Here is a 288,358-nt window from a genome sequence, read left to right as displayed (position 1 = left end):
TTTGTTTACTCATTTTGTTTTCTAGATTCCACATGTAAGTGGAAGATAAGTTGATAGTAAATGTGTGGATCTATTTTTGGGCTCTCCATTCTGCTCCATTAGGCAATATACCTTTTTTTTTTTTTAATGCTAGTACCCTTACTATTTTTATTAATGTAGCTTTGTAACATACTGTTAAATCAGGAAGTGTAATGTCTCCATCTTTGTTCTTCTTGCTCAAGATTGCTTTGGTTATTCAGGGACTTTTGTGGTTCTGTATAAATCTCAGGATTATTTTTTCTGTTTCTATAAAGAATGCCATTGCAACTTTGATAGGGATTGCACTGAATCTGTAGATTGCTTTGGGTAGTATGGATGTTTTGACAGTATTGATTCTTCCAGTCCATGAACATGGGATGTCTTTCTATTTATCCATGTCTTCTTTAACTTCCTTCATCAGTGGTTTCTAATTTTTAGGGTACAAATCTTTCACCTCTTTGATTAAGTGTATTTGTAGATTTATTTTTTGTTGTTGATGATGTTGTGAATGGTATTGTTTTCTAAATTTCTTTTTCTGATAGTTTGTTGTTTGTGTGTATGGAAATGTGATTGATTTTTGTATATTTATTTGTATCCTGCAATTTTACTGGATTTCTTAGTTCTAACAATTTTTTGTTCAGTCTTAGGATTTTCAATGTATATAATCATATCATCTGCAAAAATATAATTTAGCTTTGCCATCTCTGGCTTGGATGCCTTTAATTTTGTTTTTCTATCTAATTACTCTGGCTAGGACTTCTAGTACCATATTGGAAAGAAGTGTTGAGAGTGGGCATTTTTGCCTTTTACCAGATGGTAGAGGGAAAGCTTTCAGTTTTTCCCTATTGATTTTCATGTTATCTGTGGGGTTTTCATATATGACTTTTATTGTGTTGAGATAGGTTCCTTCTATACTTATTTTGTTGAAAGTTTTAATTATACATGAATGGTGAAATTTATCAGATGCATTTTCTGGGTCTCTTGAGATGATCATGTGGGTTTTTTTTTCTTTCATTTTGTTAATGTGTTGTATCATATTGATTGATTTGTGAATGTTGAGCAGTCCTTGTAGCTTTCTTTTCCGCTAGTGTTTTTATCTGGCTTTGGTATCAGGGTAAGGCTGGCCTTATAAAATGAGTTTGGGAATGTTCCCTCCTCTTTGATCTTTTGGAAGAGATTGAGAAAAATTAGTGTTAATTTTTCTTTAAATGTTTGGTAAAATTCACCAAAGAAGCCACTTGGTTCTTGGCTTTCCATTGTTGGGAGATTTTTAAATTACTGATTCAGACTCCTTACTAGTAATTGGTCTGTTCAGATTTTTTTATTTCTTCATGAGTCAGTCTTAGTAAGTTGTATGTTTCTAGGAGTTTATCCATTTCTTCTAAGGTTTCCAATGAGTTGGTGTGTAAATTGTTCATGGTAGTTTCATGATGCTTTCTGTGGTATCAATTGTAACATTTCCTCTTTCATTTCCAATTTTATGTATTCAAGTTCTTTTTCTCTTTTCTGTCTCTCTCTTTGGTGAGTCTGGCTAAGGTTTGTCAATTTTGTTCATCTTTTCAAAGAGGTGGCTCTTATTTTCATTGATCTCTCTATTATCTTTTTAAATCTCTTCTCATTTATTCCCACTCTGGTCTTTGTTATTTCCTTCCTTCTGCTAACTTTGGGCTTCATTTGTTCTTCATTTTCTAGTTCCTTGAGGTGCTAAGTTATGTTGTTTATTTGAGATCTTTTTTTTTTTTAAGATTTATTTATTTATTTGAGAAAGAGCAGCAGAGGGAGAGGGAGAGAGAGAATCTCAAGCAGACTCCATGCTGGGTGTGGAATCTGATGTCAGGCTCAATCCCACAACCCTGAGATCATGATCTGACCCAAAATCAAGAGTTGGATGCTCAACAACCTGAGCTACCCAGGTGCCCCAAGATCTTCTTTATTTCTTAATGTAGGCATTTATCACTATAAACTTCCTTCTTAGAACTGCTTTTGTTGCATCTCATAGGTTTTGGTATTGTATTTCCATTTTTATTTGCCTCAGTTTTGAGTTCTCTTTTGCTTTCTTTTTTTGACTCATTGGTTGTTCCCTAGCATGTGGTTTACTCTTTATATATTTGTGAATTTTCCAGTTTTTTCTTTGTAATTGATTTCTACTTTCATACCGTCATAACTGGAAAAAATGTTTGATATGATTTCCATCTTCTTAAGTTTATTAAGACTTGTTTTGTAGCCTAACATGTGATCTATCCTGGAAATGTTCCATGTGCGCTTGAGAAAATGTGTATTCTGCTCCTCTTTGATGGATGGTTCTGCACATATTTGTTAAGTTCATTTGGTAAGGTATAGTTTATATCCAATATTTTCTTATTGATTTTTGTCTGGATAATCTATCCATTGATGAAAGTCAGATATTACAATTCCCTATTATTTTTGTATTTTTATCTATTTCTCTCACTAGGTCTGTTAATATTTGCTCTATATATTTAAGTGCTCCTTACAAATGTTATTTATATATTTAAGTGCTCCTTACAAATGTTATCTTATTGCATTGACCACTTTATCATTATATAATGACCTTCCTTGTCTTTTATTACAGACTTTGTCTTAAAGTCTATTTTATCTAAGTATAGTTACCCCAGATTTCTTTTGGTTTCCATTTGCATGAAATATCTTTTTCCATATCTTCATTTTTAGTCTGTGTGTGTCCTTAAAGCTGAAGTGACTGTCTTAAAGGTAGCATATAGATGGCTCTTGTCTTTTATACATTCTGCCACTTTATGTCTTTTGATTGGAGAATTTAGTCCATTTACATTTAAGGTAATTATTGATAGGTATGAACTCATTGTTACTTTATTAATTGTTTTCTGGATGTCTTGTAATTCTTTTGTTCTTTTCTTTTTCTTTTGCTCTCTTCCTTTATGATTTGATGATTTTCTGTAATGGTATGTTTAGATTAGATGAATACAGAGCCAGGGTCCAAAGTGAGGATGTGTGTGGAGCAACTATGGCTCCAAGGTCCAGGACACAGGTGCTCCCTCTGTAGTGTGGCTCCATCCATTGAATTTTTATTTGGTTATTGTACTTTTCAGTACTAAATTGTCATTAGATTCTTCTTTGTATCTTCTATTTATTTTCTGAGACAAAACTAACTTTTGTTTGTTAAAGTGTGTTTTTAATTGCTTATTGAAGCACTTTCATGCTGATTTTTTTCAAAATCTTTGCCAGATATTTCTAACATCTCTGTCATTTCACTGTGGTTATCTCTGCATTTTCTTTTTTTATTCAGTTCAAGATCTTCTTGGTTCTTAGTAAGACAAGTGATTTTTTTTTTTTAAGTTTTAAAAATTTATTTAGATAGAAAGAGGGAGGGATAGAGCATGAGCGGGGCTGGGGGCAAAGGGATAAGCAGGCTCACCACTGGGCAGGGAACATGATGCAGGGCTCTATTCCAGGACCCTGGGATCATGACCTGAGCCGAAGGCAGCCGCTTAACGACTGAGCCACCCACACACCCCTCTGCACATTCATTTCTGTGTCCGCCTATAGTTTATTCTCTCTCTCTCGCTCTCCCCTGCCTCCTTCATTGTAGAATGAATCTCCATGTTACTCTAAGTGAAAGAACAATATATCTCTTTGGCTTTCTTTCTAAGTGTCCTCTACCTTATTCAGATATACTTACCAGTGTATCAATACTTTTTTTACAGTGGAAGATGGGATCAAAGTGAAGGTCTGATTCCCTGAGTGGCATTAATTGGTTGCATGTCATGGAATAATAAATGATTCACTTTTTATTTTATTATCAGGATGCCAGTAAGATCAGTTCTTTGGAACTAAGACTGACTGTCTATGGGTTTTTAAGTTGTTTGGCCTTGAGCATAGTTCTGGCAGAAACAGACTCAAGATGTGAAAACCTACCTACCCTCACTGCCCTGTACACTCTCTCAGGAAAGGAGCTGTAATTCATATCCACAGGCAGATCAATACTGCTGTGTATTCAGCAGTGCACATTTTCTTACACAACGATTGTACCCATAGTACTTATGCCTGGGGGGAAAGTCCTGTTATTCCAACTGTTTCTTTGGCCAGTGGAGGAACATAAAGCTGTATATTTCACAAATAGTCAAGGATATATTCTGACGCAGAAGGTGGGAGGGTATGTTGGTGCCCTGTGGCTGCCGTAACAAATTACTGCAAGCTTGATAGCTTAAAAGAACAGAACTTAGGTCTCTTTCAATTCTGGAGGCCAAGAAGTCTGGAATCTCTCTTACTCCTGTAGGAGCCCTAGCAGCGTCCATTCCCTGCCTCTTCCTGCATTCTTGGGCTGTGGCTGCCTCACTCCAGTCTCTGCATCCATCTTCACATCATCCTCTCCTCTGTGTGTCTGTGTCTTCTCTTCTATCTCAAATTTCCCTCTGCTTCTTTCTTATAAAAACACCTGTGGTTGGATTTAGGACCCATCTGAATAATCTGTAATTACATCTGCAAAACCCTTTGTTCTAAATAAGGTCATATTCACAGGTTCCAGATTTGATGTAGGTATCTTTTGGAGGGTCACTGTGTTAGCCTACCACAGAGGACTAAGAATGACTTTGAGTTGGATATCTTGTAGATATTTTCTCATTAGCTCCATGCCCTGATGTTTGGGCTGCAGAAAGATCTTTGTAGACTGACACACTAGATAGTTCCTGAGAAAGTATAAAAATAGTTATGTAACTATATAAGCACTGTAATTCTGCTTATTTCAATTCTAATAGTGAAATCTCACGAATTCTAAATATCTTGTAATGGATATGATTTCTAGGACTCAGAATATGCAAAAAGGAAGCCCTTAATAGTTCCCCTGAAACTTCATTTACCTGGCCAAAATTCAATCAAGCCACTTCTAAAAACTCAACCCCTTCAGTGATTTCTCAGTCCTTTTAGATTTAAAGTTAGTTAAGGATTTCTCCTACTCCTCTTTCTTCTCTGCAGGATTGAGTCTAAGTTCCCAGCTTAGGCAGGCCAAAGAGTGTAATGATTATGAGTGAGCTTTAAAACCCATGCTACCTGCATTGAAAACCACCCTTACTTAGTAGCTGTGCAATCTTTGTGCTACAGAGTGGGTTCCCTGGGAGCAGACTATGAGATGTGAAATGTTTGCTAAGGAGTGTCTTTAGGATCCACACTCTTAAAGGGTAGGGTAGAAAGCAGGAGTGGACAGAGCAAAATGTCCAACTGAGATACAGGTTCAGTGACAGCTTTGGTCAACCCCACAGAGAGCTCTAGAGCTAGGAAAGCCTTCAGAGTTGTCCCAACTTGGGCCCAGATGGCCAGATCTTTATACTCTCATTGACCAATCATTGGATGTTGGCTGCCTTGGGAAGAGATGTGATCTCAGACAAGACAGCTCTCTGCAGTTGAGGCAGTCCCCTCAAGGCTATCCACCAATAGCCACCCAATAGCTGCAGATCTGGGTGATGCTTTACAGTGTCCACTATAGTCCATCATGCTGCTTGGATTCACTTTTCCATCTATGTTCTGGGAGCAGTTACTCTAGGATGCCAGCGCACTTTTCCTCCTGTAGGAAATTTATAAGGGGAATGTTTCTGGGATGAACTACAACGATAACTCTGAGCTGGCCTCTGGGCCACCTGACACTTATCATCCCCCTCCCCTACTTTCCATTCTGGGTTCTCCTCAACCTCAGCTAGCACTTTTGCTGGTCCCAGTGGCTAACCTGGTGGCATAACATGGACTCTCATCTCTGAGGGGGTCTGAGCCCTTGTCGCTTGGGATTCCTGGACTTGTCCATTTTCTTTTCTTTTTTTTCATTTTTCAAGTTTTTATTTAAATTCTAGTTACTTAACATACAGTGTAATATTAGTTTCAGGTGTAGAATTTAGTGATTCATCACTTACATACAACACCCAGCGCCCATCACAGGAAATGACCTCCTTAATCCCCATCACTCATTTAACCGATCCCTCTCTCACCTACCCTCCAGTAACCCTCGTTTTTTTCTCTATAGTTAAGAGTCTGTTTTCTGGTTTGCCCCTCTTTTTTTCTTTCCCCCCCTATATTTCATTTTGCTTCCTAAATTCCACACATTAGTGAAATCACATGGTATTAGTCTTTCTCTGACTTATTTTGCTTAGCATAATACTCTATAGCTCCATCCACATTGTTGCAAATGGCAAGATTTCATTCTTTTTGATGGCTGAGTAATATTCCAGTGTGTGTGTGTGTGTGTGTACCACATCTTCTTTATCCATTCATTAGTTGATGGGCGTTTGGGCTCTTTCCATAGTTTGGCTATTGTTAATAAGGCTGCTATAAACATCAGGGTGCATATATCCCTTTGAATCAGTATTTTTGTATCCTTTGGGTAAATATCTAGTAGTACAATTGCTGGATTATAGGGTAGCTCTATTTTTAACGTTTTGAAGAAACTCCATACTGTTTTCCAGAGTGGCTGCACCAGTTTGCATTCTCACCAACAGTGTAAGAGGCGTCCCCTTTCTTCGTGTCCTCACCAGCATCTGTTGTTTCCTGTGCTTTTGATTTTAGCCATTCTGACAGGTGTGAGGTGACATCTCATTGTAATTTTGATTTACATTTCCCCAATGATGCAGGATGTTGAACATCTTTTCATGTGTCTGTTGGACATCTGTATGTCTTCTTTAGAAAAATGTCTGTTCATGTCTTCTGTGCATTTTTTTAACTGGATTGTTTGTTTTTTGGATGTTGAGTTCTATAAGTTCTTTGTATGTTTGGGATACTAACCCTTTGTCAGTTATGTCATTTGTAAATATCTTCTACTCTGAAGGTTGCCTTTTAGTTTTGTTGATTGTTTCCTTCACTGTACAGAAAGTTTTTATCTTGATGAAGTCTCAATAGTTTATTTTTGCTTGTTGCCCTTTGGCCTGTGTTCTCCTCTAGCATTTTGATGGTTTCCTGTCTCACATTTAAATCTTTCATCCATTTTGATTTTTTGTGTGTGTGTATGTGTAAGAAAGTGGTCCAGTTTCTTTCTTTTGCATTTGCTGTCCAGTTTTCCCAATGCCATTTATTGAAGAGATTATCTTTTTTCCATTGGATATTTTTCTGCTATGTCAAAGATTATTTGACCATATACTTGTGGGTCCATTTTTGAGTTTTCTATTCTGTTCCATTGATCTATGTGTCTGTTTTTGTGCCAGTACCATACTGTCTTCATCACTGCAGCTTTATCTGCAGCTTTATAATGCAGCTTGAAGTCTGGAATTGTGATGCCTCCAACTTTGCTTTTCTTTTCCAAGATTGCTGTGGTTATTTGGGTTCTTTTGTAGTTCCATACATATTTTAAGATTGTTCTAGGTCAGTGAAAAATGCTGGTGGTATTTTGATAGGGATTGCATTAAATGTGTAGATTGCTTTGGCTGGTATAGAGATTTTAACAATATTTATTCTTCCAATTCCTGACCATGGAATGTTTTTCTATTTCTTTGTGTCATCTTCCATTTCTTTCACCAGTGTTTTATAATTTTCAGAGTACAGATCTTTTCCATTCCTAGGTATCTTATGGTTTGTGGTGCAACTCTAAGCGGGATTGATTCCTTAGTTTCTCTTTCTGCTTCTTCATTATTGGGGGGGGGGGGGTTAGAAATGCAACAGATTACTGTACGTTGATTTTGTACCCTGCAACTTTACTGAGTTCATTTATCAGTTCTAGCAATTTTTTTGTGGAGTCTTTTGGGTTTGCTACATAGACTATCATGTCATCTGTAAATAGTGAAAATTTGACTTCTTCCTTGCCAATCTGGATGTTTTTAAATTTCTTTTTGTTGTCAGATTGCTAAGGCTAGGACTTCAAGTACTTCCAGTACTATGTTAAATAAGTGGTGAGAGTGGTTATCCCTGTCTTGTTCCTGACCACAGAGGAAAAGCTCTCAGTTTTTCCCCATTGAGGATGATACTTGCTATGGGTTTTCATATATGGCCTTTATGATGTTGAGGTATGTTCCCTCTATCCCTACTTTGTTGAGGATTTTTTTTTTTTTAAATCAAGAATGGATGCTGTACTTTGTCAAATGTTTTACTACATCTGTTAAGAGGATCATATGGTTCTTATCCTTTCTTTTATTAATGTGGTGTATCACATTGATTAATTTGCAAATATTGAACCACCCTTGCAACCCAGGAATAAATCCCACTTGATTGTGGTGGATGATTCTTCTAATGTACTATTGCATTTGATTTGCTAGTATTTTGTTGAGAATTTTTGCATCCATGTGCATCAGGATATTGGCCTGTAGTTTTCTTTTTTTTAGTGGAGTCTCGAATCAGGGTAATGTTCTCTTCATAGAATGAGTTTGGAATTTTTTCTTCCATTTCTATTTTTTGGAAAAGTTTGAGAAGAATATTAACTCTTCTTTAAATGTTTGGTAGAATTCCCTTGGGAAGCCATCTGGCCCTGGACTTTTATTGTTGGGAGATTTTTAATTACTGATGCAATTTCATTGCTGGTTATCAGTCTGTTCAGGTTTTCTATTTCTTCCTGTTTCAGTTTTGGTCATTTATATGTTTCTAGGAATGCATCCATTTCTTCCATATTGCCCAATTTGTTGGCATATAATTTTTCATAATACTCTTATAATTGTTTGTATTTCTGTGGTTTGGTTGTTATTTCTCCTGTCTCATTAGTGATTTTATTTATTTGCATTCTTTCTCTTTTCTTTTTGATCAGTCTGGCTAGGGGTTTATCACTTTTACTAATTTTTTTTTTCAAAGAACTAGCTCCTGGTTTCATTGATCTACTGTTTTTTATTTGTTTCTATATCATTTATTTCTGCTCTGATCTTTATTATTTCCCTCCATCTGCTAACCTTAAGCTTCATTTGTTGTTCTTTTTCTAGCTCCTTTAGGTGTAATGTTAGATTGTTTATTTGAGATTTTTCTTGCTTCTAGAAGTAGGCCTGTATTGCTACATACTTCCCTCTTAGACTGCTTTTGCTGTATCCCTTAGTTTGCTGGATTCCTTAGTTTCTTTGAGTTTTCTATTCTGTTTGAAAATTTTCTATTCTGTCTGAAAATTTTCATTTTCATTTGTTTCCATGTATTTTTTTATTTCTTCTTTAATTTCCTGGTTGATCCATTCATTCTTTAGTAGGATGTTCATTAACCTCTGAGTATATTGTGGTCTTTCAAATTTTTTCTTGTGGTTAACTTCAAGTTTCGTAGTGTTGTGATCTGAAAATATGTATGGTATGATTTCAATCTTTTTGTACTTGTTGAGGCCTGCTTTGTGACCTAGTATGTGATCGAAAAGTCCCATGTGCACTTGAAAAGAATCTGTATACTGTTGCTTTAGGATTGAATGCTCTGAATATACCTGTTAAGTCCATCTGGTCCAGTGTGTCATTCAAAGCCCTTGTTTCCTTGTTGATTTTGTGCTTCAATAATCTGTTCACTGATGCAAGTGGGGTGTTAAAGTCCCCTACTGTTATTGTATTATTATCAATGAATTATTTTATGTTTGTTATTAATTGCTTAATATATTTGGGTGCTCCCCATTTAGGATCATAAATATTTATAATTATTAGATCTTCTTGTTGGATAGACCCCTTTATTATGATATAGTGCCCTTCTTCATCTCTTATTACAATCTTTGGTTTAAAATCTAGTTTGTCTGATATAAGTATTGCTACTCTGGCTTTCTTTTAATGTCCATTTGCATGGTAAAGTTTTCTCCATCTCCTCACTTTCAATCTTCGGGTGCCTTTAGGTCTAAAATGAGTCTCTTGTAGGCAGCATATTGACGAGTCTTGTTTTTTTGTGTGTGTTTTTTCCTTCATTCTGACACTTCATGTATTTTGATTGGAGCATTTAGTCCATTTACATTCAGAGTGATTATTGATAGATATGAATTTAGTGCCACTGTATTACCTGTAAAGCCATTGTTTCTGGAGATTTTCTCTGTTCCTTTCTAGTCTTTGTCACTTGTGGTCCATCTTTCCCACTCAAAGAGTCCCCTTTAATATTTCTTGCAGGGCTGGTGTACTGGTCATGAACTCCTTTAGTTTTGTTTGGGAAACTCTTTATCTCTTCTTCTATTCTGAATGATAGCCTTGACGGATGAAGTATTCTTGGCTGCAGATTTTTCCCATTCAGCACATTAAATATATCATGCCACTCATCTCTGGCCTGTAAAGTTTCTGTGGAGAGTTCTGTTGCTAGCCTTACTGGTCTTCCCTTGTAAGTTAGGAACTTCTTTTGTCTTGCTGCATTAAGGATTTTTTCTTTAGCTCTATATTTTGCAAATTTAATTACAATATGTCTGGGTGTTAGCCTGCTCTTGTTGATTTTGATGGGAGTTCTCTGTGCCTCCTGGATTTGGAAATCTGTTTCCTTCCCCAAACTAGGGAAGTTTTCAGCTATAATTTCCTCAAATAAGCCTTCTGCTCCCTTTTCTCTCTTTTGTTCTTCTGTGACTCCTATGATGAATGTAATTATGTTTCATGGAGTCACCAATTTCCCTAAATCTACTTTTATGATCCAAGATTTTTCTTACCTTCTTTTGATCAACTTCATTTTTTTTTCAAGATTTTATTTATTTGTCAGAGAAAGACAGAGAAAGAGAGAGAGAGAGAGAGAGAGCACAAGCAAGGGGAGCAGCAAGCAGAAGGAGAAACAGGCAGAGGGAGAAGCAGGCTCCCCACTGAGCAAGGAGCTTGATGCGGGACTCAATCCCAGGGCCCTGGAATCATGACCTGAGCCGAAGGCAGACACTTAACCAATTGAGCCACCCAGGCATCCCCAGCTTCATTATTTTCCACATTTTTATCTTCTATATCACTTATTCATTCCTCTGCTTCTTCCATCTTTGTGGTCATTACATCCAGTTGGTTTTAAATCTCGGTTATTGCATTTTTCATTTCAGCCTGATTGGTTTTTAGGTCTTTTATCTCTGCAGTGTTCTCTGATGTGTTCTATGCTTTTTTCAAGTCCAGTTAGTATCCTTATGATTATTGCTTTAATTTTTGAATCAGGCATATTACTTATAATCTATTTTGATTAGATTTGATTAGATCCCTGGCCATGACCTTTTTTTTGTTCTTTCTTTTGGGATGAATTCCTCTGTCTTGGCATTTTGTCTAGGTCTCTGTCTTCTTCTCTGTGTTAGGAAAGCCTGTTATGTTTCTTGTTCCTGAGAGTAATGGTGTTATGAAGAAGAGGTCATATACTGTTCAGGGTCTGGTGTTTCAGGAAGTGTCTTTGGTGTATGCTGTGTGCACTCTGCTGCTGTGTTATGGTTGCTCTTTCCCTCAATTCAGTCCTCTGCAGAGTTTCTCCTTGCCTGTAGTGGGGAGTGTTTGGACCTTGGCCAGAGTGTGGTGAGTTTTATCTAGGTGTGCTCTGGTCTGCTTGTTAAAAGAGACCTGGTGCTATTTCCACTAGAACTGAAGCTTTGCAGAACTCTATGGTCAGTAGATGTGGTGCTTGTGGGGGGGTGTGCTGGTCTTCTGGGGGATGGGTCAGTGCACTGGCTCTCAGCACACTTGTCCAAGAAAAGCGGCACCTGCAGGGTGCAGGGGGTGAGGCTCGGTGTGAGCAGATTAGGCAGCCAATTTTGGCACTGTGCTGTTTACTGATGTTAGTTTATGTTGAGGAATTGGGGAAGGAAATGGAGCCAACCAGCTTCTTTGCCCCTAGAGAAGGGAGTTCGCGCTTGCTGCTGTCAGGGAAGCCCTCCCAGAAGAGCAAATAATTTCCCCTCATGTGTCCTAGGTGTTTGTCAGATTGCTGTTCTCACACTGCCTATGTCCAGATTGCTTGCTTGCCTAGAGCAGTGCACTTTGGACTCTACCCCAGCCAGGCTGCCTGAGTTTTAAAACTCCAAACTTTAGTGACCTGTGTGGTGGGGACCTGCTTTGGTCTTCTGGGGTAGGGTCTTGCTATGCTGGGATTGATGCAGGTTTGACCCAGAAGGGGAATTGCACCAGAGTGCAGGAGTGTGGGGTTTGGGGCAAGACACACTAAAAAGCCTATGTCCAGGTTAGCTGCCCCCCAGGTTAGCAGGTGTCTCAGTGCCTATGCTGAGGGAAGGGAGAGGGAAATGGTGCCCACTGATTCCTTTGTTCACAGAGAAGCAATGCCACTTCACTCAGATGCATTCCAAGAAGGGGGAACTGTCTCTCCCATTGTGTCTCAGGTGATCCTCAGATTGTGCCTTCTGCCTTCTCTACAGGAATACTGTTGTGCCCTCAGAGCTCTATACCAGCCATACAGTGGACCTCTAAAACTCAGTCTTGGAGTTGCTGATTGCAAAACTCATGAAAATCAGCCCCTCTCATTTTCCCAGTTAATGGCTTTGGGGAAGTGTTTTCATTTTGTGATCCTTTGTGTGCTCCTCTCATTGTCTCTCGCCTCTCTCTGTGACAAGGGCTCCCTCCCCTCCATATCACCCATGATCCATTTCTTCCCCAAACCACATCTCTGCACCTCCTGCCTTCCATAATGTGGCCTCCTCTCTCCCTCTAGTTGTGCAGTTTGTTCTGTCAGTCCTCAATTCAATTTCTTAGGTATTCAGAATGATTTGATATTTATCTAGCTATGTTCAAGGGATGAAGCAAGGCTAGGGTCCTCCTACTACTCTGCCATCCGAGCACCCAACTGCACTTGTCCATTTTCTATCCAGACTGAACAAGGTAGTGCTGAGAGGCACCCAAATGGATCCTTCCTCCCTACATTTTGTCACAGCAGACACACAGTGTCATTTAGCCTGCCAGACCAAAACCAGATAAGAACATCACAAAAAAGAAAATTATAGGCTAGTATCTCTGATGAATATAGATGCAAAATCCTCAAAAAAATATTATCAAACTGAATTGAGTTTGATACATTACATTAAATGGCTCATACACCATAATCAAGTGGAATTTATTCCAGGGATGCAAAGATGGTTCAACATCCACAAATCAATCAACATGATATACCCCATTAACAAAATGAAGGATAAGAATCATATGATCATCTCAATAGATGAAGAAAAAAGTCTGACAAAATTTCAACACCCATTTATGATAAAAATTCTCAACAAAATAGATGTGGGGGTAATGTACCTCAGTATAATAAAGACCATATGTGATAAGCCCACAGCTAGCATACACAATGGTGAAAAGCTGAAAACTTTCCTTTAAGGTCAGGAACAAGACAAGAATGCCCCACTCTTGCTGCTTTTATTTAACATAGTATTGGAAAGCCTAGCCAGAGAAATTAGGCAAGAAAAAGAAATGAAAGGCATCCAAATCAGAAAGAAAGAAGTAAAACTGCCACTATTTTCAGATGACATGATTTTATATACAGAAAACCCTAAAGACTCGATAAAAAAACCTGTCAGAACTAATAAACAAATTCAGTACAATTGCAGGATACAAAATCAACATATAAAAATCTGCTGTTTCTATACACTAACAATGAGCTATCAGAAAGAGAAATTAAGAAAACAATCTTAATTGCATCAAAAAGAAAAAAATACCTAAGAATAAATTTAACCAAGGAAATGAAAGACCCATACACTGAAAATTATAAGACATTGATGAAAGAAATTGAAGAAGTCACAAATAAATGGAAGATATTCCATGCTCATGGATTGGAAGAATTAATACTGTTAAAATATCTATGTTACTCAAAGCAATCCACAGATTCAATGCAATCCCTATCAAAATTCCAATGGCATTTTCCAAAGAACTAAAGCAATCTTATTATTTAAATGAAACTAGAAAAGACCTCAAATAGCCAAAGCAATCCTGAGAAAGAACAAACCTGGAGGTATCATGATACCTGTTTTTTTTTAACTATATGACAAAAGCATAGCAATGAAAACTGTATGATATTGGCATAAAAACAGACACATAGATCAGTGGAACAGAATAGAGAGCCCAGGAATAACCCACATATATATGGTCAATTAATTTACAACAAAAGATTCAAGAATATACAAAGTGGAAAAGACAGGGCGCCAGGGTGGCTCAATCAGTTAGGCGTCTGGCTTCAGCTCAGGTCATGATCCCAGCGTCCTGGGATTGAGTCCTGCATTAGGCTCCCTACTCAGTGGGGAGTCCTCTTCTTCCTCTCCCTCTGCTACCCTCTCTCTCTGTCAAATAAATAAATAAAATCTTAAAAAAAAAAACAAAACAAAGTGGAAAGGAGAGTTTCTTCAGTAAATGATGTTGGGAAAACTGAACATCCACACGCAAAAGAATAAAACTAGACTGTCTTTTTTTTTTTTAAGATTTTATTTATTTATTTGACAGAGAGATAGAGGCAGAGAGCACAAGCAGAGGAAATGGCAGAGGGAGAGGGAGAAGCAGGCTCTGCACCGAGCAGAGAGCCCGAAGCGGAACTCGATCCCAGGACCCTGGGATCATGACCTGAGCCGAAGGTAGACGTTCAACCATCTGAGCCACCCAGGCGCCCCAAAACTAGACTCTCTTATACCATACACAAAAATTAACTCAAAATGGACTAAAGACTTGAATGTAAGACCAGAAACCATAAAACTTTTAGAAGAAAACAGAAGCAATAGACTCCTTGACATTGGTCTTAGAGATGATTATTTGGATCTGACTTTAAAAACAAAGGCAACAAAAGCAAAAGTACAAGTGACTCAACTGTGTGGGTTCACTTACATGTGGATTTTTTTCAATAAATACAGTACAGTACTGTAAATGTATTTTCTCTTTCTTATTATGTTTTTAATATTTTCTTTTTTCTAGCTTCATTGTAAGAATACAGTATATATGTACTATATGTATAAACATACAAAATAAGTATTATCAGCTGTTTTTGATATCAGTAAGGCTTCCAGTCAACAGTAGGCTATTAGTAGTTACGTTTTTGGGGAACCAAAAGTTATACATGGATTTTCTACTGTGTAGCGTATCAGTGTCCCAACCTCCGCATTGTTCAAGGGTCAGCTGTGAAAAAGTGTAGCTATATCAAACTAAAAATTTCTGCACATAAAAGAAACCATCAATAAAATGAAAAGGCAACTTACTGAATGAGAGAAGGTACTTACAAATAATATATCTGATAAAGAGTTAATATCCAAAATGTATAAAGAACTCATACAACTCAATAGCAAAAAACCCTAAACAATCCCAGACAATTAAAAATTTAGCAGAAGATCTGAATAGACATTTTTCTAAAGAAGACACACAAATTACAAACATGCACATAAAAAGATGCTCAACATCAATAATCATCAGGGAAATGCAAATAAAATCCATAATGAGATATTACTTTACCCCTATTAAAATAGCTAGCATAAAAAAAAAAAGAAATAACAAATGTTGGCAAGGATGTGGAAAAAAGGGAACCCCTGTGCACTGTTAGTGGAAATGTAAATTGATGCAGCCACCATGGAAAATAAAAAAAATTAAAGGTAGAACTAGCATATGATTCAGCAATTCCACTTCTGGGTATTTATGCAAAGAAAATGAAAACACTAATTCAAAAAGGTATATGCACCCCTAATGCAGCATTATTTACAATAGCCAAGATAATGGAAATAACCTAATTGTTCATCAGTGAATGAATGGATAAAGATGTGGTTTTTTACAACGGAATACTATTTAGCCATAAAAAAACCTCATCTTGCCATTTGAAACAACATGGATGAACCTAGAGGATATTATGCTAAGTGAAATAAGTCAAACAGGGAAAGAAAAATACCATATGATTTCACTTACAGGTAGAATCTGAAAAACAAATAAATCAAAATAAAACTCATAAATACAGAGAACAGAATGGTGACTGGCAGAGGGGACCCTGGGGGTTAGGGAGTATGTGAAATGGGTGAGGAGAGTCAAGAGATACAAACTTCCATTTACAGAATAAATAAGTCATGGGGATGTAATGTAATGTACGGGGATGTAATGTAATGTACGTGGAAGATTCTGTTGGTTTCTACGCCCTATTTATGTACGGGGATGTAATGTACAGTATGGTGAGTGTAGTCAATCATATTGTATTGCATATTTGAAAGCTACCAGGAGAGTAAATCTTAAAAGTTCTCATCACAAGAAAAAATGTTGTGACTTTGTACGATGATAATGGATGGCGGCTAGGTTTATTGTGATGATTATTTTGTAGCGTATACAGGTATAGAATCATTATATTGTAAACCTGAAATCAACATAATGTTATATGTCAAATTGTACCTCAAAAAAAAAAAAAAAAATTAGCCCTGCCAGGCTGGTGTCTCTCCTTCCTTGGTGGTCCCTTGGCCCAAGGAGCTGAAGGACACAGGCGACAGTCACAGCTGAAACTTAAGGGGAATTTTGCTATATCTCCTCGAAGAGGTGTTCTCCCTTTGGGAACCTTGAGTTGCAGAGCCCAGAGTTTCAAGGACAGGAAGCACCGATTTCCCATATGGGTCACTGGATGTGATGGTAAGTGATGCCACCAGGCCATGTATTATTCCTTTGGGGGCACAGCCCCATATAAGGGTTCCCAGACTGAGGCGCCTGGGTAGTTCAGTCAGTTAAGCATTCGACTCTTGATTTCAGCTCAGGTCTTGATCTCAGGGTTGTAAGTTCAAGCCCTGTGTTGGGCTCCATGCTGGGTGTGGAGCCTACTTTAAAAAAAAAGAAAGAAAGAAAGAAAGGAAAGAAAGAAAGGAAGGAAGGAAGGAAGGAAGGAAGGAAGGAAGGAAGGAAGGAAGGAAGGAAGAGTTCCCAGGCCATGTATTCTTCCTTTGAGGGCACAGCCCCATATAAGGGTTTTGGTTAAAAATGGGTACTGTTCTGGGGGCACCCCATCATCTGAAATTATTACTATCAAGCTTTGGTATCCAATTTGCCACTAACCCCAGGCCCTATTCCCAGCCCAGTGCCATCCCTGGGCTGTGTTCCCTCCAACCCTGTCAGGTGGCCGGCTCACTTATGTGCGCTATCAGCTCTCTGCTGAATACTTGAGGGAGACCCTCTGCAGTCTTCTTAAAAAACAAACAAACAAACAAAAAACCCCAAATATTGCTTAACAACATCACCTCTCAGCCTGCCAAAATGATGACTCATACAATATCTTTCACCTTCATTAAGTTTTATTGTCTTACCCGAGAAGAGATGTGGAAGATTCTGCTGGTTTCTACACCCTATTTATTCTTGGTCTTGTTTTATGGGGGAAATTGCACGACCACACATGTGAGAAACAAAATCGCCCAATTTTAGGAACTTCAGAAGTACCTAAGGAGAATCCACTGGGCCCCCTGAAGCTCTCTCTGCTCAGTGAGTCAGATCCATTTCTGCTTGCTTTAATAGAGAGCGTTGAGTTTTTGTTTGTGTGTCGGGGTCTTTAAAGCCCAGCATCAGTCTCTGTAGTGTTGCAGGCAATTTCCTACGTGCCTCACTGGTGTGGGGGAGAGAGAAAAACTGGCCTGGCTCCTGGCAAGGCCCCCATAAACCCTGTTCTCTGTGGGCACCACAGGGAAAGCAGAGGCTAGAACTGTGGGCTTTGGGGCCCCTTACAGCATCTCTGGCTGTTCATAACCTGCTCTGTGGTGTTGAACTGACAAAGAAGTGAAAGTCCCAGCTTCTTTATTTTAACACTGCAGGAGAATGGGTGCTTTAAGTGGGCTTCACTGAGGTGCACTGAAGATTCATTTTGGTTGATCTCCAAATAGCTAAGGGTGAAAACTCAACATTCAGCTAAAACTGAGGCAGAAGCCAGTTATCACTATCATAGTAAGAGCTTATGGGAGATAAGAATGAACCTGACATTTTATTAAAAACTGAGAATTTTAAACTTGCACTTAAAGTGAAAAACATGCGTTTATTGTATACAGCCTCAAACACAGCCATATTAAAATTCTTGGCATTTGGTAAAACAAGCATATATAACTTGCACAGTTACAGTTGTACATAACAATTTAGCTTTTGATAATAGGTTGTTTAGATACATCACAAGTTCTGTTAAGCATAAGCGCTCATTTTCAAATCTGATGCTCTCGAGGTACAATTTGCCTGTACACAGTTAAGCTGATGGGCCCATCAGGTATCAACAGAACAGTTGCTGAAGTTCTGAATTTCCCCATAGTGTTTCTATCTTGCACTTTGATGATACCCATAAAATGCTTAAGGGTACTGAAGTTTAGGAGATAAAGGCCAGAGTGTATTCACTTAGCTGCCGAATCAAACTCATGCATGGCACAATAATGCTTGAAACCTTCTTTAAATTACTATTTCAAGATCTGCCCCAACACAGACTGTTCTTACTTTGGGAACAGAAAAGAGAAAGACACTTGTTGAGCATACTTCCTTTTCTTTGTAGTGTTCCATTGAAGGAAAATACTAAATTACTTTGCCTTCTCTCCAGAATGATGGCAATTTCAGGAAATCATGGAACAAACAGTTTCCAATTCAATAAATTCAGGTGATTTTTTGTTGTTGTTGTGTTGGGAGTTGGCTTAGGCCATACACAGTGGAAGCTGAATGGATGTATATGCAAAACACCTCTGTGTACTCTGATCTAGGTCTTACAAGCTCTACTAGGCATTTACAGACACATTTTGGCCATATTTTATTCCAAAAAGAAATTTCATTTGACTGCATCTTTAAATTATACTTAGTACAGTTTAGAAGTTTCTTACAAAACAAAACATACTCTCACCATATGATACACAGCAATCACACTCCTTGGTATTTACCTAAAGCAGCTGAAAACTCATGTCTATACAGGTATCTGCACACAGATGTGTAAAACAGCTTTATTCACAACTGTCAAAACTTGAAAGCAACCAAGATGTCCTTTAGTCAGTGAATAGATAAACTATGGTACATCTAGACAGTGAGTGCTAAAAAGAAATGAGCTATTAAACCACGAATAGATGTGGAGGAAGCTTAAATGTATATCACTGAAAGAAGCCAATCTGAAAAGTCTACATACTATATGATTCCAACTATATGGCATTCTGGAAAGGCAAATCTATGGAGATGGTAAAAAGATCAGTGGTTGCCAGGGATTAGCAGGGAGGAGGGATGAATAGGTGAAACACAGAGGGTTTTCAGGGCAATGAAACTATTCTATATGATACTATAATGATGGGTATATGTCATTACACATGGTGGTCCAAACTTATAAAACGTACAACACCAAGAGTGAACTCTAATGTAAACTGTGGACTTCAGGTGATGGAATGTGGATTATGTGTGTCAATGTAGGTTCATCAGTTGTAATAAATGTACCACTCTGGTGGAGGAGATGGTCATAATAGGGGAGGTTATGCATGCGTGGGGCAGAGGTATGTGGGAAATCTCTGTACTTTTTACTCAGTTTACCTGTGAACCTAAAACTGCTCTAAAAAATAAAGTCTGTTTTAAAAAAATATACTTAATAGTGAAAAGAAGCATAATCCTACTATCAAACACCTAATCAAAACTCCTTTTTCAATAATCTGGTTAAAGTACAGAATGCTAATGTAAGTTATTTTATAGAAACACTTGAAGGGGGAAAAAATCAAATAACAGTCCTAAATAACATTTTAAAGGGAGACAAGTTGATCAGCCTCTGAAGGTCAGTGCTTGCCACATTGTCATCCTGTTCCCCCACTGGGCTGTGGCTAGACCGTGACATTGAGTTTATTACTTTTGTGTTGTGTCAATACTGTTGGAATTCTACCAGTCATCTTCCTCACAGAATGAAGATGCTGTCATGTTCTGTTAAGAGCAGGATTCCCACGGAGCCCCAGATGACTAGTGTATTAGTTTGCTTGGGCTGCCTTTACAAAGTACCACAGACTAGATGGTACAACAACAGAAACTTATTCTCTCACAGTTCTGGAGGCTGGAAATCCAAAATCAGGGTCGATTTCTCCTGAGGCCTCTCTCCTCAGCTTGTTGATGGCTGTCTTCTCTCTGTGTCTTTAGTTGGTCTTCCCTCGGTGTGTGTCTCTGTCCTAATCTCCTCTTATAATGGTACCAGTCATTGGATTAGGGCCCACTCCAATGACCTCATTTGACCTTAATTACACCTTTAAAGGCTCTATTTCCAAATACAGTCACATTTTGAGGTAATGGGGTTAGGGCTTCAACATGTGGATTTGGGGAAGACACAATTCAGCCCACAACAGCTATATTCTGACCCAACCTAAAGGTCTATGGGGTGTGCTTGGAAAGTTCATGACCACTCTGTGTCAGAGTCAATTCTCCTGAGAATTAACACTTTGTTTGTTTGTTGACAGATGAATCAAATTGTTTTTGGATGTGTTTAACCAAACTACATGTTCGCAGTGATAAACATGGAAATTGGAAAGGTTGCTGAGCTGGTCCCATTTCAACATTCATCTAAGCAGATGGCATACACATCATACCCATCTCCTTCCTGGAATTTACATAGGCAAAGTCTCTTAAGATGATGTTTATAAAAAATTCCTTCTAGTTGGATGCCTGTCCTGGAAAGATTGTGTGACTATGAAGATGAGTGTTAAGGTGAGATGAACGTCTGATATGAAAAAGAAGGTAGAATTCCAGAAGTCAGTTTAATTCTGGAACTGAGACAATGTCACCTCTTTCTTCATATGTGAATTCATCTCTCAGAGAGTTATCTGATACTTTCCCAATAAAGGCAGATGGAATGTCACCTTTTCCCCCACAAAAAACACATTATATGGATCCCCTACAAATGAGTTCATCAGTATCAATATTATGAACTATGGCTGCTTTGTATCCTACTCTCTGTGTATTTAAAATCTTAATATCAAAATTACCATCAATAGAACTGAGCAAAAAAATATAAGATGAGCTTGGAGCATCTTGAAGCAGGGAAGTAAGGAAGTGCTACCAAAATAAATAAGAAAGTAAGGAAATAGGAAGGAAGAGAGATGGAGGGAGAAAGAGAAATGGAAATGGGGGGAGAGGTGGGGAGAAAAAGAAAAAAAGTAAAGAAAGAAGGAAGGGCGGGGGAGGGAGAAAGGATGGGGGAGTGTCAAAAGGACACAGGAGCCAACTGAAAGAACTCCCAGTGGCCAAAGTTAGAAAATTTCGAACAAAAGAAATGCTAATAGTAATGGATTATAACCTAAAGAATAAAGTAACTCTCCATTAGTCCATACTGACATAAATGATTGAAGAAATAAATGGGTGAGAAGGGACAAACCTTCCTTAAAGAGAATAATACCAAATCATATATGTGGATTCTACCCCCTCCAGGAGTGGAGCTTAATTCCCCTATACTCTTGAGTGTGGGCTTAGTGACTCACTTCCAAAAAATAGAGTGTGGAAAAGGCAACATTAGTAACTTGACAGCAGAGAAATCTGGCAGCTATGACTTTAACTAAATGACCAAGGTTAATACCACCAGTGATAAATTATGTTGATGTGTATTTTTCGACATGAAATGATGAGAATGATCCTTTATCTCTGTGGTATCCTTGCCAAACCCATAACCCCAGTCTAACAATGAGAAAACACCAGACAAACCCAACTTGAGGGACTTCTACAATAAACCTGAACTTTCAAGGTCATGAAAACAAGGCTGAAAAACTGTCACAGACTAGAGAAGACTAAAGAGGCACATGATGTGATGACCACTGGGTGTTATATGCAACTGATGAATTATTGAAATCTACATCTGAAACTAACGATGTGCTATATGTTGGCTAATTGAATTTAAATTTAAAAAAAATTAAGTAAATTGAATTACCCTAAAAAAAAAAAAAAAGTCATGGTGACTAAATTCAAATCAGAATCCTGGATCAGATCCTGAGACGGAGGAGGGACATTAATGGAAAAACTACTGAAATTCATAGTGTCTGTAGTTCAATTAATAGTATGATATTAGTGTTAATTTCTTTGTTTTGACAACTGTACCATGGTTATGTAAGACGTTAATATTAGGGGAACCCGGGTGAAGGGTATATAAGAACTCCGAGCTATCTTTGCAACTTTTCTGTAAAGTGAAAATTATTCCAAAATAAAAATTTAATTAAAAAATCACACATGAAAAGATCTTCAACATCACTAATCATCAGAGAAATGCAAATCAGAACCACAATGAAATATCACCTTGCACCTGTCAGAATGGCTAGTATCAAAAAGACAAAAAATAAAGTGTTGGCAAGAATGTGAAGAAAAGAGAAAGCTCATGCCCTGTTGACGGGGATGTAGATTGGTGCAGCCACTGTGGAAAACAGTGTGGAGGCTTCTCAAAAAATTAGAAATAAATCACCATAGAATCCAGAGATTCCACTTCTGGGTATTTGCCCAAAGAAAATGAAAACACTAACTTGAAAAGATATTTGTACCTCCATGTTCACCGCAGCATTATTCACAATAGCCCAGATATGGAAACAACCTAAGTGTCCATCAGTGGATGAAAGGATAAAGTAGATGTGGTATATACACACACGCACACTCTCTGAAATGTTATTCAACCATAAAAAAAGAATGAAATCTTGCCATTTGCTACAATATGGTTGGACCATAAGGGTATTATGCTGAGATAAATCAGAGAAAGATGAATAACATATGATCTCACTTATATGTGGAATCTAAAAAACAAAACAAAACTAAACAACAAGATCATAGTTATAGAGAACAGATTGGTGGTTGCCAAAAGTGAGGGGTGGAGGGTGGGAGAAATAGGTGAAGACAAAATCCAAAGGTACAAACTTGTAGTTACAAAATAAGTGTCATGAAGATGTAATGCACAGTATGGAAACTATAGTTATTACGTATTGCACATTTGAAAGTTGCTAGAAGAAATCTTAAAAGTTCTCATCATAAGAAAAAAATGTATTAACTATGTATGGTGACAGATGTTAAAGATCTTATGGTAGTAATTATTTGCAATAAATACAAGTATTGAATTGTTATATGTTGTATACCTAAAACTACTATATGTTATACCTCAATTTTATTTATTTATTTTTTAAAAAGATTTTATTTATTTTAGAGAGAGAGAATGAGAGAGGGAAAGAGAGCACGTGAGAGTGGGGAGGGTCGGAGGAAGAAGCAGACTCCCTGCTGAGCCCCATGTGGGACTCGATCCAGGGACTCCAGGATCCAACGCTGTGGCTGGATCAGCCCTTGTGGTTCCCATGATTGCAAGATGCACCTCGGCAACAACCACGAGAAAATCGACAAAGCAAGGTACTCCGGAAGACACCTGGGCTCGCAACCTCTGCCGAGCCTTGCAGGACCCTCCAAAGGGTCCATACCTGTGCCTCAGGACCCAGGTAGCATACGGGATGCCGGGTGGTCAGAGAGCCAGGCCCCATCAGCTGGGAATAGCAGCAACCAACCAAGAAAAAGCAAATTATGTCATGGAAAATTCTAAAATGTCTGACAGCCATTTCCATTCCGTATAACTTTGCTACAATACCTCCATGTGCTTAGGGAAAGGAACTTGGGCTCTTTAAGAACAACAGATCATAGGCCTTCCTTGTGAAGCCCTTTACTACTTAGTGCTTACAGCACGGCATCCTGGCCGATGTTAAGCCTCACGGGAAGGAGCGGGTCATTGCTCCGGGGCTCCAGGAGGAGAAGGCCATGCAGGAGCCCAGGTGAGCTCAGGTGGCCATGGTCCCTGACACAGCAGGCACGGTGGCCCCTCCAGCCTGCACAGCGCCACGTGTTGGCTGTACACCTGTTGAAATGCTGCTTCCTCCAGGCCTGATCCACAGAACTCTGCGAGGATGGCTCTCAGGAAGCCCTGTTCTGGAATGGAGGTATTTCTTAAAACAAGATGCGTGTTCTTCTAAGTGGCTGTACCACCAGCCCAGAGGCCAAGGGATAGCAGAAAATAGTTTAGTATTTTAATTAGCACGTTTTCTAGAAGTAACGGAGTACCAAGGGATCATAGCTTGGGCCAATCTAAAAAGCCCCTCATCTTTACCTGCAGACAGCATTCTCCAGTGAGCATATTTACACACCTTTTATTTTAAAATTTCAGCTTCTCTAGATCACAAACTATAGGGAGTTGTCTTCTTAAAGTATTCTTATGAAATCTGTTGTTTTGAATTTGATGAGTAAACACATTGGGCACCCCATTTTACTCTATCATGTTCGTGTTTTTTTTTTTTTTTCTTGAGATTTTATTTATTTGAGAGAGAGCGAGGGAGAGCCACAGAGGGAGAGTGAGAGGGAGAAGCAGACTCCCCACTGAGAGGAGTGCCCCACGTGTGGCTGAATCCCAGCTGGGATCATGACCTGAGCTGCAGGTAGATGCTTAACCCTGTAGTTACGGCTTCTTAAGACTAGGCCTGATTTTTTTTTTCCTGGTGGCAGTACAATTCTAAAATATTATCATTTCAACATGTAACCAATATAAAAACTTGTTAAGATGTTTTAGCTTTTTTCCTTAACTGAGTCTTTGAAATCTGGTGTTTATTTCACACTTTCAGTACATCTAAAGCTATTTTGACTAGCCACCTCTCTGGTGTTTACTACCTGTATGAGACCACATAGTTCTAGATGTAATTCTCAAATGTGCCTTATTTGCTTCCTCACCCTCCAGCCTCTTGCAGCTTACTGGGACTCACCTGGCCGCCATGAGCAATGGAGTGGATGGAGGCACTCCTCACTTGATTTTGCTGCACTGCCAAGTCCCTCTGAGTAACTAAGGAATCTGGATGTACTAGTGAAGCTCTTAGGGTTTAGATTCTTGGTTCAGCTTTTCCAACCCAAATGTTTGGGCTATTTCCTCATCTCTATTCTCAAACCAAGGGTTGTCAACCTGTGCTCAACTCATCTTCATCATCCTTGCCGAATACAGCAAATAAAAACTGGCCCAGGGCGCCTGGGTGGCTCAGTTGGTTAAGCGACTGCCTTCGGCTCAGGTCATGATCCTGGAGTCCCTGGATCGAGTCCCGCATCGGGCTCCCTGCTCGGCGGGGAGCCTGCTTCTCCCTCTGACCCTCCCCTCTCTCATGTGCTCTCTCTCTCTCTCATTCTCTCTGTCTCAAATAAATAAATAAAATCTTTAAAAAAACAAAACAAAACTGGCCCATACTAGCATTGTGACTTGTCCAACCATTCTCCTTATGCCTAGAGGCTTGAGTGGGCACTCAGTCAACCTTCCAAGTTATTCCAATGGTTTACCAGATATTGGTTTGACCTATGAAATCTGTTTTCTTGCAGCTTGCCCCTCAATTGCCAAGCTATGGTTACACATTTTGGTTTTGGTATAGCAGTGCCCCACTTCAAAGTAGGAATTTCTGATAGGGGATAATACTAGCTGCCTTAACAAACCCCCCACCCTGAAATTTCCAGGGTTTAACATGATTGAAGTTTATTTCTTGCTCGTATAACAATCCAGCTGGTGGGAATGACGCTCCTTCTGTTTTATGGACCCAAGATCTCCTAGGGACTTATAATCCTCTGCATTCAGCCACTGTGGGGTGGGAGAGGGAAGGGAGTATAGGGAAAGCCTTGGCCTGAAATTGCACACACTGCTCACATTTCGTTGACTAGAATGTCATCCCCTGGCCACATAAACAGCAAGGGAAGCTGGATAGGGTAATCTTGGTGCTCAGGAAGAAAGGGGAGCATAGATTTTTTTTCAGTGGCAGTCATCCTTACCCTGGTGTCGATATGAGTGAGATTGGCTTTTAAATTTCCTTTTCAAATATTTCTTGTCTGGTGTTTGACATTCAAGGTTAGATTAGGTTATGCAGTCCTAAAAGGATATAGATTGGGAGTAGTAGTTCTTTTTCTTGGAAGCATTCGGGTAAGACTGAAATTTACCCATTTTTTAAATGAGTGGTCGATTTTTTCCACCCACGCTGTCTGTTTCTTTGTAGAAGGATTTTTTTTTTAAAGATTTTATTTATTTATTTGAGAGAGAGAGAGAGAAACAGCATGAGAGGGGATAGGGTCAGAGGGAGAAGCAGGCTCCCCGCTGAGCCGGGAGCCCGATGTGGAACTCGATGCCAGGACTCTGGGATCATGACCTGAGCCGAAGGCAGTCGCTTGACCAACTGAGCCACCCAGGCGCCCTGTAGAAGGATTTTTAACTGTTGATTCAGTTTAACTTACGGAACGAGGTTTTCTATTTCTTATCAATTCTGGTAGGTTCCACTTTTTAAAGAAATTGATCCATTTCATTGAATTTTTCAAACTTAATAAATATGCTCACAATATATGTTCCATATCTTATTTTATTTTTTTAAGATTTTATTTTTATTTATTTTTGTCCATATCTTTTATTTCTGCAGCATTGGGAGGTGTTTCCTTTTTCATTCCTAGTATTATTCATCTACTTCAGAATGTAGATGAGGATGTTCTCCAGCAAAACAAGGCTGTAAACCAGGAAAGGGGAAAATATGGACTTGGTGGACTCCAACCCTCAAGGGCAGGGCAGGAAAGTTCTGGGGGATAACTGTGTGGCAGACTTTGAAAGTCTCAACCCACAAAGGAGAAGAGGACCAGGGGTCTCCTTCAGGAAAAAAAAAAGGGGGGGTAGTCCACCAAATGGAGAGTATGACTGAAAGCTTAGGGGGGAAAAGGCAGATCATTCAAGAAAACGAAATGAGCAAATGTAAGGGATAAAACTGCACAAGAAACATATAAGCCAACATAACATGACAAAATTATAAGGAATTAATGGGGTGTAAAAATAGAGAACCTTGTTTTTCCTCGATGCTAGAGATACTGTCTTTCAAGTGGTCTGATGTCATAAAACTGAATCCACAGAGGAATCAATATACTTCTATCACACTGTTCCGCCCAGCATGGGAAATATTTGCATAACCATAGTAATAAAATGCTTTTATGGTTTTTGACTTTTAGAGTGCATAGGGATGGGGAAATACTTAGTTGAAGTACAAAAGTAAAGTTTAATAAGCCTTGAAAAAGTATTTTATTTTATTTATTTATTTATTTATTTTTAAAGATTTTATTTATTTATTTGAGAGAGAGAGAATGAGAGACAGAGAGCATGAGAGGGAGGAGGGTCAGAGGGAGAAGCAGACTCCCCGCCGAGCAGGGAGCCCGATGCGGGACTCGATCCTGGGACTCCAGGATCATGACCTGAGCCGAAGGCAGTCGCCTAACTGACTGAGCCACCCAGGCGCCCTGAAAAAGTATTTTAAGAGTCTCATGCTCTACCGACTGAGCTAACCGGGCTCCTCTGAAAAAGTATTTTAAAAAGCGAAAGCTACAGCTATCATCATAATATACGTCTTTGTCCATATGTCCCATTATTTCTTTAGGATAAATTTTCAGGGGCTGGGTAGCTGCAAATACGAGTGTACGCTTAGAATTAATACACTGTTAAATCACCATCCAGAAAAGTGTACCAGTTTATGCTCTCCAGCGTGTCTCCCTGCTCCTATCTGCTTCAGTTCTAGGAAATCCCCAGAGCTTCTGGCTTGCGTATGGTACACTTCTGTTTTCCCAGCCCCGCTACAGATAGATCACCTCTGTTACTATTTATTGGACTATTTCAAAGGATTTTTGCATTAGGTGAGTGGTAAAGAGTGTATCTTCAAATTACCATCTTGAAAGCAGGAGGCCCCTGCTAGCTTTTTAAAATGTAAATTGTTTTTTTCTTCCTGATTATAAAAGTAATGCATGCTCATTTTAGAAACAGTGTGAAGTGAAGCAAAAACACCTGAGCTTTTTGAAAAGGCCTAGAGATATGAGCATACTGGTCAGAGTGGAGAGTGCGTTGAGGAGTCTTTTTGGTATCTCATCGGCTGGGACTGAGGAAATGGGAAAGAAACCACCTCTTTCTCCCTTTTGTTTGCCAAAAATATTGAGAGACCAAGATCATCCAGTTTTGCCCGGTAATTTTCCCAACTGAAGCAGCAAGGTTTTATTTGGGTATTTTCCTGTGATCACTGGTGCTCCTACAATTTCGCTTTCCCCAACATCTTTCTTTGGCCTTGCTGTGCTCCTGAGCAACCAGCCCATACTCCAGAACCTGCTGACCATGCCTATTCTTTCATGCAGGGAGATCATTCAGCTAGTTCATTTAGAACTGCTAATGATTTAAAAATCTGTAGGAGGGGCGCCTGGGTGGCTCAGTCAGTTAAGTGTCCAACTCTTGGTTTCTGCTGGGGTCATGATCTGAGGGTGGGGGTTGGGGGAAGAGGAGGGCATCATGAAATTGAGCTCCGCATGGGGCTCTGCACTGGGCGGGGAGTAGGCTTGGGATTCTCTTCCTTCCCTCTCCCTCTGTCTCTGTCTCTCTCTCAAATTAAAAAAAAAAATTCTATATGAGACGTAATGTTACAGCAGTCTATGCCACTTGATTGCCACCCTTATGGGGAGAAAAGGAACTCTGCAGAGTCATTTAGATCCAGGCTTGATTGGTAAAAACCGGATGTCATCAAGATCTCGTGCACACCTTGGAAGTCTGGTGGAACTTGACCCGAAACCCTTTCCATGGCCTGGGACCTTGATCTCCCTTACACTTCCTGTCCTTGTTTTCTTGTGGCTTGCTTCTTGTGTTTCCACTTCACGTCAGCAGCCCTGATTCACAGGCATCTGACGAATCTGGTAACTGAAGTTTCACAGGGAGGGACCATTTCCATGCATCACTCACCTCCCACCTGCTCTCTTATCTCCCCACCACCCCACTCACCTCCCCACACTCACACCTGCCTGACCACCCATATGGTCGCCTTGGAAAGGGAGACCCCTCCAGGCTCCCAACGATTTTCATCACACCAGATTGCCTCTCCCCAGCCCACTGAGATCCCAGGGAATTAAAATATCTCCAACTTGTTTTGTCACTTTATTACTGGAAAAGAATGCTCTTATGTGATGGATGGTTTCATATGTCCCCTTGGCTGGGCTGCTGCATCCAATTATTTAATCAGTCATTAATCTAGGTGTGGCTGTGAAGATATTTTGTAGATGTGGTTAACATCTACAATCGGTTGACTTTAAAGGAGACCCTCCGTATGGGTGGGCCCCATCCAATCAGTTGGAAGCTTTAAGACCAAAAACAGGTCTTTTCTGAGAGGAAATTCTGCCTCAAGACTGCAACATTAACTCCTGTTGGAATTGCCAGCCTGCCAGCCTGCCAGCCTGCCCTATAGATTTTAGACTTGCCACAATCATGTGACCTAATTCCTTAAAAATCTCTATACATACACACACACATACATATATACCCATGAATATCTCCTGTATGTACATATATCTCCTTCTACCTATTCTTTCCTATTGGTTTTATATACATCCTATTGATTCGGTTTCTCTGGAGAACCTTGACAGATATACCCTGTGTATTTCATTTAATTACATAAATGAGGCATGGTTAGTATAGAAAATTATAAATCAAAAGAAAAATCCTACCAGCAATTTTATCACCATCATAAAATAATCACTATCAACCTTTCAAGAGTTGTGTGTAGGTATACATATTTCAAAGAGGTATATTTTACACATTTTTAAGTAGCTTTTCTACTTCATATATTATGAATAGCTTTCTATGTCAATAGGTACAGACATAGATAATTTTGAATGATTACCAAATATTACATTTTTGGCTCTACCATAATTTCTTTAATCCTTCCCCTAGTACTGGAAGATTATATTGTCTCACTATTTTCATTATTATAAACAACACTGAAAAACATCCTTGCACATATATCTTTGTGCCCTTGTCTATGATTTCTTTTTTTAAGTAGGCTCCATGCTGGGCTTGAACCACAGGGCTTGAACTCATAACCCCGAGATCAAGACCTGAGCTGAGATCAAGAGCCGGTCACTTAATGGATTGAGCCACCCAGCTGCCCTGTGTCTGTGATTTCTCTTTTTTAATTTTTAATATTTTTAATTAAAGATTTTATTTATTTGACACAGAGAAAGAGCACAAGCTGGGCGAGTGGTAGGCAGAGGGAGAGGGAGAAGCAGACTCCCTTGCTGATCAGGGAGCCTGACGTGGGGCTCGATCCCGGGACCCTGGTACCATGCCCTGAGCCAAAGGCAGATGCTTAACCGACTGAGCCACCCAGGCACCCCATGTCTCTGATTTCTTAAGGATAAATTCTCCTGACCACCCTCTCATGCTCCCACAGACCCATACACGCAGGAGGATATTTTCTATAAAACAGTGATCTGCTTGGACTGTTGACTTCTCTAAGTGGGGTTCATATGTTCTTAAAGCTGGAAAGACCTTACCGATCTGTTCAAACCTTATCACTTTCACATAAATGAAAGCTAAGAGGGGGAAGTAATTCCCCTAGATTACATAGCCAGCTGAGCACCAATCAGGGCCCAGAACACAAGTTTCACGGAATGTCTGCTTTCAGATGAATTGAGTGCAGTCCCTTCAATTGGTGGATTTTATCTCTGCAGAGCACTGCACCCTGCCTAGGTGATATCCTTCAGTTCGGCGAAAATCAACATTCATGGTAAACAAATGTCTTCAGCATTTTGCCCCTGGAAAACCAGCCCAGTGAAAGATGAAAGAGCAAAACTCAAGCTCTCAATTTCTGGAGGACTCAAATTTTGCACGACATTTTGATTAGGTGAACTATCCTGCGGGCAAGATAGTGGTTGCTGCTAAATCAATGTGCAGAGGAATTGAACTGAGTCATAGTAATTATTCATGGCAATGAAATGTCCTTTTTATTAGGATAAAAGTTTTTACATTATAAAAATAATAGTCCTGAAAGCTGGCATTCTGAAGAGTAGGAAGAAAACACATTTTCTGTAGTCCTATCATCTGAAGATGTTAGTATTTTAGGTAACATTTCTAGTTTCTTTTTTTTGTATGTTTGTATTTCTATCATATAAAGCTATAATAGAGTCTATATAGATGGTTTTCCTTAACATCACATTGTAAACAGTCTTGGCTATTGTATGGTCTTTATAAGTGTAATTTTAATAACTGCATAATTGTATTAATGTGACAGTTTAACATTCCCCTATTATTGAACACATGGTTGTTTCTACTCTTTTACGGTATGAGATAGAGACAGGAACAGAAAAAGGTCCTCTAAAGGATGGATATGTTGGAAATGTGGAAATAGTATTTCAAAGTTAACATGTGTCCATAGCCCAAGGCTGCACTTCAGTTTAATAGATAATAACTAGAAATAAGATAATCAGGATAATTCTAACCTGACAGCCTTCTTAAAGTCTTGAGCACCTGTTTGAAGGAGGGACACTTAATGTACCTATTCAATCTAAGGATTTAAAAAATGATCACTCTTCCTGTACATTAAATGTTCAAGATTCCTTAGAGACTGATAAAATCCTTACAGCCCCATGTTGTAAAACTGCCCTCTGCAAATGAATTGCCTAGGAAGTATGTTAAAATTTAGGCTCCTGAGCTCACCTGCAGAAAGTCTGATTTGGGATTAGTATGGGACCTGGGAATATGCCTTCTTATCTAGCACCCCAGGTGCTTCTCATGCAGGCCAGACATTAACCCACTCCAAGGAACTATGATGCGTGTTAATGGAGTATCTTCTGCCAGGTGGATGGGTACATGCCCTTCATGTTCAAGTCTATTCATCACAGAATATTTCTTCTATGCCTCTGCAGTTAGCAATGAATCAATCTGATTTTTTGCCCATTTAAATATAACTTATCTTTCATTCAGCTCACATTTTGCATCAAGATGAAGTTGTGAATGATAGCAGATATTACTGACTACCCCTTCTGTGGGAGGTATAAATTTAAATGTTTTTTCTCAGTTTCAGTTTATTAAAAAGGGAGAATTAGAACCTTGGTTTCACAAAATTAGCTATGGTCTTCTGTCAGACTCTCTTCAAGCAATGATTTTGCTTTGGCTAGATCTTAGAGTGGTACAGAGAGTAAATATCAGTCTTTACTCTGGCCCCCAAATGACATAAAGACAGAACTTGTAGTTAATTACCACAGGGCAACGCACTGTGGTAGGACAGTCCAAAATAGACTTGTTCATCTTACTGAAGTCACAGCAGTTTGAGACGTGAAATGTAACCTGTCCATCACGGCCTTGCTAACAGATATGGCCAGTTGGGCTAAAAAAAAATGGCCATTAAGAAAAAATGAACTTGGGGGCGTCTGGGTGGCTCAGTTGGTTAAGTGACTGCCTTTGGCTCAGGTCATGATCCTGGAGTCCCTGGATCGAGTCCCACATCAGGCTCCTTGCTCGGCGGGGAGTCTGCTTCTCCCTCTGACCCTCCTCCCTCTCCTGCTCTCTGTCTCTCATTCTCTCTGTCTCAGATAAATAAATTAAAAAAAAAAAAAAGAAAAAATGAACTTGGGATGCCTGGGTGGCTCAGGTGGTTAAGTGTCTGCCTTCGGCTCAGGTCATGATCCCGGGGTCCTGGGATGGAGCCCCGCATCAGGCTCCATGCTCAGCGGGGAGCCTGCTTCTCCCTCTCCCTCTGCATGCCATTCCCCCTGCTTGTGGTCTCTCTGTCTCTCTCTCTGACAAATAAAATCTTAAAAGAAAAATTGGACTCAACAAAAAGATAATGCTAAAAAATGGACAAAGGACTTGAATAGACACTTTTCCAAATGGACAAGAAATACATGAAAAAATGCTCAGCATCATTATTCATTAGGGATATCTAGATTAAAATCACAGTGAGATACCATTTTATATCCACTAAAATGGCTATAGTGATCATTATCATCATCGTTATAAAGGAAATGAATAAGTACTGGTGAGGATGTGGAGAAATTGTAACCCAATGCTGGTGGGAACATAAAATGGTATAACCACTGTGGAAAATTATTTGGTAATTCCTCAAAAATCATAGAACTACCATAGAACCAGCAAATCCACTCTTCAGTGTATCCCCAAAGGAATTGAAAACAGACACTCAAATTGATACTTGTTCTCCATTGTTCATGGCAGCATTATTTACAATAAGCCAAAGATGGAAACAAGCAAGGGTCCATCAACAAATGAGTGGGTCAACAAAAAACGGTATATACATCCAACCATACATTGCAGTACATGCTGCAATGTGGATGAACCTCAAAAACATTTGCTAAGTGACAGGAGGCAGTCCTAAAAGGCCACATATTCTAGGATTCCATTTCTATAAAATGTCCAGAACAGGCAAATCTAGAAAGACAGAAAATAGAGTAGCGTTTGCTGAGGGCTGATGGGTGGGGAGTAGGGCAGGGTGATAAGTAAAGGGTTCAGGGTTTCTGTTTGTGGAGATGAAAACATTCTAAAATTGCTTGTGGTGTAGTTGTGCAACTCTGTGAGTATGCTGAAAAACTGAATTGTGCATTTTAAATGGGTGAATTGTATGATGCAAATTGATAAGCTGCTTTAAAAAAGAAGAAATTAGGATAAGTACATTTATAGCTTACATTCCAGATTCAGAGGGATTTAAGAAAAAGCCAGAATAATTACTGGATGTGGAACTCTGCTTATAATTTTAAAAGAAAAAGTAACAGAATACCTTCAGAAAACAAAACAACAAAAAGCTGTGTGTTAGTGTGCATACCGCTTATCATCCGAAAAAACCTACCAGCGGCCATTACATTGCAATAAATTTGCTTGTTAAAATGAGATGATGATGAAAACTGGAAATATTTTCTTTTGCATTTTGGCTAAAGGTACAAACTCAGGAGAATGTTTTCTGATCTCTTCCATATACGTATGTGCCCATGAGTGCATATCTACACATATTGTGCATATAATCTATGTATAACCTAAGATGCATACATGTACATGCAAACTCTATGCATGTTTTAGATATTCACGGGCAGACATCTGCAAACTGCTGGCCAGATCCTTTTTTATTCCTTAGTGGCTATGCCTGTTTTCCTTCCTTGGATTATGTGCAGAATGCCCTTGATTACGTGAATAACCATGAGCAACTGATGGACCTTGCATTTAGAAACTTCCTATGCACAGCATCTAATTCCTTCTGGGTTCCAGCTCCCGTTTCCCTAAAGTCTTTCACAGTCTGGCCAATCCATTTGTTAATTCAACCAAAGAACTGGTGATAAAAGTTTACATCCTGAGACTTAGAACGGAGCCCATTAGAGTGGGAAAGAGGCAAAGGAAAAACATAAGGAGAAAAGCAATTTTTCAGAAAAAAATTTGTACTGCATTTTGATGGTTTGGTTTTAAAAGCCAGAAACAGAGCACACACATTCCAAAAGGTCCAGAAAGAGCCTGATGTATGTGGACAATACTGTGCTTCCTGGCCTGAGAATTTCGTGTGATCATTCATGTGATCCTTTATCATTGAGACGTGTACTTTTCCCCACATGACCTAGAGTAGCATTCTTAAAATCTTTGCCGTTATGATTTTTTAAATGGACTTTCTTTTTTAGAACTGTTTTAGGTTCACCACAAAATTGAGCAGAAAATTCAGTTTCCTTATATTCCCTATCCCCCATACAGCCTCTCCACAACCAATCTGCCTCACCACAGTGGTATATTTGTTACAATCAATGGGCCTACATTGACACATCATTATCACCTAGAGTCTGCAGTTTACACTAGGGTTCACTCTTGGTAAGTTTGTATCCATCATTCTAGTATCATCCAGAATAGTCTCACTACCCTAAAAATCCTCTGCCCTCTACCTATTTATCCCTTCCTCCCCCCAATCCCTGATCTTTTTACTGTCTCCATAGTTTTTTGTTTTGTGGGTTTTTTTTTTAAGTTTTTTAATAGAAGTATAATGAACATACAATGTTATATTAGTTTCAGGTGTACATCATATTCAACAATTCAACACATTACTCAATGCTAAAGCACAGTAAGTATAGTTACCATCTGTCAACAAAATGTTATCACAATATTATTGACTATATTCCTTATGCTGTACTTTTCAGCTCTGTGACTTATTTATTTCATGACTTCATATTTCATAAGAAGTTGGTACCTTGTATTCCCCTTTATCTATTTCACCCATCCCCCAGCCACTTCCCTTCTGACAGCCATTGGTTTATTCTCTGTAAGTAAGAGTTTATTTCCTTTTTTAGATTCCACATATAAATGAAATCACATGGTATTTTCTTGCTCTGAGTTATTTCACTTAACATGATGCCCTCTAGTCCATCATGTTGTTACAAATGACAGGATCTCATTCTTTTTTATTGCTGAGTAATATTCCATCATAGTATATACCACATCTTCTTTATCCATTCATTCATTGATAAACAATTAGGTTGTTTACATATTTTGACTACTATAAATGATGCTGCAATAAACATAGGGGCACACATATTGTTTTGAATTAGTGTTTTCATTTTCATTGGGTAAATACCCAGTAGTGGAATTACTGGATCATATGGTAGATCTGTTTTTAGTTTTTTGAGGAACAACCATATTGTTTTCCACAGTGGCTCCACCAATTTACATTCCCACCAACAGCGCACGAGGGTTCCTTTTTTCTCCAAATTTTCACCAAGACTTGTTATTTCTTTTTGATTTGAGCCATTCTGCCAAGTGTGAGGTGATATTTCATTGTGGTTTTGATTTGCATTTCCCTGATGATTGGTGATGTTGAGCATCCTTTAATGTGCCTGTTGGACATCTTAGGTCTTTTTGGGAAAGATATCTCTTCGGATCCTCTGACCATTTTTAATCAGATTATTTGTTTTTCTGGAGTTGAGTTTTGTAAGTTCTTGGTATATTTTGGATATTAACCACTTATTGAATATATCATTTGCAAATATCTTCTCCCATTCAGTAGGGTTGACTCGTTGTTTGTTGATGGTTTCCTTCACTGTGCAAAAGCTTTTTATTTTGATTTAGTTCCAATAGTTTATTTTTGCTTTTATTTCCCTTGCCTCAGGAGATGTATCCAGAAAAATGTTGCTAAGGCCAATGTCAAAGAAATTACTGCCTATATTCTCTTCTAGAAGTTTTATGGTTTCATGTCTTACATTTAGGTTTTTAATCCATTTGGAGTTTCTTTTTGCATATGGTGGGAAAAAGTGGTTCAGTTTCATTATTTTGCATGTTACTGTCCAGTTTCCCCAGCAGCATTTATTGAAGAGATAAATTTTTTGCTGTTGTATATTCTTGCTTCCTTTGTCATAGATTAATTGACCATATTAGCATGGGTTTATTTCTGGGTTCTCTATTCTGTTCTATTGATCTATGTGTCTATATTTATGTTGGTACCATACTGTTTTTATTACTACAGTTTTGTAGTGTATCTTAAAATCTGGGATTATAATACCTTTGGTTTTGTTCTTCCTCAAGATTGCTTTGACAGGTCAGGGTCTTTTGTGGGTCCATACAAATTTTAGCGTTATTTCTTCTAGTTCAGTGAAAATGCTGTTGGTATTTTGATAGGGAGTGCATCAAATCTGTAGATTGCTTTGGTAGTATAGACATTTTAACAATATTCTTCCAATCCATGAGTATGGAATATCTTTGTATCATCTTCAGTTTCTTTCATCAACGTTTTATAGTTTTCAGAGTACAGGTCTTTCACCTCTTTGGTTAAGTTTATTCCTAGATATTTTATTATTTTTGGTGCAACTGTAAATGGAATTCTCTTAATTTCTCTTTGCTCCTTCATTATTAATGTATAGAAATGCAACAGATTTCTGTACATTGGTTTTTGTATCCTGCAACTTTACTGAATTCATTGATCAGTTCTAGTAATTTTTTGGGTGAAGTCTTTAGGGTTTTCTCTATATAGTATCATGTTATTTGCAAACAGTGAAAGTTTTACTTCTTATCAATTTGGATCCCTTTTATTCCTTTGTGTTGTCTGACTGCATTGGCTAGGACTTCCAGTACTGTGTTGAATAAAAGTGATGAGAATGAATGTCCTTGTCTTGTTCCTGATCTTAAGGGAAAATCTCTCAGGTTTTCACCATTGAGTATGATGTTAGCTGTGGGATTTTCATATATGGTCTTTATTATGTTGAGGTATATTCCCTTGAAACCTATTTTGTTAAGGGTTTTTATCACAAATGGATGCTGTACTTGTCAAATGCTTTTTTTATTCTATGAAATGATTGTATGGTTTTTATCTTTTCTCCTTTTGATATGATGTATCATGTAGATTGATTTGCAAATATTAAACCACCCTTAGATCCTGGGAATAAATCCCACTTGATTGTGGTGAATTATTTTTTTAATGTATTGTTGGATTTGTTTGCTAGCATTTTATTGAAGATTTTTGTGTCTTTGTTCATCAGAGATATTGGCCTGTATTTCTTTTTTTTTTGGTGTCTTTATTTGGTTTGGTTATCAGGGTAATGCTGGCCTCAAAGAATGAATTTGGAAGTTTTCCTTCCTCTTTGATTTTTTGGAACAGTTGGAGAAAAATAGATACTAACTCTTCTTAAATGTTTGGTAGAATTCGCCTGTAAAACCATCTGGCCCTGGACTTTTGGCCAGGAGTTTTTTGATTACTAATTCAATTTCATTGCCAGTAATTGGTTTGTTCAAGTTTTCTATTTCTTCCTGTTTCAGTTTTGGTAGGTTATATGTTTCTAGGAATTTAGCCATTTCTTCTTAGGTTGTCCAGTTTTTTGGCATATAATTTTTCTGGTTGTTGGTTGTTCTCTTTCATTTATGATTTTGTTTTCTTCCCCCTACCCCTTTCTCTCTCTCTCCCCGTTCTCCTTTTTTTTTTTCATGAGTTTGTGTAGAGGTTTATCAATTCAGTTTATCTTTTCAAAGAATCAGCTCCTGGTTTCATTGATCGGTTCTATTGCTTTTTTAGTTTCTATATAATTTATTTCCACTCTAATATTCATTATTTCCTTTCTTCTGCTGGATTTGGGTTTTGTTTGTTCTTTTTCTAACTTCTTTAGGTGTAAGGTCAGGTTGTTTGAGATTTTTCCTGCTGCTTGAGTTATGCCTGTATTGTCGTAAACTTCCTTCTTAGAATAGCTTTTGCAACATGCCAAAGGTTTTAGACTGTTGTTTTCATTTTCATTTGTTTCCATACTTTTTGAACTCTTCTTTGCTTTCTTGGTTGACCCATTCATTGTTTAGTAGTATGTTATTTAACCTCCATGTATTTGTACTCTTCCCAGATTTTTTTCTTGTGGGTTAATTTCTAGTTTCGTAACATTGTGGTCAGAAAAGATGCATGGTATAGCTTCAGTCTTTTTGAATTTATTGAGACTTGTTTTGTGGTCTAATATGTAATCTATTCTGGAGAATGTTCCATGTGCACTTGAAAAGAATGTGTATTCTGCTATTTTAGGATGGAATGTTCTGAATATATCTGTTAAATTCATCTGGTCCAGTGTGTCATTCAAAGCCATTGTTTTCTTGTTGATTTTCTGGTTGGATGATCTGTCCGTTGATGTAAGTGGGCTGTTTAAGTCCCCTACTATTATTGTATTACTATGGATTAGTCCTTTATGTTTGTTATTGATGGTTTTATGTATTTGGGTGCTCCCGTGTTGGATGCATAAATATTTACAATTGTTTTATCTTTTTGTTGGATTGTCCCCTTTATTATTATACGGTGTCCTTCTTTGTCTCTTGTTACAGTCTTTGTTTTAAGGTCTATTTTGTCTGATTTAGGTATTGCTACCTTGGCTTTCTTTTGACATCCATTTGCATGATAGATGTTTCTCCATCTCCTCACTTTCAATCTACAAGTGTTTTTAGGTCTCGAATGAGTCTCTTATAGGTAGCATATAGATGGGTCTTTTTCTCCCCCCATTCTATCACCCTAGTCTTTTGATTGGAGCATTTAGTCCATTTACATTTAAAGTAATTACTGATAGGTATGCACTTATTGCTGTTTTATTACTTGTTTTGTGGTTTTTCTATGATCCTTCTCTTGCTCTTTCATGGTTTGCTGACTTTTAGTGATTTACTTGGATTCTTTTCTCTTTATTTTTTTGCATATCTATTACTGGTTTTTGATTTGTGGTTACCATTAGGTTTGTGTATAACATCTTCTGCATATAGCAGTCTATATGAAGTTGATGACTGCTTAAATTTGAACCCATTCTTCTCCCCTCCACACAATTTTAGGTATATAGTGTCATATTTCATATCTTTTTATTTTGTGAGTCCCTTGACTGATTTTTACATATACTTATTTTACTGCTTTGTGTTTCCTACTTTTCATACTCTCATTTACGATCTTTCCTTTCTACTGAACGAGTCCCTTTTATATTTTGTGAGTGTAGTGTATCATGTTGGTTGATTTCTGGATGTTGAACGGTCCTTTCAATGTGTTGAATTTGATTTGCTAATATTTTGTTGAGGATTTTTCTATCTATATTGATCAAGGATATTGGCCTCTAATTCCCCACCCCTCTTTTTTTTCTGTGGTGTCCTTGTCTGATGTTGTATCAGGTAATGCTGGCCTCATAAAATGAGTTGGAAGCATTTCTTCCTACTCAATTTTTTTGGAACAGTGTAAGAAGTAGTTAAGTCACTCTTCTTTACCTGTTTGGCAGAATTCACCCATGTGGTTGGTTGGTCCTGGACTTCTGTTTTTCGAGAGTTTTAAATTACTGATTCAATTTCACTACCTGTAATTTGTTCAGATTTTCTATTTCTTCATGATTTATTCTTAGAAGATTGTGTGTTTCTAGGAATTTGTCCATTCTAAGTTTTCTAATTTGTTGACATATAATTGTTCATAGTAGTGTCTTATGATCCTTTGTATTTCTGTGGTGTCTGTTGTAACTTCTTTCATTTATTTGGCTCTCTCAATTCCTCAATGAATCTGCCTAGAGGTTTAAACATTTTTTTATCTTTTCAAGGAACCAGCTTTTAGTTTCACTGATCTTTTCTATTGTTTAGTCTCTATTTCATTTATTTTTGCTCTGGTCTTTATTATTTCCTTCCATCTACTGCCTTTGCACTGTGTTTATTCTTCTTTTGTAGTTCCTCTAGATGTAAGGTTAAATTGTTTATTTGGGATATTTCTTGTTTCTTGAGGTAGACCTGAATTTCCCTCTTAGAACTGTTTTTGCTGTGTCCCACAGGTTTTGGAAAGTTGTGTTTCCATTTTCATTAGTCTCCCAGCATTTTTTTACTTCCTCCTTGATTTCTTTTTTTTTTTTTTCTTCATTGACCTATTGGTTCTTTAGTAGCATGTTGTTTAGTCTCCTTATGTTTGTGCTTTTTTTTCCAGTTTTCTTCTTGTAATTTATTTATAGTTTAATACCATTGTGATTGGAAAGGATGCTTTATATGATTTCAGTCTTCTTGAATTTATTGAGATTTGTTTTGTGGGCTAACATGTTATCTATTCTGGAGATTGTTCTGTGTGCACTTGAAAAGAATGTATATTCTGCACTTTGGGGATGATATGTTTTATAGGTATCTATTAAGTTTATCTGTCTAATATGTCATTTAAGACCAGTAATGCCTATTGATTTCCTGTCTGGGTGATCTATCCATTGAATATAAGTGGGATATTAAATTCTCCTACTATGCTACTCTTATTACTGCCAATTTCTCCTTTTATGTCTGTTAATATTTGCTTCATATATTTAGGTGCTCCTACATTAAATGCATACATATTTATGTAACTTATATCCTCTTCTTGTGTTGACTATTTTTATATAATTTTCTTCTTTGTCTATTATTATAGTCTTTATTTTAGTTTATTTTGTCTCATATGAGTATTGTTATTCACCATTCCAGCTTTCTTTTCCATTCACAGTAAATACATTTTTCTATTGCTTCACTTTCGAGTTTGTGTGTGTGTTTGGATCTGAAGTGCTACTCTTGTAGGCAGCATATAGACGGATCTTTAAAAAAAAAAAAAATCCATTGAGCCACACTGTTTTGACTGGAACGTGTAGTCCATTTACATTTAAAGTAATTCTTGAAAGGTATCTACTTCCGTTTATTGTTTTGGGGTTGTTTATGTAGTTCCCTGTTCCTTTCTTTTTCTCTTGGTCTCTTCCCTTGTGGTTTGATTTTCTTTAGTGTTATGTTTAGATTTCTTTCTCTTTGTGTGTGTGTGTGTGTGTATTGTAGATTTTGGTTTGTGATTACCATGAGATTAATATATATATATAATATATATATTATATTTCAGTCTATTTTCAGCTAATAGTCATTTCATTTTAGGATGCACTTGAATGCATCCTAAAAGCATTACATTTTTACTCCTCCCATGTTTTATATTTTTGACATCCTATTACGTTTTTATTTTGTGTATCCCTTAACTACTAGTGATAGTTGATTTTACTATTTTTGTCTTTTAACTTTTATACTAGCTTTTTAAGTGACTGTTCCATTTTCCACTCAAATATTATGTATTTGCCTATATATTTGCTTTACCAGTGAGATTTTTTCTTTCAAATATTTTCATATTTCTAGTTATGATCTTATCTTTTCTTTAAAGGAGATCCCTTAACATTTCTCATAATGCTAGTTTAGTGGTGATGATCTCCTTTAGCTTTTGCTTGTCCAGGAAACTCTTTATCTCTCTTTCAGTTTTGAATGATAATCTTGTTAGGTAGAGTAGTTTTGGTTGTAAGTTTTTCCCTTTCAGCACTTTAAATATATCCTGCCACTCCCTGCTGGAAATTCAACTGATAATCTTATGGTTTTTCCCATGTATGAGACTATTTTTGCTCTTGCTGCTTTTAAGATTTTTTAAAAATTTAATTATTATGTTAATCACCATACATTACATCATTAGTTTTTGATGTAGTGTTCCATGATTCATTGTTTTCATATAACACCCAGTGCTCCATGCAGTTTCTTTCTATCTCTCTTTTTAAAAAATTAAAGTGTAGTTAACACACAGTATTATTAGTTTCAGGTTTGCAGCATTGGGATTCAACACTTACGGAGGTTATGAAGTGATCACCATAGTAAATCTAGCTACCATGTGTCACCAAACTTGTTATGTATTAACTGTATTCCCTATGCTGGACATGTATTTCCATGTCTCAATTATTTTAAAACTGGAAGTTTGTATGTTTTTAATAACCTTTCCCTAATTTGCCCATCTCCCACCTCCTCCCCTCTGGCTACCACCAGATTTTTCTTTGTATCTAGGAGTCTCTTTCTGTTTTTGTTCATTTGTTTTAGATTCTGCATATAAGTAAAATCATATGGTATTTGTCTTTCTCTGACATATTTCACTTTGCATAATACCCTCTAGGTCCATCCATGTTGTTAAAAATAGTAAGATTTTATTTTTAATGGCTGAATAATATTCCATCGTATGTGTGTGTACACACACACACACACACACACACACCTACCACATCTTCTTCATTCATCCATTTTGGTTGCTTCTGCATCTTGGCTATTGTAAATAATGGTGCAATGAACATAGGGTGCATATATCTTTTCAAATGAGTGTTTTCATTTTCTTCAGATAAATACCCAGAGGTAAAATTACTGGATTGTATCATAGTTCTCTTTTTAATATTATGAAGAATCTCCATAGTGGCTGTAATAATTTACATTTCTACCAGCAGTGTGTGAGGGTTCCCTTTTCTCCACATCCTCACCAACACTTCTTGTCTCTTGTGTTTTTGATTTTAGCCATTCTGACAGGTGTGAGATAGATTTCACTGGGTTTTGATTTGCAGTTCCCTGATGATTAGTGTTATTGAGCATCTTTTCATATGTCTATTGACCATCTGTATGTCTTCTTTGGAGAAAGCTTTACTCAGGTCCTCAGTCCATTTTTGAATTAGATCGTTAATATTTTCTCTTTAAATTTTACTATTTTAATTTCAGTATGTCTTGGTTTGGATCTCTGGATTCATCTTGTTTGGGACTCTTTACACTTCCTTGACCTGGATGTCTGTTTTCTTCTTCAGATTAGGGAGGCTTTCAGCTATTATTTCTTCAAATATGTTTTTTGCCTCTTTCTCTCTGTCTTCTCCTGGGACTTCTAAAATGGAAATGTCAGGATGCTTGATGTTGTCCTAAAAGTCCCTTAAATTATCCTCATTTGAAATTTTTTTTTTCTGTTCTGATTGGGTAATATCCACTATTCTCTTGTCCAGATCACTGATCTGTTCTTTATCATCTAATCTGCTGTTAATTCCCTCCAGTGTATTTTTCATTTCAGTTATTGTATACTTCAGTTCTGATTGGTTCTTTCTTGTATTTTGTCTTTGTTGAAGTTTCTATTTCTTATATTCAACTCTGTTGAAGTTCTCATTTTATTCCTCCATTCTTCTCTTGAGTTTGGTAAGCATCTTTATGACTATTTGAACTGTCAGGTAAATTACTTATCTCCATTTTGATAGAGAATTCCCCTCACTCCCAGGGTTTTATCTTGTTCTTTCATTTAGAATATATTCCTCTGTCTCCTCATTTTGTTCGACTTTCTGTGTTTGTTCTATAAATTAGGCAGAACAGCTATTTCTCCCAGTCTTGAAGGAATGACCTTGTGTAGAAATATCACCTTTATGATAGCATGTGCCTGGTAGCTTTGGCAGGTCAACTGCAGGTGGAGCAGACATAGGCTGGGGGTCATGAGGTACTCTATAGCAAGGTTGCTTTGGTGGGATGGCTGGAACTGGAATAGGTATATATGCCAGGGGGATCCTGTGCTGGGGCCATCTTGGCTGGACAGTTGGATGAGGTGCAGGCCAGGTTTGTCTCAGGGCATATCATGCCAGGGCTGCCTTGGGATGGCTGGAGCTGGAGCAGGTACAGGGTAGGGGGATCATGGACATGTTCTGTTGATGCTGCCCTGGTGGGATAGCTGGGTCAGACACAGGCTGGGGTGTGGAGCATACTGTGCCAGGGCTGCCTTGGGGGGAAGGCTGGAGCTCATGTAAACCAAGGGACTGGGGAGTGTTGGGGCAGCCCTAGCTGGCTATTGTGCATGGACCCTGCTTCCTCATGAGCTGTCAAGTGGAGGGGGAAATATAAAAAATGGTGCTCACCAGCACTTCCAACCCTGGAGAAAGTAGTGTTGATGTAGGAAAGATGTTAGGGTTCGAAGCCGATGGCCAAGAAAGAATTCTTGAGATGTCTTTGGTGCAAAAAGGTAATTTTATTAAAGCATGGGGACAAGATCCATGGGCAGAAAGAGCTACACCGGGGTCACGAGGAGTGGCGCGTTACATACTTTCAAGTTGGGAGGGGGTTAGGGATAGCGTAAGTCTCTAAGGAATTTTGGAAACAAGGTTTTCAGGATCTTGAGAGGGCTAGCTATTGTTGGGAAAAGGTCATTTATTACCGTTTAATAAAACCTTAGTCATGAGACTCTTCAGATGTATATCGGTGGGCCATATGCTTGGGGAATGATTGCCAACACGTATCTTGGGGGGGTTAGAGATAAAGGAAGTTTCCAAAGGAATTTTATATGTTAAAGTAGACTTACAGGATCCTGGGGTGGGGGGGTCGGGCTAGGATTGCCTTTTGCCCTTAGCAAAGTATTAACATTGAGGCAGTTGAGTCCCTAGAGGAATGCCACTCTGCCGGTTTCAAGGACTTGTCAGTGGGCTCTAGGTAGTAAGAAAATTTAATAATTTTTCTTCTGCCTTTGTTTCCCACATCAGTGTCACCCATTTAGTGGAGACTCTTGTTTTGTGAATTCACATCCTCAGTTTTGTCTTTTGCAAATATTTTCTCCCAGTCTGTGGCTTATCTTCTTATTCTCTCGTTAGAGTCTTTCTCAGAGCAGAAGTTTTTCATTTCAATGAATTCCAGCTTATCAATTTTTTCTTTCATGGGTAGTGTCTTTGGTGTCATATCTAAAACTTATCACATACCCAAGGTCATCTAGGTTTTCTCCTGTTATCTTCTAGGATTTTTGTAGTTTTGCATTTTACATTTAGGTCTCTGATCCATTTTGAGTTAATTTGTGGAGGGATATAAATTCTGTGTCTAGATTAATTTTTTGTGTATGCAGATTGCTGGGTAATTTTTAGAAAAAAGTTTGTTTTAAAGGAATGTTTCATTTCCCTTCAGTGTGAACCTTTTCAAAGTTACATAATTCAAATAATTCTTACATAGTTTTCAAACACAGAGAAAGGTTTTTTCAGAGTCTCAGTCAAGGGCATGAACTTCTTGCTTATCATTTAGAAACAGTGTGGGCATCAGCCAAGTACAGATTTGTTCTCTTGTTGATCTGATTTTCTTTTCTTTTTCAACCTGGTTAGTAGCCAGGCAAGGCCGGGCATTTATCAGTGACAACCAGTTTCAGGTAAACAATGAGTGGGGGGAAAGGTTAGTGCTGATTTTCCTTTAGCCAGCAGTGGCAGCTGTTGTATGGGGCCAAAAGCACAGAAGCAGATCCTAAGTTGTCTTTGGAAGGGAAAACACAAAGCAGAAGCTACTGAGCAGGGCAGGAGGGGGCATTGGTGATTCAGTGCTTTATGGCTCCTTCTCTGTGAGTCATCACAGAAGCAATTTTCTCAAAGGAATGGTGAGGAGTGTTTGAGGAATGGGGCCGGGTAAGCCAAGCCAAGCCCAGTTCTGCAAAGTGAACAAATGACATTGAAGGTGGGCCAAGCTGGTGTTCCTTTCCCTTAAGAGGTCCAGGGTGGAGGAGTGAAATCTTGGCAGAAAGTAATGTGGGGCCTCTCCAACGATGCCCTGTTGTGGCCCATCAGTGTAGTGGTAGATGGGATGGTAAGCAGAAGCAAGCAATGGAAATCACCCTTCTACACCAGTCCTACTTTTCTTATGTCTCTGTTTCTTTCGTGGGTTTATCTTTCATCTTTCTCCTCTCCTGCCCCTTTTTTCCCATTCTGCTTCTCGCTCAGCTCCCTCTCTTGATCTAGACTGGAGTTTTTTTGAGCCCCCAGCTCAAATTAGATGAGTATCTGCTCTGAGCCCAGACACTGGACCAGCTCTGAGCATTGGGAAAATGGGAGCGGAGATAAAGCAATGTACAGTAGTGCCCCTTAATGTGGAGAACAAAGGCAAAAGGAAATGTAGATAAAATTAAATTTCCTTACGTCTTGCAGTCCATTGACAAATACTTGAGACAGGCAGAGTATGACATTCCTCCAGGAACTCTCAACTGTCTTAATGTTTTGCTAGAGGCAAAAAAAAAAAAAAAAAAGAACAACCTTAGCTTGACAATAGCCAGGCCTCCAGGATCCTGTTAAGTCTTCTTTAACATATGAAAATCCTTTTGGAAAATTCCTTTGTCTCTACCCTTCCCCCCCCCCCCCCCCCCCCCCGCCTAAAGGTACATAACCAATTGCCCCCCCCAATTCCAGGGCCATCCTGTCCCTGTGCTTTATAAAACCCTTTTTTTTTTTGCACCAAAAATAGCTCAAGAATTCTTTCTTGACCGTTCACTCCTGGACCCCACATCACATCACATCAACCCCCTATCCATGGGTGAATAAGACCCCTAGTGGATGCCTGAAACTGCGGATAGTACTGAACCCTATATATACTATTTTTTCCTATGTATACATACCTGTGATAAAGTTTAATTTATAAATTAGGCACAGCAGGAGATTAACATAAATTATAAGAACATACTATAATAAAAACTATGAGTCTTTCAAAATATTGTTCTGTACTCACCCTTCTTGTGATGATGTGAGATGATAAAATGCCTACATGATGAGATGAAGTAAAGTGAATGACAGGTGTTGTGATGTAGTGTTAGCTTACTATTGACCTTCTGACAATACATGGAAAGGAGAATCCTCTGCTTCTGAGGCATGGTTGGTTGGAGGTAACTGAAACCATGGAATGCAAAATTGCAGATAATGGAGGACTACTCTATAAGACATAGTACCTTTTACAGAGAGCCTGGAATGGGGAGATGCATGACATATCAATGTCCCCATTTGACATGAGGATCTTTTCTTAAAATTATGGTAAAAATGGCAAAATGGTAAAAAAATATTAGATTTCTGGGGAAGATGGCAGAGTAGAAGGACTCTAAGCTCACTTGTCCTATGGATACAACTATAGAAAACATTCACATCAATGTAAATAACCCCGAAAATGACCCAAAGACTGGCAGAACAAACTCCAAAATTCCATATAGAGAAGAGGCCACATTGAAGACAGTAGGAAGGCTGGAGATGAGATGGTGATGGGGTTTTGGAATACAGGTGAGGTTCAGTGGGGTGGAGTCCGGAGCCGATGACCAAAAAAGAATTCTTGAGATGTCTTTGGTGCAAAATGGTAGTTTATTAAAGCATGGGGACAGGACCCATGGGCAGAAAGAGCTGCTGCCCGGGGTTGTGAGGGGTGGCTGACTATATACTATGGGGCTGGGGGAGGTCAGGAAAAAGGGAGGTTTTGAGAAAGATCTTTCATATGTTAAAGAAGATTCACAGGATACTGGAGGCCTTGCCGTTGTCAAGTTAAGGTTGTTTTCCCTCTAGCAAGGCATTAACATGAAGATAGTTGGGAACTTCCTGGAGGAACATTGCACTCTGCCTGCTTCAAGCATCTGTCAATAGCTGCAGGTTATAAGGACATTTAATTGTATCTACATTTCCTTCTGGAAGCTAGGCCTTTGATAGAAATGCTCTGTTATTGTAGATTGCTAAAACATTTGTAAACTGAGGGAGACTCAGGTCTTACAGGATTATGAGCGCTACAAGTTAAGTATTTGTTTTTCCTTTCCTTAGCTTTAGGGCAGCCAGGAGTGCATGAGGAATGTCACATATATCCCATGGTGGGGAGGGGGGTGGTCAGCTTCTGCTTTGTCCTCAGTTTGCCTTCTGTTCCCTCATCAGTGGGGAGCTAAGCTCCATGGGTGTGGTCAACAGAGGGAGGTAGCCACTGGCACAGAGAGGGGGAGAGGAACAGTCTATCACCCTGGGGAGCCTGCATAGGGAAGGCAAATCCCCATAACATCTGGCTTTGAAAACCAGAGGGGCCGAATTTCATGAGTTCTTACAAGCAGCAGGATGTAAAGCCTGGAACATTAAAAAAGTTCAGGCTCAGCCCTGAGAGAGCTGGGAGGGTGATAGGAAATGGAGTCCCTGCCCTTAAAGTGATAGCACAACAAAAAGCCCATGGAGACAGAGCATAGGAACAACAGTTTGAAAAATACCTGGGGCCTAGGGGGGTGGGGGTGGGGGGAGTTATTTACTAATCTCAGAGTTAGCTGAGGGACTTCTCTAGGCACAAAGGAGCTGTCAGGTGTCATTTCCCTCCCCCAACCCCAGTATAAACAACACCTGTAGGAACCAGCACTGTGCAGACACTCATTACTTAACTTGCTTAAGCTGTGCCCTGCCCACTCCAGCCAGGCTTCCCTCAGTCCCTGTGCTGAGCCGCCCCCGCTCCCAACCAGAAGACCAGTGGAAACCTTGCCAACATTGCATCTCCTGACTCACACTTTGTGGGCCTTTGTCCTGGTGGTGGCTGATCACATCCTGTAAAGCAATGGTGCACCTTGCTAAAACTGTGTACCCCACCCACAACTTTCAAGGGCAGAGATGAATTTCCTAACACAGAGAAACAGAGTTAGACAAAACGAGGAGACTGAGGAATGTGGCCCAAATGGAAAAAAAGAACAAAATCACAGCAAGAGGCGTAAGTGAAATGGAGATAACCAATATGACTCATAAAGAATTTAAAGTAATGATCATAAAGATACTCACTGGACTTGAGAAAAGAGTGGAGGACTTCAGTGAGACCTTAACAAAGAGATTTAAAAAAGAACCAATCAGAGATGAAGAACACAATAACTGAAAGTAAAAATACACTTGATGGAATAAATAGCCAGCTAGAGGAAGCAAAAGAACCAACCAGTGACGTGGAAGACAGAGTAATGAAAAGTAATCAAGCTGAGCAGGAGAGAGAAAAAATTATGCAAAATGAGAATAGACTTAGGGAACTCAGTGACTCCATCAAGCATCATAACATTCACATTATAGGGATCCCAGAAGAAGAAGAAGGAAAAGGGGATAGAAACTTTTTTTGAAGAAATAATAGCTGACAACTTCCTGAATAGAAATTCAGATCCAGGAGACACAGAATTCCCCTAACAAAATCAATCCAAGGAGGTCCACACCAAGACACATTGTAATTAAAATGGCAAAAAGTGATAACTTTAAAAGCAGCAAGAGAAAATAAGACCATTACATACAAGGGAAACCTCACAAGGCTATCACCTGATTTTTTAGCAGAAACTTTGCAGGCCAGAAGAGCTTGGCATGATATATTCAAAGCGCTGAAAGGGAAAAATCTGCAGCTAAGAATACTTTATGAAGCAAGGCTAACGTTCAGAATAGAAGGAGAGAGAAAGAATTTTCCAAACAACAGTTAGAGTTCATGGCCACTAAACCATCCCTAAGAGAAATGTTAAAGGGGACTCTATGAGAAAGAAAGACCATAAGTAGGAGTAAGAACAGTGGGAAGCACAAAAGCAGTAAAATATATCCGTAAAAATCAGTCAAGGGATTCACAAAATAAAAGGATGTAAAGTATGACACCATATACCAAAACATGGAGGAGAGGAGTAAAGAATGGGTTCAAACTTAAGTGACCATCAAGTTAATATAGACTGCTATATGCACAGGATTTTATATACATAGTGGTAACCACAAATCAAAAACTAGTAATAGATATGCAGAAAGAGAGAGAGAGAGAGAAAGGAATCCAAGTATATCACTAAAGAAAGCCAACCTATGGTAAGAGAAGAGAGCAAGGGAAGAAAGGAACAGAGAAGATCCACAAAAACAAACACAAAACAAATAACAAAATGGCAATAAATACCTATTAATAATTACTTTGAATGTAAATGGACTAATTTCTCCAATCAAAAGACACAGATTAACGGAATGGATAAAAAAATAAACAAACAAAAAACATCTATATGCTGCCTATAAGAGACTCACTTCAGACCTGAAGACAATGGAGACTGAAAGTGAGAGGATGGAGAAACCTCTATCATGCAAATGGATGTGAAGAGAAAGGTGGGGTAGCAATACATATATCAGACGAAACTGACTTTTTTTTTTTTAAGATTATTTTAGAGACAGAGTGTGAGTGGGGGGAGGATCAGGAGGAGGAGAGAATCTCACACAGACTCCACACTGATATCATGACCTGAACCAAAATCAAGACTTAATCAACTGAGTACTCAGGTGCCCCAGACAAAACTGACTTTAAAACAAAGACTGTAACGAGACAAAGAAAAACACTATATAATCATTAATGGGATAGTTCAACAAGAATACACAATTGTAAATATTTATGCACCCAACACATGAGCACCCAAATACATAAAACAGTTAATAAAAAACAAAAAGGAACTACTTGATAATAATACAATCATAGTAAGGAACTTTAACCATTTATATCAATGGGCAGATCATCTAAAAGGAAAATCAACAAGGAAACAATGGTTTTGAATGACAAACTGGAACAGATGGTTCTAAGATATATTCAGAATATTCCATCCTAAAAGAGCAGAATATACATTCTTTTCAAGTGAACATGGAACATTTGCCAGTATAGATCGATATTGGGTCACAAAACCAGTCTCAATAAATTAAAGAAGATTGAAGTTATTATCATGCATCTTTTCTGACCATATGCAATGAAATTAGAAATCAACCACAAGAAAAAATCTAGAAAGAGCATAAACACATGGAGGTTAAATAACATGCTACTAAACAATGAATGGGTCAACCAGGAAATAAAGGAAGAAACCAAAACTACATGGAAACAAATGAAAATGCAAACAATGGCCAAAAGCTTTGGGATGCTGCAAAAGCAATTCTAAGAGGGAAGTTTACAGCAATACAGGCCTAGCTCAAGAAGCAAGAAAAATCTCAAACAGCTTAACCTTACACCGAAAGAAACTAGAAAAAGAACAAAACCCAAATCCAGCAAAAGGAAGGAAATAATAAAGATTAAAGGAGAAATAAATGATATAGAAACTAAAAAAAACCCAACAAAACAAAAGAACAGATCAATGAAACCAGGAGCTGGTTCTTTGAAGAGATAAACCAAATTGATAAACCTCTACCCAGACTCATTAAAAAAAAAAAAAGGACATGAATAAAATTACAAATGAAAGAGGAGAAATAACACCATAGAAATACAAAGGATTGTAAGAAAATGTTATGAAAAATTATATGTGAACAAATTGGACAACCTAGAAGAAATGGATAAATTCCTAGAACCATATAACCTACCAAAACTGAAACAGGAAAAAATAGAAAACTTGAACAGACCAATTACCAGCAATGAAATTGAATCAGTAATCAAAAAACTCCCCACAAGCAAAAGTCCAGGACCAGATGGTTTTGCAGATGAATTCTACCAAAGGTTTAAAGAGCTAATACCTATTTTCAAACTATTTTGAAAAAGAGGAAGGAAAACTTCCAAATTCATTCCTGGAGGCCAGCATTACCCTGATACCAAAACCAGATAAAGATTCCACAAACAAAGAGAACTACAGGTCAATATCTCTGATAAACATAGACGCAAAAATCCTCAATAAAATACTGGCAAAAACCAACAATACATTAAAAAGTCAGTCACCATGATCAAATGTGATTTATTCCCAGTTTGCAAGGGTGGTTTGATATTCGCAAATCAATCAATGTGATACATCACACTAATAAGATAAAGGATAAAAACTATATGATCATTTCAATGGATACAAAAAAAGGATTTGACAAAGTACAACATCCATTCATGATAAAAACCCTCAACAAAGTAGGTTTAGAGGGAACATATCTCACCACATTTAAGGCCATATATGAAAAAACCCACAGCTAATATCATCCTCAATAGGGAAAAACTGAGAGCTTTCCCCCTAAGGTCAGGAATAAGACAAGGATGTTCACTCTTACCACTATTATTCAACATAGTACTGGAAGTCCTAGAAGCAGCAGTCAGATGACATAAAGAAATAAAAGGCATCCAAATCAGTAAGGAAAAAGTAAAACTTTCACTATTTGCAAATGACATAATACTGTATATAGAAAACCTAAAAGACTCCACCAAAAAACTACTAGAACTGATAAATGAATGCAGTACAGTGTCGGTATACAAAACCAATGTACAGAAATCTGTTGCATTTCTATACACCAATAATGAAGCAACCGAAAGAGAAAGAAGAAAATCCCATTTACAGTTGCACCAAAAATAATAAAATACCTAGAAATCAACCTAACCAAAGAGGTGAAAGACCTATACTTTGAAAACTATAAAATACTGATGAAAGAAATTCAAGAGGACTCAAAGAAATGGAAAGACTTTCCATGCTCATGGATTGGAAGAGCAAATACTGTTAAAATCTCTATACTACCCAAAGCAATCTACCAATGTAATGCAATCCCTATCAAAATAGCACCAGCATTTTTCACGGAACTAGAACAAACAATAGTAAAATTTGTATGGAACCACAAAAGAGCCCAGATAGTCAAAGCAGTCTTGAAAACAAAACTGAGGGTAACACAATTCTGGATTTCAAGTTATCTAACAAAGCTATAGTAATCAAACAAACCAAAACAGTATGGTACTGGCACAAAAATAGACACATAGATCAATGGAACAGAATAGAGAGCCCAGAAATAAACCTACAATTATATGGTCAATTCATCTTTGACAAAGCAGGGAAGAATATGCAATGGGAAAAAGAGTCTCTTCAACAAATGGTGTTGGGAAAACTGGACAGCCACATGCAAAAGAATGAAACTGGATCACTTTCTTACACCATACACAAAAATAAACTCAAAATGGATTAAGGACCCAAGTGTGAGATCTGACACTATAAAAATCCTAGAAAAGAGCACAGGCAGTAACCTCTTTGACATTGGCCATAGCAATATCCTTCTAGATATGTTTCCTGAGGCAAGGGAAATAAAAGCAAAAATAAACTGTTGGAACTACATCAAAATGAAAGGCTTCTGCATAGCAGAGAAACAAAGCTAAAAGACAACCTATTGAATGGGAGAATATATTTGCAAATGACATATCTAATAAAGGGTTAGTATCCATAATATATAAACAATTTATACAACTCAATTAAAAAAAAATCCAATTAAAAGGTGGGCAAAAGACACGAACAGACATTCTCCAAAGACAAACAGATGGCCAACAGACAAATGAAAAGATGCCTAACATCACTCATCATCAAGGAAATGCAAATAAAAACCACAATGAGATATCACCTCACACCTGTCAGAATGGCTAAAATAAAAAACACAAGAAACAAGTGTTGGTGAGGATGTGGAGAAAAAGGAACCCTCTTGCACTGTTGATGGGTGCAGCCACTCTGAAAAACAGTATGGAGATTCCTCAAATAGTGAAAAATAAAGCTACCCTACAATCTAGTAATTGCACTACTGGGTATTGACCCAAAGAATACAAAAACACTAATTTGAAGAGATACATGCTCCCCTATGTTTATTGCAGCATTATTTACAATAGCCAAATTATGGAACGAGTCCAAGTGTCCATCGATTGGTGAATGGATAAAGGAGACGTGGTAGTATGTGTATGCATGTGTGTGTGTGCGTGCGTGTGTGTGTGTGTGTGTATAGTGGGATATTATTCAGCCAGAAAAAGAATGAAACCTTGCCATTTCCAATGATCTGGATGGATCTAGAGAGTGTAATGCTAAGTGAAATAAGACAGAAAGATGATTTCCCATATGATTTCCCTCATGTGTGGAATTTAAGAAACAAAACAAATGAACAAAGGAAAAAAAAAAGAGATAAACCAAAAACAGACTCTTAGTTATAGGGAACAAACAGATGGTTGCCAGAGAGGAGGTGGGTGAGGGATGGGTGAAATAGGTGAAGGAGATTAAGAATACACTTACCGTGATGAGCACGGAGTAATGTATAGAACTGTTGAATCACCATATAGTGCACCTGAAACAAATATAATACTATAAACTACACTGGAATTAAAATAAAAATATATATAACATTAAATTTACCATGAACCATTTAAAGTGTATAATTCAGTGACATTAGGTATATTTGCATTGTTGTGTGACAGACCTTTAGAAGTTTTTCTTTTTTTAGAAGTTTTTCATCTTGCAACACTGAAATGTGATCCTCATTAAACACAAATTCCCTCAACTTCAGGACAGTTTTTAATATCTGTGTCTTGATAACCACAATTTCAGAAAACAATTGAACTTTTTTTTTTAAAGCTTTTATTTACTTATTTGACAGAGAGAGACACAGTGAGAGAGGGAACACAAGCAGGGGGAGAGGGAGAGGGAGAAGCAGGCTTCCCGCTGAGCAGGGAGCCCGATGTGGGGCTGGATCCCAGGACCCTGGGATCATGACCTGAGCTGAAGGCAGTCACTTAACCAATTGAGCCACCCAGGCGCCCCATGAACTTTCATCTTTAAAAATATCAAGCATATACATTGATGTACTTTGACATTCACTGGATATCTTTGAAAAGATGAATGGTTGCTTTTGGGAAAGGATAGGGTATGGGGATAGGGTGGTAAAGGAGGCTTATTTTTCATGACCTATCCTTCATAGCTTTGGAATTTTGTACTGTGTGCTTGCATATCCTAATAAGAAGAATTAAAGTAGCAGAGAAGAAAGAAATTCAAGTCATGTGCACGATAGACCCACAAAAATTCAACTGAGTAAATTTTAAAGATCTAATTGGCTTTATTTAGTGATTTAGGAATGAGGCAGCAGCTCATCTAGTAAGTAGAGGGGCTCTGAGGAGGTATACAAAATGGAAGCTTTTGGGCAAGAAAGTTATTAATGAAAGAAAAGGACTGTTCCAGGCAAGGCTTCTTTCTTTTAGGGGGAAAGGCAAGGGCTCTCATTATGCGGATTACCTCATCATTCTGGGGGGCGGGATGGAGAGGGCCCATGTGGTAGGCTCACTGGGGCTGTTAGAAAAATTCCTGACTGACCAGTTGAGACCACATTTCTGAGGGAGGTCGAAACTGCAATTATTAAGTACTAATTAAGCCCCAGTTTGGGGACTCCGTCTAAGTGACACCATTTGGGGCCTGTGGTTTTCTTTTTAATATTAAAAAGTGGTCAGGGCAGTGAAAATGTAGATGAATGCTAGAGAAAGTCTGAGGAAAGAACTCTAATTGGCTACATATGCAGGGGCGAGGGGTGGGGAGAGTCAGGAAGAGAATAAAGTCCATGGTGACCACAGACTTAGTCTGGGAGCTGGGACAGTATTGAAGCCATTAACAGAAATAGAAGTCAGGCAGGGCAGCACTTTTATGGGGATGGATGGAGTCAAGTTTAATTTCAGATGACTTTGAGCTAACAGTGGGCCATTACAGTAGAAATGTCAAGTATGCAATTGGAAATGGGTGACTGGAACTTGTGAAGAGGGGACATGATTGTCACTAATAGAGTCATATTGCACCTTAGACCAGAGTGGACACGTTGTCTGTGTGGAAAGGGGACGGGAGGAGGTGGAGGGGAGGGCAGAGGGGATGTTCAGTCGTAATCACTTGTCATACAAGCCCAAGGAAAGTGCAAAGGATCATCGTAATCCCGGGCAAAGAGGCCCAGGAGGAAAAACAGGAGGAAAGGCTGCTGGAGTTCAAAGTAGGAGATCAGTGTTGACATTTGAAAGCATAGAAAACTTTTTCATAAAAGCATCTGGGTAAAATCTCCCTGGCTTACCATGTTAAAAGCAAGCTACAAAATGTACAGCAGCTTTGGTTAATTTTGTGTTTGGCAAGACAGCGCAAAAAGATTTCAGAGAAACAACATTTTGGTGGAGCACAATACCCTGGGCTTCTTTCTAGAGTCTGCCTAATTCTGCAGCAGAACACAAGGACCGCCATTCCTGCCATTCTTCCACAAATACTTCCTAAGGCCTCCTGGAAGCTAGCTGGGCTCCGGGAATCCAAAGGTGAAGGGGGTGTGGTGTCCAGGGCCGCAGCAGCTCACAGCCCAGAGGGGGGCAGCAAGTGAGCCTCCAGGCCCTGCTTAGACAGGATTATAAAACACTAGTGTCACTGCGCCTGAGTGAATCGGGGTTAAGGACACTGCCTTTGCAGCCCTGTGTCTCCCTGCACCCCCACCCCCATCCTGCCTTTTGTCCATTGGCTGCTATATTTTGAGTTCTCAGATGCCCTCTCTCCTTCACCTTTGTTCAGCCTATTTTTGTCTAAAACTGGTCTTTTTTTGCACCCTCTCATCAGCTCCAGCCACCTCTGGGGCACATGCTGCTGGCCTGTGAGATGCCCTCAGCCTAGAATTCTCTCTGCATCCCTGCTTCCGGGCCAACTCTTGTCACCCTCATGGCCCTCCCCATAGAAAGCTTTCTGGATTCCTCTCCTTGAGTGCACTCCCTCACATTCCATAGACTTTCTGCTACAGTCCGTTCTTGGTAATATACAAATGTGCCATCTGATCTCCAAGGGACAGTTTGAGGGTGTTGGCTTTCCCAAAGTAGCTACACTCGTCATTAATTCCTAGATGTGGGACAAGAGTATTAAATGAGATTGTAGATTATGAGAAGATGTTGTTTCCTATTTGGTATGCAGCGTAAGGATGAATATTCAAAATCAGTCCTATTTTTAACTCAGTTAATGAAATTTCCTTAAATGTTGTAAATCACAGTCAGACATTCATAAAAATTCAGTAAACTTGATTTTGTTTGTAGGCACTTCCAATGCCAGACTGGTCAGTTTATGACATCAACAAGCAACACCTTCCCCGGCAATTTTTAAAAATCTTATAAATTGAATACCTAAAAATGTAAATGTAGCAAATCTCAATTTAAATATTCTAGGATTGTTTACAAATTTAGTCAAATTCTCTCATACCTTCCAACTTAAAATTATGTCTAAAAACCAACTGCAGGAGCGCCTGGGTGGCTCAGTCGTTAAGCATCTGCCTTCAGCTCAGATCATGATCCCAGGGTCCTGGGATTGAGCCCCACATCGGGCTCCCTGCTCAGTGGGAAGCCTGCTTCTCCCTCTCCCTCTCCCCCTGCTTGTGTTCCCTCTCTCGCCATGTCTCTCTCTGTCAAATAAAGAAATAAAATCTTAAAAAAAAAAAATAAAAATAAAAATAAAAACCAACTGCACATTTTAAATCGGAATCATAAGCTAATCTGTCATATAATCCAAAATGTCGAATTGTCTGAAAAAATGACACTTTTAATACACAGACCATCTTTAACCCCAAAGTATTGATAGTAAGAATTTCATTCCATTATAAACTTTTCTGTTGTTAAAAAGGATTTCACACACATTCCATGATCCCAGTCTCAGGACTGAAAGCTGAATTCTGTAATTACAGACCAATGTCAAATTCCACACCTGGCACCAACAGGGGTAATAAATTATTCAACCAAAAATGACAGTTAACTATTTGTTCTTCATTTTTCTTTCAATTTTCAATTTAAAGAGGAAATTTAGTGTTGTCCATGCTAATCAAATAGGCCGAGTAGATGGAGCATGACCACAATGTCACTGTTACCTTGAAGGAGCCCAGCTGATGGAAAGTTCTCAAGGGATGCCCATGATTTTTATGACCTTTCTTAGGTAATAAAATGTCCTGCCTTTTCTTTAAGTCACTCAACATGAATCTTAGTTCAACAATTAGAATGTCCCGTCCCATATAATATCCACACTTCAAAGGCGTGACCTCTGCCTTCTCCCTAATGGGGCCCTGCTGCACTGGGGTGCAGTGCCTCCTTCTCATGCCCCACTCCCTGCAAGATGAAGGGCTGGGTCTAGAGACAAGTCAGGTGAGGGGAGGGGTTTTAATAGGTTAGGCCTGTCCTGAGCTGGCTTTGTGCTCTCTGGGCCAGTAGAGGGTTAAGCCAACTTCTCAGAGAAGGTCATGCATCTCTGTTTGTTGGCCACTTGCTGTTTCTGCAGCCCTTGGAATCTGGGGGTGCTTTCAGTTTCTCCTGGCTATGACCTATCTGCCCTTGTGGGAAGCCCTAGACACTTCATGCTGGCTTCCTCTCCTGTGTGGCTTGCTTTGGTTACTGGGAACACTTGAACACCTGTATCTAGATACATCCTGAAAGTCCACATCCTTCCCTTATCTCTCTCATTACTCCTGTTCCTCTCATTTTCCCGGGAGGGGCTGTCAGAACCTTCTGGATTTCCCTAGAGAGAGATACCATGCCCATGTAGGAGGGGCACGTAGCTAGCTTTCATAGAAACTATTCAGGTGAGCGGCAATCCTCCACCTGTCTTCTTTGAGGAAAGGGGTGGGTCTCTCTTTAAAAAATCCTTTTAAAGGGGTGCCTGAGTGGCTCGGTGGCTTAAGCGTCTGCCTTCGGCTCAGGTCATGATCCCAGGGTCCTGGGATTGAGCCCCGCATCGGGCTCCCTGCTCTTCGGGAAGCCTTCTTCTCCCTCTCCTACTCCCCCTGCTTGTGTTCCCTCTCTCGCTGTCTCTGTCAAATAAATAAATAAAATCTTAAAAAACAAAATCCTTTTAAAAAAAATCTCATTCTCTGGTCTGACTTTTTACATCCTGATCTGGATGAGAGATTCAAGATCAGTGTAAAGATCTCTAACCATGTGAGTTGAGTATCTCATTTGGATAGCTCCCTTCTCAGGAATTCTGCGGTAGGTTCCATTTTACCTTTTATTCGTACAGACCAGCTCAGTGGGCACTGTCAGGACACAGCTTAATTTTTTTTTTTTTTTTTTTTTTTTACCACCATTGCCTTTACATGGTTCCATCCATCTTCTTCCCTGCCCCCCAGTGACATAGCAGATCCATGGTTTTTCTGTTTTAGCAGTCTCCTTTGTAGGCACTTAAAAAAACCAGCCTAGGAGTGCCTGGGTGGCTCAGTCGGTTAAGCATCTGCCTTTGACTCAGGTCATGATCTTGGGGTCCTGGGATCGAGCCCCACGTAGGGCTCCCTGCCCAGCAGGGAGCCTGCTTCTCCCTCTCCCTCTGCTTTCTCGCTCACTCTCTATCCCAAATAAATAAATAAAATCTTTAAAAAAAAAAAACAACAACTCTGTACCTTAGGTTCTTTTAAGAAAAATTAAAAAAAAAAAATCTAAGCAATGCACTGTAATGACCTGTTCCAGACCTGTCCCCTCCTCTAGCTGTGAGGAAGGGGCCTAGATGTCCTCTCACTCTTGTTCCATCTTGCTCTATCTTGCTCTGTCACTCTCCATACCTCTTCCTGTTGCAGGCTCCTTAAAGGTGTGGGGAGGCAGGGGCCACAGAGGAGGAGGGGTAAAGCATTCTACGACAGGAGGTGCTGCAATAAGGCCACCAGGCACCTTTAACTCTAAATGCATGACATGCATCTGCGTTTTGCAGAGACTTTTGCAAGGACCTCTGTGCTACACTCCTACTTGCTATCTGGCAGATTATCTCCTACCCTGATCTCCCCACCCCAACTGTATCTATAGTTTCTGCTATGGTCTGAAAGGTTGTGTCCCTCCAAAATTTATGTGTTGGAATTCTAATCCTTCCTGTGATTGGGATCTGGAGGTGGGGCCTCTGGGGTGATTAGGTCATGGGGGTGGAGCCCTCAAGAATGAGAATAGTGGCCCTGTAAAAGAGACCCCAGAGCGATCCCTTGCCCCTTCTACTAAAGATGGCCATCTGTGAACCAGGATGGGGGCTCTCATCAGGCACCAAATTTGCCAGTGCCTTGATCTTGGACTTCCCAGCTTCCAAAACAGTCTCCTCCTACTGAGTCCCTTTAATGCTGTAGATACTCCTCTTGGGAGGACTCTAACTTCAAGATGTCTCAAGCAGTCTGTGTTCCCTGGGTCTGTGGCTTCATGAGGATATGTTCATCCTTGCACTGGTACTCACTGCTGTCCCCTCTCCTCTGCTGTCCTGGCTGTCCCAGCTGACTCCCACTTGAGAATTCTTCAGAGGCAGGCACCAGGCTTCATGTTCACATGTATCCCGTTTCTCCCCAAACCCTCTCTCATCATGTATGTCCTGATGGCAGCAAAGAGATTGGCCCACAAGTTTCTATAGCTGGAGGGAGACATGAGGCTCCCCTTTCCCAGGCACTCCCATCTTGCCTAGTGGTTCTCTTGGAGATCCTTCAGGTGGCTTGAGGGAGGTCCCTGCCCCCCTCTCTTCTGTGAATTCCCTTCCAATAATTCTCCTTTCCTGTTTGTCTCCCCTTTTCAGGCTGGGGGTGTCCAGCTAGATTGGTTCTGTAGTTTCTTAAGCCCCTCTAGTTTGTTGAATGTCTGCTTTCTATAGAGGTAGGGGTCTTCATCACTATCCTTCTCAGCCTGGGGACTTGGGCCAAAATTCTGCGACAACAGGAAGAGTATCCTCACATCTCGCTTGAAGCACATACTTAACCATAGTTTTGGTGGTTGATCGTTTCCTTAAATGGACTTCACTCATTTATGTTAATCCCTTGGCCCCTGCATTTGAATTTGAAATTATTACCTCTGCTCTGTATTTTTACTTATTTTAAAAAGATTGTTTGATCTTGCTCTGACAAAGATGAATTTGTCTCCCATTTCTATTGTGTTTTGTTGATTTCCCCTTGCAGGTATGGCTTTTGGTGCTTTCACAACAAAAGTTATCTGAAACTTGGAAGAGGCAAAAGAGATTACTAGGTGTTCTTTCAGTGCAATGCTGGGCTTGACTCTATTTGCTAGGTATTTTCTAAGTCTCATAGGGCAGAAGTTAACTTATAGATGGTTGTCAGGTAGAGATGGAAATAACTTCTTTGCAGAGGAACAGATAACCCCAACGGTTACAGCTTATAACCCTGTTGGATATTAACTAGTTTTGCATCTAATCCGTAACCTATTAAATTAACTGTATTTACAAATCTAGCTTCTCAGATGGGTTTTGATTAGTTCTACATTTTTCTGGTTCTCTCATTAATTAGTTAAATAAAATCTTTGACATGTGTTCTTGTATTTGCCTGAGAGTTCAGATTTTTACCTTTTTGAAAATTATACTTTAACCATTTATTTATTTGGTGCTCTTCGGTGGTACATAATAATTGATGTCAGTTATGACCTTATTGTGGAACATCAGCTCTTTCGTGATAAAGTTTTCTTTTTCTTTTTTTTTTTTTAAATATTTTATTTATTTACTTGACAGAGAGAGAGAGTAGCAGAGGGAGCAGGAACGGCAGACTCCCTGCCGAGCAGGGAGCCCGATGCAGGGCTCGATCCCAGGACCCTGAGATCATGACCTGAGCCGAAGGCAGATGCTTAACGGCTGAGCCACCCAGGCACCCCGATAAAGTTTTCTTTTATGTGTTTAATACTTTTTGTCTCAAATTCAGCTTTGTCTGATATTAACATAATCCTGCTTCTGCTTTTGGTTGATGTTCAATAGATCATGGTTTAAATACAACAGGTTAGACACTTGTTAATTCCCATCTTTCTGAGCCACTTGATCTTCAATATCTCCTATTCAACATTTACTTGGGCTTTCTTATTTGACCTAATGTGTGTTTGTTCCATTTACATGTTAAAATTAAAGTATGTGTTTGGTCTTAATGCTATTATCTTTTTGTTTTGTTTTACCTTCAGTACTTCCTTGTGATTTTCCTTTCTTTTTTTTTTTTTAAAGATTTTATTTATTTATTTAATTGACAGAGAGAGAGACAGCGAGAGAGGGAACACAAGCAGGGGGAGTGGGAAAGGGAGAAGCAGGCCTCCCGCCGAGCAGGGAGCCCGATGTGGGGCTGGATCCCAGAACCCTGGGATCATGACCTGAGCCAAAGGCAGTCACTTAACCAATTGAGCCACTCCTTTTTTACTTTTTTAACAATTCTATTTTCTAAGTAAAATCAAGTAAAATAAAATAGTGCAGAAAAGTCTGTAGGCACCTCAGGTCTCCTGGCCTCCTCTTCAGTCTTGCTTTCCAGAGGCTCATGGTCTTTGCTGTACCCTTTTCCCTGCCATTTTCCCTGCACATTGGAAGTTTATAGATTATTTTTAGTTCTTCTGTTAATGACGATTATAACTTTGACCTCTGTTTCTTGATTTGTCAAGGTAAAAAATGAAGTTGAATCTACTGATTCCTGTTATTAAATATGAGGAAATCAGTGTACTCATTTATATCTTCCTTCCCTTTGTTTCTTCTACTTTCTAATTTTTCTTCATAGTAGACTATCTGTCCAAGTCCATTATGATTATATTACAATTCTACATTGTATAGTTCTTTTCTTTTTAATCCATTTTAATAACTGGGAAATGTATTATATTTTAGGGTATATAAAATATATAGTGAGAATTGGGACCAGGCTCGTGTGGGCATTCTGGCCTCAGGCTATAAAGAGGATGCAGTTGCAGTGGGGAGTTGAAGGTGACGTTCCTCAACATGACTGTGTCTTTTTCTTTTTTTTTTTAAGGATTTTATTTTTAAGCAATCTCTACACCTAATGTGGGGCTAAAATTCACAACCCCAAGATCAAGAGTTGCACACCTACTGAGCCAGTCAGGCACCCCAACATGACTGTGTCTTGAGTCACCCCACTTCAGTCTGGATTTGTTTCTGAGTTCAACCATCATTCTGGGACCTTCCCTTCGCCATCATGCGGAGGATTTTCATCTCTGTTCTCATATATTGGACATCCTTTAACATGTCTCTAATGGCATCTTCTTTCTGGGGTTTACTCCTTTGCTTTCGTAGAGCACATCCTCAGTAGCTTCTTGAGAAAGAGTACATGGGAAGTAAATTTTCTGACACCTTAAATATCTGAAAATGTCTTTATTCTGTCCTTACATTTAATTGATAATCTGCCTGAAAATAGAATTTGGAAATTTTTCCCTTCAGAAAGTTGAAGGCATTGCTTCCTTTCTATCTTGCTTTCAGTGTTGCTGCTGAGAAGTCTAAAGCCATTTTGATTTTTGATCCTTTGTATATATAACTTGTTCTACCGTCCCATCAAAGCCTATTGGGTTGTCTTGTGCTCTCCACTGTTTTGAAATTTCAGTTCTGTACTTAATATGGGTCTGTTTTCAAACTATCACATTTGAAAATCATAATTCCATTGAAGTCTGAAAACTCATATCCTTCAGATTTGGGAAAATATTTTGAATGCTTTTGTTAGAGTCTCTTTTCTCTTTTTCATTCTGTTCTATCATTCTGCAACTCCTATTCAGTTGGCCCTCGTAAGTTGGTCTTCCAATTTTCTGAGCTTTTCATTTTAGCTCCATACTTTTCTTTCCTAGTGTTTCTGTTTACCTCTATGAATATATATGTGAATGCATATATAATATATATATATATTTGTGTATATTATCATATCTATCCCATATATATGTATATCTTGTTTTATATATTGTATATCCATCTATATCTACTATATATATATATCTTGTTATTTTATGGACATAGTGTCATCTCTTATCTCTTTGAGGCTATTAATGATTTTTGAGTGTTTTCTCCAACTCACTTTCTCTTGTTTGTTTTGGTTTCTCACTTCCATGATAGAGGTTTTCCTCAGAAATCTAATAATTCTTGGTTGTCTGCTCATGATTAAGAGGGGAAGAGAAACTAAAAATTGATAGGAAGCTCTGTGTGTACAGTGGGTGTCTGAATTTGCTTGGGTTGCTATAACAGACTGAGTGGCTTCAGTAACAGAAAGTTATATTCTCACAGTTCTGGAGCCTAGGAAGTCCAAGATCAAGGTTCTGGCAGGGCTTGGTTCCTGATGAGAACTCTGGCTTACAGATGGCTCACAAATCTCACTGTGTTCTCAACATGGTTGTGAGGGAGCGAGCGAGTTCTCTATGGTCTCTTCTCCCCCTGTCCCTGTCCCCATTTTATTGAGATATAATTGACATGCAGCACTATATAGGTTTAAAGTGTACAGAGTAATGATTTGGTTTGCATATATTGTGAAATGAATACCACGGGTAAGTTTAGTTAACATCCATCATCTCATATAGATACAAAAACAAAAGAAAGAAGAAAATTTGTTTTTCCTTGTGTGAGAACTCTTGGGATTTATTCTTTTTTTTTTTTTTTAAGATTTTATTTATTTATTTGAGAGAGAGAGAATGAGAGAGAGAGCACAAGAGGGGGGAGAGTCAGAGGGAGAAGCAGACTCCCTGCTAAGCAGGGAGGCTGATGTGGGACTCGATCCAGGGACTCCAGGATCATGACCTGAGCCGAAGGCAGTCACTTAACCAACTGAGCCACCCAGGCGCCCTCTTGGGATTTACTCTAACAACTTTCATATATACTATCATACAGCAGAGGTAGCTATAGTCATCATGTTGTATGTTACATCCCTTGTACTTACTTATATTGCATCTTTTGACTGGTTTTATCCAATTACTCCTCTCATCTCCTGCTTTGGGTAATCATAACTCTGATCTCTTTTTCTATGAGTTTGGTTTTTTCTTTTCTTTCAGATTCCACATATAAATGAGATTATATAGTACTTGTCTTTCTCTGACATATTTCACTTAGGATAATGTCCTTAAGATCCATTCACATTGTCACAAATGACAGGATTTCCTTCTTTGTTATGGCTGAATAATATTGCATTTTGTGCATATATATATACACACAGACATACCACAGCTTCTTTATCCATTCATCCATTGATAGGCATTTAGGTTGTTTCCATGTCTTGGCTATTGTAAGTGATGCTACTATGGACATGGGGGTGGTGCAGATAACTCTTTGACAGAGTGCTTTCATTTCCTCCAGATATATTCCCAGAAATGGAATCACTGGAACATATGGCAGTTCTATTTTTAATATTTTGAGAAAACTCCATATTGGTTTTCATAGTGGCTGCAGCAATTTACATCCCCACCAATAGTGCACAAGGGTTCCTTTTTTTCCCATATCCTTACTAGCATTTGTTTTCTCTTGTCTTTTTGATGATTCTAACAGGCATGAGACATTGCATTGTGGTTTTGATTTGCATTTCCCTAATGATTAGCCATGCTGAGCATCTTTTTGTGTACCTGTTGGCCATTTGTATATTTTCTTCAGAAAAACATCTCTTCAGATCTTTTGTCCATTTTTAAATTGGATTGGGTTTTTTGCTATTGAGTTGTATGATTTCTTTACATATTTTCGATATTAACCCCTTATCAGATATATCATTTGCAAATATTTCTTTCCCATTCCATAGGTTGTCTTTTTACGTTGTTGATCATTTCTTTTTCTGTGCAGAGCTTTTTAGTCTTACTTGTTTATCTTTTATTTTGTCGCTTGTGCTTTAGGTGACATCTCAAAAATCATTGCCTAGACCTATGTCACAGAGCTATTCCCTATGTTTTCTTGGAGGAATTTTATGGTTTCTGCTCCTACACTTAAGTCTTTAATCCATTTCAAGTTACTTTTTGTGAGTGGTGCAAGATAAGGGTCTAGTTTCATTCTTTTACAAATGAATATCCAATTTTTCCAGCACCATTGAAGAGACTGCCTTTTCTCCATTGAGTGTTCTTGGCATCCATGTCAAGTATTACTTGACTATATGGTTTATTTCTGGACTCAATTCTGTTCCATTTGTCAGTGTGTCTGTTTTTATGCCAGAACCATACTGCTTTGATTTCTAAAGGTTTATGATATTGCTTGAAATCAGAAAGTATGATGCCACCCACTTTGTTCTTTCTCAGGATTGATTTGGGTATTTGGGGTCTTTTGTGAATCCACATAAATTTTAGGATTGTTTTTGCTACTTCTATAAAAAATGCCAAATGTCACTGGAATCTTGATAAGGATTGCAATGAATCTATAGATGGCTTTGGATAATATGGACATTTTAACAATATTAATTCTTCTGATACATGAACATGAAGTACCTTTCAATTTGTTTGTGTCTTCTTTGATTTCTTTCATCAGTGTCTTCAATCTGCGGATTGAATCTGCGGTAGTTTTCAATCTGCGGATCTTTCACCTACTTGGTTAAATTTATTCCTAAGTATTTTATTGCTTTTGATGTTATTATAAATGGGATGGTTTTCTTTATTTCTTTTACTGATAATGTGTTCGTGTATAGAAATGCTAATGATTTTTTGTATGTTAATTTTGTATCCTGCAACTTTACTGAATTCATTGATTACTTCTAACAGTTTTTTGGAGTCTTTTTGGATTTTCTATACATACAATCATGTCATCTGCAAAAAGAGATGATTTTACTTCTTTCTTTCCAATTCTGTTGCCTTTTTTTTTATATCTGATTCACCATCGAATATGTATTTCTATATTCACCATTAAATATAATGTTAGCTGTGGAATTGTCACATATGGCCTTATTGAGGTATGTTCCTTTTGTACCTAATTTGTTGGGTTTTTATTATGAATGAATATTGAATTTTGTCAAATGATTTTTCTGCATCTATAGAGATGATCATACCATTTTTCTCTTTCATTTTATTGTTATGTATCACATTGGTTAAATTGTGTATATTGTGCCATCCTTGCATCCCAGGATAAATCCTACCTGATCGTGGTAAATAATCCTCTTAAAGAGCTGCTAAATTTCATTTGCTTTAGTATTTTATAGAGATTTTTACATTTATATTCATCAGAGATATGAGCTTGTAGTTTTCTTTCTGATAGTGTTCTTTTCTGACTTTGGTATCAGGGTAATACTGGTCTCATAAAATGAATTTCAGAATGTTCTCTTTTCTTCAATTTTTTGGAAAAGTTTGAGAAGGATTGGTGTTAATTTTTCTTCAAATGTTTGGTAAAATTCAGCAATGAAGCCATTTGGTCTTGGGATTTTCATGGTTGGGAAATTTTTGATTACTGATTCAATCTTCTTACTAGTAATTGGTCTGTCCAGATTTTCTATTTCTTCCTACTTTGCTCTTGGTAGGTTGTATGTTTCTAAGAATTTTTCCATTTCTTCTATGTTGTCCAGTTTTTTGGCATATAGTTTTTCATGGTAGCCTTGATGATGCTTTGTGTTTTGTGGTATCAGTTGTAAGTCTTCTTTTTCACTTATAATTTTATTTGAGTTCTCTTTTTTCCTTGGTTAGTCTACCTAAAAGCTTGCCAATTTTGTGTTTCTTTTCAAGGAACCAACTCTAAGTTTTGTTAATTTTTTTTTATTGTTTTCCTGTTCTCTATTTCATTTATTTCTGCTCTATTTTTTATTGTTTCCTTTGTTCTGCAAATTTGGGGCTCAATTGGTTTTTCTAGTTCCTTAAGGCAGAGATTTAAGTTGTTTTTTGAGAATTTTCTCATTTTAATTCCAGCTAGTTAACATACAGTGTTATATTATTTTCAGGTGTACAATATGGTGATTCAACAATTCCATACATCACCAGGTGCTCATCATTGGCAAGTGCACTCCTTAATCCTATCATTATTTATTTATTTATTTAAAAGATTTTATTTATTTGACAGAGAGAGACACAGCGAGAGAGGGAACACAAGTAAGTGGAGTGGGAGAGGGAGAAGCAGGCTTCCTGCGGAGCAGGGAGCCCAATGCGGGGCTCGATCCCAGGACCCTGGGATCATGACCTGAGCCGAAGGCAGCCGCCCAACCGACTGAGCCACCCAGGCGCCCCAATCCTATCATTATTTAACCAATAATCCCACCCCTCTCCCTTCTGGTAACCATTAGTTTGTTCTCTCTAATTAAGAGTCTGTTTCTGGGTTTGTCTTTTTTTTTTTTTGTCTCCCTTTATTCATTTGTTTTGTTTCTTCCACATGTGAGTGAAATCATATGGTATTTATCTTTCTCTGATAGACTTATTTTGCTTAGCATTATACTTTTTAGCTCCATTCATGTCATTGGCAATGGCAAGATTTCATTCCTTTTTATGGCTGAATAGTATTCCATTGTGTATATACATACATATATACCACATCTTCTTTATCCTTTCATCAATCAATGGACAAAGGCTGCTTCCATATCTTAGCTCTTATAAATAATGCTGCTATAAACATCAGGGTACATGTATCCCTTTGAATCAGTATTTTTGTATTCTTTGGGTAAATACCCAGTCGTGTGATTATTGGGTGGTAGGGGAATTCTATTTTTCACTTTTTGAGGAACCTCCATTCTGTCTTCCCTAGTGGCTGCACCAGTTTGCATTTGTCAAATGCTTTTTCTGCATCTATTGAAATGACTACATGTTTCTTGTCCTTTCTCTTATGGTTGTGATGTATCATGTTGGTTGATTTGTAAATATTGAAACACCCTTGCAATCTGGGAATAAATCCCACTTGATCATAGTGAATGATTTTATTAATTTATTGTTGGATTTGGTTTGCCAAAATTTTGTTGAGGTTTTGCATCTATATTCATCAGAAATATTGGCCTATTGTTCTCTTTTTCTCTGGTTTTGGTATCAGGGTAATGCTGGCTTCATAGAATGAATTTGGAAGTTTCTCTTCCTTTCCTATTTTTTGGAATAGTTGCAGAAGAATAGGTATTAATTCTTCTTTAAATGTTTGATAGAATTTGCCTGTGAAGCCATCTGGTCCTGGACTTCTGTTTTTGGGGGAATGTTTTGATTACTGTTTTAATTTCTTTGCTGGTTATCAGTCTGTTCAAACTTTCCATTTCTTCTTTTTTCAGTTTTAGTAAGTTATATGTTTCTAGGAATTTATCCATTACTTCTAGGATGTCCAATTTGTTGGCATATAGTTTTTCGCAATATTTCTTATAATTTGTATTTCTGTGGTGTTGGTTGTCATTTCTTCTAATTTGTGATTTTATTTATTTGAGTCCTCTTTTTTTCTTGATAAGTCCATTTGAATGTTTCTCAATTTTATTGATTTTTTTCAAAAAACCAGCTCCTGGTTTCATTGATCAGCTCTATTGTTTTTGTTTGTTTTTTTTGTTTCCATATCATTTATTTCTGCTGTAATCTTTATTATTTCCTTCCTTCTGCTGGTTTTATTTTGTTTGTTGTTCTTTTTCTAGCTCCTTCAGGTGTAGGGTTAGGTTGTATATTTGAGATTTTTCTTGCTTCTTGAAGTAGGTCTATATTGTTATAAACTTCCCTCTTAGAACCACTTTTGCTGCATCCCAAAGATTTTGGACTGCTGTGTTTTCATTTTCATTTGTTTCCATGTACTTTTTAAAATTTTTTATTTACTTGTTGATCCATTTGTTGTTTAGTAGCATGCTATTTAACCTTCATGTATTTGTGGTCTTTCCAGATTTTTTCTTGTGGTTGATTTCTAGTTTCAGGGTGGTGTGGTCAGAAAAGCTGCATGACATGACTTCTATCTTCTTGAGTTTGTTGAGGCTTGTTTTGTGGCCTAATATAAGATTTATTCTGAAGAATGTTCCATGTGCCCCTAAAAACAATGCATATTCTGCTATTTTAGGATGGAATATTCTGAATATATCTGTTAAATCCATCTGGTCCAGTATATCCTTCAAAGCCATTGTTTTTTTGTTTTGTTTTTAATTTTCTGTTTCGATGATTTGTCCATTGATATAAGTGGGGTTTTAAAGTCTCTTACTATTATTGTATTATTATTGATTAGTTCCTTTATGTTTATAATTAATTGTTTTGTGTATTTGGGTGTTCCTTTGTTGGGTGCATAAATATTTACAAATGTTATATCTTCTTGTTGGATTGTCCCTTTTATTGTTATATAGTGTCCCTCTTTGTCTCTTTATAGTCTTTGTTTTAAAGTCTATTTTGTCCAATATAAATATTGCTATGCAGGCTTTCTTTTTTGTGTGATAGATGTTTTTTCATCTCCTCCCTTTCAATCTCCGGGTGTCTTTAGGTCTAAAATGAGTCTCTTGTAGGCGGTATGTAGATGGGTCTTGTTTTTTGTTTGTTTGTTTTGTTTTTTTTTTATCCATTCTGTCACCCTATGTCTTTTGATTGGAGCAGTTAGCCGATTTACATTCAAAGTCATTATTGATAGATACATATTTATTGCCATTTTATTCCTTGTTTTGTGGTTGTTTCTGATGTTTTTCTCTGATCCTTTCTTGTCTTGCTTTCTTTCATGGTTTGTTGGTTTTCTTTAGTAATATATTTGGATTCCTTTCTCTTTAATCTTTGCATATTAGTGGTTTTTGATTTGTGATTAACATTAAATTTGTATATAACATCCTCTTCATATAGCAGTCTATATTAACTTAATGGTCATGTAAGTTTGAACCCATCCTTTACTCCTTTCCTCCCCATATTTTAGGTATATGGTGTCATTTTTTTACCTCCTTTTATTTTGTTGGTCTACCTGGCTGATTTTTTTCTAGAAATATTCATTTTTACTAATTTTGTTTCCTACTTTCATACTGTCACTTTTGTTTTTTCCTTTCCACTCAGAGTCCCCTCTAATATTTCTTGCAGGGCTGGTTTAGTGGTCACAAACTCTTTTAGTTTTTGTTTGTCCGAGAAACTCTTTATCTCCCCTTCTATTCTGAATGATAGCCTTGCTGGATAGAGTAATCTTGACTGCTGATTTTTCCCATTCAGCACTTTGAGTATATCATACCGTTCTCTTCTGGCTTGGAAAGTTTCTGCTGAAAAATCTGCTGATAATCTTATGGGGTTTCTCATGTATGTTACTGTCCTCTGTTGTCTAGTTGCTTTTAGTATTTTTTCTTTATCACTATATTTTGCCAATGGAATTACAATGTGTCTTGGTGTTACTTTACTTTTGCCTTTGTTGGGGGTTCTCTGTGCTTCCTGGATCTGGATATCCATTTCCTTACCCAGATTAGGGAAGTTTTCAGCTCATATCTCTTCAAATAAATTTTCTGTCCCCTTTCTCTCTCTTCTTCTTCTGGGACTCCTATAATACAAATGCCATTATGTTTGATAGAGTTACTGAGTTCCCTATTCCAATTTTGCATAATTCTTTTTTCTCTCTTTTGTTCAGCTTGATTATTTTCCATTACTCTATTTTCTAGATCATTAATTTGTTCCTCTGCTTCTTTCAGCCTGCTGTTCATTGCATCAGGCATGTTTCTAATGTACTTATTGCACTCTTCATCTCTGGTTTTCTTTTTTTATCTCTGTGTTAAGGGTCTCACTAATGTCTTCTACTCTTTTCTCAAGTCCAGTGAGTATCCTTAAGATCATTGCTTTAAATACTCCATCGGCATGTTACTTATAACTGTTTTGCTGAGCTCTCTGTCTGGGGCCTTCTCCTGTTCTTAAATTTGGAATAAATTTCATTGTCTTCTCATTTTCTCTAAGTCTGTGTGCCTGTTTCTCTGTGTTAGGAGAGTCAGTTATGTCACCTGTTCTTGAGGGTAATGGCCTTATGAAGAAAAGGTCCTATGGTGCCCTACAGTGTTGTGTCCCCTGTTCCCTGGGACCTGGCACTTCTGGGAGTGTCTCCCATGTGTGCTGCATGTGCTCTGCTGTTGTGTTCTGGCCACTCTATCCTTCAGGCCAGTTTCTGTAGAAGCTCTCTTTGTGGTGGGCAGTGTTTGGTCCCTGGCCTCAATGTGGCATGTTTTAACTAGGTGTGCTCTAGTTCCGCTTGTGAAATGAGACCTGTTACAACCACTACCAGAACCAAGGCTCCCCAAAATTCCTGGGCCAAGAGAAAAGGTGTTGGCAGCAGTTTGGGCTGGTCTTCTGGAGTGGAGCCCAGACTGATGCAAGTGTGACTAGGAATGGCAGTTCCACTGGAATGCAGGGGGGCAGGGCTTGGTGTAAGCAAATTAGGTAGCGAGTGTGGGCACTGCATTGGTTCCTGAAGGTAGCCCTGTGCTTATGCTGAGGGATGGGGCAGAAGGGGAAATTACTCTGGCCAGTTCCTTTGTTCCCAGAGGGGTTTTCCATGAATGCTGGCCTCTTTGGGATGTGCTCTGAGATGAGCAAATAACCTTCCCCCTGTGTGCCTCAGGTAACCTTCAATGTTTCCATGCTGTATGTCCAGGGGCTGTTTGCCCTGTCTTCTCTCCAATATCAGCTCTAATGCTCTCCTGGCTCTCTCTAAGCCATGTCTGCTGACCTTTAAAATCCAGGCTTTAAGCCCTGCTGGTTGCAAGAAGTCCTGAAATCCAGCCCCTCTTGCTTTTCAAGCCAGTTGCTATGGGGATTCATTTTCCCTGTGTGCTGGTCTATCTCTCACCCTTCTTTATGACTGTGGCTCCCTCCCCATTGGAGCAGCTATAATCCATTTCTCTCCCAAACTACATCTCCATACTTCCTACCTTCTTCAATGTGGCCTCTTCTCTATCTTTAGCTGTGGAGTTTGTTATGCCAGTCTTCAGGTTGATTTTCGGGGTATTTAGGGTGATTTGATAGTTATCTAGTTGTATTTGAGGAATGAGGTGAGCCTCGGGTCCTCCTACTCTGCCACAACCTTCCCCTCTATGCTTCTCATTTCTTAATGAGTTTTTTGGTAGAGCTTCCCTCTTAGAACTTCTTTTGCTACATTTCATACATTTTGGTATGTTGTGTTTCCATTTTTGTTTGTCTCAAGGTACTTTTTAATTTCCTCTCTAATTTTCTATTGATCCATTGGTTGTTTATAAAGTATTGTCTAATTTTTATTATTGATGTGTTCTTTCCAGTTTTCCTCCTGGTATTGATTTCTAGTCCCACACCATTTTTGTCAGAGAAGATATTTGGTATGGCTTCAATCTTCCTGAATTTGCTAAGACCTTTCTGTGTCCTAATTTATGGTCTATCCCGGAAAATGGTCCATGTGTACTTAAGAAGACTGTGTATTCTGCTCTTGTCAGATAGAATGTTCTGTATACATCAGGTCCAACTGGATCTATAGTGTTGCTCAAGTCTGTTTTATTGTTTATTGTTTGGATGACTGCTGAGAGTGGGGTATTAAAGTCCTCAACTATTATTATATTATTGTTTATTTCTTCCTTAGCTTTGTTAGTTTTTACTTTATATATATAAATATACATGTATATTTTATATATATGTATATATATATTTCACTATTATATATTATACATATATTCTCTGATGTTGGGTGCATAAATATACAATTATATTTTCTTGATGGATTGACCCCTTTATCATTACATAATGGCTTTGTCTCTTTACTATTTTTAGTCAAGGTCTCTTTTGTCTAATATATGTGCTCCTGCTCTTTTTGGTTACCATTTGCTTGATATATCTTTTTCCAACCCTTCATTCTGTCTTTGTGTGTCTTTGAGGCTAAACTGAGTCTCTTATAGGCAGCATACCACTGGATTTTTTTTTTTTTTTAAGATTTTATTTATTTATTTGAGACAGAGAGAATGAGAGAGAGAGCACATGAGAGGGGGGAGGGTCAGAGGCAGAAGCAGGCTCCCTGCCGAGCAGGGAGCCCGATGCGGGACTCGATCCAGGGACTCCAGGATCATGACCTGAGCCGAAGGCAGTTGCTTAACCAACTGAGCCACCCAGGCGCCCCTGGATGTTGTTTTTAAAATCCATTCAGCTATTTTATATCTTATTACAGAAGAATTTAATCCATTTACATTTAAAGTAATTATTAGTAGATAAGGACTCACTACTGTCATTTTATTGTTTACTGGATGTTTGGTAGACTTGTTCCTTGTTTCTAATCCTGTTGTCTTTTTTTGTGTTTTGATGTCTTTTGGTATCAGTATGCTTTTACTTTATCATATTCTTGTATGTAATTACTACAGGCTTTTCCCTTGTGGTTACCATGAGGCTTACATAAAATATCTTGAAATTATAACAGTGTATTTCAAAATGGTTAAAAACTTCAATAGTATTTCTAAACCTTATAATTTTACTTCTCCTCCCCACCCCCCCACATTTTATGTTACTGATGTTGCAGTTTGTATGTTTTATATTGTGTAACCAATAACAGATTATTGTAGTTATGGTTATTTTACATTTGTTTTTTAACTTTTAAACTAGTTATAAGTGAATTATGCACCACCATTATCATATTATAGAATCTAACTTTGACTATATATTTACCATTACCAGTGAGTTTTATGCTACTGTTTTATGTTTTTATGATGTTAATTAACATCCTTTTACTTCAAGTTAGAGACCTCCCTTTAGCACTTATTAATAAGGCAACTCTAGGGGCACCTGGGTGGCTCAGTTGGTTAAGCGACTGCCTTCGGCTCGGGTCATGATCCTGGAGTCCCAGGATCGAGTCCCGCGTCGGGCTCCCTGCTTCTCCCTCTGACCCTCCTCCCTCTCATGCTCTCTGTCTCTCATTCTCTCTCTCTGAAATAAATAAATAAAATCTTAAAAAAAAAAATAAGGCAAGTCTAGTGGTGATGAACTCCCTCAGCTTTTGTTTGGGAAAGTCTTTAACTCTTCTTCATTTCTGAAGGACAGGTTTGCCAGGTGTTGAATTCTTGGTTGGCAGTTTTTGTTTTTCAATATCATCCTATTCTCTCCTGGCCTGAAAAGTTTCTATTGAAAAATCAGCCAGTAATCTTAGAGGGGTTCTCTTATACATAACTTTTCTCTTTTCTCTTGCTGTTTTAAAAATTTGCATTTCACTTTTGCCAATTAACTACAGTATTTGTTGGTGTATCCCTATTCAGGTTCAAACTATTTGGGGTCTTTTGAGCCTCATGGATTTGATGTCCATTTCTCTCTCCAGATTTGGGAGATTTCCAGCTATTATTGCTTACAATATGCTTTGTCTCTTGCTTTTGATTGTGTTCCATAAATCCCATAGGCTTTCTTCACTCTTTTTCCATTCTTTTTTCCTTTTTCTCCTCTGACTGGATAATTTCAAGTGTCCTATGTTCTAAGTCACTGATTCTTTCTTCTGTGTGGTCAAATCTACATTTGAAGCTCTCTATTGAATTGAATTCTTCACTTTAGTCATTGTATTTTTTTACTCTATATTAAACATTTTTTTTTGATGGTTTGTACTTCTTTGTTGAACTTATTTTTAATGTATTTCTTCCTAATTTAGTTGTGTGTTCTAATAGTTCACTAAGCTTCTTTAAGAGAGTTATTCTGAATTCTTTGACAGTTCATAGATCTCCATTTTCTTAGGGTTAGTTATTGGAGTTTTACTAGTTTCCTTTGGTGGTGTCATGTTTACTTGTTTTTTTTTTTTTTTTAAGATTTTATTTATTTATTTGAGAGAGAATGAGAGAGAGCACATGAGAGGGGTTAGGGTCAGAGGGAGAAGCAGACTCCCTGACGAGCAGGGAGCCCGATGCGGGACTCGATCCAGGGACTCCAGGATCATGACCTGAGCCGAAGTCAGTCGCCTAACCAACTGAGCCACCCAGGCGCCCTGTTTACTTGTTTTTTAATAATCCTTGATTACTTACATTGGTGTTTGTACATTTGGGTAAGTGGTCCCTTCCAGATTTTACAGGTTCCCTTTGGCAGAGATAGTTACATACCAGTTAGCTCCATTTGGGTTTCTGGATGTGTGTGCTGGTAACTTCCTTGGGCAGGTGGAGCTTGCTAAACAGGGTTCTATTTTTTGGAGTAAGGCCACTGCCTAACCTCTGACCTTGGGGGATGTGTTACTGGTTTAGAACATTTGGATAGGACTGCTGGCTCGGTTCCCTGATCATGCAGTACTCTAGGATGAGATCTGTGACTTCCTGGGTTCTCAAGTCAGGCTTACTAGATGATTAGGATTGGATACTATACTCAGAAGTAGGTAGAGCTATGAATTTGGTTCCTTGTCCCAGCAGGGAAGCAGGGATAGGCCCCAGGGCCTACATGGCTCACTGTTTGGCAAGACTGTGCACTGAATTTCCTGGCTAGCTGGGGCCACTTGTTTTGTTTCCACAAATGGGGAAAGCCATAGGGTACTCTTTGTTCAAGTGTCTCAACAGGGCCGTTAATGGGCTACACAGCTTCCCAGATGTTCTGGTTAGGATCCTGATAAAGTGGGCTGAAGGCTGTACTTAACAATAGGTGGGGATACGAATTAGTTTCCCTGTCCAGGCAGAGTGGGCAAACCAGCTCCAAGACCAATAAGGCTCTTTGTGGTCTTGGCTCATGCCAACCTATGCCCCAAGTATCCTGGCTGAACGGTGTCACTGGCTTTGCTCTGCAGGTGATCAGTTCTGTCTGTTATACTCCCTGCTAGAGTGTTGCAGGGATACACAGCTTCCCAGTGTTCTTGTTAGGCTTTCTGGTCAGGAGGGCCCAGAAGCTACACTCAGTGGTGAGCTGGGCTATGACTCAGCTTGCTTGCCTGGGCAAAGCAGAGAAATGCTCCAAGACTGGCAAGACTTTTTGTTTGTGGTCTTGACTCAAGTTAACCTGCTCCCTAAGTTCCCTGGCTGGATGGTGGCACTGGCTTTGCTCTGCAGATCAGCTCTGCCTTCCATTCTCTCCGCTCATCTTCAGCATGTTGGGCTATGCAGCTTCCAGGTGTTCCTGATCAGACTTTCTGGTTGGGAAGGGCCAGGGGCTACACTCAGCAATGGGTTGGGTTAGAAGTCAGCTTCCCTGTCTGGGCGAAGGCAGACCAGGCTCCAAGGCCAGCAAAACTCTTCTTTTGAGGACCTGAATCAGGTAGACCTGCATCCTGCCAAGTTCCCTGGTCAGACTGTGCCATCTTGGCTCTGCAAATGAACGAAGCAGCTGCAGCCACTGGTACTACTACTAGGGTGCTGCAGATATGAACTGGGTCTGGGATCCTAGTGCTAGTTGTTGTAAGTTCCTCCCACTTCTCCATCACAATCGGATTCCTAGTGGTTGAGTGCCTCATATTCCCCTGCAATCCTCATAGGGCTCTCAAGAAGCAACCCACAATGCTGGTGGAGCTGGATGCCCACCATAGGCTTTCTTTTCTCACTGGAGGTACCATAGGCTCAGGGCAGACCTCTTGGTGCAGTGCTGCGCCAGCCTGGGTGAGGGGCAATATGGTCCCCATGGGTCACTCCTCTCACCCTTCTAATGCAGTCTGTCTTGGTCTCTTGTGGTTCAGGGGGATGCTTCAGCTTCATCCCCATGTTCTAGAATTCTCAGTGGTGTCTTGCCTATGAATAATTGTTAGCTGTTCTCCTTGTGAGGGGGAGCGAGTCAGGAGCAATCTTTGTCACATTCTTGTTGATGTCATTCTCCCCTTTTTTCTCTTCCTATAAGGACAGTAATATTATTGGATCAAGGCTCTACCCTTGTGACCTCACTTTGCCTTAATTACTTCCTTAAAAGGCTTTATCTCCAAATATAGTTACATTGGGGTTTGAGGCTTCAATATATGAATTTGAGGGGGGGGATACAAACATTCAGTCCATGACACTGGGGCTTACCAATCTTGCTTTGGAGTAGCCATCTGGGCTGTTTCCTAAGGAGCTCCAAATGACAGTCTCTTTTAGGTCTTTCCTCCAGGGCTGGTTAGAGTCTCCAGAAGAGCCTTTCAATTTCTGGCCTGTAGGGAAAAGTTTCAGCTGCCAGCATTCTGAAAATTGAGTTGAGGAAAGATGACTGGAACTTTTAGTACTCACTATTTGGTGTGCCTGGGTTCCCTTAATCATCCTGTTTTCAGTTCTATTACCCCAACCTTCAACTTTGTCTAGGGTTCTCTCATTCAAAGATCCTCTGTTTGACCCTCTTCAGAAAATAAACTTCCAGGCTATTGCTGAGGTGGGAACAGGGCATCCACTGAATGGAGGCAGCTGGTAGAGGGACCCAGGGACCTACCTGCTATCAGATGACTTCCATCATTAGTCCTCCTCGTTTTGGCCTCTTCCCTTCCTCTCTGGTGTTTGCTGCTATCAGTTCTGTGGTATGAGCTGTATTGGCTGTGAACTTTCTCCATTGCTCAGTTTCAACTGCTAAGTGAGTTACTATATCTATCTGCTCTATAGCTTCCAAAATCTTTCACTTTTGTCTCTTCTGTTCTTCCTGTGGTACGGATTTTTAAAAATCCCCTTCAGTCTGTGTTGTGAGCTTTGGGTGGGAGCAAAACTAGATCTGTGTGCTTGATCCTCCATTTTAACCCAGAAGCTTCCATTCTTTTCTGTAGCAGTAACTTCCAGAGTTAGTTTCAGTTCTCCAATTAAATAGATTTATTACTTACTGCTGGTTCTTTCTTTCCATATTGCCCCTCGCCCCAAGTTCTTTATTTGGATGTATCTCTTGGCTACATTTCTTTGTCAAGTTGTTTAAGGAAGAGTTTACTGGCAGTTGATGCCAAGAAGTAGCTTGAGGTAGGTGGGGTGAGGGCAGACGGGTCTGCTAGGTAAGTGTAGCTTAAAAAAAAAAAAGGTCTTTTCGAGGCACCTGGGTGGCTCAGTCGGTTAAGTGTCTGCTTTTGGCTCAGGTCATGATCCCAGGGTCCTGGGATCGGGGCCCACATGCTCCCTGCTCAGCGGGGAGCCTGCTTCTCCTTCTGCCCCTCCCCCCACTTGTGCACACACTCTCTCTCAAAAATAAATAAATCTTAAAACAATTTTCTTTCTTTTTTTTTTTTAATGATTTTATTTATCTATTTGACAGACAGAGATACAGCGAGAGAGGGAACACAAGTAGGGGGAGTGGGAGAGGGAGAAGTAGGCTTCCTGCCGAGCAGGGAGCCCGATGCGGGGCTCGATCTTAGGACCCTGGGATCATGACCTGAGCCGAAGGCAGACGTTTAACGACTGAGCCACCCAGGCGCCCCTTAAAATCATTTTCTAACCCAATTGCCAGCCTGAAGCCCTTTGTTTTATTTTTAAAAAAGATTTGTTTATTTTAGAGAAAGAGCATGAGCACGAGTGGGAGGGGCAAAGAGAGAGAGAGAATCTCAAGCAGACTCCCTGCCAAGCATGGAGCCTGACGTGGGGCTCAATCTCACAGACCTGAGATCATGACCTGAGGCGAAATCGGAGTTGCACACTTAACCGACTGAGCCAGCCAGGTGTCCCTGAAAAACCTTTCTTTTAGAACTTCTAGGGCTACCAATGCTCATAGATTTTAGAGTCCTTAGATCTCTGCAAGTTTGTGAATACCAATCTGTTGCCTTGATGTTCAGCTCTTCACTCCCTAGTTTTGTGGCCTTGGTTAACTTCCTTCACTGTTTGGGACCTTGGTTTCTAGTTTGTAAAATGGAGGCCATCAGTCTTCAGAAGGTTGCTGGGAGGGGCAATACCAGGAGTATCAGTTCAATAGGTACTACTTCCCTTTCTCTGCCCTCCCCCCACTTTCCCAGCCTTCCTTTCCTTTTCCTCAGATGGACAGAATGGATCCTTTGCAGGCTGCCCCAGCACTCCAAATACGTAGAGGTCTGAGACCCTGGTTCTTGGAAAGCTTGACAACAGGTGGAAACAAGCCTTGAACCCAGGCAGCGAAAAGCCAGGCTGGCTTTTCCTAGAGGTTCAGGGGCTGAGCCCTTCTCCACCTGTCTTGCTTGGCACAGCAGGAACTGTCATCTTCCTGCTCTCCTAGCTCTAACCTCACAGATAAGATCAGCCCTGAGACAAGAGCATAACCTTCACTGCAGGGCTTTAGCTGGCAAAGGACTCTGACTCAAAGCAGTAACTTCCATCAGGGGAGGAAAGATAAGGAACGGTCACCTCTAATCTCCATGAGAGGATGGCCACACTCCAGTGCCTTCTGTGAACCCGCAGCTTGACATTTCTCATCACGGGACTTGTTCACGATTGTGTTGCTGCTTTCTGAATGAAAAAGGGCGAGTGCGGACAGGTTCATTTCTTGAGCCGCTCCTGCAAGGTGGGTTGTGAATGAGAGACTGAAGGACCTGGGGGTAGACAGAGAAGAAGCCTGCTGTCGATGAATGAATGCTTGTAGAGAAAAGGCATAAAGAAGCAAATCTTAGTGTTGAATCCACTTATGTGTGCAGCCCCCATGCTTAATTCAGGATTCTAGCTATTGTGACAATGAGAATGTAAGAGAATATAAGATATGAAAGACCTGCTTAAACAAACTGTGGCGTCTGCTGACAACAGAGTATTAGTTATAGATATATTAATTACAGGTAGTCATTAAAAAGGATTAAGTGGATCTATGTGTAGAGGCACGGGAAGATGCTTACATTTTGTCAAGTTACCAAAGCGACATGCCCAGTGTGAACATTTCATGTGGAACTGATCATAAGTGTGCGGGAGATGGATGAAGGATGCTTGTCACAGTGTTTACCATGGTTGTCTCTGATGGTGGGATCTCAAGGGACTTTGGGCTTTTCTGTTTCCATTAGTTACAGGGAGCATATATAATTTTAGAACCACAAGCTATATTCATTTAAATTAAAAAAAAGCAGACTCTTTGCACTCTTTCTTGATGACCTCATTCACTTCTACTATGTGTAGTTTTAACAACTGGGACGATGGCAGGATTTTCCTCACAGGTTGTTTGTTGTGAGGATGAAACAATATGAAAGGACAGACTCGTTGCTCAATACCTGCTGGCTGAACAGCTTTAAACAGAAGCGGACTGAACATTTTTCCCCCTTACAACAGGAACCGGGAGGTAGAAGGGGGTGAGAAAGGCTGAGTCACTGCCTTGTGTTTGGATCCTAAATCCGTTAAGCAGCAAACCTGGGCTGCCATGCTGGGCCACTTGGGCACTTTCATATTCCAGTGCATGCGACCCAGACGCTTCGGGACTGGTACCAACTGGAGCTGGGCAGTGTGGCGGCCTGGCCTGTGACTTGAGGCCCAGAGGTGAAGACAACAGCTGGTGTCCTCCTTTGTCACGTGGGGGAGTCTGGCACTCACCCTTGGGCGAGGACTGCCTAGTCAAGCATGGGAAAGGCCTGAGGCGGAACCCAGAGCCTTGGGACTCAGCAGATGCTAGTTCCTTCCCTTGAAGGAGGAGTTTTCCAGGTGGACGAGAAGGGTATTCTAGGCTTGGGAAGGGACAGAAGTACAATAATGCTGTGCATTCGGACCTAAAAAAGCAGCCAGTTTGTTACTCCTAACAGGCACGAATTTGATTGTTGATGTTATTAAAATCAGTTTCTTTGAAGAGTCTGTAAACTTAGTTTTTGAAACTGCCTGCCCAGAATGAAACAGAAATGTATTGCTGGCATACGTAATTCTAATCTACAGAAATGTGGCACCACCCTGCTCCCCACGCTGAAAGGCTGCTGAACTCCCTCGGAGGGACTCCCTGAGTGGACACAGCCACCAGCACACAAAAGGGACACTGGCAGTCCATGTTGATATTGGACAATGTTCTGGGAAGCCCTCCGAATTACAGTGATTTTTATTTTATTTTTAAAAATATTTTATTTACTGGGTGCCTGGGTGGCTCAGTTGGTTAAGCGACTGCCTTCGGCTCAGGTCATGATCCTGGAGTCCCTGGATCGAGTCCCACATCGGGCTCCCTACTCGGCAGGGAGCCTGCTTCTCCCTCTGACCCTCCCCCCTTTCATGTGCTCTCTCTCTCTCATTCTCTCTGTCTCAACAAAATAAATAAAATCTTTAAAAAAAAATATTTTATTTACTTATCTGAGAGAGAAAGAGCGTGAGAGAGCATGAGCAGGGGAGAGGGGCAGAGGGAGGAGAAGCAGACTTCCCGCTGAGCAGGAATCCCGATGTGTGGCGTGATCCCAGGACCCTGCATCGATCCTAGGACCCTGGAATCACAACCTGAGCCAAAGGCAGACGCTTAACCTCAGATGGACAGAATGGATCCTTTGCAGACTGAGCCACCCAGGCGCCCCTACAGTAATATTTTAAAATGCTTGTTGTTGTTCCAGGTCTCAGTCTCTTGTCCCTCAAAGCATGGATCTGACAGTTTGCAACCCTAGACTTAGATGGATGAGACAGAAGGATCAACTAGAGGATGGGAGAAAAGGCCTCAGAGCACAAGAGGTATTGTTTTTCTGACTGGCTTCTAGCAAAATTTAGGGATTCTAGCAAAAAGCCACGTTCTATTGCTAACAGATACGAAACTCCCTTTTTAAAATGGGCCAAATACTGCACTTTGTTAGATGTATAACAGCTAGTACTTCCAGTGTTTTATGTTGAACAGACCCTGTACTAAGAGCCTTACATACATGAGCTCATTTAATCCACACGAGTATTGCAGGAGGGAATTACTGTCATCACTGGGAACTTGCTGAAAAGCAGAGTAAGTTTACGTGCCCAAGGTCATACTTCTGTTGAGCAGAGTAAGTTTATGTGCCCAAGGTCACACTTCTGTCGAGAAGCCACTTCACTACAGAACTGTTTATATATAAGAGAATGTCACAGTTTATGCACTGACTCTCCAGTGTGACCACATCTGATCCTCGCACTTGCCCTGGAGCTGGTTATTTATCTCGCATCAAAAGGGGAATCATAGGGGCACCTGTGGTCCAGTCGGTTAAGTGACTGACTCTTGTTTTTGGTTCAGGTTGTGATCTCAGAGTCGTGAGATTGAGCCCCACATCGGGCTCTGTGCTTGGCACAGAGTCTGCTTAAAACTTGTTCTCCCTCTCACTCCCCCCACCGCCCCACCCCGGCACTCTTTCTCTAAAATAAATCTTTAAGTATGGCTCAAAAGGTGAGGGGGCACCCCAGAGCTTCAGGGTTTTCAGAATCTAGGTCTGGAGCTCTTTCTTAAACTCAGGGGTCTGTGAGTTCTTTATGAACAAATTGTCTTTTTGATTAGATGGTAATCTCTAAAACACATACACACACACCTTTGGAAATAGAAATTTATAATTTGAAAGATATTTTCTTTAGTTCTTAAGTTGTACTTTTCAGTATTCCTTTGGGTCAGTAAAGATCCTTCCATTAAAGGGACTTGATTCATTCCCAACTTTGAGAAACTATCTTTACCAGGCCCCTTCACTTGGTGATAGATTTTAAAAATGTTATTTTCTATTCAAATTTCAGTCTGTTTTTGATATAGCTTAATTAAAAAAAAACTCTCCAGGTGATTTAACAAGGTGAACTAAAAGCAGGGCTATTTGACTAGGTTTGAGGTGGTTGCTAAGGTTTGTTCAACAGAGATCAGAAACACAAGCTTTAAAGCTCCTGCGCTGGGGCCAGCAGGGTCCCGCCCACCTGACCCTTCTCAGGAAGTGGCCCGTGGGACTAAGGGGCACACGTCTTCGAGAGGGCCAGGCTGTGGAGGCGCCAAGCACCCTACACACCAGGAAAAGCCCTGGGCAGTCGGAAGAGCAGCTGAAGCTTCTCATGGCAGAATGGCTGCTGGCGTTCTGCCTGTGCTCTGTCTCTCCCATGTAGCTTTAAAGGTTCTGCAGCTTTTACCCAAGCTTAGGAGGCCCACTCCAAAGAAGGCTGAGGACGAGCTAGAAAGAAAGAGGTATTTTCCTGAGCCCTGAGATGAAAATCCAGATGGAACACTGGCTGATAACCACTGGAAATGGGCATGTTCCCTGGCAATTTTGTTTTAAAATCTTGCTCTAAATCATCATTTTAAAATAAGCCTTTTTACAATTTTACAAGGGACCCGTTTGTACTTTACACATGCGGATCCCTTTAGGGCAGCGGGATATTGAGGATGAGCAATTGGAGGCCCAGAAATGCTTATGTAAGCCGTGGTCACACTGCAAGCAGAGGCGAGGCTGGGCCAGCATGCTGTCCATTCCGTCACCCCCAGTTACATGTGCTAACAGCTAGTGTGCACGCACTGTTTAATAGTTTTATTTTTAAAGGAAAAACAAGCACAGCTGAGAAGTAGCTAAATTACAGGTGCGGCAAGCCTTTGTAGCCCCATGGCGTGCCCCCGAGAATGCCAGTGCTGTGTGCCGTGTGGCAGCCGAATGAGATGGCACGCGGCACCCAGGAGGAAGTAAACAGCGTCACGAATTCATAGCAAATGTCAGCACATGTGTAACAGGCAGAGGAAAAACACCTTACGTGATTCTTCTCTGTAGGCTGAAGATTTTATTTTTCGAACCTTTCAGGGGAATCAATTCCATTTACTAAACCTTTGTAAAATGCCCCAGAAGCCAGGGGGCATGAGGTTAAGCCATGCTGTTAAGAATTGGCCCTCTCCAGGTGGAGTCTCCTTTGCAGATTACCTGGAAGTTACAAAGAGGCACTTCGAGAATATGAACCTTTGAAAAAGCCAATCTTTTTCCTATTTTTCCGATTTGGGCTTGTTTCCCACTTTTTTGTTTTCAGAGGAGTTGAACTCTTACCTTTCTTCATTTAAAGCAAACCAAAGCCCATCTTAAAGAATTACAAGGCAGGAACAGGCTTCTGTGGAAGCGCATCTGGACTCAGGGCTACGCACGCCCGGACGAGGGCATGTCAGACTCTGCCCGCTCAGGACAGACAAGAGGGGAAGCCAGACACCTCTCTGGGTAGAAGTGCTGCCCTCGCTGCTTTGTAGGGGTCAAGAGTGTAGGGAATACAGACAAAAAATGTGAAATAAAGGGTGTTTGTAACAGCCCATTGTAGATGGCAGACTCCCAAGTGAGAAAGGCGGTTTTAAGCTTGAAACCCAACCGACAACTTCGGTTCCTCTCTCCCCATCACACTGTTATTTCAAACATCAGCACAGGAATCAGAGTGATTTCCATTAAAACAAAAGCTCATTTTCTTGTGCCAGAATGTATATAAAAGGCCAGAGATCAAAGTCTAACAGTTTTCCTATGTTCCAACCTTTTTGTCCCTACAGTATATAAATAACCTACTCCCTAAGTTTATTCCTCACATGACAGTAGCTAGTTTTATTTCATGAATAATGTGTCCAAATGAGTTAATTTGCTTTCGTCACTGTGCGTGAGTCAAAGTAGGTCAATTGCAGGCTCCATGCAGACTTCAGAAACTGGACACGTGACTTGAGAACACACAGGAGAGGGCGAGCGGGAGCTCTGAGCATCAGAAGCTCGGTGGACGTGGTCAGCAGACGTCCGGCCTGGCCCCGAAAGTAGTTTCCAGTCTCCGCAGCTGCAGGATGAGGGTGAAGCTCCTTGCCAGGGAGCCAGGGTGGGTCAATTTGTTTAGCTCAGGCTCTCTCCCGAGTATTCAAAATATCTTGAATTTTTATTTTCTGCCAGGGAGGATACTGCATCAAGGTGGGCTGGTGTGGCCATCACTTTAGTGTCTTTACCATGTACGGCCCTTGTAATCTGTAGCCAATCTTTCTGTAATAATTCCTGGTGCCGACACCTGTGAAGCAGCAGAAAACCGAAGTTAAGTCTCTACGAAGCCTAACTTTAGTAAAACCCTCAAAAGCCAGCAAACACTCCCCTCAGAGCTCACCTTTCCCACTCTCACTCAGAGACCAAGTTCCAGGCCAGACTGAATCTCAACGAGTTTGGAACATTTTTATTATTTTGAATTCAAGCCACATTAAAACACAGAAACTGTATTTTAGAGCCTCGTGAACGTATTTCAACCCTGCTGACACCACCCCGTGAACGGAGCCAAACAGTAGTTCGGTCTCTCGGGAGCTGGGAGAAGAGGCGTGGGGAGGCGGGGTCCCCACAGAGCGCCAAGACGCAAAGGGCACTGAAGGAAAAGCTGCGCTGTAGTGTCAGCGCCACACTCCCGCAGCGTCAGCGACCATTTCAGCAAAACAGCGGCCACATTAAATCAATGCTACTTAATATGCACTTTATTAAAGTTTTGTTTGTCTTAATTGGCATATTTACTTCCATGTATGAGCAGTATAACTACCAGAAGTTTCTACTAGTTTTAAGTTTGCATGCATTTAAACAACTTGGCTGATTTAAGTCAATAACGAAAGATCCATGAACTTACTCTCTTTAGAGAAACATTATCCTAAGTGATGCCTCTAAAGTAGTAAGAATATTACACTTAAGAAGCTGAGCTCCTAAGAGGAGAGAGCATGGCTTCTCAGGTAGTATCTGTAGGAGTGGTTAAGAGGATGGGCTTTGGATCAGTTTGCTATGGGTCTGAGACCTGGACCCGTCATGGCATAGGTCTGTGGCCTGGGCCACTTACTTACCTTCCCTGATTATTTGATCGTCTGTAATAACGTACTTATGTTTTAAGGATGTCGAGTATTAAATGAGAGTCTATGAAATGTGATTAGTTCAGTCTGAAAAAGGCCAATTCCTCAGAAACACTGGTTGCTGTCGTTATTCTTTTAAAGCTTTTTATGACTTGGTACCTAGCTGCTTTTATTTCTAGCTTCATCTCTTGCTACAACTCTCTCCCTAAACACTATGCTTCAGCCTTGGTGAATTTAAAATATTTCCAAGTTCTCTGCATATGTCTGGCTCTTTCTTTAGCTTCCAGGTCCTTGCTCATGCTGTTCCCTCTAGCAAATTAACTGAACCCGAGGAGGGAGGTAGTGGAAACTTCCATTTATAAGTCAGAAGCACAGGTAAGAAGCTGGGCTTGCAATAGGCATCTGAAGTGCAGACATTCCTGTGGGCCTGAGCCCTTAACCTGTGGGATCTGATGCTATCTCCAGGGAGACAGTGTCAGAATGGAGTTAAATTGCAGGACACCCAGCTGCTATTGCAGAATTGCTTGATGTGTGGAAAACCGCTGCATCTGGTGTCAGCATAAGTAGTCACGGAGAACTGTGTGCAATGTGAATGAAAACAACAGCGTGTTTCTTTACCGTGCTTTGCCCCCACAGCTCTCCCCACAGTGGACTGTGTCGCTGCTCTGCCTCCCTGTGCGGTGGAAGTTCTATTATCTTGTTCCTCACTTTGTATTTCTAGTACTGCGGATTGTGCCTGGAATCAAATAATTGTTCGCTCTTCCAAGTCTAGCCTAGTTCTTTAGCCCAAACCTTTGCTATTTAGGAACAGGCCTTCCCACCAAGTTTTGTTTTCCATCCCCTTCAAAATTTTTCAAGTGTTTGGAAAATGGAACTGAAGCTGGCACGATGGAGGTCGTAAAACTGTCCCGTGAGAACAGGTCACTGGAGACTTTCCCTTTGAAGTCGAGGATTACTGATACTCCATCTCACACAACTGCACCTTGTCTCGGCATTTCTAATCATTACTTCTGTTCAACACTGTGGCTTGGGGTAGAGCAAGGGGAAAACAAAAACACAGTACAGGTCACGTGGCATCTCAGACCCCTGAATACAGCAAGAAGGCTGAATACCCCCAGAGGGGCACAACCTCTCCTAAAGTTCTCTATCCATAAGCATATCCTATAACCCAGCAATTATACTCTTGAGTGAAAAGAGAAATGAATGCTTACATCCAACAAAAGACATTATTTATAATATCCAAACAGGAGGTTCATCCATGTTCTTACAAATAAGCTATAGTTCCTTTTTTCATTGCTGTGTGGTATTCTATTGTGTGAAAATACAATTTATCCATTCAATTGATATATATCACAGACCTAATGTGTATGAAAGAAACCAGATATAAAAGGTTAACACAAGTTCACCTGTTAACACCAAGTTCAGGCAGAGGTAAAACGAATTTTATGGTCCTAGAAGTCAGAGTACTGGTTACATCTGGAAGATGATATGGACTGAAAGAGGGAAGGAGAAAGTCTTCTGGAGTGCTGAAAATGTTCTATCTTAATCTAGTAGTTACATGGGAACGTAATTTACATGCAAAAATTAATCAAGTGATGTGCTTAACATGTACTTTTGCATGTAATATCTCAATTAAAAAAAAAACTCCAGAGGGACAATTCATTTAACAGCTGTTTTAATGTATTTTGACAAATCAATTTGTCCAGAGAATTCAGTGAAATAAGGCAGAAGGAATAGGATCAGTGGCCCACTCCACACTGAACCCCCAAGTTGGACAAACCACCAGGAGACCCCTGCACATACTTCCCCTACCCACGAAGAAGCTAGAAATCATAGCCCCTCTCTCCATGCTAGCTACATCCCTTACTTATCGTCCTGTTGTTTTGGTAATCATGCTGTGCTTTATTTTACTTGCATGTCTAGCTCCCCTCCTAGAATGTAAGCTCTTTGAAGTCAACGACTTCCATCATCAGGGCTTAATAAGTGTCTGGCATATAATGAATATGCGATAAATGCTTGCAGATTATATTGTACTGTATTCAGTTATCATGTTGTATACATATGAAGAAATGTGCTCCTGGGGATGTCTTTAAAAAATAGAAAAAAAAAATCGCCTCTGTGTTGTTAGGTGCCAGGCAGTGGGAATGACTCAATGTAAAAGGCATTAAGGGAAGGACTTCTTCATCTAGTTACAAGTTTTCTACCTTGTTAACTTAGAAGATTTAGAGGCAGCTTTTTAATTTATTATCTCTAATAAAACTGCCATTTCTGGCTTTTTATATTTTCTAATTTCACAAAGCAGATGCCATTTTCCATGGACTTAATCCATTATGGAGAATTTCAGATATATAAAAGTAGAGATGATAGCGTATCAAATCTCCAGATACCCATTACCCAGCTTCAACAGTTATCAGTTCATCCACCAAACTGTTAATGCTTCTAGCTTTCTACTCAGGGGAAGTCACAAAATACATCTGTTTCCTTCTGGTTCTGCTCAGCGTGGTCACTGGAGACATGTTTTAATTGCCTTCTTTCAAATAAAGATGATGGTATCTTCTTTACCATCAACTACCAGACCAAAGATGTACCGTTGGTCAGAGTGCTCTACTTCCTGAGACATGCTACATCCTCTATCTGTCCACCACAACCAGCTGCAGAGGTGAGACAGAAGCAGCTCCTGAGACGGGACTAGCCAGGCCTTGGATAACTGCAGAAGTTCACTCACCTTGAGTGTGTCCCGATTTCCTAAGCATGCTGCTGAAAAGAACAGCTTTAAAGGGGCACAACGAAGCAATCCTCAGCCATGATTCTCACTGAGCATCCAGGCTCCCTGAGCTCTCTCTTTCTGCCTTTATACAGGGCACGGGCCCTAGAAACCATTACCAGCTTGAGAAGAGGCATTCAGGCGTTGTGTGCTTTTTTGAAAGAAAGGTGTATTTTCAAGGTCCTATCCTGTTTTCAGTAACATCCTGTAGCACTGAGATGGAAGATCTACTTCTGGACCCTCTGGGAAGATTTAAGAATTTGGGGGAAAGAACTCTGACCTCCAGTGGGTCTTAACCAACCAAGCAAAAATACTCCCCATTTGTATTTCTTTGTGCCTCCCGTTTCTTGAAAGATCCGCCAGCCGCCACTCCCACCCCCCTGCCGTTTCTACAATCTGCAGAACAGACTGGTAAAAGCATTAGTACTCTTAGCCAGCTTGGAGGAGAACACACCATCACCCAGGCTGGGTGCAGGCCACACCTTGCTCCCATCCCCCCGCGTGCTCAGCAGGGCTCCAAACAGTCCCGTCACGGTAACTTTCCTCTTGTTATTCGGCCAACAACAAGCAATTACGTGTCACAACTGACGTCAGCCAGCCTCCCGGACTGACGTCGGCAGGCTGTGTCACAGGCCTCAGCGTTAACGCTGCTCCTGCCCTTGAGGAGAGATGCAGTGGGCTGCATGTGTAACTGAGTTCTCGACTCAGTCGTCTGGGTGTCTGCAAAGCCCTGGGCTGGGGAGCGAGCAGGACTTGCGCCGACACACAGCAAGCGGCCCTCAGGGTGCTCTATGGCCAGTGGTTAGTAGAGCCCTCAGGACGGGGGAACAGCGGAGGTGGGCCACATGCCTGCTTCCTTTCATCCTCCAAGTTCTGTAACCCACAAGCAGAAGTTACCTATATCGTGGGGGCCGTTTTCCTACTCTCAGAGGCAGGATAAATTTTCTATCTTCACCACTTTGAGGGTTGTGATGATGATGAAATGAGGTAAGGTGACAGAAGAGGATCCTGAAATGTGCTGGAGTGACACTCTGTGATTTGGCTTCAGTGACCAGCCTCTGTAGTTACCTTCCTGGCCTCCACCTGTGCCCCAGGACAGATAAAGACAGGGGACGCTATTCACTCTGATGGGGTGACAGGAAGAGAGAGCTGGCCAGCACTAGGTGGGAAAGCCTCTGCTCCCTTTCCCAACTAGGATCTCTGGCTTATTGCTCCAAGGCTGGCTGCCAAGAGCTGCCCACCACCTGGGAACCTGCCACTTAGGGGAGACCAGGGGCTATAGTATTTCTCTGATCCTTTTTCTGTACCAAATGCCTTCAAGCCTCCAGACCCTCACGGTTGGTGAAAATGGCTCTGCTTTCTGACCCCCTCTCCTCTCTTTGAAAGATGCACACCATTTAGCTTAAGTTTTGCATACTCTAAACATTGAGGACAGAAAGGAAATCACGTAGAGTGTACACACATGCCAACTGCCTCAGCCCCTGGCTACAGGAGCAGGTTAATTATGGGTTGTTTAATGCTCTTTAGTAAAAGTGGGGGAATAAAAATCACAAAACCTTAAGATTAATGAAAGAGGAAAATGGAACAAATCTGTTTACTTAAATTCCACTGATTCTATTTTAGAAAACGAAGGGGGAAGAAGTAAGCAAAAGGAGTAAACTAGTCAATGCGGTGCCTGAATTGGGCACAAAACAACTCTTTGCTTCTCCATATTACCGCAGCCCTTTCCTCCTAAAAGGATAAACCCAACACCAAAGTAGAGGCTGAAAAAACTGAAAACACATTTTCCCTTTAAGAGAGAAAGTCAGTCAGGAGCAGGAGATGAGCCTACACCCCACCTAACTCCATTTCAAAACAAAGGAAGCAACAACTTTATAGTTGATTGAGTACAAAGTATAAACCTAGATAGAGGAGGAAGAACTTTCTTGAGCACTTAGAAATGCCAGGCATTGCATCTAGATGCTTGACATATCAACTTAAGCACCTAACAAAGGGGCATCTGGATGGCTCAGGCAGTTAAGTGTCTGACTCTTGGCTTCAGCTCAGGTCATGATCTCGGGGTCCTGGGATTGAGCCCTGCATCAAGCTCTGTGCTCAGCGCGGAATCTCCTTGAGATTCCCTCCCTCTCCCTTTACCCCTCCCCCGCTGGCAAACATGCTCTCGCTCTAAAATAAATAAAATCTTAAAAAAAAAAAAAAGATTGGAGATTGGAATTACTATCCTATGAGGAATGTGAGTTCCAGAAAGGGTCCTAACAAAAGGTCACAGAGTTAGGAAGCAGAACTGTAATTCAGACCCAAGTCCCTCATCTCCACAGCTCCCAGTATTTCTGCTAAGCTACAGCACTGGCAGTCCTGGTGTTGTGGGTGGTGCCCCAGCCCCTTCCCCCACCCTGGTTTTAAACATCAAGTCTGCTCTAGTAGCAGCATAGAATGGACGACTAACTGGCTTGTCTTCATCACTTTACCTCTCTTATCTGTGTCTAGTTTGTCAGTATCTTTTTTGATAAATCACTAGATGAAATAAACATGGTGACCTTATTTTCATTTCATTAATAGGGCTCAGTAAGAAAAGTTACATAAAACGGTGAGATAACATAGGCAATAACAAACTGTTAACAGATACGGCTTACAAATGTGAAACCTACTGTTACTTTTCAGTAACAACTTGATAAATTGTGGTCACCTTTTCTAAAATGAAGAAAAACACCATATAAAGTTTGGAGGGAAAAAGCAACAAAGATGGAACAATGATGGAAACCAGATCCCAGAGGAAGGGCAGTCAAGTCAGGAGGAGTATTATGCTTATAGAAAAGAAGGTGACTTCAGGCTGGACTGTGGCACACTAAATGATTAAGATCAACTTGAAAAAACAAACAAAACCCCAACACCAAAGGTCTACTAACAGTTATTATCAGGCAGAGAATAAGAAGAAAAGGTGAGCTTTAAGAAGAGAGTAGAACTTTTCTGCCTCGGTGGTGTTTACCAATCCAGGAAGGGCAGCTGAGATCCACAGAGACCAGCTGGAGACAAGCAGTACTGGGCAGAAGTCACATGGCCACCAGAAGCAGAGAACTAGCTATAATACTGCTCATCTCACTCCTCTCCATGAAGGGCTGTGCTCTGCACTATGGGAGTAACTGAAACCCAGAGTTGCTTCTAAGACTCAAGGAGCTGAAGGAACAGATGGGGGTCTGAATCCAGAGCCTAGTAAAGGCACAGTCTCCAGCCTAACGATCCCTTTCTGGACTGTCTCTGAAAGGCTCAACTTTGAAGTGGAGAGAGGGCCTGCTGGGGAGGGGTCATTCAAAGGACCTCGATAAACCTCAAGCCTTTTTCTTGGACAACTAGTGCTCTTAGATGCCCTGGCAAAAGGAAACAGAGATCCTCCTTGGAAGAAGCTAACATCATCTAGGTCTTGAAGTATTCTTGAAAGCAAATTCTCTCATAAAATGCTCAGCAAATAAAAAATGATGAGATATACTTTGAAATAAGACAACAGGGTAACGAGAGACTGCTCGCAGGTACTCCAGATCTGAGGTTATCTGATGTAGATTGTAGAACTATGCTTACTATGTTCATTGAGATAGAAGCTGAATTTAAGACTTTAAAAGCAACAAAAAGCTATAAAACATGATAGAACAGTTGAAAAAGATAATAGAAATCAGAACTGAAAAATGAAATGAAGACTAAGGCATCAATGAATGAGTTTAGCAGTAGCTTAGACTGAATTAGAAGAAACTATCAACAATGACACATGGAGAAACAAAGCAAGGGGGTAGGGAAGGAGGGTATGAGACACAATGGATACAATGAGTAGGTCTAACATATGTTTAACTGCGGTCCCAGGAAGGGGGGAGAGAATGGGATAGAGTCAATATGAGATCGAAGCTGAAAATCACTCAATTTAAAAAAAAAATATCAACTTCCCATTGAAAGAAGCCCAAGCAGAGAAAACCCATACTCAGAAACACCACAGTAAAACTAGAGAAAACACACTCTAAAACCAGACAATATTAAAAAATAAAAACATAAAAGCAGCCAGAGAAATATCCTCAAGACAGACCTGAGCGTTCTTAACTACATCATTAAAAGCCAGAGACAGTGGAAAGACAGCTTCAAGGTGCTAAAAGCAAATAAATGCAAACCCAGAATTCTTTACTTAGTGAAAACTGAATTCAAGAATGGAACAAGATAATGACATGCCATACAGTCAAAACTTGAATAATTTGCTACCAGCAGATTACTAAAAAAGTAAATTCTTTAGGCATAAAGGAAATAATACTTGCAAATTACCTGATTACCCATCAATAATAAAACAGATAAACTGTGATATATCTGCATCATGGGATCCCATATATCAATGAAAATAAAAAGCAAAGAAAGTAATAAATATAACAGTAAATCCAAATGAATATTGAGTGTATATAACAAAAATAGTAATAATAAATTAGTCTTGTGGATTTTTGAAATAGTATCATACATGGAGAAACTTCAGAAAATATCTAAATGACCAATAAACATATGAAAAGGGAGTCAACTATATCAGTCATGAGGAAATAAAAATTAAAACTACAGAAAATATCATCACATACATACTGAACAACTAAAACTCATATACTCCTAGTGGGAGTGAAAATTGGTAGCAATATAGTAAACCACTTTGTAGATTCTTATAAACACATGTAACTCCCTGTAATCCACCAAGCCACTCCTAGGTGCACTGTCCACAAAAATGTGTGCACATGGGCCCCAGGATACATATATAAGAATATTCATGAGGGCGCCTGGGTGGCTCAGATGGTTGAGCGTCTGCCTTCGGCTCAGGTCATGATCCCAGGGTCCTGGGATCGAGTTCCGCATCGGGCTCTCTGCTCCTTGGGAGCCTGCTTCTCCCTCTGCCTCTCTCTCTCTGTCTCTCATGAATGGATAAATAAAAATCTTTAAATAAAAAAAAAAAAAAAAAAAAAGAATATTCATGAGCCCAAACTGGAAGCTATACAAATATCCAGCAAGAATCAAACAAACTGTGAGATATTTGCATAATGGAATCCTATGTATCAATGAAAATGAGTGAAAATGAACACAACTACACACAATGTGACTCAATCTCACAATGTTGCACACAAGCAGCCAGAACAACAACAAATTCACTAAAATGATTCCATTTATCTAAAACTAACAATAACAAACCTAAACTATAGTTAAGGGATTCAGAATTAGGTAGTGGAGTATAACAAGAATACATGGAAGAAAATACCAAAAAAGCTGGGCTGCTGGTGGAAGGAAGAAGGCAAGGAGGTGGGAGGAGAGAATGGTGGAAGGGGCCAACAGGGGGTACTTCTTGGATGCCGCATATGTTCTTGACCTAAGTAAGGCCGACACAGGCATCGGTTGAACAATTCACTTTCCTATTTGTTACAGTTTACTGTCAACTTTTAAAAATGACAGAGAAGTTAAGATTTAGTAATTTTAACTATATGAATGCTTGTTTAAATACGGAAATAAATTCTTCATGCATGTGGAACGTCAAAAAAAACTTGGGTTTAGTGATTCTAACTGGACAAAGGAAGAACATGAAATTACTAATGTGATTTAATACAGGAAGAAAAAGGAAATTTAATATCAAGTAATTATTAAGTATGTACTAGGAGCTGGAAATTAAAAGAGTTTAATCTCCTAGAATTCTTTAAGGAAAGAAAAACTCTGACCTAATAATTAAGACGCTTTCATGTCTGGGGCAGGAAAATGAATTTGAAATCTGGAGGAGCATTCCAGTTCTTTGACACTACTTCTGTTAAGACACAAGGCCGTCCTCTTAATTGCTAGTCATGTGTTGGACTGAATTAAAATTCGGCCCACATCACATTCCTAAAGCCAAACTTGAAAAGAGAAAATATGCTAAATCTATCCTTTGAAACCTAAATCTGATTTTTCCGAGTAGGTGCAAAAGACTGAGATGATGATTCATGATCATTTTTAAAAAAATCAGTGAAATAAAAATGAAGAAACTGTTTTAATTACTTTTGCGTTCAATTAATCAACTATTTATTGAGTGTTGATACGTGCCTAGCAGCATTAATACAAGGGAAATGTATTCATTAGTTTCATTCATTTGCTATTGAAATGAGACTTTATTGATCTCATTGATCTCTTAGTTGGATGGCAATATTTCACTCTTCAACAATGCACATATATGAGAGTTGGAGAAAGGTGTTTATTCTGAACGTTTGAAAATGAACCAATTAACTCAATGACCTTAAATCTTTGAGAGAGGTTTTTTTCCTTGTTCTAAAAAAAATCTTACGAAGTTACCTACATATAATCATAGCTCTTCAATTGATTATTGGAAGTCATTAATACAGCATATTAGTACCTTATTCTATCTCGGAAGATCATCTCGGAAGATACAAAGAATATCTGAGTAGAGCTATAGGATCCAACCTGCTACCCAGCAGCCTAAAAGTTCCTCTATCCATTCTGAAATGGCTATACTAAGATAATAACAAAGACCAATTGAACAAAGAATAAAAGGTAACTTATAAAGCAGTTATAGAGAATCTAAATGAAAGCTGTGTTAACTTACAGTAGGGTGATGGTGCTGGGTTATCCTATAGCTCTTAGAAAGGTTTTTTTTTTTCCTTCATAGGGTATCTGATATAGGAGAGCCTACAATCTTCTAATTCAAAAATAGAGTGGCTCTGTTCATATCAGTGCAGAATATTTGTATGTCACAGATCATTCTCACTACTTTGCTCATGTCCCAAATCATTAGTGTGTCTCTGCAGAAGTTAAAGACTGTGCCATCTGTAACCTGGTAGGAAGTGGGATCCCTTCTATTTATAGTCTTTTAAAAAGCAGACTTTAAATGAGCAAATGGTGGAGTAGGAAACTCCAGAGATCAGTCCCTTCACTGAAACAACCACTAAACTGGAAAAAATAGAATCAATTATTTGGGACACTAGAACTTAATAAGACATTTACAGCATCTGGGGGTGCTTGATGAAGGGGCTGCTGAACTCTGACAGGAGAGCAGCCGATATAAAGCACCTACTACTCCCTATTTCTAGGTGGTTGGCTGCAGCCATGGTAGGCAGTAAGCCCTTGTTCTTTAAAAATTTGGGGTTGTATATTTGGTTTGGTGTGGAGACTCCTGGGGGGAGTAGTGTCTTTGTTTTGGCCCCTCCTTGCTGTGCAGGCTTCCCTGGGGTGTTTATTGTAAAATTTGAAGAGACAAACACCACCCTTCCCCTTTTTTAAGGGGACATTTAAGAAAATCCCTGTCGGGTCACAGGCTGATTGCAGAGAGAACAGAAACTTCAGTGGCCACATGCAACGAAGAATCAATTTTACAAAAACAGTTTGAAAAAGTCACTATACAAATGGATGACTACAGCCCTTAAAAGCAATCCCTGCAGAGGGGGAGAGTCTGACTTTTATAATATTCAAATGTGCAGTTCTCGACAACAATAGAAAACGCAGGAAAAAAAGAATTTGACAGAAGCTATGCTTAAGGAAGCCTAGACACTGCATTACCAGGCAAAATCAACTGTTAAATATGCTCAGAAGCTAAAGGAAACCATGGACAAAGAACTAAAGGAGCACAAACAACAAAAGCAAAAATAAGGGGGACTGCACAAATTAAAAAGCTTCTGTACAGCAAAAGAAATAATTAACAAAATGAAAAGACAACCTACAGAATGGGAAAAAATATATGCAATTCACATATTGGATAAGGGGTTAATATCCACAATACTTAACTCATACAACCCAGTAACAAAAAACAGTCTGATTACAAATGGGCAGAGGAACTAAAACTGACATTTTTCCAAAGAAAATATCCACATGGCCAACAAGTACATGAAAAGATGCTCAACATCACTATTCAACAGGGAAATGCAAATCACAACCACAATGATATGACCTCACACCTGTTAGTATGGCCATCAGCAAGAAGACAAAAGAACAAGTGTTGGCAAGAATGTGGAGAAAAGGGAATCCTTGTGCAATGTTGGTGGGAATGTAAATTGGTGCAGCCGCTATGGAAAAGGGTATGGAGGTTCCTCGGAAAATTAAAAATAGAATTACCAAAAAAAAAAAGGGAATTACCATATGATCCAATAATTCTTCTTCTGGGTATATACATCCAAAGGTTATGAAAACAAGATATTGAAGAGATATATGCACTCCATGTTCACTGTGGCATTATCCACACTAGCCAAAATATGGAAACAACTTAAGTGTCTGTCAATGGGTGAATGGATTAAAAAAATGTGGTATATGGTACATAGTACATGCAACAGAATATTATTCAGCCATGAGAAAGAAATCTTGCCACGTGCAACATGGATGGACCTTGAGGACATTATGCTAGGTGATATAAGTCAGACAAAGACAAATAGCATATGATATCACTTATATGTACAATCTAAAAAAAACCCAAATTCATAAAAACAGTAAAACGGTAGTTGCCAGGGCCTGGGAGGGTGGGGGAATAGGAGAGATACTGTATAAGGGTACACACTTGCAACTTGTAGATAAGTAATTCTTAGAGATCTAATGCACAGCACAGTGAATACAGACAGCAATATTATAAACACCAAACTTGCTAAGAGACTAGATCTTAATTCCTACCACAAAAAAGAAATGATAACTATGTGATGTGTTAGAAGTGTTAATAATACTATAACGTGAATCATATTACAATATATAAATTTATCAAATCAACAGGTTGTATGCCTTAAATTTATACAATGTTGTATGTCAAATATATTTCAATTCAAAAAAAGAACTCAAGGAAATCAGAACATTGTATGAACAAAGAAGGAATGTCAATAAAGAGAAATTGTAAAAAGAAACCAAACAAATACTGGTACGGAAAAATAGAATAGCAAAAAATTTTTAAATTTACTAGAGGGAGTTCAATTGCAGATTTGAGCAGACAGAAAATAGAATCAGTGAACTTAAAGATAATGTGACTGAATTTGTCCAGTCTAAGGAGCAGAAAGAAAAAAGAACGAGGAACCCAAGAGACCTGTGAGACACCGTGAAGCATACCAACATACACATCATAGAAGTCTCAGAGGGAGATGAGACCGATAAAGGGTAGAAAAAAAATATTTAAGGAAATAATGGCCAAAAGACATGAAACTGTACTTCTAAGAAGCTCAACAAGTTCCAAGCAGGATAAACTCAAAAAGATCCACATTAAGGCACATTATAGCCAAATTGTCAAAGGCCAAAGAATCTTGAAAGCAGTGAAGACTGACTCATCACATACAAGGGGTCCTCAATAATATCAACAGCTAATCCCAGAAACCAGGGAGGTCAGAAGGCATGGGCTGACACATTTAAAGTGCTGAAAGCAACAAACAAATAAATCTGTCAACTAAGAATTTTATATACAGCAAAATAATCTCTTATGGATAAAGAAGAAATTAAGATATTTCCAAATAAACCAAAGCTAGGAAAGTTTGTTACCACTAGACCTACCCTACAAGAATCCTTCAGGCCAAAACGAAAGGACATTAGATAGTAACTCTAAGTGGAAGGAAGGACAGAAGGAAGGAAGGAAGGAAGGAAGGAAGGAGAATGAAGAATGAATGAATGAACACTGCTAAAGATTAATTACATAGGTAAATACAAAAGCCAGTATTATTGTACTGGTTTGTAACTCCTTTCTTTTCCCTATATAATTTAAAAGACAAATTCATGAAACAATGATTATAAATTTGTTAAGAGACTTACAGGCATAAAGATGTAATTTATGACAGCAACAAGGCAAAACAGAGACAGATATGTATAGGAGCAAAGGGTCTGCATACTATTAAAACTAAATTCGTATTATTCAAACTAGGTTGCTGGAAGTTTAAGATGTTAATTGTAATCCCTCAGGTAATCACTAAGAAAATAACTAGTAACCAAAAGAGAGCTGGGGTGGATATACTATCAAAGAAGAGGTACTTTAAGTCAAAAAAAAGGAGATGAAGAAGGATGTGACATATTGATAAAAGGTTCAGTTCATCAAGGTTTAACAATTATAAACATATTTACACCTAACAACAGAGCTCCAAAATACATGAAGCAAAGATGGACAGAACTGAAGGGAGAAATAAATAGTTCTACATTCAGAACTGGAGACTTCTATACACATTTTCAATAATTTCTTGAAAAATAAGACAGAAGATCAACAAGGAAATAGAGGACTTGAAAAACCCTTTCAACCAATTAGACCTACCAGACATGTACAGAACACATCGCTGAACAACAGCAGAATATACATTTTCCACACTGGACATGGAGCATTCTCCAACTTAGATCACATATCAGGTCATAAAACAAATCTTAATAATTTAATAAGACTGAAATTTTACGAAGTATGAAAAAAGTATTAAAAAAAGACTGAAATCACTAATATTAGAAATAAAAGAGGAAACATTACTGACTTTACAGAAATAAAAAGAATTATAAGAATACTATGAACAACAATATGGATATGTGTGTACACCAACATATTGGATAACTTAGCTAAAATGGACAAATTCCTAGAAACACAAAGACTGACTCAAGAAGAAATAGAAGGTCTATATAATCCTATTACAAGTAAGGGGATCGAATCAGTAATCAAAAACCTCCAAAGAAAAACGCAGGGCTAGATGGCTTTACTGGTATTTCTATTAAATGTTTATAGGATTAACACCAATCTTCAAACACTTCCAAAAAACCGAGGTAGGACTCAGCCTATAAGGCTAGCAATACCTTGATAATGAAGCCAGACAAAGACAGTACAAAGAAAACTACAGACCTCTAAACTTTATGAATGTATATGGAAGAAAATACTTGCAAATCACAGATCTTATAAAGGTATCCAGAAAATATGAAGAATTCCTAAAACTCAACAGAAAGACAACCCAATTAAATAATGAGCAAAGGACTTGAATAGACGTTTTTCTAAAGAAGATACACAAATGACAAATAAGCACAAAAAAGATGTTTAACATCATTGGTCATTAAGAAAATCAAAGTTAAACCCCCAATAAAACATCACTCTACACCTACTAGGATGGTTATTTAAAAAAAAAAAAAAAAAAAGGAAAATAACAAGTGTTGGCAAGGATGTGGAAAGATTAGAACTCTTAAGCATTGCTGATAGGAATGTAAAATGAATGATTTAGTCATTGTAGAAAAGTTTGGTGATTCCTGAAAAAGTTAAAAAAAATTACTGTCTGATCCAGCAACTCTACTTCTGAGTATTTACATAAAGGAACTGAAAGTAGGGACTTGAGTAGATCCAAACTAAACTATGACCAATGTCATAGTACCATTATTCACATAACCAAAATATGGAAACAACCCAAACTGTATGTATACATATGAATACACACACACACACACCATACACACATGGAATATTATTCAGTCTTAATAAATGAAGCAAAATCCTTTAATGTATATAGTATGGATGAACCCCGAAGACATTATGCTAAGTGAAATAAGCCAGAGACAAAAAAGCCACACACTGTATGATTCTACTTTACAGAGACAGAAAGTAGATTAAAGGTTACTAGGGGCTGGGGAGATGGGAGAATTGGGAGTATTACTTAATGAGTACAGAGTTTCTGTTTGGGGTGATGAAAATGTTTTGGAAAGAGGGGTGATAGTTGTACAACATTGTGACTGTAACTAATGCCACTGAACTGTATACTTAAAAATGGTTATAATGGTCAATTTTATGTCATATATAATTTACTACCTCCCCAAATTAAAAAAAAAAGACTTTAAGGTTTATTAACTATTTTCAGGTGTCTGTGGGGGGATAGATATCTCTAAAGAGAAACCATGTACCCTCAGCCCAAAGATAGTCTTCCATATTCCATAACCTAGAAGAAAGATATAAATGGCCAATATCATAGATCTAAAGGATCAGATAGGATTTAGATAGGCTTGTAAAGGGAAATACACAAATGTCCTCATGGAAGACAGATGGCAGACAAAAGATCAGATGCAGGGGCTACTTGTGGGGGCCTGCCAAAGTCTGCTTAGGACAGTATTAGGTATAATGGTGCTGCCAAGACTGGCTCTATGAAAATCTGATATTGGGTTTGGGATAAGAACCCTTGAACCTATGTATGCTCAAAGAGAGTCCATCTTGGGAGAAGGCTAAATGAAGTTTCCTGTAGAAAGGGACTGTATGCCTGTTAATTTCAAGTTAATGAAAATGTATTTAACTTAGTAGGCAAAAATGGCTGTCACCAGATCCTCTCTTTAAGAGTGGATGTATTTCCTCTCCCTTTAAATCTGGGCTGGCCCAATGACGCTGGTAACCAACAGAATGGGGCCTAAGTCACACTGTGGTAGGCAGTCTCTAAGATGACTCCCAAAGGTCACTGTCTACTGGTATTCAGTCTTACACAATCCCTTCCCCTTGAGGGTGGGCTGGACTTGACTCTCTTCTAAGACTAGGTACAAGGACTGTGGCTTCCATCTTAAGGGGCTCTCTGTCTCTGTGATCACTCTACTGAGGGAAGCAAGCTGACATATGATGAGCAGCCCTATAGAGAGGCCTATGTGGCATGGTGAGGAACTGTGGCCCTAAGACCAACAGCCTGTGAGGAACTGAAGAAGCCTGCCAAAACCACATGGTAAACCTGGCAGTAGATCTTTCAACCCCAACTGAACCCTGAAATGATTATATCCCCAGCTGATACCTTAACTGCAGCTTTATGAGATACTATGAGCCAGAGGTACCCAGCTAAGTCACTTCTAGATTTCTGACCTACAGAAACTGTGAGATAACTGCTTGTTCTTTCCAGCCACTAAGTTTTGTGGTTATTTATTACACAGAAACAGATAATGAATATAAAATGTTCTGGGACTTCTAAGTCCAAGTCTTTGTTCCCTTCCTCTTAGAGCCCAGCCTTTCATGCTATGGGACATGCAAGTCATTTGGAGAAGAACCAAGGTGCTCATGTTGACAGTCTCAACTGAGCACCTGCTACAGGCTAGAAGTGAGACTCCAGACAAGCCAACCTAGTCAGTTTACAGCCATTTAAGCCACCCCAGCTAAGGCTCTAGACATCGTGAAACAGAAATGAGCAATCCCTTCTATGCCCTGCTGAATTTCTGACCCACAGAATCACCAAGAAAATAAAACGGCTGTTCTGTTAGGCCACCAAATTTTGGTGTGGTGTGTTACACAACAAGAAATAAACCAAAACAATCACTAATTAGTAGGATTCGCAGTAAGAGATAACAGAGCACACAGGATCTAGATCTGGGGCTTCTGGACTGGTATACCAAATATCAGTGATTCATTCATAAATACTAGACAAACTGGACAACTGGATGCTCAGAGAGGGAGAGGATGGGGGGGAGGGGCATAAGGAAACATTATATCCCACGGCCACTATCTAAAACCCTAAATCTACCAGGTAATGTCTTGGAAATGTGAGCTATTAGTCAGAGACAGCTGACCAAAGAATAAAAAAATTCCCTGTGTTATGTCCTGTTGGCATTAGAAATGCTTAAACTAAAAGACTCCATAAAAGCAGTATCTTAGTTGCTAAGGAAGGCAGCATCAATGTTTTCCAGCATTATTTAGTGATCTGCTCACCCAAAGAGGGGAGAATCTGCCAAATCCTTGCCTCTAATAGATCTAAAAGAGGAAAGTTTCATCAAATTGAATGGATTATAGCAATGTCAAATATTTACAGAAAAGAACGGTACTCATCATATGAAAGTTATATTGATAAGGCGTTAACAGTGCAACAAACTATAAACAGACTTTGTGACAGACAGCAGATGATGAGTAGTCTAGACTAGACCACTTTGGAGAAGGCGTCCTTCCTCAGAAAAAAGCCTGTGAAGTGTCTAACTTTACAATTAAGGCAGTCATTTCTATCCAAGCTTCCAGACCTCTTAGGAATATTATTAGGAGCCACGTGACATAACACTATTCCTCTTCCCAAGCAGAAGCACAGTCGTAATTCCCAATATCCAAAAACTAAGAGGAACAAGAATGGGGAGAAAAAGCATACAAATGTGTGTCAACATTAGGAAGGCTGTCCTCCGGGACGCTCATGTGCACATTTCTGAGACACAAGGAAACCTGCCAGCAAGGACCTGGGAAGAGCAACAGCACTTGCCAGATGCTGTTCCTCAAGGGTCAACAAGCTACTACCTCCCTGGATCACTAGCTTCGGCCTAGGAAACTTCACCATATTCAGTTGCTGACACGATCCAAACAGTGAAAACTCACTAGTGGCTTATTCAGGAATACTTGAAAAACATGCTTTAATTAATATAGTCATGAGATCCCAAGAGAGGAATGAGTATAATGCACTTGATATGCAAAGTATTTTTACAATCTGGTACCTGATTCATCTACAAATGAATAAATGTCAAGTCAGGGAATAAAGAGTCCTGAGAGAAGATGAGCAACAATGCTCCACAGTCCAGTGGCAATACAGACACCAATTAGCCAACAGTTAGCTAATTTCTTATCTAGGAAAATAGTATATTATGTCATCAATGCTAGTCTGATTAATAATGATGCTAAAATTAAGAAAATCCTGGTAGCAAAGCAATATTTTATGTTGTATCTATTGTCTTTAAAAAGAAAGACATTGGGGTGCCTGGGTGGCTCAGTCATTAAGCAACTGTCTTCGGCTCAGGTCATGATCCCAGGGTCCTGGGATCGAGCCCCACATCAGGCTCCCTGCTCAGTGGGAAGCCTGCTTCTCCCTCTCCCGCTCCCCCTGCTTGTGTTCCCTCTCTTGCTGTATCTCTGTCAAACAAATAAATAAAATCTTTAAAAAAATAAAATAAAGATATTAGGCACCACCATGATAAAATCCTGTGGGAACATGAAACAAAAAAGAAGTATGTATAATTGTTAGAATACCGAAGTGGGAGAAATAGAGGAATATACAGAACTCTAACAATGTGCATTTAATTAGGGGGATAATTTATTAAAAGAGAAATTATGTAAAGGGATGAGACAAAAAAAAGAGCAAACCATCTCTTCCCTTCCGTTCTGAGAAGTGCTATGCACATACACACATGTGGCAGAGATCGGTTTGCCTTTGGCAGGCTTCCTGAGTCTATCAGCAAACAGATAAGCCAAAATGAGGAAAAGCTTTTCTAGGCATTTTGGTAAGGATTATGAGTCCATTACCAGACAGATCTAGTTACAAATGCATGCTTCTTTTCACCTAGATTATCATGCAAGAATAAAACTATCTTCACCTTAAATTAAGGGAGAAGGGTTGCCGCCTGGAATACAGGTGAAGTTTCTGGGGTCCAATAAGTAGATCTAAGCCATTTGTAGTTTAATGAAACCAAATGACTGTTATTTTCTGCCCATATATCATTAAACACTGGCTCTGGGGCACCAGACCATTAATCTCGGTCCTAGGAAACCATATTGGCTTATATAAGGCACAAGCATGTTGATGTTTTTTCACTGGTAGGAATTGTAGATGTAGTTTTAGAATCATATTCTGAGCATCATGATTTAGAATGATCTCATCTCCACAAGGACTCATTTACTCACTCTATATTTAAGGTTTAAGGTTTACTCACCCTGTATATCTATCTTCTTCCCTTCCCTCTTCTGTGCCTGTTTAATGGGTTTAAACAAAATGGCTAACAGTCTCTGACTTCAGTGATTTCTGTCATCAACCATTCGGACGTTTTCCTCATTTCTCACCACCACTGTGTGATCTATCAGCCTTGTACAATTCTTGGCCAATGGCCATATTAATTTTCTACTTGAAAGAACACAAATAGAATACTGCTTATGACGAAGGTACTAGGGGCAGCTTGGGGAATAGCTGTTTGTCTTAATGCATAGCAATTAGCTTGGCAAACAGAAATGGTAACATGATTGGATCTGATACCTAGCCAAAATTGCCAAAAGAAAAAAAAATCATTCTGTTGGGGGTATTAAGTGGCTTTTTAAATAGTAGCTATCAACAGTTATATTTGCCCTTTTGGAAATGGTACAGGCAGTTTCACATCAGAGATCTCCAGTTTCCATGGTGATTATTAGTGATGGCATTTCAAATGTTGTAGTTAGGTTCTACAGTATAATCACTTGCACTTTACACCGTAAGACAGGGAAGAGAAAAAACTGCTTCATCTTAACATATCAGAAAGAATATTCATCATCCACATAAACATCATGGCTTTTAAGTAGATACAATTTGTTAATCTTAAACAGATGTATGTTGATAGAAACCACATGAGGAAGTTCGGGAGATACTAAAGCACTTGGACATAATGGGGACTAATTAATTGCTTAGATATTTAGCAGTAATTAACTGCTTACACATTATTTTGTAAACTGGTTGTTCTTATCCTATCGATTTACCCATTTTTGTATGTAGAAAAAGATTATCTTCTTATTCTGAGGCAATTAATCATGAATTGAGATGTAAGTAGAGAGAAAAATTTATCTTCTTCCTTCTGCAGTTAAGGATAACCTGTGGGGTGAAGGCTGAGTTAGCTGTGCAGTCCAGTAGCAACATCTCTCAAAGACAGGGCAGCATCTTGTACTCCTCTGCCCTCTCAGCACTGGTTCCTTGAACTTAGGAGATACTCAATGCACTTGGTAATTTTGATGCTGATGAAGCTAAACATTTCATTTTTGCTTTAATTTTTACATTTAGAGTTGATGGTTAACTTTAAAACACAGTTTACTAAGACAAATATACATACTTAAAAAATAGAATGAATAATCTTACAAGTCTAAGAAAGTGCTTCATTTGACTCCAATAAACAAGAAAATTTTCCACTTTCTCATGTAGCTATAAAGTTAATCTTTTTAAAAAAGGGATCAATCAGCTGTAAAATACTCTAGAAACAAAATATACTGAGGTAACAAAGATAAAAACTGATTTGTTTTTAATAGGGAAAAATAGAACACATGGGAGTGTTTCTCACTAGTGTTTCAAATCAGATCTGCTGTGCAGTTAATCATACTGTCTAGAGGTGGAATCAAAGATTATAAATCCAAGTAACAGAAAATCTGCTGGCAAGTTGAGGGGAAGTCATAATGAATCAGAATGTAATTAAACAAAAACTCTACATAAGTGCATTACTCTTACAGTCACAGTAACCAGAATGATAAATGACCTGTCTCTCCCTTGCTCAAGCTACTAGTTATGCCAGGACAGAATATCTAGGCCACTACTGTGTACAAGAGCCTACAGACCAGAACAAGGATGGATTTACAAATCAAGGACAAGGTCAGAAAAAAACACAGGACGGTCACAAAATATCACCAAATTGTGACTGAAGTCAATATGCATCCATCCACAAATCATGGATAGGATAATCTACCTATGGGAACCTGTATAATTTTAATCATCAAATACCCAATGTACAAGGAGACAGAACTCAATTACTAATGAAATTGAAGGGCTTCCTAACATGGTTTCAGAAAAGAATCTACTTAAGATGTATTCAGTAAAACATAACCGGTTACTCTGAGCACTAAAAGAGATGAAGATACTGAGGGGCAGAGTTCTAGACTCTAGAACTGTAAAAGATGGTTAACCTACCTCTCTTGTTTTTAGTAAGGAAAGAAAGGTCCATGGAGATCAAGTGAAATTATCCAAGATCACAAGGAGTGCTACTGTCAACACAGGAATGGAATCCAATCCTCCCCTGCCACATGTCTCCTATACAGCACATCTAATGACGCACTGTGATAAGTGTAGTACACAAACACCACTGTGATCACAGAGTTTTTCATTCCAAGGATCAATTTATGGAGAAAAGCTGTTTGACTTTTTGCAAAAATGAATTAAAACACATACATACACACACACACCCATTGTACTCAAAGCAGAAAGACCAAAGTAAAAAATGAACAAACATGGAAGGATAAAAGCAACATTAAAGACATGTGATAATAATATATTAAATCTGCACTACTCAAAGTTCTGAATAATGGACATCTCAGGTGTCTGATTCAGAAACTTAACTGGAACAATAATATATTTCTAAATTAGAGAAATAAAATGCATCATACAAAGAGCAAATGTTCTTGGCTTTTTCGTTTGAAAGATGATCAGATGTTGAATAAAAGAGAAAGTCAAGGCCCTATGTGCTTTCCTCAATAGAAAGCAATGGTCCAGCTTACAGACTAGAGTGACAGAAGAACTCACTTTGGTTCAAAAAGACAATTCAGGACTGCTCCTACAGAAACCCACTGGCCAAAAGAAACTCCCTATACAGAAATCTAGTGGTCCTATTGTAGACTGCTGATAAGGGGAAAGGTTCTTCCCTGCTATTTTCAGTAAGTCTCTTATTATTTTAAAAATTCTACAGGCAGATGATCTGAAATTGAGCTATTATTCAGATTATGATAAAAAGCCAGGAAGAGGACAGATGCTGATTTCTACTTAGAAAGACACCCTGCTCATAAAAAACAGAAACTGAGGCTCTTACGGGTAACTGAATAGAACCTCAGGCAAGTCAGGGGCCCTCTGTGCATATAACATTTCTAAAATAAGATATATATTATGAAGGCTAATGAAATAATGTGGAGAAGTGATAGAATACCAATGCTCTTTAGTTTTAAAATTGATGATGTTCCTACAGATACCAGAAAACTATGTGATTGCATAGCCGACTGTGGGAGGGCAGGCACCGCCAGGGCCACTGAGAGTATCCTGACCTTAATGATTTCAAAGAGAATATGAAAACCTTGCTGATACTCAAAGTGTGGTCTGAAGAGACGATCGGCATAGGTATCACTGAGAGCTGGTTAGAAATGCAGACTCTCAAGCCCCATCCCAGACTGAATCAGAATCTGCATTCCAACAAGATCTCCAGGTGAAGCACAAGCGTATTGAAAGCTTGAGAAGTACGGTGCTGAAAACACTGAGAGTGCTCTAGCAAAAGGGACCACTGAAATTTCAGGTGCTTTCAACCCTCCACAGATGTGTGTGGAAGGAGTCCTGAGTCAGGCTGGCCCTCTCCTGGTACCAGGAAAGGTTGACTTCTGAACAACCACAGGTTAAACAGTTGAGAGGTAAACATTTTTTATTACAAATATCAGTATCAATCAGGTGAGCCTCATTTAGTTCCCTCTTCTTTAGTGAAATTAAAGATAACAGACGAAAATATATAAAGCTAGCCATGTTAAGAAATGTTTTACTAATCTGTCTGGATAATGCCAAAAACCATAGCCAGACTAAATGATTAAGTGAGCCTGGGTCATCACATTTTTGTAATTATAATTGTTAATACCTAGGCAAGGGTATTGATTTATTGATTAGCAACAACTTATTGATTAAAAAAAAACGATTTCAACTTTCATTTTTAGAAAAGATTATTTAAAAGATCTTAAAAGAAAATAATCGGCCTTTAAGAGAGAATGTTTTCTAATGGGAGAACAAATGCTGGAGGAAAAACAACCTATATTCTGATCATGGCTTTCCCCATGTTAGCTTCTTATTGGGAACAGCAATTTTTGTAAGGATATAGTCCTAAAGTGTAGGAATGAAACGGTGTATATGTTATTTTTGCTCCATTCATACCAGAATTTCCTTTTCGTGCCGACTTCCCCAATTATCTGATGTCCTAGACAAAGTATGGGGAAACTTCCGAATAGGGGAAAGCGGTTTCCCAGAAGCAAAGTTACTGAGGGCAGTATTTAAGGAGCAAAGAACTCTACCTTTAAACAACTTGTACTGGCACCTGAGGTTCCATTTTAAGTTTCTGAACAACAATATTGGTAATGGCCATATTGGTTTACTTTTTCTTGGATCCTTATCACCAAATTTCATTTTCCCAGACAGAGTAACTGGGCACAAAGCGCAAGAGAAGAAATGACCATGACAACTAGTGGGATAGACAGATGACTGGTGTGACAGACAGCAAGGAAGACAGGATCCAGATTATTGGTCTTGCCACTCAAGAGATGGAGTGCTTCTGAAACTATGCCACCAAAACTGCTCGTAGGAATTCTGTGTTTGACCACAAGTCTTTCACTATTATATGCTGCCCAATTGTGAATAATCATAAATAGGGGCAAGAGAGGCCTGAGATCGTTTTAATTGTGATACCAAGTTAAAAATGTGAATGAATCATGAACTCTGTCTTCCCCTAGTTACCTGATATCACAGCTATTTTCCCAGATCCGTGTTCTTCTCTAGCTATTCTTTCTGCCTCCTCCATCAGCAGCATGCCAAATCCCTGGAAAGAGCAAAAGAGGGGTCAGGGAATTAAGGAAGGAAGGAAGTCATTAAGAAGGATCTGTAAAACAAAAAGGTTAATATTCAGTAGTTGCTAAAATCTGCTAAATAAGAGTGACAAAAAAAAATTATGGGGATAAGAAAAGAGAAACCATTCAATTATACCAAAAATACACTGTAGCAGACTAGGCAATAATTTTGCAACAAAAGCCATCAAAAGGTATTCTGTAGATGATGTAACCTCATCACAGGAAGGGGGCAATTGTCTCTCAACTTCCGTCTCTTTTTAAATAAGCTCTAGGCAATCTCCAGGTGATTAAGTCTGGGGTATCTAATCTTGTATCTATTAGTCACCCCTCCAATTTCTAAAAGGTTTTTGAAACCAGGCAATATTCTTAAATCACCAAGTTAGAGATTTACGCTATATCCACCATTAGTGATTTAAGCCATTTTCTGGAAACTTGAAAAAGTGAGTTATTTATTTAAGTTGTTTGTGGGGAGTGGAATAGCATTCCACTATATATCAGATTTAGCTTGCATCTATGAAGAACTTTAATATTTCACAAGTGCTTTTACATTATCATGGGCTTTGATTTCATAATACATAGTTGAATCATAAGAAATTGCTGGTATTACACCATTTCTGACTTTCAAAAATAGCAATTTCATATGGTTCAATCTAATACTATATTCTACTTGACTGAGTCTCAAATTTGTCTCTCACTCCTCCCCTCTCACACCCAAAAGGTTACAACTTGGGAGAGAAAATATCCCTGAACATAAAATATTAGCTCCTTGGTTTCTGTACTTGCCTTTCCCCCTTCCTCCTTCCTCTTTCACTGTCTCTTCCTCTGCCCCCTCCCTCCACCCATTCTTTTTCACTTTTCCTCCTTTGGGCAATTTCTTTCTCCTTCCTTCATTCCTTCCTTATGAATCTATTTTTGAGAGAGAGAGAGTGCACGTGCCTGTGAGAGTGAGCAGCGCAGGGAGGGCTGGGGGGGAGGAGGGGCAGAGGGAGAGCGAGAATCTCAAGCAGGCTCCAAGATCAGCACAGAGCCCAATGCGGGGCTCGTTCTCATGACCCTGAGATCATGACTTGAGCTGAAATCAAGTCAGATGCTTAACTGACTGAGCCACCTAGGCACCCCTGGGCAATTTCTTAATTACAGTCAAACAGAAATGGAATACAGCATACCTGATGCTGAAATTTAGTAGGATCTCGACTGCTCACAGGAACTACACTTCCATACACATGCAGCTCTCGAACTATGGAAACACCTCCAACCAATTCAAAACGGAAGGTTTCCTCTGAACACTTTCGTAATCGCAGGAGGCCAATCAATATGTCTTGATCTGGGTCTTCATATGATAAGAATGTTTCCCAGCCACCATTTGCAACATAATCTCTCCTTACCAATTCAATCTGTTTAATAAAAATTAAAAATGTTTTTAAATTAGAGAACAAAATTCACTGTTACAAGTATTTATTTAGGCTAATATACCCAATTAAGGATAAAGAATGAATAATCATGAATTATGTTTCTTTTTACTTGTCTACTCTCACATATCAATGATTAAATAAGAGTTCATGCCTTGTTCATGGAATATTATAAAAGGAAAACATATTTGAACTTCATTAACCTTGAGATTCTTGCAGAGATCTGGCTTAGTAAATGCTTCTATGTACTTAAATCTTTGATCCTCCACAAAGAGTCTCTAAGGTAAAATTACACATTATATCACATGTGTAGCTCTTGCGAGCACCACTGAGCCCCAGAACAGTCAGGTGGCTCAACAGTTTCATTTCCTGGCCTTTACCTCTTCCATTAAAACCTGCTTTTGGGGGAAAAAAATGTGTTATTGATCACTTGTTTCTTGATGAGATTTTAAGAAAGTATGGCATCCCTTTAAAGGGATGAGCCCTTTAAAACATTCTGCCTAGTTAGTTACAAAATTAAAACATTAAAGAAAATCAAGCACTGGAAAGTAGCTTTTGGGGGAAGCTCTTGTGGTAGCAATCTACATAGGCTTTTGACTCACTCATTGTTCAAGTGGCCCTTGAATTTTGCATCTATATAAGCAATATGTAACAGTATGCACAGAGAAACCTACATATGGTCACACCCAGACACATTCCAAAAACAGGCAGATAGTACGAGTAGTGAGGTGAACAATTCAGACTAATGCTTATGTTTCTTCTCAAACTTAATGTTTGCTAACTAACTGGATTGCAAATGAATTTGGAAAAACTATTAACTGTGTTTGGGTCTACTTTTTTCCTCAAAAGGTCCCAAATGTTAAAAATATCAATGCAGGTGTCATCTAGTCTTTCTCAAATGGGGTTCCACAAGAGAGTTAACTCCCACAGGAAATGTGGCACATAGCTAGGCATTATAGGTATATAGGAGAGAAGTTAGCTCTCTGTACAAACAATAAATACTTTTGGGCATTACACTTAAGTTTTGTGGAACCCCTGTTGATAAGGGCCCATCTATTGATTTGACTACCACCAATGGTGTAGAATTTAATAGTTGTACATGCAGAAATAAACATCACATCCAGCTCTACCTGAAGGTAACCACTATGTCACTTGTGACCGGTGGCTGATACCATATTGGATGGCGCAGATTATAGAACATTTCCAACCCTGCAGAAAATTCTGGTGGATTGTGCTGATCCAGAATGAAGCTCAGACTTGGTTTTCCTAGCCTGGCTCTTCTACAATTCACCCACCCTCATATTTGCCTTTCCTGTCTTGACATCCATATCTGATCGTCAATTACACATTGCTTAGTTTACTTATTAACTTCTAGGGATCAGTCCTGTTGGTTAGAAAGTGTGGGTCCAGCCTTGCCAAATATTTATGAACAGGACCCAAACTCTCTATAAAATGAAGAAACTAACCTGGTATGGCCGTACTTTGTGATGAATTTCCTGGATTCCAACCTCTCTGGTTCTTACATCTCGACACTGCCAAAAAAGGTGGAGGAGAGGGGCAAATACAAAACTGGTAACTAATTCAATTTTTATTCACATCTTTCCACCAAACCCTGGGCTCAAAATTAAGTTTGGACATAATTTACAATGAGAGAAAAACAACTAAATTTAAAAATAAAACCATCTTTAATAAATCTGAGGATGGGGGAAATAAAGTATAAAGTTAGTACAGTAATGCTTTAAAAACAAGCTTAGAATTCTGAGATCAATATATAATACTCAAAGTAAATAACATAGGTGCTAAAATCTGAAAATAGTTTTACCCAGGGGATATAACTGTACCTGAATGTACAATCCAAAACTACGTCTTCACCATCACCATGTTTGTATCATTTTAAAATGTCAAAAAAAGGGATGCTCAAAGACAGCTGTGCTTTTTTTTTTTTTTTTTGCAGAGAAGGGCATTGTGGAAGAAAGGATGGGAGAAACGATGGGAGGAAGGAAGGGAGGAAAAAAGGAAGAAAAGAAGGAACCCAGAGCTATTTATTATACAGTCTGAACCACAGTCACGAGAGCATCACTAGGAGGCACAGAGCTGCCTGCAGATGATACACATGCAATGCCTGGTCTCTGCAAGGCCAAGCTCATGTGATGAGACTCTCACTTCTATTCCACAACCCAGTGTGCATACTACATAGCCTGGCATTTATAATTACAAAGTCCTTACAGTATTCCATTATATGTCCTATGGTCTATTTTCCCCTACAGAATAAACTGTAAAAATCATTGTCAGGATTCTAACATTTTCTACCTGTGAGAAAAGATCATCCTAGGAAATGTGATGATGTCATGCAAGCTATATTACTAAAATAGCATATTTATGAAGTACTGTTATATACGTATAGAATTCCATGAGAAAAATAAGAGCTCGTTATTCAGCTCTGTAAAAACAAAGCTATTTCCATGTCCCAGGAGCCAGTCCAAGATAATGCCTTGCTGATGTGGATTCTATGAACTCAAAAATTAATATAGCAAACAAAGATCACAAGTCTCTGTAATTACAAATCTATTACATTTAGATGTTGTCTTTTATTTATTTATTTAAAAGATTTTATTTATTTATTTGACAGAGAGATACACAGCGAGAGAGGGAACACAAGCAGAGAGAGTGGGAAAGGGAGAAGCAGGCTTCCTGCTGAGCAGGGAGCCTGATGTGGGACTCGATCCCAGGACCCTGGGACCATGACCTGAGCCGAAGGCAGATGTTTAACTACTGAGCCACCTGGGTGCCCTTGATGTTGTCTTTTAGCTAGAGCAGTTCTATATAGTAGTTTGCATGTGAACAGGCCATAGTTACATGCTTTTAATGAACACCTGCATGCCTTTGGGAGGGGGGCTATGAGATAATGCCTTTTTTGGCAGGGGGAGGGTCAGACGGAGAGGGTGAGGGTGAGAGAATCCCAAGCAGACTCCATGCCCAGCATATAAGCCTGGCATGGGGCCTGATCCCAAAGCCCTGAGATCACAGGCCAAGCCAAAACCAAGAATCAGAAACTTAACTGAGCCACTCAGGTGCCAGGAGAATGTTTTTTAAAAAGCAGAGATTGGTGTGTGCTTATATTCTGATAAGACATTGCCTATGTGAACTAGATGTCTTTGGGCTATCACTGATTTTCAGTCTTCCCAGTTTAAGAGAGGCTATCAAGGTTTAAAAGGGATACTGGGTTAAAGATGATAGCTAGATGATGAGATTATCAGGATAACCAGGCCAGGTCAGTCACTTTGGCTGTGGTATTCTCAGAGAACAGAGGAGCTGGAAGATAAGGGCAGCTGGAAACTGGGAAGCAGAACAGGCATACAGTCTTGTTTGGTGCTTGCTATTAATTACTACAAATAACATTTGCTATTTTTCTAGAACTTAAAATTTTTTTTTTTAAAGAATAAGCCAATCATGTTCACAAACTCTTCTTTGGACAAACAATTTTCTGAAAAGTTTTCTCCATAATAATTTGACTGAAAGAATAAAATGTCTTGGGCAAGTCCACAAACATGATATGCAATCCTCAAGACGATGTCTCTCAAAGTGTGGTCCATGTTTCGATTGTGCATGAGAATATCCCACAGCTCCATCCCAGACCTGGTAAAACAAATTGCTGAAGGCAGAGCCCAGGAATCAATGCTCAGGCCATGACCCCCACTCCTGGCTTTTTCTCTTTAGCAGCTCTAAGGAGTTTCTAGGGCTCTGTGAATTTATGCCATAATCACCTTACTGTGATTTAAGAGTTATCTGCAGAGACTGTCACAGATTCCTGAGCTCTTTTGTAACTTTCAGGGTCAGTAGAACGATGTTTAATAAATATCTGCAGAAGAAGTAAGTACCTGAACAAACATGGGGGTGGAGTGGGGCAAGGCACACTGGACTATGTGGGCAACAGCACTGTTTGGTAATCATTTTACACAGTAGTAAACCTTGTTTCTTCAAATGTACACTCATACAGTCTATCACCACTAGTCAAGAATCGAACACCCAGGGGTGTTCAGTCGGTTAAGCGGCTGCCCTTGGCTCAGGTCATGATCCTGGGGTCCTGGGATCGAGCCCCACGTCCGGCTCCCTGCTCAGTGGAGAGCCTGCTTCTCCCTCTCCCTCTGCCTGCCACTCTGCCTGCTTGTGCTATCTCTCTGTCAAATAAATAAATAAAATCTTTAAAAAAAAAAAAATTGAACACCCAATACTTCAAAAGAAAGAAAAAAAGAAATACTTCAAAATTTAAAAAAGAGAGTTGAGCACACATAGTTGGCATCTGAGCAGGTGAAAAAGCAATCCTTAAATCAGCAAACCTACACCCCTTTGGAAGAAAGCAGAGGGGTGTAAGGGATAAGATGCAGCCTTTGCAAGCACTAATTTCAACTTCATGTTACAGAGTAAGAATGCCTTCATATGAAACTTTTTGACCAAACTTGTGAGTCTGTATGTATGTATCAAAGTGTTTTGTGTTTCAGATTACTTTGATCTTAACGGTTAAGGTCAGACTCTTACCTGTATTCCAAGGTCCTTCATTCTTGCAAATGCCAGCTCTCTCAAATTACCATGCTCTACTCCTGAACTGACTAAGGGCATTGGAATATCTCTGCAAAAGAAAAACATCAGCTGTTGTAAAATATAAATAATTCTCTACAGCAGTAAGGCAGGGATATTAAATAAAAAAAGGAAACAAAAACCTACAAAGCAGATCAGAAAAGCAGAATATTCTAAACAGGAAGCAAGGTTCAGAGCTTCTCTGTCCCTCTTTTCCCATCCATGAAATCATAATATTCACCTACCACTCAGGGTTTTTGTGAGAAACACCCGATGAAAATCACTTTATAAGATCACAAAGTGTAAAACAAATGTCTGATAACCATCAGTAATGATTTTTGGCTGAAGAGATATATTTGCACTCAGCAAAACAAGAAATACAACTGTCTTTTTAAATATCCGATTTGTTTAAAGAGGAGAAGTAACAATTATTATCAATGCACTTCTTTATTAACAAAGCTTATAAACACTTGCCCATACAGTTGCTGAATGACAAGTAACCAGGAAGCTCAAAAGCCTGGCTCAGCCAACAACTGGACTCGAAGAATACTCCCTCACCTCTCCCAGTTTCCTAGAAATCTAAATTAGAAGTGACTCTGCATTAGAAGATTAACAGCTTGCCTAAAGATAAGAGGAGATAAATTTTATTTCCTGGCATTAATACAGCATAAAGTGCCAGGCACCAAGGAGATTTCAATCAAAATTTGAAATTATGAGCTTTATTTTAGTAGTCCCCAACACCCTCTTCTAGACAAAAATCAGCATCTGAAGATAAAAGTTAAAAAAAATCTGAATATGCTTAGCACATCTGTTTCCTATTCAAAGACAAGTCCCCAATTTGTTCTAATATTTGGTTGATTAGAAGAAAGATTTGAAGAATACACCAAATATCTTTTCTTCTCATTTGCTTTTGAATCAACTTGAATCTTTTTCTTCTCTTTTTACTTATCCCTCCAAATGTTAAGTATATACAATTAGCTAATTCACCCATTTGATTCTAGTAAGATATTTCTCACTCACTCAAAAGTATCAAAAGCCAATCAATTAGCATTAAAAGCTATACACGTGAATCTATTAGGCTCTGGAAGCCAGTTGAGTTTCCATTAGACATTACATAAAGCAATGATAAGCCAAAATTCTTTAAGACAATGACACACCAGCGAGTTAAGAGTGAGGGTGATATTAAATAATATATTTTAGAGTGATTAGTTAATATATATGGTTTACTTACAGTTTTTAGTAAAAAAAAAATTAACTTTCTATCTTTGGAACTACAATTTCTTAAAATCAAATATATTTTAAATCAGCAGGGGCGCCTGGGTGGTGCAGTCGTTTAAGCAGCCGACTCTTGGTTTCAGCTCAGGTCATGATCTCAGGGTTGTGAGACTGAGCCCTGCATGGGGCTCCGTGCTGAGCGAGCAGTCTGCTGTGACTCTCTCTCCCTCTCCCTCTGCCCCTCCCTGTCATGCTCTCTCTCAAAAAAAATAATCTTAAAAAAAAATAAATTAGTAATCAAATGCAACTAAATGAAGGTTATTGAAGTAAAAAAAATATGGTTTATTTTGGCAAGGAATGTGCAAATATACTGTTTTAAATATTTTACTGTTTCATATTATATAAGCCAAAGTTCAAGTCTTCTAAATGCCCTTTTTTACCCTGAAACATTTTTTTAAGGTTTTATTTGAGAGAGAGAGAGAGAGCGTGTGCGCAAAAGGTGGCGGAGGGGCAGAGGGAGAGGTTAGAAGCAGATTCCCCACTCAGCTCAGAGCCTGATGTGGGGCTCTGGGGCTTGATCTCAGGACCCTGAGATCATGACCCGAGCTGCAGTCAGATGCTTAACCAACTGAGCCACCCAGGCGCCCCATTTACTCTGAAATATTTTATAAATAACTCACAAATACATGTATTTTCATGACTTACAGGTAAAATTTAAAATCCTGTTATACATGACATTAATCTGATAAAATCATTGGCAATCACTGTTAGTACCCATTAAATGACAGATACATTTGATTCTTGTTATTCACTGTGCTTAAATTCTATAAAGGTGCCATGAGCACTGTATTAGCAATTGCTCAAACACTGCCCCTACAGAAAATGCAGGGTTAGGTTTCTGTGAGACTCAGTCACATTTTCTTCAACTGATCAATACATAACCCTGTTTTATTTTATTTCTGTGTAAAGATACTTTATTTAACATATATCTGATTCATTAACCTAATACTTGTGGCTAGCAGCAGTATAATTCATGCCTTAATGAAGGTCATCTAATATTTATTTTCTTCAGAAGGCTTATTACAGCTTTCTTGTGCTTAGGAATGCTAGACAGCAATTCAGCATTATGCTTGGGGCCATTTTAAACAGCAAAATCAACACAAAGCACAAAAATGGGGAAAATGGGTAATTTAGTAGATTGCAAAAAGGACACCTGTTTACACAGTATCAGAACAAATCTTGTTCCTCATCAACCCTGCAACTACTAGTCTAACATGCAATGATGACTCGGGTTTCACCATCCCTATTATGACTGTCAAACTGGTGATTATCTATCATCCCTTCTACATTTATTAGCTGGGCTTGTACTGCAAGGAAGAACTTTCTCTTCTGCATTTACTTATTCACCTATGAACTCATGGATTCCTTTTTTATTCAAAGAGTTGTAATCTGATGCTAATGTTTTTTATTTTGTTGCTTAAATTAGATTTGGCCCGTGGGTATGTATTCAGGCTGGTTTCTGGGTCCTTTTGACATGTCCTCATTCTTTGAATATTTCCTGACTTTCTAGAACAACAAGATGTTCCAGGTTTATTTTGTATGTTTGCTGCTCCAGCCCTGGAACTGGCCATTTTTCCAAGCAGCCCTCATTTCTTTTAGTGAGGAATGGTATTTAAAAATCAAGATCTGGGCACTCACTGTGCTCACTGCTACTGAGTGTCATTGCCTCCAGATTCTCTCAGTGTAAACAACCAAGAAATTTACGTATATACATACATATCTGTATGTGCATATAGGCATTCACATATGCACACACATAAACGTACATCTGTAACTTTTCTATATGTAAATTTTAAAAACCCACGAGTTCATACTGATAGTTATAATTCTAATCCAGTGTTCAATTTTCCACCTTTCATTATTTATAAATCCCTTCAGACAATGAGAAATCTGGCTCTTTTATCTTTATTATATTGACTTATTTGCTAAATCAAATAGTTTATTTGCTCCATGTAACCAATTTCCTAACTACTCAAGCTGCCATCGCTGCACTCTCTACCCTTACTCTCCATTTCTTCAGATGACAGATATGCTGTGGTCAATGCGTCCATGGCATTGCCTCCATCGGTGATGGGAAGGAGAGGTGGGGAGGGGAAGGAGAGATGGGGAGGGAAAGGAAGAACGGGCTCTCTACAAATATTTCTAATAATGAACCAGTACTTTTAAAAGACTAAAATTTTCAAATGAAGTAAACTCTCTAAGGGACTGGTTTTATCATATAGTGTTGTTAAGCAGAATTATATGACCGAAATAATTAACAAGAGGGCTGGCTAATAATTGGTGGGGCCTAGTACAATGACAACAGCCTCTTGTTATGAAACTATTAGTAATTTCAAGATGGTGAAAGCAAAGCATTAAGCCAAGTTCAAGGCCTTATGAGACTACACAGGTCACATGTCCCAGAAGCTAGCTCTAATTACCATGAAGCACAAGTCAGAGAGGACCTGATAATAGAGGGATTTATGATGCTGCTGACAATTCATAAATATCCTTAAATTTATGTCTATCACTACAAAAATGCAACATGGTTTTTTTTTTTTTTAAAGATTTTATTTATTCATTTGAGAGAGAGAGTGCACATGCACAAGTGAGCACGAGCTGGTGTGGAGGGGCAGAGGGAGAGAGAGAAGCAAACGCCCTGCTGAACAGGGAGTCCCGACACGTGGGGCAACCCTGAGATCATAACCTGAGAGGAAGGCAGACGCTTAACTGACTGAGCCACCCAGACACCCACAACGTGGTTTTAATGGTCTTTGGCAGTGACGTGCTTGGAGTATACCAGATGGGAGTTCTTCCTCATTAAGGAATAGCAATGTGGCAATCTCCACTTTCAGTGACAAGGTCTTTTGCAATGAAAACAAAGGGAATTCTATATATCCTGAGCATCTTCTATGTGCAAAGTAGTCTATTAAGCAATCTGGAATATATAAAGATAAACAGATACTGTTATAGTCTTCTAGGAGCTCAAAGCCCAGGTGAGATTACTGACCATCTGAACTCCATCTAGGTAGGAGTTAAAATTATTTTTAGGTTTCTCAATTTGTTTCAATCTAGTTTTACTTTCTTGACTTGAAAAGAGATTACACTCAATAATATTTATTCACTTTTTTATTTCAGTAGGTAACATTTTAAGCTTAGAGGTGCTAATATTTGCAATTTGCTCATCAAAAACCTCTCAAAATGATGTCTAGAGCTTTTTTGGTCTGAAGGTTCTCAAGCTTCGGAAGCATGTTTTGGTTGCAAATTGGTATTCTTATTCTAATGCTTCACAGTGATTTAAATACCACGGCAAGGCAGACAGCTGTCAAAGGGCCCGCAGGCAACAGCACTTTAATGTGGCTCCATCATGTGTTTGCACAGAATTTCACATTCAATCATGCACTGCATCCTTCAGGGCCACAACAGAGAATCATCTATTAGAATACTGCTTCATAAAAGTACCCAATAAGATGTTACTGACTCAACGGTCATAAAATTAGAAGTGTAAATTATAAATTAGTAAAGAAAAGGTGGGGAAAATGTCCAATTAAAAATACCAAGTAATCTATTAGTAAAATATAGTATTAAAAAAAAGGCCAAGTATAAAACATTGTGTTTTCACTTGAAATATCTTCTCTCCTACTCTCCTTCCTCTCTCCCCTTCTAACACCTGTCTGAAAAACAATTCCTAAAATCTCCCTGTATGTTTAGATGCACCAGTCAACACTAAGTTTATTACCTGTAATTGGTAGAAGCTGTCACTAGGTGACCCTACATAGAAATAGCCAGATATCCTAAAGGCACAGAACACAAAGACACATACGATTTGCCTTTACTATGGTTTAAGACAAAAATAAACTATAATTATTAAATTACCTAGATTCAACACTCTGGAAGGAGAGTCTTCTCCCTTGCCAATGATTTCTTTATCAGTTTTCTACATTCTCAGAGTTGCTCTAAAAGTTTAAAACTGAAGCTAGAAGGAACATTGCAGAGTCAAAACCATATGATTCTCTTTGCCCAAATCAGGTTTCTCAGTTACTTAACACTGTCTAGAGACTCTGTCTTTTCCTGTACACATTTGTATATAATGTTTGAGTTACCCACTAAAACTTTCTTTAGCATCTCTATTTCAAAATTTTACCATCCAGCTATCCATACAAATTTCCTTCTAGAGGGCCAGATATACCAAATTTGAGCTTTAACCAAATATAAAATAAATAAAATATAAAATATTAAGCCAAGACGTGAAACTTTTTACCAGAACACAGCTATCAGACTGTTCTTAAGTGTTAAATGTACTATGTGAACATGGCTTTTTGTCTCCCTAGTCTTCATATTTGTCCAGAAGAATGAAGATAATTCAAAAGGCCTCTAAAAGGTAAAATTTAGATTTTCTCTGAGTTATCTCAACAAAAAGCACCATCTCCTTTATGATCCAAATTCCATGACTGGAACTTATATACAAAACAGATAACTGATTTAAGAAGAAGCACAAATAATAATCAGTTACATGAAAAAATGTTAATCTTCACTAAAAACTACAGAAATGCAAATTAAAACCCATAGGTAAATAAAAAATGTAAGCATCTGATTCTATAGAGATTGTGATAAAACCAATAACTACTTACTACTCGAAATTGGAAGCTTATCCTAATCCCTTTGGAAATCTATATCAATATACATAGCAAAACCCACAAAATTCATTTATACTCCCCTTGTTCCAGAAAGTATATTCATCATCATCAAGTAAGGTTCCCTTAGCATGAGTGATCCTTTTCCTAGATTATACTACTCTAATAGATGACTTCATCAAAAGTAAAAATGGATTTTGCTATGTACATGGATTTTAGCTGTCATTGAGGTCAGGATAGTGATAAAAAAAAAAGAAAGCTGGAAGCAACCTAAATGTCCAATATCAGGGAACAGTTTACTAAATGAGACAAATTAAAATGCTAGACTGCAGTGCTGCCATTAAAATTATAACTATGAAGATTATTCTAAGTCTTCATGAGAAATGGAACACAAAAATGCAAACAAAATATTTGCAAGTGTATAAAATGTATTGCTATGTAAAGATGTATTCCAATCATACAAGGAAATTTTTGGAAAAATAACATAAGCCTGTTATTACTGTGTATTTTGAAAGTGCTTTTAAAGTAGCTTTATAGAGAAGTTATTTTGTTCATGTAAATACAGTGCTTTATGACTAGAACTTAAGTAGAAAATACAAGTTCTGGATAGTTAGTAATATCCTACAAACTCTGTTGGAAAAAAAGTATAAAATCACATGCTCTGAAAGAAATGTATTGGGATCAACAAACGGTGGTACATAAAAACATTCTCTACCTCAGCACTGTAAAAGCCTAGGCTAGAATTTCAGTGATGATTGATAACAAAAAAACAAGTCAATATAAAATAAGTTTGAATAATTTTTTATGCGGTATATACCAAGAAAGTATGCAAATAAAAATGGCTAAAAAGCAAGTAGCAAAACATAAATCTGAACGAATTCTTATGTAGGTAGCCATAGTAATAGTTCAGTAATATTCAACGCAAAAAATAAGGTAATGTATTTGAAGGGATTCTGTCCATGCTTATTGGAAAACAAATGCTTTAAATTAGTGCATGATGAGCTACATAAAACCAAAGAATTCTAATGGAAACCTGTTTAGCAATATCATGGTTAAATTAGAAATACAAAAAATAGAAAAATAAAATAGAAAGTATCCCAAAGATTTTAATCTTTATTCTAAAAAACCTAGAAAATAATCACATCCAAAATTAAGTAAATTATCAGTCCCAAAGCATGAAAATCTGACATCACAGGTAGACTCTGGATGACTCTCTCCACCAAAGGCATTTGCTACGTTAGGAACTGAGTCATCACCATCTTGAAATAAATTCTGAGTGAGTCTGAGGACATTACTAATTCCATGTTTAAAGAGACTGTACCTCTCGTTTTACAGCACTCTGTTAAGTTTTAATTCCCCCACACATCTGTAAAGTACTAAGAGTGTCACTTCAAAATCTTAAGCCTACACCCACCTGTACCATCTGTCCTGCATAAATCTTTTAAGTGATGTATTGATAGAGAAATAGAACTGACGGTTTGGCTTCTTGGAATTAGAGCTGGGGGACACTTCTATTGCTGGATTCTCCAGAGAGAGCCCTAATGGTGTCATAATAGGAGAACTGAGAACACGGTTTCTTTCATCAGCCTCATGTTGGTTATCCATAATATTATGCCCTTCTCATCATACAACCTTTGGTTATATTAACACACATGTTCTTAATTCTTCTGGTCATGATGCCCTCACAATTCTGCTATAGAGATTATTTTGCCGCTCTTGTTTTCTCAAAGTCTTTATTTTCTTGGTGGTAGGCCAGGACAATGTCCCATGGTGATATTTCGTGGTCTATGAAATTAAGCTTTTAATGTTATAGCAATGTCTCTGTTGCTTTTGACTCACTGGTTACAGCAGTAAGAAATTTAAAACTGAAAGTGAAGGGGGAGAATGCAAATTCTTCACCTGATTGTGTGAGTTATGCCTTGTTACTTATGGTAAGAAACTATGGTGTGTATGGCTGTGAAATTTCTATCTACTCCGTGATATTTGCTGCCATTCTCTGCTGCTGGGAAGTACTATCTTCTGAGCTCTCTGGATGCCCAGTAGTGTAAGTGCCTGACATTAAGTTTTTGATTGCTGAGGCATCCATTTCAAAAGACATCCATCCTGAGTAAACATATTGCCAGCTGTCTGACACAGCAACTAGCAAAACAACCAGATAAGGATTTAGACTGCCCCTCCCCCCAACGAAGTTCCCTCTTTCAGAAAGCCCTGGGTAACCTAGATAACTGGCCCACTGAGTGGCCCCACTTCTTCCTTATCATACCCTAATTCCCACTCTTGTTCTTTAAATTAACCAATAATGAGTGAACCCACAAAACCCTAGACACTCCACCCCTGGATCCTAATAAAGGCAGAGAGGCCCAGGTTCATGCCTTTCCCCCATTCCCTTTCAAGCTCACTGTGTACCTATTGGGTTTGCTGGCTACCCTCCAGGACATTTGAGTAACAAATCTTGTTTCTCAAAGTCCCCTGATGGTTTTGCTGCAGTGTGTCCTGCAATTATAATAAGGGCTAGTCCAGCAACACTGGCCCCCATGGGGGAAATATGTGTTAGGGCTCACTATGAATAATAAGGGCCAGGTAAGTGTCTCAGGTACTCAGAGCTGATAAGATCACTATCATTAAATTAAGGTCAACACAACAGATCTGTTGTCACACTCCGCTGCTGGGAAGTAGTATCTTCACTTGTATCTAGTTGCTCAAGTCAGTTAAATGCAAATAATCTTTTTCTTTTGTCTTTGTTAATACTACTTATTGCATCTTTGTTTTCTTTTGTATTAATTTACATTTTTACAAAGTTACAGAAAAAGTCCCAAGTGCAGTACAAATAACTATTTTCCTAAATTATTTGATGGTAAATTGGGAACAAGATGTTCCAACACCCTCAGAATACTTAAAGTATTTCCTACAACAGGGATATTCTCTTACACAATCATAATACAACCATCAAAATCCGGAAATTAACACCGGTACTTTACTACTGTCTAATTCTGGACTCCACTGCAGGTTCACCAGTGTCTAAATAATGTCCTTTATAGCAAAAGGGTCCAGTCAGAACCCTGTGTTGTATTTAGGTATCATGACTTTTTAGTCTCCTTCAAAATGAAACTCTTTCCTTAATTCTTATAATTTTGAAGATTTCACACTATTTTTTAGAATATCCCTCAATTTGGGATTGTCTGCTGTTTCCTCATAATTAAATTCAGATTATGGAATTTTGGCTGAGTAACACAGAAGTGATACTGTCATACTATCATGTGGCACATAACTGACTTGTCCTGTTACTGATGATATTCACTTTGACCAGCTGCCAGTCTTCTCCACAGTCAAGTTACTTATTTCTGCTCTGTAATTAATAAGCATGTTGTAGGGAGGTATTCTGAAACAATTCGCATTATTCGCAGTAGCTATGTTCTACAAAGTTGCCATGAATGCTGAGTTAGTGAATATTAAAACACTGCTCCTAGGAGGAATACAGGGCTAGGTTCCTGTGAGCCTTTGGTCACAACATTTTCATTAACTGATCAACATATAACCTTGTTTCACATGTGTTTAACAACACCTTATATATATAATTATTGATTCAATATTGAACTCCCGGCCAACAGTGCTGTAACTCAAGGCTGAATGAAGCTTATCTAACACATCTATTTTCTCCAGAAGGCACATCATAGCTTTCTTGCACTTAGGAACACTACACAACATTTCAGTACTACCCTTAAGGGTCATTTTAAATAGTGAAATCACCAACAAACGGCAAAAAAATGCAAAAAACATGGCTTTAAACAGACTGTGAAAAAGACACACTGTATTTATTATTTATTATACATTTCTATATCTTCCTATATGTTGAAAACCATGAGTTCACACCAGTATCTCCTATTCTAAAACACCACAGGGTGCACTCTAATTTTCTTTTTCACACTTGTAATTTCCATTCCAGCTCCCATTATCCTTAATATTGTCTACTTTCCTAGATCAACGCTCTGCAAGTAACCAATCTTCCATTGCTGTCCTCTTCTCTGCACCCACTCCAGAGATATGCTCCTCACCCTGCTCAGTTCTGACATCCTGTGCCAGACCAGCCCTTGGCGAGAATGCCCTTTTTACCACATCTGGGCTGCCAGAGACCACGCCACACCACTGCCTCCTCCACAGGTGCAGCCTACATACCCGCCCTGTGGCTCCCTACTTCTGTGTGGATGGCTGTATCGTTGGAACACCTTCTAATGTCTTTTGAACTGAGTTTCAGAAGGGTTGAAAAAGAAGGGGAAGGACAATGCAAACAGTTTTGGCAGCTGAGTTTTCCTCAGTATTTAAAAGAAAAAAAACAGAAATCATATGGGCAATTTAGATCCTTAAACTGGGCCAATAATTTAAAAAAATTTAAGAAATCAAATACGTTGTGGCAGAAGTATGGTGTGTAAATATCCTTCAACTTTTAAGCAAATCCATTATTTTATATTCTTGATAATTTTCTTCATTCTGCTTATTTTCAGTACTCACTGTTTTATATTATGAGGAACACAATTTTTGTGCTCAGTGGAGTAATAATCACAGCAACTGATTGTACATGCATTTGCTAGTCACCTTTTCAAACCTTCTGTTTGTACTAGAATCTAGGCAGCTTTTGGCAAGATGGTGGAAATGTGCCTTCCTGAACAGCAAAGACAGGGATGGCTTTGTCAGGATTGTAGGTAGACAGGTAACTTTATGGTTCCTAAAATTTTTCTTCCATGTTATGTTTCTTGTAAAATAAATAAATAAACATATGTATGTATGTATGTCATGAATGCAAATGAGATCTTAGGTTTTCTCTCCGCTAGGAAAAAAGCCATTAAGATGATTTCTTTCATGCCGTCAGGAATAGGTTACTCTTTCTCCACATTTACATTAATATCTGTGAAGAATGATTATAGCTACTCTTTCTTTTTTTTCTTCAGAGGCTCTGCAACAGGGATAACAGACACATGGCTACACTTCCTCCTTCCATACTCACTACTGTATCCAGATTGAAGTAGACCTGTAAAAGGAAATTCTGGAACCAACATCATGCATATGTACCATCATAACTCCATTTCCTGGCACATGAAGCAATGGAGAGATGAATACATGAATAAATAAGATACTGGCAAAGTGGCCTGGACATGATTTCCATCTCTGTCTATGTATAGACAGCATTCCAGGTCTCATTTTTAATTAAAAAAAAAAATAAGATTCAAACCCCTCAATATTAACTCAGACTGCTCTCATTAGAAATTAAACAGACAGACTCATCACTGATTACTTCTGGCATAAAAGAGAACACACTACCTCTGCACTCGGTACACTCGAGTCCATGGAGGCACAAGAGCAAGGATCCGAGCCACCAATTCGATCAGGTCGCTAGGAGAATAACTCTTATATCTTCCTGACTTCCACAGCTCATAAAGCCCAGTTCCACGAATCACCAGAGTAGGGTAGAGTTTCAAACCATCAGGACGAAAAGCAGGGTTCTCAAAAAATTCCTGTGAATGGAGAATAGAAAATTACAACTCCATTAGTTATGTAGAGATTGATGAAGGTTCCACGGTCAAGTTTCAGTCCTGGGCCAGCTTCTCTCACATACCTACCAAGTCCTTAGACTGCCTTGATGGAACAAAATAGCAACTCATTGTTTTTACAGTCTCACTGGAGCAAAATGTGTGCATGCTGGGTTATAAAGCCCTCGTTAATCCAGCCCCTGTCTACTGCTGCAATCTCATCTCCTCACCACCTGCCTCTCTGCCTTTGCAAAGGCAATTTCCTCTGTCTGGAAAGTATATCAATTTTACTTCATCTAGCTAATCTCCAGGTCTCGGCATGAATGCCAATTCTTCAGAGAGGCCTTCCTGACCTTCAAATACAAGTTGCCTCGCTTAAAAAAAAAAAAAAAAAATTCATACTGAATTCTATATTACTGCTTTCTTAGTATCATCACACTGATAATTTATTCGATGCCCGCCTTCACCTCTAGACTGTATCCTCCTTTCATAATAGAATATGCTTAACTGTTCCAACTTTTAAAAAAGTTGTGACAGAGATCATCACTTGCCTGCAAAAACTAAAATGTTTACTATACAGCCCTTAGCAGAAAGAGTATGCCAATCCCTCTTCAGGCCAACTGGCACCATTCCTAACCTGGGATACACACTATCTGTTATCTAGACACTGAGAAATACATCTAATTTATCTACTTTGACATAGTCATTTCCTGTACTATATCATCTCAGCTGGCTTTATTTGGGATAAAGCAAGGAGACACCAGGCATTATCCTTTCCATGACTTTGCACTGCTCATTTGCTCTTACTTTAGCACAGTGCGTGGTAGAGGAATGAGGTGGACTCAGTTTCCTCTCACCCCACCCTGGCATTAGTACCTAGAGAGCCAGCTGTACTACATCGTGACTATAACAATGCTTTTTATCTTGTGCTCCATTATTCTTGTAGAGCTTTCCAAAGCTTAACTTGCTTTTCAAAGAAATGTAACTACAGACTTTTCGATCTCTCTCATTGATTTCTGTCATATTCTTAAATGCTGTATTCTTTGTGCATCATTTGGTCTTAGGGATATTCTTCTGTAATTGCATGTGATTTTCCCTGTAACATTTATATATTAATGATTCATTAGGCCTTTATAAGTATTCTATAGCCACCCAAAAGAACACATATGGCAAGTCATTCTGTACCTAGTCTGAATCCATAATGGAATATGGGATTTCAGAAAAGTAGTTCAAGGGCTTATATGATAAATTTAGAAGATAGTTGGGTTGGTAAGAATGATGATAGATGAAATTGGTTCTGGACTTCTGGTTAAACATGGAGAATTGAAACGTGTGTTTCCTTCCTTTCCCTCCAAAATCACTGTAATATAAGAGATGAACTTTTAAAAAAGTATAAACCCAGAAGAACAAAAAGAACATCAGAGGAAATCAGTTGGGTGTTAGAGGACAGGACCAGTGATGGTAATAAATTTTTGGAAGACAGAAAATGGATGAAGATTGGTAAATGACTTTGCAAGTAAATAAAACTGTAAACAAAGTATCTGCAAAAGTGGATACCCATGAAAGTCCAGCTCAGTCACACTAGAGTCCCAGAAAAGCTCATGGGTCAAAAGTACCATTAACCAGGCAGGATGGAAGAAATCACAGGATTTCTTCTGTCTGAACATGGAGGGATTTATCCCTTATTCCTTTGGCCTGCCTACAGGTAGTCACCTGCCCATTTGTTCCCTGGAGAAACTGCTGGATTCTGAGATTCCAGGTACAAAGGAAGGCCTAGGTGAGGATAAAGGCTGAAGACAGAGAGATTAAGTGAAAGCCAGCACACTCACTGGTGGATTCCCTGCCTTGCTCCCTGGATACCAGCAGTCAATTTTCTGTGACCTACTCATACCAGCCACCCCCAAGCAGGAAGTTGGAGAGTTCATCTCTGGATTAATCAAATGGCCCTAAATAAGAGTTCAAGATACTGACATTTGAGAATCCCCTAAAGAAAAGGAGAGCTGGGGCACATCTGGCTGGCTCAGTTGGAGAGCATGTGACTCTTGATCTTGGGGTTGTGAGTTCAAGCCCTATGGTTGGGTGTAGATTACTGAAAAATAAAATCTTAAAAAATATAAATAAAATAAAACCTTAAAAAAAGAAAAGGAGAGATTATATGAATATCCTTCAATGAGGTATCCCAGCAGCTAGCTACCTAGACCTTGCAATCTGTTCTTTCAGCCCCTTACTTTTATTTTTTAATTTTAATTTTTTTAAGGGGGGTTGGGTGGAGCAGAGGGAGAGGGAAAGAAAGCCTCTTAAGCAGGCTCCATGCCCAGCACGGAGCATGACACGGGGCTTAATCTCACAACCTGAGATCATGACCTGAGACAAAATCAAGAGTTGGACGCTTAACTGACTAAGCTACCCAGCCCCCCCCGTCCCTTACTTTTAAAGTATGACCATTTGGCTAAGGATCACCAGAAGCTTGGAGGAAGCCTAAAAAATAAAGGGCAGAACAAAACAAAAAGAAAAAAAAGTAACTTGGAGGAAAGATGCATTGCATAAAGGAAAATGAAACTTAAAAAACCCTATAATTCCTTCAGAGAGAGAAGATCTATTACATCTATTAAACAAGAACAAGATGCTAGAGAAAAACAACCAGAAGGTAAGAAAGAACTCTTGAAAATCAAAGCTATAACAAAAATAATAACACTTAACAGAAAAGTTGAAAGATAAACATGAGAATAGAAGAAAGCAGGAAAAAAAGGACAAATAGGTAAAAAATATAAAAAAGACGAACCTGGGAGATCCAACATTTACTTAATAGGAGTTTTAGAAAGAGAACATAGAGGGCACCTGGGTGGCTCAGTTGGTTGAGCGACTGCCTTCGGCTCAGGTCACGATCCTGGAGTCCCTGGATCGAGTCCTGCATCGGGCTCCCTGCTCGGCGAGGAGCCTGCTTCTCCCTCTAACCCTCCCCCCTCTCATGTACTCTCTCTCTCTCATTCTCGCTCTCTCAAATAAATAAATAAATCTTTAAAAAAAAAAAAGAAAGAGAACATAGAAAATGAAAGGGGAAAATTATCCAGTGGTTCAAGGAAATTTCCCAGATGACAGATCCTTCAAAAATCTAGCACAATTAGTTAAAAACCTCTTGCCAAGATACAGCACTGTGAAATTTCACAACATATGGGATAAAGACAATTTTCTAAAATATTCCAGAGTTAACAAAACACCCAGGTTACATAGATCATAGGATTAAAGAATAAGGAATAAAAACAAAATTGTGCTCTTAACAGCAATGCTAAAAGCTACAAGGCAATGGTGCAATGCCTTAAAAAAATGTTTTTACACAATTCTGTAAGTGTGAAGGTTGCATAGAGCCATTTTTTCGAGCACACCAAAGCCTTACTTTCTATGATGAATATTTCCTAAGGAAACTGGTGGAAAATGTGTTTTAGTAAAGTCAAGGAATAAACAAATAAAAAGGGTTAACTTGGAAACCAGAAAACAAAGAATCCAATCCAGGAGATTGGTGAAGAGAAGTGTCCAGGAGGACAGTTGTGAACCAGGCACAGAGAACTGCCAGTCTAGTCTGGAGTTGGAGGACAAGACATCCATGAGTCATGTCACTAGCCTAAAAAAGGAACTGAGAGAATATCTGATTAATTAGGCCACTGGTAGAGAGGCCTTAACATTGAGTGGGTGGGTACCCTTGAAAGTTACAGGTGCATAGAAAACTAAGCAAATTAAAAAAAAAGACAGTTATTAATTCTAGAAAAAACCCAAAATGTTATTCAAGAAAAGAATGTTAGTATATTACTTGGCTCTATGTCAGTAATAATTTATGTAAAAACTGTAATGTAAACATTGACTACTAATGTAGCTAAAATAGTGATGTAACAATATTGGGAGAATGGGAGCAGAGTTTAGAAGAATTAACTTTTCATCTACAGTAAGACAAGAGAATCTATCCAAAATCATCAGGAAAAAGCAATCCAAGCATGGTAGTAAGAAATATAGAGGGGTAAATACCCAGAAAAAAACTCCAGCTACAACAGTTGAAAGTGGCAGAGGACTACTACTGTGTTTTGATATGATCTCTCTAGGATGTACTGAATTTTCAAGTAATATTTAATAGTGATTTTATTATTTAACAACTTTTATATTGTAAAGATAAAAAATTAATCTGATAAACATCAGTCTGGTGCAATGCGAATGGAACATCAGAAGGGAAGAGGGCTGGTGGCTGGGTGATTTAGTTGAGAAGCTGTCTAACTGTGTAGGTGAGCTGATGAAAGTATGAACTGAAGTTGTGGCAGCGGGGACCGAGAGGAGGGGAGCTCTGAAGGACAGGCAGAGGGAGTTACTGACAACCTCCTGTGGAGTTAGATTCAAGGTATGAAGGGATAGTCACAGCAGCAAAGATTTACTGAGCACTCACTACATGCCAGGCATGTTTCTAAGTGTGTTACATCCATTTTCTCAGCTAATCTTCATAATAGGGAGATACTATCATTAACCTCATTTTTGAGATGAGGAAACTGGGGAACAAAGCAGTCAAACAGTCTGTTACTAAGTACTGGGGGCCAGGATCCAAACTAGGCGGTCTGGCTCCAGAGTCCACATATTCTCTACTTGCTCCTGAAGGACTCCTGAATTTCTGGCTAGGGAGAATATGTGGATGAAGAGGCCACCAAGCATGACAGGAAAAAAAAAGAGGAAGAGACGGCTGGGGGAAAGGATAAATATGTCCAAACTGGACATACCAAGTTCTAACTACATGTAAGACATCTAGTGCTAGTTGCAGAGTATTAAGTCTGCAAGACTGGTCTGAAGAGCCTAAGGCTTCAGGCTGGAGAGAAAATGAGACTTACCGAAGTGTAAGTGGTCAAGTTAGAATAGAAGAAAGGCAAGCAGACAGAAGAGAGCAAAAGACAGAACCTACATTTCAGTGGTGGGAAGAAAAAGAAGACAGAGCAGAAAAGAAAGAGTCCTGGAGGTAAGAAGGGAGCCAGGAGACAGAAGAGTCACAAAAGCCAGGAGGGTGAGAATCCCAAAACGGAGACAGTCTTTAACAACAACAAATGCTAAGACTGAATAACATGACAGCAGAGAAGTATCCTTTGCATCTGGAGATTAGGAAGTCTTCTACAACATTCGAGAGAAGAGTTTCAGTGAAGGGTGGGAGCCCAACTGCAGTCGGTTTGAGGAATGAAGGGGAGGGAGAAGCAGAGACACTGGAGCGTTTGTAACATGATCTGTCTGGGTGCACTCAAGGAAAAGGAAAGGAAGGTATTGCTGTCTTTCACTGTAGGTTTTTCGGTACAATTTGACTTTTAAAATTATGCATGTATTCCTTTGATTCGAACAAAAAATAACTAAAAGTAGAATGAGGTTTAAAGTTTTGTTAAGATTCAACTTGACTTGTATTTCAACGTCATTCAGGTCATGAATAGTCATTCATAGTCAAACTTCCCTTCACCTAAAAAAGTTACCACAGAAAGGTGCCATGGAAAGGGTGCTTACCTAAGAGCTTGGGTTCTACCTGAGATGCACCACTGACTTGACTAGTTACGTAATCTCATCAGGCCGGCTTCCTCAATTGAAGAGACTACAACAGGTGGTCTTTTCTGATAGAATGCTACAGTGACTTGTTTCCTATGCCACTATCTTCATAACAAGCCTTTATATTAAAAACAAGTAACAACAAATACCGCTAGCCATCCCTGCCAAACAGTAGTAACTCAATCACACTGGCTCAGTGGGGGGAAAAAAAGAACTTGTATCAGATGTTAATAGACTTTGAAAGACTTCTGGTAACTGACAGGAGATTCTGAAGAGAAATAAATGTTCTTCAAGCATTTTCAGCAATCTTAGCTTGGATATTCAAGAGCAGTCTAATTTTTAAAGGAATAAAACACCAAAACAGCTAAAAGTTACTTTGAGTAATAAATAAGTCCTATCTGAGGATAGCTGGAAAGGGTGAAGTTAATGCTTTCAGGATAAATTCCCGAATTTCCACCACAACAAGGACTTCCAGCTTTGTAAGAAAAAAGGAAGCTTCATTTTTGAGTTCCCGGAAAATATAAGCAAATGCTATTTATCACACACAGTTACACTAGATAACTATGATAAGATAAGAGTGTGAATTTGTTATGAACAGATGCAAATAAACAGATACTAAGAGTAGTGACCCAGAGCTGACCTAAACAACAAGGTGTGAGATCTAAGTCAATTTATAACTAGCACACTGTAGGCATACAACCCAAGATATAGCTGTGATATCTCAGCAGGCTAGGTAGTAGCTTTATGGATCCGTGCCAGGCAAGGCTATCCCGTCCTCTACAAATATAACATTTGGTACACTTCTGTAATTATAAGACAGACTCCCGATTTAGCAACACTTCCTATGGAACAAAACACATTAATTAGGGAAAATATATCTGTGGGTTGCTAATGATGGGACAATAAAATAAAGTAGGGAAAAAAGTTTTTAAAGTATAAAATAGGGGTGCCTGGGTGGCTCAGTTGGTTAAGCGTCTGCCTTCAGCTCAGGTCATGATCTCAGGGTCCTGGGATCAGGTCCTGCATGGGGTTCCCTGCTCAGTGGGCAGTCTGCTCCCTCTCCCTCTGCTAGTCCTACTAATTCAGGAAAGGCTGTGAATTCCAAATAGGCCCAAACAAGATCTCCTAAACAAAAATTAGTTTTAAAAGTTTTTGTGTAAACTTTTATTGGAGTGTATCTTAGATACAGAAAAGTACACAAACTCTAAGTATATATCTTGACGGATTTTTACACCATCTTATAACCAGCACCCAGACACTCAAATTAAGAAAAAGAATATCAAAACCTTAGAAGCCCACCTCATGCCTGTTTCCAGTTAAAATTCCACCCAAAGTTTTTGGACTTCATATTAACAGAATTGTATGTTGGGTAGTCTTTTGGATCAGGTTTCCTTTGCTCAACTTTATGTTGAAAAGAATCAGTCATGTTGTTGCATGAGATTGTAATTAATTTATTATTTTTTATAGTATTTCATTGTATGACTACATCATAATTTATTTATGCATTCTGTTGTTAAATGGACACTTGTTGCCACTCTGATGATATTACCAATAGTAATTTGTGACCGTGACTTTTGGTAAATATGTGTAGGCATTTCTGTTGAGTATACATCTACAATTACTGGGTCATGGGGTATGCATATATTCACCCTTAGTAGATAATATCATACATGATGTACCAATGTACTAGCAGTAAATGAAGAATTCTAGTTGCTCCATACTCTTAGCAACATCTGATTTAGTCTTTTTTTCATTTTAGCTATTCTTAGCTTTTCTGGTGAATATATAGTAGGAATGCATCATAGTTTTAAATTTCATTTCTTTGAAGATTAATGACTTTGAGAACTTTTAAATATGTTTATCGGCTGTTTGAATATCCTATTTGTGAAGTGCTTGTTCAAATGGTTTTGCCATTCTCCTATTGGGCTATCTGCTTTTTTCTTACTGATTTGTAGAAATTCTTTATTTTAAGGCAATTTAATTTTGCAGAGAATTTTCCTCTAGAGAGAAATGTTAGCTCTATTTTGTCACTCCTTTATTTGCTGGGATGCAGTCAGAAAAGGCATACAGTCTGTTCATATTCCCTTTGAGTTTTTCTGAAAAGATTACAAACAAGAAGATATATTTATTTACATGAAGAATTGTCTTTGCAATATTATCACTGAACTATATTTTGAAGACAGTAAGGAAAATGAATAGTAAGACTCAGCTATTTGCTATTATTTGAAACATGCCATATTTTTTTCGAAGGACACCTAAAGTTATGAATTCTGACTATATCTCTGGTCCACCTAGGAGCTGTGTTAAAGAAAAGTGTTTCAGGGGCCTTTTAGAATTGGAGTCTGGGTACCTGGCTATTAACCACTGAGGAGAGGCTATTAGTATTAGATTCAAAATCTTTACACAGCTAACACAGGGGAATTAGTTACAGGGATATTTATGAATTAGTACTATCTTATAAATTGGCCTTTGGTTGTAATTCACTGGCTTAAAAATTATAAAGATAAACTTCTGACAAGGAAAGAAAGAATTATTAAATATGTCACAAATAAGGCAAGGTGAAATCCATTTTTCTAAATAGAGTAAAATAAACTATTTTTGTGAATGAAATAACTTGATAAATACTTTCACTCTCTTCTCTAAAAGAATATCCCAAAGGTACTTTCTCTAGCTGAGAATCTGGAGGAGAGAAAAAAAAAAAAAAAAGAGTTCTGATCAATCTCATTTCCCAAGACAACAGGAACACAGATCAAGCAAACATGTGACAGAGTAACAACAACAACAAAAAAATCCAAAAAACAAAAAAAAGCAAAGAACAAAAACCAAAACCAACCAACCCAGAGTTAGGTATTAAAATTTAAAAAACAGAAAACCTAGGAAAAAACCCAAGTATTTTCTCTTACTGTTTAATGAAATCCTGGAAGAGAAAAGCAGCTCTAAGTTCAGAAGCATCTGAAGAAATCATAAATAAAGGATGGATTTGACAACAGATACAAAAGTGAAAGGCCCAAGACAAAGTGGGCAAAAATATTTGTAACAACTATTTTTAAAAAACCAATGAGGAGCGCCTGTGTGGCTCAGTTGGTTAAGCGTCTGCCCTCGGCTTAGGCCATGATCTTAGGGTCCTGGGCTCCCTGCTCAGTGAGGAGTCTGCTTCTTTGTCTCCCTCTGCCCCTCTCCACTAATCGTGTGCTCACGTGTGCTCTCTCTCAGATAAATAAAATCTTAAAAAAAAACAAAAAACCCCCAATGAATCCAGAATGTCCTTACCTAGAAAGTTCATCTAAATTAACATTAAAAATATTCATATCCAACAGAGTAATTGGTCAGAGAACAAAAACACACAATTCTAAAAAGATGCAAGAATTATGATTATTACATGCAAACCTGAAAAATATATTACTATAATTATGAAATACAAGTTGAAATGGCACTTTAATCCACCAAATTAGCAAAGATAGAAACATTTTATCTGTGTGTGTATGTAAATACATAAACAGGAGAGATTTGGGGAAAAAGATAACCCTGCTAAAATGACTAAATTATTACAACCGTCTGAAAAGCAACTAATGTGGTGAGATTCTTTAAATGTTTATACCTTTACCTGGTAATTCTACTCCAGGGAATTTATCTTAAAGAAATAATCCTAAATACTACAAAAAGTTATAGGCATAAAACTGTTCACCTGCAGTGCTATTTACAATATAAAAAACTGGCAATAACTTCAATTTAAAAAAATTTGGAAGGAATTAAGCAAAGTATGGCAATTTAATGGAAATTAAGTACACATTTAAATATGTTAACATTTTAACAGAGACCAGGCTATATAACAAGATAAATGCTTACATTACGTTAAGTGAAAAAGCCATTAAAATAATTACTTACCATATATGTAAGTGTGTCTGTGTGTATATATGTATAAACTACCTCATCCCTCCAAAAAGCCTAAGCATAAAAAAATTCTAGAAAGAAGTATATTAAAATGTTAGGGTTTTATTTGGTGTTGGGGCTGTGAATGACTTTTCTTTCACTACAGTGTTTCTACTGTTCTATAATGAGGACATATTGCTTAAATAATGATAGGGAAATCAGCAGTAAATAATCAAAAAGAGCAGAGAGGGTAGACAGAGCAGCATATAGAGGCATTCTAAATTAGCCTGGTTTAAGGCAACACTTACTGTAAACTGTTCAATGTCTCTCTCTAGTCCCACATTTGGCAGATCAGGCATCATATGAGCCACGACTTTGAACCCAGAATCCTTGGCCAGGTGAAATGACTCACATACTGCCTTCACAGTGTGGCCCCTGAGGAAAGAAAATTCACATCTGTTATACAAATAAATGGGAAGGGAGGTTAACACAAGGAACAGAGGGAAAACAATCTCTGAGACATGTAATGGTAGTTTTATAATGAAGAATAATATGGATGGGGAATAAAAATCTCAGAAAATCATTTTTATATCTCTAGTTCTGAGAAGGCCTGGAAATAAATAATTTCACTTCTGAGATATTTCTCAGAAATTCTCCATGTACTTACTCAAGGCTGTGACAGTAAATGACTGGGTTAACCAGAGTTAATGTATACTAAAATTATTTGGACTATAAAAAAAAATTATTTAGGGCGCCTGGGTGGCTCAGTTGGTTAAGCGACTGCCTTCGGCTCAGGTCATGATCCTGGAGTCCTGGGATTGAGTCCCACATCGGGCTCCCAGCTCAGCAGGGAGTCTGCTTCTCCCTCTGACCCTCCCCCCTCTCATGCTCTCTCTATCTCATTCTCTCAAATAAATAAATAAAATCTTTAAAAAAAAAATTATTTGGTTTAGCATCATCAGCTGAAGTAAGCTTACTGATGTAAATATTTAAGTTAAAACCAAAAAAATGAGCTCAAAACCATGCAGAAGCAGCCTCTTGTTATGCTCTTTCCTTTAAAAATCTTTTGAAATTATTTGGAGACAGACAGAGAGGAAGAATGTCACCTACATACAAAATAGATTTCATTCTGGTGGTCTCCAAGGTCCTTAAAAAAGTGAGAAGAGTGAATGATTTAGTGACAAGGCAGAACCATCTGGGGCCAGCTGGGTAAATCATCTTACCATTCTAGTACCACATCCAAGTAGAAAGCAAGCCCTAATAACAGTTTGGGGCTACTATAAACTGAAGCCCTAAGCCAATCCTTTCACCTCCAAGACATTCCCATTCACCACACACACACACACACACACACACACACACACACACACACACAATCCTAGAAACAATGGACTCCATCCTACTCTGGATGTTACCATCCATTTCCATTAAACCATTTCCAATCTCTTTTTGCTAACCACTTCCCAATTTATATGACTAGGCAAAGCCTCTCTCCTGATAACCCATGCAAATATCCAGTACTCTAAAGTTCTACTGTACAATACCATGGTCCCTAGGCACATGTACTCACTCAGTTTATACTTAATTAAAATGAAAAATTCAGTTCCACAGTTGCACTATCATATTGAACAGTGCAGGTGTAGAACACTTCAATCACTGTAGAATGTTCTGCTGGACAGCTCTGCTCTAAAGGAGACCCTCAACTGGTTGTTCTACATGTATCTAGAATTCAGTACATCCAAAAATGAAACTCACCTTCCCTCCAAGACTCCTCTACTTCCCATTCTCTCCTACCCCCATTTCCATTCAGTCACTAAACACTGTCATTCACTTCTTTTCAAAACATCATTTCTTGTTTAAATGAGTGCAACAGCCTCTTAACTGGTCTTCCTTCTAGCATGCTCTTCTTAATCCACCTCCATACTGTGATCCTTCCAAAGGGATCTAAAATGCAGATATGTTCCCATCACAATTTAGCATAGAGCCTGTTCTCAGATTAAAGCCCAAACTCCCTGGGCTGATTTCTAAGTTTCCTCATCATCTGGCCACCATGGCTTACTTTTTCAGCCTCACCTCTTACCACTCTCCTACCTCATGCTCTACACTCTTAACCAAGCTAACCTGCTCCAAATCCCCTAAATATACCATGTGCACCCATCCTCAGGACTTTGCTTGTATGTTTCTTTCTGTCTGAAATAATCTTCCTCTTCCCCACCTAAGTCATACTCTTCCCGTAAGTCTCAAGTCTGATGTCATTCTTTTCAGAAAGCTTTCCTGACCTTCAAGAGACTCTTCCCATCTCCAGTTACAACCCTTGATCACTGCAGCAGGCCAACCAGTGCTTCTGGTTTAAGACTCTCTCCTACAAGAGCGCATTCTACTCAGGTTAATCTTTCTTAAGCCTGATTTCTGTATAATTCTTCCCTGTGCTCAAAAGTATCCAAAAGACCTCTAGTACCTAAAGGAAAGATTCCTCTCTCCTTAGCCTGGCATTCTTCTGGTGGCTTCTAAGATGCTGACCAGTGTATGTTTCCCTAGTTCCCTTTTACTTCCTTCTCCTACCACAACCCCCAATTATGTCTGCCCCTCCTGGTAAAGCAGCCTTTAAAGTCCAACTGAACACATACCAACTTCCCGAAGCCTGCCTTTACATCCACAATCAATGATCTCTGCTGCCTAATAAACTCCTGAAATCTTCTGTTTTTCTCTAATTTACCAATTAATCATGAAGTTCCTTATATAGCTAATCTTTCATGTGTATCTTTTCTCCTCAACTCAGTGATCTATTTCTAGAGTTCTACAAGAGAACTTCATATGGCTCTGTCAACCTTATTTCCATTCTTTCTTACCCTCCCAAATTTCTCAGTTTATATCCATTGCTCCCCAACCCTTCTTTCACTACTCTGCTTATTGGCATTCACTTCACAAAAACTAATCTTTTAAATATCACCCTGATGTCCTTCTTGTTCAAACCCTTCTCTTTGTTTCCATGCCCCTGGCCTTCTCTCCTGCTGTAGATGACCGATCTTGAGCCCTGCCTTCTGCTTTCCAAATGGGAAAGGCTGTTTATGACAAGAACAGGAAGAGAGAAGAGCACGTTTACAGGCTGCTGGAAAAGAGCCAGTAAAGACTAGAAATTAGGAAAGGGGATGGAAATTAAGAGCAGAGATAGAAGGATGACCCTGAAAAGAAGGAATACCTATATATCTTTCTCTAAGATTGGTAGGAAGGAGAAGAGGATGAACATGAACACAGATATAATCAGTGGGAGTTAGAAGGATACTTGTGTGAAATCATTTGCCCCCATCTTACCTGTTGGTATCTCTGGCCACATCTTCGTAGACACTCTGCACCCCAATCTCCAGCCTTGTGCAGCCATAGGTCAACATGTCACTTAAATGCCGCTTCATACAATAATCTGGTCTAGTCTCAATAGTAATTCCGATACACTTTGTGAGGCTTCTCTCAGAATACCTGTCAAGCAAATCTAAAAGTAAACAACCTACCACAGCTTTAGGACATTTGCTCCCATTTAAAGGACCGTCTTCTCTTAGTCCTGTAAGACAGTGGTTAAGAGAGTGGCCTCTAGACCCAGACTGTCTGCGTTCAAATCCTGGCTCTGCTACTTCCTAACTATGCAAACAGGAATGTTATTATTAACCTCTCTGTGCTTCGGTTTCATTATCTGCAAAATGAAGCTAATAGGAGTCATACCTCATAGGACTGACATGAGTGAACTAGCACATAGTACTGTTACCATTCATTATCATTCTTATCCTCCTACAGTACGCTGCAAACCATAATCTCCTTGAAAGCAGTGATTTCAACTGTGGAAACCCTAGCAACCACTTTTCATAGAAGTGAAAACTATCTGCCTTATTTATTTCCCACTCCATATTTTATGTCATGTTAAATAAAAGAAAAAAAAAGAAGGGGAGAGTAGGTATGTATAATGATCATAGAAATAATTTAGATAAAATGTCTTCTATATACACGCAAGTCATTCTGCCAAGCCTATTAATTTTAGCAATGTTTTACAAAATTAGGCATCATTTTTCTCTTTCACTAACACCAGGTATCAAAGTACTGAGTAACACTTTAGATTCAAGCTGCCTGAATTAATGGTTTTATTGCTGGCCAAGAATCAAGAGAAGTAAAAATGACTTGTTGAGGAGGCTGCTGCTGTGAGGGGGTACCTAACATTTACGCAGGCCACTGTGCCAAGCACTATGCGAGACACTCTGTACATATGGAATGCTCCCATCAGCTCTATGAAGTGTGTCTTCTTATTTTCATTTCACAGATGAAGAAACTGAGGTTCAAAGAGATTAAGTACCTTGTCCAAGGACACAGAGCTAATAACATCCAAGTCAGGATTTGAAATTGGGCCCACCTGACTTCCAAATCCTTGTTCTACACTTCACTTTATAGCACTGCTTAGACAATTCAGCAAGGAACATTAGATTTCTCTTTTCAACTTCTCTAACGTCCTAGAACCCAGTGATTCTTTTTGGTGCACCCTTCTACAACTTTCTCAATTCCTTGGGAGGGTGAGGGAAACCTCTTTTTTTTTTCTTTCCCCCGTTTAATTTCCATTTTTTCAAAGAAGTTCAAAGTTCTTTCTTGAAGTACAAAAATCATAAAATTTCCAAAATTTTGTAACTACTCCTTTAGGTTCACTTCTTCATTAACTGTCAATAAAAGCTGACTTATTTAATGTTAATAACAGTTATTAACGAAGTTAAGAATCACTGAACTGGAGGATTGATTCTGAAATTTTCCATTCTCGACATTCAAACTCTTTTACACTGTTTATTACTGTATTCCATAAGGTTTTATACAGGATTACCAGAGGCAACAGAACTAAAAAGTAAATAAGTAGTCCAAAGTTACTAAAGTGAATCATGAGAGAGAAAAAGGGCTCCGATTTTATCAAATCTTGCCTAAGACAGGATACTAAATCATTATGCTTTTTTGAAGTAAATCAGAAAGTCACATACCTCTCAAATAGGTGGGTACCAAGACCTGCAGTAACAGAAGTACATAATGCCATGGCTAAATATAATTTTCTTTGAGTATCAATTACTGTGTTTGGGTAAAACCATATTTAAAAAATTAAAATACTATATTATGGAGAAAGGAAATCACATGAAGGCTGATTTTAAAAAAAGGATAGCAAGAAACTCTAAATTAGTTTATTTAAGAAAGTAAATAAGAACATATTAGAATCAAGCATTCCAAAATTGTTATCACAAATCTCCCTATTAACTGCCTGTTTCATAAATATGGCCTCCAGTAGTTCTTAAAAGAAAGTTCAGCATCACAACAGTACCCTGCATCACTGGGAAAAAACTAGAGGACGGGCAACTGTGCAAGTGGGAATCTGTCTAGAGGAAAGAGGAAATCACCTGCTAATCTTTCTATTGCCCAGATCATGAAAGGCATGCAGACAGAGGAAGCCGCTGCAAGGACTGTAAGGTCTCTTCCTAAGTAGTTGGAATATAGTAGAAGGACAGAGACAAGCCTTATTCTCAAATAATAATTTAACTCCATTTCAAAAATGTCTTTCCTCTTAAGGGAAATGCCATTATCTTTTGCAGGAGAAGAAATGGAAAAATGAAAGAAATTAAGTTTTTAAAAGCTAACATTTTATATTTACAAAAAGCTTTTACCACTATCTTCTTTTCAGAATTATATTTTCATTTGAAAAGCAATTAAGCAAAAACTCTTTTAATCTGAATGACAAAAACAATGGGGTATTTTCCTAAAGAACAGAGTTTAAGGTCATTTTTCCTATAGGATCACTCTATTTTTATTAGGATTTTTGTTAATGCTACATTTAGTCCTACAATCACTGAACCTACCTCTTCATTTAACAGAGGTGTAAAGATATTAATGATTGTTCTTTAATATGCAAATATTTGCATTAAGGCTTTCAACTAGTCTAAGCAAATTACAACTTTTGGGGTGATTTTCAGGGCCTGCCATAACCCTCCATATCATTTTAGGTAGCCATCCAACAGTGTGCCTCTCCTTAGTACCTAGTTCAACTCCCATACCTTCTGGGGGGCCGCAGAATTCTTGGGCACCTAGGAAATACGCTACACATTTTCCAACTCTGATCATAAACTTCTAAAAGACCAAGTCAGAGACCAAGTTTTTTTTTTCTTTCCCCCGTTTAATTTCCTTCCTTTCAAAGAAGTTCAGAGTTCTTTCTTGAAGTACAAAAACCATAAAATTTTTGCACCCAGGTCTTCTAATTCCAATTCCACTGCTCTTTTTGTGATATTACAGGGTCATCTTAAATAAGTCTGGACCCTACCTGTATGGGGCTATGTGGAATCCTACACTTTTTTGTATGCCACAAAAAAGTGGCACCAACTATAAAAGATGCTAATATGCTCTGCAAAGCCAAATAACTTAAGCCAATAACTTATGACAGCATTTTTTTTTTTTTTTTAACAAGGCTGGGGGGTGGGGTGGGACAATACCTTCAAAGTTTGAACGTACACAAAAACTAAATGCTACCCAGTTTTCAAAACATAGCTCATATACATTTCTCCTCCCACAACATCTTCCCAGAGCCTCTCTTTACTTTGTGCTACCATTCCCAGAGCCACCTTGCCCATAATATGAATACAGTTTGCCCTGTGATTTGTGGATATTTGTCTGTGCAGCTAGACAGGAGGCTCCTTGAAGGCAGTACGCTCGAGTGTGTTTAGAGGTAACTGCTTAAGGGCTTCAGCACTAAAAACTTTCCTTTAGTGTAAAAAAAAAAAAATACAAAGAATGAATAAATGAATCAGGCATAACTGAAGACACAGGTCTCTCTTTACTCCCATAGCAGCCTCTAGCTAATTCTGCTCGTTATCTTTCCTCTTGCAAAGAATCAACCCTAGAGGGTGCCTTGCACTAGACCAGGTATTCTATAGAAAGGAGTAATACACTAGCTCTTGTCCCAGGGACGCTTAACAATCTAGCTGCAAGAAAAAAGACACAGATGAAATCAAGAAGGATTTAAGAGCAAAGAGCTAGAAGGGGCAGAAATATAAATATATATTATTTCTTGGTTCTAGTTCCTTTTATTTATAAAAGGAAAAAAGTAAACTATAAAAGTGATATCTATTATTACTAACTCCTTGCCTGAAGGGCCCCAACAAAGGGGACACTGAAGGAAGACAGCAAACCAATGTTAAAGTCTCTCTATTATCTTCTGGAAACTGTTTACATGATTCACTCCAGGAAGACTATGGCATCAAAGAACACTTCTCACTGCTATCAATTTGTTGCAGTCCTCTTTTAAAACCTCTGTCATTAATAAAGTCGGATGTGTCTTAGTCTACTCCTCCTGCGTGAAATCTCACTAGAGCTCTAGGCCCAAATTCCTGAAAACCTTAGAGAACCTTCCTACATGGACCTCAACCTGCTCAAACCAAATGGCAAAGTAAATAAAAATGGTACCTAGATGAAATGTTAATTTTCATTAGTCATAATATAAAACTCCTTTCCGTATCTACAATCCCAAAATCGCTAAGTAGAATTTACAAAATTCTTGGACAGCCAAAGATGTTTGAATTGCCAAATAACATCTGGGATTACTGACGCAATTCCTCAATAGTAGCACCACAGAACAAATTATTTTTTACTATAATCATATCTGGAAAATATCTCAATAAAATTTTATGCTCTGTACAATGCTGTGCTGGTGATATTCTAGACTTAAGAATGACTGAGTTGGGTGTTGGGTGATTTAAAAATCACAATTTTTTTCCTTTTCCCTTTATTTTTTGAGACAGTGGTCAAGTTTGCTTCCTGGATATTGGTTGTTATTGTCAAGGGGGTCTATAAAACAATAAGGTTCTGCCCAACACAAACTAAGGAAACAGAAAGAAACAGAATTCTGATTTTTAAATGAGCACAACCTATGAAAAACTAACCTGGTGACCTTGTAATTTAGCGACAAATCAGGGACCTATCATGCTAGTTGACAAGGTGTAAGATATATATAGGAAAAACAACCCATAACATTTTGGGTTTTAATCCTTTCAACAGCTGACAAGAATGCTATCAGACAGCTGAAGAACCAACAGCAATGCATTATTAATAGAAAAGAAAAAAATTACAGTTATTACACATTCTTTTAATATTACATACACATTCAAATTTAAGGACTATATATAAGGACTATAAATGCATTATAGAAAAGTTGTCATTGTCAGAAAGTGACTGCTAGATGAAAAATAACTTCCAAATACATCTTTTAGATAAACATTCTCATTCCAATAGAAATCTTCAAACTACAGAATGTCAGAGAAAGAAGTAATTTCAGAGATATTCTAGTCCGACCTCATCTTTATAGATGAGGAAAATAAAGCAGAGAACACGGAAGTGGCTTAAATCAGGTAATAATGCAAGATAATCACAGACATAAGTGTGAAATCTAAGTCTCCTGATTCTTCATGCACAGTTCTTTCCACTGGGTTCATTTAATAACGTTTACTTAGTACTCTCTATCTGTAAGACATTATGCTAGATATAAGGGTTCTCTTTTAAGAAGACATTCCCTCTTAAAGGAAATAGGAAGGGGTGCCAGACAGTTAAGCGTCCAACTCCTGATTTCAGCTCAGGTCATGATCTCAGGGTTGTGAGATTGAGCTCTGCATCAGGCTCCTCGCGCAGAGTGGAGTCGGCTTGAGATTCTCTCTCTCCTCTTCCTCTTCCTCTGCCCCTGCCCCGCCCTTTCTCCCTCCCTCCAATAAATAAATAAATAGAAATCTAAAAAAACCCCCCAAAACAAAAAACTGAAATCATACAGAATAGGCTCTCCCTGAGTAAAATGGCATTAAATTAGAAATCGACAACAATGAGATACCAAGAAAAACTCCGTTTTTTGGAAATCTGGAAATTAAACAACCAATTTCTATATAATCCATGGGTCAAAATATAAAGGATTTAAAAAATATTTTGAGTAGAATAATAATTATAATACAACATATCAAAGTTTGTGGGATTCTGCCAAAGCAGTGCTTAGAGGAAAACTTGAAGGTTTAAATACTTACATCGGGGGGGAAAAAAAAGGTCTATAATAATGGCCAAGCCTCTATACCTTACTAAGTCACAGAAAATGAACCATAACGTACCCCAAAGAAAGAAGACAACAAAAAAAAGTAAAGCAGAAATCAATGAAGTAGAGGACATAAAGTCAAAAGTCAGTTCTTTGAAAAGAACAACAAAATTGATAAACCCCTAACTAATCAAGAAAAAAAGAGAAAACACAGATTATCCGTACCAGGATTCAAAGAGGGGTGATCACTAACATCCTACAGATATTGAAAGCATAATTAAGGCAATATTATGAACAACTTAATACCAAAAAGTTTGACAACCTGGATGAAGTAGACAAATTCCTTGAAAAATATAACTTACCAAAATGGATACAGATAAAACAGAAAATCTGAATATCCCTAGTTAAGAATTGAATTAATCATCTAAAACCCTTCCATAAAGAAAACTTCAGCCTTGGATAATTTTACTGGTGAGTTCTAACAAACACTTATGGAAGAAAAACATTCATTTTATATGAACTTTCAGAAAACAGAGGAGGACACACTTCCTAACATGTTTTATGGGGCTGACATAATAACACAAATACCAAAACCTAACAAAGAAATTACAAAAAAGGAAATTACAAACCACCATCTCTCATGAACATATACACAAAATCCTTTCCAAAGTATTAGCAAAATGATATATAAAAAGGATAACACATTATGACCAAATAGGGTTTATCCTAGGAATGGAAGGTTAGTTTTTTGATTTTTTTTTTAAGATTTTATTTATTTATTTGACAGAGAGAGACACAGCGAGAGAGGGAACACAAGCAGGAGGAGTGGGAGACGGAGAAGCAGGCTTCCCGCGGAGCAGGGAGCCCGATGCAGGGCTCGATCCCAGGACCCTGCGATCATGACCTGAGCCGAAGGCAGACGCTTAACAACTGAGCCACCCAGGCGCCCCTGAAGGTTAGTTTAAAATTAAAAAAATCAAAGTAATCTACCTGATAAAAATAAAGGAGGAAAATTATGTGATCATCTGACTAGATACAGAGAAGTCATTAGACAAATGAATTAGTGATAAAACCTCTCAGCAAACTTCTTCAATCTAATAACGGTATCTACAAAAAACTCCTCAAGGAATATTGCAGTTAATATTGAAATATTCAATGTTTCCCCTGTGTTACTGGGAATAAGAAAAAGAAGCCCACTCTCACCACTTCTATTTAACACTGTCCTAATGTCCTAGCCATTACAATAAAGAAAAAGGATGCAAATTCAAGAAGAAAAATTAAAGCCTTCTGTATTTGCAAATTGTTTATGAAGAAAATCCTAGGAAATTTACAAAAACAACTTTTAGAACTAAGTAGTGAATTTATTAAGGTAATATGATACAAGGTTAATATACAAAAAAAAATCAAATGGTGTATCTATATATTATCTGTAATCAGTCTGAAAATGAAACTTTCAAGAAGTTCAATTTCTGTAGCATCAACAAACACAAAAATATTTTAGGATAAGTTTAACAGAAGGCTAATAACATCTCTACACTGGAGATTTCTAAGAGAAATTAAAGAAGACCCAAGTAAATGAGGAGATAGACTATTTTCATGGATCAGAAGACTCAATATTGTCATCAATTTTCTCTAAATTGTTCTATAGTTGTTTTTTTTTTAAAAGATTTTATTTATTTATTTGACAGAGAGAGAGAGAGAGACAGTGAGAGAGGGAACACAAGCAGGGGGAGTGAGAGAGGGAGAAGCAGGCTTCCCACAGAGCAGGGAGCCCAATGCGGGGCTCAATCCCAGGACCCTGGGATCATGACCTGAGCCTAAGGCAGAAACTTAACGACCGAGCCACCAGGTGCCCCTAAATTGTTCTATAGTTTTAACGCAATCCCAATCCCAACACACTTTTTAGTAGAAACTGACAAGCTAATTCTAAACTTTACATAGAAATGCAAAGGAACTAGAATATCCAAGACAATCTTGAAAAACAATGACAAAGACAACTCATACTACTTGACTTCAAGATATACTATGAAGCTACAATAATCAAGACAGTGTGTTATTGGCATAAGAATTAAAAAATAGATCAATGGGACAGAACAGAGCCCAGTTCCACATTTATGGTCCATTAATTTTTGACAAAGCCACCAATATAACCTAAATGGGAAAGGGAAGTTTTTAAACAAGTAATGTTGAAACAATTAGATGTCTACCTATATGAGAAAAAAGAAACCTTGACTCCTACTTCACACTACATTTAAAAATTAATTCAAGATGGATCACAAGCCTAAATAGGCAAGTTAAGTATAAAAAGCTAAAACGAGAACTAGAAGAAAACACAGGAGAGTATCTTCTTGTCTTGGGAGTAAGCACAGGTTTAATAGAGACAATACAAAAAGCAGTAACAGAGCAAAAAATAGCTAAATTAGACTTCATCAAAATAAAAACTTCAGCTTAAAGTTAATCTTAATAAAATGAATACTCAAGCCACAGACTGGGTTTTCATATTTGTAAAATATAAATCTAGCAAAGGACTGGTATCCAGGATTTATAACAGCCCAATAAAAAATGGGCAAAAGATTTTAACAGACACTTCACAAAGAATATATACAGAAAGCATAAGCACATAATAAAGTGCTCATCATCATTAGTCATCAGGAAAATGAAAATGAATGCCACAATGAGATACCATTACACACCTACCAGAATGGCTAAAATTAAAAAGACTGACAACACCGTATGTTGGTGAGGATGTAGAACAACCAAATGCTCATACATCACTGGTGGGAGTACAAATGGTACAAGTACTTTGGAAAAATGTCTGGCAGTTTCTTATAAAATAAACATAAGATGTAGCAATTCTACTTCCAGCTTACCCAACAGAAATAAATACTATATTCACATTAAGACTTGTAAGAATATGTTCATTGAAGTTTTATCATAATTACTGCAAACTGAAATAGCCCAGGTGTCCATCAACAGAACAGATAAGCTGTGGTCTATGCATACAATGGAATACTACTCAGCACAACCACTGAAATATCCAACAACACTGATGAATCTCAAAATATTATGCTCAGTGAAAGAAGCCTTACACAAAAGAGCATATGGTTATATGGAAGGGGGAAAAAAAGGGAGTAATGGCTGTCTTTGGAAGACACAGGTGAGAATTTACTGGGAAGGGGCACGAGGAAACTTTCTGGGATGATGGTTATGTTCTATATCCTATTAGGGTTTTGATGCACAGGTATATACATTTATTAGAACTCATCAAACAATATACTTAAGATTTTTGCACTTTGTTGTGTGTAAATTTACTTCAAAAGAAAACACAGTGGACTAGTAATGATGTGCATGATGATATATTTGGAAAGAAGTGTACTGAAGTCTGCAACAACGTATTTTGAAATGCATAAAAAAAGAGGGATCCATGGATGGGTAGAAAAATGGATAGTGGGATATGTATGTGATAAAGCAAGTACTGTAGAATCCAGGTGACAAGTATGTAGTGCTCACTGAAAAATTCTGGTTTTTTGTTTGTTTGTTTCAAATAAAATGTTAGAAGAAAAACAGCAGCTAATATGACCGAGATTGTCTTTTAGATTGGACTGCCAATGTTGAGGATCCTGGTCACCATCCACGAAAATCGGGTTGATCAAGGGAGGAAGTAAAAGAGGTCAATATAAAGTGAGGGGTGGAGAGTATATTAGAGCCAAAGCCCAGAAATGCAAGACGTCTGAAGTGTGCCAGAAATAATGCCGGGGCAGGAAGGCAGAAAATAGTCACTTTCAAGCCTTCTGAGGTTGCTTTTGCTTTCTTCCTAACTTCTGCAAGTCTATGAAACTGTCTTCTAGGCCTGGTATCCAGCGTTATCTAGCACTAGCTTTTCCAAGACACATAAGGACACAGCTGGAGGATTTAAAGTCATTAATGAGGGGCAAAAAAGAGGAAGGAATGGAAATGAATTAAAAATTCCACTGGGAGAAGGTATGACTCACCCACTTCTTGATGGGTAACTACCCTTTGAAATTGCATCTTTTGAAAACAGCCAAGAAGCATTAAAGATTGAATGTAAAACTGCTTCTGGGCAGGACTGATTAAAAAGGAATAAAACTATTTTAAAAGGTTACTCTGAGTTATCTGGCAATATTTGCATTCCAGTGAATGGGTGACTCAGATCCTACTGCTGGTCCTTCTCATCTCCAGAGCTATGATTTTTAGAGGACAACAGTCACCAGTAATTGTTGCTCTCTGCAGACAACTGAAGTCTCAGTCTAGCTGACAGAAATGAGTGATTATCACTTTGCTTGATTTAATGTGCCTTCACAGAAACCACACCTGCTTTGTCCTTGAACTCTTTGACTCAGCTTTCCAATTTTTCTATTTGCAAGGATATAACATACTTTTTGCTACTAACTTGCTGTAAATAATAACCAGGTTCACTTTTGGGGGCTTTTCCTTACCTTAACTTTTAATAAAAAGCAAAACTTTAATCAGGTTTAAATCAGGTTCAATCAGGTTTAAATATGGCTTAAACTTTAATCAGGTTAGACACTGGATAACAAAGGAGGGTAACACGAGCTAACTCCTATTTGAATGAAGACTTTTAACCTTAAACATTATGGACTCATCTGTCACTATGTAATTTTTAACCTAATTTTAAAATTAATCTTTTAAATTAAAACCTCTGCTATGCTAATGAAAGTCAGTATTGCATATTTGCATTCAGCAATAACAAACAACTAATAGCAACTAATACTAAAACAAACATGAAGCTCATTACTTTACATCTGAGAAAGGTCAGCCACACCGGGTAACCCAGCCAGTCTTCACAAATACCCTCGGTGCAAGAGAACATAGAAAACAGAGAGGTAAATAGCTCGTGCAAAAATTTTAAAGAAAACACATTATGTCCAAAACACAGTATCTCTGGGCTGCTCTTTATTTCACAAAATGTTAACATTTGAAAATGGTTTTCTAAGTCTCTAGTCCTATAGTACAAACCAGACTGCTATTTCTTTAAACTATAGAACATTTCCTGAAAAACTAAATACCATTTTTATTGTAGGGAGTTAGTAGCAAAAAATTTACCTCAACAAAACAAACAGGATGCCACAAATCAGCTTTTTCCAGATTATCTCATAAAAGTATAGAGACCAAGAGAAAAGAACAAAACATGTCAAATGTGGGTTGGCATGATTCAGTGTAACATTTATGGATGGTTTTATGGCTCCCAAATTGTACTTTTATTACTTCCCAAGAGCCATTCATGAAATCTGTTGCAATGAAGACTCAAATCATATATAAATTTTCATCTGGAAGTAAAGAGTTTGTTGCCCTCTTGAGGTAAACTCAAGAACAGAAACAAAACAACGCTGGCTTGGCCTAGTCAATTACAGAAAGAGGCTTTCTTCTCCAACAGGCTTTTTCTACAAACATATCATGATCTGAAGCTGGAGAGTTATAATACAAATTCTATTTTTACCCCAACAACAGACAACTTACAAAAGGCACTAGAACATTTCTGCAAAAATAAAGCTAAAACTTCACACCAAGAATAAAGCAAAAATTTTAAAGTTTCAACAGATAAAAATGTCAAACTAGCTGCATCCTAAAAATTCATTATGCAGATCTTCAGTTAACCTAGCTCATATGACCCAGGGGACCCAAACTATAGACTGTGAAAAGCTTTATGGCAAACTTTTATGGAGGTTGGGTCAGTGGGGCAAGTCCAAGAGAGTATACTCAATTCCAATTAGTAAACAAGGTCTTCAACACGAGAATTAGCTGCACTGAGAGAAGAATATATAGTATCTAAGTGCAGGTAGAAAAATTCAATGGTCTTGATAGATTACCCTGTTAGGGAATTCTCAGAGTTAAATTAATTTTAGTCAGTAATTCTGAGGTACTGTTGCCATTTCAATGTCATGGGGCTTTGAACTAATTAATGTTGTTTCCCCTCAACTTACATTTTATTCTAAGCTATCATCTGATTTTCAGTATTAAGAAGAATGGGTTAGATTACATCATTATTCCTCTAAAGTTTCAAAGATTTCAGTGTTTTACTAAGCATAATTTATATTCATGAATGATCAAAGTTTTGAATAAGCAGTAAAAATATGGTCACCATCTCATCTTGCTACTAACGATCCTGTAGGAGAAAGAGATCACACCAGCCAGCTGTTGTTAAAAGTCTAGATTCATGGACACAGAATTAACTCATCACATTCTCTCGACGCAATCAAACGAAGTAGGTTCCTCACACACTCTCCCAATTGCTGAACTCTATACAGATCCCTCCAGATACCCTTGATAGCTCAGGGGACAGGGAAAGTAGGAAGGACACAAAAGCCTATTCTAAGAGGTTGCCCTACTTAAGTCATTAGCTGTCAGTATTGACCTACAGATTGATCATTCATTCAAAATTCATTCACACATTTACTTATGGCTACTATGTGCCAAGAACCATTTTATTTACAGAGCGATAAAAACCACCCTTAGGTTCATTCAAACTTTGATTGCATTTACTACTCTATAAAAAATTCTCTAAGAGGGGCACTATTTGAACTTTGTAATTATCTATGTGACCCTCCCTCCCCAATATAAAAGAGAAGCCAGAAAAAAGCCTAAAGGCAGGAAGAGGAGTGTAAAAAAACTCCAGAGAGACATTATTTCTTCCAGTATTTTGAAGTTCTGATGATGTACACACATGTGCGCTCATATACACACACACACTCTCACACATTTTTATACCTAGCACAGTTTCTTGCATTATAGCAAAGTTCAGGCTCTGAAAGCAAAGCTGCCTGGTTTCACAGCCCCACTTGGCTGCCAAACTACCTGTGTAACTTTGACAAGTTGCCTAATCTCTGTGCTTAGTCTCCTCACCTGTAAAAACAGGGATACTTCAAATACTTAACTCAGGGTGCCTGGGTAGCTCAGTTGCTTAAGGGTCTGCCTTCAGCTCAGGTCATAATCCTGGGGGTCCTGGGATCGAGCCCCTCATGGGGCTCCCTGCTCAGCTGGGATTCTACTTCTCCCTCTCCCTCTGCCCCTCCCCCTGCTTGTGCTCTTTCGTGCTCTCTCTCTCTCAAATAAATAAAATCTTTAAAAATAAATAAATACTTAACTCAAAGGTTTACTGTGAGTTTTAAATAAATGAATACTTATCACAATGCCCAGCACATGATATAAACATGAATGTCCTCCTTTACCCCCACCTCCCATATCCCTCCCTCCTCAACTCTAATGCCCATAATAATCATCACTCTACTACCTCTTCCATGCATTTACATTTTCTAAGCATTTACACACATTTCCATGTGCTTACATTCCCATGCACTTACATTTATGTGCATGTACAAAAATAATGGAATCCATACTGTAAGAATTGCTTTAAAAATTGCTTTTTCACACAGTATATCTCAGAGACCAATAACTCTCCCATATTAGGTGATCTTATTCATCTGCATGGCATCTAAATGCCATGTATAGGTTGATAACCCCCAATTTTGCATTGCCAGCCCACATGTCTCTTGTATAGTCTATCTGAATCTCCACTTGAATGTATCTTAGGTATTTCAAATTTAACAATATCCAAAGTAAAATTCTTGGTTTTCTCCCATATACCTGCTCTTCCCTCTGTCTTTTCCATCTCAGCATATGGCATCACCAATCAACCATTTCTTATAACCAAAAGTTGGGTATCATGCTTGATTCCTTCCTCTTTCTTATACCCCCAACCCAATCCAAAGTCCTGTCATTTGCAACAATAAAACAGAATTCTAATCCATCCTCTTCTCCATCATTACTGCCACCACCCTCAACTGAACTATGATGGATATAATAGTCTTCTATCTGGCTTCTCATTTTTACTCTTGTAATCCTCTAATCCATTAGCTAGACAATAGACAGAACGACCTTCTTATCAACCTGAATGTGTCACTCTCCTGCTTAAAACCATTCATCTACTTCCTACTGCATTTCAAATAAAATTTTAGCTCCTCAAAAGCATTATATTCTCTGGCCCATATATATCTCTGCAAGCTCACCTTATGACATGCTCTCCTTTGTTCGCTGGAGTCTAGACACACTGGCCTCCTCTCTGTTCCTAGAAGACTCCAAGATCTTCCCCCTTTCAGTGCCCTTGTCTATTTTTTTCTGCTCTTGGCCTGATTCCTCCTTATACTTTGGGTCTCAGATTAAATATCACCACTTTGTCTAGAGAATAAACTTATTTATCATAGTATAGCCTATTTCTATCATTAGCATTCCTGTTTATATGTTGAACTAGTAGAAATAAGCACCACAAGGGCAAGGACAACATCCTTCTTATTCCCAGTGCCTAAATCAATACACAGCACCTAGTGGGACCGCCAAAAATATTCGGCAAATAAGAGGGAATAGTATATGGTAATTAACTAGGTCTAGGTTTTCCTGAAACTTCTGAAAATAAATACTTTTAAGACTCACTTTTTAAATAACTGAACTATATATATAAAATGTTAGTATTCTTCTTGCTAAAAACTGAGATATGGTATCAAAGAATGTATAATTCTCTTTTGTCAACAACAATGAATAAGTCCTCTCATTCATGAACAGAAATTATTTAGTAGTTATTAATAAAATAAGTTATTAAATAATAATCACTTGTTTTGTTGATTTCATGGCAGCCAGATGTTTTACATAAAGTGTACCCTTAGTGCTCTTTTTGAGTGGACTGAAAGCTCAACTAGTCAAATCAAAACTACTCCTGTAGTTCAGACCAGCCTAAGGTTGATAAAAACCTTCAGTAGATTTATTTAATGAATCACTCTTTCTCAGAGAATACTAATGTCAACGAACCATACACACTTATTTAAAAAAAAAATAATTTTTTCAATGAAAACAATCTTTTCCCACAAAATAGACGTAACTATGAGAACTAGGAATGTGTAAGGCGATGGATGCTAACTAAGCTGACTGTGGTGACCATTTCACAATATATGTAAGTCCTTATGCTGTACACCATAAACTTTTACAATGCTGTATGTCAGTTATATCTCAATAAACTAGAAAAAGATGTATTTTAATTATAACCCATCAAAAATATGCAAATAAAAAGAACAAAATCTACCCCCTTCACCCCAATCCCCACCCCCCCACCAAAAAAGAACTAGGAATATAGATGTAGAGCAGAAGGAATTCTCACAGGCTGCGGCTGGAAGGATAAGCTGACAACCACTCTGGAGAATATGGTAAAATAAGGATTTCTTACTTGACTGCCTCGTAAATATTGTTGGAGGTATGTCCTGATAAGGCATCATGTAAATTTCGAATAAAATAGTCTCTGTATTCTTCTGGAAGGGCCATAAATGTTCCACCCATCACAATAAACTCCACTTTATCCACACTGTGACCAAGTTGTTTTAACTGAAATACATATAAATTCATTAGTATTAGACATATATAGTCAACTATCCTAAGAAGGCACTGCAAATTTCTAATTTTATTTTGTAGTGTTTTCATCGGTATAGTTTAAAAACAAAACACAATTAAACATATTTAGTGAATTCTGTGGATTGAAAAAACAGACTCCAGAGTCTGAAAGAAAAAAAAAATTATAGCTCACAGAGGGAAAGGGAGAATTAAAAAGAACCAGCAAGAAGCTTGACATCGAGCAGGAAGGGCAAATATAATAACAATACAATATGCAATATAATAAACGAGTATTTAGTGATTATGTATTTTTATGTCAGAACACTTGCAGTAAGCCTTGGGGGCAAAAAAGATGACTATATGAAACATAATCAGGACTTGATGCCAATAGAAGAAAAAGAACACTACATTAGAAAGAAAAATTAAGAAAGCAGTTTTAAATCAAAACTTTAAAGTTTTAAATCAATTGTGAAGATTATGAGCACAGGTGGCACTGCTCTCTGGGGAAAAAAAGGAAAAGAAAAGTCTGGTTGATAAAATATGAAATATTATCTCTCTACTAGGGGAGAGAATGGTACAGATTTTTCATTTTGTCAACTATAATAAGCAAGATTCTAAATTTTAAAAACAGGTATTTAAATTCCTTAGGTTCCTCAAAAAATTAAAAACAGAAAATCAGTATGAGCCAGTAATTTCACTACTGGGTATCTAACCAAAGAAAACAAAAACACTAGTTTGAAAAGATATATGCACTCCTCCGTTTATTAGTCAATTATTTGTAAATAATTACATTACTTACAATACCCAAGATATGAAAGCAACCTGAGTGTCCACTGATAGGCAAATACATAAAAAAGATGCAATATATATATATACACACACACACACACACAGTGGAATATAACTCAGCCATAAAAAAGAATGAGATCTTGCCATTTACAATAACATGAAGGGAACTAGAGCATATTGTGCTAAGTGGAGTAAGTCAGAGAAAAACAAATACCATATGATTTCATTTATATGTGGAATATAAATAACAAAAACAGATAAAAAGTAGACCCATAAACGCAGAGAACACACTGATGGTTGCCAGAGGGTAAGTGGGTGAGTGGATGGACAAAAAGGGTGAAGGGCAGTAGGAGACACAGGCTTCAGTTACGAAAAGAATAACTCATGGGGATAAAAGGTACAGCACAGAAAATATAGTCAGTGATATTGTAACAGCGTTGTATAGTGAGTGATGGTAGCTGTACTTGTGGTGAGCGCAGCATAACAAATAGAAATGTGGAACCACTAGGCTGGACACCTGAAACTAATGTAACACTGTGTGCCCACTACACTTCAATTAAAAAATTCTTGCCATATCTTAGGCTTGAGAAAAACTGGGTCAAGTAGACTACCAAATTATGAACTCTAATTAAGGCACTATGTTAAGGATGTCTACACTTAATCTGGACAAAAAGGCACCTTTTAAAATGTTTGTTTCTGGGGCGCCTGGGTGGCTCAGTTGGTTAAGCGACTGCCTTCGGCTCAGGTCATGATCCTGGAGTCCCAGGATCGAGTCCCGCATCGGGCTCCCTGCTCAGCAGGGAGTCTGCTTCTCCCTCTGACCCTCCTCTCTCTCATGCTCTCTGTCTCTCATTCTCTCTGTCTCAAATAAATAAATAAATAAATAAAATCTTTAAAAAAAAAAAAAGAGTGATTAAAAAAAATGTTTCTGAAAATGGCAAATAATTTATACATATGTATACCTTTATGTATGTAAATCATATTCATACATATGCATACACATGCAGATACGTATTTAAGTATATATGTAAGTTGCACAAACACTAAAAGAAAGCTCTGTATCTATGACTGTTTATAAGGGATACACAATAAAATCACTCTGGAAGCTCAAAATATCTTGCCAGTACCCTAAACCACACTTAATCAGAACTCCAGAGGTGAAATGCTGGCATATGTTTTAGAAAAGATACTCAGGTGATTCTAGTGCATTTACAGTTAAGAAAAGAATCACTGTTCTATAGTAGTTTCTAAATCTTTTAAAACCCATTCCCTTTTTGGTAAACAAAAATTTCATATGCTATTGAAACATTTTATTTATTTATTTATTTATATTTAAAATTTTTTTTTATTATGTTATGCTAGTCACCATACAGTACATCATTTTAAATGAATTAAATACCACAGTTAAAAAAGAAACTGAAGCAATGGGCAGTTTAGAACATGCTTTTCTAAACTCTGTAGGTTCCACCCAGGTGGGGTCCCTCTCCTATAGCTGACAATCCTGATCCACATGTGCTTGGGTGACAGTGAAGTGAAAAATCTGAATTGGCTGGTATTCACTAATACTAGTTAGAAATGACTAGAAATGACTTAATGACGATGGATGTACTACTTTCCACTGGAGATTTTGTAGCTGCCCTACTAGATGTCACTGTAAAAGTTAGTGTTCACACTTCCTTAAATTGGGTAAGTTCAAAATAGAATTGTAAGAAGGAAAAACTGTATTAATGTTCAGATTTCCCAAACAGAGCAAGGCCATTTACAAAGCACTTGTTTTTAATCAGTTATACTGGAAGTATAATTTACATACACTAAAATCAATTAATTTTTAAGTGTAAAACTGGATGAGTTTGGGTAAGTGTTTAGAGTTGTGTAACTACCACCAGAGTCATGATATAGAACAATTTCGCAACTCCCAGGAGTTCCTCATGCCCTTTTGCAATCAATTCCCTATTCCCAACCTGGCAAACCAGGCACAATACTTTTTATGTGGCTTATGGAAGCAAAAATTCAATCCATCCACTTACTGTCTAAGAACTTCCACGCATCTACATGTTTAAATTTCATATGGTAAATGAGTTTGTACAAGTTGAAAGAAATTTAGAGACTATAAAACCCTTAAAATAATACAGTCGCTAAAGGAAGTAGTGTTTCTGACCTTGCTGGGTATTGCAAAACAGTCTCCCTCCTTCAGATAGATATTAAAACTTACTGAGGGGAAAGACACTCTTTTAGTTATTTCAGGTTCAACTCAAATCAAACAATAATACCTTCTGTATACAAAAACCTAATTTAAAAATGCTTTTTAAAAACTTACCTGTTCTATTCGGTGTCTTGTCTGTAGATAAGGGTCATATCTAGCACGGATAGCTCGCATGGAGGTTGGCTAAGAAAAAAAGAGAAAAATCTCCTGCTGGGCCCACATTCAATAAAAAATAAAAAGTAATTTCTAAAGGACTGTATTAAAAATAAAATCCTCTTGTGCTCTTCCTTCTTCAGTCTTGTTAGGGATCAAAATAATGTTCTGAATAGCATCTGGCTAGTCTCTACCCCCACTGTCTTAAGTATCTGAACAGCAGGGAATCTCCTTGAATCATATTTATCTTTGTGTAAACACTTATGAAATCTCCAGGGTCACTTTCTGCTGGAGCAGAAAGAGGTGGCTAAGGGACAGAAATGAGAGGGAGCCTTTTCACTGAATAATTCCTTTTGTATTTTTAACAATTTGAACAATGGAAAACAAGTAAAAAGTGAAATGCCATATATAAGAAAAAGTCCAGTGATTTGCTGGCTGCTGACCTCTTCTGAAGAGGCTGACCGCTTCAAAAGCCTATTTGCTGTTCTCCTCCTTGCACCCTGTCCCTACTCTCATCCTTTACCCACACAGATCTTTTAAAATGATCTTTTAAAACCCTACACTGGAACAGACCATCCCCCTGCCTTCAACCATAATGGCTTCTCATGCCACCTATAATAAAATCCAAACTCTCTGCCCAGCTTCCAAACTCCTATGTCATCTGTCTCTCCAGTCTCATTCCTCCCCTTACCCACTAAGTCCTGGTACACCTCACTATCGTTCCTGCTACAGCTCCTTGTTCTAGCTATTCTCTCTGCTGGGAATGCTCTCTCCTGATATTCCTGCATGGCTCCTTCATGTCATTCAGGACTCAGTTCAAATATCATCTCCTCAGACAGTCACTTCCCAACCACCAAGACTAAAGTATCTACTCATCTTCTACAGATCTAACTCGATTTTACTTCTCAGCTTAACATTTACTAGTACCTGATATTTTCTTCTTTCTTGTCTATCTCCCATTATTAGAATGTAAATTCCATAAAATCAGGGACTCCGTCCATTTTCTACTGCTGAAGAAGCAGTATAATGTGGTGAGGAACAAAGAATTCAAAACCTGGGTCTGTCACTTATTAGCAGTGTGTCTCTGGGCCAGATGTTTAGGACTTCTAAGCCTGTTCCTTATTCATAAAACCAGGATAATAACAGTGTCTTCACTTCAAGATGCTGCTGTAAGGTTTAAGGTTGTAAAGCACTTGGAATAGTCTGACATATGTAACAAGTGCTTATATAAGTATTTTTCTAGTGACTAGAGCAATATATGTAGAGACTCAGCAAATATTTGATGAACTTCTATAATCAGGAGAAAAATTAAAAATTAAAAAATTTCAGAAAGCCATACTTGTATAAGCACACTATAGGTAAAGTATGATGTTACACTTCCTCAGGACAACCTCACATTACTTTACCTCATATCCAGTATAAGACTGGGTTGAATATTCAAAATCTGAATCAGGTCCACCGGGGCAGTATCTGCCAATACAACCAAAGAATAAAGATGTCAGACACAAAATTCAGTTCAACAGTCTAGTTCAAGTATCTGCAGTCTCCATAAAATCCTGAGAGCAAACAAGCTTCATTTTCAAATCCTAAGAGTCTATCTTTGCAGTATTACAATTAATATATTTTCTACAAACAAGTAAACACAATAAACATATAAGGAACATTATTGTAGTCATTTGGAGAATGTTGCAGTCACTGTTATTTTAGAGGTTTAAGCTTTTAGGAAGAAGTAACAGGATTTAAGTCTTCCTAGGTTTGGAATGATACAGTGCTCTCTTGGTAACTATACTTAGAAAACCTTTCTCTCATTTAATCTTCCTACCCAGAATCATGCATATTCTTCTGCCTATTTTTCCAATTATCTAAATTTAAGAAGTTTAAAGGTTATTTATAAGGGTAACTTTTTAATTTGATACTTTTCTGATCCAAACCTATTTTAGATTTCTGACATTTAGAATTTAGGCAGCTCCATATTTCCATGTTTCATTTATCAAGTTAATAGACTGTCACTCTTGAGTTCTCTAACCTATGTATTTTTTATTACAACATATTAAAATCTTTATATGTTTCATTTTTAAAGCAGTGAAACATCTTATCAATGGCTGCTTGTTTCAAAGAACTAACTTATGAATCTACTGAATCGAAGTTTTAAGTATTACCAGCATGCACTGATTAAGACTCTAGGGGATTAACTAATTCATTTAAAGTACACACACACACAACTTATGAAAATCATCCACACTTACACGCATATATTTCCTGTAAAACTGATGTGTGGGCATCTGTGGGGTTTGCACATCACAGCCACAACAGCAATCTACAAAAGAAAAATTAATAAAAAAGCTATTATGGAATGATGAATACACAATCTTGGAGAGTGGTTATCTCTCAGAAGGAGGAAAAGGAATACAATCAGGAAATGGCACATAAGGAAAAAACAAAAAAAGAAAATGGCACATAAGGGGCTTCAATATATTGGTAATGCTGTATTTCTTAAGCTGAGCAGTGGGTATAAGGGTGATCTCTTTTCAATGTTTTTAATCTCTAAAATATACAAATGCACTTATATACTAGCTTGGATTGTATTTTACCTATAAATTACGTGCAAAATAATGAACTAATAATTTTCAAAGTCACAGTGATCTATTCTCTCACTCTCTTTTACTAAAATAGCCTACAAGAAAAAATTACTTTATGCAATAAAGATATAAAATTATATCTAAGCCTAACCTTTGTAACTCACCCTCCTCACAGATACACTGGATCTCAATATTTAGAGCAGACAGTATTAAACTAGGAGCTATACTTCAGAGCATGTGCAAAATATTCTCAGAGGGGTCTGTCAGAGCCCTCCTGGTCTGAGCACAGTATGTGCTTCAGAAAGGGGGTGATGACAGAGATAAAAGTATGGTTACATATGGGGGGCGCTGGCCAAATAAGGGTATAGACTAAGATGAATGTAAGCCAGGTTTCTTACTATCAGAGAGGGAAGTTATTATAAATATGAAAAGGAAGAGAACCTGGATGGAATGGAAGGTATTGCTGTGAACTCACAGTTTTCAATAAATATTTCAATAAATACAAATAAATATAAATGCAAATGTGTTATATATATGTGTGTGCACATACGTATATATGTATACATATATATTTCCTAGCTTGGTTTACTGACATGGTCTAGGAGCAGTAACACCCTAATAGCAATGAGTATAGTTATTTATATATTTATATATATATAATGAGTATAGCTATTTATATTTATTTATATTTATAGCTATTCACAGCACTCAGATCTTGGTTTCTAAATACGCTTCTCCACTGAAAAACCCCAGGGCTCCTTGGAGAAATGGCTGATTCCAGACATGGGGCAAAGAAAGGACAAGATGAGCCTGGAACATTTTATTATGACAGAAAGTTAGAACTGCTCAAAAAATGATGGGGACGTTTTAGAAAGACACAGAAACCAGCCTGAAAGAGCTCTCACTGGTCAAATCAGGGATCATTTGTACATCAAAATAAATACATGATAGTAACAGATTATAACCCACCAAACTGGAAACCATTAATTCATTCATACAAATAAATGAGTAAATGAAATCTGAAATGAAAATCTGATAAGGAACAAAATACTTACATAGTTTCAAAGTACTTCACCACACAAAACTTCTTAATTACAAAATGAAAAGATTAACTTTACAGAGGAGAAGCCTGGTAGACACTACCTTGATCAAAATGAACCTCCAATATCAGAAAGAAGAACAAAGATGAAGGTATCATGCTCTCTGATTTCAACTATTAAACACAATATGATACTGGAATAAAAACTGACACGTAGATCAAAAGAACAGAAATAGTCCAGAAATAAACCCCTCATATATGATCATCAGTTAATTTACAATAAAGGAGCCAAGAATATACAATGGGGATTGGACAATATTCAATAAATGGTGTTGGGAAAACTGGACATCGACATGCAAAAGAACAAAACTAGACCACTATCTTACGTAATATACAAAAATTAACTCAAAATCAATTAAAGACTTGAATGTAAGACCTGAAACCATAAAACTCCTAGAAAAAAAACACAGGCAGAAGTTCCCTGACACTGGTCTGGGTGTTGAAGTTTTGGATCTGATTCCAAAAGTAAAGGCGACAAAAGCAAAAATAAGTGGGACTACATCAAACTAAAAAGCTTCCGCACAGCAAAGAAAACCATCAAAAAAAGGAAAAAGCAACATACTGAATGGGAGAAAATATTTGTAAATCATGTATCCAATAAGGGGTTAATATCCAAAATATATTACAAAACTCAGCTCAATAGCAAAAACCACATATGATTAAATAATGAGCAGAGGACTTGAACATTTTCCCAAGGACATACAGATGGCCAGCAGACACATGAAAAGATGTTGAATATCAATAATTATCAGGGAAATGCTTATTAAAACCATGAGATATTACCTGTTAGAATAGTTACTATGAAAAATCTAATAAATAACAAGTGTTGGTGAGGATGTGGGGAGAAAAGAGAACCTTCATGCAGTGTTGGTGGGAATATAAGTTGGTGCAGCCATTCTTGAAAACAGTATGGAGGTTAAAATGAAAAAGAAGTCTACAATATGAACCAGCTATTCTACTTCTTGGTATTTATCCTAAGAAAATGGAAACACTAATTTGAAAAGATATATGCACCCCATGTTTGCTGCAACATTGTTTACGATAGCCATGATATGGAAACAACCTAAGTGTCCCATCAGTGGATGAATGGATAAAGAAGGTGTCGTGTGTGTGTGTGTGTGTGTGACACACACACACATATATACATATACATACATACATACATATACACAATGGAATACTGCTCAGCCATAAAAAAGAATGAAATCTTGCCATTTGTGACAACATGGATGGACCTTGAGGATATTAAATGGTAGATGAAATAAGTCAGACAAAGAAAGACAAATACCATATGACTTCACTTATATGTGGATGTAAAAAAGAAAACAAAACCAAACCATATATACAGAGAATAGACTGGGGGTTATCAAGGAGGGAAGGGGCTAGGGGATGGACAAAACAGGTGAAGGGGGTCAACTATATGGTGATGGATGGTAACAAAACTTATTGTGGTAATTATTTTGTAGTGTATACAATTATCAAATTATTATCTTATACACTTGAAGCTAATATAATGATATATATCAATTTTACCTCAATAAAAATGTTATATACCAATTTTACCTCAATGAAGAGAAAAAGAACATTATCAGTGACAGGACAAATTGAAACTATCTACCACCCGATAATATAAATGATGTTCCTGCCAAAAATGCATAACCTGAATCTGATTATGAGGAAACATTTGATTAAGCCAAACTGAGGAACATGCTACAAAATAACCTGCCTGAAATCTTCAAAAGTGTTAAGGTAATGAAGTCAAGGAAAGATAGGAAGTATCCAGACTTTAAAGAGACATGACAACCAAATGTAACATGTAATTCTTAACTGGATTCTGTAGATCAAGAAACAGTGGGTGAGGGGCACCTGGCTGGCTCAGTTGGTTAAGTGTCTGCCTTCAGCTCAGGTCATGATCCTGGAGTCCTGGAATCGAGCCCCACATCGGGCTCCTTGCTCAGTGGGGAGTCTGCTCCTCCCCCTGGCTCATGCTCTCTCTCACTCACTCTCTCTCTGAAATAAATAAATAAAATCTTAAAAAAAAAAAATAGATAATTAAAAAAAAAGTCTCTTGTGGCTAAAAAAAAAAAAACTGTGGGTGAAACTTGAACAAGGTCTGAGGATTAGGTGACAGTATTTAATCAGTGTTAAATTCCTGATTTTGACACTCTACTGTGGTGATAAAAGAAAATGTCCTTATTTGTAGGAAATGCACACTAAAGTATTCAAAGGCAACTTACTCTGCAACACACTCTCAAGTGGTTCAGGGGGAAAATGTTCTTTATACTAGACCTTCAATTCTTCTGTAAGTTTGATTATTTTTCATAATAAAAATTATTAAAATTTAAATCATTAGTGATCTAGACAAAGTCCAAAATTTATAAAAAATTGCAAATCTGAATGAAAAATCTGGATTTTCAAACAAATGTTTTTATTTAAAATGAGCTACAACTATGAATACCACTGATGTGGTCAGTCTAATTCAACAATCTTTTATTGAGGGCCCAGTATATAGGCCAGGTTCTAAGCTACACAGAACAAATGGGCCTTGAGACTACAAAAATATTAATGCACTGCTTCTGTCCTCTGAAATCATATCTGCCTAGGGGAGCAAGACACATAGAAACAGGTTATTTCAAAACCACATGGTAAGAAGGACTTAGAAAATACTAGGAATGACAAAGAAGGCAATTAATTAGCCCTCACCAGGGAAGTCAGGGAAGCCTTCCTGAGATGCTAACAATTGTGCTGATTAAGAATTAATTGATGGGGTGCTTGAGTGGCTCAGCTGGTTATGCATCCAACTCTCTGTTTCGGTTCAGGCGACGATCTTAGGGTCATGAGATGGAGCCCCGCATTGGGCTCTGCGCTCAGTGTGGAGTTTGCTTGTCCCTCTCCCTCTGCTCCCCCACTGCTTGTGCTGCGCATGTGTGCTCTCTCTCAAATAAAAAATAAAATAAAATAAAATAAAATAAAATGGATCACAGACCTAAATGTAAAGTCAAAACTATAAAACTTCTAGGGGATAACATAGGAGAAAATCTAGGTGACTTGGGTTTTGCAATGAGTTTTTATATCAACACCAAAAGAATGATCCAGAAAGAAAAAACTGGTAAATTGGACTACCTTAAAAATTTGAAAGTTCTGTTCTGAGAAAGATACTCTTAAGAGAATGAAAAGACATAGACTCAGAGAAAATATTTGCAAAACCCATGTCTAATAAAAGATACATATCTTAAATATACAAAGAACTCTTAAAATTTCACAATAAAAAACCAAACAACCCATTAGGAGTAGGGCAAAAGATCCGAAGAGACACCTCGTCAAACAAGATATAGTAATGGCAATAATAATATGAAAGATACTCAACATATGTCATTTGGGAATTGCAAACTAAAACGAAATACTACCACACACCTACCAGAATGGCCAAAATCCAGAACACGGACAATACCAAAAACTGGCAAGCATGAGGAGCAACAGGAATTCTCATTGTTGGTGAGACTGTAAAATGGTACAGCCACTTCGGAAGACAGTTTGGCAATTTCACAAAGCTAAACCTAGTCTTACGATATGATCCAGCAATCATGCTCCTAGGTATTTACCCAAGTGAGTTGAAAACTTGTGTGTACACAAAACCCTTCAGACAATGTTTATAGCAGCTCTGTTCATAATTGCCAAAAATTGGAAAGAACCCAGATGTCCTTCAATAGGTGAATGGATAAACTGTAGTACATTCAGACAACGGAATATTATTCAGTTCTAAAAACAAATGAGCTGCATCAAGTCACTAAAAAGACATGACATAACCTTAAATGCATATTGCTAAGTGAAAGAAGCCAATTTGAAAAAGCTATATACTGTTTGATTCCAACTACATCTTTCTGAAAAAGGTAAAACTACAGAGACAGTAAATAGATCAGTTTGCCAGAAGTTTGGAGCAAAGGAAAGGATGAATACGGCAGTTTCAGGGAAGGTAACTATTCCACATGATTCTGAAATGGTGGATACACGACATTATGCATTGGTAAAACCCACAAAATACACACCACTGTAAGTGGCCCCAATATAAACTATGGGCTTCACTCAGTAATAAGGTAGCAATATTGGTTCATCAATTATAACAAATGTGCCAAACCAATGCCCAGGGCAACCTGGGGAGGGAGGAAAGGAAGTATAGGGGAACCCTGTGTACTTTCTGCTCAATTTTTAGATAAACCTAAAACTGCTCTGTAAAACAAAACAAAACAAAAAGAAAAATACAACTACAAAGCACCACCAGAGTAACAGCAGGAATAAAAGCATTAAGATTGGGGTGCCTGAGGAGGGGGTGGAGCAAGATGGCGGAGGAGTAGGAGACCTGGATTTCCTCTGGTCTTAGGAATTCAGCTGGATGGGGATCAAACCATTCTGAACACCTACAAACTCAACAGGAGATCGAAGAAAAGAAGAGCAACAACTCTCTGAACAGAAAAGCAACCACTTTCTGGAAGATAGGATGTGCGGAGAAGTGAATCTGAGGCGATATTCAGGAGGACAGATGGCGGGGGAGGGGCCTCCATCAGCCGCTTCTGGCAAGTGATAGAGCCGCGGAGCACAAAATCAGAACTTTTAGAAGTCGGCTCCACTGAGGGACGTCGCTCCAGTGGCTAAGCGGGGGGTGGAACCCTCGTGGGACAGTGTGGTCTCAGGACCCTCGGGGTCACAGAAAGACCGGGGGTGCCTGAGTGCGGCAGAGCTCCCAGGTATCGGAGCAGGGAAGCCGGCTGCAGAGACGGAGCCCAGGCACGGGCTCTCAGCTCGGGGTTGCCATAAACCGTGATCCGCGGCACAGTCGGGCCATTGCTCCTCCAGCAAGGACCCAACAAGCGGCGGATCCGGGGAGACTCACCTTCTTCCCCGGGGAGGAGAGGCGCGGGAGCGCACCGCAAGGATCTGCGGGGTTTGGAGACTCCACATGGGGTCGGGTACCAGAGATAGAAACGCGGGGTCACAGGCTGCCTGAGCACGGAGTGAGGCCGGAGACAGGGGAGACGGGAGTGAGTGACGGCTTTTCTCTGGGGTCGCACTGAGGAGTGGGGCCCCGAGGTCTCGGCTCCTCCGAGGCGGAAATTGGGAGGCTGCCATTTTCACTCTCTGCCTCCAAAGCTGTACGGAAAGCTTGCAGGGAACAAAAGCTCCGGAGAGCAAACCCGAGCAGATTACTTAGCCCCAACCGGGCAAGGGCGGGGCAATTCCGCCTCCGGCAAAGACATTTGGAAACCATGGCAACAGGCCCCTCCCCAAGAAGATCAGCGAGAACAGCCAGCCAAGACCAAGTTTACCGATCAATGAGAACGGCAGAACTCCAGCGCTAGGGGAATACTGCACATAGAATCCATGGGTTTTTTACCATGATTCTTTAGTCTTTCAAAGTTAATTTTTTTTTAACTGTCTTTTTTTTTTTTTGAATTTTTCTTTTTCCCTTTTTCAACCAACATCTTATCAATCCCTTTTTAAAAAAATTTTTTTATTTTTCATTTTTAGAGTCCTATTCTATTCATTCATAGTAGTTACCCGTATTTTTGGCATATATATATAAGTTGTTCTCTCTTTAAAACTTTGAGATAGTTTCTTCTAACAGATTAAAATATACCCTAAATCTCTAGTGTATGGTTTTTTCCTACTCCCCTGCCTGATCACATTATCTCCTTTTTCTTTTCTTTTTTTTAAATCCTCTTCCTTCTTTTTTCAAACAACTTCTTATCAATTCCTTTTATAAAATTTTTTATAATTTCCATCTTTACAGTCATATTCCATCCCTTCATCATATCAACCCTTATTTTTGTACATATACAAGTTTTTCTTTCTTTAAAATTTTGGGAGGCACTTTCTTCTAACAGACCAAAATACACCCAAAATCTAGTGTGTGGCATTGATCTATATACCAGCCTGATCATATTTGATCATATTCTGTTTTTTTTTTTTGGTTCAGTTTTTGTTTGTTTTTATCTTTATCTTTCTCTTTTTTTCTTTTTCCTTTTTTCTCTTTCCATTTCTTTTCCCACTGCTTCAGGTCTTTTCTGATTTGTTTAGAGTATATTTTCTGGGGATGTTATTACCCTGTTAGCATTTTGTTCTCTTATTAATCTGTTCTCCTCTGGACAAAATGACAAGACGGAAAAAATCACCTCAACAAAAAGAACAAGAAGTAGTACTGACTGCCAGGGACCTACTCAATACGGACATTAGTATGATGTCGGATCTAGAGTTCAGAATCATCACTTTAAAGATACTAGCTGGGCTTGAAAAAAACATGGAAGTTATTAGAGAAACCCTTCTGGAGAAGTAAAAGAACTAAAATCTAACCAAGTCGAAATCAAAAAGGCTATTAATGAGGTGCAATCAAATATGGGGGTGTTAACTGCTAGGATAAATGAGGCAGAAGAGAGAATCAGTGATATAGAAGACCAAATGATGGAAAATAAAGAAGCTGAGAAAAAGAGAGATAAACAACTACTGGATCATGAGGGCAGAATTCGAGAGATAAGCGATACCATAAGAGGAAACATTAGAATAATTGGGATCCCAGAAGAAGAAAGAGAGGGGCAGAAGGTATAATGGAGCAAATTATAGCAGAGAACTTCCCTAATTTGGGGAAGGAAACAGGCATCAAAATCCAGGAAGCACAGAGAACCCCTCTCAAAATCAATAAAAATAGGTCAACACCCCGACATCTAATAGTAAAACTTACGAGTCTCAGAGATAAAGAGAAAATCCTGAAAGCAGCTCGGGAGAAGAGATATGTAACCTACAATGGTAGAAACATTAGACTGGCAACAGACCTATCCACAGAGACCTGGCAGGCCAGAAAGGACTGGCAGGATATATTCACAGCACTAAATGAGAAAAATACGCAGCCAAGAATACTATATCCAGCTAGGCTGTCATTGAAAATAGAAGGAGAGATAAAAAGCTTCCAGGACAAATAAAAACTAAAGGAATTTGCAAACACGAAACCAGCCCTACAAGAAATCTTGAAAGGGGTCCTCTAAGCAAAGAGAGACCCTAAAAGCAACATAGACCAGAGAGGAACACAGACAATATACAGCAACAGTCACCTTACAGGCAATACAATGGCACTAAATTCATATCTTTCAATAGTTACCCTGAATGTAAATGAAAGTAAGGGGGTGGAAAACCATTTACCATGCTAATGGATACCAAAAGAAAGCTGGTGTGTCAATCCTTATATCAGACAAATTAGATTTTTTTTTTAAAGATTTTATTTATTTATTTGAGACAGAGAGAATGAGAGAGAGAGCGCACATGAGAGGGGAGAGGGTCAGAGGGAGAAGCAGGCTCCCTGCCGAGCAGGGAGCCAGATGCGGGACTCGATCCAGGGACTCCAGGATCATGACCTGAGCTGAAGGCAGTCGCTTAACCAACTGACCCACCCAGGCGCCCCTACAAATTAGATTTTAAACCCAAGACTGTAATAAGAGATGAGGAAGGACACTATATCCTACTTAAAGGGTCTATCCAACAAGAAGATCTAACAATTGTAAATATCTATGCCCCTAACACGGGAGCAGCCAATTATATAAGGCAATTAATAACAAAAGCAAAGAAACACATTGACAACAATACAATAATAGTGGGGGACTTTAACACCCCCCTCACTGAAATGGACAGATCGTCTAAGCAAAAGATCAACAAGGAAATAAAGGCTTTAAATGACACACTGGACCAAATGGACTTCACAGACATATTCAGAACATTCCATCCCAAAGCAACGGAATACACATTCTTCTCTAGTGCCCATGGAACATTCTCCAGAAGAGATCACATCCTAGGTCATAAATCAGGTCTCAACCGGTACCAAAAGATTGGGATCATTCCCTGCCTATTTTCAGACCACAATGCTTTGAAACTAGAACTCAATCACAAGAGGAAAGTCAGAAAGAACTCAAATACATGGAGGCTAAAGAGCATCCTACTAAAGAACGAATGGGTCAACCAGGAAATTAAAGAAGAATTAAAAAAATTCATGGAAACAAATGAAAATGAAAACACAACTGTTCAAAATCTTTGGGATGCAGCAAACGCAGTCCTAAGAGGAAAGTATATAACAATACAAGCCTTTCTCAAGAAACAAGAAAGGTCTCAAGTACACAACCTAACCCTACACCTAAAGGAGCTGGAGAAAGAACAGCAAATAAAGCCTAAACCCAGCAGAAGAGAAATAATAAAGATCAGAGCAGAAATCAATGAAATAGAAACTAAAAGAACAGTAGAACAGGTCAACGAAAGTAGGAGCTGGTTCTTTGAAAGAATTAACAAGATTGATAAACCCCTGGCCAGACTTATCAAAAAGAAAAGAGAAATGACCCAAATCAACAAAATCATGAATGAAAGAGGAGAGATCACAACCAACACCAAAGAAATACAAACAATTCAAAGAACATATTATGAGCAACTCTATGCCAGCAAATTAGATAATCTGGAAGAAATGGATGCATTCCTAGAGATGTATCAACTACCAAAACTGAACCAGGAAGAAATAGAAAACCTGAACAGACCTATAACCACTAAGGAAATTGATGCAATAATCAAAAATCTCCCAACAAATGAAAGCCCAGGGCCAGACGGCTTCCCAGGGGAATTCTACCAAACATTTAAAGAAGAATTAATACCTATTCTTCTGAAACTGTTCCAAAAAGTAGAAATGGAAGGAAAGCTTCCAAACTCATTTTATGACGCCACCATTACCTTGATCCCAAAACCAGACAAAGACCCCATCAAAAAGGAGAATTACAGACCAATATCCCTGATGAACATGGATGCAAAAATTCTCACCAAAATACTAGCCAATAGGATCCAACAGTACATTAAAAAGATTATTCACCATGACCAAGTGGGATTTATCCCTGGGCTGCAAGGTTGGTCCAACATCCACAAATCAATCAACATGATACAATACATTAACAAAAGAAAGAACAAGAACCATATGATCCTCTCAATAGATGCAGAAAAAGCATTAGACAAAGTACAGCATCCTTTCTTGATCAAAACTCTTCAGAGTATAGGCATAGAGGGTACATACCTCAATATCATAAAAGCCATCTATGAAAAACCTACAGCGAATATCATTCTCAATGGGGAAAAACTGAGAGTTTTTCCTTTTCTTATTGATGTGATGTATGGTGTTGATTGATCTGTGAATACTGAATCACCCTTGAAATCCAGGAATAAATCCCACTTAATTGTGAGGAATGATTTTTTTTTTTAATGTATTGCTGGATTCAGTTTGCTAGTATTTTGTTGAAGATTTTTGCATCTATGTTCATCAGGAATATTGGCCTGTAGTTCTCTTTTTTAGTGGTATCTTTAGCTGGTTTTGGTATCAGGGTAAAGAAGCCCTAATAGAATGAATTTGGAAGTTTTCCTTACTATTTTTTGGAATAGTTGGAGAGGAATAGGCATTAACTCTTTTTTAAATGTTTGGTAAAATCTGCCCGTGAAGCCATCCAGTCCTGGGCTTTTGTTTGTTGGTAGTTTTTTGATAACTGATTCAATTTCTTTGTTGGTAATCAGTCTCTTCAAATTTTTCATTTCTTCCTGTTTCAGTTTTGGTAGTTTACATGTTTCTAGGAATTTATTTCTTGTGGGCTGTTAATTTGTTGGCATACAGTTTTTCATAATATTCTCTTATAATTGTATTTCTATGGTGTTGGTTGTTATTTCTCCTCTCTTATTTGTGATTTTGGGTCCTTTCTCTTGTTTTCTTCTTGATAAGTCTGGCTAGACATTTATCAATTTTATTGATCTTTTTCCAAAGAACCAGCTCCTGGTTTCACTGATCTGTTCTACTATTTTCTTAGTTTCTATATCATTTATTTCTGCTCTAATCTTTATTATTTCCTTCCTTCTACGTCTAGCTTTCATTTGTTCTTTTTTTTTTTTTTAGCTCCTTTAGGTGTAAGAGTAGGTTGTTAATTTGAGATTTTTCTTGCTTCTTGAGGTAGATCTGTATAGTTATAAACTTCCCACTTAGAACCACTTTTGGTGCATCACAAGATTTTGGATTGTTGTGTTTTCATTTTTATTTGTGTCCATGTACTTTTTAATTTTTTCTTTTATTTCCTGATTGATCCATTCATTGTTTAGTAGCATGTTATTTAGCCTTCATGTATTTGTAGCCTTTCCATATTTTTTCTTGTGGTTCCTTTCTAGTTTCATAGTGTTATGGTCAGAAAAGATGCATGGTATGACTACAATCTTCTTGAATTTGTTGAGGCTTGTTTTGTGGCCTAATATGTGATCTATTCTGGAGATGCTCCACATACATTTGAAAAGAATGTGTATTCTGCTATTTTAGGATGGAACGTTCTGAATATCTGTTAAATCCATCTAGTCCAATGTGTCATTCAAAGCTGTTTCCTTGTTTCTGGTTGGATGATCTGTCCATCAATGTTAGTGGGCTGGTAAAGCCCTCCACTATTATTGTATTACTATGGATTCGTCTTTTATGTTTGTTATTAACTATTTAATGTATTTGGGTGCTCCCATGTTGGGTGCATAAATATTTACAATTGTTATATCTTCTTGTTGGATTGTCCCCTTTATTATTATATAGTGTCCTTCTTTGTCTATTACATACAGTCTTTGCTTTAAAGTCTATTTTGTCCAATGTAAGTATCACTACCCCAGATTTCTTTTGATATACATTTGCATGAGAGATGTTTCTCCATCTCCTCACTTTCAGTCTGCAGGTGTCATTAGGTCTAAAATGAATTTCCTGTAAGCAGCATATAGGTTGGTCTTGTTTTTTAATTCATTCTGTCACCCTATGTCTTTTGGAGCATTTAGTCCACTTATATTCAAAGTCATTATTGAAAGATATGTATTTATTACCATTTTATTCCTTGTTTTGTGGTTGTTTCTGACGTTTTTCTCTGATCCTTTCTTCTCTTTCTCTCTTTCATGGTTTGCTAATTTTCTTTAGTGATGTATTTGGATTCCTTTCTCTTTATTCTTTGCATATCTATTAGTTTTTGATTTGTGGTTACCATTAGGTTTGTATATAACATCTGCATATGGCAGTCTATATTAAGTTGATGGTTAAGTTTGAACCCATTCTTTACTCCTCTCCTCCCCATGTTTTAGGTATATGGTGCTATATTTTATATCCTTTTCTTTTTTTTTTTTTTTTTAAGATTTTATTTATTTATTTGACAGAGAGAGAGATAGCGAGAGCAGGAACACAAGCAGGGGGAGTGGGAGAGGGAGAAGCAGGCTTCCTGCCGAGCAGGGAGCCCGATGTGGGACTCGATCCCAGGACTCTGGGATCATGACCTGAGCCGAAGGCAGACGCTTAACGACTGAGCCACCCAGGCGCCCTATTTTATATCCTTTTATTTTGTGAGTTTCTTAACTCATCTTTTACGTAAATATTCATTTTTACTGCTTTCGTGTTTCCTATCTTCATACTGTCACTTTTGATCTTCGTTCCACTTCAAGAGTCCTCCTTAATATTTCTTGTGGGGCTGGTTTTAGTGGTCATGAACTCCTTTAGTTTTTGTTTGTCTGGAAAACTTTTTTTTTTTAAGATTTTATTTATTTATTTGAGAGAGAGTGAGAGAGAGCATGAGAGCAGAGGGGGTCAGAGGGAGAAGCAGACTCCCTGCTGAGCTGGGAGCCCAATGCGGGACTCGATCCTAGGACTCTAGGGTCATGACCTGAGCCCAAGGCAGTCACTTAACCAACTGAGCCACCCAGGCACCCCTGTCTGGGAAACTCTTTTATCGCCCCTTCTATTCTAAATGATAGCCTTGCTGGATATTCTTTTTTTTTTTTTTTTTTTAAGATTTTATTTATTTGACAGAGAGAGACACAACGAGAGAAAGAACACAAGCAGGGGCAGTGGGGGAGGGAGAAGCAGGCTTCCCGACTAGCAGGGAGCCCGAGGCAGGGCTCGATCCCAGGACCCTGGGATCATGACCTGAGCTGAAGGCAGACGCTTAACGACTGAGCCACCCAAGCGCCCCTGGATAGAGTATTCTTGACTGAAGATTTTTCCTATTCAGCACTTTGACTATATCATGCCACTCTCTTCTGGCTTGCAAGGTTTCTGCTGATAACCTTATGGGGCTTTCCCCTGGTATGTAACTGTCTGCTCTTGCTGCTTTTAAGATATGTTTTTGGGGTTTTTTTTTAAATCACTACTTTTTGCCATTTTAATTACACTATGTCTTGGTGTGAATCTGCTTTTGTTGCTTTTATTGGTCATTCACTGTGCCTCCTGGGTGTGAATATCTGTTTCCTTCCCTAAACTAGGTAAGTTTTCAGCTATTATTTCCTCAAATAAATTCTCCTCCCCCTTTGATTTCTCTTCCTCTTCTGGGACACCTATAATATGAAGGTTCTTACATTTGATGGAGCCACTGAGTTCCCTATATCAATTCCAATTTTGCATAATTCTTTTTTCTCTCTTTTGTTCAGCTTATTTTCCATTACTTTGTTTTTAGGTCATTAATTCGCTCCTCTGCTTCTTCCATCCTGCTATTCATTCCATCAAGTATGTTTCTCATTTCATTTATTAAGCCCTTTATCTCTGCTATGTTATTCCTTATCTCTGCTATGTTATTCCTTATCTCTGTATTAAGTACTTTACTCATGTCTTCTACTCTTTTCTCAAGTCCAGTGAGTATCCTTATGATCATTGCTTTAAGTCCCCCATAAGGCATGTTACTTATATCTCCTTTGCTTAGATCTCTGGCTGTGCTCTTGTCTTTTTCTTTTTTCTTTCTCCCTCCCTCCCTTCTTGTCTTTCCTTTTCTTTTGTTTTTTTTCTTTCCTTTCATTTGCAATAAGTTTCTCTGTCTTCACATTTTGTCTCTGTGTCTATTTCTCTGTGTTAGGAAAGTCAGCTACATCTCCCGTTCTTGAGGGTAATGGCCTTATGAAGTCCTGTACTGCCCTGCTGTGTACTGTCCCCAGTTCCCCAGGGCCTGGCGCTTCTGGGAATGTCACCAATGTGTGCTGCATGTGCTGTGCTTTTTATCCTGTTATATCCTTTAGGCCAGTCATCTTCAGAGGCTATCTTTGCCTTTTGTGAGCAGTACTTGGCCCCTGACCTGAATGTAGTGCATTTTAACTAGGCATGCTCTGGTCTGCTTGTGAATGAGACCTGTCACCACTGCTGTCTGAACAGGGGCTCCACAAAACTTCTGAGTCAGGAGACACAGTATAAGCAGGAGTTTGGGCCGGTCTTCAGGGGGAAGGGACTCGCCAACCTGGGACTGAGACAAGTGTGACGGGGAAGGGCAGTTCCACAGGAGTAAAGGCACTTGAAGTGGGGCTTGGTATAAGCAAGTTAGGTAGCAAGTGTGGGTGCTGCACTGATTCCCACAGGTGGCCCTGTGCTCACGCCGAGGGATGGGTGAGGGAAATGGTGCCCGTCAGTTCTGTGTTCCTGGAGGGGTCTCTCCTTGATCTCTGCTTCTCTGGGATGTGCTCTGAGGTGAGCAAATAACCTCTGTACTGTGTCCCCCAGGTGCTCTTCAGATTGCTGTTTCCACACTGTATGTCATGGGTTGTTTGCCTAGCTTCTAAGAGCAGTGCAATGCCCTCTGGGCTCTATCCCAGCCAAGCCCACTGACCTTTAAAATTCCAGTCTTTAAGTCCGCTGGTTGCAAAAACTCCCAAAATTCAGCCCCTCTCACTTGCCAAGCCAATTGCTATGGGAATTCATTTTCCCTGTGGGCTCCCTGGTGTGACAGTTATTAGTCTGTCTCTCACCCTTCTCTGCCACTGTGGCTCTCTCCCCACCACAGCAGCCATGATCTCTTTCTCTCCCAAACTGCATCTCTGCACTTACCACCTTCTTCAGTGTGGGCTCTTCTCTACTTTTAGTTGTGTAGTTTGTTCTGCAATTCTTCAGGTCAATTTCTGGGGTATTTAGGATGATCTGATAGTTATCTAGTTGTATTTGTAGGATGAGGTGAGCCTAGGGTCCTCTTACTCTGCCATCTTCCAACCTCTCCCTGTACTTCTGATATTTTTAATAGTTCACTCTGGTGATATTGGCAAACATGGATTTGGTGCAGGTAAGAAAAAGTAGACTAGTTAGGAAATAACTGAAATAGTCTAAAAAGAAATAATAAAGGCCAGAATATCCCTACCAGTGGTGGTAGGAATGGACAATGCATTTCACATCTTTTGGAAACTGAGTGGATAGAGGCACCATGAACTAGGATGGAGAAGAAAGATGAATGAGCAAGTTTGAGGTTAGTTTTAGTTATATTATACTTGAGAGTATATAGGCAGTCAAAAGAGAGTTGTTTAGGGGCGCCTGGGTGGCTCAGTTGGTTAAGCGACTGCCTTTGGCTCAGGTCACAATCCTGGAGTCCTGGGATCGAGTCCCGCATCGGGCTCCCTGCTCAGCGGGGAGTCTGCTTCTCCCTCTGACCCTCCTCCCTCTCATGCTTTCTGTCTTTCATTCTCTCTCTCTCAAATAAATAAATAAAATCTTTAAAAAAAAAAAAAAAAAAAGAGAGAGTTGTTTAACAGGCACTTTGACAAAAGCCTGAAGCTTGAGGAGTGGTCAGAGCTGGAAGTCAGCATATAACAATACTTAGAAATGTCAATAGATGAGATCACCAAAGAAGGCATGTACAGTACTAAGAACAGTGGACCCAGGACAACAGAAAACATCAATTTTTAGAGGCAAGCAGAACAAGAACAGACCTCAAAGAAAGAAAAGAAGTAACTAGAGGTAGGAGGAGGAGGAGAGAGAATGGTGTCATGGAAGCCAGGCTTATTAGTCAGGTTAAGGAAAGGTTGATAAGTCTTTGTCTTCCATAGCAGCAAGCTCATACATAATGCTCAAAACTAAAAATTCAAGACTTATCTATAGAGTGTGTTATTTGGGGATATAGAAGCAAATGCCAAGAAATCAGCTAAGAGTTAAAAGTGCTTGTCCTGAGGGGAAATATGGAAGGTGAGGGGTTTGAAACTATGGCTGACCTTTGAACAAAGCACGGGTTAGGGGTGACAACCCCTCAACTCAGTTGAGTAACTGCATATAACTTTTGACTCCCCAGAAACTTAATTATTTTCATAGTCTACTGTTGATCAGAAGCCTTACTGGCAACAGAAACCATCAATTAATACATATTTCGTATGCTATAGGTATTGCATACTGTATTCTTACAATAAAGTAATCTAGACAAAAAGAAGTATCAGGACAATCATAAAGAAAATACATCTATAGTACTGTACTTATGGGAAAAAATCTGCCTGTAAGTGGACCCATGCAGTTCAAACCCATGTTGTTCAACTGTATTAATTTCTCTTAAAGAACCCTTTACACTAGGTACAAATAAATAAAACAAAAACTCTTAAGTACAGAGAGAAGAGACCAGAATTAGTGATTCATTGTGTATAAAAGTTTTAGGGTTTAATTAGTCACAAATGAAATATGATCCAGGAGATATGGCCACTAAACAAGTCAACATAAACTGTAATTACCAAGTTTTCTACTCCCATCCAAATAAGAGATTGAATTTCTATGATCATGTCAGAAACACCCAATTCAATTCTGGGTATCATGTTTTAAGAGGGTCCAAATCCTATCTTTCACACTCATCCTTTATATCCTAAAGCCCCTACCCTAATTCCAGTTCTTAACATATTTTACACCTAGATCAAGCCAAGAGTACACTAACTGGTCTTTTTGGTTCCAAGCTACTCTACATCTTGTACCCAAATTAATTTTCTGAAAATCTGGTTTGTTCATATCACTCTCCTCAAATTTCTTTAACAGTTTCCTATTACCCAGCTTCTTTGCAGACATTTAAGATCTTTTACAAGCTGATCCCAAATTAACTCTTTAACCTAATGTCCTGCTGCTTTCTCAAATGGATTATCAACTCCAGTCAGTGTGAGGTACTCACTGTACCCTACACACATCATACCTCTTATAATACCTCTACTTCTGTGCCTTAGTTCCTTGTGTCCTTGCTCCCATTATTCTTCAAGCCTGCTCTTCTCTGCTTATATGGGCACCATTTATATGTCAAGCAAATGCCATGCTTTCTCTAGGGCTTTCCCTAGTCTCTTTTACTGCAGGGACATCTTTGTCCTCTGGACTTCCACAGTGCTTCCCATTACATCAGTCGCTTCCCAAATACCACATACAGAATGCCTTTGTACCATTAACTACCTTTTTTTTTTTTTTAAGATTTTTTTTTTTTTATTCATGAGAGACAGAGCGAGAGAGAAAGGCAGAGGGAAAAGCAGGCTCCCAAGGAGCAGGGAGCCCGATGCGGCACTCGATCCCAGGACCCTGAGATCATGACCTGAGCCAAAGGCAGATGCTTAACCATCTGAGCCACCCAGGCGCCCACCATTAACTACCTTCTAAAAGTACAAGGGGCGCCTGGGTTGAGTGTCCTACTCGTGATTTCAGCTCAGGTCATGATCTTGGGGTCATGAGATTGGGCCCAGCCTCAGGCTCTGCACTCAGCACAGAGTCTGCCCGAGATTCTCTCCTCTTCCCTCTGCCTCTTCCCTTACTCATGTGCTCTCTGTCTCTCTCAAATAAACAAAATCTTTTAAAAGTAAAAGTACCTTTTATAAGTATCAATTGTATTGAAAGCCATGACCTTAAAATGGCCAACAATATTTATCACATTGAGATAGTCACGAAGCCTCAATTTATACTTTTAAGGACATTAAAACATAATCTACTCCTTTAAACATAGCGAGTGTTTTTCATTCTGCACGTCTCTACTGCAACACATATCATAATATATGGATTTTATTAAACTGAATCCCCCTTTTCCACCTCACTATCTGGGTGTTACATGGAGGCAAGGATTTCTGGCAGAAAAGATATGGAATCAATATTTCATGAATCAAATTACTCACCCCACTGGCAGTTCTGATGGGTTTTGCCTTTAATTTGGGGACTAAGACCTTTCGATACTGAGGTGGGACCGCGGCGATGATATCCACCAGGCGGGGCTGTGCTGAAAGGCCATATTTGGCAGCTGTCCTGGTTTTCACCCTGGAAGTAAAGCATCTAGCATTATCAAGATCATAATATTTCAAGGCATACTACCAAAAGAATGGCCTACAAATAACATCATCAACTCCTGTCACTCCCCTATCTTTTCACCCAGTGACAACAGTGGCTTTAAAATTTGTGAGTATCAGAAAAATAGAAGAAAATCAGGAAAACATATCAATGACTTCTTCTTACTCTGGAGTACCAGAAAGAAAACAAGATGACTACAGGGAAGGTCCCAGGACAGTGACACAAGGTAGGTCTCATTTAACAAACTGCTCTAGCTTCACAGCATTCTACCCTTTTCTCAACCTCAACACTATAGCATCTGGGATTAATTCTGTTGTAAGGGACTGTTTATTACACTGTAGGATGTTTAGCAGCTTCATCGGCCTCTACTCACCAGCACCCCACTTCCCACTGTTAACAACTAAAAATGTCTCCTGGGTGGGTGGGTGGGGGGTATCATGCCTGGTTGTGAGCTATGGTCTTAGACCAGACAAACAAACAAAAAACAATTTGAAGGAAAGGTGTACAGAACCAAATAGTAAATAAAGTATATATATTTTTAAAGTGTTTTAAAACTTTTTCTAACATAAAATAATATATACATAAAAAACAACATAAAACATATAAACATACTTTAAAATTTATGAAGCAAACACTTGTGTTACTACACTCCAAGGAATACAATATCATCAGCACTTCAGAAAATCCATTTACCCCTTCCTGATTATAACTTTATCCCTAATCCCTAAAAATAACCTTCAACCCAACTAATATTCCTTGCTTTTCTCTATAATTTTACTGGTTTCTTGTTTCTTGGTGCTAGCAAACCCTAACAGTCACCTTAATTTCTCATTTTAATCCATCTAAAAATATTGTGACGTATTTGCATCCCTTTTTAAAAATTTTAAATATTTTATTTATTTATTTGACAGAGAGAGACACAGCGAGAGAGGGAACACAAGCAGGGGGAGTGGGAGAGGGAGAAGCAGGCTTCCCGCTGAGCAGGGAGCCCAATGTGGGGCTCGATCCCAGGACCCCGGGATCATGACCTGACCTGAAGGCAGACGCTTAACGACTGAGCCACCCAGGTGCCCCTGCATCATTTTCAAAAAATGTTAACTCAGTACCTGATTTGTAAAGAGTATAAGTACTTGGTATGCCAGAAAGTATAAGGCATAGTTGTTTCATGCTCTGTGTTTGTATGTTGCTATGTTTTCAGATAGGCATTCACAAAAATAAATGTGTAAGTGATAAAAATATATGTGATAAAACACACATACAATAATGAATGTGTCCAGAGTTCAAGAGAGGAACTCAATGGGTGCTGGGGAGACAGTCATGGAAAATAGGCACAGAAAAGAGTTGGCTTCAGGCAGGCAGTGAAAACATGGAGATGCCACTGAGAACAAATAGGCTGGCTTATGTGAAGACACAAAAACAGGAATGCACATATTTTAAGATATATGGGTAGACTTAATATAAAGCAGGACACTTTCAATGTAAAGGTACAGAAATTTAAAAAGTTGGGCAAGTTGAAGCCAGACCAAGAGGCCTTACATAATAGGCTGAGGAATTTGCATTTAATTTCATAAATGTTGGGGACATACTGAAAATTCCTGTACAGGGAAATGACATGATAAAAGACAAGAACAAGGAACAATTAACCCAGCAGGAAATATAGACTGAAAGCATAAGCTACTGCAGTAGTCTAGAATTAAGTTCAAAAAGGGATGAATTAGGGAGTTAGTAGTGGAAATGAAAGTGAGAGTCATAATGAAGAGAGAGTAGGCAAAATTTAAATATTAACTGGAACTAATGAAGAGGACACCAGAGTTTCTTTTTTTTTTTTTTTAATGCTTTATTTATTTATTCATGAAAATCAGAGAGAGAGAGAGAGATTGGCAGAGGGAGAAGCAGGCTCCCCACCTAGCAGGGAGCCCGATGCGGAACTCCATCCCAGGACCATGGGATCATGACCTGAGCTGAAGGCAGATGCTTACCATCTGAGCCACCGAGGCGCCCCTAGAGTTTCAAGTCTGGGTGAAGGTTAATACAATTAAGCAAAGAGGACATCTGCATAGAGGCTTGTTTTCAGGAAGATGTTAGCGTAAACTTTAGATGTGCTAAATTAAAGAGACTGACAAAAAATACAAGAAGAAGAAATGTTCACTAGAAATAAGAGACTTTTGTATAATTAGCGGTATAGCCAACAATGACAGAAAAGCAACTTCTAAAGACAGGATAGAAAAATCAGTAAAATATAACTCCACAGTCAAGAAAGGATAGTTAAGTAACTTATTTATTCCTTTAGCAAAAGTTTATTAAGCACAATATTCCAAGGAAGTGATAAAACACTGTAGTATCTCAAGCACAAGAAACAGTCTTAAAAAGGCCATGCTGTGGTGATTTAGATCACTGATGACCTACTGGGTGTGGGGAGAAAATCTTTTCATTAGAGCAGATCTACTTAGTGAAAATCTAATGGAAACAAAAGATGCAGAGATGAAAGACTGAGGATGTAGCAAAGTCAAAACTGAACATGATTGTGGAAAGGAAACAGATGAACAGGTCAAAAAGCTATAAAGTAGGAAAGGGTTGGATTAGATCAAAGACCCCAAAGGCAGGGTTTTCCTAAAAGAGCTGCTGCTTCCTGAGACAGGAGGAAGGGAACAAGGATGTGAAGTGATACAGCAAAGAAGATAACAGGGGCTCTGAGACAGATGATCTAATTCCAAATCCCAGTTCTGCCAATTACTAGTTCTTTACTTTTAGACAAATTATCTAATCTTCCTGTCTCATACCCAACTGTCAAATGAGGGTGATATAAGAACCTAACTCACACAGTTTTTGAGAGGACCAACTGAACTAATACAATGCACTACTAACAGTGATTGGGACATAGTAAGCGCCCAATAAATATTAGAAGCTATTAGTATTCTTAGGCTGTGATAGAATTTTGCCATAAATGAGTGACAGGGCAGAGCAGAAAGCTAAGTTCTCAATTAAAATATAAAACGTGAGATAGAAAACAAGTTATATTTGATAATTTCAATTGATAATTTCAATAAAAAGATCTACCACCTAAGGGCGCCTGGGTGGCTCAGTCATTAAGCGTCTGCCTTCGGCTCAGGTCATGATCCCAGGGTCCTGGGATCGAGTCCCACATCGGGCTCCCTGCTCGGCAGGAAGCCTGCTTCTCCCTCTCCCACTCCCCCTGCTTGTGTTCCCTCTCTCGCTGTGTCTCTCTCTGTCAAATAAATAAATAAATAAATAAATCTTTAAAAAAAAAAAAGATCTACCACCTAAGAACAAGACTGCCTTCTGTTTTATAAATCAACTTACTTATTCAGATCAATGTCTTTCCCCTGTTCGTGGGCTTCAATTAGTTGTTTAATAACATCTCCTATAGTCAGCATCATCAGCTCAGCAGGGCTGAGATCTCCTGGAAAAATAATATTTAACAATGTAAAAAACCATATAACCCGGTAAAGTTTTTTGTATTTATTTTTTTTCTTCCAAAATTATTCCAACCATCTCAGATGAACAGCTCAAGTTTACAAGACACCAAACTTCCACTGTTTACAGTTTGAGCATACCTTTTGTATCCTTAATTAAAACAAACCTGCTTCATCTATATATGGGGAGAATTCACTTTAGAAGTACAAACATTGTAAGAATGATAGATACAGGAAAGAATAGAGACAGACATGAGGAGAAAGACCCAAATTGCACAAGAAAGCATCAAAGTGGTTAAAATAGCTTCCCTTTATCTCCAGAATTATAATGATATTTAGATGCATTATTTCATCTCTCAGAATGCAGTAGATAGATTAGGAATATTTGCTTGTCCCACAAAAATGCCACCAAGGGGTAAAGTTGAAACTCAAATCCAGGTATCCACGGACGTAATATTACAAAGCAATGCAATGCTCCTTTGTAATACAAAGAATGTTGGTTCTATACTTGCCTAGGGATCTAAGAGATAGTCTGTCCACCATCATGACCTTCTGGCAACTGAGGCTGACGTGACAAGCAGAAGCTGACATGTTCTTACATGACTCCATCCCAATTACAATAGATCGGTTCAAGGTCAGGCACCTATCCAAGTCAGGCCAATCTGAGCTCTTTCCTCAAGGCAAAAAATGCCACTCTCCCACCAGTGATATGGCTTGGGAACTGACACCAAGCATACTTCCAGCCTGTAGAGAACGCTAGTGTGCAGAGACAATGGAGTCATCAGGGAGAAGAATAGATAAGAAAGCCCTGGCAGTAATGGAGCCCCTTTATTTATCTCATTTGAAACCTCACAACACTGTAAGGTAGATGGTGTTAGCCCCTTTTACAGGTGTTAAAAATTAAGGGAAGTTAAGATGCCATTGTAAATGGAATAGTTATGACTCAAATCCAGGTGTTTTCTCCACAAGTTCCACGCTTTTTTCTCTGTACTAAGCTGCCTCTAACTTAATGAAGCAAAGTTAACACACACAATGTTGAGGGAAAAAAGTCCATCTATAATCAAAGGCTAAATGCTTTCGAAACCACGTAATTCAGAGTTCCAAAAAGGCGGTTCAAGGACCATGTAACAGAGGCAGGGTTGGTGGTGGTGCTGGAAGAAGAGGGAGAGGGAGGAGAGGAAGGAAAAGGAGGGTCTCTTTCTTGATTAAACCAAAGCAGCTTGGCTTTTGCATCTGTAATATATTGAAGCTCTATGTAATAATCTGGAGAGGAGAAGAGGATTCAGGTGATAATAAAAACAGATAAAGATTTGAAAACCACATATACAGCTCTTGAGTATAAAAAAATAACTAGAGAAGCAAATTAGTAAGAAAAGGCTTCATGGAGGAAACGGCACAGGGGACTTTAAAGAAAGCAAAGGAGTGGACAAGTGAAACGGAGGACAATCCAGAAGGAACAATGTCAGGTATAGGAATTATCTATCTTTGTGTAAAGGAGTGTTGCCTAACAAGGTTCAATAAAAAAATAGATTATAGGATACACTGACTACTAGGCAAAGGCATTTAAATGGAGTGGAGACTAATATATTCTCAAGTTTGGGAGTAAAAAGATGAAAGTAGTGTTTTAAAAAAAGTACATAAGAAAACGATACAAAAATGATTCGGAAGGTAAAAAGAATACATAGAATTTGATACTAAATAAAAGGCTCTTGAAAGGCAATAATGTAAAACTCCCACAAGATTTAAAAGTAAAAATCTTGGATATTAGGCTCCCATCCCTAGCTCCCAACCCCTACTGGCTGTGTGATAATGGGAAGATCAAAGACTTCTGTATTCCCATTTCCCTGCCTGCCAAATTGGGATAAAACATACACATTTGACAAGACTATTCTAAGAATCAATTCAAATAACGTATAGGAAAGCCAAAGTAGTATTCAAATATTAGTTATTGATGGAGGGGGATTAAGAGGATGATGGCCAAAATGATGAGTAATAAACTATTTCAAGAGGCAGGGCTTAGTGACAGATGAAGTGAAGAGTGGGAAGCTGTCTGGCCTCATAGTCTGAGGAAGAGCAATGCAGAAGATGACTAACTGGGGGCATGTAGTGTGATGCCACAAGACAACTGAAAGTAACCTGGACATTTGGAGCTATTGTTCTAAGAAATGGTAGTGGATGCCCAGAGGCATAGTGACTAAAGACAGATTTAAAAGAAAAAAATTGTGGTTTTGGGGGTGCACACAGAGAGCCTGACCATCAGTTCCACTTCCTACGTATAATTTTGGGCTGGGTAAGTTACTTAACTCTTTGAATCTCCCGCGGGAAAGATTCCACTTTCCATCACAGTAGAAATGATATCCATTTCAAAATTATTAGCAAAGGCTCAATAAATAGTAGCTATTATTATCATAGCCATCAATCATGATTAGACCGACTTGTCACATGAGTGTACAGAAATAAGTTTAGAACTTGTAAGAAAATACTTACAAATCTGACTCTATCCTGTTGAAAACAAAAGATGGAATTGCACCATGCTAATTCAGGAGGTAGTATAAACGAAAATAACTACACAACTGTCCCACAGAAAACCAAGAACTCAGAGTTTTTCTTTTTTTTTAAACCCAGATCTTAAAGGAAAATCTCAAAAAAAAAAAAAAAGGTGAAATGTACCATAAAACAAATTTTAGCAAATTAAGAGACCCGAGAGCACTTTGAATCGACCGACCACATTAACTCCTTGAACAGCATACCTTGGAACAAAGCTTTTCCTGCCATCTACACAAAAGACACCAAGTGACTGCCAAAAGGGAAAAGGGCAGGCTGGTTTAAAAAGCACAACAGGTAAAACGAGAAGGCAAGGGGCTGGAGCCGACACACGGACCGACCCTAGGGCGGCAGGGCGACTGGCTCAGGCAGAGGTTCCCGCGGGAAAAACTGCGTTCAGCACCTCACCGCCCAGGTGTTCGCCCCTTCCCTATCACCCCGCTTGCCCCGTCTTCCTCTCTCTCCCTTCCGTACCTTTCCGCTTCTGCTTCATTTCTCCGCGGCCGTAGTATCTGCTACCACACACAAGGTAGCTACCAACTTGGACCTCGGGGAAAGTTGACAGCCACAAAGCAACCCCAGCGTGTCGTAAAATGACGGTCAACGTATCGTAAAGCTGTTCCCAGAAGACGGCGAGCGCAGAGGCCTGACCCGCTCCCCAGCGGCGACTCGCGAAGGTGCAGGAGGCGCGGAAAATGGGCCGCCGAGGAGGTTCCTTCCTGGGGTTTAAGGGCTGTAGGATGGGATTGTGTGAAGGCAAAGGATAGGTTGGGCGTTAGAAGGCTCGACCTGGATAGTAGAGCGACCGGACAATGCTTACGAATAGGGGCCACGCTAGCAAGCCTAAATGGAAGTGTGGATGTGGGTGGTCTCTAAATAAGGAGCCGAGGGCGCGCCCGAGTGGGAGATAGTCTGAGGACGAGCCACTTAGTGTGATACTAAATCAGAACCTGGAAGAAACCATGCAGGAATCGAGTAACAATCTGAAGTGCAGGCTTTGACGCCAATTAATCACCTTAGTCTCAGATGAATGGCACAAATTATCGATAAACATCATGAAAGCTTTGGAGATCTCTCCAGAAAAACTAGCACACGCATGAAGTTTTGCAATTTGGAGGCAGGACTTGGGAAAACGTCTTCCTGAAACCCATCCGTGATCTTTGTTCATGGGCCAGAAATTTAGAACTGCTCTCATTAACAAAAAGACAGGAATAGGTGCTGTTTCCAGTCCCTTTCTTCCCACTAGAATTGAGGCAACCCCAAGTCTTTGAACCCACCATGACACTGAAACCGTCCTGGTCAAGTTTTGTGACTTCCCATCAGACCAAATTCAGGAGTATTTGTCTGTCCTTATTGTCATCCTGGTACCAATGGACATGTTAGCTTCCTTGAAAGTCTTTCATGATAGGACCCTCCACACTCGGTTTTTCTTCTATTTTTTCTCATCTCTTTTGGTGGACTCCACCTCTATCTCACTTCAACATATTGGTGTACCACGGACTTCACTTCTCATCCTTGTCTCTCCCAAGGTGATCCCCAGAGTATTAAAACTTCAAACACCATCTATCTGCTCCCATTTTTATAGGACAGCTCCAACTTCTTCCCCATTTGACATCTGGTTAGATCTGGGTGTCTAGATTCGGGCATCTCAAACAACATGTCCAAAACAGAACTCTATTTTTACTCCAATCTGCTCATTTCCCACTCTTCCTTATTTGAAGTCACTGTCATCCACTTTATCACTATCACTCTTTTGCCTCACAGAAGAGAACAAGTGAGGTGAGTAGTACAGTGGTAAATTTTAAAATGAGGTTAGGGTAGGCCTTATTGAGAATGTAATATTTGAGTTAATGTTTGATATGCAGATATCAGGGGGAAGAGTATTTCAGGTAAAAGGAATGGTTAATGCAAAGGTCCTGGGGTGAGAGGATGCCTGGTTGTTCACGGAAAGTAAGGAGCATTGATGGAGCACTTAGTGAGGGATGTGTAATAGAGAAGTGATGGGGTGGGGTGGGGTGGAGGACAGAGCAGTTTGTATAAGACCTCTTAGGCCATTGTAAAACCTTTGGCTTTTACTCTAAATGGTGTAGGAAGCTGTTGGAGAGTTTTTAGTGAGATGTGATCTGATTTATAACTTAAAATTATCTCTATTTGCTGTGTTGGGAATAGACCGGGAGGTGGGGACAGGCAGAAGAAGGGAGATCAGTTAGGTGGCTATTATCATACCTTTGCTGCAGATTCCCAAACTTGGCTGCACATTAGAATCACCTAGAGAGTAGTGAAAAATCCCAGCACCCAGATCACATCCCATACCAATTAAATAAAAATATCAAGTGGTGGGAGCCAGTCAGGTTTTAAAGATCCTTGGGTGATTCCAATGGGCAGCAAAGTTTGAGAACTACTGAACGAGTCCAGAAATGATTATAACTTGAGTCAGGATTATAACTTGGAAGTGATGAGAAGTGTTCAGAACCTGAAAATATTTTGAAAATTTCAACAAGCTTTCCCAACCAACCAGATGTGGGATATAAGAGAAAGAAAGACATCAACATCAAGGGTGATACTGAAGCTTTTGGACAAAGGGACTGGAACCATGTAGTTGCCATTAGCTGAAATGAATAAGCTTGTAGGCAGAGTGGGGGTTTGTGGTGGTGTGTAAGGAGGTCAATCCAGACATGTCATGTTTGGGATGCCTCGTGAGCAGTAAGCCATGAAAAAAGTTCAGGCTGCAGATACCAAATGAGAGTTACAGGTACGTAGGTGAAATTTAAAGCTATGAAATGGTACGTATGGAAAAGAAAGAGAAGACTAAAGACCAAGCTTTGGGGGCATTCTATTCTTAGCAGGTTGAGGAGAAGAGAAATAACCAGCAGGAGAAGCTGAGGAGGTGCCCCCAGGGAGGTGGGAAGAAAACTAGGAGAGTGGTGGTTACCTGGGAAACAAGTGAAAGTGTGTTAAGGAGGAGGGAGTGATCCACTGGGTCAAATGCTGCTGCTGAAGGGTCAAGTTAGATGAGGGTTGAAAACTGACTAAGATCATTGGGGACTTTGACAACAACAGTTTTATGAAAATGTAGTTGACTAGAGAAGGTTTAGATAGATTGAGAGGAGAGGAATTTGAGACAGTGAGTTTAGACAACTCATGAGGGATTTTGCCCTGAAGAAGTACAGAGAAATGGGGTAGTAGCTGACAGAGAAAATAGTGTCAAAGGAAGTGTTTATTAAAATAATAACAGGGGCACCTGTGTGAGTCAGTCAGTTAAGCATCTAACTTCGGCCCAGGTCATGACTTTAGGGTCCTGGGATCAAGCCCCACATTGGGCTCTGTGCTCAGCATGGAGTCTGCTTGTCCCTCTCCCTCTGCCTTTCCCTCTGCTCATGCTCACTCTCTCTCTCTCAAATAAATGAATAAAATATTTAAAAATAAAATAAAACATAATAATAAATAACAGCCAGTTTTTATGCCAATGGGAATAATCCAATGGAGAGTGAAAATCAGATGAATTACAAGAGGAAGATACTCTTCCTAGTCCTGGAGAGAGGTGCACAGCAGAAGGGATTTGCTTTTTTTTTTCCCCAGATGATATATTTTTTTAAATTTTTGTATTGTTATGTTAATCACCATACATTACATCACGAGTTTTTGATGTAGTGTTCCGTGATTCATTGCGTATAACACCCAGTGTTCCATGCAGAATGTGCCCTCTTTAATACCCATCACCAGGCTAACCCATCCTCCCATGTCCCTCCCCTCTAGAACCCTCAGTTTGTTTTTCAGAGTCCATCATCTCTCATGGTTCATCTCCCCCTCCGATTTCCCCCCTTCATTCTTCCTCTCCTGCTATCTTCTTCTTCTTCTTTTTTTTTTTAAACATATATTGTATTATTTGTTTCAAAGGTACGGATCTGTGATTCAATAGTCTTGCACAATTCACAGTGCTCACCATAGCACATACCCTCCCCAGTGTCTATCAGCCACCCCCCACCACTCCAGCAACCCTCAGTTTGTTTCCTCAGATTAAGAATTCCTCATATCAGTGAGGTCATATGATACATGTCTTTCTCTGATTGACTTATTTATATTTTTATTATTTTTATATTTATAACACCCTCCAGTTCCATCCACATCCTTGCAAATGGCAAGATCTTATTCCTTTAATGGCTGCATAATATTCCATTGCATATATATACACCACATCTTCTTTATCCATTCATCTGTCGATGGACATCTTGGCTCTTTCCACAGTTTGGCTATTGTGGACATTGCTGCTATAAACATGGGGTGCATGTACCCCTTCAGATCCCTACATTTGTATCTTTGGGATAAATACCCAGTAGTGCAATTGCTGGATTGTACAGTATGAACCTCCATACTGTTTTCCAGAGTGGCTGCACCAGCTTGCATTCCCACCAACAGTGTAGGAGGGTTCCCCTTTCTCTGCATCCCTGCCAACATCCGTCATTTCCTGACTTGTTAATTTTAGCCATTCTGACTGGTGTGAGGTGATATCTCATTGAGGTTTTGATTTGGATTTCCCTGATGCCGAGTGATGTTGAGCACTTTTTCATGTGTCTGTTGGCCAGTTGGATGTCTTCTTTGAAAAAATGTCTGTTCATGTCTTCTGCCCATTTCTTGATTGGATCATTTGTTCTTTGGGTGTTGAGTTTGATAAGTTCTTTATAGATTTTGGATACTAGCCCTTTATCTGATATGTCCTTTGCAAATATCTTCTCTCATTCTGTCAGTTGTCTTTTGGTTTTGTTGACTGTTTCTTTTGCTGTGCAAAAGCTTTTTATCTTGATGAAGTCCCAATAGTTCATTTATGCCCTTGCTTCCCTTGCCTTTGGTGATGTTTCTAGGAAGAAGTTGCTGCAGCTGAGGTCGAAGAGGTTGTTGCCTGTGTTCTCCTTTAGGATTTTGGTGGACTCCTGTCTCACATTTAGGTCTTTCAACCATTTTGAGTCTATTTTTGTGTGTGGTGTAAGGAAATGGTCATTTCATTCTTCTGCATGTGGCTGTCCAATTTTCCCAACACCATTTGTTGAAGAGACTGTCTTTTTTCCATTGGACATTCTTTCCTGCTTTGTTGAAGATTAGTTGACCATAGTGGAGGGTCCATTTCTGGGCTCTCTATTCTGTTCCATTGATCTATGTGTCTGTTTTTGTGCCAGTACCATACTGTCTTGATGATGACAGCTTTGTAATAGAGCTTGAAGTCTGGAATTGTGATGCCGCCAGCTTTGCTTTTCTTTTTCAACATTCCTCTGGCTATTCGCGGTCTTTTCTGGTTCCATACAAATTTTAGGATTATATGTTCCATTTCTTTGAAAAAAGTAGATGGTATTTTGATGGGGATTGCATTGAATGTGTAGATTGCTCTAGGTAACATTGACATCTTCACAATATTTGTTCTTCCAATCCATGAGCATGGAACGTTTTTCCATTTCTTTGTGTCTTCCTCAATTTCCTTCATGAGTATTTTATAGTTTTCAGAGTACAGATTCTTTGCCTCTTTGGTTAGATTTATTCCTAGGTATCTTACGGTTTTGGGTGCAATTGTAAATGGGATCAACTCCTTCATTTCTCTTTCTTCTGTCTTGTTGTTAGTGTATAGGAATGCCACTGATTTCTGTGCATTGATTTTATATCCTGCCACTTGACTGAATTCCTGTATGAGTTCTAGCAGTTTTGGTGTGGAGTCTTTTGGGTGTTCCACATAAAGTATCATATCATCTGCAAAGAGTGAGAGTTTGACTTCTTCTTTGCTGATTTGGATGCCTTTTATTTCTTTTTGTTGTCTGATTGCTGTGGCTAGGACTTCTAATACTATGTTGAATAGCAGTGGTGATAGTGGACATCCCTGCCATGTTCCTGACCTTAGGGGGAAAGCTCTCAGTTTTTCCCCATTGAGAATGATATTTGCTGTGGGTTTTTCATATTTGGCTTTTATGATATTGAGGTATGTATCCTCTATCCCTATACTCTGAAGAGTTTTGATCAAGAAAGGATGCTGTACTTTGTCAAATGCTTTTTCTGCATCTATTGAGAGGATCATATGGCTCTTGTTCTTTCTTTTATTAATGTATTGTATCACGTTGATTGATTTGTGGATGTTGAACCAACCTTGCAGCCCAGGGATAAATCCCACTTGGTCGTGGTGAATAATCTTTTTAATGTACTGTTGTATCCTATTGGCTAGTATTTTGGTGAGAATTTTTGCATCCATGTTCATCAGGGATATTGGTCTGTAATTCTCCTTTTTGATGGGGTCTTTGTCTGGTTTGGGGATCAAGGTAATGGTGGCCTCATAAAACGAGTTTGGAAGTTTTCCTTCCGTTTCTACTTTTTGGAACAGTTTCAGAAGAATAGGTATTAATTCTTCTTTAAATGTTTGGTAGAATTCCCCTGGGAAGCCATCTGGCCCTGGGCTTTCGTTTTTTGGGAGATTTTTGATTACTGCATCAATTTCCTTAGTGGTTATAGGTCTGTTCAGGTTTTCTATTTCTTCGTGGTTCAGTTTTGGTAGTTGATACATCTCTAGAAATGCATCCATTTCTTCCAGATTATCTAATTTGCTGGCATAGAGTTGCTCATAATATGTTCTTTGAATTGCTTGTATTTCTTTGGTGTTGATTGTGATCTCTCCTCTTTCATTCATGATTTTGTTGATTTGGGTCATTTCTCTTTTCTTTTTGATAAGTCTGGCCAGGGGTTTATCAATCTTGTTAATTCTTTCAAAGAACCAGCTCCTAGTTTCATTGATCTGTTCTACTGTTCTTTTAGTTTCTATTTCATTGATTTCTGCTCTGATCTTTATGATTTCTCTTCTCCTGCTGGGTTTAGGCTTTATTTGCTGTTCTTTCTCCAGCTCCTTTAAGTGTAGGGTTAGGTTGTATAGTTGAGTCTTGTTTCTTGAGAAAGGTTTGTATTGCTATATACTTTCCTCTTAGGACTGCCTTTGCTGTATCCCAAAGATTTTGAATAGTTGTGTTTTCATTTTCATTTGTTTCCATGAATTTTTTTAATTCTTCTTTAATTTCCTGGTTGACCCATTCGTTCTTTAGTAGGATGCTCTTTAGCCTCCATGTATTTGAGTTCTTTCCGACTTTCCTCTTGTGATTGAGTTCTAGTTTCAAAGCATTGTGGTCTGAAAATATGCAGGGAATGATCCCAATGTTTTGGTACCGGTTGAGACCTGATTTGTGACCTAGGATGTGATCTATTCTGGAGAATGTTCCATGGGCACTAGAGAAGAATGTGTATTCTTTTGCTTTGGGATGGAATGTTCTGAATATGTCTGTGAAGTCCATTTGGTCCAGTGTGTCATTTAAAGTCTTTATTTCCGGGGCGCCTGGGTGGCTCAGTTGTTAGGCGTCTGCCTTCAGGTCAGGTCATGATCCCAGGGTCCTGGGATCGTGCCCTGCATCGGGCTCCCTGCTCCGCGGGGAGCCTGCTTCTCCCTCTCCCACTCCCCCTGCTTGTGTTGCCTCTCTCGCTGTCTCTCTCTCTCTGTCAAAAACAAAAACAAAAACAAAAACAAAAAACTTAAAGTCTTTATTTCCTTGTTGATCTTTTGCTTAGATGATCTGTCCATTTCAGTGAGGGGGATGTTAAAGTCCCCCACTATTATTGTATTGTTGTCGATGTGTTTCTTTGCTTTTGTTATTAATTGGCTTATATAATTGGCTGCTTCCATGTTAGGGGCATAGATATTTACAATTGTTAGATCTTCTTGTTGGATAGACTCTTTAAGTAGGATATAGTGTAGAAGGGATTTGCTTCTGATGTTCCTCTAGTAACAGGCTGGAAGGCAGAGCACATGAGTGCAGATTCTGATAGATGGTTGGTGTGATGATGGGGCTCTGTGCAAATTTTCTCTCAATTGCTTCAGTGTTTCCAGTGAATTCAATGAAAATGCAGCCTGGTAGATTTCCCAAACTTTTAACAGACCTAGATTTCGGGTGTCCAATAGCAGGTATGAAGGACCTCCATAAATAACCCAGGCATCTTTAAAAATGATCAAAATTAATTTTAGTTATTAAGTACTTTAGTAGTACCTCTGATTTAGAATGCAAAGAAACAGCCAGTAGGGGGAGACCTGAGCATATGTGACGTGAACATAAGACTAAGTTGTGATTTTTGCCCAGAAGCATAAGATCCAACTCTAAGGATGGTATTCACATTGATATTCTTTGCTTTGAACTTTATACTGGTATTTCCATGGTTTTCTTATGGATGAGGCATACCATCTTGCTAAAAGTTCAAAGCAGTTTTTAAGATCACAGTCTAAATATTTATCTTTAATTCTTTTTAACTTCTTTGCTTTCCGAATCCCCACTTTGGACTAAAAAATACCTACAGTTACTGAGAGTTATCCTGGTAATGACTGAGTCTGCCTTTAAAGGTCAAACACAACCTGAAGCTGAAGGTTAAAAAATTTTTTCCCTGTACGTGATGTGATTGTTTAGGTTGCCAAACACAGCAAAGTAGAGTATGTTATACTTTCTTCTCCATTGGACAGCATTTTAAAAATATTTGTTTTTCTGGGTTTTTTAAAAGATTTATTTATTTTTACAGAGAGAGAGAGCAAGTACAGGGGTGGGGGGTGGGGAGGGGCAGAGGGAGAGGAAGGGAGAGAATCTCAAGCAGACTTCCCTGAGCACGGAGCCTGACACAGGGCTCCATCTCATGACCCTGAGTTCATGGCCTGAGCTGAAATCAAGAGTAGAACACCTAACCAACTGAGCCACCCAGGCGCCCCATTTTTCTTTTCTCTCTCTCTTTTTTTTAATGGATGTAAAATTTAAGTTCCAAAGAGATCTTTAAAACTTTATGACCCTCATTTCTACAAACAACCCAATGTTGTTTGGTTTTTGGTGAGTTTCAAGACTTTGTTACCAAGAGTCAGTTTATCTTTACCATCTTATGTCATGTATCTTGAGCAGTGATCTTGTATTTGGAGGTGTAGGAACCAGTGCATTGTTTCTCTTGGGACTGGGGCATTTTTCCTATCTGCTCAAGTAAGTTAGATCCATCAGAATAGGGCACCTGGGTGGCTCAATCAGTTAAGCATCTGCCTGGAATCCTGGGATCAAGGCCTGAGTTGGGCTTCCTGCTCAGCAGGGAGTCTGCTTCTCCCTCTATCCTTCCCCCTTGCTTGTGATCGCTCTCTCTCTCAAATAAATAAATAAAATCTTTAAAAAAAAAGATCCATCAGAATAAATTTCCCCCTCAAAGAAAGAATGCTGCAGGATGGATGCTGCAATTTATTTGGAAAGAAAAAAATTACTAATACCTTCCTGCTTGTAGGAATAGGGCAGAGAAGGATGTAAGATCCCCAGTTCACACACAATTTAAGTTTAAATGAGAGAGGGAAATAGCATGAATCAATTTCAGAAGGGGGAGATCGTCATAAACAGCCCTTGGATGGCAAGTCAGTTTCACTTCTGCTTGTGTGAATGTGGCTTGTGACTGTGGCCACAAAGGGCTATATACCCCAGCTGGTTCCACATATCTTTACCAAGGCAAAGAAACTGCCACCATCTCTTCTGTGGACTCCCAAAGCTGAAGCAGAAAAAGTGACATCTGGTAAGTTGTATCTCTTATGTAATTTTTGCTGTAATGTATGCTTGGTTTAAAGAAATAGACTTCAGATTTATAGAAATATTGGGAAGATAGTACTAAGAGTCCTCATATAACCTACACCCAAGTTTCTCTCTTATTTACATCAGAATGGTACATTTGTCACAATTAATGAACCCATATTTGTAGCATTATTATTAACTAAAGGCAATACTTTATTTAGATTGTCTTAGTTTTTTTTTTTTTTCTACTTTCCTTTTTGTGTTGTAGGATCCCATCCAGGACACCATATTACATTTAATTGTCATGTCTCCTTAGGCTCTTCTTGGCTGTGACAGTTTCTCAGACTTTGTTTTTTATGATCTTGACAGTTTTGAGGAGTACTGGTCAGATATTCTGTAGGTTTAACCCCTATTGAAATGTATCTGTTTTTTTCATGATTAGATTGGAGTGATGGGTTTAGGGGAGGAAGATCACAGAGTTAAAGTGCTGCTCTCACCTCATCAGGTCAAGGGTACATACAGACAGTTTGATCTGTGACTGTTGATGTTAACCTTCATCACCTGGCTGAGGCAATGTGTGTCAGGTCTCTCTCCTGTAAAGTTACTTTTCTCCCCTCCTTTCCAGACTGCCCTCTTTGGAAGGGAGTCACTCTGCAAAGCCCACACTTAAGGAGTGGGGGGTTATGTTCCCTCTCCTTGAGGGTAAAGTATCTACATAAATTATTTGGAATTTTTCTATATGGAAGACTTGTTTCTTCTCCCTCTCTTAATCATCTTAAGGTAAGTGTTTTTTTTTTTTTTTTTTGTGAAAGAAAGTGGGTTTCACTTCCTGGTTGGTTTAAGTGAATTTTAAGGCTATGCAAAGACCAATGAAATAGAATCTGGAGAATCAGGTTTTAGCTTGAATTTTACGTAAGAGTGTGATCTTAGGCAAGTTTCTAATCATTCCTCCCTTCCAAAAAAAACAGCAATTTCAGTCATCATCAGGGGTAGTATTAATGTCATATTTATTTATTTATTTGAGAGAGAGAGAGTGCATGAGCATGGGGAGGGGGGGCAGAGGGAGCAGGAGAAGCAGACTCCCCACTGAGCAGGGAGCCTGACACGGGGCTTGATCCCAGGATCCTGAGATCATAACCTGAGCCAAAGGCAGACACTTAACCAACTGAGCCACCCAGGTGCCCTATTAATGTCATCTTCTGTCTCATTAGCTTTGGCAAGCTTGGGGGAGCAGTATGAGGAGATTGGAATTCATTTTGTTTGTACATTTGCCTCTGATAATGTACGTTATGAAAATATCTGCTTATTTTACTTACCTCCTCATGGGGGGTGAAGGAAGGAGAAAATCATGTTATTCTAATAACTCCTTTACTATATCTACCTCTGGGGGCTGCGCTTCTCAGGTTGCACATACTAACTCATGTGTTAATGCTGAAAATGTAACTCTTATCCTTTGGGGATTCGCAGGTCCTTGTTTCATTTTTGCTTCAGAGCTAATGTGTTTAAATTGCTTTTTTGGCACATACCTAGCTTGGAAGAGCAGTGCAATGTCCAATAAAGTGGTTAGGATACGTTGCCAATACCAAAGGTGCTTAAAACTTAAAAAGAAAGGAAATAAATCCTAAACGTCACCAGCATTCCATAAGTTTATTAAGAATCTCCTTCTCCTTATTTCATACTCCAGCCCACCTCTCTATGGGAAGAGGTTAAGACTTCACCAAGGCCTCTTGAAAGACAATGAGATAGAACTCTCAAGGTTATTGACTGATCAATGTGGACAAGAATGGAGTCACTTTATCAGTGAAGGTGGCATATATACTCTCAAAACTAAATAGACTTGACCCCGGTGAATACTTGTACTGATTTCTAATTTAAGTGTCTTCACCAAATATTCTAAAAATAAATAACATTTATACGGATGCTTAAGTGCCTACAAACCAACTGTGCATGAAATATTACATTTAGTCATCACAATGAACTCCTGATATAGGTCTCTTTATAGTCTCATTTTATATGTGGATAAACTGAGGCTTACAGAGGTTAGGTGATTTGTTCAGTGTTACATTGGAGTCCTGGAACATGATCCCCAAATCCTGAGTAATTTCCACTACACCATTCACATTTTGGAATGTAAGCCCTGTGTGTGTAGACACCTTCCCCATTTTGTTCCCCGATGTAGGCCCAGCACCTAGGAATACCTGGCACATAATAGACACTCAACAAATATTTGAATAAATGAATGAATGAATGTAATTCCTGCCATTATTAATCTTACCATCTAAGATACATTTAAAAGATAACACCTCATTCCTTCAACAAATATGTATTCAATGCTTACTATGGACCAAATCCTTCCCACATTCAATAAAAGTAGGGAGTAAACCAATTAATGATCAAAATACCCTGTAAAGGAAGTTTGCTAAGTTAGGCATTTTGATGTTTTCCTATTAGTGCTTCCTTGGGGGTAGGGGTAGGAGACAGAAATGCAAGGATAACAAGAATCATGTTAGGAAGGGTTAATGATGTGAAGCAAGGTGGGGTGAGATGAGATTCTGGCTGAAGGAGAAGAGCTAGGGGGAAGAGGACAGGATGTTTGCAATTCTTAAGCACATTCAATTCTGCATCAGACACGGAATGCAGTGAAAGTGTTCTACTCAGTCTCTCCCCCCCCACCTCTCTCTCTCTCTCTCTCTCTCTCTCTCTCACACACACACACACACACACACACACAGAGACACAGACAAACACAGACACAGACACACACACACACACACGCTGGGTTATTTTACTTCTGAGGGCACTGAAGAATGAATGTTCAATCAAAAACTTCAGTTTGAGTCCCAAGTACAATTTTATTGAGTAGCTATTCTCAGTCCTACTCGACAGTCTTCATTTCCAAAATGCCTTTGTTATGTATTTGAAGGAGCCCCTCATTTGTGAGCGCTGTTCCCTCCATTCTCCTGCACTTAAGCTCCAGAGGCTTTATTTATATAGTACCTATGAGAGGCTGCTTGGTGGAATGGAGAGAACACTAAACTTGGAGTCCCTCTGACCTTGGACAAGTTCCTTTCCCTCACTGGGCCTCAGTGTCCATATCTGTAGAAGAAGGGGCTCAAGAGCATTCTTTATTTAATTCCAGTATATGAAGCTGTTCTAATAAAGGGATAACTACTGAATTTGTGCATTTGATGTCAAAAAAAGACATCAAGTAAACACAAACAAGAAAGGGAGAATCGGAGAAGCAAGAATAACTGTCAAAAGTCAAAATTGTTTAACAGGAAATGCGTTCTGTGCAACCTTCCCATATCTAGCTAAATATGCAGAGAGTCTCATTTAAAAGATGCTATTCTTAGGCTCAGTGCACATGAATGTAAATAAGCACTAAAATCAAAACTTCAGTGCTAACGGCGCAGTTGAAATGCAAGTGAAATAAACCACATGTGAAAACCTTGCCTGTATGAGCAATAAATTTGAACTCTTTTCAATTGCTTCTCCACAGCAGCCAAACTTTCACAAGATGCAACCACCATTACTGCCTCTCCTTGGGGATAAAGTCGATCCCCACATAATTCGAGGCAGGACTGTGCACCCGTGGGTCCTTTGCTCCTGAAAGCGAAATGAACCTGAAATTACAGGAATCTTGGTTGTACTGCTTTTGATTGCACAGGAGCCCTAATCATTGGTACAGTCTTGATTTCAATGGCAGGTGACATTTCAAATTAAGAATTTTAATCCTTTTGGCATCCAACTAAATCGGAGAAGGACTAGATCAATCTTTCATTCATAGATGGGGAAACTAAGACCAAGGGTGATAAAAATGACTTGTCTGAAGTCCTACAGCTTCTTTGACTGATGGAAAAGCCAGAACTGTACATTCTACACCTGACTGGTGCCTTATTGCCCTTTCTACCATCACCTAGTTCAGCTCAGGGACTATGGACTGAGTGTCTGCACCAGACTACCCTCCCTATTGAGATATCTGTTTATAAGCTTTCCTTTTAAGTGCCTGGTGTTTCTTTCATTCTACTTTCTCAGCCTTTTTGTTAGTGATTCCTTCCCACTTTCCAGTGTCTTGGTTTACTGATCAAATGGTCTCTTCCTGCCAGTCTTTGGACACTGGCAGAAGGGATTGGAAGCCCAATTTGCCACCACCATAACTCAAATCATTTCCAGTTTCTCCACATTTCAGTGAGGGATCACAAATTACTCATGCACTGGTACCATAGATGCCCCTGCATTGGGAGGCTCATGATTTGGTGTCTCCACTGCATGCAGCAGCAAAGCCCAGGCCAAACCCTGGCTAGCCTTTGCTAGCCATTGTGTACCGTTGGTTTCATAAATGAAGTTAGATGAAGTCCCTGCAAACCTAAAGGAAGCCAAAAACCAGTGCTCAGGATTTGCTGAACATGTCTGCTTCTCCTCTAAATCTCCTTCCTTTTTTTTTTCTTAAGATTTTATTTACTTATTTGACACGGAGAGAGAGCACAAGCTGGGGGAGTGGCAAGCAGAGGGAGAGGGAGAAGCAGGCTCCCCACTGAGCAGGGATCCCAATGTGGGGCTCCATCCCAGGACTCTGGGATCATGACCTGAGCCGAAGGCAGACATTTAACGACTGAGCCACCCAGGCGCCCCGAGTGTGTTCGTTCTTGTAGTAAGCATTTGTTAAGCACCTACTAAGTGTCAAGCTCTGTGCTGGATACACCTCTGATACGGTGCCTAACATTTTGTGTGACTGTGGCTCATTGAGCTGCTGTCTTCAGAAAACAACCGATTGCTTTCTTTCTTGGGGTAATTCCTAGTTCTGTATCTAAAGTTATTGATGGGGGGGCGCCTGGCTGGCTCAGTCGGTGGAGCACAACTCTTTGTCTCTGGGTCATGAGTTTGAGCCCCATGTTGGGCATAGAGCCTACTTAAAAAAAATCACGTTATTGATAGGCATTGCCATATACTTGCACACATTATAGCTCATCTACACATTTGTTTTCCTATCTTACCTAGGTGTTGATGTGACTTAACATTTCCAACTCACCATTACAAACCAGGAACTGCTTGTGTCTCTCGTGAATTTTTGTGACCTCGTAGAGGACTTCTACTACTAGCTTTGCTGGCAAACAATTCAAGTAAGAACATAGAATCTTGGGATTTGAAGAGGCCTTAAAATTCATCTAGTTGGATGTCGCTGTTAAATGGTCCCCCCAGTATAGGTTCAGAGACCTTTAGTGGCAGAAAATTCATTACTTTCTAAGGGAGCTCATTGCATTTGGACAACTCTAACTACTAGAGTATGTTAAGCCGAAATGTACCTTCCACGAAAGCTAAGTGCCCTAGTGGTCCTCTCTTGGGACCACAGAAAACATGTATCATCCCTCTTGGATATGCAACTCTAAGGTCATGTATTTGAAGACCGCTGTGAAGTCCTATCCACATCTTCTGCCTTTGCCATACCATCCCCTTGTCAAGTTCAGCATTCCCAACACTATTCATGGTTGTTGCTGTTCCATTTGCATACTTGTCCTCTTGTTCCTACTCTTTGCTTTACTCTTTAAGCTGGGACTCTAATTGTATCAAAAACTAATTTGGTTTAAATAAAAACTTAAAAAAAAACATCCTATGGTGTAGAATCTCATCAGAAGCTTCCCATCCCTTATTTCATTCGTTCATTCATTCATTCATTCATTCATTCAACATTTATTTTCAGCCATTGCACTTCATGATGGAAATGCAACATTGAAACAAATGTAGATAGAACCTCCAATAGCTCATGGTTCAGAAAGGAGGAAGGGGCAAGAAAGGAGTATAACAGAGGTGTGCTTGGAGCAGTGGTGACACAAGAAGGGAATGATTGGAAATCAGGACAGTTTCATAGAGGAAATGCTAAAACAGGGTCTTAAAGAAAGAGTAGGAATTCACCAGGAAGAAGTGGGGAAGGGTACCCTACACAGAGAGAAGAGCCTACGCTAAACTGCATGAATGATTAGGAGGCCATGCCTTAGAGAACTGTAGGGAGTTTGGGGTGGTCTGAGAGGGAGCCTCAGGATAAAGAATGGAGAGATGAAGAACTCAGCCTCAGGACCTTGCACCTAGTAGGGATTCCCACCACATCCAGCCAACACCTACCAAGTACAGAAACCATTTGGCCAGTTAATATCCACCAGCCAAGCTAAGCAGAAGAGGCTGTTTTGACTCTAACAACCCAGGAGTCTAGTGGCAGTTGACAGATCAGGTGGGATTTTGCATTTTTCAAAAGGGCCGGTGACTGTCTGCTTTTGAAACACATGGCTGAGTGATCCACACAGCAACATCAGATAAGGAGAGGAAGCTCCCCACCTGTGTTGCTCAAATTCTTCTCTATGTGTGGAGACAAAGAAGCTCCAGGATAGCATATCCCTACCCAGTCTGTGCAGTGCACTCTGTTCTGGGCCTCTCTTGGCCCTGTTCTCTCTCCATGCCCAAGGTCTGTCGGCCTGTGGGCTGCAGGCAGGTGGGATCTGACACTTCTCCTTTTGGATGTGCCTCTCTTTGCCCCACCCCCTAACCCTGCAGATACCCCAAGCTGTGGTGCTGCATATAGAGCCGAGTAGGTGTGTCTTCCTCGTCGAAGTGGAGTGAGGTGGTAAAGAAGATCCAGAGAAGGGGCTCATTTGGTTTGGTGTCTGCCTTCAGCTCAGATCATGATCCTGGAATCCTGGGATCGAGCCCCATGTCAGGCTCCCTGCTCAGCGGGGGTCTGCTTCTGCCTCTCCCTCTGTCCCTCCACTTGCTTGTGCTCTGTGTGTGTGTGTGTGTGTGTCTCTCTCAAATAAATAAATAAAATCTTTAAAAAAAAAAGAAGATCCAGAGAACCTAGTTATCGCAGCTCTCCTGCCCGACTCAGTAGCTCCCAAAGCAACTCCAGGGAACCCTAGGAATATCAAATGTTCCATCCATCTTCCAGATTCTTGCTGAGACCTGCTGGAACTAAATATAACGGAACCCAAGGCTTACCTGATTGGGCCATTTATGTCACCCAAAGGAGTAAAGCCATATAATCTCACCTTTATGGCTCTGATCACTGGAGGTTTATGGTTATTTCAGAGTGGGTAGTCTTAAAGATCTCAGATAATATCAGTTTAAAGTTCTATAGATGTAAGGACTATTGAAAACCAATAGTCCAACATGGATCTTTGTCATGTTTAAATAGACATGTAGCATATGTTATGAGGAATTCAAAGACAAGTTAGAATGGCTACTGCCCTTTAGGAGCTTGGAATCTAGTCGGGGAAACAAAGCAGAAGCAGATTTACACATTGTTGTTGTTTTTGTTTTGCTTTTTGTATTTAGAACTTCTGCTGTTATCCCCACCCCCACCCTTGTACTTTGTATGTATTTTCAGGCTGGTTCTCCTAAGTGGACAAAAGCAGGCGTTTGCATAACAGGAGATGGAAGACACTGAGGATTTTGTGGGTCAGGGGCCACATCCAGGTAACATCCCTACAATATTCCCTGATGGAATAAATAGTTCCTATTTATCATTATATAATGAAGGGCCAATGGGTTGAGACTGTATTTAATTATAGTCAGTGTTCCTTCCTCTTTATTCAAAAGCTGATTTCTTATGACATGGTATAATAGTGAATGAATATAAATTATTTCAACAACTAAAATAGACTATTCATAATGTAGTAGACTGTCTGACCAGCAATTATATTTGTAGACACACACACACAGCCCTTTTAAAAGGAGGTTCCAGAAACCCATCTTGGGTTTTCTGAGAGTAGTCTCTCTTGGAATGGGCAAGGTAAGGCCCCTGGAATCATATCAGGTGCTTTTCTTAGAAGGGGAGATATAGGGTGAAAGCCTTTGCAGTCAGGGAGGGCGGCCTCCCTCCCTAGAAGGCTGATGTAGAGCCCCTGGAGCCAAGGAGGGAGCCTTCTCTAGGAAGATGCAGGAAAGTAACCCCTATGTACAGAAAACAGGGAGTACCACATCCTTTGTGTTTTGAGAATTGAGAGGAAAAATTCCTCACTCACAGGGGATGAAATCCCTGAGGTGCAAGGAATACACGGTTTCTGGGTCAGTGGGGTGGTGGCTAGCATCTGAGGCATGGCTGGTCACGTAAACTGAAAGAATGATAACATTGGGGCACCCTTGGTTGAGCTTAGCCCTGAAAGAGCTTGCTTGGAAGATCCATGGCACTCTCTGTCCAGCAACCCTCGGGATTAATGAGCCCGTATCCTGTGTCCGGCTTTTAAGGATCAGTTTTTCAAAAGCGACACCTGGTGGCAGCAAGAAGCAACAGCAGCAGTAGACTAGCTTTGGACTGCCCCCACCCACCCCTACTGCTCTTTTTCTAGGGTGATTCAGTTTAAAATGCTGGAAAAGGAGAGGGAGTGCTTGAGCCGTTACAAGGAATGAGAAGAGATGTGGCCAGTTCAGACCAGTTCATTCCAGTTACAATCTATATAGCAAGAGTACCCTTAAATGGTCCAAATCCCAGATAGAATACTTTCTCCTTTCCAAGGGGCTTTTCATTTTAGAAATTGAAGAAAAAGTTTAAAACCCTGCTATTTTATCTGACTTCTTAGCCTTTGCTTTGGTTGAGAAATAAGCTTCCGATCTTTTATCAGATTAATTGCCAGTGCTTATAAAATTGAAATAAAGGCCATGGATACATGGGCCCATCCCTTGTTTTATACACATGGCTAAGATACTATGCACATACTGTTTGCAAAAAAGAGTTCCTGAGTTCTGAAGTCGAGATCAAAGCCTGACATCCTTCACTTAAGACACGAAGGTTGGAATCCTGAGACACCTTTTATAACATGGACTAAAGTATTCTTCGGCCTGTAGCTGGTCTAGGGTGGCCTGAGTGGCAGATTCTTTTCTTCCCTGCTTCTTCTTCTCCAGCTCCAACCACTGAGCCAGCAACTTGGTATTTAATTCTATGCAATCCTTAAACTAAGCCATGATGAATTCTTTGAGTTGAGCTCGATCAAAGAAGTTGGAATGTCTGAGACAGGAGGGTCTGAAATACAAGCTCTTTCAACTCCCTGTCACTGCATGAACATGAAGTGGCAGAGAGTTGGGCTTTGGCAAACAGCATCCCACTGCACTGCAATACTTTCTGGGGTGTGAGCTGGCTCCAGGACATGGCAGGATTTGTCCTGGAAGCCGTAAGGCTGAACCGTCTGGAAGACCTGCTGTCTGGAGCCCAGTGGTGGAGGCTGGGCCTTCTGCATAGGCTGCTATCCTGGGTCCCAAAGTGAAACTTCTCTGTGGTTCTTCAAGGAAGATGACCTCCCAAGTGTCATGCTCAGTTTGGGGGCCTCACGCTCCTGTATGAGCTTGGAGTGCCATGACTCTTGGGGATCAACTCTTAGGGTTCATCTCATGGCCATTTCCCAATCCCAGGAGCACTGGGTTAGGATCATTTCCAATCACCTTGACCCCAAAGACCCACTTATGGCCCTTTTCTAACCAGGTGGAGACCACCAGGGGGTGTTTTCTAAAACTCATCCAAAACACAGTGTTTTGGTTGTGCCCTTTCCCAAGGATTATGGACCCTACCAGCCCTTCACTTCATAACCAAAGGAAACCATTAAAGTGAATAAATCTCTGGAGAACTACAAAGACTTGCTTCTTAGAGATTTCCCTTCCTTTTTATGTAAGGAAGCAGCTGCTAATGACTTTCAATGAAGAAGGGGGAAAATTCTTCCAAATTTAACCTCTGAAGGGCATCCACTGGTAGAACACCCTCCCACACTGTTACATTGAGTATATTTTTTGTCGGCCCTCTCATCTTATAGATGATCAAGGAGAAATTATTTGCCCTGGTTATGTGGCCCATTCTTTCCTCCGCATTCGGCTCCTGATCAATTTCTTTCCCAGTTTGAAAAGACCTCCCAGAGGCCTTTCTTCACCCCACACTTAGTCTTATCTTGGGCTTCTCTGCACACAGTTGGCATTTAGTGAAGAATATCCAGCCATTTTGGCTTCTCGGGATTTCCAAACTTTTCATTTCATTTCTGGGAGATATGCTAGACGGCACTTTGGAGCTAGATGCAAAGTGCTATGACTCTGGGAATTAGCAACCAGACTGGAATGGCCCAACTGTGCCTGCTTCTGATATGAGTTTACAGGCATACAGAGCTGGCAGGAGCCTTCTTAGATTCTCTGGGTTTGTGTACTGATAGAGATCAGGCAAGTATACTATGCCCCAAGACTTCTAATTTTATATAACCTCTGTTTATGTCTAGTTGACGATGATGTATTTAAAGAACCAATGAAAAAAAGAAGACGTTCAGATAGAGACCAGAGGTTCCGAGCATTTCCCTCCATGGAACAAAGTGCTCTTAAGGAATGTGAGTGTTATGACTGCTATGTGGCCTCTTCCAGTGTGGCTCTGTTCTTTTCCAAATGTGTGAAAATGCTCAAAGCAGGAGAAGGTTAAATTGGAAAGAAGGATGAAATATTTTCAAATGATCCTGATCCAGAAAAGGAGGCCTCAGAGTCTACAGAGATCTATAATTTGACAATTCATCTGTAGGAGTCTCTGGATAGGAGGGTTGTTATCAAAATAACCTCTTCCTGATTAGAACGAAGACTGTGAAAATGGTTGGTTTGGTGCCTTGGTGAATATTTCTACGATGCCCCGGCAATTTTTCTTTTTATGACCACAGGAGAGAAGAATCTAGAAGGGCTATAGCCCATGGCAAAGCATATGCTGACTTCTGTTACAAGGAGTTTCAGAGCAGGCTAGCTCCTTGGGAGGCTCTCAATCAGTAATTGCTATCTCCTCTGGGCAATTATCGCTAGTATCACATAACTTGCTATCATATTTAATTGGCTTTTCATTTCATTTCTTTTTTTTCCCCTTTCTCTGTGATATTGAGCACATTCCTCTTTTGGAGATGTAGTACTTGACCTCTGCCAGGTACATGCCAGGTAATACATTGCTGTTGATTCCAGATGAAAAATTGGAGTCACGGACCAGAAGGGTTTTGAGCAACACGTATCAGAAACTTATTCAGTCTGTCTTCCTGGATGACAGCATTCCTAATGGAGTCAAGTATCTCATGTGAGTCTGATATCAGCTACCTATCAAATCTTCCATCCATTCTTTCCTTAGGGGATTGTAGATGCTTTTCTCCAACAATGAAAGGGAATTTTCAATTAGAAACTAAGCAAAGAAGGCTGAACATTTATGTAGCTATGGGCATTTATTTATTTATTTATTTATGCCATTCATTGGGTTGCCACTCTTGCTAGGTAACCTGCTAAATATTTTACATATATAAAATTTCATTTAATTGTCCCAATACCCCTATAAAGGAAGAACTATTATTATCATCCCAATTTTACTGAAATTGTGGCTTAGAGAGTCCAAGACATTGACCAGAGTCACACTGTTGGTAAACTAAAGGGCCAGAATCCAACCCAGGCTGTGTGAAACTCTAGCCTGTGGCCTCAACCACTGGGCTGAGCTGACTTGAAGGACTTGATTGGTGCCAGGGCTGAATCTCCTGCTCGGAAAGTCTCTGGGTTGCTCCCAATAATACTTTACCTCTGCCTAAAATTTATTTCTAGGATCAGGACTATGTAATTTCCAGAGAACACAAACCAGGATGCTTCACATCTGGATAGGCATTACAGAGTTTGTATAGAATTATCATGACCAAGTATTTTTGCATAATCTCTTTTGAGCCTAATGACGACTCTGTGTAGGAAGCAGGGACTAATATTCCCTTCTGATCAAGAAAGTAGCAGAGATTCAAAAACATGTATGACTCGCCTAGGATTGGAACTTACTTCCTTCGTGTTCTATTTTTATATCCTTCCCACTGTGCTTTGATGACCATTACAATGTGCATTAAAAAATCAATCTAGAAACAGGCTTCTTGCCTTGATTGAAAAACCGTCATTGGACCCGATCTACATTGGATTATTTGGAAGCACGGGGGCTGGAAAGAGCTCCCTGATCAATGCCATCATCCAGCAAGCAATGTTTCTACCAGTATCTGGAGAAAGTATATGTACCTCATGTATTGTACAAGTGAGCTCGGGCTGCTGTGAGCAGTATGAGGCCAAAATCCACCTTCTCTCTGACCAGGTAAGTGTCTCCTTCCTCCCTCCCTCCCTTCCTTCCTCTTTCCCATCCCTGTTTTCTTTCCTCTCTCCCTCCTTTATTTCCTCCCTCTCTCCCTCCTTTATTTCTTCCTTCCCTCTCTTCTTCCCTTCCTTTTCTTTCTTTCCTTTCCCTCTCTCTTAGAGATTAACATTATATTCCTTGTAAATATAGTTTATGCCATTGTTGAATGAAAAAAAACAAGTACAGAATGAGAAAGTTCTGTAGAGAGAGATGGGGGTTCTAGCCTGTATCCTGTCACTGTTGTTATGGGACTTTGGGCAAGCCATTTCCCTCCTTGGGTCCCTGTTTCCTTAATGACAAAACAAGAGGTTTGGATTAGATGATCCCTTGCAGGATTAGATGATTTTAGAGTTCTTGGATATATGCAGCCCCTCACCGCCTCCACAGGAACAATGGACTACTTCCCTTTTTCATTGTTTTCCATATCTGTGTCATGAGGGGCTTGGCCCTACTCTCCCTTGGCAGGAGTGGAAGGAAGAGCTGAAGAACTTGACTAAACTCCTGCACAGGACAGAGGAACTAGACAGAGAAGAGGCAGACGCGTGGGACAGGGATGATGCCGTGGAGGAAGCCATCTGGAAGCTACAAATGTTTTATGGAAATGGAGCAGAAAGAAAGAACTATGAAGAGTTACTAAGGGCAAAGCCTAAAGGAAAGATTCCCACCTCCAGAATCATCACCCTCAAGGCAGAAGAGGTAGCTTTGAGATTTCTTTCTTTATTTTATCATGAGTCACAAGTATAAGAATTGAATTCATTTAGGAGATTTGCTCATGGCACAGTGTTTTTATTGGAAATGAGTTGATTCCCGACTCAGAAGTATCCCTGCCCAAGTTCTTTTTCATTATTTATGGCTGTCAAATGAGAAATGTTAGTATCTGACTGGGGGGTCTTTTGTGCACAGGGAAGACTATTTAGTTACTTGAGGATTAATTAAGGTTGCTTTGGCTACAAATGTTTAAAAACAAAACCACCCAATTTATAATGGCTTAAATGAATAGGGATTTGTTCATTTTCTCACATAAGAAGTCTGGAAGCAGTTGGGGTTGTGGGTTGGTTCAATGGCTCATCAATGTCAAGATCAACACCTCCCGGGTTTCCTTGGCCTTCCCTCAAACTTGTTGCCTCATACTCATAAGATGGCTACTGAAGTGCTGGACTTCACAGTTGGCTTCATGGAAGAAAGAAATGGATAAAAGTTGGCATCAACCACATCTCCCCTTTCCTGGGAAAGTAAAAGCTTTCTCAGAAACACCCCCAACAAACTTCTGGGTAGATTTTCTTGTTCAGAACAGGTCTCTGGTTCAGTCACATGGCCTTTCCTAGCTGAAAGGGAGTCTAAAGCAAGAAGCAAATGTGTTATGACTGGCTGGGACCAATCTCAATCCACTGCCCAAACAAACAAACAAGCACTATTCTGCTAGCATGGACAAAGGACAGGCTGGATATTGGATATGCAGCAAGTAGAACAATGCTCTCCTCACTTCTATAATCAATATTCATTTTATTATTTCATTTTAAATTAAAGTAAAACACTTATGGAACTAATATGTAATTTATTACAATTATACATTTAAAACCTAGTGTTTCTTGTCTCTTAAAATTCATGTTTAAAATATTGTTATTCTATTTATAAATCTGGAATTTTTTTGTATGAAATAAGAACAATTACTTACACTTGTTCTAAATTTTAATGTTCAATTATCTCCTAAGGTTAACATAGCAAGTCCTCCTTAAGTAGCTAATGCTTACTTATATAATTAATCAAGTTTCCTTAGACTTTTTATGTTACAGTTCAGATTTAATATATTCTGTTCTCTCAAAAATTTTTAAATACTCGATCAGGCACACTTAGAAGTCAAATAAATGAAATCTTTCAAGGCACTTAGCTCTTGTATATCTAGGAAATCAAACAAATCTAATAGTCACTTCTTACATTTAAATGGGTATTACTGTTCAAAATAATTACACTAATGTCTAAAACTTAGACTGAGCATGTCCAGAGAAACAATGATTACAGAACTGTTTACTTTATCTGCACACACTCAGCTTAAACCAAGTGTTACACCAAGGTATCAATATAGTATCCATTTCTTCACTACTCTGTATTTAGAAATATTCCTTCCCAATGTTACAAATTTACCCCTTGAAACTAGGAGTTGAAATACTGAAACGCAATTACAGGGGCACCTGGGTGGCTCAGTCGGTTAAGCCTCTGCCTTCACCTCAGGTCATGATCCCAGAGTCCTGGGATGGAGCCTGGTCTCCCTGCTTAGCAGGGGGTCTGCTTCTCCCTCTGCCCCTACCCTCCCCGCCCTCCAGCTTGTGTCTTTCTCTCTCCCTCTCTCAAAAATAAATAAATAAAATCATTTTTTTTTTAAGATTTTATTTATTTATTTGAGAGAGAGAGAATGAGAGACAGAGAGCATGAGAGGGAGGAGGGTCAGAGGGAGAAGCAGACTCCCTGCCGAGCAGGGAGCCCGATGCGGGACTCCATCCTGGGACTCCAGGATCATGACCTGAGCCAAAGGCAGTCGCTTAACCAACTGAGCCACCCAGGTGCCCCAAATAAATAAAATCTTAAAAAAAAAAAAAGAAACACAATTACATCTCAGTAAGTGAGGACACAGATTCAAAGTTTGAGTCCAGGATTCTAGACTGGAATGAGGAAGTTGAGTTTGCCTCCCAGAATGGTTTGTCCTGAGACGGTTTATTGGGTTAAGCCTTCTTCTTATTCAAAGGGACTTTTCAAGGCCATGCTTTTTTTTCACATTGCCCTTAGTGTATCTGCTTTATTTATTTTTTAAAAGATTTATTTATTTATTTCAGAGAGAGAGAGAAAGAGGGAGCACGAGTGGGAGGGGCAGAAAGAGAAAGAATCCTAAGCAGACTCCGCACTGAGCAGGGAGCCTGACACGGGGCTCAACCTCATGACCATGAGGTCACGACCTGAGCTGAAACCAAGAGTTGGACACCCAACCAACTGAGCCACCCAGGTGCCCCAGTATCTGCTTTAGTTTTAAATTAAATATCTTAAAGAACTTTTATCATCTTTTCTTTCACAATTTCTTGTTATTTGATTAGAATCGATGAATTCCATAACTCCCTACCCAGATTGCAACAAATCCCCCGATTTAATCTCAACTCTCTTAAGAATTTCTGTTCTTATCTTTCTCTCAGGACCATTCTATAGATATTTTTTAACAATGACCACTGAAGGGGCACCTGGGTGGCTCAGTTGCTTAAGTGTCCAACTCTTGATTTAGTCTCAGGTCGTGATCTCAGGGTCATGGGATCCAGCCCTGTGCTCAGTAGGGAGTCTGCTGGAAATTCTCTCTCTTTCCCTCTCCCTCTACTCTTCTCCCCTGCCCACCCCCCATTCAGTGCTCTCTCTCTCTCTCTCAAATAAATACATCTTTTAAAAAAATGACCACCATATATCCCAAATCTTCTTTGAAATAGTATCCCAGTAGAGATTTGCTGTCACACATGGTTGCTGGCATAAATATGTCATTGCCTGAAGATATGTTTAGCTAGGAAAGTGGGCTGAGAACAGTTCCCCATTCCCCTCATCATTATAACATTCTAGAAATGCCTATGCATCCAGATATTTTTTGTACTTGGAAGAGAAATTTTAAAAACCTTTTTAAAGATCAATTTCAGACCAATTTTCAATTTGGAAAATATGGTCACTATATCACCATCAATTTTCTAGTCAGGGCTTTCTGGTAATCCCGATATTTGCATTAGCCATGGGGGAAGAATGCCCTCTCTCCAAAATGTAGACAATTGCATATTAATAACATTAATTTCAGAATGGAAATGGAGGGCGCCTGGGTGGCTCAAATGGTTAAGTGTCTGCCTTCGCCTCGGGTCATGATCCCAGGGTCCTGGGATCAAGCCCAACGTCCGGCTCCTGGCTCAGCGGGTAGCCTGCTTCTCCCTCTGCCTCTCCACCTGCTCATGCACTCTCTCTCTCTGTGTATTTCTGTGTCTTGAATGAATAAATAAAAAATCTAAAAAAAAAAGAGTAAGAATTGAAATGGAATTTCAAGGATGAAATCGTTATCCAGTGAAGCTATAACTCTGCTGAAGCCCCATTCTAATTGGCTCTGGTTTTTTCATCTGTACATTAAGGAGCTTGCACTTTCTGATCTCCAGGGTCCCTTCTGGCTCTCAGAGCATAGACCCTTGCAGATGGGATCACAGGCCTCCTGGTATCCATTGCCCAGTGCTGTTTCTTACCATTACTCAGTGTACCTTTGCTGAACCTGAATCACAGCTGATCCAGGACCGAGGAACTGGGAGAATGTCTGGTGTGTGTGACTTTGTCCTTCTTCCTCAGGCAGGAGAGCTGTCTGTCAAGCTGGACCCCTACATCCGGACTCAGAGGAGAGACCTGGATGGAGAGTCAGCCGAGACACAAATCTGGCCCTTGATCAAACATGTGGAAGTGACTCTTCCCAAATCAGAGCTGATTCCAGAAGGCGTTGTACTCGTGGACATTCCAGGCACAGGTGACTTCAACAGCAAGAGGGATGAGATGTGGAAAAAGGTGATTCTCTTTCGTGTGACTTCGTTCCCTCCTCCCTCAACTCCTCCACCCTTTCTAAAGCAACAAAGAATGCTCTGCTTTCAGCTGCAGGGATTGTATGAGCTCACGAGGTTTAAATTCTTCTACTTTCTAGGTTCTAAGCCTCAGGGCAATGGCAGGAGAGGGGTGGCCAGAGAAACTGGGGAGAGAGGAATCATGAGGTAGGCCAGAAAGCTAGAACAAGAGTATGCGGTACAGGGGAAAAGTCAGCAACCGAGTAGATCGGTCTAGGAGTAAGCAGAGGACATGCAGACAGAGGGGGAGAAGGGGAGACCAAGGGGTGGGTACAAAGTGCAGAAGCTGAGAGCCTAGCACCAAGGAACCAGGAGGGGGCTAAGGTGTTTAGTTGTAAGGCACAGAGACCTGCTAAAGCAATCCCAAGCTAAGAGGGGTTAATCAAAAGAGTATCCAAGGATCTCCTGAGACAGCCAGACCTCAGGGCCACCTATCAGGACAGAAGCTGCCATTTTCTCTCTCATCCTCTGCCTGGTTCTTGTGACTGTTTCTCTTTGTGCATTGCTCTGCAGAGTCCTGCTTTTCACTTAGCTTTCTCTACATAGTCCTTAGGTTCCACGTTGTGGAGAATGACCACCCTACCCCTGTCTCTAATGACGTTGTAGTTCATACACCTATGACTGTCTGACTTCAGTCTCTATGTGCTTTAGTTCATTCCTAAGAAGGAAAACGGGACCAATTACTGCACAGCCAATGATTAACCCTCTCTGGATTAAGTATCCTTAGTGCAATCAGCTGTGGCTGAGGGTGGTGGTTGAAAGTCTATTTTCAGCCAAAATCTTGGGTAGGGTTTCAATTCCTAGCAAATGAAGTTGGAGCTGAGCAGGCACCTTCAGATATGTCTACAGCCCGTGAGTTAAGCATTGGGGTAGTTAGATCTGTACCTAATGATTAGAGGTTGAAATATTTTTAAGAATTTATCTCTTTGTTCATTTGTTTTTCATTCATCAAACATATAATATGTAAGACAATGTACTTAGCACTGAGGATGCAAAGATTATAGCTAATAATAATAATAGCAGACATTTACCAAGCATTTACTTTGTGCTAGGTACTGATCTCAGTGAAGTCAGTTGCCCATTATCACCCTGGGGATTTTAACCCAGGCAGGATGCTTGAGAGCCTCTCTGCTCTTAAACCCTACTATAATCCTACATGGTAAAACAAAGCTAAATTAAAAGATGCAGAGCAAGATCTTTAATGTTAAGAAGCATGTATGTGTGTGTAATGTTTGAATGAACAGCAAAAGTAGAATCTTGCCTTTGGAAGGATACACACCCAACTGTTAACAAGAATTTCTGTGCTTACTACTACTCTACTATGCACACCTGTGTGTTGTTTGTATATTTTGCATGAACGTGTATTACCTATATAACTAAAAAGCTGAAAGGAAAATAAACCACTATTGAATGAGAAGCAGAGCCTTACTTCAAGGGGCTCAGAGTCTAACAGGAGAGAAGACACCTACAGATGACTAAATCCCTGGCAGAACATGATGTATGAGAAGTCCAAGGCGCTATGAACACTCAAAAATAGAAATTACCTTCAACAAGAGACCTCATTCCTTCAGCAAACACCCACTGAGCCTCTCCTCAATTTTGCATTAGGTTTTGGATGGACAGAGATAAAGTCCTTGCCCTTGGCAGTCTTGTAGTCTGGAAGGGAATCTAATTAGTCATATTAATGAACAAACCACTTTACTTAATTATGAGGGCACAAAGTGATGAATTCTTTTTGCATGTGAGGGAAGCTTCAGAGAGGGCACTTGAGCTCAGCAGTCACCAGAGAAGATTGTTGAGAATGGGACCCCTGAGCACTGTTCTAGGCCAGAGAGCAGCAAAGACCCAGAGGAACGAAGGAGCCAAGTGTTGGGGGAAGGATGAGTCTTCCAGGGTGGCTGGAGGGAAGGGGTGTGGGGTGTAGAGGAGAGGGGCACAGAGGTAAGCCTGGAAAACTTGGGGGTTGGGCTTGAATACTATTCTTCCTGGAGAAGCTCAAAGGATAAAAGGGACTGGGATATGTGATAGAGAAAGTGTGTCTTTAGGCAGAGGAGCTCAGGAGCACATGGTGGGAGCACAGGGACAAGGCATAGGACTGGAGCTGGAAGGGGACTGGGAGGGAGGGCTGGGATCACTGAGTCATGATCAGCCCAGCACTGTAGAAGGCTCCATTGGAGAACCACTGATTCTCTGCTAGATGCAAACTTTAAATTCTGCAGATTCTGACTATGGGCCAGGGGAGCTTTAAGACCAGTTTGCAGTCAAGATTGGGATGATAGGATCAGGATGACAGCTTACAGATAATCAGCCTATGCCCTGATTTTACAGACGAGGAAATAAAGGCTCAGAGAGAGGAAGTAATTTGCCCAAGACCACACAGCTACTGAATGGCAGAATTTGAAACAGAGGGCAGGTTCCTACCTTCCCGGCTGAGGCTCTATCTCTCCCCACAGCACCTCCCCTAATAGTTCTCTAAGATAAAGGCAGTCCCAATGTCCTTCCCCTTGGTAGTCTGCTCAGGTCCTGACATGAGGGCCAGGGTCTCAGCTCTTGGAGTGCAATCGCCAGCCTTGGCTAGTACAGGCTAGGCCCGGAGAGCAACAGCCTAGGGAGGCAGCCAGTCTCTCTCCCTGGATGGAGCCATGGTCACTGCCAGTTATGATAAGCTGGGCAGCCTATCAAAGGCCACTCAGAACAGAGGAGCCAGCAGATCTGGCTCAGAGCACCCTCTCTGAGGAGGTCGGGCTATAGGGAAGGGATGGTTTCCAGCCTCCTCTGCTTGGCCTCAGCTCCCCTGCATTCCTGCGGTTTTGTGAGATTCTCTCACAGGGAGTGACTAAAGACTCCCCACTTTTTAGGGAGAACAGAGCACAATGCCCCCTCCCCCGTCTCTCTAGCTGCCAGCCATGCCTTCCCTAAGCTAAGACTATTATGAATTCACGTGTCTGTCTGTCTGCCACCTTGAAGTCATGACACTTTAGGCATGCCACCTGAACTCTCTGAGGTCCCATTCTCATCATGGGAGGGAGTTGGTGGGGGGGGGGGGCAGGGATGCCACCCCACCCACTCCTAAATTCAGTTGCTCTAGGTAAGCTTTTTTATGTCTTCTGCCACTCTAACTTGACCAAATCCTGGCAGTCAGAGCCTTGTGTAGGGCCCGAGATTTGCAGTCCTCTTCTCATGTCAATAAACATTTAGGAAGCACCTGAAGTTGCCCGGGACCATGGGAATACAAAGGTGAAAGAGGCTCTGCCCTTGGGGGAGCTTGCAGCCTGGTAGCCTACGATCTTCCACAACCTGATTGAATAGCGAGAAGCTTCCCTGGATAGATTATAATTTGGGAAGTGGGAGGGAGCAGTTGTTTTTATTTTCCTGCCTAAGTGTGAGTCCATCCACATAAGGAGGAGGTTCAGGACCCATAGTTGTATGGCCTTAAACCGATCTTTTGCTTCTCAGGGGTCTATTATCCTCTCTGTAAAACAGTGAAGTCTGTCTAACTCTAAAGATTGATGGCTTTAAAATAATGAGCCATAAAGCCAAGAGACCCATGGACAGAGGGCTGAGGATGCTGAGCAGGTGGGGGCTCCAAACCCTCCATCTCCAGTTCGACTAAAGCAGTTCAGTTTTTAAAAATCAATTGGAAATCTTGCTAATATTTCATTTGAAAAGGGTCCACTGCAAAGCCAAACTTGAAACCCAAGATTTCTCAGCCTCAGCACTGTTGACATTTTGAGCCAGGTAATTCGTTGTTGTGGGGCTGCTCTCCTGGGCACTGAAGGATGTTTAGCAGCATCCTTGTCCTCTACCCACTACCCACTACCCACTAGCTCACCCCAAGTCATAACAATTAAACATGTCTCCAGGGGCGCCTGGGAGGCTCAGTCAGTTAAGCATCTGCATTCCACTCAGGTCATGATCGCAGGGTCCTGGAATCGAGCCCCACAACAGGCTCCCTGCTGAGCAGGCAGCCTGCTTCTCCCTTTCCCTCTGCCCCTCCCCTGCTCATGCTCTCTCTCTTTCTCTTTCCCCTGCATGCTCTCTCTCTCTCAAATAAATAAATAAAATCTTTAAAAAATATATTAAAATGTCTCCAGAGGCTGCCAGATGACCTCTGGGGTACAGAATTGCCTCAACTTAAGAACCATTGGCATAAAGTAAAATAATGGTTTAATTAGCAAGTCACAAACTTGTTACACCTCTATGAGCAAAGTGCTGTCCTGAGAAACCTCAGAAAAAACTCAATCCTGAGCTGGACCAGCTTTTCATTTATATGGAGAGGTAAAACAAGTGAAACAGTACAGTAAGAGAAATGTCACAAGGCAGCCCACGATTACTTGTCACATAAAAGTTGCATATCTAATAGAACAATCTTTATAATTTTAATCAATTGTAATTTCTTGTCCATTGCCCTTTGCAACTTGAATCCTAAGGTCCTGGCTCCTTGCCCCCACATGGTGGCAGTGTGCTGAATATGCAGGGGCAGTCAAACATGGAAATGATGCCCTCTGCTGATAACTTTGTGGTCTGGATGCATGACCAGAACTAGTTCTGGAAAAACAATAACTTTCCCTAGAAGACAACTGAGGTAAAGCAAGCCAGTGATGGATCTGGGGCTGGAGGTCTGATTTCTTGAATTCTATCAATCACTAATGCCGCAAATATCTATGAATCCTTTAAGAGGGGCCAAGCACTGTGCCTAAGGTGATGTGAATTTTCCACTGAAAAGTGCAGCCTCTTCCCATCAAGTACCTCACAATCTAGGGGTGGGGTGGGGTGGAGTGGTACAGAGAGCCGATCGTATACAATAACTCTGAGAGGTAAGTAGGTAAGTCCAGGTGCTGCAGGATGCAGAGGTGGGGTGTCCAATCCATCCTCACGTGGTCATTAGCAGAGTCTCAAAGGGCAAACGGAGGTCAAGCAGAGGTTGTGGCAAGTGCAAAGGTCTTGAGGGATAAAAGAGCAAGTTACATGTGAGGAACTTCAAGAAGCTCAGCCTTGAGCTGGTACATGGAGAGTGCGGTGGGGAGAGCTGAGAGGTAGGACTGGAAGAGAGATGGGGCAGAGCACAGAGGACATGAATGATACATTAAGGGGTCATGTCCTCTACAACTGAGACGCCACTTATGTTCCTAAACCTACTGTGGTTATGTTCCACAGACCATTGATAAATGCTCAGTGATCTGGGTGATCAGTGACATCGAAAGAGTTTCTGGAGGGAGAGCCCATGCAGACCTTCTGAATGAGAGCATCAAAGCCTGCCAAAGGGGCTTCTGCCGGGATGTTGCCCTGGTGGTCACTAAGACCGACAAACTCCACCTGCCGGAATATCTAAGGTACTGGGCTGGGCTCGCCGACCTGTGGGCTTTCCTCCGTGGGTCCCGACTTCTGCAACAACAGAGCTTTGACCCCTGGAAATTCCAGACCCAGGGAAATAACTGTTGGGGATGAAAGAGAAGTCTGGGTAACTTCCTAGGACATTAGGACCCTTGGGTAGATTGTCTTGGGAATCTGAACATTGTGGCCCCTCTAACAGAGTAGCTGCTCAATACCCAGTAGGCTGACCCTCTACAGGGTGCCACTTGTGTGTATGAGATGCAAAGAGCACCTCCTGGAGGTGTGCCCGCCCCTGCAGATATGCAACGTGTAGACGCCTCCCCAACTGGTAGACACTTTCTATAATACTGTCTGGCACTGCACAGCTTTGAAGTGTCAGATTCTGTTTCAGATTTTAAACCCATTTGGAGCAAGGTTCTCGATGTTTCAGAATTTGACCAAAAGTAACAGCATTCTTACAGAGTCAAATTCTGACAAAATTTTAGTGGAAGGTAAGCCTTTTAGAGTTTAATAGATGTTAAGATATGCTGGTTTCTGTATGGATCCCTGTACCTCCATAACCAAGAAAGCTGTAACTTCTCTTCTCTATCGGCACACTTTGCAAGTATCAACTGGTCTGTCCTGGGAACACGGGGCACATAGTCACCAGATATAACGTTGTTAATGCTTCTCTAATAAGAGCATCCTTACTGGTCACCTGTCATCTCTGCCCTTCCCCCACACCCACTGAAACTTGAATCCGTGTCTCCAGGAATTCACTAAGCAGAGACAACTTCCTGGGTAAAGAAATAGGCCAAGGATTTTCCCCCAGCTTCTTGCTTTCGTGGGCTAGGTTGGAACTAAAGCTTCATTTTTTTTTTCACCTGCAGGCTCCCTTCACCCTGTCCCCTGCCCCAGAATAGTATCTGTAGCTCTCCCTTCCAGTGTCAGCTCTGCAACTGAACATGATTCAGTGGGATTTATGAAACCTTTATTGAACACTGTAGTAGGGGCTGCAGATTCAAAGGGGCATAGAGCCTACTAGTCACTGAGCCCACTGTCTTATAAGATGGTTAAAGGTTATAAAAGAGGAACAAGCAAAGTGGCTGTGGGGATCCAGAGAGAGGGGGCTGCATTTTGATTGGGCCAGGGGGGCGGGGTCACAGAAAATTCCACCACCAACAAAGCACTGAGAAATAAAGACACTTGTTTCAAGTGGACGCTGCAGGTGGACCAGAAGAGAGGACATTTGGACCAAAGAGAGCTTATGTAAAGGTGTTAAGGCACAACTGTATACGCTGCTTTTAGGGAACGTTGAGGCTGCTGTGACACATAAAATGGGGTAAGTAATTGTTACAATTTTCATTCCAGGGAAAGAAAAGTGGGAAATGTAAGTACGGACTAGTTACTTTTTTTTTAAGTTCTATTGGTAGATAATTTATATACAAAAAATTGCACACATTTCATGTAACAACTTAATGAGTTTGGACATATGCATGAACTAGTTATTTTTAATAATACTTTTCATGATTAATATTATAAAATTCAAATACATACACATTTGTCTGGCCCAAATGAAGATATGCCAAAAACAATTGTGCAGCTTATCACCATATCACTCTTGATAACCCTGGACCCTTTGCCGTGCTTTCATTTCTTTCTCCAATCTAGCGAGCTATTTCAAGTCAGCGGGAGGCTGTTCTAGAAAGAAATGAAATGATAAAACTACAATGGAATAGAATTCTCAAGGAAAAACTCCAGGTGAGTTAACAGATTTCCCTATGTATTTTTCGGCTTTTCAACCACTCAAATTTGCAGAAACAAATGTCTGTTGGGTCCTGTGTAGTAGCCACATCAAAAGCTTTGGAGCAGACAGTTTGGAGTTAACTTAGTCCTACTGGTTAATAACTGTGACTTTAGGCAAATAACTGCTCCTCTCTGAGCCTCCGCTTTCTCATCTGTAAAATGAGGAAATGATAACATCTACCTCCTGTGGTTGCTGGAAAGATGGGATAAGCATGTGGTCCACTGAGAAATACGTGCAGGTAAAATCAGAGATCACCACACTGTTTGAGGGTGATTCGCTGGAGGAACGCATAGGGTGCTGTGGGGACCCACGATCTTCCTCAGATCATGCTGGCAGGCGGGGAGGGGTGTTGCAGAGAGGTGCAGGGAAAACTCCTCATGCTCCTGGGAAGAATTTTAAAGAACCAGTAGTCTGTAGTAAGGTGAGGAAGTGGGAGAAAGGGCTTTCTGCAGGAGTCTTGGGAGATAAGGCCTGAGCTATTTTTTTATTTTTTAAAGAGAGAGATTGAGAGCCTGAGCAGGGAGGTGCGGGGGGATGGGGGTGGGAGGGCGGGAAGGGCAGAGGGAGAGAGAGAGAAAATCCTAAGCAGTTTCCACGCCAAGTGCAGGGCCGGACACAGGGCTCGATCTCACGATTCTGAGATCGTGACCTGAGCCAAAATCAGGAGCCAGACCCTTAACTGACTGAGCCACCCAGACGCCCCCCCGAGCTGTGTTTTTCAAGCTTGAGAAATTGTTCTGTGGGAATCTTGGCATTTTCTTAAATTATTTTTGTTATTCTGCCACTAAAATAGTTAGACATAAAACTCCTTACTATAATTGTCTTATACAAGGATAAAACTGAAACCAATTTTAAGAGAAGCTGTAAACAAAACATAGACGAGATATATCAGGGTTAGTATAATGTGATAGATGTTTTGGTTTTGCTGAAACTAAATCTTTGGTGCAGCATAATAGTAAAAACATATGGCCTGATGTCCAGTTCTATATTTAATTGCATTCTGTCGTTTGAATTCAATTACACGGATGCAGAAAACTCCTGATGTACAAAGTGGAATTGAAAATGTCAAAGCTTTTGTCTCTAATTCAGAATAATCAGACCTCGTACTTAAGCCAAAGGCTTTGACCAACCAATTCTTAAATGCTGGTTTTAATGAGGCAATAAATGAGCAAAGCTGTTCTTATTCTCTTCAGTTGTTCTTGTTGGCATTCAAGAAATATGCACTTAATGAGTACCTCATCATATTGTTTCTGGAAACAAAAACAAAATACTTCAATATACAATTCACAACTATATCACTAATAAATATGGCGCTTTGGTGTGTGTATGAGATAGGGTCTGGACAACAGTGAGTCAGCTTGCGGGGGGACTATTGTTCTATTATCATATAAGTCTTTTTTAGGTCTACACACCTACACCTCTGAGAGCCAGGTGACACCTTAATTCTCCAACCACTTTACTTCAGACTGAATCAACCCTTCACTTGTACTGCATGGAGCAAATTTAATCTTTATCATAGAAAATATGAGGCAGGGACGCCTGGGTGGCTTAGTCGGTTACTTATCTGCCTTCGGCTCAGGTCATGATCCCAAGGTCCTGAGATCAAGTCCCACATCGGGCTCCTTGCTCAGTGGGGAGCCTGCTTCTCCCTCTCTCTGCTTGTGTGCGTGCTCTCTCTCTCTCTGACAAATAAATAAAATCTTAAAAAAAAAGAAATGTGAGGCAGAATTTGATTATAAAGCAATCATTCATATAGATGTCTATGCTTATTTTTTAAATTTTTTATTGTTATATTAATCACCATACATTACATCATTAGTTTTTGATGTAGTGTTCCATGATTCATTGTTTGTGCATAACACCCAGTGCTCCATGCAGAACGTGCCCTCTTTAATACCCATCACCAGGCTAACCCATCCTCCCACCCCCCTCCCCTCTAGAACCCTCAGTTTGTTTTTCAGAGTCCATCATCTCTCCTATGCTTATTTTTTATTATAAAAATAAAAATTAGGAAAACATATTGTAAGAAAAATGACAGACCCCTGAGACTCCATTTGTAGACCTCAGTCTGGTAATACTATGTATTTTAGAAAGATTATTTTCTCAGCATTAAGGAGAATGGATGGGGGGAGGGGTGAGTGAAGACTGGATGCAGAGAGACCGTTTGGGAGGCTTCTCCTATAATCCGGCTGGAAGTGCTAAGAGCTGAACAAGGCAGTCACCATAGGACTAGAGGAGAGGAGATGTGTTCGAGAGATGTTAGTGAGTTCACATCCACAAGACTGGATGACGACTTGTATGTGGCAGGTGAAAGAGAGCTGGGTGTTTACATTCTCAGATACATGCTTGGAGCTGGTTATTACATAGCATTTTACCTTTGCTTTAGGGTACCTTTAACGAAAACCATCCTACTCCTCCTGCGTGTCTCTCCTTTCCTTTCATGCTATTAACACACTCACAACACTTCTTTTTTTTTAATTGAAGTACAGTCGACACACAATTTTATATTAGTTTCTGGGGTACAACATAGTGATTTGACTATTCTATATATCACAAAACGATCACCACAAAATAAGTCTGTCATCTGTCACCATGTTATTACAGTATTAGCGACTATAGTCCCTATGCTGTACTTTACATTCCCATGACTTGTTTAGTTTGTAACTGGAACTTTAAACCTCTTAATCCCCTTCACCTATTTGGCCCATCCTTCCATCCCCCTCCCCTCTGGCAACCACCAGTCTGTTCTCTATTTGTGAGTCTGTTTCCATTTTGTTTTGATTGTTCATTTGTTTTGTTTTTTACATTCCTTATAAGTGAAATCATATGGTATTTGTCTTCCTCTGTCCGACTTATTTCACTTAGTGTAATTTCCTGTAGGTCCATCCGTGTTGTTGCAAATGGCAAGATTCCATTCTTTTTTATGGCTGAGTAATATTCCACTGTATGTGGAATATCCATTCAGCCATCAATGGACACTTAGGTTGCTTCCATATCTTGGCTATTATTAATAATGTTGCAGTGAACGGGAGGGTGCATAGATCTTTTCAAATTAGTGTTTTCATTTTCTTCAGATAAGTATCCAGAAGGGGAATTGCTGGATCACATGGTACTCTATTTTTAATTTTTTTCGGGAACCTCCACACTGTTTTCCACAGTGGCTGCACCAATTTACAATCCCACCAACAGTGCACATGGGTTCCTTTTTCTCCACATCCTTACTAACACTTAACTATTTCTTATCTTTTTGATAGTAGCCATTCTGACTAGTGTAAGGTGATATCTTGTGGTTGTAATTAGCATTTCCATGGTGATTAGTGATGGTGAGCATTTTTCATGTGTCTGTGGACCATCTATATGTCTTCTTTGGAATGATGTCTACCCAGTTCCTCTACCCATTTTTAAGCAGATTATTTGTTTTTTGGGGGGTGTGCCCAAGCATGAGCTCTTTATATATTTTGGATATTAACTCCTTATCACATATAGGATTTGCAAATATCTTCTTCCACTGAGTAGGCTGCCTTTTTGTTTTGTTGACAGTTTCTTTCTCTGGGCAAAAACTTTTTAGTTTGATGTAGTCCCAATTGTTTATTTTTGCTTTTGTTGTCTTTGTCTGAGGAGATAGATCCAAAACAAAACAAAACAAAACAAAAACAAAAACAATGTCCAAAAGTTTATTGCCTATCTGGTCTTTTAGGAGTTTTATGGTTTCAGGACTTACATTTAGGTCTTTAATCCATTTTGAGCTTATTTTTGTATATGGTTTAAGAAAGTAGTCTAGTTTCATTCTTTTGCATGTAGCTGACCAGCTTTCCCAACACCATTTATTGAGGAGACTGTGTTTTCCCCATTGTATATTCCTGCCTCTTTTGTTGTAGATTAATGGACCATACAAACATGGGTTTGTTTCTGGGCTGTCTATTCTCTTCCATTATCTATGTGTCAGTTTTTGTGCCAGTACCATACTGCTTTGATAACTATAGTTTTGTCATAGGGTTTGAAATCTAGATGCATGATACCTCCAGCTTTGTTTTTCTTTCTCAGCATTGCTTTATCTATTTGGGGTCTTTTGTGGTTCCATACAAATTTTAGTATTATTTGTTTTAGTTCTGTGAAAAATGCTGTTGGTATTTTGATAGGGATTGCCTTGAATCTGTAGATTGCTTTGGGCCGTATGGACATTTTAATGATATTAATCCTTCCAATCCATGCTAACACACTTAACAACACTTCTGACATCTGTGTTGGGATTTTTTTCCCACCCTAAGCAATTCTCTGTGACACTATGATTTTTTTTTTTTTTTTAGTTAACATATAATGTACTGTTAGTTTCAGGGGTAGAATTTAGAGATTCATCAGTTGCATATGATACCCAGTGCTCATTAACATCCCATGCCCTCCTTAATGCCCATCACCAGTTACCCCATCCCCCCACCCACCTCCCCTCCAGCAACCCTCAGTTAGTTTCCTACAGTTCAGAGTCTCTTATGGTTTGCCTCCCTCTCTGTTTTTATCTTATTTTATTTTTCCTTCCCTTCCCCTATGTTCATCTGTTTTGTTTCTTAAATTCCACATATGAGTGAAATCATATGGTATTTGTCTTTCTCTGACTGACTTATTTCACTTAACATAATAGCCTCTAGTTCCATCCACGTTGTTGCAAAAGGCAAGATTTCATCCTTTTTGATGGCTGAGTAATATTCTGTGTGTGTGTGTGTGTGTGTGTGTATACATATGCCACATCTTCTTTAGTCATCTGTTGATGGACATCTGGGCTCTTTCCATATTTTGGCTCTTGTGGACATTGCTGCTGTAAACATTGGGGTGCATGTGCCCCTTTAAATCACTATTTTTGTATCCTTTGGATAAATACCTAGTAGTACAATTGCTGGGTCATGGGGTAGGGCATCCTACAATTTAACCCAAGCTGAAAATATCTTCCTGGACATAGTATCAGATCCCACAGGTGAAGGGCTCAGTCCCACAAGACTGCTCCCTACTTCAGATGCCAACTGCAAATAGTAGGTCCCTAGGTTACCCACAACTTCTCTCTGACTTGGCTACAAATTGAAGATCCCCATGACCTCCTCCCCCTTGGATACAATTATTTGCTAGAATGACTCACAGAATGCAATGAAATAATCACTTACATCTACCAGTTTTTAAAAATATAATAAAGTATAAAAGCTACAGATGAACAGCCAGATGAAGAGATATATAGGGAAAGGCCTGGGAGGAGTCCAAATGCAAGAACTTCTGTCCCCATGGAGTTGGAGTATGTCACCCTCCCGTTATGCGGATGTGTTCACCCACCTGGAAGCTCCCTAACCCCATACTGTTGGGGTTTTATGGAGGTTTCCTCACAGGGGCATCATCAATTACTATATTTCTAGTCCCTCTACCCTCTCTGGAAAATGGGGGTGGGATGGAGTGGGGCTGAAAATTCCAAACTTCTAATGACCTGATCTGTGACCAGCCCCCATTCAGGAGCTCACCCAGAGTTGCCTCATTAGAAAAAGAAGACACTCCTATCACTTAGGAAATTCCAAGGGATTTAGGATCTGTGTCAGGTACTGAGTCAAAGACCAAATATTAGGACAAGAGATGCTTCTAGTGCTCTTATCACTTAGGAAATCACAGTGGTTTTAGGAGCTCTGTGCTGAGAACTGGGGACAAAGACTAATGTTAGAACCAAATATTGTCCTAGCACCCCGATTTATAAGGAATTTAGGAGCCCCCTGTGTCAGAAACTGGGGGAAGAGACCAATACATATACATTTTTTTTTTCTTATTACTATTACTTATTTTACTTAGTTTGAGGATTATAATAGACTCATGGCTTTTCACAGAATTACTGTGTTCTTTTTGATGTTCCAGTTCACCTCTTGGCCAATGGGAGCCTGTAATTTAAGCTGGTTCCTTTTAGCCTTACCCAGAGATTTTCAAAAATATTTTTGCTCTTTGACAACAACAAGATACTCAGGCTCCTTTTATTTTTTCCCTGCCCCAAGATATGGAACTACTACTCTCAAAGAAACTTGGGTTTCTTTCAGTAAAAAATAATACTAAAAATAAAAGCTGGGGTGCTAGGGGTCCGTATCAAATGATTTCATACAAGCAAAAGAAGTGGGCAGGGTGATATCACTGCAAAATTATTTTAATGACAAAGCTAGAAAAGATAGATTTTTTTTTTTGAAAATGGGGTCATGATTTATATTACTGATCTCAAGCTAACTCCAGCTTTATTATCCCCCTTTGATTCTGCTTTTATCTAGTATCCCTTCTATTTTGAGCTATAGGCTTTCTCCTCTCTCATATATAATATCTTCTTACAAACTTTAATATCTGTGGTGTTATACACTGTCCTAACCAACCATGTGTGTAAATTGTAACAGTGACCCATCTTTCCATGGGATAATTGGATGAATATCCACTCACCTCTTGGATCCTACTTTCTAGCTGTAACTGTTTCTACATCTCTTTTATAATAATACAGAACCTGCATACTGTAGTCACTTCATTGGCACTATAAAAATATTTCTCTGTACTATAATAACAAACATAAGTGCTAACTAATCGTCAATAATTTTTAGAAGAGGTATACAGAATTTAGAGCAAGATTTTAAATAATGTAAACACCTAGACACAGTGAGGCATACTCCTTTCTTTCAATTGTTCTAAAACCCTACTTAAATTTAATTCCACATCAGTTTTATCTCCCAATAGAAAATAGTTTCAACTTTCCCTAAACTTTTTTGCTAGAGTCAAAATTCTATCAGAAGGGGGGAAAAGTTAATCTTGGCAGATCCTTTGTATAATTTCAGCCCTGACTGTAGTGTGTGGGGCTGCTGGAAGCTTACCCAGGCATCTCTATTCCAGCCTTGACTGCATGGGCTTACAGCTTGCCAGACATGTGGTCTCTCGCCTCTCCCAGTGGACTACTCACTCAGCTCTTTTGTATCTTTGCATCAGAAAGAGATTGACAACTCTCTACAGTTTTCTGCTGCCCCCAAACACCCATGCACACACACACAACCCTTTATGGTTTTTCTTTCTTTCTTTCTTTCTTTCTTTCTTTCTTTCTTTCTTTCTTTCTTTCTTTCTTTCTTTCTTTCTTTCTTTCTTTTTCTTTCTTTCTTTCTTTCTTTCTTCTTTCTTTCTTTTTTAGATTTATTCATTTGAGAGAGAGAAAGAGAGGCAGGGAGGGGCAGAGGGAGAGGGAGAGAGAAACTTTAGCAGATTCTGTGCTCAGCATAGAGCCCGATGTGGGGCTCGATCTCACGACCTGTGATCACAACCTGAGCTGAAACGAAGAGTAGGACGCTTAACTGACTGAGCCACCCAGGCACCCCTTCTTTTCTTTTAAGTGAGAATAATGAAAGATTATGGAACAATATTTGTGTCTAATCCCAGTGTGACTTCTCTGTGATCATGATTTTTCTAATCATAAAAAAGATTTCCTCACATTCTTAAGTCCTTGACATTTAAAACCATGATTTACTTAAATGTCGCTCTGCTTTTAAATGTGTCTGATTACTCACTAAGCACCCAGCTAAGAAACTTGTATTTTCACAGCACCTTTGCCCCATGTTGTGTGGCGTAGGTAAATATTTAATAACCAGCCCTCTGTTTAAAAAGAAAAGAAAAGAAACAAACAAAAAAAGCCCTGATTATTAGCATTTGCTGATTCCCAAGGTGTAATACTCCCACCATTGCCAAGTTCAAGCTACCAGGGTGATGTCACTAAAGGCGGAGCCGGGGAGAGCTGTGAATGGGCTCTTAGGAACAGGTGCAGCCGGCTCTAGCCCATTGCCGCCTTTGCCGGAGTTGGGCTTTTTTTGTGTTTTTTCCATAAAGCATCCCGGTACTTTTCCTCTCTCTGAACATTTCAGTACACTCTGAACTATTTTCTCTACACATTTCCTTCTAGAATTGCTATTCTTAACTCCCAAGAGAATAGTTTCTATGCAGCGGTTTTCTTACAATGTCCATCCTTGTGAGGTGTGGACAGATGGGAACACCTGATGTACAGGTGTGCTGTGTTCTTTAAGGGGCTCTTGCCGGGTTGAAAGTGAGTGAGCGGAAGCTTGCTGAAGGTTCTTATAAGGCCTGCGCGTTGTTTCCTTCACCATGTTTGAGTTATTCTGTTCCCTGTGTGTCTCTCTCACTTCAGAGAAAACTGCCTGCTGACTCCAAGGTTCTGGAGGCTTCCGATCTGGTGTACACAGTCAGCGCCCAGGAGTACTGGCAGCAGGCTCTCCTCACTGAGGAGGAAACTGGTAATTTATATATATTTTTTATCTCAGTCACTAGAATTCTCAAGATGAAGCTCGGCACATTGAATTACCTCTCTAGAATTTTCTGTGTGTCATTTCCAGCTTGTCGCAGTTTCTATACCTGTTAGCCGATGTTATCTGTTTTTCTCTCTGCATTGTTGTGGTGCCTGAGACCACAGTTTCTCTTTTCATCCAAATTTTACCAACAGTTGGTAGAGGTCAGAGATTGGGTTGTCATTTCCTAAGTATTTGGCTTGTAATTCATCACTCACCCTGCTACAAGTATTAGACGTGTTTACCCGGCATCTATTGTATGCTTTGTCTCTGAGGAGGAAAAAGCAGAAGACATGACCCCTTTCTTCACAGAACTTAAAATCTAGATGAGGAGCTAGTACTAAGGCATGTGTAAAAATCAAGGTACAAATAAGGCTTAATTAAATGGTGCTGTGAATACAATAGAAGCCCAGAGAACCTAGAGGTCTGTGTGACTGGAGCACTCAATGTGAAGTGGGCAAGCAGGCAGGCTCTGAGCTTGACTTTGATCCAAGCTTAAAATGGCTTAAGACGGGCATGCATTTTACCTGATGTGTCTGCGTGGGAGAGGAGGTGAAGGGCCAGAAGGTGTAAAGTGTTCCTAGAAATGGGGGAACTTCTTGAACAAGGATATAAAAGAAATAATCAGCATGGCATACGCAAGGAATGATACAGAAGAATTTCCGCTTATGGGAATAACAAGGAGAAAAGTAGGATGACACCTGTTATCTTCTGACCAACAAAAGGTTAGGACTAAGAGGAATTTCTAATCCAAAATCCCATTCAGCAGAAATTCTCATGGAAAATCTAGGGGGACGGAAGAGCTGAGACTCTGGGATTGTGAGCACCTTTTGTTCAACTCTTTGTAAGTAGCAGTCCCGAGGGAAGCACCAATGTTTCTAACCAGCCTGCACTTTTCTACTTAGTTGGACTTGTACCACTAAATAAAATTAATATTCATCATTGCTGACTTGCCCATTCATTATTGTTGATCCTAGACATGGAAAAAAACATCCCCTAGAAAAGTTGGTATAGTGGGCAGTCAGCCCATGTAGGACCTCAGCTGTAGCTAATTCAGACTGCCATTCCGATCTGTTCATTTTTGTGAATTCTCTTTGCTGTGAACTCTGGCCTTTTAAAATTGTGCTGCCTGTGAATTCCAGAAATCCCCAGGTTAAGAGGCTATATCAGGAAAAGACTCCTGGACAAGAAGAGGAGGATGGTGACCAAGTATGTGACTGAAGCCTTTGGTTTATTGCTCCTCACAGACAGTTTCAACTGCACGGAAAACCTGCCGGTATGGGAGATACTTATGTGTGTGCTCTGTCTTCCAGCCTGGGCAGAACATTCCCTTTACCAAGTTTGGAAAATAACTTACAATATTTTTTCTTTTCATATCAAAGGAAGATAGTAAGCTCAGAATATCTAAAGAAGACAGAGATAATTTGAGGGTTACAATGGTGACATTTGAGTAAAAAAGAAAGGAATAATATTTTGCCTGACAGAGGGGTTGAGAGGAAAATGTAGAAACGATCAGCAGCTACTTTCACCTCTCCTGGGACCTTGAATAAGATGGAATGTGTTTAAGCAATAACAGAATTGATTTGTGTCACCCTCGTAGAATACCAACAATTCTTGGTTATCCTACAGAGGCATGGTTAGGCATACAGTCCAAAAAATTTCATCTGTCTATGGATTTCCTTTATGCCCCGGTGCTGTCAGAATCTCAAACTCAGAGCAGCCTAGTACAATAATGTGAGAGAGGAAGGGAGCTAGCAGGGACATTCAGCAAAGAGTTTAGATATATATCTTCACGATCTTGAATGCTGGCCTTCCGAATGACCAGTTCCAAATACTCTTCTCATAGGAATGGACAAATTTATCTCTTTGATGGATGATTTATTTATTTATTTATTTATTTAAAGATTTTATTTATTCATTTGAGACACAGAGATACAGAGAAAGAGAGAAAGCATGAGCAAGGGGAGAGGCAGAGGGAGAGGGAGAAACAGTTTCCCTGCCCCTGAGCCAGGAGCCCGATGTAGGGCTCGCTCGATCCCAGGACCCTGGGATCATGACCTGAGCGGAAAGCAGACGCTTAACCATCTGAGCCACCCAGGCACCCCAGGATGATTTATTTTTTTACTCTAAAATAAGATGGATTGGCTGCTAAATTAGAGGCAGGGGAGAGTTTTCGAAAAAAAAAATCTGTCATTTCAATCAATCACCAACTATACTGCTTCTCTGTGAGTCATTTGCATTTGAATTGCATTTGAATATACAATCAGGCAATCATATATTAAAACAGCCTGCAGGGGTGCCTGGGTGGCTCAGTTGTTAAGCGTCTGCCTTCGGCTCAGGTCATGATCCTAGGGTCCTGGGATCGAGCCCCGCATTGAGCTCCCTGCTCAGCTGGGAGTCTGCTTCTCCCTCTCCCTCTCCCCCTGCTTGTGTTCCCTCTTTTGCTGTGTCTCTCTCTGTCAAATAAATAAATTTAAAAAATTAAAAAAATAAAAATAAAATAAAATAAAATAAAACAGCCTGCAGCAACCTGCCTAGGAAACCAACCTCTTATCTACAACAAACAGTGCAGGAGGGCAGCCTGCTGTAAGTTACATTCATAGGGAGTCAGACTGCCATCTCTAGGAACAATCCAAGAAGCTAAGCAATGATGTCTGTAACAATCAGACCCAAATGGGCTACTAATGCACCCTAATGAATCACATAGGATCCCCGCTTCTAATTAGCCCACCCACAGCTCCCCTATGGCAGTGGCCTCTGATGGGGGCGTGCCTGGAGCCTTCCCACTCCTCCGCCTGCCTTTGAATCTCTGCCAAACACAAGTGATGGTGGCTGACTCTCTTTCTCTAGCAAGCTCTGGATAAAGAGCCTTCGCCTGTTCTCATCTGGCTGGTGTTTATTTCCATACTTGCTATCAACCATCAGATTTGCCCCACCAGATTGTCCAACTTTTTGTTATGCCGAACAAGGAAGGGGCAAAGAAAGTGAACCAGTAGGGCTCCCTGAGGGGTCAAGGGGCTGGTTCTGAGACTGTGGGAAGGTACCCCTGGGCTGGCCCTATGGCGTGGCCAGGGGAGGCAGATAATGGAGACCTGACTTCAATGTGAAAAGTAAGTAATGCCAACTGTTGACGGTCTTTGCAGTTTTGGTCAAATGTCTGCATTTTAAAAATTCTATATAAAAGTGACATACAGACCAAGGTTCCCTGTCTTTTTTATCATATTTCTTATGCCTTGTTTTGGCCTAGTTCTTTGAGGGAAAACCAAAAACAACAGCAACAAGCTGGAATCTTGAGATTTTCTAACTTAACTGTCCTCTGAAATACCAGGGAAGCATTTGACCTTCTAACTTCCCGAAAATGTTCTTCAGGGTGAAAATTGCCTCTCTGCCCAGCAAAAGATTGCTTTTGGAAGTGCTAATGGAAAACAAATCAGATGTGGTGCTGTGTGTGGTTGGTTTGTTTTACAAACACAAGGACAAGGCATTTTGCAATCAGAGAAGTGCCTGCCCGGTGCTCTTCTCGGCTAAGGGGGAGGGGCAGCCCGTGGAGGGACTCTGTGCCATCCTCAGGGCCAGGCTGTAGGCGACAGAAAACACAGAGGAGGGTGCTGGTTAGCACTTTTGGGGTAGCCCTTCACATGGGCGTCAGCCAGCACTTTTCCTCAAAACCCTTTGGCCTCAGATATTGGTCTCAGTCTTAGTTCATTGATGGGAAGTTGGAAGGCAAGAGTTTTGTCAGTTCCTTTGCATTCTGAAAAAATGTGGTGATTGATCATTTTTTAAGATTATGATTCAAACCAAAAAAAAAAAAAAATAGAGTCTGGGTAGTTATTCTCCCATCCAAGTACTAACCAGGCCCGACCCTGCTTAGCTTCCGAGATCAGACGAGATCAGGCGCGTTCAGGGTGGTATGGCCATAGACTGGGTAGTTATTGATTCTAAATGAACAGGGATCTAGTCATTCTTTTTATGAATCAGTAGGAAGCTGATTATGACATCTTAATGTCAAATGAGCCCTGCGTTTATTCGTAGGAGATGTAAGCCTTTCCCCTTCTTACTGTTCTTTTATTCCCAGACCTGCCCTTTCTTATCATTCTTTTGTTTATTTAACAACGATTTGTTGAGTATGAGACTTTGTGAGAATCTTGCCTGTAGAGTTTCTGTTGGTGACATCTTTCTTATTTCCTTTTGATCACCAGTAACACCACAAACTCAAAAGAATCCAGAGGGCACTCTGAAAGAAAAGTATGACTTATAGAATTCTTACCAGTGAAAAACTATGAGAATCCATGGAATAGTCTCCATAAACTTTAAAACTTATGTATTCTAAGTCTCGAGAAGTATGGGGGTTTGAGGCTGTTTTCAGGAAGATTCAGCTTCATTCACTTCAATGCAGTCAAGATCTAGAAAAGATCTAAGTCGTTTGTGTAAGGTCACACATCAATTTGAGAGCGATTTCCGTCATCAAATTTGGAATAGAATTTAAAACCCCACATTATCTGGCAATTTCTCTGTGGCCTTCATTCACTCCAAAATGTTTATCAACTGCACACTCTGTGCCATGCCTTGGAATAAACAAACATGAATAACACAGTCTGCAGATCCTTCAGCAAGTTCCTAGTCCAGGGAAGGAGATACGGAATGAGACAGACATAGCACAGCAGGAGGAGGGCTGTAATGCAGGGATGTACAAGATTCAGTGGAAGCATAGGAAAGAGAGCCCCAATTCCACCCAGTGGGGTCAGGGGAGGCATCACATGGGGAGTGGCTTTTGAGCTTTGTCTGGAAGGATGGGAAGCATGTGTAAAGGCATGGGGTACAAAAGGGATGACACATTTGGAGAATGGTAGCAAGTTCAGGAGCAGCTACCCTGGGATGGGATGACATTTTGGGCAAAGAGCTGGTGGTGCTGGAGAAGTTGGCTGAGTCCTTGCTGTGAGGAGCCCTTAAGTGCTGAGCTAAGTAGTGTGGCTTCCATCTGCTGTAGGCATTGTGATTCTCAAGATTCTCACACACGGAATAACACTACAGAGTTCCCAGTTTGAAATCTAGAGGTCAAGGCTGTCTCTCCCTTGTATTAATTGAGTAGATCTTTTCCTCTTCGACTAGATTATATTCTCCTTTGAAGAAAGGACCATGTCTTTATTATTGCGTCCTGTAGCTTTGTTCTTCAAAGTGTGGTCCAGGGCCCAGAAGATCAGCATCACCTGGGGGCTTGCTAGAATTGTAGAATCTCAGGTCCTCAGATTTGAACAAACTCTCCCGGTGACTTATACACATGTTAAAGTTTGAGAAACTAGATTCTCAAAAACTGTGTTGTGCACAAAGCCTACTAATGTTTGTGGAATCAGATGTCATTGAAAAAATATGTTTTAACAGCATTTGGATTTTTATTTGAGTAGTTATTCCCTCAAATAGCCTAATGGATTAGACACCTAAAGTAAGTTGCAGGAGGCATATATATATTGTGCTCTCCAACCCACAAAGCTTAAGGAGGTCTGTCCACTGAGGGATGCTTTACTGGGACAAAAGAAGTCAACTGAGGGTGATTAGCTCAAGCCAAATCTTGTGTTAGTGGACAAGCATAAAGGAAGCAAAATTTGAAGAGAGAGTGCCCTTAGGGAGGGGGTGTCCTCATGCTTCTTATGGTCCCTGTCCCTAGAACGAATACTTGCACATGAGTGGACTGCGGAGATTTGTGGAAGAGAAGATACAGCTGCTGGAGAAGGCCATTGACCAGTGCTTTGCCCACATAGAGCAGCCTCTGCAAGAAGGAGTCCAAAATGCCAGGACTTCCTACCGACGGATCCTTGGGGCATGCCTGGTGGTGAGTGACCCTCTCCAGGGAGGACCTGTGATATTCGGTGACATCTGCCTTATCTCCATGCTCTTTTTGCACTATTTCATGGCTTTTGAAGGAAATAAAGAGCTAAACGAGAGTAGGAGAGAGTGAAAATTGTATACAGGAAAGCCCATACAGGGAACTGTCCGATTGTGCATCGCGAGGACCCAGGAGAGAACTGAGGGTCTTGTTTTGAGTGCCAGCTCTACCCATCATGTACAGCATAGCCCCGGGTGAGACCTTCAACCCATTTAAGATTGTGGGTGTTTTCCTCTGTAAAATGGGATGCTAAATACTCACCCTACCTATCTTAGGGTTGATAGAAATGCCAGTTAGATTACATAATAAGGAAACATCTTGTAATCTCTCAAGGGGACTGCAAATTGTTGTTTTATCTCTTAATTACTTATATGAGGTAGCTGAAGGATAAAGATGTAAGTGCCAGGCTGTATTTATCTAAGGCTAAGGGGTGAAAAAAGAGGCTTCTCGTATCTGTTTGCTAGGGCTGCTATAACATAAAATACCATTGACCAGGTGGTTTAAAGGGCAGACATTTATTCTCACAGTTGTGAAGGTTAGAAGCCCAAGATCAAGGCAGTGCAAGGTTGGTTTCTCCTGGGGCTTCTCTTTCTGGCTTGTACATGGCCACCTTCTAGCTGTGTCCTCCCACAGTCTTTTTTCTGTGTGTGCATCCCTGGCATCTCTCTCTCTTCTTATAAGGACACCAGTCCAATAGGCTTAGGACCTACCCTTATGCCCTCGTTTAACCCTAATTACCTCCCTAAAGGCCCTATCTCCAAATATAGTCACACCGGGGCTCAGAGCTTTAACATGTCAAGTCAGAGGGATACAGGTCACTCCATGACACCTATTAAGAGTAAGGAATGATGAACAACACTGCTCACGGGACAAGGATGATACAGAAGTCTCTAGAGCTGGGAGTAGTGCATAGATTGCATGTTGTTGGCATTGTTGTAATATGAGTTGGAAAGTTAGAATGTTAGCAGTGAGAAGGTGGTGTGTAATGGAGCTCTACATTTCCATGGGCTAAAAGAGTATAGAAGTGGGAAAGATTCTGGGGTCACTGGAGAGGACTGTTAGAATTTTGACACAGGAGAATGAGAGGTGGAGTGCCTTCCACATGGCTGGGCGGGGGGGTGGCTGAGTGTCCATGAATATAGTATGTCACATGCATTCACTCATGCATTCAGCAAACGTGGATAAAATGCTTACTCTGGTGCCAGATACTGTACATTACCTGATTCAGTCCTTATAGCAATTCTGGGTGGTAACCACTCTTATTATTATTTTAATTTTACAGCCTTACAGTGGCTGAACAGCTTTCCGTGGCCACATATGGGATCCACATCTACCACAGGCCTGTCTTCAGAGCCTGGATGCCCAACCCCTACGCTTGCCTATTGCACCTCCCTAACTGTGCTCTGCAAACTATTGCAGCTACTTGTAATTGCCAACCAGTCATGTAGTTTAAAATTTGTCAATCCCCATAAAAGTAGTGAAGCTTGGTCCACAAATAGCCAGCATTACCTTGCCAGCTCCATAGTGAGCCTCCTTGGGAGCAGAACCTCCAGCCCCATTCAGGTGACTGTAACCCCAGCCAACGTCTGATGGAGACTCACGGCGGAGCCCCGAGCCAGCACTGGCCAGTTGTGGGGAAAGGTCAGCCCGGGCATGAAGTCTTTCGACATCCACCCCCCCACGCACACACAAACATAACTTGGCCACATAAAAGTGGGCTTTGGGCCTGGAACACTTCCTTACCGAGAGATAAAAGAGGCCTCAGCCTGTGCTGGGCTTATCGCCTTGCTTGGGAATATTGTTCTCTGCTTTATGCTCAGTGAGTACTTCTTTGTTCTGCTTAGCATAGGCGTCCAAGGCCCTTAGGCAAGCTCCCAGTTTTCTGTATTTCAGATCCCGGGTCCTTGTACTGCACACAATGTGGGATGTGTGCAGGAGCGTCATCCGCAGTAGCTGTGGTGTGGGTCTGCTGGCCGTAGGGGACCCATGCATTGCAAAGGCTGGATCTTGTGCACATTTTTTCTCCTCTTGCTGTCAGTAAACGCTGTACCACCTGAGCCTAGTGTGCAGATTGTCTGTTCTCGGTGACCTTGACTCATGCACTTGTCGCTTCTCTGCCTTTTAATCTTAGACGCACAGCCTGGCTATCTTGTGAACCGCGAAACAGCGGCCAAGCCATATCTGAATTCCTGACCCACAACACTAGTGAGCGGTATTCAATAAATGTTTTTTGTTGTTTTAAGCCATTAGGTTTGAGGTAATTTGTTTCATAGCAATAGATAAGTAAGTCACTCTGGGGGAGAATGGCTTCTTTATGATGCTAAAAGACCCCAGATCACCAAAAGTGAGTAAGTGCGTTCTGCGAAGGTGAAGACACAAAATGGAGACCATTCCTTTGGTCTCCATGAAAGGAAGGAGCAGTTCGGCCATCTCCAGGCCTTCACAAATTTTCCCATGAATTCTCCTGTCTCATCAGTTCTGTAATGGCATTTTTCTCGGTGACTACAAACATGTCTAAGGTGTCTTTGATAGGCCACTTTCCTCTATGATCAGAAATTTGGGCAAACATTTATATGCTGACATCATATCATTATGTAACATAGCAAAATAACCTAAAATGTGTAATAATAAGAGAGTGGTGACATGAATTAGGTTATATCCACTTGATATTATATTTTGTGGATATTGAAATAATTTTTGAAAGTATTTGCAATGAATTGAGGAAATGCCCATGTTATAATATTAAGTGAAAAGGACAGAATATTAAAACATATATGGTATGATGCCAATCATATCTTACAACATAGCCTTGCATTTGAAACAGAGTTCCTTAAAGCATATATCATTGATCACAAGAACCTCTACTGAAATTTTGGTCAGTGCTTATATATTTTTAATCTCTTTACTAAGGATCGCCATCTGGGTAAGATTTATCAATGTCTCTGTGGCTCTCGCTTCATCGTATTTTTTTGCCTCTGATTTGTGAATTTATTTCTCTGGGAAAGAAGTATTATGAAGATGTACAAATCAAATTACATTTCATTAGACATGTAACAAAAAGTATTAAAAAACAACTTCAGGCTTGCTTGGAAAATTTGAAACCTACACCCCAGTAGGGTCGTAGCACATTTTCATTTAAAAATTGCTCCTTTAACAAATACACCAGATGGTGAGAACATCAGGATGGATAAGACACCATGCCTGCTTCCAACAAGCTGCTGTTCAGGCAGCGAAGCGCAATAAGTAAACAGACAATTATAAGCTGTACGAGGAGATCGTGATCAAAAGCACAGGCTTCTCTGGAGCTTGAGGCATGACCACTGTGCCCTCTGTCCAGCTTACGCATATGTTAAAAGATCATGTCGTCCCTCCTCTTCCCTGTGATCCTTGGTCATAGGCTTTGGCCAAAGGCAATCTGATTCTGATCCCGTGACACTCTAGTTAACGTGTACTAACTAGAGTAATGTACTAACTCTACTATCTTATTGTTTAATTACCTAGAGGAGTAGAGGAAACCAGGGCTTTCACCAGACTCTGAAAGCTGTTTGCCTGAAGAATGGCATCTATGCCTCCCGGACCCTCGCAAGAATAGATCTGAACGAAGCCATCACTCAGCCCATCTATGACCAGATCGATCCCGTTTTTGGAGGCATTTTTAGGTAAAGGATTCTTTCTCTTGCTCCTTCGTGAACAAACAACTGAAGAGCATTGGACCCGAGTCTCATCTCTAGAAGAATTTGTACTTTGGATCTGGAAGTGTAAAGAGTAGCTTGCAACTTGAGGAGGAAAGCTTAGTCTCTGGCAAAACACAAAAGCCTTCTTGGTTTGGTTTACTTAATTCCTCATGGTGACCTGGAGTGCAGATGGAGATGTTGCTTTCAGACTAATATTGTGATTTCCAGTATTTTTCAAATATCTCATACATGCAGCAAGGGATACATTTTCTTGTGGCTCAGAGCCCCGGGCAGGTTATTTTGGTTGGAGAGTGTGGAGTTAAGCAAACACATGGGCTTTATAAATTTTCCTGAATGCAAAAAGGCAAAGAGGCTGACCCATGACTTTGTGTTTGTTTTTGATATACTGCGTGCTCACTCACTTACTAGCTGTGTGAGCTTCACGGTGCCTCCTTCCTTCCTTGACCTTTAGTCCTTTTCTCAATCAACAGAAGCAGACTCTCCTCATCCCCCAGTGCAGGAGCCTACCGCCAGGCCCCCTCTTTCGCCTCTGGCATTTCGCCACCTGCTGCTACTTGAACAGTTCTACCTTTGCTAGATTCTTACTCAGTGTTCCCCTGCCCTGCCCCCATCTTTCTTTAAACTCCTTTGGGATCATGCCATTCCATCTACTCTACCCCTGTTTATAAGTCTATAGCATAAACTCCAAATTCCTTAGAATGGCATTCAAGGGGCTTCTGGGTGGCTCAGTTGGTTACGCGTCTGGACTCTTGATTTTAGCTCAGGTTGTGATCTCAGGGTCGTGGGATCCAGCCCCACGTTGGGCTCCATGCTCAGCAAGGAGACTGCTTGGGATTCTCTCTCTTTCTGCCCCTCCACCAGCTCTCTCTCTCTCTCTCTCTGTCTCTCAAATAAACAGATAAAATCTTAAGAAAAAAGAATGCAATTCAAGACATTCCACCTGCCTCCAAGTGGCCTTCCCATTCTCTCCCCATCCTGTTTCTCAGTGCCAGCCTCCGTCTCCAGCCAGCCTGGAGGTAGCAGGGAGCAACTGAGATGTGTCAGGAGCTGTGCTAAGCACTGTGCATGCATAATCTCATCAGATCCTCTCAATAACCCTCTGAAGTAGCTTCTATTTACAAGGGGACAAGCTGAGATTCAGAGGACTGGATGCAGCTTTTCCAGTGTCACTCAGCTCACAGGTAGAGAGCCAAGATCTCAAACCTATGCCGTCTCCTCTATAACCTGCTGCTTCTTACTGTTGGGAGGTTCTGAAATTTTGTTAACTATGTTGTCCCCACGGGGAATAATTCCTCCTCCTTTTTGCTTCCCCAAAACTTCCCCATCTTTTAAGATGTAGTTCAAGTCTCACCCTTTCAAGTGGCAACCCCCTGGCGTGGGGAGACTGACTTTTGAGGTTGAACAGATCAGTGTCCAAAGCCTGGCTCTGCCACTTACTAGCTGTGTGGCTGTGCACCCATCAGCAACCCTCTCTGAACCTCAGTTTTCTTGTCTGTAAAATGGGCATCACTAGACTGGTTTCATAGGTTTTGATGTCCAGGACCTGGCACAGCACAGTGCCTGGCCCATGATAGGAATTGGATTAACTGTTGGTTCTCCTCCCCCTGGCTTAAAAGCGAATAAAAGGGGGACCAGCTAGTTCCTTCTTCATTTTAGCCCCACAGTAGCCGCTGTTGTCTCAACATTTTATTTTGTTTCTTCTGTAGGACTGGAAAGCCCACTGGCTCCACTTTGCTGCCTCACATAGAAGCTTTTAAGGACTCTCTGCAGGAGAAAATGATGGAAATTGGAGTAAGAAATGGCTGGAAATATGATAGCTACAAAAAAAGTTTCCTGATCCAGGAGGTGAGATGGTTGTAAAGGGGAGAGAGGGCAGTGAGGTTGGGCAGTGGCTTTCTTCCCAGCATGAGTTTGGAGGTGTTATGGGTCTCACCCCCCTTGTGCCCCTGGAGTGTCCAGGTCTGGGCATGTCTCATAGCAGGTACTCCGGGACACAAAGCACGGTGGGATGGCGGGGGGAGGGGGCGGAGAGGAGTGGCCCTGAGACTGCCATGGGGGTGTGGGGGGGGGGGGGGGGGACCCCGGGCTGGCTCCGTGCCACGGGAGGCAGGAAGTGCTGAGGTTGGAAGGAGACTCGGTGCCTAGGAAGAATTTTCAAAGAATCCTGAGATGTACAAATGTCTGAATGTGCTTGTAACACTTTCACTAACCTATCATTTTTGCCAATACTATGAAGTATTATCTAAAGCAGTGAAGCTTAAAGATGTGTCATTTTTTGCAGATCATTTTTATTTTTTGAGTAGTCAAGATTCTTGTCTGTGAGCCATTTTCCTGTAGGCTTAGTCTGTTCAGGCTGTTGTAACAAAACACCATAAACGAGGCAGGTTATAAACAACCTGTATTCCTCGTAGGCGACTGGAGGTGCAAGGTCAAGGTACAGGCAGATTTGGTGTCTGGTGAGCGTCCCCTTCCCAGTTCATAGATGACTGTCTTTTTACTGTCAAATCATATGGTGGAAGGGGCAAAGGAATTTGCTAGAATCTCTTCTGTAAAGAGAGCCTGGGGGCTCCCTCCTCATGACTTAATAACATCCCAAAGGCCCCACTTCCTAATGCCATCACCTTGGGGATTAGGATTTTAATATATGAATTTTGGGGGACACAGGTATTCATCCCATGGCACAGGCCCAGCCCAAATTATATGGCAACACTAGAGAAGAGTCCTGTGCCTCCCCCCTTAAGACAAAGTTCCTGCCTATGAGAAGCTCACAGCCTAGTTGAGGAAATGACATGTGGACAGCCAAGCATAATATAAGGCAGAGGGAAATGGTGACCACACACGGGAACAGCAGGTGTTCCCTGCTTCTATCAAAGGAATTGGCACAAATGGCCTTTTGTTAATGTGGATTTGCAGATAAGTGCCATCCTGGGAGGCCTGGAGGATTACATCCTCAGAAAGAAGAGGAGGATCTATGAGTCTCTCACCACCTCTGTCCAGAATGACCTGAAGCCCTGTTATGAAGGTGGGGGCTCCGGAGGGCAACCTGTCCACTCCTTCTGAAGTCTTTCTGGTCAGCTTTTTCTTCGGCATCCTTTTCTTCTGCTTTCCCCTCAGAGTATTTGTCCTCCTGTATCCTAAGTCCCTCTCAGACTCTTACTCCACAAATTGAAAACCAAGTAATTGCAAGGGTGGGGGGGAAGTGATCCGTGAGTCATTTTTTATCTGTGTGTTTCCAGTGCTTTCTGTCCACCCTTTCTTTATCTATTCATCTTGCTTCTCCTCTCCTTGCTGCATCTCAGCTAATTAAACTATAAAATCCCTTATCCAGTTCTCATTCTTATTCCCTTTAATTATTTGTAAACCCCCTTTCCAGCTCCTTCTCGTTTTGGCGGTCCCATTGTTTTTTTCTGGTGGGGGGCACTGGAATTTTGTAAACTTCTGCTTAATTCACTCATTAGATTTTCTGAATAATAGTTATCTAAATATTGAGAGTGTTGATTTTTTTTCTATCATGTGATTATTAAACAATTTCCACTGTGTGGAAAATGGTGCTATATATATGAATACGTGTGTGTGTGTTTGTGGATGTATACCTATGTTTGTGTATATATATTTTTTGTTTGCTTGCTTTTCTTTCTGATGCTAAAGATTTCTAAGCAAGTCCTTACTGTGGTGTGACCGCGGCTATCATTTTTGCCAGAGGCAGCTCAGATCGCTGGCAAAAAAGCGTGTGAGAGAATGAAAGATGTCATCAGAAGAGGGGTGGACCGGCAGGTCGACGAGGGCATGTTTGAAAGGGCTCAAGAAAGGATGCAGCACCAATTTCAGCAACTGAAGGTACACTACATCCATAGTCTGGGCCCCTTGGGGGAGCCAAAGAAGCGGGTACAGAAGATGGGAGAAGTAGTAGTCACTGGGGCCCATGTAGAGCCGATGCCTTCTGCAGAGGGGGCCCAGCCCATGGCCATGGCCAGGAGAGAAGGCCAACTGTCACTGGGCATTGTCCCTTCACTGCCCCTGCATGCTGGTGTCGGGGTCTCTATGGAGCTGTGACTTCAGGAATGCAGCCCCTCCGCCTCTCTCTCACGTCTTTCCTCTTTACTGGGTCATCAGTAGAACCACTGTGATAGCCAGATGGGGGTCCTAAGCTCTTGACATACATTCGCTCATTTAACTCCCCCAGCAAGCCTGTGAGGTAGGGACTATTGTTGTTCTCATTTTACAGATAGGAAAACTGAGGCAGAGAGAGAGGTGTAGCAACAGGCCCCAGAGCTACGAAGTTGCAGCGCTAGGATTTGGGACTAGATAACCTGGCTCCAGGGTCTCCAACAATAGCATAATCTCTAGACAGAATTTTCTTTTTTTAATGAGGGAAATGTCTAGTCTACATAAAATATCAATCAATCAATAAATGCCAGTAAACTATTATAGGTCAGTCAGTTATGACACCTAGCAGAGATTTTATGTTGGATTCTGTTTATCTCAGAAAACAGTTCCTAACAATTTCCTTGAACCTAAAGCATCTGTCAAGGACCCTTGGGCCATCTTGTCTCAGTTCTGGGTCTCTTTCCACACCACCACCCTCCCAAGTAATAAAAATTCTTTGTTTTAGTCCAAGCCACTGTTGGTCCCTCCTGGCCACATGTGTTCCCAAATTCTTCTGCCTCGGTTGGGACTTAGTTGACCCTCTTCTAAGCAGCTAAGGAACCTGGCTAGTTTTTTCCATTCACCTCTGAACCAACCTACTTCCTGAAATGTTTCCAACCTGCTTCTGCTCAGCCCTGTGCCTCCATCCCCGCCCCACTGCAATTTTGGAAAATACCTTTCTCCACAATATGAAGCATATAATTTCTCTTGGAATAGGCTAAGCGGCATCTCGTTTGTAAACCCCCTTTCCAGCTCCTTCTCGTTTTGGCGGTCCCATTGTTTTTTTCTGGTGGGGGGCACTGGAATTTTGTAAACTTCTGCTTAATTCACTCATTAGATTTCTGAATAATAGTTATCTAAATATTGAGAGTGTTGATTTTTTTTCTATCATGTGATTATTAAACAATTTCCACTGTGTGGAAAATGGTGCTATATATATGAATATGTGTGTGTGTGTTTGTGGATGTATACCTATGTTTGTGTATATATATTGCTCTGCAATATATATATACAATATATATATACTGCAAATACTTGCAGATAATTGGCCAAACCCTATAGGACCCAGTCCCCATTGGGTATATAGAAATTGGCCCTTAAGGAGCCCCCCAAAAACAGTTCCACTAAAAAAAAAGTGATTTGTACATTGACTATGTACAAATGCTTCGTAAATGACAGAAGTGTAGGAAGTTGAAACTGGGCAAGGCCACATAGCGTCCCCATTCCCTGATCTTATGGACAAGGGGGCTGAGGGCCTGCATTACTAGCTCAAGGCTCACAACTAGAGCTGAGACTAGAGCTTAGGGTTCTTGGCCTGGTGTGTTGAAGAAAAAAAGCAAGAGTCAGTAGATCCACGCTTAAAACGAGGCTGTGTCAGACTAGAGGGAAGAGTCAGGTATTTTTCAAAGGTAGTCAAGAGATGGTTAGAAGAGGGAAAAGGGTTTTCATTGGTTGTAGGACTGAAATCAGAAAGAAGGCGTATCTCAGGCAGCTGAGACGGAGAATCAGGAAGGTCAAGTGTGGTGTGCTGCACGAAGCAGGTACTCAGTAACCATCTATCTCGTGACTAAATGAACAATAAGATGGTGGCTAGTGACCAGCACTTCTCCTCTTTTTCCATCTCTGCAATTGCTGTTCTCTCCCCCACCTCCATGAAGCCTCCTTAGCTCCTGACTCAGTTGGTCAGCACCAGAGGTCCAATCCCACATGAGTCTTGATAGGCAGGAAAGGAGATGCTGAGACAAGTGGGATCCCCCAGAAATGTTGCCCTGATGACTCCCGAGCCATTTGCTGTACTCTAAGGTGGCCCACTCTTGGAATTGACTTTGATTTTGGCAACCCCAGTCTGTACACTCTCTGGTTGGGGGATTAGGTGGGGTCCCTTTCATAAGCTAACCTTTCCCTTGGGCTGTGCCATCCTAACAGAATGACCCTGCTTTATTGTACAGAATGGAATCACGGAGAAGGTGAAGGGCAGTATTGCCACCATGCTGACCCTTGCTTCATCCCAGGGGGATGGTCTCTACAAGGAGCTTGCAGGTAAATTCATGAAACTTTTGCATAAGCGGTGACCTTGCAGACACCCCTAGCTGTGGTTGCCCTTTGCTGGATTTAAAGAAATCAAGTTAGGAAGAATTTCCAGGGCATGGAATGGAGAGGATCATGACTGCCCCGCCCTTGCGGAGCACTCACTGGAGACCACGCATTATACTCAGGCTTTGTGTGCAGCATCTCATAGCATTCTCATGTTAGCCCTCAGACGGTAATGTTGCATTTTGCAGGTGCAGAAACAGAGACTGAGATTCAATAGCATGCCCAAGGATCCATAGCTGGAAAGTGGCAAATTCAAATCGATAACTCCGTTCTGCAGTCTCCATAAACCCATTCTTTGAAGTAGATACCTTCTCATGAAAAGCCTCATTTTCTGGTGGTGGTGGAGAAGGGTTTCTCTTTGTCTACTAGGAGGCTGGGGATGCATTACCAGCTGCCCATGCCTTGTTGCATGTAATCATCTCTCTTCCATGCCGTGTGCTCCCCCAGACCTCCTGGTGTAAACGGAGAGTGTAAAAAAGTGCAAAAAGCAATCGGGAAATTTCTAGCAAAATTAAAAATGCACGTATCCTTCGGCCCAGCAATCCTACTTCCGGGAATTTATCCCATGGTACCCTCATACACGTGCAGAATGGCACATGGATGAAGTTATTCAGGGCAGCATTGCTTATGATGTCAAACATTGGAACAACTCTAATCTCCATCAGTAGAGCCCTGGTTAAGTTAACTTATGTACACAACTAGTGGAGGACCATGCAATTGTTAGAAAGAATAAAGCGGCTTTTTTTTATGCAGAGTAGCTGTATGAAACCATCTCCAAAATATATTGTAAGGTGAAAAAAGGCAGAGTGAAAAACTGTGTGTAGTATGTTGCCATCTGTGAGGGAAGAAAAGGAAACACATACGTATATGCATAAAAGTCTCCTGAGATACACAAGAAACTGGCCACACTGGTTGTCTCTAAGGAGAGGAACCTGGAGCCTGAAGGACAGGGAGGGTCCTTATTTTGCACTCTGTATGTTTTGTGCCTTTTATTTTTATTTTTTTAAAGATTTATTTATTTATTTTAGAAAGAGAGCGAGCATGCGTGCGTGAGCATGAGCGTGGGGGGGAGGGGAAGGGGCAGAGGGAGAGGGAGAGAATCTCAAGCAGACTCCGCACTGAGTGTGGAACCCAATGCAGGGCTCAATTCCACAACCCTGAAATCATGACCCTGAGCCAAAATCAAGAGTTGGTCACTTAACTGACTGAGTCACCCAGGCACCCCTGTTTTGTGCCTTTTAAACTTTAAACTGTGGGCACAGTTGCCTGCTGGAAAAAAATAGATCTGATGTCCTTGCTGTATGTCAGAGTGAAAGTGGTCAGAGCTATTTCCAGAGTAAAAGCCACATTGCTGCTTCTAAGCATCTGTCCTACACTTGTCTCTTGCCCTGGAACTTATTATTTCCCATCTCTGGTTGGTAAGATGGACCTCTAATCTGTTCCTAATGATCTCTCAGGAAGGTGCTATAACTCCCTCACCCTATACTTTATTGAACTATCTCTTGACCTTCCGACTAGGACTTCACAGGAAACTATTACAAGATTATAGTCATCCAGGAATTCTTAATCTCAGGAAACAAACTGAGGGTTGCTGGAGTGGGGGGTGGGGTGGGAGGGATGGGGTGACTGGGTGATAGACACTGGGGAGGGTATGTGCTCTGGTAAGCGCTGTGAATTGTGCAAGACTGTTCAATCTCAGATCTGTACCTCTGAAACAAATAATGCAATATATGTTAAGAAAAAAAAAAAAGAAGAAGGTAGCAGGAGGGGAAGAATGAAGGGGGGGAAATCGGAGGGGTAGACGAACCATGAGAGACGATGGACTCTGAAAAACAAACTGAGGGTTCTAGAGGGGAGGGTGGTGGGAGGATGGGTTAGCCTGGTGATGGGTATTGAGGAGGGCACGTTCTGCATGGAGCACTGGGTGTTATGCACAAACAATGAATCATGGAACACTACATCTAAAACTAATGATGTAATGTATGGGGATTAACATAACAATAAAAAATGGGAAAAAAAAAGATTATAGTCATCCAGTTATGTCCTCTTTAAAGAACTCCTGGGGTGCCTGTGTGGCTCAGTTGGTTAAGTGTCTGCCTTTGGCTCAGGTCATGATCCCAGGGTCCTGGGATCAAGCCCCGCATTGGGCTCCCTGCTCAGCAGGGAGTCTGCTTCTCCCCCTCCCTCTGCCCCTCCCCCTGCTCTCTTACTCTCTCTCAAATAAATAAATAAATAAATACAACCTTAAAAAAAAAATAAAGAACTCCTATTCACCAAAGGTTTTCCAACTGTCCAAATCTCCCACACAGAAAATGTTCACCTGAATTTGATGTAAATTGCTCCTGCCACAATTTAAGATCATTTCCCTTTCTTTCCATCGACAGCAGATATATACTATGTAGGGAGTACTGTGCCAAGGGCCAAAGAGGTCTATAACAGTCCCTGCTCTGAGTCTTACCTGCTTGGTAAAACAAGATGTGTGAGCATGTAAATTAAATTAGTAGATAGTATGCATTCACTGCATAAGTGATTGTAATTACCTCCTAGGTACTGAGTAGTATTCTAGATGTTGAGGATACAGCAGTGGACCAATAAAGACAAAAATCTCTGCCTTCATGGAGCTTACAGCCCAGTGGTCAGAAGGCAGGCACTAAGCAGAACAATAAATAAAATATGTGGCACGCAAAACGTGATAAATGCAATGGAGAAGAATAAAGCAGAGAAAGGGGAGAGGGAGGGCTGGGCGTGGGAGACATGGTGATCAGGGAAGGTCTCACTGGGAATGTGACATTTAAAAAAAACCTGACAGAAGGAACACACTTGACCACCAGATTATTCAGAAGACAGTGGTTATTCAGGGCCAGGATGTTGGGGAAGTTTCATGTAATCTGGGTCCTGGAGTAGAGCCTGAAAGGATAAGTTGGATTTATGAAGCAGTGAGGAGAAGGGAGACTTTCCAGACTCAGAAGCAAGACAAATAGACTCAAGGTTCTGATTCCCTCCTTGGTCATGAGTGCCATCGCTGGCCAGGCTCAGGGTGGGTGAGTCTAGGTAATGATATGGAACGTGTAGAGCCAAGGTGGATTGGAAAGGCATTCAGGAGCAATGCCCGAACCAACCTCAGGGTCAGTCTGAAGTGTTCCTTCAAAGAGGATTGTGGTAATCAGAGTTCTCTAGAGAAACAGAACCAATAGGATATGAATATGTGTGGATGGATGGGTAGATAGATGATAGATAGATAGATAGATAGATAGATAGATAGATAGATAGATTGATTGATAGATAGATAGATGGTAGATTTACTTTAAGAAATTGGCTCATATGAATGTGAAGGTTTGCTGAGTCCAAAATCTGATGGGGGATGCCAACAGGCTGGATACACAGGAAAGACTTGAGTTCAAGTCCAAAGCAGTTTGCTGTAGAAGAAGGAAGAGCTAATGTTGCTGATGAAGTCCAAAGAGCTAATGTTGCTGATGAAGTCCAAAGGTGGTCTGCTGGAGAATTCCCTCTTGCTTGGGGACACCGACTTTTGACCTGGCCAGGCCTTTACCTAATTAGATGGGGCCCACCCACATTGTGGAGGACAGTCTGCTTTACTCAAGGTCTGCTGATTTAAATGTAAATCTCATCCAAAACTATGCTCACAGAAACTTCCAGAATAATGTTTGGCAAAATATCTGGGCACCATAGCCCAGACAAGTTGACATCTAAAATTCACCATCATAAGGATATAATTTGATTGCTGTTCATGAGTGAAAACCCAAGAGGCCAAAACAAAGCAAATTTACCTAGAATGAGAACTGCTAGGAGCAGAGGGTCAGGGGAAGGAGAGAGAAGCCTGGAGAGGACTTAGGGAGGTTTATTTTGTGGTGGGCTTTGGATCTCCTTTCACTGAGCTCTTGTGAAGACTTAGTAATGACCCAGTGATCTCCTGGATCTTTTTATGTGTAGGTTTGTGTTTCTTTTGAGGGTGACCCCTATGCTGAGATAAGCCTTAAGGTAAGAGCAAGAGTGCCCAGTTTGATCAGGGTTTTTTTTGTAAAATAAATTGATCGGACTATCTGATCTCTAAGTTTCATTCCAGATATCACGTTCTGGGAGAAGTGACGAGGTCCTCAGGAGATTTGTTTTCTGGGGACATTTCTGAAAATGACACTAACTCCTGATGCATACTTTTGCTCTTCTGTAGATGTCAAAAGTGAATACAAGGAGATGGAAAAGCTACACAGAAGCCTGAGGGAGGTTGCTGAGAATGCAGTACTGCGGAGGGGCATGCAAGATTTCCTTCTGAGAATGTCCCCGAGCAAAGCTGTTCCCCCCAAAGCATAAATTTAATTCTTAGGGCTTAGAACCAAGTAGATGAAAAACAAGCCTGATGCCAAAGAACCAGAATCACTTTTGTTTTTAAAAATCTAATAAAGAACATCTTCCAACCGTTTGGACTTTATATACAATATAAAATTCAAAATATTGTTACTTCTGGCATCAGCTGACTGCTGAGCAACATCATTTCATTTTTATTTGATAGCCAAAAAGAGTCATCTTGAGTCCCTAATGGAGTTCTAAAGTTTTAGGGATAAGAAACTCATGCTTCAGCAAAGAAAAATATCTAAACATTGAAAAATAAATATTATGGAAAAAAAAAACATTGCAAAAAACAAAGCTTTATTTAAGGACCCAATTCTATTTCCCGTTTTAATACTAATGAGACTTTTGGGTAAGGAGGTAACATCGTGCCATGGAAGCAACATGGGTTTAAAGCCAGATGGACGAGAGACCTGGCCTTCCCACTTCCCAGGAGTGTTATTTAAGATCAGTACTTCTCAAACATTTTGATCTCAGGACCCTACACTCTGAAAATTTATCGAGAAATCTAAAGAGCTTTTGTTGATGTGGGTTGATATTTACTGTATTGAAAGTTAAAACTGACAATAATTGGAAGCAATTATTTACTAATTCATTTAAAATAAACTTACTATATATTAATATAAAAACATATTTTTATGAAAAAAACTTTTCAAAAAATTTAGCAAGAAGAGTGACATTATTTACACTTTTGCAAATCTATTCTCTGGCTTAATAAAAGACAGCTGGATTCTCTTATCTGTTCTTGCATTCTGTCATGATATGTTTTTGGTTGATGTATACGAAGAAAATACAGATTCACACAGATATAGAGTTGGAATGTGGAAGAGTATTAATAGCCTTTTCAAATAATTTCTGGATATTGTTCTTTGATACTATGATCTTGACAAAAGATAGTTTCTTAAAGGCTAGTTACAGTATAGAATCTGAAATCATATTGGTGAACTTTTTCATATTCTGTTACATTAAAATACATTTCTATCTCACAATTTGAATGTATCTTTACCAATGCATGATTCTGTGGCATCAGTCATTTTGAAAATATTTGTTCACTGAATTAAGCAGATCTTCTGATATTTCATTATATAATATCCTAAAAAATCATACTTGTTAATATCTCTCCCAACTTAATCAGGAAAGTCTTGAAGTATTCTTCAAGAAGCTGTTAAGTTCATGGAGGCAGATACAAGTTTTATAAAATTCTAATTTTTTTCCTAAAAGTTTATCTTATGATTGGCAACAAATATTGTCAGTTACTTCCTTTGAAGAGGTAGGCTCATTTTGATTAACCATAGTTTGTCTGTCAGTTATTAATTCAAGTATAAATAATGTTCTATGGGGGAAAAGTCAAATTCAGCTGACAACTCAATCATACAAGTGTTTTCCCTTGAGGTAGTAGAAGTGTCTTAAGTGCACTGCCCTTTTTGTCACATAAAATCACAAAATAGCATCTTCTTAAGGATCAATAATTAATGGAACTAATAACTTCTGTTTCATTAGGAACATTCTTAAGTGAAACTTGCTTTTTTTTTAAACTGAAAGTACACAATGAAAAAAAATAATAGTTACTAGTATAGTTTGGTGCCACCACCTTGGTTCATGCTAAGGTGCAAGTGGTTTTGTCCACCTTTGTTTTTAAATCTTTAGTGCAAGTGTCAACATGGTTAAAAAAAAAAAAAAGACAAACAACATCTTAGTATTATCATAAAAATAGTCTGACCTAGGAGACCCCCAGAAGTGTTCCAAGGGCCACACTTTGAGAACTACTGGGCAAATTATTTAAACTGTTTGAGCTTCAGGTTATTTATCTGTAAGTAAAATGGCAATAATAGTAATACCTACCTTGACACTGTTAGAGTTGTCAGGAAGTTTGAAATCATGCTTAAAAAGTATTGACACATGGTACTTAATGGCACTTGATAAATGGTTATTTTGGGGCAGAATAGGGGTGGCATGTTTTAATGGTTGTTTGTCAGAGACTTGAGTTTTGATCCCACCTCTACCTAGTACTAATAGGACCTTTGACAGTTCCTTAACATTTCTAAGGTTTCATTTCCTCATGTACCAAAAGAAGGAAGTGAACTGGATGATTAAAAAAGTCTTTTGCTGCATTGAAATTCTAGGATTTAAAATCCTTCCATTTTTATTTTAATGTTTTCTGCCTAAGTAAGATAAAAAAGTATTCATCCATGTAGATGGGTCTCAGTGCGTCTCGGGTCCTTTTCATTTTAAACTTCTAAACACACACATTGCAGTTTGCGTAGTTTCACTGTTTATTTTTCAAGTGAGGGATGTGGAGGACTTCTATTTCCAGCCATGATGGAGTAACAAGGACCAGATTTACCCTCTGATGTTAAGCTACTAAAAAACCAAACAAAATTTATGAAACAACAGTTTTCATCTATAGGAAAATAGTATAGGACAATGATCCCTGAAAGAAGGGAGACAAACAAGGTAAGCCCTACAATTGCCCCATCCTGCTGCCTAGATAGAGTTTCCAGGCCACTGTACAAGGAGAGGGAATCCAAACAGAGCCTGACAGTCTTCTTGAGTTAAAGAGACAGAGTTCAGAGTTTGGGGAATCCAAGATGCTTAGAATTCACAGGGTGGATTACTGTGGAGAAGAGAGCTCTATACAGACAGAAAGCTCCAGAGATATGAAGCAGAATTCTCTCAAATCTTTAACTGAGTACTGATTAATACATGAAACTACCAAGAAAGAACCACTGGAAAGGAGCAGGCAGAAAAATCCCCAAATCCCATATCAAGCTAGGAGTAGCTAGAGTGGAAAAACCTTCCTACACATGGGGCATCAAGTAGAGTCCTCAGGAGAATATTGCCTTAGTAGTGGGTCCAAGATAGTTCTAGACCACCCACCTAACAGAGATTAAAAACAAGCCTCAGAAGGATCAAAGTCTTTACAATTAACTGAATCCCAGAACAAAACACAAAAACATTTAAAGGAATAAAAAAAATCCAGCACCCAACAATGGAAAATTCACAATATATAATATCAAAACAAAAATTACCAGGCATGCAAAGAAACAGAAATATGACCTATAACGAAGAGAAAAATCAATAGAAGAGACCCAGAAATGACACAGGTGATAGAATTAGTAGACAAGGATATTAAAATGGCTATTATAAATTTACTCTAAACACTAAAGTGGATAGGATAAAGCATTAACATAAGGAGAGAAATGGAAAAAATTTAAAAAGACCCAAAGAGAACTTCTAGAGATTCAAGATTTAATGTTCAGATGGGATTAACAATAGAATAGATACTACAAAAAAAAATATTAGTTTAAAAAAGGCAAATTGATACTTTGAGGTAATCAATATATTAGTTAATTAACTTGATGGAAGAAGATTCTTTCACAATGTATACATATATGAAATCATATCAAAACATCATATTGTAAAATGAACATAGGGGAAGGAGAAAAAAGAGAGAGACAGAAAGGGGGAAGCAAACCATAAGAGACTCTTGATGATAGAGAACAAACTGAGGGTTGATGGAGGGAGGTGAGTGAGAATTAAAATATTGTTTAAAACAAAAATAACAATGAGGTTTATAACATGAGGTTTATATCATGTAGAATTAAAATATATGACAATAACACAAAGGCCAGAGGAAATGGAAATATATTGTTGTAAGGTTTTTATACAATACTTAAAGTGATACAATATTACCTGGAGGTAGAGTGTTATAAGTTAAAGATGTATATTATAAACCATAGAGCAACCACTAGAAACAAATAGAGATATATCTAATAAACCACTTAAAAAGATAAATGGAATATTAAAAAAACTCAAAATCCTAAATATTCAGGAAAAGAGGAAAAAAAGAACAAATAACAGAAGGTAAAATAGAAAAAAAAACCCCACCAGATAGTAGATTTAAAACCAACCATATAAATAAGCACATTAAGTGTAGATGGTCTAAAACACTAATTAAAAGGCAGAGATTATCAAATTCAATTTTATTTATTATTTTTTAAAGATTTTATTTATTTGTCAGAGAGAGAGAGAGAACACAAGCAAGGGGAGTGGAAGAGGGAGAGGGAGAAGCAGGCTCCCCGCAGAGCAGGGAGCCTGATGTGGGGCTCGATCCCAGGACCCTGGGATCATGACCTGAGCCAAAGGCAGATGCTTAACCGACTGAGACACCCAGGTGTCCCCAGATTCAATTTTAAAAAACAAGATCCAATGATACATTGTCTATAGGAAACCCACTTTAAATGTAAAGACATATGTATGGTAAAAATAAAAGGATGAAAAATATGTAAGTGCAAATCTTAACCTAAAGAATAGCTATATTAATATCAGGCAAAGTAAATTTCAGAGCATGGAGTATTTCCAGGGGTAAAGAGAGTCATTGTGTAGTGATAAAGTGTTTAAGCAATCAAGAGGACGTAACAACTTTGTTATTTACCTAACAACAAAGTTTCAAAATACATAAAGCAAGAGCTGATAGAACTTGAAGGAAAAATAGCCAAATCCACAATTATAGTTGGAAATTTCAACACCTTCTATTGATAACTGATAAAACAAGTAGAGAAACTCAGGACAAATACAAAAGACTTGAACAACATATCAACCAACTTTACAAGTTGATATTTACAGAGCACTCTACTCAACAGGATCAGAGTACACCTTCATTTCTAGTGTACTTGGAACATTTACCAAGATAGACCAGATCCCGAGCCACAAGACAAATCTCAATAAATTTAAAAGTACTGAAATCATACAGAGTTTATTCCTGATCCCAGTGGAATTAAATTAGAAATCAATAACAGAAAGAAATCTGGAAAATCACCGAATATTTGGAAAGTAAACAACATAATTCTATATAACCTTGACAGTAAGTAAGGGCTGTTCATTAACATCTTGCTGGATTTATCTCTCTCTCCTCTAAATCTTAGTTTTGCCCAGATGAAATTACCTTGTTATTATCAGGAGCAGTGGACTTAACTCCAGACAAAGCTTAGAAAGTTAGTCAGAGCTGGCACTGACATGGGGCGATATGGTAACTGCCTGAAGAATGTAACCAGGAGCTGTCCATCAGGAAGGCACCAACACTGGTGGAGCAGAAGAAATGGGGGAGAAGCTGGGGCAGAGTTTTGAGTCCTTGCACGAGGCTTCAGGCTGATACTAATACGAATCCAGAAAAGAAAATCAGAATCGATGCCCAAAAGAAAGGAAAAACTTTAAACGCCAAGGGTAGACTCCAGAGGACTAGAGGAGACTCAGAAATAAGAGCTACTGGTTTGGGAGGTTAATATTAGGAGAAACAGTCTTTCATCATGTTCCTTAGTCTAGCCAGTGGGCTCCATCACAGGTTTGAAGTCACAGCAGATCCATCTTCCCAGGAAAGGGTTAAGCAGGATGCTACCAGCAGAGACAGCAAGACTGGTTCAGGGCAGGCCTTAGTTCTAGAGGAGAGCAGGGAAGAAGGTGTGTTGCTCAGAAGACTGTGAAGTGGGCAGAGAATACAATAGTTTTCGAAAACACAACTTTAGATGCCTACATAGTATTCTAAGTATAAATGCATTATCATTGATTTTACCATTATTCTATTATTAGACATTTAGATGATGCTATTTTTTCCATTATAAATAACATTGTAGAGAATATTTTTATATAGATATCTTTGTCCCTATCTCTGATTTTTTTCTTTAGAATAATTTTTTTAAAGATTTATTTATTTATTTGAGAGAGAGAGCATGGGTAAGGGGCAGGGCAGAGAGAGAGAGAGAGAGAGAATCTTAAACAGATTCCCTGCTGAGTGCGGAGCCTGACATGGGGCTCAATCTCACGACCCTAAGATCATGACCTGAGCTGAAATCATGAGTCAGACACTTAACCAATTGAATCACCCAGCTACTGTTACTACAACTTTTCTTCAAGCTTGAAATTTTTTCAAAGTGAAAGGAAAAATGGCAAAAACAAAGCAAGCAGTGCAAGATGGTAATGTTAATAATCTGATCCCATTCACCTACTACAGAAAAGAATAATATCCATTTTTGGTTAAAAGACAAAAAACAGCATCACAGGAGTTCTCATTCTTGCTAGTAAGTAGACGGTGTTTCTGGAAAACAATTTGAGACTAAAATGCTCTTATACTCAGATCCAGAATTGTGTGGCCTTGCACATTATCTGTGGGCAAGCACATTTCTCCAAAGCAAATATTATTATTATTATTATTATTATTACTATTAATTATTTGGACCCAACACTGCCTTGTCTCATAGGAGGAGAGCTTACTTTTGGATTGTTTCTTGGCGTGATTGCACGAAGGCCCCTGTACACCATCCAGTTCTGGGCTGATGTCACTAAAGCCCGAGACAGACTCTGTTACACCCATCTCAGCTGGGTCATGCCAACTTCAAGTAGCTTTTTTCCTATCCCCAGCTTTCTTCCTTGGGGGATGTATCCTGCCAGAATGATGTTACGATCATCATAAGTGGTGATTGATTCATTAAAAATGTTAAATTATAGCTAGTAAGCTCTGCTTAAGAAAACAGGGAAATGCTCATTTTAGAATGCACAGCATCCAAATTGTAAAAATAAAACATTTTCTGTGCCCAATGACATCAGGGAATGTGTTGTGTGGGGAGCACTTCATGCCTGATGATGCTGGATAAATGAGGTGTTATTATATCAAAATACAACATCGGCACTTTGATGTCAAGAAGACCATTGAGAAGCGATTCCTCACTTTCTCTGAAAACGTGGTATCACATGCAATCAGTGTTATCAACTGACATTTTGGTCTTTTGTTTCTTTTGCCTTTCTCTCCCTTCCAATTGAATTACCCGGAATAGTATGAACTTGTGCTGGTTTATTTTCTTCTATCTAAGTACCATGTCAAAACTCAGGATATCCTCCCTTCTCCTAACCTCACAGTTTAATCTGATTAGGGACAAAGAGAAAATCAATAATGATCCACAAAATCTGGGTAAGACTGTATCCTGGATACCATTAGTGAGAAAAAACACTTTAAATCTCTATTTTAAAGCCTTGCTGCATAGCCTATATAAAAGTTCTTTCATTTATTTTTCACCCTGCAAGAAACATGAGGGTTCTTGCTGCTGGAAAGGGGACAAGTTATATGACCGATCTTTATCTTTTGGCATCACAGGGAGGAAAAGGCAGGTTTTGCCTCGAGCTAGAAGATAAGAGAAGGCTGTATGGCTATATATAGATGGTAGAAAGAAAGCTGAGGACTGCTGTCTGGGAGACAAGTCCAAAGCAATTGCTTCTCTCTCTCTCCCAGAAATTAAAACCTGTAGTAGAAAAAAGTTTTTAAAAACCTAGAACAGTTGAAACTCTGGAACTACCTGTGTCTTAGAAAGAGTTCAGGATGCAGTAAACATTCCTACTCGAGCCCAGATTGGGTGGAACCACCATTAGGTAGCAGTGATTATTAAAAAAATCTATCCTCAGAGGTCAATTTTAGAGGAATTTCCAGCAGGTGATGGAGAGGGCAGGCCTTGTGTAGGTTTTCACAGATACTAGAGCTGAGTTGAGGCAGAGGGGAAGGAGAGGGCTTTCACTCTACCCCACAGACATGAAGAGAAGGGAAAGGACCCCCCTCCCCCAGACACACACACATACTGATGGCAACTGGCTGTGAGCGTTTTTCTTTTTCCCTTTCCGTTACCCACTTACCAACTTTATACCTAGTAAGCAAGTCTTTATTTTAAATTCTTTCTATTCTGATGACTGGTGTGGGTTACAGCTCCAGAAAGACTGATTCAGAGGATAACTGAGCAGGGATGTAGAGGGTAGAAGAGAGGGCTGCTGGCTATAGGACCCAGCCACCGTGGGTGGACAAAAGCACTCTGTCTGACCCATATGTATGGGTGAGGGGTCCCACTCCCTCAGTGACAGGCATCTTCTTGGGGCTTGGAGTTTGTGTTCTTCCCCTGCTAGGAAAATCAGTGCTATGTCTCTTGAGTCTCAAAGTCTGCCCCCACTTGAGGACATGGGAATAAGAAAGGGGGAAACTTCGAATCTCGGGTCAGGAAAGAAACCAGAGGTGACCCCCATTACCTTGGAATCACAACTGGTATCTACAAATAGGTGGTTAAGGAGGGGCCATGAATACAGGACTCGCCAACAGCTCCAGGTTTGCAAGAACTGACCTTCTGTAATAGGGATGGGGAGCCTCTTTGACATTGTAATATGATTGTTGATTAAAAAAAGAAAAGCCTGAGGCACCTGGGTGGCTCAGTCAGTAAAGCATCTGCCTTGGGCTCAGGTTATGATCTAGGGTCCTGGGATCGAGCCCCACAGCGGGCTCCCTGCTCAGCGCAGAGCCTGCTTCTCCCTCTCCCTCGGCTCCTCCCCCTGCTCGAGCACACTCTCTCTCTGTCAAATAAATAAATAAAATCTTTAAAAATAAAAAGTAAAGGGGCGCCTGGGTGGCTCATTCGGTTAAGCGTCTGCCTTCGTCTCAGGTCATGATGCCAGTGTCCTGGGATTGAGTCCCGCATCGGGCTCCCTGCTCGGCAGGAAGCCTGCTTCTCCCTCTCCCACTCCCCCTGCTCGTGTTTCCTCTCTCACTGTATGTGTGTCTCTCTCTGTCAATTAAATAAATAAATACAATCTAAAAAAAATAAATAAAAATAAAAAAAGAAAAGCCTAAGGAGGGACATACAGAAATAAGATAGAATCACAAAATAGGATAATAATTTGGTCATACAGGGTGCCTGGGTGGCTCAGTTGGTTAAGCGACTGCTTTCGGCTCAGGTCATGATCCTGGAGTCCCTGGATCGAGTCCCGCATTGGGCTCCCTGCTCGGCAGGGAGTCTGCTTCTCCCTCTGACCCTCCCCCCTCTCATGTGCTCTCTCTCTCTCAAATAAATAAATTTTAAAAATCTTAAAAAAAAATAATTTGGTCATACAAATATGACTCACATATTTACATATTTGAATGCAGGCATGCACTTAAAGAGATTGCATGCAACTAAAACTAGCTTTTTTTTTTTTAAGTGTTGTTTTCCTAGGCATAGAGTTTTAGAAATAGTGGTGGTGGGCTGATAAGCAAAACATCAAATCAGATCCAGACTGTAGGTTTTCCAGCTTTAAAGGAAATCTAATTATGCTGGAAAAGGGAGCATATACACTCTTTGTTGCAAAATATGCTAAAAAAGACCATAGCCATAAGACAGTCAGATACATTGCAGGTTCTTTTCCGGTGGAGTGAACATTTTACGTTTTGTCCACAAATTTCTACTTCCTACTATCACTTGTTTATATCAAAGTAATTCTTTCCATTTGGAGCCTAGAAGTTGCTGTTCTTCATGGAAATGGAATATGGTAAGTGCTTAGATACTTAGTTCTTGGTGATTCAGGATCTGGGTCGCTATGCATGTTCGTGAGTGTCTTAGTATGCCAAGACTGCGGTAACAAAATACCACGGACTGTGTGGCTGAAATACCAGAGATGTACTTTCTCCAGCTCTGGAGACTAGAAGTTCAAGAGCCAAGTGTCAGCAGGGTTGGTTTCTGGTAAGGCTTCTTCTGTCTGCATGCCCTGGTGTCTTTTGGTGTGTCCAAATTTCCTCTTTATATAAGGCTTACAGTCAGATTGGATTAGGGGCCACCCTAACCTCCTTTTAACTTGATTGCCTCTTTAAAGGTACTATCTCCAAATACAGTCACATTCTGAGGCACTGGGGTGCTAAAGCTTCAACACATGAATGAGTGTGAGTGGGGCACCATTCAGTCCATAACAATGGGCCAGTCTTCCCGGAACCAAGGGAGGCCCAGGGCAGACCTGGTCAAGCCCCCAGATGCTGGCCTCCAGGAGGTGGCTGCCTCCACCCTCCAGACGTGTTTTCTTCACCAGTCCCTCTCCACTAATCTGTGGTCAGCACTACCTATCTACTAAATGCAATTAAGGCTACAATGCATTGGAAGCAGTCCCTCCTCAAAACAGCTTGCGATATAATGGAGATGTGGGGATGACTTCTATAAACCAAACTGAACCTAAAGAGAGGTCCAAAGAGTTATGGAGTTCGGTGGGGAGGGCGGGGTGTGCCTCATGTCCTAGTCCATTCATGTGGCTATAACAATTCCACAGGCTGGGTGGCTTAAAAACAACCGACTGAGCCAACCAGGTATCCCTCTCTGGGGTCTCTTTTATAAGAGCACTGATCCCATTCATGAGAGCTCCTCCCTCTTGAGCTAATCGCCTCCCAAAGGCCCCACTTCCTAACACCATCACATGGGGGGTTAGGTTTCAGCTTATGAATTTTGGGGAACACAAATATTCAGTCCACAGCACCCCAGGAGCTGCAGCTTCTTCCTGCAGAGCAATGGCTCCAGGAGACAGTAGCTGAGCTCTTTCAAATCCCAGGCCCCTCGCTTCTCTAAGGCCTCCCCCTCTGCAAAGGGTCATGTTCTTGACATCAAGAGGGTGAGGAGCCAAGAGGTTGTGCCTTTGTTCAGTCAGGCAGACCAAAAGGCAAAACATAAACCTGCTCAAGTGAGAGAATGAGCGAGGACGTGAGGTCACAACTCCCCAGACTTACACGAGCATGTCCCACAGATGTCCCCTCTGAGGCCATCTACCTGGAAGGGTAAGCCTCTCCAGATGAGCAGATTCCTAAAATGCACACATCTTAGCCCCTCCTCCTCCACATACAACATCCATCCTTTTCCTCCCAGAGTGGGGGGATTTGAGTTATGCTGAAAACGAGAGTACATTTAGAGGTCTCCACTGTTCCTTCTTGGGTAATGGTGAACTTTGATGTGCGTATGCAAGTGACCAGGAAGTCTTAAAGGCAGGTTCTGATTCAGCTGGGGCTGAAGCTGGAGACACTGCCTTTGCAGCAGGCTCCTGGATCTGCTCATGCTGCTGGTCTCTAGACTACCCTTTGGCAGCAAAGGTAAAGGGGAAGTCAAGAGCCTTGGCAGCCACTCCTGCCTCTTCCTCCTGGGATGTCTGCACAGTTACTTCACCTCTTCAGGCTACAGTCTCCTCATCTCTAAAGGAGGTAATAGTGTGACACTAAACCCTAAGTCCCTTCTGGCTCTCCCATTCTAAGAGACTAACTTGAAGTTTGCCAAAGATGTAGGGCATTGTGTCCCAAATGGCAATGAGACCAGATGAAGAATTAGGAAAGAATCAGCAGGTAGCAGGGCTCAACTCCACAGAGTGCAAATCCCAGCAAATTCCATGTGAGTGGTACCACCTAGATTGGTACAACGGAGCAGCCCTGGTGTTGCTAGGCAAACCTTCCTAGCTCTGTTTATTCCTTTAACTTTTGAGTGTCCACAAAAGTTCCCTTCCAGGTAGAATACATTGGCAATTTTTAAGAGGACTGCTGTATACTTGGAGGATCAATACTCTTCCAACAGCCCACCAATGGCAGGTCCCCAGACCCCCTGAGAAGGGCCTTTCCCTTTCCACCAGAAAAGATTAGATGTAAGAGGACATGGTGTCTGGAAGGGGAAGCTTGGGGGTGACGGTGCAGTGCTTTGAATGTGTGCCAAGCTATGCTAGTAATAGGAGACAGCATGCTTGAAGGTGCTGAACTGAACAATGGAATGTCAGCACCAAAGGGGCCCGGAAAGCCATCAGGACTCAGAGAGGCCAAGGATGTGGGCTTGGCATGTCAGCATCTGGATGCTTGGGCTTCAACCCCTCAGCAATGTGCCTGTGGTCTCTGGAGATACTGTCACACAATCTGAAGATTAGTCATGCAGTGGAATGGGCTCTGTACGCGCCCAAAGTCAGGGATGTGGCTGGATAGAGGACCCTTCAAAGAAGAAAACCTGGACAACAGATCTTCCTCCCTGGAGGATGTCCTCTAAAGGTGGGATCTTTCAATCAAAACTCATAGTCAGAGAGCATAAGAGGTGGAAGGGATTCTGATGAATCTCTGATCCAAGATGCACCTGCTGAGGATGCAGGCTCTGTGGAAGGGTGTGGAGGGAGATGGGGCTGGATGAGCTTTGTCTTTCCATCTACTGCGGCAGTAGACAGCAGCCCAAGGAATGTGACCAAATGGAGAGTCGATTACGCTCACAGAGATATGCCACCTGCGGGCACACTGGCTTCATCTGGTGACGTGACACATAAAGACTTGGAAATACTAGGGTGGAAGGGTTTTAATTGCTCCTGAGCAGTTTTCCTGGTTTAGCTCCTGCCTCTGGCTGCGATCTGGCCGTCTTTAGTCTGTGTCCTCAGCAGCTTCCCTCTACCCATTCAAGGGGACTGGAAGAGTTTCCAGAGAAAGACAATGAGCTTTACGAGTCTGTTCTCGCATGTGCTAAAATCCTGGTGGCTGTGGTCCGCTCTGTCAGAAGCACAGTGGCATGTCTGTGGCAGAGATCAGGGGAAGTGGCCAAAGTTACCGAATCCAGAGAAGGGGAGAGACGACCTACAGCAAGAATGCTCACTCACCCTTGCCAAGAGCTCATCCTAGTAGATCTTAGGGAGCAGACACTTAATCCCAGCCAATTTTAATTCTAACTCACTGCCTTTAACTTGGATTTGAGGTTTCCATGCATAAGTTTCAGTAGGAATTGGGGAAAGGGAAAACTATTGATCTAGGAATGAATCTATCTTGAAAAATACACACATGTGTGCACATGCTTTACGAGGAGCATACTGAGGGACACAGGGAAGTGATCTTCAGGGCTGCCTACTCCCTGCATGCTGAACCTCTGCTGCGCCCCTCAGTGGAGCACCACCAAAGCTCCTGAGTAGTGATGAGTCAGGAATAGTCTGAAGCAATAGTGGGAAGATTATTCTGACACTTCCTTCTCCTTTTGGATGAGGAAGGTGAAAGAGAAAATATCTGGGGCACGTAGAGTGTCATGAGCACTGTGGCAGGACTTCTCGGAGACTGTCCACAGACTCCTTGCATTAGCATTAGCTCTCTGTATTTGTGTATTAACACAATGTATTTATGTATTAATCACATCATTTATTTTCTACATTCTGATGCTTTGACATCTGGGGCCTTGCTGACCCTGGAGGGACTACCGTCCACCCCAATTCCTAGAGATAGTAAATAACTTGCCTTCCAGTGAGTGTGCTGTGCTTTTCAAATGCAAACCAATCAGTCCAGAACTCGCACTGCAAACCACCTTCTTTATTGGGGTCTCATACGCTGGGCCACTATTCACCTCTACTAATCACCCCAGGGCCAGTTACCAGACAAGTAGGGACAGTTCCCCTGCCCCAGATCCTGCTGGAATTATTCAAACTAGCCAATCCTAAACCTGATTACCCTGTTTAATTTGTTTCTTCCCGAGGAAATCACAACAAAGTCTCTTGCCCACATTTCCCCCTCACTTCCTTTTCCTCCTAACCGACACCAGTGCTTCCCAAGTAGCCCCCCATGGTGTGGCATGCTCCTTCTTCCTGAGAACTCTGAGTAACAATCTATCTTTTCAGTAGCAATTATGTCCTGATCTGTTGACCTTAGCGTAAAGGCACCCAGAGCCAAAGTCCTGAGCTTTTCAGTATATTTTCAGTGGCTTGGTTGTAGCATGTGGCAGGCTTGTCAGATCTATAAATGACACAAAGTTAGAATTAGCTAATACTATGGAAGATAGAATCAAAGTTCAAAAGATCTCAACAGATTGGAGTAATGAACTGAAGCTAACAAGATTAAAATATAACTAGGGATAAATGTAAAGTAGACTCTCACTCAGAATTTGCAAGTCAATTGCACAAGAACAAGATGGAGAAAACCTGCTTTGATAGCCCATGTGTAATGGTTGTTTGGGGGGCTTGGTCAACAGTGTGGAGTAGCAGTCAAGAAACATTATTTGGTCTCAGACTGCATCAGCAAAGACTTGTGTCCAAAGCAAGGAGGCAATTGTCTCAAGGTGCTATATTCCCACAGATCTGGGTTCATTGTTGGGTGGTTCATCTCAACAAGCTCTTTGAGAAAAAGAATAGGCTGTCTAGAGAAATGTGACCAGAATGGTAAAGGGTCTTGATACAAAGCCATATGTAGAATGAAAAGTACAGTTAAAAATTGGTTGAAAAAAATCATGGGTGACAAAATCAACAAATTAGTATAAAATTGTAAGTGCAAGAATTCTATCAATTAAATAAATGGGACTTTTGGATAAATATGGCAGATTGAATATAAATATCTCCTCTGCCTTTAGAACCTCACTAAGAAAACCATAAAAGGGTTTGGTATTTTGTTGTTGCTGCTGTTGAACCTGATGCTGACAGTTCAAGAAAATTAAACCCTATGTTGGTAGTGGGGAAAGCAGAGAAGCTGAGGAACAATCTAATTTGAAATATAATGTGGTTTTAAAACAGCCCCCAAATGCTTTGACACATCTTTGTCCTCTCCCCTTGATCTGTAAGGGCTTGTGAGTTCTTCAATCAATAGAGTATAGCAAAAGTGATGCTGTCTGACTTTTTTTTTTTTAGAGATAGCAAGAGAGAGAGAACAAGTGGGGAGGAGGGAGGAGAGGGAGAAGCAGGTAGCCCCATGTGGGGCTTGATCCCAGGACCGTGAGATCATGACCTGAGCCAAAGGCAGCTGCTTAATCGACTGAGCCACCCAGGCGCCCCTGACTTCTGAAGTGAATTCATAAAAGGCCATGCAACCTCTGCCTGGTTCTCTTGGAACACTTGCTCTCAGGATGCTCTCTCTCAGATCCCAGCTATTATGCTGTGAGAGACCCAAACCACATGAAGAGACCATGTAAAGTTGCTCCAGTAAACCAGCCCATCTGAACCTACTCTGCACGTCATCACAGCCCAAATACTAGGTAGGTAATGATGAAACCATCCTGAAAATGGATCTTCCAGCCCCGGCTGTTTTAGCCTGCAGTCATTTGAGTCACTTCTAGCCATTTGAGTTTGCCCAACTAAAGCTCCAGACATCGTGTAGTAGAAAGAAGCCACTGTTGCCTGTCCTGTCCACATTCCCAACACATGGAACCCATGAACCTACTAGAATGGGTTTTGTTTTGCGTCATGAGGTTTGGGGATGATTTGTTACCAGAAATAGTAATTGGTACACACCATAAAATTCCTCAAAGTCTCAGAAACTGACAGCACCAGGTGCCTCTTGAAGTGGGTTGAAGGTGGGGCTTAAAGATGGTTAGTTGAGAATAGGCTTATTAAGCATTTCAACTCCCAGCTAGCCTCTCTGACAGCACACTCCTGGGCAACTCTTCCTTCCCCACTCTGACAGAAAACTGTAGGCTGGCCTCTGGAAGCTGTCTGGACTGAGGGAATCAGCCTGGTTGAGCCACACTGAAAGCAAGATGATTAAGTGCACATACAGAATGCTAGGACCGACTTGCCAGCTCTCTTTTCCCCTTCAGCTCCTAGAACATTGGCTGCCACTTTTAGAATCTCCAAACAGAAGACTGAAAATGATCAAACAACAAGAAAAAAAATTTAGAGACAAACATTGGGGATTCCCTTGTAGAAAAACCATCTAAGTCACCCCACAGTGAAACCCTGAGTTGACCTGCCCATGTCCACAGAGCTTTCAAATAGATTTTCTTTAGTCCTTCACTCTTAAATATGAGGAGACAACCAATACTTTAACAAAAAGTCTCTCATGTGAAAGATAAAGACCAAAACAAATAGAATATAAGTAGCTTAGAGCAAACAGAGACCATTGCTGGGAAAAGAAAATATTCCTTAAAAATGATCCTTAAGAGGTACAGATCTGTGATTCAACAGTCTTGCATAATTCACAGCGCAGATCTGTACCTCTGAAACAAATAATACAATATATGTTAAAAAAAAAAAAAAAGAAGAAGATAGCAGGAGGGGAAGAATAAAGGGGGGGAAATCGGAGGGGGAGACAAACCAAGAGAGATGATGGACTCTGAGAAACAAACTGAGGGTTCAGAAGGGGAGGGGGGTGGGGGGATGGGTTAGCCTGGTGATGGGTATTAAAGAGGGCACGTTCTCCATGGAGCACTGGGTGTTATGCACAAAAAATGAATCATGGAACACTACATCAAAAACTAATGATGTATGGTGATTAACATAACAATAAAAAATTTTTAAAAATGATCCTTAAAAACAATATCATCAGGGAGATATATAAAGATATTGCATCAATGAGATAAGAAAGTGTTATGATGAAAAATTTATCACAGAATAAAAAACTTTTGGAAATTAAAAAAAATGGTAGCAGGATTTTTTTTTAATTAAAAAGAACATTTAAAATATAAACTCAAGGAAATCTCCCCAAAAGTAAAACAAGAAAAAATGAGAAGATGGAAGCTGTGGGAGAAAAGTTAGGAAAATGAGAGAAGCTGTCCAGGAAGTCCAATATCTAAATAACAAGAGTTTGGGAAAAAGAAAGGGGTTGGGGGAGGGGAAGGAAAATATGAAGGGGATAATTAAAGAAAATTTCCCAGAAATAAAGACCCTGAGATTCCAGATTGGAAGGTCTCACTGAGTACCTAGGACAAAGGATGAAAACTGACCCACACCAATACTTACCTTTGCAAAAATTTTAAAACAGTCGGGATAGAGAAAATTTCAAATACTTCTAGAGAGAAAAAGAAGAAGGCCTTATATAAAGGTCAGGAATGGGAATAGTTTTGGACTTCATACTATTAGAAGGTAGAGAACAATGGTAGAATGCCTTCAAAATTTGCAGGCAATCTCAACTTACAATTTTATACCCAAACTATCAGTCAAGGGTAATGGTAAAAGTATAAAGATATTTTCAGACATGCAAGGTCTCCATAAATGTATCCCACTGTAAATGTGCTCCACCAAAACAGGGAAGTAAATTAAGAAAGAGAAAGGCAGAATAGTAAGAAGGCAAAGGCCCCAACCTAAGACAGAATCAAGGAGAAGCTCCAGGATTAAGGTGAAGGAAAATCTCTGGATAACAGCCACAAGCTAGATGTAGAGAGCAATGGGTCCAGTATGAAGCAAATCAGAACATTTGGGGGAGATGTCTACAAAAATATAAATTAGAAGACCTGATGTATTTGACTACATCTAGAAGAGATGGATGAAAATGGCATAGGGATTGGGGTGGAGGAAATGTGAGAAGAATTGATGATGGATAAATAGAAAAAGAAGATCATTATGAACTCTAAGGAAAATAAAATGTTGCAGAAGAAAATATAGTGCATGGCTTGGTTGTGAATAATATTGATGCAATTATAATAAAGTAAACTGAAAAACAACCTAAAGGAAAGCATGATATAACTGCACCAGGAGGATAGGGGAAAGAATGTGTGTTAAATGAGAAATAGAGCTGAGAAAGCTCTTCTCTCCATAGTGGGAACAGATAATCCATTTAACAAAACAGAATAAAAGTCAAGAAATAGTGGTATAACTGCATTATTTAGAAATGTGGAAATAAATATAAAAAGTAACTGTTTAAGGGTTGAAACAGATGCCTGTGGTTAAATAGGACATGGGAATGAGAGTTTAGGAGCTTCTGCTTCCATAATAAGCCTGTAGAGCTATTTGATACAAGATTATTTGAACAGATTATTTGAAAAGATCATTAAAATGCATACATATCTTTGATGAATGTAAAATTTTTTTTTTTAAGATTTTATTTATTTATTTGAGAGAGAATGAGAGGGAAGAGGGTCAGAGGGAGAAGCAGACTCCCCACTGAGCAGGGAGCCCGATGCGGGACTCGATCCCGGGACTCCAGGATCATGACCTGAGCCGAAGGCAGTCGCTTAACCAACTGAGCCACCCAGGCACCCTGATGAATGCAAAATCTAAGTTAGAAAAAGAAAAGCTCCATCTTGCGCTAGTCATGATATGTATCATGCTTCAAGAAGGCAGAAAAAGAAAGGAAAATATTGTATCACTTCAGATTCTGGCCCTTCACTCTTTTCCTCCCTCTTCCTCTCTTATTCTATTGATCTGCCTTGTTTTCCTCTCCTTTAGCTCCATCATTCTTTCTCAAATTTTCTCCATCTTTTTTTTCTTTCTTTCTCCTTTTCTCTCCTCCTGGCATAATACGCAGCCAAATTATCTTTATTATTATTACTTATTAAATTTACTGAGTATGTTTCCTGTTCTTAGTTCTTAATGTGAAGAGCGTGCATGGAATGCTCTTTTTCTCCCCCAACCTAAGTAATCTAAGCAGCAATATTGGTTGTAAGTTATTTTCTATTAAGGCAGAGAAAATTTTTGTGTGAAGGCTCTCTTAGACTTGGGTGAGATATCAAAGGTCATTGGGTCCAACCAGTCTCCTGATGTAGAAAACCCCGCTGCGGTACTTCTGTCTGGTGCACACTACCCAGGTTCTGATTAAACAATGTGAGTGGAGAGTTTGCACTCATCAGCCGAGACACCCGGATCCAGACAGCTCTACTGGGAATTAGAGCTTCTATATGTTGAGTGCAAGTCTGCCTCTCTCTCTACTATGATTAAAAAAAAAAAAAATCCTAACACTGCTCCCCATAACAGCCCTCGATATATTTGCAAACAGAAATCATGTCCCCTTGACTGGCTCTGCTCTGGGCTAAACACTGTTCTTCCCTGTTGGTTTCTGGACCCTTCATGTCCCTGGTCACCCACAAGGGCAACCTCCAAGCTGGGACTTAGTTTTTCAATCAGAGGCACCTAGAACTGAATATAATTTACCAGGTGTAAGCTCACCAGTGCAGACTGCAAGAACTTTGTCACCTCCATTTTTCTGCTCACCATGCTTCTATTAATGCAGCCTAAGTTTAAAATTGCCATTTCTCTCAACTCTCACATCAACCTCAGTCACCTAAAGTCTTAGATTTTTCTTACACGCCCCTGAGAAGCCTGTTACTTCCTATCTTGTTTGTGAGCAGATGAATTTTTCTAACATTGCTGTCTGTGGTACATTTATTCCACTAAATCTTTTCTTCAGAGTTTTGGCCCACATTCTCACCCTGTTTTAAGAAGTTTCTTATGATTCACTTGAATGAACATGTCTGGCTACAAATTACAAATTGCTCACATTAAAATTACTTCATCATCCAATTCCCAAACAAAATTTACATCATCTCAGCTCCAGGACAGATCCTCTCGGAGCCCTTCACTATATGACCCATTTCGAGTACCCTGGGTCATTAAAATTTTATAACAGAAAGAGGTCCAGGCAAGCCCTTCCCTTGGTCTCTGGCCTGTGCACATGATGGGGAGAGGGCTCACCATCTTTGCTGCCTCCAACCCTGGACCAGCGTCAGAAGACCTGGGCTGTCTCGTGTAATTCATCATCCCCACACCTTCTGGGAAATGAATGAAAATGAGCCGAGCACATGGAGATGGAGCAGATGGTTGGGTGGATTCCATGATGCATGAGGAGCAGGAACTCTGCAAGGCAGAGGTTCTTGTTCCCACTGTCTTAGACTCAGCACCAGCTGTCAGCACTGGACACTAGAGAAAGAACCACATTGCCATGAATACTCCATTTGTCAGGGGCTGTCAACTGTGAAAAATATTAATGGTGGCTAACGTTGGTGAAGTGCTTTGAGTTTTCAACATTCCTCTTCCTTGTAATAACCCTTGAGATGGGAAGACCAGGAAGCAGTAACCCGGTTTTACAGATGAGGAAACGAAGATTCAAAGACGTCTAATGATTTGTCCGTACCCACGATGCTTGGTGGGGGGGTGCAGGTGGTGGAACTGGGAGACCAGGCTGGCTGTCCTGCCTGGGAATCCAGTCTCTTCTCCACCCGGCATCTCTGAAACCTAATGTCCCTGTCACCAATCAGTAAGTGTTGATCTGTCACCTGCTTTGGGCCTATCAGTGGGCTCCATGCTGGGGGCAGGGGGCGTGCAAGAGTATAACACATGAACCCCGACCTCAGTGAGCTCAGAGCAAGCTAAAGCACCTTGTTCAGGCACCTGAGCAGATGGAGCAGTGTCTGAAACCAATGGTCCTTGAAAGAAGAGGCCCAGTCAGTGGAGACGGTGCCAGGAGAGGGACAGGGCTTGGGCTGGCCCTGAGGCGTGAGCTGTGTCGGAAAGTCCGGGGAGATAGCACTGGAAGGTGGGCAGTGGGTGAAGTCTCAGTAGGTGGGGGTAGGTGCGGAGGGTTGGGAAGGGAGGGGCCCAAGGGCCGAAAAAGAAAGGGGGATGAGGGTCAAGGTGCAAGAAAACAGGGTTGAGTGGGCCGCCATTGGCCTTGAGCAAAGAAGTGAAACCTCTGCTTTGGGCCTCTAACTCACAGACATTTTGGGCTATACTGCAGGACAGGAAGATGATGACAAGTGGGACATGGTTCCTCCCTTAGGAAAGTGACAGGCAGGATTGTATTATTGTCCTTTCAGAATAAATGGCTCCTCCCCACACTCCAGTAGCATGAGACATCTTCCACTGATTGGCACTCAGAGGAAAGGCCTTCCAGTTTTCTAAAATTTGTTTTTGTTTAAATAGTAAACAAGTCTTTTGACTAACTTAGCTCAGAATTTCCTTCAGTGCATCCTGTGGAATACTAGCCCTCTTCTCTGTATTCAGTTAAAAATGGAAAAGCCTTAATACTACATTCCCCCTCCCCCCACCCTTGTGGAGAGTCACCGTGCTCAATAGCATTTTAAAGGCTCCGATAAGTCCTGTAAATAGTCCTGTTAAAAAGTGCTTTTGCTTTGACCAGAGAATCCTTTTTTAGGGCACTCCTAGGGACATCTTATGACACAGTATCTGCCTTATCCCATCTGATCCTCACAACTACCTTGTGATAAGGGATGATTATCTTTAAGCCTAATGAGAATACTGAGATCGAGAAGTTTGGTGATTTGTCCAAGGACATGCACCAGGAATGATCAGATTGAAGTTTGGACTTGACACTTTAAATCTAGGGCGTTGTCCCTAATTCAGCCTTACAATGTCTGAGTTATCTTTTTAAGAGGTTATTGTATTTTTCCTAATTAATAAAGTATGCATAATTATTTTGGGGGGAAGGTATAGGAAGTTATAGAGGAGGAACTAAAAATCACCAGGAATGACTTAAAGCCGATCAGGCGTAGACTCTCCCAGACGTTTGGGCTATTTTCTGACTTGGAAGCCCCATTCTTTGGATATATCTTCCCTCCCTCACATTTAGCTCTTGTTGGCAGGGGGCAGGGGGGCAGGTGGCTGGGGTGATTGGTGGGTTTCAGTTGAGATCAGATGAGTGATTCAAGATAAACAATAAGATGGCAAATCAGAAAGCCTTTATATTATTGATCAAACAAAATGTTATAAAACCACAAAAGCCAAATTCTGATATCATTTTGTGTGTATAATAACCACTTTTTACCAAAACTATCTCCTTAACAAGCCCTAAGTTGATGAGATTTATTGTATCATTAAACAGTAGCTACTTTTAAAGAATAGCAACTCCAAATTCTGGGTTTTGAGGGATGACATACTTTTCACCAGAATAGTCCTGCAAAGCTGAACAACAGAAAAAGATGAACGCTGGTTTGTGAACAATTGGACAAAAACTATTTTTGAAATATTTATACTTCACATACACTGAGTTAGAAACCAGAGAAACAGCAAATTCTAAAGGCAAAAATTAAGAATATATGTTTTGTAAAGCAGGCCACAAATGAAGAAATAGCAATGACACTAGACAGTCAAATTTGTAGAGACAGAAAGTAGAGTAGGGGCTGCCAGGGGCCAGGAGGTGGGGGAAATGGGGAGTTAGTGTTCAGTGGGTAGTTACTTAGTGGGTAGTTAGTCCAGTTAGTGTAGTTTTGCAAGATGAAAAGAGTTCCGGAGACGGATGGGGGTGATGGTTGCACAACAGTGTGAACGTGCTTCTAAACTGTATGCTTAAAAATGGTTAAGATGGTCTATTTTATGTCATGTGTATTTCAGTACAATTTAAAACTTTTTTAAATTAAAGAAATAGCAAATTAGAGTGAAGATATAACATGAAAACCTTATAAATATGCACTGCAGACCTTTGTTCGCCCTAGGAGAAGAGGTAGACATATAGGAAGAGCAACAGACTGGGTTTCTAGCTCTACCCGGAATAAGATTCAGGCCCCCTGGCTCTTTGCCTTCATCTGCATTCTCTGTGCGCTAGAGCACATGGGCCTCCTGTCTGGACCTCCAGAATGTCCACTTTGTTTCCATACTGGGGCCTTAGGACCTCCTTGTTCCCAGGACCTAGGATGCACTTTCCCCAGATCTTCATCCAACAAATATTTATTGAGCACTTATTATATGTCAGGCACTGTTCTAGGCCTTTGGGAGGCGTAAGTGAGCTGCCTTCATGGAGCTGATCTTCTACAGACCATAAACAATACATTAGTAATCATTGACAAGCATAGTGAATTATGTAGTAAGTTAAGTCAATGAGGGTAATGGAAAAGAAAAAGAAAGTGGAACAGGGTAACGAGAATCAGGTGTGCTGGGGGGTAGACAGCAATTTGAAACCAGATCATTAGGGTTAGCTTCACTGAGAAGATGACATTGGAGAAATGGTGGGAGGGACGCAAAGGAATTAGCCTTGCAAACATCTGGAGGAGCCATTCCAGGAACATGGAATCGTCCACGCAAATCCACCAGGCAGGGGCCTGCTGGTGTCCATGGAGATGCACAGACAGCGGGAATGACAGACTCAGATCTCAGGTAAAAAATATTAGAGTGACTAAGCACAGTTGAAGATGCTCGACTTCATTAGTCATCAGGAAAATGCAAATTAAGACCTTAGTGTGATGACTCTCCATACCCGCCAGAACGGATAGAATGTTCAGAATGAAATTACTAATGCAGGTGAGGATGTGGAGCCCCTGAAACTCCCATGTGCTGCTGGAGGGAGGGTGAACTGGCACAACCATTCTGGAAAATTCGTGGGCATTATCTGCTAATGCTGAACACCACATCACCCTATGACCCAGCAATTCCCATCCAAGGGATAGACCCGAGAGAAAGGCGCCCATACGTTCGCCAGAAGACATGCACGAGAATGTTCATAGAGGGACTCTTTGTAACTGCCCAAAACTAGAAACTACCCAAATGACCATCAACAGTGGAAAGGACAAATTAATTATGGTAGAGTCACACAGTGGAACACTTAGAGCAACAAGAAGGAATGAACTGCTAGACCCAACCAAAGGGAATAATCTCACACACGATGCCGAAACCAGACACATGGTGCGTGATTCCATCTCTATGAAATTCAAGAACAGGCAAAATCATCTATGGTGAGGGCATGTGATGTAGTGGTTCCCTGGTGGGTGGGAGGGTTAGGGAGCAGAATGGGCACAAGGAGATCTTCTGAGGTGCTTGCAGTGTTCTGCCTTTGACCCAGATCCAGATGTGGTTTTACCAGGTCTATGCAGTTTAATATGCAGGGTGATAAAGATGTGTGCATTTTTCCTTAGGTGTGTTAGACTTTTTAGAAAGATTCTTGTTGGGGGCGGGAAACAAAGTCAGGCCTGAGGATGAAGCTTTGCAATTCATCCAACAAAAGCAGGATGTGAAGCCATGAGGAGCCCCTTGAGGGGTGCTGGGCTGTGATTCTCCACTCTAGTGCCTCCTCTCCCCCTGGGCCAGATCCTGAAGGATGGGGGCTGGGTCTAATTCATGTTCGTAAGAAGATTTGGAATACATTGCATAATGGTACACAACAGATGTTTGTTGAATGAATAACGGAATGTACGGAAAGGATCCCTGCAGATGTAGATGCTCTGGAGGTCAAAGACAGTTGTGGATGTTGTCTCCAGGAGCCCAGGCCGTTCAGTTTCAACATGCTCAGTTCCTCCATACGGAGACTGGGGATGATCACTTCCCATCTCCACCCTAGAGAGTCATTGGGACAATCAAATGAAATCATTCAAAGAAAGCAGGAAGCACTTGAGCACATGGACTGTGTTCAGGCGTGCCTGATTGGCTCCCACAGCCAGAGATGAGCTACTTCAAAAGTCTGTTCAACTCTCCTTCAACGCGATCACATTTTCATAATACCGTCTGGGGAAAAAAATGCCTATTATAAATGCCTTCTGTGACTGAATGGAAACAAGCCAATTTTTGGACCATTCTGATTTTAGGTGACAAGAAGGTGTCATTTTTTTTTAAAAGATTTTATTTATTTATTTGAGAGAGAGAGTGAGAGAGAGAAAGAGCACAAGAGGGGGGAGCGGGAGAGGGAGAAGCAGACTCCCTGCCGAGCAGGGAGCCCGATGCGGGACTCGATCCTGGGACTCCAGGATCATGACCTGAGCCGAAGGCAGTCACTTAACCAACTGAGCCACCCAGGCGCCCAAGAAGGTGTCATGTGAACTACCAGCTGCCCGAAGGACTCTCACCCACTAGAAAACCCAGCCTCCGGCTCATTCCTATACTTCACTATCAAATGTGCCCTTGCCTGTTTGGGTGGCTCCACTCATAATAGACAAAGATCGGAAACAGCCCAAATGCCCTTCAACAGGTGAATGAGCAAACTGTGGTCTCTGCATATAATGGATAAAAATCAAAGAAGGAACCACTGTACATGCAACCATATGGACAAATCTTATTATAGGAAGTGCGGTGAACCAGAAACAAAAGGGAGAAATGGCCCTTTGCCTGAAGCTACTCGGTTTAAAAGGATAAGCTTTGTTCCTCCTGAAATGATAGAGTTAAACGGTTCTGTGCCTACTTGTGGGTCCGAGGTGCACAGATCCCTGGACAGAACATGCTGAGCACATTTCTGGCTGTTTTTAAGATTGCATTCCTGGGGATGTTGGGTAACTAAAGGACACTTTTTCACAAGAGGCAGTGCAGGGGCACGGTTAGGGCCCAAACCAAAGGGTCACGTTGTCTAGGGCGGAATCTAGTTCTGCCACTGTAAGCTGCTTGACCTTGGACAAGTTACTAAGTGCCTCTGTCTCTAAAAGTGGGACTAGTAACAGGATCTACCTCACAAGGTTGTCAGTGTGAAATGAGTTAATATATGGAAAGCACTTGGGGGCACCTGGGTGGCTCAGTTGGTTAAGCGACTGCCTTCGGCTCAGGTCATGATCCTGGAGTCCCGGGATCGAGTCCCATATCAGGCTCCTTGCTCAGCAGGGGGTCTGCTTCTCCCTCTGACCCTCCCCCCTCTCATGTGCTCTCTCTCTCTCATTCTCTCTCTCAAATAAATAAATAAAAATCTTTAAAAAAAAAAAAAAAAGGAAAGCACTTGGAATTGCCTAGCACATGGTATAGACTCTGAAGTGTTTTCCTCCACTTCCTGCCTCTCCCCTTCCCCTCCCCCTAAACTCCTGCCTCTCATCCTCCTCCTCCCGCTCCTCGTCTCAACCCCTTGCTATTTTATTATTATTACCACTCCTGTGTTTTCCCTCGGTGAAATGGAGCCTCATATTGGAGCTGCTTCCCAGAGATGGTCAGGACGCTCAGTCACTGAAAATGACGAAGACACTTCTGACTCAGTTGTGGGTTGGCAGTAGCACTGTGGGGAATGCTGAGCCCTGGCAAACTGCCCTCTTGTACGAGGTCTGACCCTCTAGTATTGAGTCTGAATTTTTAACCAATCCATGGGGGTGTCTTCATGACCATTACCTTCAGAGCTCTGTCCTCAGGGGGCGGGGGCCGGGGGGGATGTCCTTGTACATGCACAGTGCCGGCCAGTGGCTCAAACTTTTTGGAATTTTCCTGACCTCTTTCCCCATTGCCACCCCAATCTGAATGTAATTGCTCTCTTAACATTTGGCGAGGTCGCTTTTTGAAAATGTTTTCGGTCACACTTAGGTTTACAGTTATTTGTGCAAACCCTGAGGGCATCCTGGACTGCAACCCCCTTGAGGACAGGGAGCCCGTCTTCCTCATTCCTCTATCCCCTGGCCCTCGCGCATTGAGAACGCTCCCCCGATGCTGGCTTCGTTCCTGAAGGGCTTTGGGACTGTCTTTGCGAAGTTCCTTCAGCACTCACCGAACACTCTTCTGAATTGCTCCAGTGTGGCCAATCTGTGGCCTTTGGGGGTGGATGTGACTTCAGAAAAACACAGAAATTAATTCTAAGCCAAGTTTGGTGAGTGAATTGAGCAAAGCAAATTCGGCCCTATAAATAAGTTTATAAGACTGGTTTCTTGTGTGGCTCCTGAGCCAGGTCCAGCTGCCATTCCCGTAGAAGCTTTCCAAAAAATTTCTTTTGCGTGGGGTTTTAGGTGAGGTGTGTGGAGTCCCAAGACGAGGCTGACTTCCCGCTCTGGGAGAACCGGGGGGCTGTAATACTGAGATCGGCCACTAGAGGGCGGATGTGGTCCAGACCCCAAGGGAGCTTCGGCGATCGCTCCAAGAACTTTCCATTTATAAAGACCGCCAGAGTAGCTGCAGTTCACATCTCGGTATCTAGCAGAGCCGCTGGTGCCTGCACAGAACATCTCCCGAGCGCTGCCTGTGGCTGACTGAGGCGAGGCACCAGCACGGGGACTCCGCAGCCACAGGCCTGAGTCAGGCCCCAGGTTGAGTCTTGCCTCCTGCCCTGACCCTCCTGGAGGAGTGACCCCTGAGACAAGTCACGGAGCACCGGGGCAGCCTCTTTCTATGACTCCGTCTGGCTTTGGCTGGCTGTGGGGACAAGCTGTGCGGGGCTGCCTGGGTCTCAGTGCGGTGACAGCGGCCAGCTTTTCGGTCACCATGGCGAAGGCCGGGAACTGAGGAGACCCGCGCTTCTGCAGCCTTGGCGGGGGCGCTCAGGTGAGTCTTGGCACTAACTCTGTCCCAGCACCTGCGCACAGTGTCCCGGAGGCAGCCGCCCCCCGCTGTGGGGGACCCGGATGTGGCCGGCGGAGCAGGGCGCTGCGGGTGGGCATCTCGGGCTGCGGAGCCTGGGCGCGCAGCGCCAGGTGGGAAGGTTCCAGCTGTGGGCCAGTGGGGATCCACTCTGCCTGGCTCGTGTCGCAGTTCGGGAGCCGATGCCGGCAGCCGATGGTGCAGGTGACTGTCCCTCTGCATGTGTGAAGTGTGTGGACGGTCGTGCATGCCACTGGTGGGACGTGTGAAGGGACAGCTTAACACCTGCACCTTTCCAGCTTCGGGTTTTGATTTAGGTTAACCGTTAGCGGAGAGGGCCCCCTGATTTTTACTGGGTTTCGATGAGTTTAAAGCTATGCGATTCAAAGAGAAGATGCGAGCTCTGCAGAATTAGATGCTGGAACCCAGACACACTGTGTCTGCAGCAACAGGTGAGGCTCATGCTACCTTCAGCAGGAAGATCGATCGAGTCCTTCTGCTGCCCACAGAGTGACTTGTGAGTAAGGGTCCAGATTTTGCTCTGCTCTGTATTCACGATTGCTTTTTGCAAAGGGAACCCCGAAGAGCATTGTTTCTGGGCCTGACTGGCAGGAGGGAAGCCTCAGCAACCTGGAGACGGCGCCCCTCCCCTAACTGCTTGGCAGGATCAGAAGATGCCGTGGTGGGGCGGGGGGGGGTTTCTCTCCGGACTCCCAGCACTAACTCGCTGTGTACCTTTGCTCATAAAGGCCTTCCCTGTGCACTATTCCACCAGAGGCTACCCATAACTGAGTGGTTGGCAGATGCGCTTCTCCCCTTCATAGAGGTGATGAACAAGCTCAGCGGATTGGGCCAGGTCTCGAGTAGTAGGAAGTGGCTCCAGGACAGGACCCCGTGTCCTCTGAGCTCTCCCCCGCCCCCGTAGGCCTATGTGGAACTGCCTGAGGTGGAGCTATGGATATCTGAGTGCTTCAGCTCTAAAATGAGGCATCAAAACATCCCTAAGAGGCCAGTAAGATGTCCCGTCCCTAGGGGAGGAAGGCCCCATTCTTTGACTTGAAACCCAAAAGTCCAAGCTCCTCGAGCTTTCTCCGTATGTCACTTTGGCATCCACACCCTGCTCATGTTTCTATGGTCCTGGTCCCCTCCCTTCCAGCTCTCAGATCCTCTCCTTGGCCCCAGGGCCCCGCTGACCCTCCTCACTGCCTGGTTTGGGACCCTAAATCCCTGAGAGGGACTGATACATGCTTTCTGGACGAAGCAGCCTTGTGGCTGGGTCAGTGCCCTGGGTGGGACGCCTTTCCCTGGTGCCTTACCCTTGCCTGGTATCATTGGCTCTTGCCTCTTGGGGCCTAGATTGCCTTATCTTTAAAGTGGGAACAACACACTGATGCTACCTGCCCCCCTCACAGTGGTCCTGAGAGGGCAGAGAGATCCTGGATGAAAATGGGGCGTGTGCATGCGCAAGAGGTGCAGATCGTCTCTATTATCACCACGCTTGGCAGTGAGTTTGCACCTTGCTTGAGAGCACAAACTTGGCCCCAACGGCTGTAAGACCAATGATCGAAGTGTTCAAATTCCTGTCCCTCATTTCCCAAGAAAGAAAAACAGCTCGAAATAAAACCTGGGGCAGACAGAACATTCTTAGGTTTCCTTCCCAAGTAACAAACATTAGCAGAGCTGGCTGAGCACTTCCAATCTCATCTCACTCACATCTGGCCTCTGCTCCGCCCTGGCCTCTCTTCTCAACCGCCTCCCCAGGCTGCTCCACCAGCCCCGGGGTGGGGAGGGGGTAGAAGCGGGGCCGCCTTACAGACACATTCCAGATAACAAGCCATGCATTCCAGCTCTGATCCAGGAGCTGATCAGCAGAGGGGACGGTGGAAGTGAAGATGGGGCTAACCTGGCCCCAGCTCATCTCCGCACCCCATCGAGCCCTGCCCAGAGGCCTGTGTGACCTCTGGGAAACAGCGCCTGTTGCCTTTGGCAGACACAGGATTATCGCTTGCAGAAGAGACACTGGCCTCCTGCTTTGCAGCTCCCCAGGATGGAGGCCAGAGGGAGGGGTGCTACACTTAGTGCTTGTGAAACAAGGGAGGGTACCCTGCAGCTTAGCAGCAGTGGAATCGCTCAGGGGGCCCCACCTAGAAGCTCATAGTGGGTGGAGGACTTGGATGGAGCATGGGTGTTGGGAGGTTAGCAAACCGGACATAACCGCAGCAGAGAAGCTGGGCGGGAGAGGTTTGGGGGCTCCAGGGAAGCCCTGGGGCAGGGAGGGGAGATCCTGGCAGGGCTGTGGGCTTCCCCTGGCCCCCCTCTCCTGCAGGCTGGAAGAAAGGCCCGCAGAAGCTGTGAACAGCCTGCCCGTGCATTCCTGCATGCACACGTGCGCACCTGTGTGCAGGGCACGCGGCATCTCGTTACTTGAAGCAGAAGCCCCTGTCCGTCCTTCCTGGGCCATCAAAAGGACAGTTGTATGGCAACTGGCCACTTCCGACCTCTTCTCAGCCCTGATGTCAGAGGTCTCTGGAGACTAACATCAAGCCATGAAAATAAGGGGTTTAGGTTTTGCTCTGCCTGCCAGAGCGGTTCAGCCAGGCTCCTCCTTCATTATCCCTATTTCCTGACACGATGCTGAGGCCCCCGTGGCCACTGCCTCCGAAGAGGAACTGATTGACTGCTCCTTTCAGGCATTGTGCCCCCCATCCCACCCCATGCCACCTGCCAGGCCCCTGTCATCCCCTCCCAGGTGGTAGACCCCTGGCTCAGCTCTCTGGGTCTCAGAGTTGAGTTTGCTCCACACCGGGCCTGGGACCCATCCATCCTCCCAGGGGCTTTTATCTTCCAGAGAATTTGCTCTTTAAAAGTGGATTTCTGGTTCAATATCCAGATCGCCCAAGAGCATCAGGACTAAAGGTCAAGCTAAATTTATGGCTGGAATGGAACTGAAATTAGAAAGTAATTTGTCAAATCACCGAGCATATATGTAAGAAAGAGAATAGCAAGTGTTTTATGTAAATAAACACTTGTAATTTGCCTCACAAAGTAGGTTTTCCTTATTACACAAAGAATGCAAACACGTTGTAGAAAACCCAGAATATCCAGCAAACAAAAATAAGCACAAAATCCCCACAATCCCCACCAGAGTCTTCTGATAAAGAGCAACCCGGAACATCTCCAAATATAATCTTTCTTGTCACGTCCTCAGGACACGTGTACATATTACAAAATGGAATGGTGTTGTATGCACTTATGGAAATGGTGCTGGTTTACTTCAAATAGCAGGCCGTTTTCCCAAGTGAATGGGTACATTCCCGGAACACCATGGCGTAGACCCAGAGCCCCAGCCATCCGGCTTCAGGAGGCCAAGCAGACACTGGCCCGTCCCCCGGTCTCCGGCTGCCCAGGTCTTAGTGTCCGGGGGACTCCACCAAGGCCGCCTGCTCCTTGGGCTTGGCTGGGCGATGAATCCCTGCCGTGGTCCCACTGCACCCAGCTCCTTTGGAACATGTCAGCACATTTCCAACACACAGCGGGAGCCCAAGGCTCTCTAATGTGTCCAAAGCTCCAGAGGCTGGGAAATCATTCCATGGGGGTCAGCAGGGTCAGCTCCTCCAGGCCTCACCAAGCATGGCCCGTAGGGCCCCTCTGCCTCAGGTTCTGGCCCCAGCCAAGGGCTGTTGAGACGAATCGATGGATCCCATGATCAGAAAGGTCCAAAGGGCCTCGGCCTTCCAAAGCACCAAGGAAGTTGGGCGGGGACTTGGGAGACCTAGTGGGTGGCACCTGTCGATGAGAGGCTTCGGGTGTTCAGGCTCAGGGAGAAGCAGACTCCCCGCTGAGCAGGGAGCCCGATGTGGGGCTCGATCCCAGGACCCTGGGATCATGACCTGAGCCGAAGGCAGACGCTTAACGACGGAGCCACCCACACACCCCTCTGCACATTCATTTCTGGGTCCGCCTATAGTTTATTCTCTCTCGCTCTCTCCCCTGCCCCCTTCCTCCCTCTCCTCTCCCCTCACTATTCTTCCTGCTGCTGCTGCAGGTCAGAATGGAGAACAAAGCCATGTACCTGCACACCGTGAGCGACCGGGACACCAGCTCCATCTTTGAGGAGCCCTTTGATGGCAGGAGCCTGTCCAAGCTGAACCTATGTGAGGATGGTGAGTGCCTCTGGCTTCGTCTTATACTACAAGGCCGGCCCTGCCTCCCTACCCGACCTTGGCATTGCCCCCGGGCTGTCGTGACCGCCCGTCTAATACTTCCTACATGGAATTTCAGGCTTTTATTTCAGTCTTTTAATTCCTGCGTCTCTACAAATCTGTGTGACCTGCAAGATGTGTGTCCATTTCACAGATGAGCTGGTGGAGCTGGTGATTAAGGATCAGACAGCCCGTCAGTCACAGAGGCGTTCCAGCACTGAGTCTCCTGACTGCTAGGGCAGGCTTTTTGCCTCTTTGCCTTCCTCTCCTCTGGGTGGGTCAGGCTGGGGTCAGGCAAAGGCATCTGAGCTAGTGAGTCCAGACCTTCTCAGGTGAGGAGCCCCCAGTCCATTTCCCAAAGCATTTGTGAGGAGAGAACATACCTCGTCAAGGTGCTCATCCTCCCCCTGGGTCTGAGGTCCCAGATCACTCCCACAGGAAGGAGTTCCGCATCCCGGGACCCACTGCATCTTTGGGAACTGGTTATTTGCTAAAACTGGAAATTCAACGGATGCTTCTTCCAAAGGAGCCCAAAGCACCTTGCCAACAGACTGTATCCTGTGTAGCCAGAGCTTGACACTTAGTAGGTGCTTAATAAATGCTTGCTACAAGAATGAACACACTCCTCTTTGCAGGGAGCACAGGGGAGGAGAGCATTGTCCCCACTTCAAAGCTGAATAGAATGAAGTTTATAGAAGAGTCTCATAAAGACTTATGGCCAGTTAGGTAGAGACAGGCTGTCACAGAGTTCTCCAGAGAAATGGAACCAAGGGGATATATATGTATATAAAAAGTCTTATTATGAGGAATTGGCTTACGTGATTATGGAAGCTTAGGAGTCTCACGATCTCCAACTTCAGGCTGGAGACCCAGGGAAGTGGGTAGTGTAATTCGATCTGAGTCAGAAGGCTTGAGAACCAGGGGAGCCAATGGTATAAACTGCAGCTGAGGGCTGGAGAAGATGACATGCTATGTCCCAACTCCGCGGGCAGGCAGGAGGAAAAAGTAAAGTCTTCTGCCTTTTGCTCTATTCAGGCCCTCAACTGATTGGATGAGGCCCACTCCCACTGGGGAGGGCAATCTGCTCTACCGAGCCCACCAATTCAAATGCTGGTCTCATCTGGAAACACCCATAAACACTGTTTCACCTGGCACCCATGACCGGTCAAGTTTACAGAAATCAACCACTTGGCAGGCCTTTCTCAAGGCTCTTTCAAGCACCATATTTTCTCTCCACTCTGCTTGCTGCCTTTGTCTCAAAATTACTCAGAGAGAGAAATGCCTCCCCATCCTGCTCTAACTGTGTCTCTCCTCCCACAAGGTGCTGAGTGCTGGAAGGGAAGTTGGGTAGCTCAGAGATGGAGGGATTCAGGACAGTCTCAGCAGGAAGAGGAGACAAGCTTTGGGCTCCTGACCGATAAGCCCCCACACCCTGCCCTAGTAAACTGCCCACCATTGTAGCTCTTCCTCTGAATTCCATTCAACAAACATATTTTGAGGATCTACCATGTGTCAAGCTAAGGGTGGGGTGCAAAGGAAGCTCCAAAGAGAAACTGAACCATCCTTACCCTCAAAGGGCTATGATCTCAGTGGAAGGGACTGGCCTGGGGACAATTACCCATAACATAAAGTAGGCAAAAATACATGTCAGCATGGTAGTCCCCCCTTACCTGTGGTTTTGCTTTCCACGGTCTGTTCTCCACACCGAACTGTGGTCTGGAAGCAGATGATCCTCCTTCTGACCTGTTATCAGAAGGCCTTGTGTCATTCACCTCACTTTATCTCATCACATAGCCATTTTATCCTCACGTCACAAGAAGATGGGTGAGTGCAGTGTAATAAGACATTTTGAGAGAGAGAGACCACATTCACATAACTTTTATTACAGTATATTGTTATGAATGTTCTATTTATTATTCATTATTGTTGTTAATTTCCTGCTGTGCCTGATCTATAAATTAAGCTTTACCACAGTGTGTATATATAGGGAAAAAAACATAGTACATTATAGGGTATGGTACTCTCTGTGGTTTCGGGCATCCCCTGGGGGTCTTGGGAGTATCCCCCCTGGATAAGGCGGGACTGCTGTACTGAAGTTAGGAGAAGCCTTTCCAGAAAAGGCTTTAAAGACTGAACACAATTTTGTAAGGGAAGAGGAGGGTGGGGAAAGGTATCACCAGCTGTGTCAGCACCAAGCCGGGCCAGTGTTTCTGTCAGGTTACTGCCGCCCGGGACGCCTGGGTCACTGGCCAGTGCTCAGTACTCCGACGTCAGCAGAGGCCAAGCTGGTTTTCACGCCCTTGATCTCGCCTTCTCCCTATCAGCCCCTCAGGAAAGAGGACTGGCTTGGCAAGAAAGAACTGGGGTACAGCATGGTGGGGGAGCCTGGAGGACCACTAGGGCCAGCCTGGGGTGCCAGTTGGGGCAGGGCAGGGACCCCAGGGCAGGGAGAGGCCAAGGGTGTGAAGTGTCACCAGGCCTCATACCCCTTACATCATCATGCTGTCTCTTTTTCTGCACCCCTGATTTAAAAAGACCATTTGGACCAGAAGCACTGAAAATAACAGTAGTCTCAGCCACTGTACCTTCCAGGCCCCCAGCGGGGAGGAGATCCGATCAGAGGACAATTTTAGAGCCGTGCCAGTAGGAGTCCTCAGGGGTTCCCCGAGGCCTGGCACCCCTGCAGTGTGGACACAAGTTGGAAGATGTGAGTGGAGGCTCTCAGTCCTCCAGGCCGTGTGACCTGACTGGGTCACATCCCTCTCTGGGCCTCCATGTCTGCCAAATGGGGGCAGGGCAGAGGGGAGGTCTCTGTGAGGTTCTGTCCAGTTCTAGAATTCTGTGCATCAAAACAGACCTGGTCATTGCATTCAGGGTGTGGTCCTTTGAAAACCTGAGTTGGAACATGATGCTGTCCTGAGAAAGCCCACAAAGCATCCCGCCTAATGAGAGTAATAACCCAGGTGCTGACAGTAGCCAAGGAGGCTGCTGACATTCACCTTGACCCTGCTGGCACTCTCACCCGGGGCCTCTGCCCCCCAGAAGGTTGCTCTTTCACCTCCTTCAAGTCTTTGCTCAAATATCACCTTCCCCATTAGGCTTCCTGTCCCCTTGCACTCCCTGCCCCTTCCCTTGCTTCTCTTTTTCCTTTATCCCATAGTCCTATTCCCCCCTAACACACTATGTAATTCTTATTTATTATGCTTATATTTACTGTCTGTTCTTTGAGGGAAGAATATAGGCTTGACAAAGGCGGGTATCTCTGTTTTGTTCACTGATGTCTCTTAAGCCTGGCACATAGTAGGTGCTCACTAATTACTTATTGGATGAATGAATGAATGAATGAATGAATGGACATTGGGTTCTTGAAATCTAAAGGTGGCAAAACAAATACATCCGAAGCCTGATCTCTAAATTGTCTGGTCTCCCTCACTCTTCAGTGATCTGGCCTCCAGGCATTGGGGGTGGGGGGTTGGCGTGAGGAATCCGGAGAGACCAGAGTGTTGAGATGAAATCAGCCACCTAAGCTTGTGGGTTTCTGGTTTGACTTTTCCCCCCTTCCCTTTCATTTCTAAGAGGAAACCAGTGAGCTCTTACTTGAGGAAATTCAAGCCAGATTGGATCTGTTTCCCCAGGATTTTGTTCTTTGATCCTCATCTCTGGAGAGTGTACCTGGAGAGGGAGAGGAAGGGCTGTGGGGGGAGAGGGAGGCTGATGGGAAAGCAGAGGGTGGACAGAGATGGGGAAAGGGAGGGAGGCCCGAGCCGCCTCATGGGCCCTGAGTAGATTTAAATGGTAACGTCTAGTAGGCCTTGCAGCGGCTCTGAGTCCCTTCCAGGATTTTCCCCTTGAAGGAAAGGAGATGGGGGGGAGAGGTGGTGTCTCCAATTGGCCCTGGGGTTATTAGGATCTGGGGAAGCAAAGTTGCAAAAATGCAGCACAGATATTAAAGTGTGACTCAGACTTGAATGCAGGTGGGACTTTAAAGACATGAGGACGTAAACTTGTTATTTCGGAGGTGATGCATTGAGAATGCCCCTCCCCTCCTCTCCCTCCCCCTCCCCCCCTCCTTTCCTAACTTGTCTTCTCTTTCCCTCCTACCCTGTCTTTATCTCTCCCCTTCTTTCTCCGGTAGCAGGTGAGAGGGGAGGGGTAGGGTCTGTTACTTGCCTTGGTTCCTCTGTCCCCTCCATAAGAGGCCATCTCACCCAGCTCCTGCATGGTGCATCCCCACATCCTGCAGGGTGCTCGCCCACAGCCCCTGCTCCCGGACATCTTGGGACCTCCCCGCCACCCCCCCCACCCCCTCTGCCCCACACCCCTTGTTGGGCCGTGTCTCAGGACCCTGCCTCCTCCCTTGGGTCTGAGCTGTCAGCATCCCCATGGGAGCCCCCTGTTGATGGGCACGCCCCAAGGGCAGGGCGGCCTCCCCTCTGTGCCACCAGGGGGAATAGCTTCCATTCCAACTGTCTTGCTGGAATTGCATGGAAGGGCTGATGGCAGAAGGCGACCTCCAAGGTCCCCGAGCCCAGCCTCCTATGACCTCCTCGACCACTTCTACCTCTCTTTGAACAGAAACCCAAATGGGGGCCAGCTGGACCCGCTTGCCCCTCTCCCCCCCTTCCCTCCCTCTTCCCCTCTGCTCTCACCTTCCCCCGTGTGGCCTTTCTTTTCCTGCCTGCGTAGCTGTAGGCCTCTTGGGTCTGACACCGGAGGCGGAGAAGGCGGAGGGCGGGGTGTGGGTGGTGTTTGGCTGGGCCTGGCTCCTCCACGGTCCTTCCTGAGGGCCAGAGAAAGGTGTTAGTGTCAGAAAAATATTGTAGTCATGTTCACCCCGCGGCCTCAGACACTCCAGCACGCTCACGGCGTCATCCGGCGGCCGCAAATGGGAGGCTCACGGAGGTAATGAGTTACACATGCTCCGGGCTGCGCCCCGCGCCTGCAGCCAGGCTGCTTGCTGAGTGCAGGGCCCGAGGCCCCCGCTCCGGCGTTCCTTCCCCATAAAATTAAATTATTCTCCTCGGGGAACCCCCTCATCTGCCTTCTCATCAATCAGATTGCCCTGGTGCATCTTGGCGCAGCTCAGGGCTGCCGGGCAGCTGCCCAAGGTCAGGGGTGGGTTTCCTGGGCGGGTCTGGCTGGGGCCTCTTTGTGGAGGGTCACCGCCCTCTACAGGTTGGAGAATCAGGCACTGGAGCGGGAGGAGAGCCGAGGTATTAAGGGGTGCGGCACCGTGGTGCTCTCGGGGGTGTGTCCAAGAGCACAGAGCAAAGCGCTGCTCCATCCATCTGTGGTCCTGGTCACCGGGTGGCCAGGCTGGGTCCTGGGTCTCTCTTGCCCAATGGGCTGCCCCTCTGTAAGATGGGGAACAGCCTGGGGATGTGCAAGAGCCTAGACATTGAAGTTTGGCTGGTCTGGGCTCCGTGCAAGGGTGTCTTGTGTTTGCCCCCCCTCCCCCATTCCCACAGGCTACCATTCACCCCACTCTCTGCCTCACTGGGTTGGCCACTGGGGAGCGGTCCTGGCAGGAGGTAGAAGGATGGAAGACAGGGAGGATCGAATATTTATTCTCCCAGGTCCTGCCTTAAGGGGTCATCTTGGGCTGCCTGTGTCCCTCCACCCAAGGTCACAGCCCCTTATAAGCCATCCTCTCCACATGGCTTTTTCCTTCCAGGTTCCAGCAGCTGTTCCCCTCCTTAACCCTGGGGGCTGGGGTGGTCACATCCAGATGGCACCACTCTAGCCTTGGTGGGCATTTCACACCCTGGCCACACTTTGCCCATATTCCTTGATTATATCCTGTGACGTGTCTTATTTTGACTGGCCCATCTGTTTCCCTGGGGCCTTGACTTTCTAATCCTCAGTGTCCCCATCTACAAAATGGGAATAATGTTACCGCACAAGAGCCATGGGAGAATCAGGTGACGTAACCAACGTAAAGCGCCTTGTGCACAGTAGACTCTAGATACACATTTCACTTCCCTGCCCTTTGGAGAGTCCCTTGTAAATCCTGGGGAAGTGAGGAAGAAGGAGAGCAAAAGAGGAGGTCAGAAGCAACTGCGGTCCCCCCAGGGTCTCCCAGGAAACACCCGCATCACTTCTCAGGGTATCTTAAGGCTGGTTCTTAAGCAGAGTTTTGGTTAGTGGGCTCCCTTGTGAAGCCTAGATTTTCGGGGAAATCAAACAAAGTCTTTTAGTCCTTGTCCCCAGATAGTAGACTCTGTAAGAAATGTTCTAGATCCCGAGGGCTGCTTGTTCTGGGGCATGTGTGAGTCTATCCATTCCCTACCCTGATCAGAAGCAGGAGGCTCCGAAGGGCCTTCCTGAGGTTTGCCACCAGAAGAATCAAGGGATGAGTTTCATTGTCCCTGGGTGGAGGCTGGTGTCTTGTGGAGGGAAGAGTGAGAGGAGCCCAGAGGCCCCAAGGGCTCCTTCCGACATAAGGGGGCACAAAAGGAGCTTCTGCTCCTTCCTTCATCCAAGCCCCCAGCCCCTTAACCACAGCATGTTTCTTTTTTTATTTATTTATTTATTTATTTATTTATTTGACAGAGAGAGAACACAAGCAGGGGGAGTGGGGGAGGGAGAAGCAGGCTTCCCGCCGAGCGGGGAACCCGATGCGGGGCTCAATCCCAGGACCCCGGGATCATGACCTGAGCCGAAGGCAGCCGCTTAACCGACTGAGCCACCCAGGCGCCCCAACCACAGCATGTTTCATGTGGCATTACTCTAGGGAGTGAGGGCAGTGAGGATGGCTCTGAGGGGAATGGCGCTGACCTGTCCCCTGGCCTGGCACACTCTGGAGTGGGGGTGCTGGGAGGAGGTCTGTGGGGTCAGCAGCACCATACATGGGAAGGGAGCTGCAGGAGATGCCCTGAGTGGAGGGGTGCTAAGTCAGGGCATGGCTATTCCTCATCACATCACCCACTTCTCCCCACCCAGGGACCCTGCTCAGGTGGTTCTTGGCCTTCATTCCCTTGCTCATTCATTCATTCATTCACTCATTTTTTCATCCTCATCTTTCAATAAGAAAGGTGATTTGCAGGCCCCCTACAGGGGCTTTGCACTAGCTATGTGCAGGGAGAGGTGCCAGGAGGCATGAGACATGGCCCTGCCCTCTGTCATTTCACTGTCACTGTGGTTAGCCTGTCCCCTGCTCTCCCCACGGTAGACCAGCACAACATCAATCCACATGCAAAGTTTACTTACCTAGAGGTGATCCGGTGGGAAAGACACTCAGGGTTTGGACCACACGGTTGGTGCAGAGCACATATAGCCTCGCTCGCCCCAGGTACCTAATCCAAACTTAACATCCTTCATGGTCTTGTCTTCTCCATTGCGGGGCTGGCATTGCATGGTGGTAAAACCATGCACTGGAGCCAGACAGGCTGGATTCCAACTCCAGCGCTGCTGCGTGCTGGCTGGAAAGCCCTGAACCCCTCCTTAGCCTCAGCTTCCCCTCCTCTAGACAATGAGCTAATAGCCCCCGACTCAGGGTTATTGTAAGGGTTACCTGAGTTATTCCACCTCAAGTCCTTTTAACAGTGCCCGATATATACCGAGCACTCCATCCAAGTTTGATCTTAGGAGAAGTTTGGTTACATCCCTCTGTTTGTCTGCTTCCACCCTGGGGCCTCCCCAAGGCACCCTGCTTCCTCCACATTCTCTGTTCTCAGTCTCTAGGACGGTGAGCTTCATTCCTACCTCGTTCCCAAGTTTATCTGGTGTTGATTCCTGGTTTCAGACAATAAACAGCATGATTGCTGGCCCCTGAGTCTAGAAGTCCCGGCTTCTCTCTGTCTCTTTCCCAGGCCTTTGGCCTGGCCTTCTTGGGCCTTGTCAGCCCCTCAGCTGTGTGCACTTGAGTCCCTCTGGACCATAAGCCCCTCGAGTGCAGATGCTGTCTGCCTTAAATTCATCTCAATATTCCCAACACCTAGCACTGTGTCTTCCGTATGGCAGGTATCATTGCTTGTTGAATGAATGCAACATATTCTTGTTCACCAAATCCGTAAGTACCAGGTGAAGGAATGCTTAAAGAGGTGAGTTTAAGACAAAAGCAACAGTGACTTCTTTCATTCTAAGATGGCAGGTTTTATGGTGCTGCTGGTGCATGCAGAAATAAAAGGTCATGGTTCCTGCCCTCAAGGGACTTAAAGGCCCCCGAAGACACAGACAGGTAGACCAGTCCTGCGTTATAATTTGATTCATGCTCTAATGGAATTGGGTGCAAAGTATAGATAGAGGAGAGAAGGAGTCCTAAGTCTGCCTTGGGGAGGAAGGAAGGCGTCCTGCAGGACTAGCTGCGAGAGTGAACTATGGAAAGGCAGATAGCAGTGTGCCTGCTAGAAAGGGCACAGAAGGCTTTCCCAGTCAAGGGAGGTAGCCCAGAGCTCGGGCTGTGGAGGGACAGTGGGAGGAGGCCCTGAACGTTCACTTTTTGAGCTCTGCTAGGCCAGGCACTGCTCTAAGCGTTTGACAAGTGTGAGCTCATCTGATCCTTACATCAACCAGTGAAATGAGTCCTGTTATTAGAGCCAAGTGATATCTGAGGAAACCAAGGCTCAGAGACCTGGTAACGCCTGAGCTCACAGTTAGGAGGGAACGGTGTCTTTGTTCAGTGGGGCTGCTATGGCAATACCACAGACTGGGTGGCCTATAAACGACAGACATTTGTTTCTCACAGTTCTGGAGGTGAGAGGTCCAAGTTCAAGGCAGATTCCGTGTCTGGTGAAGACCCTCTTAGCTGGCCTCTTCATAGATGGCCATCCTCTTACTGTCCTAACATAGTGGAAGGGGAGAGGGAGCTATCTGTGGTCTCTTCTATGAGAGCACGGATCCCATTCATGACTCTACCCTCATGACCTGATCACCTCCCACAGGCCTTACCTCCAATTATCATCACGTTGGCTGCAACATATTAATTTGGGGGGGGATACAGACATTCAATATATAGTGATTGGCGTCAGGATTAACTGACTCTACAGCCCACATTCTTAATTATATTGAAGCTAAAGCCAAGTCATGGAAGGTCTTCTGTAGCATCCATAGGAATTTGGGTCTCCAGAGGCAATAGGAAGCCAGCAAAGGGTTTCAAAGTAGTGAAAGGATAAGGTCTGATTTCCATTTTAAGATGGTCACTCTAGCTGTAGTAGGACATTCGATTTTCTAGCAATTACCTCTGCTGAGCCATTTCAGTGGAGTGGGAGAGAAGCCAGAGTGCAGTAGATTAAGTCTGTCTTGAAAGAGAGGGTGAAGACCCAATGCAGACTCTGCTTTCGAGGATGGGAGGAGGCTAAATGGAGTGGGTTCAGAACAGAACAGGAGGAGAAGAATTGGATGCAGTGGGTACCTATGATTCTTTCAAGAAGTTCTGCTGTTCAAGAGGACAGAGAAATGGAGGGAAAGGAGGTCAAGAAAGATGTTTATTTTAAGATGGAAGAAAGAGTATGGTTTATGCTGATGGAGTGATACTGTGCAGAGGGAAACACTGGCTAAGTAGACGTGCTGGAATTACGTCCTTGAGTAAGTACGAGAAGGAATCTGATGTGAGTCAGGGGTGTTGGCTCAGGCAAGAGCACAGATGGTTCGACTCCAGTGACAAAAGGGAAGGCAAAGTGCTAGGGCCTGGACCCAGGTCAGTGGTTACAGTATGGGGGGAGTTTAAGGAAAGCTCTCTTCTTTTTTTTTTTTTAAAGATTTTATTTATTTATTTGACAGAGAGAGATACAGTGAGAGAGGGAACATAAGCAGGGGGAGTGGGAGAGGGAGAAGCAGACTCCCAGCTGAGCAGGGAGCCCGATGTGGGGCTCGATCCCAGGACCCTGGGATCACGACCTGAGCCGAAGGCAGACGCTCAACTGACTGAGCCACTCAGGTGCCCCTAAGGAAAGCTCTCTTCTTATTGCTTCTGTTTTCTCAACTGGGAAAGCAAAGATGGAGGAGGAGGGATGAGACAGGTGTCCAGGGATGAGTGTGTGGTTGGCCTAGGAACAGGTAGCAAGCCTCCTGGATGGGTCTATTGGTCATGAGCTTTAAGCCAGCCCGGCAAGCATGGTGGCATGGGTTTCCGTTTCCGGCTATGCTCAGCTATGTGGATGGAAATGCAGAGTCGCACGCAGAGTTAGCTCTAACCAGATTTAGTTTTGCCAAGTGTGAGATGCCAGAGAGGGGCAGGGGATTGAGGGTGTGTCTAGCAAGTGAGTAGCGCAAATCATGGAATGTAAATGGGACAAGGAGGGAAGGAAGGACTGAGGGGGGAGTGGAGAGATGGGGGGATGGAGGGGTGGGGGGAGGGGGGAAGGGTCCAGGGTGCAGTCAGGAAGTACCGGAGTCAGAGTTCTTGAGGGAACCTCCCTCAGGAAGACGGGAGAGGTGGTAATTACCTAGGACACTTGAAATGGGGATTAAGAAAGGGTTTCAATTATTGATAAAACGAATAGAAATGGAATGTGAGCCACATCTGCAATTTTAAACTTTCTAGTAGCCACACAAATAGGTGGAGACACAGATGAAACTCATTTAGGTATGGTAATATATTTTATATGCTCTAACATATCCAAAATATTATCATTTTGATATGTAATCACTATAAAAAAATGATTGAAGTATTTCTATTTTTTTTCCATGCTGAGCCTTCACAATCCAGTGTGTATTTTGCATTTTAAGCCCAGCTCAGTTTGGCCCACATTTCAAGTGCGTCAGGGCGGAGGTTGAAATCAAGAGAGGAAAGGAGGTCAGGAGGAGTTTGAAATGGAGACTGAGAGAGAGCGAGAGTGAGCAGAGAGAGGGGAAGGGTGAGCAGATGTCCCTTAGCAACGAGAAGTGTGCAGTTGCGATGTGAGAGTCCAAGATGGGGAGGAGAGAAGAGAGAGAGAACGTTCTGGAAATAGCAGCGAGGAGCAAAGAAAAATACCTACTGCACCCTTAGTCCAGTTGTATGAGAAGGGGAGGGAGAAAGCCACACTTGGGAAGGCAAGGGAAACAGGTTTCAATGAAAACAAAAAGAAGAAAGTGGAAGAAATATTCAGAGCAGAGGTTGACAAAATTAGAGATTTTTTTTAGATGACCGGCTGGGAGGTCCAAGGGCTGCAACCGTGGGAAGGTTTCAGTAACTGGGCAGGGAAATGGTCAAAGGAGGATAAACAAGGCTGTTTGGGGATTTTTGTGGGTGATGGGGAGTCCTGAGGGTTCTGGGGCTTCTGTGGGGCTGCTGGAAGCCAAGACCCAGGACTCAGTGAGACTGGTCATGCTGGTTTCAGGGCAGAAATGGATGGTGAGGCTGTGTTTGTAGGAGGGGTCTTGCCAGGAGCACACAGAGTCCTAGGGCAACCTCTCTGCCCACCAGGGTGGTGTGTGGGCAGGGGTGGGGGGGCCTTGTCCTGCAGCATCAGGAGCTCTGGAGTTCATTATGGCTCTTATGGAGGCAAGGAAGTCAGGGGAGGCCAGGCGACGTGGCGGGGCCCGTAGCAGGGTGGTGAGAAGTGATCATAATAGAGTGATCATACGGGCTGTCCCCCTGGGTGGGCACGTGGTACAGGCAGGCACTTGTGCTCGGGGCCTCAGTATATGTCTCCATTCAGCTTCAGTGTATATTGTTATCCCCAGTTTGTGGATGAGAAGGTGAAGTCTTCGGTGAGGTCAGTTGCCCAAGGTCACCCAGCCAGTCAGAGGCGGGCCCTCGGTTGAAATAGGCCAGGTTGTCTGGTCCTTAAACCCCACCCCTCTGCGCAGCTCAACCCGTTCCCTCCCGCGCCAGGCCTTGGGGCCCCTGTAAGATCAAGAGCCGTGCTGGTGGCAGCGAGGGCTAGGAGTGTGGTTTCTTGGAGTTTAAGGTTTCAGAGGTGGAGACGTTCTGGGTGATGACAAAGCCAGGGTGGGGCCGTGGGAATAATGGCAGTGATGCAGGAAACAGCTGGAATGAATTATTCCAAGAGGTGACACTGGCAGGAAATAGATATAAATGCAAAGAGGCTTGGACAAGAGCACAGGGACAGGGTCTTAAATGGCTTCAGAGGGAAGTCTGGGACCTGAACCTCAGGGCAGACCTCGGGTCGGAGAAGTGCCCCGCCCTC

At 40.6% G+C, this 288,358-nt stretch overlaps 3 protein-coding genes across 7 annotated transcripts in view; 2 read left to right on the top strand and 1 right to left on the bottom strand.

The window, feature by feature from the left end:
• Nucleotides 1-83,032: 83,032 nt before the first annotated feature.
• ELP3 (elongator acetyltransferase complex subunit 3) lies at nucleotides 83,033-184,076 on the bottom strand. Of its 2 annotated transcripts, XM_035022625.1 has the most exons (15): nucleotides 183,977-184,076; nucleotides 180,846-180,945; nucleotides 177,356-177,494; nucleotides 159,013-159,083; nucleotides 158,173-158,236; nucleotides 156,728-156,796; nucleotides 153,461-153,615; nucleotides 138,459-138,620; nucleotides 135,455-135,581; nucleotides 125,518-125,711; nucleotides 114,278-114,368; nucleotides 111,208-111,273; nucleotides 109,499-109,726; nucleotides 108,223-108,304; nucleotides 83,033-84,524 (listed from the first exon to the last, which is right to left on the bottom strand). In XM_035022625.1, exons 1-15 carry the CDS (start codon nucleotides 183,993-183,995, stop codon nucleotides 84,448-84,450), a joined length of 1,644 nt encoding a protein of 547 aa, XP_034878516.1. In that variant the 5' UTR covers nucleotides 183,996-184,076; the 3' UTR covers nucleotides 83,033-84,447. The 2 variants fall into 2 exon arrangements, with proteins under 2 accessions (XP_034878516.1, XP_034878517.1); XM_035022626.1 differs by lacking the exon at nucleotides 138,459-138,620.
• A 77-nt stretch (nucleotides 184,077-184,153) lies between these two features.
• Nucleotides 184,154-245,682, top strand: NUGGC (nuclear GTPase, germinal center associated). The gene is made up of 21 exons (XM_035022624.1): nucleotides 184,154-184,179; nucleotides 193,027-193,090; nucleotides 198,085-198,206; nucleotides 200,459-200,547; nucleotides 203,322-203,426; nucleotides 204,034-204,142; nucleotides 204,952-205,174; nucleotides 205,679-205,909; nucleotides 209,558-209,767; nucleotides 214,978-215,153; nucleotides 216,505-216,523; nucleotides 216,805-216,894; nucleotides 225,114-225,219; nucleotides 226,413-226,546; nucleotides 230,933-231,097; nucleotides 234,653-234,810; nucleotides 236,553-236,691; nucleotides 237,760-237,868; nucleotides 238,547-238,683; nucleotides 240,942-241,032; nucleotides 245,276-245,682. The coding sequence occupies exons 4-21, from the start codon at nucleotides 200,505-200,507 to the stop codon at nucleotides 245,413-245,415; spliced, it is 2,385 nt and encodes a 794-aa protein (XP_034878515.1). The 5' UTR covers nucleotides 184,154-184,179; nucleotides 193,027-193,090; nucleotides 198,085-198,206; nucleotides 200,459-200,504; the 3' UTR covers nucleotides 245,416-245,682.
• A 25,990-nt stretch (nucleotides 245,683-271,672) lies between these two features.
• Nucleotides 271,673-288,358, top strand: part of SCARA5 (scavenger receptor class A member 5) — a 116,054-nt gene continuing 99,368 nt past the window's right edge. For all 4 annotated transcript variants that reach the window (XM_035022622.1, XM_035022621.1, XM_035022620.1 and 1 more), the window contains exons 1-2: nucleotides 271,673-272,046; nucleotides 276,128-276,245. In XM_035022622.1, the coding sequence (XP_034878513.1) occupies nucleotides 276,134-276,245 (112 nt within the window). In that variant the 5' untranslated portion in view covers nucleotides 271,673-272,046; nucleotides 276,128-276,133. The remainder of the gene's footprint in view (nucleotides 272,047-276,127; nucleotides 276,246-288,358) is intronic.

Source organism: Mirounga leonina, unplaced genomic scaffold, assembly GCF_011800145.1.
Source record: "Mirounga leonina isolate KUSES-001 unplaced genomic scaffold, KU_Mleo_1.0 Mir_176, whole genome shotgun sequence".
NCBI classification, from domain to species: domain Eukaryota; kingdom Metazoa; phylum Chordata; class Mammalia; order Carnivora; family Phocidae; genus Mirounga; species Mirounga leonina.
This window is presented reverse-complemented; position numbering and strand designations above follow the sequence as displayed.

Excerpts from the sequence above, each read along its gene's own strand:
- ELP3 (XM_035022625.1), bottom strand. Across the intron at positions 158,237-159,012 it reads TTTACAGGAAATATATGCGT|ATACTGCCCCGGTGGACCTG; the intron begins GTAAGTGTGGAT and ends TTGTATTGGCAG. Across the intron at positions 109,727-111,207 it reads ACAAAGTACGGCCATACCAG|ATTGAATTGGTAAGGAGAGA; the intron begins GTTAGTTTCTTC and ends TTTATTAAACAG.
- NUGGC (XM_035022624.1), top strand. The coding sequence starts at position 200,505 with ATGGAAGACACTGAGGATTTTGTGGGTCAGGGGCCACATCCAG. Across the intron at positions 205,175-205,678 it reads TCCACCTTCTCTCTGACCAG|GAGTGGAAGGAAGAGCTGAA; the intron begins GTAAGTGTCTCC and ends CTCCCTTGGCAG. Across the intron at positions 236,692-237,759 it reads AAAGTTTCCTGATCCAGGAG|ATAAGTGCCATCCTGGGAGG; the intron begins GTGAGATGGTTG and ends GTGGATTTGCAG.